Here is a 251,948-nt window from a genome sequence, read left to right on the forward strand (position 1 = left end):
CTCTCGCCATGTGTTTACTTGAACTTGGCATATGTCACATTTCAGTTCCATAGATGTAGCTATTATCTCTTGGGCAGACATGGTCTTCTTGCGTTCACCTTTCTTTTTACGTTCTTTTGGTTCTTTGACGGTGGTGGCATCATCCTTGGGTTTGGCTTTTGTACGCTTTCTTCTAGTTGTGGTTGCATTTTTCTTCTTCTTTCTAGCTTTTAGTTTACTCAAAGGCATGTCATCTGAAAACAATTCCATAAAAAACTCAACCATGGAGGTGTTGCGTACTTATATATATAATTATGTTGGCTATGTTTAGCTTATGCATTACTATGTATGAAATAAATGAAATGAAATGAAATATATATTTATCCATACCTTCAGATGTATTCATATCCACTGGATCATTATCACCGCTATCTGCTAAAGCATCTTCTTCTTCCTTATTTAGTTCTACATCATCCTCAAACACATCCGTTACAAATTCTTCTCGTTCTTCTCTCTCATTATCATCCACTTCACTTTTAAGCAAATCAATTGGACATTCAAACATAGCCTGTTCAATTTCCTTAGAATCGCAAATATCTCCATTATCCGCACCAACCTCTTCCACCACTTCCTTTTTATTGTCATCCTTTTTCAGATCCTGTCCATGATCCTGACTATCATCATAATGAGACTCCACTTTAAGATGTACATCAAGGAATTCGTTGCGTAGCGTACATTGTTTTTCAGCAACATCCTTACAAAATCTATTGAAATCATCTAAATGGTCATGACAATCCTGACATATAGTTGTCGAGACAATATCATCTTCTCTAACCTATTGATAACAAACCATAGCAATTATAAAGTAAGAGCAATATGCATCAAACGTAATGCAATTATTAACAACAACAACTATAACATTCTACCAACCTCAATATCTAGATACTTTTCAATAAGTTTCACCATTTCGATTGAATCCGTTGTGGGAATTATATCATTATATAATTTTATCACCGATTCATCAGGAACGTCCTTTAGACATAAACGACAAACCATTTTAATCAGTAATTTTTCTGCTTTTTAAGCAATATTGACACAATTTTTAATTCTTTTTCCAGCCAGAACGTAAGATATGTATATTTTCTTCTTACTGACGTTTTTAATCACAGCGAAATGATAGCAGCATATGATGTGTCAATTTATATTGGGTTGCCAGATAGATTTTTTTTTTACCTTTTTATTAACCCTTTATAATCGTACGGTCCTCTTTTGCTAGATGGAGATCATTGAAAAAAGTGCAAATGTTGGAGTCAACTGAATAAAATTCGGCTTATGATGAGTTTAAGCATTAAGCGGATCAGAACCTAATTTTTTCCACAGGTAGGTCTCGTTGCCCTAATCACAAATATATGTAAAGTCCCATACTTCCCGATATATGGGTCTCTGCAGTTCCGAAAATTCCCTTATTAAATGTTGGCTAATAAGCATGGTAGAACAATAAAAGGTAACAGCAATACCCAGCTGACTGAACTGGGCTGTAATGTTAGTGTCAAATTCCATACGACATTTTATAGTTGAACCTCGATTATCCGTGAATCGATTATCCGGGAACCTCCATTATCCGGGATAGTTAAGGAATATTGGTCTTTTTTCCATTTCCTATATTTCTCGATATAAACTTTATTATCCGGGAGTAAAAGCACACTTTCGAATAAACTTGATTAAGCAAACAAAAGGTAAACAAAAGAAAACTGGAAATTCTCCCATATTACACAATTTGTATATTAATGGTATTACAAAAACCATGGGACAAAGTCAATTCAGATGAATCGGAAGATGGTATTATGTATCATTTTAAAATTTTGTAGATTACCTTTAGAAATATTACAAAAATTACTTACTTTATTATTATACAATACTAGGCCAGTTTTACTTAAAAATATGTTCAAAAACTGCATAAAAACATTGCCTCCGTTATCCGTGAAAATCGATTATCCGTAATGCCTCCGGTCCCGACCATCACGGATAATCGAGGTCCGACTGTATTTATTTCTTTTTCAACGAACGTATGTATTTTTTGAGGAAAAAATATATCATTCCGAAAAAAAACTATTTCCCAGAATGACTTCTTTCAACATGGCGACGTCAAGTTTATAGGCGAGGGGTATGAAGTAGTGAAACCCATGTACATGGTTTTCTGTGTTTGTTGCGTTGCCTCTTCTTGTTATTCGTTGCTGGTTTTTATTCGGGTTTCATTCATTTTATTTTCTCAAGCAGACGATTAACAACAAAACAAGCATTAAAGGACGAAAAAGTAGAAAATAACTTTTAAATTTAATAAAAAAAAGTTGATTAATGAAAAAGAATTTCCTTTTTTGTTGATTTTGTGTTGTTTTTAGTTTATTTTGGTTTGTTTTGTACTTATTGGCGAATTTTTAAATGAGAAACAAAACAAACACGAAAGGTGAAATAAAAAGAACATGCAAAAATATGAAATTTCACGTTAACGTGTGTGGACACTAACGAAACTTGAAAAGAAACTTTAACGAAATTGGTTTCAAGAAACCTTGCCAGTCTGACATCGACATAATAAAACACCGCTTATAGAGGGCGGTACAACGTTCGTTAATATGTGAGGTATTTTGTTAAATTTGAAAAAATAAAGCCCTAATAAACATTTGCTTCTTTGATTTAAAAAACAAAATATTGAACCAGCTTTTCTTTTTTCGATGAATTACCAGCGAGCCCAAACATTAATGCAAGAATTCTACTTTCTGCGAGAAATTATGCATTTAGGGAAATGATGTGGAAACATTCAAATTGAAAATGTAACGAATTTTCATTGATGTTTTCAAAAAAATTCAGTCAAATGTGAAAAGTGATTAGTTTTTTAATTAAAATAATTTATAGACATTTCCTTATTTTGTTTACATATATGTTTGACACTAACATTACAAAAAAAGACAAATTTCTATGTGGTTGTTGTTGAGTTGTAGTATTTACTTTACCTTATATTTGTTCTACCATGGGCTACTTAGAGAAAAATTTTAAATTTTAAAGATATTTTTATTTGAGAATTTTTGCCTATTGAGGCAAATATCATTTTCCTTTTTCACTCGCATCATTAGGTCATTAAGATTGTTTCTAACGAAAAATTAATTAAAAATTAAATATATTTTGTTTCCTTGCCCTAGAGTTGCACCTGTCCATAGCAGAAAGTCTTAAATACCCGGCCGAAGGCCGGCTATATAAAAAAAATATAACTTTATCCGAGCTTAATGCTTAAAATTCTACAACATCCTGTCATTTGAACAGGTACTTCATGTCAAAAACGTTAGCCCAAAAACTGCAAACCTTCATCAACAAATGTCTCCGAATAATCTATGGCATATTTTGGCCAAACACTATTTCAAACATAGTCCCAATTTACATTAGGCGAGTTTACTTGCGGCAATTGTCAGTTTGTAGGTGAGAGAGGGTGCTGAGAGGCAAAGGGTTACCATATGCCTCACCTCTCTCTCCTACAAAATGACAATTTCCGCAAGTAAACTCGCCCAATGTAAATTGGGACATAGATTTACATACCAGGATGAGAGAAGAATCTATTACAAAGCAAATCGCTAGACGGAAGTGGAGATGGATTGGGCACACTTTAAGAAAGCCGGTCACCAGTATTTCTCTTGCGGCTCTTGAATGGAACCCTCAAGGATCTCGACGTCCAGGACATCCAAAAAATACATGGCGCAGAACAATCCAAAATGAATTATCGAGAATTAATATATCAATCAATGACTTAAAAACAATATGTATCGATAAAATAAGATATAATTTTCTTGTAGAAGCCCTATGCTCCCAAAAGGAACAATAAAGGAAAAAAACTTCTAAGCTGCATAAAAATATATTTAATAAGAAATCGGATGGTATATCCGAATATGAATCACTCGATCCGGTTTTATGTGGCCCATACATTTACTGACAAACTGCTGCTGCCGATGAACCCCTTGTGTACGTGTGTGATTGAATAGTGTGTGTCGTTCCTTCAATCCATATTAAAAAAAATGAGAAATTTTCATCCAAAACAGGGGCTGGATTCTTGTTCTTTGAAAAAATGAAATGAAAAATATTTTCTTTATATTTTTTTTCATTTGACAGTTTTTTCCTTTATAAATTATTTTCATAAAAACAGAATTGAGCCCCGGACTTTTAGTTTATGTTTTTAAATAAAATATTTGTTGTTTTCAAAAACTGTTTGTTGAATACTTCGAAAATAAACAAAATTCATCGGATTGAAAGGGTTTCATTTCCAAAATCAAAATTGTTTTGATTTCTATCCTGTATTAAATACCCTGCAAACCAAATGTCTGATGTCCGACACGTCTGAACAATTTCGGAAGCAAAGTCGATGCTCCTCCTTCTGTACGCGTCTTCCAGTGTGACCGATGCGAATGCGGTTTCGTGATTGTGTTTGAACATAACTGAGCTGATTCATTGGTAAACTTAAAATGCTTATAATTTCGTTAATTAACGATATTTTATCGGTAAGTTAGCGACAAAAAATGATAGTTGTAAAATTCTACCGATAGGAATAGTGATGTCAACTTTTATTTGAACTTTTCATTCATAATTTTGCATTTCAATTTTACCGATTTTTTTTCATGTTTTTTTTATAGTTAATTAGTCCATATTTACATTAGACAATTCCAGGGTACATTTATAGAAGGTAGAAGTGACAATCAGCTGTATTCTTACTTTTTTTGTAAATTTAGTTTTCAAAATGTAATAGGGTCTACTCATGAAATTTGAAACTTCGAAATTTGCCTCCATAAAATACTGTTTTTCTTCCTAAACTTGTAGTAAAAATGACCTACGACAGTTCTGAATGCTTTATATTTACATTTTCATTTAAATTGTTCTATTTTGGAGGATTTTCAAAATGTATTTATGTTTTTCCTAAGGAAATGTTTGGAACGACCCTATTATTCAATATTTTCTTTGACAATTAATTTTCAATACCAACAATGTTGTTTTTGTAAATTTGTTAGTTGTTGTAATTCATGCACATACCTTCTATAAATTTACCTTGGACAATTCCTTGCGGCAATTGTCAGTTTGTTGGTTAGTCCCAATTTACATTAGGCGAGTTTACTTGCGGCAATTGTCAGTTTGTAGGTGAGAGAGGGTGCTGAGAGGCAAAGGGTTACCATATGCCTCACCTCTTTCTCCTACAAAATGACAATTGCCGCAAGTAAACTCGCCCAATGTAAATTGGGACTTAGAGAGGGTGTTGACAGGCAAAGGGTTACCATATGCCTCACCCCTCTCTCCAATAAACTGACAATTGCCGCAAGGAAAATTGCCTAATGTAAATATGGACATAAGTCCGACGCATGGCACAATAACCCAGGTAGTGGTATCACACCAGCTGATCGAATATGAAAAGTCAACTCCCTTTATAAAAAATTATTTGTGTTGTAATTTCCCCAACAACAAAAAGAAAGTTTTGACATAACATTCAAAATTTTACGATGCCACCACCTGGGTAATTGTACCGTGGTCCGACGGGAACATCCGCCACAGGTGCAGACTCTTATATCATTTTCGTTAGAAAAAATAGTTCCCTAGGTGGCAGCAGGGGTAGGCCACTACGCACATATGTTGAAAGAGGAACCAAGATAAATCATTTGTAATTTTATAGTTGCTTAGAAACCTCCACTTTTTTCACTTCTTCTTCATTGACTGTGATGTCTTGAACTTACCCGCCCAAGTGAGTTAATGTATTCCCTTAAGATTTGTGACAAGACTTCTTGTCGTAAATATTGAATTTTCTTCGACCTTTATGTTAATATACTAAAGACTTGTCTCTCGTCGTCTTATTTATTTAAAAACTTAAAAAATAAATAATGTACCAAACTATGTACATACTTTTAGCGTTTTTATACATACATCAAAATTAATTGCATTTTATTGCAATTTATAAACATAAATTTTGATACTCTCTTTCTTTAATACGAATTTCCATATTTTTCAGTTTCAATTCACATTGATGCATTTCTTCTTCTCGTCGATTTCTGGCTTGCAACAATTTCAGTTTTGCCTCTTTCAAATATAATATTTTCTTTTGGTAATTATTTAATTCCATTAGGCTGCGTTTCACTGATGTCAATAATTCATACAGTTCTCTTAGTATGTCCGTTTGCTCGCTATTATATAACTTTTCATTAAAACTATCGACATTCTCATGGTCTTTGGATGAGGAAATAAATATTTTTTTGTTTTCTATTGGCGTTGCTGTTAAATCCCTCTGACATTTAATGGTAATTTTAGGTTTTATATGATCAAAACTTTCGTCATGTGTTTGTATATTAGTCGATGTTGTTAGTGTTTCATTTGGACATATTTCTTCCACATAACTATCTGATACTATATCGGTGCTTTCCATTTGTACTGGCGCTTCAATTTGTATAATTTCATAATCTTTATTTAAGACTGGCATTGCTTCTATAGTTGTGGTGGTGGTGGTGGTGGCTGTAGATGTTGTTGCTGTTTCTATTTCTTCTGGCTTCCTCTTGCTGACGAAATATCTGAGTTTATTAGATTTGGATTTTTGCACGTTTTGCTTTTGCTGCTGCAATTGTATTATCCTTTTTTCGTGTTTCGATGTCTTTGGTAGCCATTCAAACATTTCCGCCACATCTTGCTCCAGTGGAGAAATTTTATATACTGGTGGATTACCTTTACTAGCTGCTGCTTTATTGGCTGCTACTTTTTTCTTTGTTTTAAATTTAAAGTCACGCCAAACCTGAAAATTAAAAAAAGTTTATTTATTATAATTTCTATTACATTTGAAAACTTCATATCGCATACCTTAAGCCAACCATCACCAAGTCTTCTTGTTGTTCCTAGAGTATTTAGAATTCTAGCCAGATTATCCCATAGATCCTTAAAATTGGGTGTTACCTCAGTACCTTTGCGACAGCTATCAAGTTCAGGATGTTTTTGCATCTCTTCAATTAATCGTTTAAATTGTACTCGATTTGTGAACATTTTCAATTTATCGCTGCTCTTGGTAGCCACAATTTCTAGCGAGAAAAATGGAGAATAGATTATGTTGTTAATTAAGTAGATTAGGTTAGGTTGTATGCGCAGCTAAACTTGTTGAATTTGACCACTAATAACCTCCGGATTCACAAGTAAGAATAGGGATACCGTTCTTCGATCAAAGATTACCGCCCAAATTGACCTGGATGCTTTACGTTTAAGATCCTTACGCTTTTCTCAAAGTAGAACTTGTTGAGTTTGTCAATGAACAGACTGACCCGTCTTGCTAGATCATCAACTACATTGCATTGCTCCGGTACCCAAAAAATGTAACAACTCTACCGCAATTTTTTTTAAACAGATATGTGTAGAATGACCCATAGCCTAAGGAACAGTCTGGATGTCTACATATATCATGACCACTCCACCTGTAATCCCACTAACAGCTGTAAAGCTTTCAACACTACAAAAACTTCAATTTGAAAAAACCTGCACTTATCGCTACGTTTGTTCCTATATGTACACTCCAGCTCCCGTTCCTTCTTCCATCGTCGACCCATCGGTGAAAATGGCTAGGTTATCCGAGTTTTGCTTAAGCCTACTTAAAACGTTCATAGTTGGTGAAATGTACTTACCTCCTGAATTGTGATCACAAATAAACAAAGGGTCATTGTGCTTCGTTCTCGAATTTGTTTGTTTATTTTCGCTATAATCCCCATGCTGTTCCTGTGTTGATCTCTCATGTATTTCTTCTTTTGCTATAACCATGGGAACATCATTGTCTTCCTCCAACACCTCCTGCTGATTTTCCCAACCATCACCACCTGTTTTATCACTATCACCATGTTCCGGTACTATGAATTCTTCTAAGGCTAATAGCAAGTGATCCTTTACGTGACGCTCTGTCTTAATTCTCGATTGCTTTATAGTGCAGTATATCGTTTTCTGCTTTTCCTCGACAATTTGACGGTACGTATGGAAGTCTTCCAACTGGTTATGACAGTCTTTACATATTGCTGTTGACACGACATCGTCGGGAGCGACCTAGGGCAAGGTAAAATGGATTGGATTAAATATTTGCAAAAATTTCATATTTGTTTATACTATTCTTTTCGTTGTTTGTTTTCCGCAATCATTTGCATCAACAACATTTTTGACAACAATTTCTCGACACACTGTTTGGCTTGGTATACCCAACACGCAAATCAACAACCTACCTCTATTTCCAAATACTTTTCTATTATTTTAATATAATCAAGACCACACTCGTCACCATCGATATCTTGAAAGAGATCTATAAAAGATTCCTCTGATTGCTCACACAGGCACAAACGACAGTACATTATGTACCGAAATTTATCCTGTTTTGCCGCCTTTTTGGAAAATATTTACGAATTTTAATAAAATGCTTGCCCTTTTTCTGTTTGTTGTAGGGATACAAAAGTCGAATTTCGACTTATCGATGTATCGAATAGTCGATTCTTTGCTGCTATCGTTTTACGTTGCGACTTGTCAAAATCGTGTAATCGACTTTCGTTGCAAATCGATATTTGTTTGATTTGTTTGAAGTCGAAAATCGAAATAAATTTTAAACTATGTACCACTGTCTTTTGAGATATTTTACACAATAAAGAGAAAGAGCGGTTGGCTTAAATGTCGTTTAGGGTCATCTCTCGTATCGGGCTGAAATCCTTATCATAGGTAGTTCATGGTACCATGACAACAACGATTTATAGTTGGGGGGGCTTAAATGTCGTTTAGGGGCACCTCTCGGATCGGGCTGAAATTTTTACAGTAGATAGCCCTTGGCATCCTGAATACAACGATATATAATTTTCCGGGGGGAAGTCCGTCCTTCCCGAAACCAAAGTGATTAGGCCAGCGGCTGCCAACCCAGCATTATATGCTGCTACAACAACAAGTACGAAATTTCCGAAATGTCAAGACCCATATCTCGGGAAGTATGGACTTCCCGCCGGAAAATTATATATCGTTGTGTTCAGGGTCCCAAGGGCTACCTATGGTAAAAATTTCGGACCGATCCGAGAGGTGCCCCTAAACGACACTTGTTCCATAGTTGGTCTGTTCCAGAACTGCAAGAAACTACTAATTTTTACTATTTTCTTCGATAACATAAAGGAAAAATTGTTATCGTAGTAAACTTTTGTAGATTCTTGCAGGTTCTGTAACAGGCATAGATTTTCTGTGGGAAGTTCATACTTCCCGAGATATGGGCCTTGACATTTCGGAAATGTCTTGCTTCAAAACCATTATATTGTTTACCCCTTGGATAAATTTTTTCTCATAGATAGTCTTGGGACCCTTATCTGAACTATATATAGCATTCCCAGAGAAATCCATACTTCCCGAGTTATGGGTCTTGACATTTTACTTTTGTTCGCGTAGCCGACTTTTGCACCAGCCCATTGGAGAAAGTCTTAAATCCCCGTCCGAAATCCGTCCACTTAGGGAAACATACAACTTAAAAAAGTTTTAATCGCTTAGCCGAATTTTGTTGCAACTGTCCATAGGGAGAAGTCCTCAATCCCCCCAATTTATTAAGTTGGATCTGGAAGGAATACAATATTTTATGCAATTATTTTATGGTAGGGTAATTTGTTTTTATTTTCCCAACTGTGGACAGTTGGTTAAACTCAAATTCGAAAAAATAATTTGTACTAAATTGTATTTATTTATGTATATATTACTACATTAAATACGTTCTTTTATAACTAATTTTTAAAAGATATTATATACTAGCTTATGTATACACAGAAATCTATTTGGGATAAGAGCGCGTATTATAAATTATTTTTAAACATAATTATTAGCTAAAATATATCTAACGAATGTTATGTGACACCAAATGAAAACATTACAAACTGTCACACATCCAAAATGTGGAAATCAATTTCAGGATATATACTTTTCCATATCTACAGAAATTATGTTGCTTAGTAACTATTGATAAATACTTCTTCTTCATCCTTAAACTGGCATATCCTGCATGTCCAGTATATCGTTATGACATTTCTTCACCTTTTCTATTGCCTTAATACAGTCTTCTTTTGTTATTGTGGGTAGCAAATCATCAATACATTGTTCAGCAAAGATCAAACGCTGATTTTTCATATCATTAGGATTGTAGTGCAAAACATTCGATGGACTTTTAACACGTTCTTTTATACTATGCCAAATACTTTCCATTGGATTTAACATATAGGAATAGGGACTTAATAACAGCAGTGTTACTTCGGAATTATTAAAGTATTCATCCAGCTCGGAGAAACAACGATCACTATCACACACTATAACTAAGTTAGTAACATCAAATTTTGTCGTCTCCAACCAATTTCTAATGATTTCCTCTGGTCGTAAACGTTCACGACTACGTTTAAAACCAATAACACCCTCTTGTGTTATGGCACCCATCATATACAGTGTAGGATCACACGTGGCAAAAAATGAAGAATTTGTAGTGAAACGACCTTTAGCACGGCGACAAAACATTTTGAATACAGTTTCACCCAACCAAATAATGGTTTTATTATTTTCCATGGTGTAGTATTCCAGCGTTTTAACGTACTCGGAACGTTTCGTTTTATTTTCTAGAGTATTCATAAGATGCGGGAGATAGTCATGAGGTCGCTGATGTTGATATAGACGCCCTTCCAAAGTGCATTCAACAAAATAGACGCATACATCTTTTTTAAAGTGATTTTTGATTTTAGCAACAACTTCCTTTAATGTTAACTGGCGATTATCCTCAATCCATTGGATAATTGTTTTGATTTGGTCTTCGGTAAAGGAAATTTTTCCACTCTTAAGAAACATTTCTTTGCGACTAGTCGAAACCCAGGTATATGCAGTTTTATATTTAACACCAAGTTCCGAAGCTAATACTGACCAATCATCTCCACGATTTGCAGCTTCAACAATTCTGGAACGATCTTCGGGTGAGTGAGTTTTATACGGAGTTTTACGTACTGGAGGAAGTGTCACTCTTGAAGCAATCTTTGTCCTGAAACAAAAAAAAAAAAAAATGGAAATATTAGAAATTATTGTGAAATAGTGTATTGTGTTAGGAATCAAATAGATGTAATCCCCAATATATGTATAATTGGCATTTATTTGCTTTCTTTGTGTTGATGAATAAGACCTAGTAAGCCTATCAACAGAGATTTTATTTGACATCTGTCCATAAGAGAATCATTCAAATCACGAACGAAAACCGGCCATCAAGTGTAAATTTGAGTTTTGTGGAACAAAAAAAGATTTTGTATTTGACATCTATCCATAGGAGAATGTCTTAAAGAGATCTTACTAAAATAGAGCAAAGCCTTGTTAAATTTCGATGGAAGGTCGGTAATAAATGCAAATGTAAGTTTTAAAATAATCCCTTTTGAGTCCCTAAAATAAAAAACATAAACCACAAAAATACGCATTCCTTACCTAAAGTTTAAAGCATCTCCTGGCGCCAATGATATTTGCCCAAATGACGGGTAATTGTTGTAGTTGTTGGTATTACTTTGAAAGCCATTTATTGGCATCAATAGTTCATCATCCCCAAATTGTCTAAAAGTTCCACTTCCATTATGTTTCTCGGTGTCATCTGTATTGAATTCAACTACAACATCCGAGTCCCGTATATATCCATTGTCATCCTGTTCTATATCTTCTTCATCGGAAGAACTTTCCAATTTAATTATGGGTATATTGACATTTGTTAGCGATTCCTGTCGCTCCTTTATCAACAAGGCAAATTTGTGAAAATCATCCAAATGTGTATAACATGATTGGCATAATAATGTTGATTGGTATCCATTGGGTTTTACCTTAACAAAATTAAATTGTATTTAACATAATTATAATTCGTATCTCATTTCATTTCAAGTTGTGTCCCAATAAACTCTCACCTCCATTTGTAAATATTTTTCAATTACATCAACTAAACGTAAACGATGTTTATCATCAACGAGTTCCTCATAAATATGATAGGATTTTGTCGTCGTCCCTCGTAAAGGACATAGGCATAATTCACACTTCATTGTTTAAATAATACTTTTATTTCTCAATTTTCTTTTAAATAATAAATTAAACGAGAAGAGGCTTCGCATAAAATTTTCACTATAAACACTTTTTTGGTTTTTCTCCATTCACTTTGAATTGATAGCATTACAATATAAACAATCGTAATTTTGCAAATAGACAGCTGTAGTGGGATTCTGTAACTTTTTTTTCTACCGAACCGATATTGATAATTAACGAAAATTTTCGGTTGAATTACCGAAAGTGCTATTCTGTAACTCAATGTTATCGATACAAAAATTTTAGCGACGAATATCGGTAGAATGGCGGAATTTAAAAGAAGATGCACGTCATTTCAAAATGAAAAGCGTATACGAAGTATATAAATTATTCTAATTTTTAAACGTTTCTGTTTTTTTTTAGGAGAAATAGAAAAAATCACACCTTAAACGAAATAATGCTCATTCAAAGTGAACATAATTCAAACTTCTAATGAAATTATTTTATAGGCCGTTTATATATAACAAGGTTAACCCAGTGGGTCTGGGTTTCAAATGTCATTTCCATTGTATATACTTCAAACAAATCCTCATAAAGAAGGTTAACCCTGCAAAAAACTATAATATAAACGCCGTATAAATCACTATTGTATATAAAATAAGTAATACCCAAGTTACACTTAACCGGATTAACCCAGCGGGTTTGGATTTCAAATGTCAATTCCATAACGCAAATGTCAAATAAATCCTCTCGAAGTGGGTTAACCCGGCAAAAAACTCTAGTGTAGCCGTACTATAAGTTTCAAATTACATGTAGAAAAATTCAACTTTAGGACATGTTTATATTATAGCCTTTTGCAGGGTTAAGCTTCTCTATGAAGATTTATTTGAAATATAAGCAATGGAATTGACATTTGAAACCCAGTGGTTTTATTAAATATTAAAAATCGTAGTTAAAACTACGATGACATACATATAACTATATTTATTTTATTTTTTATTTATTGCGGTTGATTTTAATTGTCAAATCCATTGGATATACGTATAAATTCTCATAACCCGGCAGGTTCTAATGTAAACATGGTGTAATATTCGACAAATTGGTTGAATTGTTTGAAACGGAAGATTTAAAATCCAAACATTAACCCCCAGTTTTTGTAACTTATTTTTGTTCGTTCGTCTATATTCGTAATAATTTAGGCATTCATAGCTCAGGCCCCAGATGACATACACATCTAATTTTTCGTATACCCGTTCCATATATCATTAAGAATTCCACATTTAACAATCAGCGCTCTACATTTGCGCTAAAGCGAGTAAATCGATCTACAAAATTTGACAATTCGTGTGAGAAGAATAAAAATTTTTACAAAAACTGGGGGTTAATATGTATATTTTGAACAGGAATATTTAAATTGTGTATATTTATCTGTTATATCAGAATTACGTATTATCAGGGAATATGACAACCATGGTGATATTCTTCTTTCTTTTAACGTTGATGGTAATCGAAACCACCAATACGTTTTTATATGGGTAGCAACTGTTACGGAATATATCCTTCAAAATATTTTGTTCGCACTGAAAATAGTTATTATTTTCTCAGAGATTTTCCCGAAATTCTGGAGGTTTCCAAATGACCCCAAATTTCATCCATTATTTTATAAAATGTATCCATTTCCAATTTGTCATAAGCTTCCTATTATTTATATTGAAAGGATCCTCCATATGTCGCAGAATTTTCTTTTTTATGCGTAAAGAAATGTATCTCAGCTTATCTTTTTATTTGTCATGAAATATTTTCCAAAATCATTTCTTAAAAAATTAATTTTCATTGATTTTTTTGTTTAAAATATGAAAATTCTTTTATATCGGTAGACTTAACGACTCCTTTTTTTTCGTCGGTAACTGACCGATGATTTTCGATAATTACCGACAAAAAAATCGGTAAAATTTGCATACAGAATAGCACTTACCGACAATTATCGTTAACTATCGACATTTGTCGTTAATTCCATCGGTAGAGAGTTACAGAATCCCACTACTGGTATATACGTAATTAGTGGTATTTAAATAAATATATACGTTACGACTAAAATAGTGGTTTAGAGTAAAAACCACTATTTCTACACTTAAAAGCGTTTTTATTTATTTATTTCAATGTTCATACCATGGTACAATAATTCTTAGGTAGGCCACAGCTAACAGCTGATTACAATTTTTTTTTGTTATGGCTTAATCCATGGTACAATAATTCTTAGGTAGGCCACAGCTAACAGCTGATTACAATTTTTTTTTGTTATGGCTTAATCTGTCAAAACCGTGTTGACATGCAGAGTTGATATTTATTATTGATCAAAAAATTCAACTCTGTTTTGTTTTCATTTCAACATTTCGTTCTTCTTCTTCTTTGTATACTCATCCGTTATCATTCATCAAAACAATTTTGACGTTTTAAGCCATAGCGACAGGGTTGTATTTTTTTGGCGATTCTCATACCTGGCATGGTATAAATAAAAAGGTATAACAGAGCTCACATCTGATTTAAATTTTTTTTCTGAGTGTGACCGACTTTTGTCAATGTGAAGTTTTTATTTTGTGTGTGTATGTGTTTGTTTTGAAAAATATTAAAAATGTTTTCAAAATAGGTTCAAAATAAATTGCAATGAAATCGTTAATTACAGAGCCGTTGTAGAATATATTTATCAAACTTAATTTGAAAATAAGTTTTTGACCGTGTTTCGATGTATATGTGAAAACAAATATATATGTTTCATTCATTTTCGCTCTGTTTTAACGAATTGGATAAAATGACAAAAACTATCAAACAAACAAAGGCAACCTGTTGCATATGCCAGTATAACAATTTTGACAGGAAGCGGGCATACGTGTAGGGTTGAATTTCTATCGTTTTTTCGAACCTGTTCTACCTTTCTTATTGTACCATGATACCTGGCCTACCTATGAATTATTGTACCATGGCTTAATCTTTCAAAACCTTGTTGACATGCAGAGTTGATATTTATTATTGATCAAAAAATTCAACTCTGTTTTGTTTTCATTTCAACATTTCGTTCTTCTTCTTTGTTTACTCATCCGTTATCATTCATCAAAACAATTTTGACGTTTTAAGCCATAGCGACAGGGTTGTATTTTTTGGCGATTCTCATACCTGGCCTACCTATGAATTATTGTACCATGGTTCATACATAATACAAGCCTGTATGGCCATAATTGCGTATCTCATGTCAAAAAAAATAAATGAGCTATAATAATATAATAAGATAAAAACAAACAAAAAACCATGTTTAACGAGTGGTAACTCAATATAATCTGATTTAACAGAAAGTGGCATGTTATAAAAAATGCAGATCAATCAAATAGCTCTTGAAATAAAAAGAGGATATTTGATATATCTTTCCTTTACCGACAGTATTCGAAAAAATATGAAATTATAGTGCAAATAGTGTTTTTTATGCTGATTCCAAGGCTGCATAACTTTTGTTGGGGAAATGTATACTTCCCGAGATGTGGGACTCTGAAGTTCCGAAAATTCCATCGTTGAAAGGCCTGCTACTTAGAGAAAAATTTTAATTTAAAAGTAAATGTTGTTCCCGTTCCCGAGATTGGCTCCTGTCCATAGGAGAAAGTCTTAAATCCCCGGCCGAAGACCGGCTATTAAAAGAAACTTAAGATTTAAAAAAAAAAATTGCGTACTGTCGGTAAAGGAAATTAGTTCCGGATATTGGGCGTGTCATGTTTAGAGCCCGGTCCCGGATCATCAGGTTGATTTATATACATTAGGGACCTGTAGTGCGATTCTCTAACCCATTTTTGAGTTACCGACAAATGTCGGTAAAATTAAACAGCAAAATTATGAATGAAAAGTCCAAATAAGTGTAAAACACGACAGACTCTGTTGTAAAAACAGATTCAACTTTTCGTACTTTTTGAGCATAGTTGCATTTTTTGCACATGCATCGAATACAACACTGCATTTTTGGTGGATTTGTGCCGGATTTAATACTATGTTTACATTTACGAAATCCACTCGATTTTATCTGTCAATTCCTTTGTGTATACGTCAAATGAAAACTCATCTGAAATCGATTGGATTTCATTTGACGTTTGCGCAATGGAATTGACAGTTGGATATCGTAAATGTAAACATAGGCTAAAATAAACCCAGCCGTGAGAGGATTTAATTTTTGTATGGGGGTGCTACCATGGTGCAATGCCTTGCAGGCATAAGGTCGTGGGTTCGATTCCCCGGCCAGGCAACATCAAAACACTTTTTAACGGTGGCAAAATACCCCTCAGTAATGTTGGCGACATTTCCTGAGTATTTCAGCCATGTAAAACTTCTCTACAAAAAGTGGGGTCTTAGACACATGAATCGGGGTGCACTCATTGATATGAGAGAAGTCTCCCTTGTCCCTTAAGGGATGTTTGTGGAACAATTATATATATATTATTGGCAAATCTGGTCAGATTTGACCAGATTAAGCAAATAAATCCTCATGAGTTGGGTTAACCCGGCAAAAAGCTGTAGAGTAACCGTGCTATAACATACCGCAAAATATCGCATATAAATTGCGTGCTTTTTTAAAGTAAAGGAACGCTTTGCAGGTTAAAAATGGTAAGAAATGGTAACCTCAGGTAAGTAAAGGAACAGAGCATCTGTTGTAGAAACAGTTGCAACTTTTCGTACTTATAGTTGAATTTTTTGCACATACATCGAATACAACACTGCATTTTTGGTGGATTTATGCCGGATTTAAAATAAACCCAGCCGTGAGAGGATTTAATTTTTATATGGCAAATCTGGTCAGATTTGACCAGATTAAGCAAATAAATCCTCATGAAGTGGGTTAACCCGGCAAAAAGCTGTAGTTTAACCGTGCTATAACATACTGCAGAATATCGTTAATCATGGTAGAACAAGAAAAGGTAGCAGCAATACCCAGCTGACTGAACTGGGTTGTAGTGTTAGTGTCAAATTTCATATGACATTTTATACATTCATTTCTATTTCAAAGTACATTAGGGACATATATCTTTGGAGAAAAAAAAAATATATCATTCGGAAAAAAACATTTCCCAGAAAGACTTCTTCATATCAATGATATGTAACCTCCTCCAAGTTCGAACGATAAGCCGCGCAGTAAATCACCGGTTGTAGAGGCGATACAACGTTTGTTAATATGTGAGGTATTTTGTTAAAATTTAAAAAAAATAAAGCCCTAATAAACATGTGCTTCTTTGATTTCTAAAACAAAACATTGAAACAGCTTCTCCTTTTTCTATGAATTTCCAGAGACCCCAAACTTTCTGCAAGAATTCTACTTTCTGCGAGAATTTATGCATTTAGTGGAATGATGTGGAAGCATAAAAATTGAAAATGTAACGAATTTTCATTAATGTTTTCCAAAATATTCAACCAAATGTGAAAAATTATTAGTTTTTTAAATTCCAATAATTTATAGACATTTCCTTGTTTTGTTTACAAATACAGCTGGCAGTAACGTTACAAACAAAAACAAATTCCTTTGTGGTTGTTGTTCGAGTTGTATTTATTGTAGTATTAACTTTACCTTGTATTTGTTCTACCATGATCGTTAATAACCGAATTTATAAGCATTTTAATTTTACCTATTTTTGTCGGTAACATAAGAAGTGAGTTAGAGAATCGCACTACTGAGGACGATACAAATTTTGTCTTGCACAAGGCTATACTTCCCGGGATATGGGTCTTTAAAGTTCTGCAAACACCGATTATATTTCTCATATTTTTACAGCCGACCAACTCAATTTTAATTTATAAATAGTTTATACCCAGCAAAAAGTTTGCATCCGCGGATGCAGTTGAATCACTACAAGTGTACAGTACATTTGCCGTTGGAGTACATCTTTTCCTATGCATTCACTTATGAATTTTACAAGAGAGCGCGCAGCTAGGATGCACTCCATTTTGCTTCCACAGCACACAGCTAGGATGCACTCCGTTTTTGATCCAAATCACAACTTTTTATATAGTATTTTGGATTGAATTTAAAGGCACTCTTCGGATTGTGTTTTTAATCAATCCAAAGATGCAGTAAACATGCAAGCTATTGCGAAATATCCCAGAATAAATAAAATGCATTTATTATTTGTGTAAAACAAGAATACAAAGAACGTTATTAAACACAAATTAAAAAAATTCCAGCCTCTGGACATCACGATCAAATTTCAGGCGGCGAGAACGGCTTTCAGGCTTAGAGAGGCAAGTATGTGGCAGTGTTCACGATTTGGACATGCAAAGGTCCTTTTCCCCTTCACCGATTTAGTTGAGTCCAGTGAACCCGATCACATCAGTGATTATATACCCACTGTGCTCAACTTCAACCAAATTAACGTCACAATCCCAAGCAGAGATGCCTGGTCTAGTGGTAGCCCTCCTCTTAGCGGTCTGGCCATCTATACAGACGGCTCAAAAATGGAGGCTGGCACAGGTGCCGGGGTCTTCTGCGAAAACCCACATATTAAGCAATCCTTCAAACTCAATGATAACTGCAGCGTCTTTCAGGCAGAGATTTTTGCAATTAGGAAAGCAGCGGAGATGATCAAAGAACTTGGGAGTTTCCTTAAAGGACCGGTGACTATTTTTGTCGATAGTCAAGCGGCCCTTAAGGCTCTCAAGTCATGGACCATAAACTCAAAAGCTATCCTCGATTGCAAAAACGCTCTGCTTGAAGTACGCGACTTCGTTGATCTTTGCTGGGTTCCAGGACACAGTGACATAAAGGGAAACGAAGAGGCGGATGAACTAGCACGGGGTGGCTCTCAGTCGACTGACTTACCAGTTGAGTCATCTATCAGACCACCAAAGTGCTACTACATCCGGCAACTTCGCGGTTACTTCCTTGAGAAGGCGGGGCAAAGATGGCAAATGGAAACTGGTTGTAAAGTATCCAAGGCAATCTGGCCCAGCTATTCTCAAAAAAGAACCAACTCTCTTTTCTCGCTAAATAAGTTAGGGATAAAGACCACTGTAGGTCTCATTACCGGTCACAACATGGTCAGGTCCCTAAATTCTAGATGGGACAACAGTGGTGTAGACTACTGTAGGCTATGTCAAGATCCGGAAGAAACAGAGACGGTCGAACATCTACTATGTAGATGCCCCTCGTTACTCACGAGGAGACATCGATTCTTCGGTAGATATGAGATAAATACTCTGACTTTCTTCTCCGACATAGACCCCATCTACTTGTACCAATTTGCCAGAAATCTCACATGGCTGGCAAACAAAACTAATTAATCATTGTTTTCTTCTTCTCTCTCCTTCACACAGGGGATGGAAATCGGCTCAACATTGAACAACACCCTCAGCGGCAATACACCCACATCACATTCATTACATCAACAACTTTGCCACAATCACAACAGTCGCGCAACCATATCCATTACTCACCACATCCATCACACCAAGCCACTTTACATCAACAAAGCGACAATAGCCCAACCACCTCACTTTACTTCAGAATAAACCAGTCACCAGCTTCAACACCCACCTTATATACCAGCATCCATCATCATCACATCCAACCCATCTAAACTTACATCCACCATCACAACCTCAGCAACAACCTATAAACTCACATCCATCATCACAGCATCACCTACACACTCAACTTCACAACAAATCCGCAATAATCCAGCATCTATCATCATTACATATAGTCCAACTACAACACACAGTTTCTTTAAGGATGATCACAATGGACCTCAAGGTCTCCGAGTGAAGTAGCTGCCAACAACGGTAGCTGCGCGTCCTAAAACCAAACCAAACCAATACACTCTTGTTTGTCTTTTGAAGAAATGTGTAGGGATCAACCAACTGGTTTTTTTTTCTGTAGGGATCTCTACAGCAACTGCTTATAAAATGTATGTTACGGAGTGCATTTTTCATAACTCTGTTGGACTACATCGAAAGATGTTGTGAAATCATAACTCCAATTGCACAACTTCCAAAATTTTTTGCTGGGTATATTTATAACAATAGGTCTGTACGATAACCAAAGTTTGCACAAACTTTTAAAAAATGCTGTTCGATAACTAACTTGTTCAGTAAAAGAGAATTGAGAAGTCTTGCAAGTAGTTGCAAGAATTTGCAAAAACTTTTTACTTGCAAAGTTATCGAACAGGCATAATATCAGCTACAAATTTGTTGATTTTCCTGCGCACTTTAGACGCTTGACGCTTTTATTTAATCACTCACTGCCCTGTAGTGTGTCATCAATCTATTGTATATTTACTAGCACCCACAAAGTATCAGAAAAGAAGAAGCAAAAGTTAGGGGGATTGAGAACGCATTTTTTTGCGATAAGATTTTTGCCTTTATTTTATAACGAAGATAATAAGGATACAGGACTAGGATCATGACAGATTTAGATAGATGGATTGAAATCGTCAAAGATTGTCGGTATTTACCGGAAAATGATTTAAAGAAGCTGTGTGATATTGTTTGTGAAATACTTTTGGAAGAATCAAATATTCAACCTGTCCGTACACCCGTGACGGTATGTGGAGATATTCACGGCCAGGTAAGTGAGAAATATTAATAATAAAAATGAAAACGCCCATTAAAAAAATGCTTCCCATTTATCTTTATAGTTCTATGACCTGGAAGAATTATTCTCCATTGGCGGTGCTGTACCAAACACAAGTTATATATTTATGGGTGATTTTGTTGATAGAGGATATTATAGTCTTGAAACACTGACACGTTTGTTGACATTAAAGGTACGTACATATCAAAAATAATGCGGATCGTTTGTATATAATATTTTCCTTTGCTATTTGCAGGCCCGTTATCCTGATCGCATAACTCTGCTGAGAGGAAACCATGAGTCTCGTCAGATCACGAAAGTCTATGGTTTCTACGATGAATGTTTTAGTAAATATGGTAATGCAAATGCCTGGAAATATTGTTGTAAAGTGTTCGATTTATTGGCCATAGCTGCTGTAAGTATATTTATGTTTATTCTGTTTTAAACTCCACGGTAGGATGACAAACGTAGAAGCTGGACTAAAATGGCTGCTAAATTTGAGATAAAAAATAGCTAGTGGGAATTTGTTTTGAAGATATTTAATACGTATTCTATTTCGAATTTCTGTCAAAAGTAAGAAGAAGAATGGGTGGGATAAAAGTGAAGCATATCGTGCTACGCTTTGACTGGGAATTTTTTTTCAATTTAAATCACAAATATTCAATAAGGTAGAAGGTAGGTTTAAGTTCAGTTTAGGGCCTGGATCATGTTGACATGTAAATATATCAATGATACTCTTGTGGTCCTCAGTATAACGATATAAATTTGCACAAGCCCATACTTCCCGAGATATGGGATTTCAAAGATATTTCTTATATTTTTACTCCCGACCATAGAAATATGGGTATCATTGTAAACCTCTGGAAGTGTTGGCAAAAAAAACTTTTGATAAGCCGGTATTGGACCCTTGGAATATATACATTCTAATTCGTAATTTTTAAAGCAAATTAAATCTTGGCCATAACAATGATAAATACATGGCATTGGTCGGCTGTAAAAAAAAATGAAGTGTATTTACGGAACTTTGAGGTTCTGTGGAATATATATCGAAGTGACTTGACTTAACATGACTTGTTCAAAATTTCTAAGACAAGTTTATTGTCCTTTCTACCAAACCTATATATTAATATTCACGTGTATTGTCTTCTTGCGTTTGTTCCCTCTTTAGTGTAGGGTACAAAATGTTCAGGTTGGGGTTAGTGCAACATTGTCTTGCCTTTTTAGTTTTGATTTATTTTTCTACTTTTTAATATCTCCCTTATTCATATATCCAGATTATCGATGAAGAAGTCCTGTGTGTACATGGCGGCTTGAGTCCTGAGATTATTACATTGGATCAAATAAGAACCATTGATCGGAATGGTGAAATTCCTTATAAGGGTGCATTCTGTGATTTAGTATGGTCCGATCCAGAAGAAATGGATTATTGGTATGTGTAGCACACAACAATGCAAGTAAACAAATTAATACAAATTTTATCTTTTTCAGGGGTCAAAGTCCTCGAGGGGCCGGTTGGCTTTTTGGCCAATTAGTAACCAAAGATTTTATGCAAATAAATAATTTGGAATTAATATGTCGGGCACATCAATTGGTCAACGAGGGTATCAAATATATGTTTGATAGCAAATTGGTTACGGTATGGTCGGCGCCAAATTATTGTTATCGTTGCGGTAATGTTGCGGCAATGTTAAATTTCCAAACAGCCAAGGATCGCACAACGAAAATATTTGTAGCTGTACCCGAAACGGATCGTGTTATACCACCACACAATACTACACCATATTTCCTATAAAACCAAAAACTAATTAGAACAACAAAGAGGCATTTACATCGTTTGCATGTAATGCTGATTGAATATTGCCTTTAATAATGTATATCACAATTTATAACAAACAAAAAATAAGTATTCTATATTTTTCATCTTTTTTACAACACTTCCAACACACAACCTATCTACACACAATATACGAAATTAAGACTTGAGTTGTCTTAGCCGTAATTAGTTTTTTGTATGTTATCCAGCCTATTAGAATTTTCTGTGGTTCCTTTTTTCACAATAGTGATGATGATGATGATGTGGAATATTGTATGATGGTGGGGTGTATGTATCCAAACAATTGTGTTCTACTCTGATCGTTGTAGACAAGGAGTAAAAAAATTAATAAAATAAAACATTTTGTATATAAATTTTGTTTTTAGATTCATAAAGATGGGCATTTTACTGTTTATTTTAAATCGCCAGAAGAACATTTACCTTTAATCGTCTATGTTGTGGTTGTCTTCCTTCAAAGGAACTCCTAATTTAAACAACTTTGAGTACTTGTAAAAAGACATAATATTTTTATTTGCTTTATATTTTAAGGCTGCATATATATTTTACGCTATATATGCCCAAAATACATATATAAATATATATAAAAGTAAAAAAACTTTTTGCTATATTCTATAATAAATAAATGCTCTTGGAGTAAATATGAGTGGGTCAAGTTGTATAGAGATGTGTGGGTTGTTTTCTGTATAACCATGTGTACATACATATGTATATGAGGATGGAGGACAGTTTTCCATGAAGAATGTAGATTATTATAAATACTTTGGTGCTAGGTTTTTCTGATTAAACATTAAAGAAAACCCCTTCCTACATAGGGATGATAGATATTTAAATATTTTCCACCTTGTGTGTGTTGTTAAAAATATTTCAAATGATTGTCAACTTAGTTAAAAATAACAGAGCAATGTGTTATCAAAGATGACAACATAAATATTTCTTCAGTTAAATTCGTTAAATGTTGTGGGGTTGCAATCAATGTTGGTGCAAATACCGTTGCCAAATTATGTTCATTCATTTTGTTGACAGCGTAATGGGAAGCAACTCTGAAAAAAAAAATAAATAAAAAATTATTAATTAATCTAAAGAAGAATAATTTCTATAAATATTAAAGATTTATGATAATAATATATAATTGTTACACAAACATCCCAGAAGGAACAAGAGAGACTTCTCTTATATCACCGAGTGCATCCCGATTCATATTAACTCAATGATGTGGGACCTGAAGTTTGTCGCCTAAGACACATCTTGTAGATATATTTTACGTGGCTGAAGTTCTAAGAAAATGTCGCCAACATTACTGAGGGGTATTTTTCCACCGTCGAAAATTTGATGTTACCTTGCCGGGGAATCGAACCCACGACCTTCAACGTGCGAGGCGGGTGTACATACCGTTGCACCACGGTGGCAACACGTTTATTTGAGTGTTTATTATCTGTCTTTGGAATGTATTTTTTACAAAACAGGTGTCTTAGAAAACACTTTCAATGGAATGAGTGATTTCTAAGACCGCTTCCAATGGAAAGGGGGCCATCCAGATACACCTTCCAATAGTAAGGGTGCACTCTAAAACCCCTTCCAATGGTAAGGGTGTTTTCTAAGACCTTTTGCAATGGAAAGGGTACTTCGTAAGATGCTTTCCAATGGAAAGGGAGCTTCGTAAGACCATTTCCAATGGAAAGGGTGTTTCGTAAGGGTCTCATCAATGGAAAGGGTGCTTCGTAAGATCCTTTCCAATGGTGGTAAGACCCTTTCTAAGACCCTCTCTAAAATTACTTAAAATAATCGGGTATGTTCTGAGAAACACTTCACCTCTCACTTCACGCCTCAAGCATTTTGTTCACCCAATTTATGCTTATTTTTCAAGTATTTTATGGATGGACTAGGGTGTACTCTTCTTTTTAAATACCCTAATGGATCTTAATGGGGTGGACAAAATGCTTAAGGCGTGAAGTGAGAGCGGAAGTGTGTCTCAGAACATACCCAAAAATATACATAAAGTACCTCTTCAAGTGCTCCATCATAAATTTAAGGCAAGCATAATGGGCCATTGGAAGTTTTTTAACTGCTTCACACATTTTCTTAATTTGTTCATCCTGGATATTAATTCCTGAAAGAAAAAAAAAATCAAATGTTTAATCTAGAAACAAATCTGAGACAGAGGGAAACTTACTTGATGACTCCATAAAACTGGGATATGCCTGATACGTTATTAGTGGGACCGGCAATAAGCGCAAATACAATTTCAGTGTTCCTGCAATGACATTAATATTGCTATAAGCTGTCTCTGACATGTCAGTTTTTTCACCCTCCGTATCAAGGGCCAGCTTAAGAGCATCTATTTCATCAGCAAAACCGGATACACGATATATTCCCTCTTGCAACATTCCGCGGGCTTCCACTTCTTCAACACAACGACGTACCACAAATGGTATTGAACATTGATATAACTGGGCCACGGTTGTTAAATCTGTACCAAAAACGCCACGAATATTTTTCAAGTCTGGTAAACATTTAGCCGGTACCAATTCAGAACATTTATTGTGAGCAATTATGCCACAGTCTTCACAGCGAACACCTTGAGCTGTGAAACCCCATAGGAAATTGGCACATATATCACACCAATTTAGACCTTTGAATGTGTGGACCTTAAAGGCATGAGCTTTCTCGTAGACAAATGGCAACAATGTATCACCATAATCGGAAGTTTTGGCAGTACTACTTTCAATACAACCGTCCACCGTGGAAGTGGTTTTATTTGCATCTCCTACAGCTTTATTATCATCATTTACATCCAATTTGTTGTCATTGGTTTTGTTGACCAACGATTTCCGCAGATCATTTGACAAGGCTCTTAGTTTACGCCTATTTAAAGTCATATAAGGACTTTGCTGATAACAGTTGCCAGTTTGTTGATTGATCTCTTGTATTATGGGTCCAGCGTGTAGCTGCATATAAAAATTAACCAAACCATCAGCAACCAGATCATGAATATTATCAAAATGCTTCGATTGTTCTTGCAAGTAGTGGCCCTGACCACTTTTAAAGTAGATTTTGAAATGTTTTGTTTTCTTATTAAAGCGAACACTTAGTGTATAATAGTCCACGGCACCTGGACTTTTACGTACAAGAAATGAGCCATCCGTTTTATTGTTCAACAATTCTTCGGCTTCTTTATGACTCATACATCCATGATATTCACTTCCATAGAAGTTGGGTATTTTTTCTTCATTTTCAAAATTATTGGTTAGAAATTTTGTTGTATACAATGGTTTTGGTGTTGGTGCTTCCAACTGAATTTTGTACAATTCTGGTTTCCATACTTTCTGCACCGTTTCAGTCTTTTCCTCTTTCCCCGTCGACATTTCTTAAATGTTTATTATATATGTGTAAAGAAAGCAAATTAAATGTTGCTTCTAGCTAATATGCAATCTGAAAGGAAAAATATTGATTAGTAAAATACTTGTATTATTGCTAATGAATAAGATTAAGATCTGATTTTGTTGATTACAATTTTATCTATGGTATGTATATTCATCTGTGCAGAGGATGTTGTTGCTATCAGTTACATATGTATGTACGAATGTACATTATTAATACTCATTTACATTGTTTTATTAATACTCATTTACATTGTTATTTGTTTAAAAATCCAAGTGTTTAATTATTGTCTCGGAGCAAGTTGAATGTAGTGGCTGGATTTGGAACATTTTCCACAGAAAGTTTTCAAAAATTAAATTCTAGTGGAAAATAGCCGGCCTTCGGCCGGGATTTAAGACTTTCTCCTATGGACAGATACTAAACAGGGCTAACGCGATCATAATTTTTTTCAAAATAATTTTTTGTCAAAAATCATATGGGTTTTTCGGAATTTTCGAAGCCTATATCTCGGGAAATACGGACTTCCCGCGCATGATTTTTATATTGGCGTAGTCAGCATTCCAAGACCTACCTGTGGACAAGATTTCAGAATTTTCTGAGTCCAGCCACTACATTCATCTTATGCCATTGTCTCTGTGTTTCTTTGTTTACTTAAATGTGATTATTTCAGCTTATAATTGTAGAAATGAATGTAAATACTACTGTACAAATTAGAGGCAACATCATTACCCAACAAATGCCACATTCATCATTAGTCGTCTACGTATATAAATACATGCTATTTATTGATGATTAACTAGTGATACTAGAGCCAAGAAATTTCATGTAATATCATTCCAACTAGTTTTTCAGTTACCATAAACACTAATTATTTTCACTTCTCCCTGAACCAAATTAGAATTAGGCCGAAGACACATTCTCATTTACATTGTTTTAATTACAGTATTCGTTTTATGAACGACCACCACACCTTTAAAAATCAATTTTATTTAATACATTTATATTTATTTGATAATTCTTCACATTTCTTTAATTTGCAAACAAAAAAGATCTGTAAAATAGTTTTTCAGTTCTAATTGTTTACTTGTTTGTGTTAGTAAACGTCAAACTGAAATTGAGTTGTTTAGAAGAAGGAGAGGAGGAATGTTAAGTTTGCGAATGAGATGGGAGCAGGAAGTTAACAAAATTCCTGGTATTTGTGTAAAAACGACCCTACCCAGCAAACAAAATATGCTCAAAGTCGGAAGTGTTTCCATCTTTGGAAAAAACAAAGATGTCGATATTATAAAATAGGAAAAGTCAAGTGTGAAAAATTAACTGTAGAGGGAGTTAACCTCTGTTGCTACGATATCATAGCAACATTCTGTTAAACGAAAACTGTTACTCATTGGAATAGTGACAAGAAAAACATTAAAACTCAAGTTTTGCTTGGTTTACATTCGGCGTCGTTTCGTGATTTCGAAGGCGTTTCGTGATTTCGCGCGGAATCAAGCAAAATTTATCATGATTTCGCATACAAAAATGAAATCATCTCATTTCGTGATTTCAGCGAAATCAACATCGAAATCACAGTACACATGATATACAACCTTGCTTTTGCCTAAAAAAATACCAAAAGTTGCAACACTTTTCACGTATCACAATAAACAAGGTAGATGTGCGAATTGCTGGAACAAAAAATTTACTTTTTTAATGGTAATGTTAGAAAATAGACAGAATTGTTAAAAATTGCTTCCCCATACAAATTTCGTAAAAAATACGGGAACGGAAAAATGAAGGAAATTGTAAAAACTCCAGCAGAAATGTCAAAATCAACGTATCAGCAATCATATTTAGATGCTAATGAACATGCTGCTAGTTTCTACTAGACCAAAATTGTATGGCAGAAAACAGGAGAAGAGTGTGTTATTCGGCGCTATTTTTCTTTAAAGAGAAGTGCAAGTCTTGCTAGATTTCGGAGTACGGGAAAGCATTTTTAGCACTAAATGGAAAAACTACTGCAAGTACTAATATTTTGCAGGTTCTGAGCACAACTTTTATCTATCAAAATTTATTATTATGATGTCTCAACGATAAAATTATTTTTTATTTTTTCATTTGTTAGTACTATACACAATTAATACGATATATATATATATATATATATATATATATATATAATTTTACGATAATTTTCCAAATAAAGTTGTAAAGTTCTATATTGTCGTATATTTTTTACGATTAAATCAATTTACAATAAATTGTTTTGAAAATTCATATTCGATCAGCTGCGTATATGCATCTACCTTTATCATTGTGATATGTTTGAAATCAACAAGAAATAAGTGTAAACACCGGGGTGTATTTCAGGATTTCGTGAAATCCAGTGGATTTTGGAGCGCAAGTGTAAACTTGGCATTTGACGGCATTCGCTTTTGATTTTTTCATTGAATGAACAATAAAAAAGAAAATAAATAAATTTCAGCCACAAAACACGACTTTAATGTTTTCTGCCGCGAGAAATGGGAATCAAAAACGATTGGCATTGCTGCTATCAATTCCAGTAACCCAACCTTTACACATGCCAGTGACAGTTCGAAAAATTCAATACATACACAATCATGGTATAAGTAAAGAGGTAGATTTAAATGAAAAAAATCTATAGAACCCTTGTTTTTCTTGAATTCCTAAAACTTCAAAATAAAACCAACAATTGGGTTTGTTTACAAGGCATTTTTTGAGCATTTTATAAAAAACGCGAAAAATGTATGAAGAGTTAAGTTTTCTCCACATAATCGAGTTGTGAATATGATAAACTGATTGTTTCAATGCAAATCTCACCAATTTCTTCCATACAAATGGTCTAAAAAACAATTTTAAAAATCATTGAATTCGATTGTTTTTAAAATTGTTTGGCATATTTTTCAAACACCACACACACATACACAGATTGTTTATATTGTTTTGAAGTTTTAGGCATACTCGAATGAAAAAAATTTAAATTGACATAAAGCTTTGGCTAACCTTTCTTATTAAACCATGTACACAATATTTTACTACCACAATTACATTTTTTGAATTGTCGACTCCACTGGCACTATATTTTTCATGCCAGCAAAATTTTGAGCTGGCTGCCAATGATATGTCGAAAAAGAAAAAAGAGTTGCCGAGACTATTTTTTAATCCATGTACATTTTTGTTTCTTTTAAGAATGCAAAGATTTAATGCATATTTTCAAAAAGATTAGGAAACACAAATAATACGTCTTGGCAGCTGCAATATATTAGTGGTTAGTAAAGACATAATAGGTGTGTACCATAACTTTCCCAGCAATAATTACTCAGTCAGTTCCAGCAACCTCAGTGAATTTTATTCTTTCAAGCAAGAAAAATTGCAGAAAGTTATCGAACAGCATTTTGCAAAAACTTGCAAGAAAGTCAGCTGTTTCCGAAAATGTATAAAATTTGTTTTTGTTTCTTTTGATATTTTAAACCAAACGGAACAAAAACATAAATTTTAAAACTGCACTTTACTTATTTAATGCTTTAATACTATCCACAACGCTTTAGAGTCTAAAAAATGTGCAATTGTGAAATTTTCTTGGTCAAAAATGTTAACATTTCGATTTGTTTACATTGAACAGGTGATTAAAAGTCAGCTGATCAGACTTGCAAATTTTTGCGGGACAAATTTTCCCAGCAAAAATTTGCAAGTTCTCAGTCACAAAACTCTCCAAAAATCTCTCCAAACTCGCTCTTTTTGGCTGGATAATTTTGTTATCGAACAGCATTCAGTAAAAATTTGTACGAATTTGTACAAATTATTGGGTTATCGTACACACCTAATTTTGATGTTTTTCATGCAAATATAGGTTGATAAATAATTTCCCCTCTGGGATTATACAATATTGAAAAGGCGGCAATACCAGATTCATTATGTTTATGATTGAAAACAATCTTTTTAAAACGAAATAAAATAAAAATAGTAAAATATGTTGTGAATTGTGTTTTGAATCTGAAATATAATGCAATTTCGTGTGTTATATGTGGCTTAAAATAATTTTGGAATTGAACTTGCACTGGCATGTGTAAACACACAAGAAAACTGCATGCCAGTCGAACACTTTTTCGGCATTTTCGAGTATAATACATGTACTAAGTTGGCACCAATTTACTGGCATGTGTAACGGAAGTGTAAGTTGTGTAGCCATCTGAAACCAAAATGTGGAGCTATTAGCATATGTTTTTGGAAAATGCATTTCTTCTAGTCTTTACACCTATACGTTTTTGGAAAAAAACCACCGAATCATATGGTTTTTTGTTTTGATTTTTCATGGCGAATTCCTAGTTTTTTGACGTTTTAGATTCGATCAGCTGGGCCTAGGCATCTACCTTTCTAATTGTACCATGGTATGTATGTAAAAATTGTTTATATACGTCCGAAGAATTTCTGCAATTTGCAAAAAAACTGAACAAAAATCGTTTAAAGGTCATTAAATGGCAAAAAAAAATGAAAATGTTTAATATTGCATTTTGGATGATGGCCGAAACGACAAATGCTGAGGAATACAAAGAAAACCAAGCAAAATGTTGTGGAAGTTGTTCCATGCGATGCCAATATCTCACTGGATTTTTTGTATTAGTTCAAATGAAGTTGTGAAAGATCCCATCTTCAGCATTTGAAGGAATTTCAAGAATTGTAAATAAATACAATACGTGAAACATCCGATCATTTCTCCACCATTAGGACCAATTTTATGAATGCTAAGTAAAATTCAATTAAATTCCTTTCTTCATTTAAACCAATTTCATAATGTTATCTTTTTTGTTATGTTTTTATTTATATTATTTTTATATTTTACTTTATGAATTTAATCCTTCATATTTTGACTCCTTCTTGTTCGTGGCATATGACATGACAAAGCGTTAGTGATGTCATGCCAAGTTGGGTTAAGATACCATTCCACTGCGTTATTGAATATGCCAACCAAAATGATTTGGATCTTTTGGGGGTAACGGTCTTGTAAAAAGATGGGCGAAGGTAATATGTCACTTGCATTCATGCTTGAATAGCATCTTTAGCATCAATATTTTGCTGGGAACCTTAGCGAACAAAGAACAATTCAAAGGCACTTACGATATGTCACTTATTATCTTGAGTTGCCGCAAAGGAACAACAATTTCAGAAAGGGGTTGCTCCTGATTGGGTACTCCATTCCTGTTGCAACCCTATGATTCTGAACCGCTTCACATATCTGAAAAATATTGGCCAACTTTAACTCCGCCTCCAAATTACGCCAAACTCGATTGAGGTCTTCCTTGCTTCATTAAAACACGGATGAACATGTACAGTTGCCAAAAGAATTTCTAATTGATTTTTATTTGTTACTTTCAACGTAAAACACAAATAAATGCAGCTAATTATCATTACAAATGCAAAATAATTGTTCTCGTCAATTTTTTTTTTCTATAAAAAATGTCCATATTTAAATTTTTTGTTCAAATCACCTTGATTTCTGTAGTAAGAGAAAATGAGAATGTGAGGTAACATTCTCACTTTTTTGGCATTTATTGTAGCTACTTTTCTCACGAACGTGAGTTTTGTTCTCCCTTAAGGGTAGTTTACACTATATGTAAATGTCATATGACATAAAATTTTCCATTGTTATATATTCGCTAATATGTGCAATATTGGAGATTTTCCTTACACCATTTACTCTGTCGGCCCACACCAGCAAAAATGTAAAAAACTACGTCTCCACATTGCCTCCGTGGTCAGATATGGAATGGTTTTTTTTTCGTGTCATATGACATTGATAGATAGTGTAAACTACCTCTTATGGTGTTTTTAATAAGGGAGGGGCGAGAGTGAGAAAACTCACGGTGAGATGATGTTTATGATTGGCCTGAATATCTTTCATATAACACAGGGCAATCTCACATTTTACTTCTGTTACCATAAATTCCATGTATGGGTGGGTCACTAGACACTGTGCGCCTGAACCAACATTACATGAAAGGAGCTTACACCTGGGAAGTTTTTGCGGATTATGAAACTAAAATGTGCATAGATGTTAAAAATCAAAAAACAAAAAAAATCGCGGAAGGGTTTTTTAATAAATCGTGGTCAAAGTTCACATTTTTAGGTTTTCGCGATTTTGCTTGGAAACCACAAGACCTATAGAAATGGGACTAAAGAAATTGTTGTAGCAGTGGAAATCCTAAAAAAATGACTGCACTTTCCAACTTAAACTTATATATCTCAATAAGGTTACAACCTAGGAAAAAAATACAAAAGACAGTAGTGTAGAGAATTTTCACAGATTTTGTCTAGTCCCATTTTGATAAGACTTGCAGTTTTCAATCAAAACCGTGAAAAACTAACAAAAAAAAAAAAAAAAACAATTAAAATGTGACCTGAACTTCTATATAGTAAAACATAGGAAGAAATCATAAATAAAGGCAAGCAAATATTCTAGATAATTTTCACAGCTACAACATTTTCCAAGGAAAATCGTGAAAACCTAAAAAAATCCTAAAAAAGTGAACTTTGAACCCGACTTATTTAAAAAGCTCTAAGGCGATTTTTTTATTTTTCTCATCTGCGAACATTCTAGTTTCAGAATACGCACCTTCTATTTAAAGTAGAGTCAAGCGAGATAGTACTGTTATGGACAGACTGGTGTATAAGAAAGGCAAGTCCTCCTCCTTTGTTTCTTGTAAATCCTTTCGCAAAATGTCACCATCCCAACGATACAAGCAACAGGTGACCTTTGTTATATTGCCGCTCCAATAGTGAAACCAATACACGAACACAGACACATAATTGTTGAGAAGACTCCTCCGAGTCAATCTGGTGCATAGAAGTGGCTGTATACTTAACTTTAACGCAGAGAGGTATAATGCAGTTTTCAAAAACTAAACCCCACATTTTGAAGACTTAAGCATAGACTATTCAACACAGGCAACAGATTTCTTTATTAACTATCAATTTCTTTATTAACTATCAATTTGTACAAATAATACACATTTTTCTGTTAATAAAGTAGCCACGGAATTTGCTGTGGTCAAGCCCAAAACTTCTCCTGCATCTTCCAAAGTTATTAAATGCTGTTTGCCAATTGTTACCTGTGGTCCATTGCGATTCCTTAAACCGCTGGCAGTATCATATTTAGATTTATATAAAAATACATGGCGGTGTGATTCCGATATAATGGCGTAACCTAAATCTGGGGAACAGTCAATGAATTTCTTTTGTTGTTTCGATGCCTGGACATAAGCAAATGCATGCAGGTTTCCCTCATGTCTAAGAGACCATTCATCCGGTTTTGTGGGATTAAATTGTTGCAACCACAGTGAACAATCAACACATTGCCAATGGAAAACCTGGTCTCAGCGATGTAGCAAACAGTGGCGGACTTTAGTTCATTATAACGGAATGTGTTGTGGTTTTTGTGGGGAAATTATAGCGAGCTGAAAATGAAAATAAGTTTTAATTTTGATTTTATGATTTTCATAGTAAGTAGTAGGTACCAAGGTACACTAAGTCTTGTGCCAGACTATGAAAATTTTCATGAAAATGTGTTGAGCTTATGGGTAAGAAGGGAGCTCTTCACCTCCGCTCTCTCCTAAAAGCTATAATATTTTCATGTATTATTTTCAGTGTCTGGCACAAGAGTTATACAGGGTAGAAGTGACAATCAGCTGTGTTCTTACATTTTTTGTAAATTTAGTTTTCAAAATGTAATAGGGTCTACTCAATAAATTTGAAACTTCGAAATTTGCTACCATAAAATACTGTTTTTCTTCCTAAACGTGTAATAAAAATGACCAACGACAGTTCTGAATTCTTTATATTTACATTGTCATTCAAATTTGTTCTATTTTGGAGGATTTTCAAAATGTATTTATGTTTTTCCTGAGAAAAATTTTGGAACGACCCTATTATTCAATATTTTCTTTGACAATTACTTTTCAGTACCATCAATGTTGTTTTTGTAAATTTGTTAGTTGTAGTTATTCATGCACATACCTTCTTTAAATTTACCTTGGTAGGTACTTACATATCGTTATCTCTTCCTTGACCATGCCCATTGGAAAATCACAGTCCTCAATGGGTGTTTCTAGATTTGCAGTAGGTTGCTGTTCCATTGGCATGCAGTTTTGTTGTTTTCCATTTGTGTTTTCATTGGGTCCCAAGTCATTAGCTAACAAAAATGGCCAATGCAAGCCGGACTATTGTTTCACCAAAGTAATTTGCAAGAAATTGTTTTCCTAAAAAAGAGAAGCTTCTAGAATCTCTTAGGGCTACAGAATTTTATATGATTTTACTTACAATAGTCCATGTTGTTAAATCATGATCAATTTTCTCTCGCAATTCACAGTCCAAGAGAGTGGCATCCTTGTATTTCACGGTCAATTTATTTGCAACACATTTAATGTTGTAGTCAGATTTTTCTGCATTTGGTTTCTCGTCAAACTTTACAACGATATCCTCATCAGTTTGTGTCCATGAAAATCCGGAAATTTCATTTTCTGGTTTATCATGTAATTGTGGTTTATTTTCATCGGCAACATCGTTATAGGGCTCATTATATGATTTTTTAAAACGCCATTTAAATTCATGATTGGAACTTATAATCAAAGATTCACTACGCGGCTCAAAGGCGCAATAGTATAGAGAACCTTTGCCTTCCAGAGTATCTAAAATTTCAAAATGCCATTGCTGCTCTTGGCCCAGTGGAGAAAAATAAAATGTGTGGGACCACACATGCAGTCAAGGGCGATCGTTTGGCAAGCATTGATAAGTTCTATCAATTGGCCAAGGAGAATGGTTAACAATATGAAAATGTTGAAATTGCAGAATTCCCTGGTTACGATTTGGGTCTCAAGGCTGAAATCCTTTTTGGCATACATACATAAAGAAAACAGTTCATAAATCCGTGCTTGTGTGTATTCGTTGATGTCTCACCAACGACTGAGCACAAGAGAATAATAAAACACACGAAACGAAATGTACGCTAGAGTACTGATTTATGCATGGCTGATGTAAACTGTCAAACTTTTCGCCAAATGCTCTCTTGTTGTCTCTTTTTATCGCTTATGTGAATTACTTTCGAATTGGAATTATCTTCGAAAATTAGAATCACACCAAAATGTTTTTGGGTGTATTATTTTTTTGCATTTGATCACTGCATCTGATCTTGATTTTATATATATTAAATCATTTAAAGTTGGTTTACTTGGTAAACGTCCTCTAATCTTTGAAAAACATTTTTCTATGTTGTAATGGGTTGTACAATTTTTTAGAGGAACATCTCCGTAATATTCTAGTATGAATAGAATATTGTGTAAAGTTCTTCGAACGGCTTTTGTACGGGATCCTGGAATTTTTACGATATTCCAAAAATGGATAGCATCTGCTAAAATTTGTTTTTTTTTTTTCATTAAAAGTGAATTTTTCTTCTTTAATAAATAATTCTACTATTTTTGTAATACCGATTACAAATGCCTTTGTTTTATCTAAAATCCCCCTTTCACGCCTTTGACATGTTAGACGTCCTAATAAATTTATAACATTTTCATTAAAAGTTTTTGTAAGGACGTCTGTAACGTTATCTTCAAAGAAATAACCTTTATATAATAATTTGTTATCATTGGCAGTGAGTTGTACAACATTCTTTACAAATTTTATATTTGTATAAGTTTGACGAATTTTTGTTTTGTTTGCCATGAAGTGTTTCCATATAGTTAACAAGCAATGGATCATATCAAAAGCGTATAGTTCTTCATGACAAGGAACAATTTCAATATATCTTGAATAAGGTTTGCTAATATTGAATAAACATATGTAAATGTTTTGGATCACAATCGCCTACGTATTAATATTAACTAATATTAACCGCTTCGTTTCGAATATTTACTAACATATTGCGAACATCTTCATGTTTTAAATTTCTTGGTGATAAGAGAACACCCATCAATAAAGTGTTGTCATACTTATGAAGGTTGTTCAACAAAAAGACGTATGCATCGCGACTTTCATTGTCATGTTTTACTTTTATTTCATCGAATTGTAGCACATATTGTTTTTCTTCTAATGATTTAGTCGAAAAATATTCTCGCAAAATATTCGTCACTTCTGTATCGAAACCCATGGGAGATTGTGGAAACAAAAGCTCGATTTCATGTGATCGCGGTATGTTCCAATTGTTTGTATCAAGTACTAGATCGTAACGAGCCGCGGCACGAAGCACCTCTTCCGTTTGCGCCTCGAGTGATGTTGGTGAACCACGCGATCATTATAGTTGATCTCGTTGTTATTGTGCCCATTTGAGGGCATGGATTCATTTTCTCCATCCGATGATATTTCGCGATCGATATCATCATTTTCCCCATCCGATGATATTTCGCGATCGATATCATCACTGTTCGAGGAAATTTCATAATTGATATCATCATTTTCCCCATCCGATGATATTTCGCGATCGATATCATCATTTTCTCCATCCGATGATATTTCATGATCGATATCATAACTATTGGACGAAATTTGATGATCGATATCATAAACATTTTGCCAATTATTATTATTACCAATATTTGGCAGATTGGCATCAACATTACTATTACTACTACTACTAGTATTATTAATAACAGTACTTTTGGATCCCTGGAGCCAAAGTAAGGCTTCTACCAATTGGTGGTCAGTAGGATCTAAAGAGTTATTGGTCACTGTGCAAATATTAAGATTTTGCAGCCCGGGCATGCCGCCATCATTTATATTATAAATTTGCACAGCAGAGGGCATTGCGCGATCGATATTATCAATATCATTCTGCCAATCGGAGGACATTTCGCGACTGGTAACGACATTTTCATTTTGACCTTCCAAGGTCACTTCGATATCGACATTTTGCGCATGGGAGGGCATTTCGCAACCGCTGACATGTTCGTTTTGCCTTACTTACTTACTTAGCTGGCCCATTACAGAACATTTGTTCTATAGGCCGAACTAAGAAGAGATCTCCATTCCTCTCTATCTGTTGCTTTACACTCTGGAATACCGCGCCTTTTCATCTCATCATCCACTTGTTTGCGTCATCTATTCCTTGGCCTGCCAATTCTGCTTGCACCGCCATGTGGCATGTATTCATACGCCTTTTTAGCGGGTTCATCATCGCTCATTCTTATGATATGGCCTAGCCAACGCAATCGCTGCATCTCGATACGATTAACAATATTGATGTCGTTGTATAGCAGATACAGCTCGTGGTTCATGCGACGTCGATATTCACCGTCAACGTAGATTGGTCCGTAGATCTTTCAAAGAATTTTTCTCTCAAACACACCAAGCACAGTGTTTTGTAGAGCGTTATTTTTGTTTCGCGAGATGTGGCTTTGTTTTTAAACTGCTTACTTAATCCAAAGTAGCATCTGTTGGGCAATACAATTCTTCTTTTTATTTCACAACTGATGTCGTTTGTTGTGTTGACGGAGGTGCCGAGGTAGACGAAGTCTTTTACTACCTCAATATTATAGGAACCAACTTCCACAGTCGGTCCGAGCTCAATGGACGTATTGCGCGTCGACACCATCAACTTGGTCTTCTCACCGTTTACCGCCAGACCCACTTTAGCAGATTCTCCTTCGACCTTTATAAAGGTATCAGTTACTTCTTTTACTGATCGACCCATGATGTCTATATCATCAGCATAAGCAAGTAACATGTGACTATAGGTGTAGATTGTGCCACTTCTTTTGACGTTTGCCTCTCGTATAACCTTTTCTAGCAGGATGTTGAAGAGGTCATACGAAAGGCTGTCTCCTTGTCTGAAACCTCTTTTGGCACCAAACTCTTCGGAGAGGTTCTTTCCTATTTTAACTGAGGACCTCGTGTCAGTTAAAGTCATTTTACAAAGCCGGATGAGCTTTGCGGGAATACCAAATTCAGACATGGCTTGGAATACCTTTGAACGCAGCGGGCTGTCGAAGGCTGCTTTATAATCGACAAAAAGGTGGTAGGTGTCGATCTGCATCTCTTGGGTCTTCTCCAGGATTTGCCGCAGGGTAAATATCTGGTCAATGGTGGACTTGCCAGGTCTAAAGCCGCATTGGTATGGTCCAATTATCTCGTTGACCATTGGCTTTAGTTGTTCGCACAATATCCCTGACACGATCTTGTAGGCAATAGGGAGTAGACTTATGCCCCTATAGTTAGAGCATACAGTCTTATCTCCCTTCTTGTGGACGGGGCACAGGATACTCAGGTTCCAATCGTCGGGTACTCGTTCTTCCTGCCAGATGGTGCTAACTAGCTGATGAATACACCTTATCAGCGTGTCGCCTCCGGTTTCGAACAGCTCGGCTGGTAAGCCATTGGCCCATGCTGCCTTATTATTCTTCAGCCGATTTATTGCTGTCTTTACCTCATCTTGGCTGGGCGGTATACATTCAATACCATCTTCTGGGATTGGGACTGTGGTATCTTCGTCGTCTTCGCTGCTATTGGATACCAACAGATTTGAAAAATGTTCTTTCCATATCCTGAGTACACTATCTGTATCAGTTACCAAATTACCTTGCTGGTCTCTTCAGGAAGATGTGCCTGTACCAAAGCCATCAGTTTGATGCTTGACTCTTTGGTAGAATTTTCGGACTTCATTCTGGCTCCTGTACATCTCGATTTTTTCACACTCCCGCTTTTCCATCTCTCTTTTTCCTGCGGAAAAGACGTTTCTCCTCCCTCCTTTTCTCCCTGTATCTCTCTCGTGCGCTACGCGTTGCTACGGATTGTAAAGTAGCCTTATATGCCGCATTTTTCTCTTCGGTGGCAGCACGACACTCCTCATCATACCATGGATTCCTTGGTGGAGGTCTCTGGTATCCAAGTATGGATTTTGCGGCTGTTTGCATGGAGTGGGCAATGCTTTGTCATTGCGCTGATATGTTATCGGGATGAGGAGGGCTTTGATTAAGCAATTGGGCTAGTTGAGTGGAATATGCTGTGGCTATCTGTTGTGATTGCAGCTTACCGATGTCTAACTTTCGTGTTGTGTCTGTTCGTACTTTGTTTGCTACGTTTAAGCGGGTGCGTACCTTTGCTGCAACAAGGTAGTGGTCCGAATCAATGTTTGCGCCTCGGAACGATCGTACATCCAACACGCTCGATGAATGTCTTCCATCTATCACAACATGATCAATTTGGTTTCTTGTTTTCTGATCTGGAGACAGCCAGGTGCCCTTATGAATATCGAGATGATTAAATCTGGTACTGCTAACTACCATGTTTTTGCAGCTGCAAAGTCTATCAGCCTCATACCATTGTCAGATGTTTCAATGTGGAGACTGAATTTCCCGACTGTTGAGCCAAAGATATTCTCCTTTCCAATTTTGCCATTAAAATCGCCTAGAATGATTTTAATGTCATGGGCAGGGCAACGGTCATATGTTTCTTCTAAGCGCTCGTAAAATATATCTTTGGTCTGTTCGTCCTTTTCTTCAGTGGGAGCATGAGCGCAAATAAAGCTGATGTTGAAGAATTTAGCTTTTATTCGAATTGCAGCAAGTCTTTCATTCACTGGGGTGAAGCTGGATACCAGATGTTTTAGTCTCCGACTAACTACGAATCCACAACCAAACTCATGCTTTACGTCATGGCAGCTATAATACAGTGCGTCACCTTTAGATGTTTTCCAATCCATCGTATTTCCTGTATGGCAGTAATATCGGTCTTGTACTTTTCAAGTACGTCTGTCAATGCGAAGACTGCACCTTCTCTATAAAGAGTGCGAACATTCCAGGTGCTGATTCGCAGATCATGGTCCTTAAAACGTTTGCGGGGTTCGTCAACTTTAGAGGGGTTTGTTTTTCTTTTCTTTCGTTTTTTCATAGTAGGCTGTTTTTTCTAGGGGAGGGTTACTAACCCGACGCCCAAACCCAAGTTTTTAACGTTCTTATGGGTGAACGCGCGGCACATGTTAGCTCACTACCTTTAACGGGTGTTAAAGGCAGTTCCCCAGGTGACACCACGGGGATGTCAGTGTCCACTTGGGATGAAAGAGGGACCAAGATAAATCCTGGGCTTTGCCATGTTAAAACCGGTCAGGACCGTTGCTTGGTATCTTCCATCCCCTACGTCACCCGTTCGTTTTGCCTATCGGAGGGCAATTCGCGACCCGCATGAGTGTGGTCATGGAAGACCGATAAAATTGCCCTGGCGCTACCGATATTTTGCGAATCGGAGGACATTTCACGACCGGTAAAATTTTGTTGATTGGAGGGCAATTCGCGAACGACATCATTGCACTCATGGACGACCAATGCGGTGCCGCTACCGATATTTTGCGAATCGGAGGACATTTCACCACCGGTAAAATTTTGTTGATTGGAGGGCAATTCGCGAACGACATCATTCCACTCATGGACGACCAATGCGGTGCCGCTACCGATATTTTGCGAATCGGAGGACATTTCACGACCGGTAACATTTTGTTGATCGGAGGGCAATTCGCGAACGACATCATTGGCGTCATGGACGCTGCCACTACCATTATTATTTGCCCAATTATTATTGTCGCAAATGTTGGTATCATTACTACTACTAATAGTAGTCCCAATTTACATTAGGCGAGTTTACTTGCGGCAATTGTCAGTTTGATGGAGAGAGAGGTGAGGCATATGGTAACCCTTTGCCTCTCAGCCCCCTCTCTCACCTACAAACTGACAATTGCCGCAAGTAAACTCGCCTAATGTAAATTGGGACGTACTAATAGTGTTAAAATTAATACTATTACTACGGTAGTTGACCATTTGTTCTGCACAGTTGCCATTATGTGGTAGAATGGGCATTGCTATATCCATTATGAGCATACCACGAGGCGTTTCATAAATGAATTTTTGTTCAAAATGTGCAGAACAAATGAATATATTTGTAAAAATACACATACCGTATATTCTTTTCAGTACTTCCTGCTACGATTTTTTATGGTGTGGAAGGAAACGCCCTTCATTGGTTGTTTGTTGCCACATTGTGGTACACAGCAGATCTTCAATCGTGGCATCTGAAAAGGAAAAAAAAGAAATAATTTCTTATTAATCACATGTCTTCATTAGTCCCGGTCCACACTAGCGTGAGTTTCATTGAAAAATTTCATGAAATTAGATGTTCTTAATTATGATTTTACTCTACTATGGATGTCGATCTGGACACGCATAATTTCATATAAATTTCAGTGAAATTACTGTAGTGTGGCCCGGGACTTAAGGATATAAAGTACTAGCAGAGTGAATTAAATACAAATAAACAACATTCAATATAAATAAAATGCTAAATGGAACTACATTGGGTATAATTTGGATTTAGGTGAACGGATAGAGCAGATAGTTATTGGAAAGTCGTGTACGAAAAGTGCTAAATGGTACAAAATTTGTTACATTTTGGTATTTGCTATATGGTTCAGAATTTTGTTCAATTTGTGATTTTTTAAAGGGGTATAACTGGAATTTTTAAATTCGGTGTTAGATTAGCATTTCGTGTTTAGAAAGGGGGTTTTGAAAATTCTTACTTATTTATACAAAAAGTACTAAATAGTATTATAATTGGTTTCAGGGGAAAATAATGCTGGAAAAGTGAATTGCGGTTGGGATATATATAAATTGGAAATACGCTATTTTTGCAAGAAATACGAATTGGAAAAATATTTGTTATTATAATTTGTGATAAAGTTCTGAGTTTGAAAAATTGTACTGAATATTTGAATCGCTACAGACCTATGGTGCTTTTTACCTGTGCAATTCCATTGCTTACGCGTCAAATGAAATCCACTGGATTTTAGACGAGTTTTCAATTGATGTTTACGTAAAGTTGAAATCGAGTGGATTTCCTAAATGTACTATCAATTGGTCTTTTCCTATATGGCCTGTTCCGTACTTTATAAAGTGGTAAAAGTCGTAAAAGTTGTAAAAGTCGTAAAGGATTTTCATATAAATTTTGCGCACGGGAACGCAAAATGTGTAAAAGTAGTAAAAATTTAAAAAAACTTTTTAGTTCTGGAACAGAGCTTTAATTTTAAAAATGGTAAGAGTGGCAAAAAATGTTAAAAATTGTATGCTCATATAAATTGTATGCTTTGTAAAGTAAAGGAACGCCTTGCAGGTTTAAAAATGATATGAAATTGTAACAAATTTGCTCCAATGGTCAGAAGATTCTCATTCCTTTCAGAGATATAGAACCGATTTGTTGTAAAATGTCAATATTTAGCCATGTTTGAAACAACAACAACAATACGATAAAATCCTGCCTGGATCTGACACAACAAAACCCAACTAGGGTTTTTGTTGTTTGGGTCTGTACTTTCAAAAAATTAACAGGATAAATTGTTTGCACAAGAATATCTTGAAAATGTTGTAAAGTGTTATAAGTCTTTTTATTATCGTCAGTCATCATAACTGAACTCTTTTTTAATATTATAGCTTGGTTACACTACAGCTTTTTGCCGGGTTAAACCACTTCATGAGGATTTATTGCTTAATCTGGTCAAATCTGACCAGATTTGCCATACAAAAATTAAATCCTCCCACGACTGGGTTTATTTTAAATCCGGCACAAATCCACTAAAAATACAGTGTTGTATTCGGTATTTGTGCAAAAAAATCCAACTCTACTCAAAAAGTACCAAAAGTTGAACTGTTTTTGCAACAGAGTTTGTCGTGTTTTACACGTTTACGATTGGTCGCATGAGATTTTATGGAGTTAATAAATCTAAAGTTATTTGGAAATCATAAAATTATTTTTTTTTTTTTCATTAGACACTGTTTTAACAAAAAGTACGATTGATACGATTGAAAATGGCTTAAATGTCGTTTAGGGCCAAATCTCGGATCGGGTGGAAATTGTCCCCCCATCACAACGATATATAGTTTTCCTGGAAGGTTACTTTTCAATCTAATGATGTTTTTCTTTATCTTTTTTATCCAAGGCAAAAAATTTCACTGGCTAAAAAAGGAAGAAAACCATCAATGTCTCCGACTGACAGCGCGCAGTACCAGTCGTCACCATATTGTCTAGATGAAATCGATGATAAATGAGATATATCCAAAATAAACAACCGTTTTATAATTGTTATTGTATTTTTGTTTTATTTAATTATTTAATAGCAATAAAAAAAGGATTTAATGGCCAATTGGTAAAAATTCAATATTTAATAAAATAGACAAATAAGTATTTATGCTATTTAAGTAAATTCATTCAATAATTAGTTTTTATGCTTAGTTTACATTTGGCGTCGTTTCGTGATTTCGAAGGCGTTTCGTGATTTCGCGCGGAATCAAGCAAAATTTCTCATGATTTCGCATACAAAAATGAAATCATCTCATTTCGTGATTTCAGCGAAATCAACATCGAAATCACAGTACACATGATATACAACCCTGCTTTTGCCTAAAAAAGTACCAAAAGTTGCAACACTTTTCACGTATCACAATAAACAAGGTAGATGGTCAATTGCTGCAACAAAAAAATTTAGTATCAACATTATTAAACAATGTGATAAAAATATTAAATTACTTAAATTACAATGCTATTTTTCATTGTGTTCCCGTACTTTTTTAATGGTAATGTTAGAAAAAGAGCGAATTGTCAAAACTTGCTTCCCCATACAAATTTCTTAAAAAAATACGGGAACGGAAAAATGACGGAAATTGCAAAAACTCCAGCATAAATATCAAAATCAACGTATCAGTTATTATATTAGATGCCAATGAACATGGTTGCTGCTAGTTTCTACTAGGCCAAAATTGTATGGCAGAAAACAGGAGGTGTTATTCGGCGCTATTTTTGTTTAAAGAGAAGTGGAAGTCTTGCTAGATTTCGGAGTACGGGAACGCATTTTTAGCACTAAACGGGAAAACTACTGCAAGTACTAATATTGTGCAGGTTCTGAGTACAACTTTTATCTATCAAAATTTATTATAAAGATGTCTCAACGATAAAACCATTTTTTAGTTTTTCATTTCGTGGTACTATACACAATTAATACGATATAAAGATAATTTTACGATAATTTTCCAAATAAAGTTGTAAAGTTCTATATTGTCGTATATTTTTGATGATTAATTCAATTTACAACAACTTGTTTTGAAAATTCATGTTCGATCAGCTGCGCATATGCATCTACCTTGATCATTGTGATATGTTTGAAATCAACAAAAAAATAAGTGTAAACACCGGGCTGTATTTCAGGATTTCGTGAAATCCAGTGGATTTTGGAGCGCAAGTATAAACTTGGCATTAGGAGGGAACCGTCCAGTCACTCCTGGCACTCCGGGGTGATTCGATTTGATCCTAGACAACAACTCGTTGCGGAGCTGGTGCTGTACTGCTTTCCTCTGCAGTATTGTTTTTCTCTGCAGCATTGTTTTCCTCTGCAGCATTATTTTTCTCCGCAGCATTGTGTTCCTCTGCAGCATTGGTTTTCTCTGCAGCATTGTTTTCCTCTGCAGCAGTGCGACGTACCTCCGCAATGCATCTTCCGTCGGCGTAACGATGATCATTATCCCTACGATGTACATCGTAGTAGGCGTAATAATGATCACGATCACTACGATGTACATCGCAGTGATAATCATCATTGTTACGTCTTCCGACGTAAGTCGTAGTGATTACGATCATTTTGTTGCTTTTTGCCTTTGTTGTTATACCAATTTTTATTTTTGGGCTGCTTGCTTTGTTTTTGGGGTTGAGAATCAACTTGTTGTTGTTATGTCGCCTCTTGTGCCGGCTGGTGCCTGGATCAGGATCTGAGGCTGCTGCTGAGGTGGTGCCATCATGATGAACTGCGGCTGTTGCTGCAGTTGTTGTTGATATTGCTGAAATACAAAAGTATTATTTAATAAGTCGATGGTCAGACTAGCAAGGTTTCATGAAACCAATTTCGTTAAAGTTTCTTTTCAAAATTCGTTAATGTCCACACACGTTAACGTGAAATTTAAGATCTTTGCGTGTCCTCTTTATTTTACCATTCGCGTTTGTTGTGTTTCTCATACCAATAAAAACAAAAAAAAAGACATAAATAAACCAAAAAACAACACAAAATAATTAACATTAATAATTAAATTAATATTAATAGTTACATTTTCACTATTTCATTAATTAAATGTTTTTATTAAATATATTTATGTTTGTTTTGTTGTTAACGTTTGCTTGAGAAAATAAAAATGAAAGAAAATTGAAGAAAAAATCTTGCAACGAAGAACAAGAAGAGGCAACACAACAAACACAGAAAACCATGTACATGGGTTTCACTACTTCATACCCCTCGCCTATAAACTTGACGTCGCCATGTTGAAATCGTGCTAGTCTGACCATCGACTAATGGGGGTAAGACTAACCCTGCGTTTACAAATGACAGGACAATTGACTTCATGTATTGATTGTCAAAATCCCACAACTTGCCTGTGTGACGTAGGCGTCCAGACAACTGCGAAAACAGTTGTAAAATTATGAATGAAAATCACCGATTTCTTTTTGTTTTCCGTTCACATATTTTGTTTTGTACATATTATTTTGTTTTTAGCACATTTGAATTATCATCTCACTTCTTTTTCACAAAAAATGTCAAACATTTGTCAACCCGGCTGTCTGTGAAAAACTGATGGACAGCTGAGAGACAAACGACAAATGTATGCATGTGTTAGTAAATCAGAGTTGTATTTGAAGACAAACTGTCTGGTGTAAACGCCTAGTAATAAACGACTATTGACAATTTATGCAGAGAACGAATAATAACATAAGATAATATACAAATGTAAATATGTTACATTTGTATAATATGTTATGGTAATTGTTACAATCATATAGCGAAATGTCATTTCTTGCAAAAATAATCTAAGAAGCTAGATTCCGAGAAGAATTTAAAAATTTTATAACGATTAAACCTGAAAGAACCAGAACCTGCAAGAAGCTACTATTGTTTCGATAACATTAAGGAAAAAATTTTATGGTAGTAAAAAATAGTAGCTTCTTGCAGGTTCTGGTTCTTTCAGGTTCTTTTATTTGTATATATACTTACCAGTAATGTTGCTAATAATGAATAATTGTTGGTATAATTCATTTTCCTTGTTAAAATTTTAAAGTAAGTTTAAAGTAATAAGCACGTGTCAGTAGTTTGATAAGAATGATTCACAACTTTAGTTTGCAAGTTTGGTTGTGCGCTCTTCTTCTTATTCTTCTTTGTCGGTAATAGCCTTGCCAGATTTATGAAATTGCCAGATTGCTAGATTGCAGCTAATTCTAGATAAATAATAAATAAGGTAGATGGCATGGTACAATAATTTAGATATCGCCGAATTAAATTAAAATAATAATTCGAATATATATATTGTTGCGTCTTTTTACTTTTTCAGTAATAATTATTCAGTAACTTCTTTTCAGAGAGTAAGAGAGATTTTTCTCTTTGATACGAAAATAGAGAAAAAAGTAAAAAGACAGCATTTAGTAAACTTTAGCAAGATAACAGTTGATAACCAAAACAAAAACATTGGCGCCAATGCATGAAAGAAAAGCTAACTCCAAAGCATTGAAAAAGTTCTTCAATTTTAAGCAAAATAAATAAAAAATAATTAATATATTAATAAAACAATTAATAAATATAGCTGAATCGTAATATTTATAATATTTTCCACAAAAATAAGATAAACATTGAGCAGATGATTAAAAACCAGCTGATCGAACTTGCTAAATCATGGTAGAATAAAGTAAAGGTAGGCCACAGCTAACAGCTGATTACAATTTTTTCTTTTTATGGCCTAATCTGTCAAAAGCTGGGTTGACATTTTGTACTGTTTTTGACATTATGCAATCATAAAGGTAGATGTATCGCTGAATTGTTCAAACAAAAAACTTCTGCTGTAACACTATATCTTAAAATTGAAAACAATGACAAATAATGTGTATTCGCGTGGCAAAATAAAATTGTTGATTTTTTTAGCAAAACATACGAATGGACAATTTATCAAATATTGATATTAATTTAAATTTGTTCCAAAAGTACGGGAATGTAAAAATTAGAATTTTTGTAAAAATTCTGCTGACATTTATCTGCAAATCGGATGCCAGCAATCACGATGTCAGATTAGCCAAACTTGTCAAGTAGAAAATAAGTGAATGACATTATTTCATTGTCATAAGTTTGGGAAGAACTTTTGCTATTTTCGGAACACTTTTCCAACAAGAATATTCTGGGGCTTGGTTAAATAAATGTTTTAACATATCAAAAGTGAAGCTCTAAGTTCCATATGTTTTTGTAATACGGGATAGCTATGCAGGTACATCTACCATTATTATTGTACCATGCCATTTGACGTTTTAAGCCATGGCTGCAGGTTGGCATTTCTCAGTTATTTTCATACCTGGCCTACCTCTACTTTATTGTACCATGTGCTAAATGTTGCTGGGAAAAATTCTTTCAGCAACTTTTAGCAATTTGTCAGCAAACAACTGTCAAAATTGTTCTCTCACTTCGCTCTCTTTTACTGAACTTTTGTGTAAAAAGACAGCATTTTGTAACATTTCGTAATAATTATTACAAATTATCACGTAAAAAGACACACCTAATATATATAATAATAATAATAATTTGACATTTTGCGCAAATAATTCACAGAAATTTTCGCGTTTCTTTCAAATAAGTAGTGGTCTTTCTCGAATAGAAGCTAATCGTTTTTCGCGCCTTCTATCAAATCTATTTTTAAAATTTTTATTTTCAAAAGCATTTCATTACCCACCATACCAATTCTATCGAAAATAATACCTTCTTCAAATGTTCCTTTAGAGTTTTGCGACATTTTTTAACATTAAAAAGACTCAAAAATATCGCGAATAAATTAAATTTATTTTTGCATTAACGTGGTGAAAAAGTCAATGGTTGAAAGTATATTTGTTTCGCATATTTTGGCGAACTTTCGTAAAACTTTATGAAATGGTCTGCTGGGTACAAACAAAGAACACAAACAGCTGTTTCATAAATGCAGAAACTATCGTCTGTCATGGTAAAAAGTTAATTCAAATTAAGGATTTTTTAATGCAAATCATGGTACAATAATACAGGTAGCATTATCAAGCCAGCTGATGGTAACATAACGTGTCAATTGCATTGAATTGATGTCAAATTTTGACATCTTATGTTACCAACAATTGCCGATGCGGCTACCTGTGTATTTGTACCATGATGCAAATTAACTCTGCCGTCTGTCTAGGGTATCAAGCTGAAAACAGATACAACGTTTGATTAAAGTTTTGCGTTGGGCGTCGAGAAAAAAACAACAACAACAGGGCGACGACGATACCAAAGTCCAGCGTTTATCTGTTTGTCGGCATATATTTCAAATGAATTTGAATTTTTCGGCATCATGCCCAACAGTGTAAAATCGGCCAAAACGACACAAAACTTTACTCAAACGTTGTATGTGTTTCCAGCTTTAGAAACAAAATCATTTCAACCTGGCAACGCTTGATGACCACATACCGGACTGTCAAATATATTGCATCTGAGGCCCATACCTATATACGGACGTATACCCAGGGCGTGTGTGGTGAAAAAAGTAGAACACATGTATTCTTATGAGAACTACCGAAATACGTCGAGCGCATGATACAATAAAGCTGAAAACAGATACAACGTTTGATTAAAGTTTTGCGTTGGGCGTCGAAAAAAAAAACAACAACAACAGGGCGACGACGATACCAAAGTCCAGCGTTTACAGCTTAAGAAGGTAGCATTATCAGCCCAGCTGAAGCCCAGCTGATGGTAACATAATGTGTCAATCAGAGAACTGCGTAAGTAGCTATTTTTGACACTCATAAGCCACATGCTTAAAACAAGCATATGTGCGGCTTGCTACTCTAAAAAATAAGTGCAGGTGTTGCTTGCCATTCTCAAAATATGTACGAGTGTGGCTAGCCACTCAAAAAATAAGTTATTTATAAATGGATATTTTTTGACACTTGCGTATGCTTTGCCAAGTAGTTTTAAATACGCAATAACATTTTCAGTTTTACTTTTTTGCTCATCGCACATCAAGTAACAGTGCAAAATACGATGGACACTTGTTTTACTTATTACACACAAGCAACGGTCTTGATGCGCCGTAATTGTTTTGTGTGCGCTCAAGTGGCTTCCGAAGGCAAGTGACTTGTTGATGATCTCTGGTGTCAATTGCATTGAATTTATGTCAAATTTTGACATCTTATGTTACCAAAAACGGCAGTTGCTGCTACCTTCTTATTGTATCATGGTCGAGCGTATACATTTTGTAAGTCCCAATTTACATTAGGCGAGTTTACTTGCGGCAATTGTCAGTTTGAGGGAGAGAGAGGTGAGGTATATGGTAACCCTTTGCCTCTCAACACCCTCTCTCACCCACAAACTGACAATTGCCGCAAGTAAACTCGCCTAATGTAAATTGGGACTAAGTTGAAAAAGTTTAACTTTGACAGAACGTTATTGTTTGTATGTGTGTGTGTTTTGTATTTTAAAAACAAAACCCCAACAAAACATGAAATACAATTCATTGCAAAGGAAATTATTTGTTTTACGAATGAAAAACATTTAAGTAAGTTTCGGTCGCGGATTTTGTGTTTTAAATGTGATTTGGGACTCAACGTATTTGGGTAATACGGGCGCTCAGAGAGCGTTGTTGTGGTAGGTTGGTGAAATATTTGTGTACGTCCCGTAGTTATTTAGGTTTAGCAGTTACATTCTAAAATTTTATAAAAATCTATCAAACGAAGAACAAATTTGTTTCGCTCGACAATTAAAAACCGCTAACATAATAAACCGTTTTTAATGGATAACACGTGTAAAGGTATGTATGTAAATTAATACCTATTCTGATTAAGAATTAAAAAAAGTTAGATTTGGTAAGGAATATTTGATGTAGACTTGTGGTGTATTTTTTGTGTAGTTTATATGGTTTTTGGAATAGAACTCTCGGTATTGCGACGTATTGTCGAAACTATATATATATATATATATATGTGGTAGAAGGTAATATAGTGAGTACTATATGTGTAAAAAATTTCATGTCCGTATGGATACGAAAACTTATAGAAAAATACTTACAGATAGCGTGACACTTAAAAAATTGGATATTTTTAAGTATTGGGCTGGGCTGGGAGTTGGACTTGGCAATATGACACAAGTCGCGAAATTTGATAGTTATCTTAATCGAGTTATACCAAGCATTGAAATCTTTTATGTTCAAGATCTCTTAATTTAGTAATTGGGACTACAAAAACCTACTAAATTTAAAAATCTTGACCTGTAATTATAAAGTATTCAAAAATTGAACGCGATCGCGGTATTCTACTTCCAAATCATCAATTAATGATGGAGGTCACAATTACTATTGTATTGTATCCCAATACGTCAAATGATCTCTGAGATTTCGCGTTTGGCTAAAATCCGTTGTGGGGGAGGTCCCCGGCCCCTCCATTTTTCATTATAAAAACTACCTTACTAACCCCCAGTTTTTGTAACTTATTTTTGTTCGTTCGTCTATATTCGTAATAATTTAGGCATTCATAGCATACACATCTAATTTTTCGTATACCCGTTCCATATATTATTAAAGATTCCTCATTTAAAAATCTGGGGGTAAGACCAAAAGAATCTACAGACAAAATTTTATCAAATTCGGTCCAGCCATTTCGGAGGATTTATATTTCGACCATCATGGCAGACCTGAATAATTTTCTATATACATGTAGATATACATATATACCTGAACTGATCAGAACCAAATTTTCTGGATGCAAATTGTGACCTTAGTGCGGATAAAATCGGATAAATCGGTTGAAACATATATACGAAAGCTATATCCTCTATCTGAACCGATTCCTTCCAAATTTTGCAGATATATTTTGGTGCAGCAACTTCCAGTGACTTGGTTGCCTCAAAAACCTGTCATTGGGCCCATAGTGATATGGTAAAACCTAGGAACAAATCATAAACAAAGGTAAGTAAATATTCTAGAGAATTCTCACACCTACAACAATTTCCAAGGAAAATCGCGAAAACCTAAAAACGTGAACTTTGAACCCGACTTATTTAAAAAGCTCTAAGGCGATTTTTTATTTTTCTCATCTACGAACATTCTAGTTTCAGAATACGCGAAAAACTTCCCAGGTGTAAGCATCTTCTATTTAAAGTTGGTTCAGGTGCACCGGGTAGATTCGATCGAGATAGGACTGTGCTGGACAGATTGTTGTATAAGGAAGGCAAATCCTCCTCCTTTGTTTCTTGTAGATCCTTTCGCAAAACGTCACCATCCCAACGATAAAAGCAACAGGCGACCTTTGTTATATTGCCGCTCCAATAGTGAAACCAATACACGAACACAAACACATAATTGTTAAGAAGACTCCTCCGAGTCAATCCGGTGCATAGAAGAAATCGTTTTTCTAACGCACAGAGGTATAATGCGTATTATCGCATGTGCCTATTACCTTTTCAAAAACTAAACCCCACATTTTGAAGACTTAAGCATAGACTATTCAACACAGGCAACAGATTTCTTTATTAACTATCAATTTGTACAAATAATACACATTTTTCTGTTAATAAAGTAGCCACGGAATTTGCTGTGGTCAAGCCCAAAACTTCTCCTGCATCTTCCAAAGTTATTAAATGCTGTTTGCCAATTGTCACCTGGGGTCCATTGCGATTTCTTAAACCGCTGGCAGTATCATATTTAGATTTATATAAAAATACATGGCGGTGTGATTCCGATATAACGGCGTAACCTAAATCTGGGGAACAGTCAATGAATTTCTTTTGTTGTTTTGATGCCTGGACATAAGCAAATGCATGTAGATTTCCCTCATGTCTTAGGGACCATTCATCCGGTTTTGTGGGATTAAATTGTTGCAACCACAGTGAACAATCAACATCTTGTCGGGTGGCAACTGCCAATGGAAAACCGGGTCTCAGCGATGTAGCAAACAGTGGCGGACTTGAGCTCATTATAACGGAATGTGTTATGGTTTTTGTGGGTAAATTATAGCGAGCTGAAAATGAAAATAAGTTTTGATTTTATGATTTTCATATTAAGTAGTAGGTACTTACATATCGTTATCTCTTCCTCGGCCATGCCCATTGGAAAATCACAATCCTCAATGGGTGTTTCTAGATTTGCAATAGGTTGCTGTTCCATTGGCATGCAGTTTTGTTGTTTTCCATCTGTGTTTTCTCTGGGTCCCAAGTCATTAGCTAACAAAAATGGCCAATGCAAGCCGGACTCTTGTTTCACCAAAGTAATTTGCAAGAAATTGTTTTCCTAAAAAAGAGAAGCAACTAGAATCTCTTTTGGTTACAGAATTTCATATGATTTTACTTACAATGGTCCATGTTGTTAAATCATGATCAATTTTCTCTCGCAATTCACAGTCCAAGAGAGTGTTATCCTTGTATTTCACCGTCAATTTATTTGCAACACATTTTATGTTGTAATCAGATTTTTCTGCATCCGGTTTCTCGTCAAACTTTACAACGATATCCTCATCAGTTTGTGTCCATGAAAATCCGGAAATTTCATTTTCCGGTTTATCATGTAATTGCGGTTTATTTTCATCGGCAACATCCTCATAGGGCTCATTATTTGATTTTTTAGAACGCCATTTAAATTCATGATTGGTACTTATAATCAAAGATTCACTACGCGGCTCAAAAGCGCAATAGTATAAAGAACCTTTGCCTTCCAGAGTATCTAAAATTTCAAAATGCCATTGCTGTTCTTTTAAATACCACTTGGCCCAGTGAAGAAACATAAAATGTGTGGAACCACCATCTGCAGTTTGTGGTTCAACGCGTTGGACATGACCAAGGGCAAGGGAAATTTGTTTTTGTTCTTTTACAATATCCAAGCGAACATCATTTATAACATAATTCATTTCTTCAGCATCCAAATCTTTACCGGAAATTGTTGTTGTTGCCACCTTCTGCCACTCTTGGGACTTGAAGCGATCTCCAGTTTCCAAAAGATACAAAGTCTTCACTCCATCACAAAGAACACAATATTTCTCGGAAATGAAACGGAATGTATGATTATATTCTCCTTTTGGTTTCCACATAGGGCGTGCAAGTTGGTCGTCATCATGTGTTCTTTCAGCAATCCGATATACTACCTGCATTGGATTTGGCCTGCCTATGTTTTCATCATAAGAGCATCGCACAACTTCACCCAATTTATTGATAAAGTACGAATCATTTCTTGACCACGGATCCACAACCAATAAATTTTGCATAGAAAACAATTCCACGTGCAGTAGCGAGTATTGGTCATCATTTGGAGTAGCTTTTAATGGTCCGACATTGAGTTCTTGCCGTATAACTGGTACAACTTCCAAAGACAATTTATAGCCATCGAAGTTGGAGCGTATTAATCCACGATCTTGACGTAATTCCACGATTTTCGGCATTTTTCCGCACGGATGAAGGTGTAATAAGAAATGCTACGTCTACTTGATGTTTAGAATGATGACAACAAAGCAAAATGAAATAGCAGCTGTTTGATTGTCTCCCGGCCAAAATAAAGCCGAAAACAAAATAATCTTTTGGGCCGTGGAATTTAGAAATAAGAGCTCTGTTCCTTAACGTTCAAGAATCTTCAAGTTTTACCACTTTTTACTCGAAAAGCGTTCCTTTACTTCAGACACAATACAATTCATATGGGAGCAGTTTACAACTTTTGCTACTTTTGCTGGTTTTACCATTTTCAGAAGTAAAGGAACAGGCCAAAGAAGTAGAGTTGTGTAGTTCAGAAACGAACTAGTTCCAAGGAACTATTCCGGACAAGGAACTATTGGAACTATATCCGGCTCTTGCATTTATATAGTTCCTTTAGTTCATATATGTAGTTCCAGTCATGCATATAATTCCTTTCATACCAAGCAAAATAAATTGGAAGTAGTGCAATGTAGACTAGTTCTTTCACGGCATGTTTTTATGCAGTTCAAACGGAGTCGTTAAAAAGGCACTCCGTTCCTCACATTTTAACCGCATTTGGATGCAATCTAAATAATCACATCCATTTGTCACATTTTAACAACATTTGGAGGCAGTTCAACGGAGTCGTGAAAAAGGCACTCCAATTTCTCACAATTTAACAGCATCCGGATGCAGTGCAAACGGAGTCGTGAAAAAGGCACTCCATTCACTACATTTTATTAGCAGTTGTTAGAGATCCCTACATTTCCAAACATTTGTTAATACAAACTAAATAATATTTAATTTGTAAAAATTTTTCCGGTAACTCGCGAGAAGAAAATTTCCCAATGGAGTGCTGTTGGAAATCGAAATCTTTACTGGTGATGGGAAGACAATATCAAACCCATTTAGCAGATGAAGCAAAAGCACTGAAGGCCTGCGTACATAAGCTGCCTTGCCTGCTTACCTTGCTTACTTCTGATAAAAGAATAAAAAAGAAAAGGGCAACCCAGTTCGAAATTTGCTCGACCTTCTTTATTCTTTTATTTTTATTATGTCAGAAATGAAGCAGGAAAGCAAGGCAATGAGGCAGAGCAGCTTATGTACGCAGGCCTTGAAGCTTGAATTAAATGAAGAGCGGAGGAAACACACATGTTTGCGATTGAATTCAATAGAGAATTTTCATAATTTGTGTTAATTTAATAAAGTTATTAATATTTTTGTTTTACACAAATAATAAATGCATTTTATTTTGTTATTCAAAACACATGCTCTGGATTGCCTCCTATTCTACCCCAAAGGGTCAGTTAAAATGCAATGCCAAAGGGTCAGTTAAAATGCAGTGCCAAAGGTTCAGTTAAAATGCAATGCCAAAGGGTAAGTTAAAATGCGGTGCAATGGAGTGCCTCTTTCCGGGGTCACTCCCTTGTAAAAATCATGAGTGAAAATGCATAATTTGATGCACTTCCAAATCACTTCCCAGCAAAAAGTTTGCCTCCAAAGAGGCAGTTAAATGATATGTACAAGTGATTTGGAAGTGCATCAAATTATGCATTTTCACTCATGATTTTTACAAGGGAGTGACCCCGGAAAGAGGCACTCCATTGCACCGCATTTTAATTGACCATTTGGCATTGCATTTTAACACACGATCAGTTTTGATTGTCAGTTTTGCTCAAATAATCGGTTGCTTGCCAGTGTGGCCGTTCATTTTTGTCAGTCATCAGGCAACCACAAAATATTTTGTGGTAGCTGGACAGTTTAACATTTATCGATATTTCCGAAAAATCGACAGTCAAAACTGATGTGTGTACCCCCGCTTTAATCAAAGGTTGGATGTATTTTCAGCTTTAAGCGGTGTACACTGTACACACGATCAGTTTTGCACTGTCGATTTATCGGAAATATCGATAAGTGCCAAACTGTCCAACAACCACAAAATATTTTGTGATTGCCTGATGACTGACAAAAGTGAGCGGCCACACTGGCAAGCAACCAATTATTTGTGCAAAACTGACAGTCAGAACTGATCGTGTGTACCCCCACTTTAATTCATATTAACTGCTAAACCTAAATAACGACGGGACGTACACAAATATTTCACCAACCTACCAAAACAACGCTCTTTGAGCGTCCGTATTACCCAAATACGTTGAGTCCCAAATCACATTTAAAAAGCAAAATCCCCGACGAAACTTATGTACTTACTTTAAGAGCAGTACACATTGTCAGGTTTGAATGTCAATATTTCGCAGATATCGATAACTGTCTAACCGTCCAGCAACCACAAAACATTTGGTGGTTGGATGATGAACAGAGCTCCGAAATACTCGCTCGAATTCTACTCGCGAGTGAAATTCGAGCGAGTTCGAGCGGGAGCAGCGTTGCCAGTATTTTTTAGACTCATTTCCCTAACTTGTCCAAAACTTTTCCCCAAAATTCCCCAGATTTTATTGAATTTCCTCAAAAAAATCCCCAAATTTTTTTTTACAAATAATTACAAAAAAAAAAACAAAAGTAATTTTATTTTACTATTGAAATTCATATTATTAAACTTGAAAAGTATTCTATACACTTAAATATGAATTAAATTAACGATATTCAAAACTTCACTTTCAAGTGATTCAGAATCATTAGTCTCATTGGATTTATATAAATTTGTATAATGAAAGAGTTGTAACATTTCATTAGCTGGGTCAAAAATTCTACAACAAATGGAGTTGTTAGAAAATTTATTATTTATTCTAGTAACTCGTACTGCATTTTATTTCCGAATATGGTTCAGAATAGAAGACTCTTTCTACTTAAGAATTAAGGCCTGTGTACATAAGCTGCCTCGCCTAGTTGTCTGGCTTTATTACTTCATTTCTGACATAATAAAAATAAAAGAATAAAGAAGGCCGAGCAAATTTCGAACTGGGTTGCCCTTTTCTTTTTTATTCTTTTATCAGAAGCAAGCAAGGTAAGCAGGCGAGGCAGCTTATGTACCCAGGCCTTCACTTGTTGGAACGGAAAGCATATTTAATGTCATCTCCAATTTACGAATGATAACTATCTCCATTGCGATTCGTAAACAATCGTGGAGATTTTTGTGTTGACAACTGGTTCTATATAGAGCTAAATTGTGTTGACCCAGTGAATTGCTGCAAATATTTTTTCAATATCTTCTTCCTTTTTATAAATGGTTTCAATATTCGAGTGCACAGGGAAAAATGCATATTAGCAATGTGCATCGGTTTGAAAACTTAGATTAAGGCCCGTTCTTACATCTTTTCTTTAAAATCCCTTTTTGTTATACTTTACTTTAAGAAAAAAAAGGAATAAAGTTCGCATTATCAGGGATTTGTTATTACATCTTACATTCCATTTCAAGCAAAACCGTCTGTATACATCAAATTTACTCAAATTGGGTTGGTTAATTTGAATTTGCTCTCAAATTGTTCTTGTTTTTGGGCGCACTTTAAATTATAAAAGAAACACAAAGTTCCTTTTAATTTATCTGACACTTATTATTAAAGCAAACTTGTAGGAATAAAAAACGGGTTATCTGTCCGATATCGGCCAACATTTAACTACAAAAAGTATTATATCCTTTTTGGACTTAGCATATTTATCTCTTTTATAATTGGAGCCATGAATGTTAAATAAAGTTTAATTTAATCATTGCCCATCAATACAGTAATCATTTCTGCAGTTAAATCCCCTTCATCAGTAAAAATGATGGAAAATGTTATTTCAATTCAACCCACTGTTCTAGTACGCTGTCAGTCGTCGAGCCGCATGATAACACTTCAAATCTTCAAATCTGTCATAAATTATTACAGCTGCGACCAGTTAGTATATGATGCATGTTATTTGTGCGTCACGCGTGCGCTGCTACTATTAACGTACTGAAATTAAAAGATGATCTGAAGTAATTAGACAAAAAAGAAATTCCCCAAAAATCCCCAAATATTTTTCAGATTTCCTCAATATTTTCCCAATTCCCCAAGTCGAAAATTTTTTCCCCATTGCAAATAAAAATTCCCCAATTTGGGGAAAAATCCCCAATACTGACAACGCTGAGCGGGAGTACTCGCGCGAGTAGAAAAAATAAAAGGAGTATACTCTATTTTTACTCGTCACTCGCGAAGCATATTTCAGACTTCCTCGTTTTTACTCGCGAGTGAAAAGTGTTTGCGAGTACGAGTACATGAAGAGTACGAGTTTTGCAAGAAAAAACGAGTGGGAGTGAAAATGCTCGAAATAGAATACGAGTTTACTCGAAGAATAAAATCGAGTAAAAAGGAATTGATAAATTTTTGGAAATATTTTTGTTTAGTGTTGGTGGTAAGTTAATGGGGGGACAAGTTGAGGGTCCGCAAGTTGGGGGGGGGCAAGTTGAGGGCGGGGAAGTTGAGGGGGGTTAAGTTGAGGGGGGGCAAGTTGAGGGGGGTTAAGTTGAGGGCGGGGAAGTTGAGGGGGGTTAAGTTGAGGGGGAGCAAGTTGAGGGCGGGGAAGTTGAGGGGGGGCAAGTTGAGGGCGGAGAAGTTGAGGGGGGTTAAGTTGAGGGGGGTTAAGTTGAGGGGGGCAAGTTGAGGGCGGGGAAGTCGAGGGGGGTTAAGTTGAGGGGGGGCAAGTTGAGGGCGGGGAAGTTGAGGGGGGTTAAGTTGAGGGCGGGGAAGTTGTGGGGGGGCAAGTTGAGGGGGGCAAGTTGAGGGCGGAGAAGTTGAGGGCGGAGAAGTTGAGGGGGGTTAAGTTGAGGGCGGGGAAGTTGAGGGCGGGGAAGTTGAGGGGGGCAAGGTGAGTGCGGGGAAGTTGAGGGCGGGGAAGTTGAGGGGGGGCAAGTTGGGGGCGGGGAACTTGCGGGGGGGACAACTTGCCCCCCACCCTCAACTTAACCCCCCTCAACTTGCCCCCCCCTCAACTTCCCCGCCCTCAACTTGCCCCCCTCAACTTAACCCCCCTCAACTTCTCCGCCCTCAACTTGCCCCCCCTCAACTTCCCCGCCCTCAACTTGCCCCCCCTCAACTTAACCCCCCTCAACTTCCCCGCCCTCAACTTGCCCCCCCTCAACTTAACCCCCCTCGACTTGCCCCCCCTCAACTTAACACCCCTCAACTTGCCCCCCCCCAACTTGCGGACCCTCAACTTGCCCCCCCATTAACTTACCAGCAACACTAAACAAAAATTTTTCCAAAAATATATCAATTCATTTTTACTCGATTTTACTCTTCGAGTGAACTCGTACTCTATTCCGTGTATTTTCACTTCCACTCTTATTTTTAAACCCCGAGTACTCGCGAGTGCTCTCAAATAAAACAAAAGAGTGGAGAGTAAACTTCTTTTAAAACTCGCACTCTTCGAGTACTCCCACTCGCTGGTACTTTTCACTCGCGAGTAAAAACGAGCAAATCGGAGCTCTGATGATGAATGACATAAATGAACGGCCACACTAGCAAGCACCAACAAAGCTGTCATTCAAAACTGGCAATGTGTACTCAGCTTTACACTTGCGCTCCAAAATCCACTGGATTTCACGAAATCCTGAAATACACTTACACTTATTTTTTGTTGATTTCAAACATATCACAACGATCAAGGTAGACACATATGCGCAGCTGATCGAACATGAATTTTCAAATCCAGTTTTTGCAAATTGAATTATATACGACAATATAGAATTTTACAACTTTCTTTGGAAAATTATAGTAAAATTATCTATATATCGTATTATTTGTGTATAGTACTAACAAATGAAAAAATAAAAAATGATTTAATCGTTGAGACATCGTTATAATAAATTTTGATAGATAAAAGTTGTGCTCAGATCCTGCACAATATTAGTACTTGCAGTAGTTTTCCCGTTTAGTGCTAAAAATGCGTTCCCGTAATCCGAAATCTAGTAATACTTGCACTTCTCTTCAAACAAAAATCGCGCCGAATAACTCCCTCATCTCCTGCTTTCTGCCATACACTTTTGGCCTAGTAGAAACTAGCAGCAAGTATTTTTATTGGTATCTAAACATGATAGCTGATACGTTGATTTTGACATTTATGCTGGAGTTTTTGCAATTTCCGTCATTTTTCCGTTTCCGTATTTTTTAAGAAATTTGTATGGGGAAGCAATTTTTAACAATTCGCTCTTTTTTCTAACATTACCATTAAAAATGTACGGGAGCACAATGAAAAATAGCATTGTAACAAAATAATTTAATATTTTTTCACATTGTTTACAAATTTTGATACTAAAATTTTTTGTTGCAGCAATTGACCATCTACCTTGTTTATTGTGATACGTGAAAAGTGTTGCAACTTTTGGTACTTTTTTAGGCAAAAACAGGGTTGTATATCATAGCCCTGTTCATTTACGTGCAAGAATCTTCAAGTTTTACCACTTTTTACTCGAAAAGCGTTCCTTTAGCGGGTGCAGTTTGCAAGTTTTACTACTTTTGCTGGTTTTACCATTTTCAAAAGTAAAGGAACAGACCACATGTGTACTGTGATTTCGATGTTGATTTCGCTGAAATCACGAAATGAGATGATTTCATTTTTGTATGCGAAATCATGATAAATTTTGCTTGATTACGCGCGAAATCACGAAACGCCTTCGAAATCACGAAACGACGCCAAATGTAAACTAATGCTTGGTTTACATTTACGAAATCCACTCGATTTCAACTGTCAAATCCATAGGTTAAACGTCAAATGAAATCCAGATGAGATTTCATTTGACGTTTGAGCTATGGAATTGACAGTTGAAATCGAGTGGATTTCGTAAATGTAAACTTACCATAAGCATTAAATGTTTTCATTCGTAAAACAAATAATTTTCCTTTGCAATTGGTCTGTTCCTTTACTTTTGAAAATGGTAAAACTGGCAAAAGTAGCAAAAGTTGTAAACTGCTCCCATATGAAATGTATGGTGTCTGAAGTAAAGGAACGCTTTTCGAGTAAAAAGTGGTAAAACTTGAAGATTCTTGCACGTAAAGGAACAGAGCTAATGAATTATATGTCATGTTTTGTTGGGCAAAACACACACACATACAAACAATAACGTTCTGTCAAAGTTAAACTTTTTCAACTTACAAAACGTATACGCTCGACGTATTTCGGTAGTTCTCATAAAAATACATGTGTTCTACTTTTTTCATCACACACGCCCTGGGTATACGTCCGTATATAGGTATGGGCCTTAGCCCGAATTGATGGAACGTAAAAAAATACATTTTCAAGTTCGTCTTCGGACGGCTTCCAGAGCAGTAGTGGAATTCTGTAACCCATTTGTTGAGTTATCGACAAAACTCGGTAAAATTTAAACGCAAAATTATGAATGAAAAGTACCAATAAAAGTTTACAACACTGTTGCTACGGGTAGGAATAAGCGACTACCTTATTTTGGTTATTAAATTATCGACAAATTTCGTTAATTACCGAAATTATAAGCATTTTAATTTTACCGATTTTTGTCGGTAACTCGAAAAATGTGTTACAGAATTCCACTACAGACGTCCTCTGACAGTAATAAAAACCTACGGGATAAGGAAGTGAAAAAATTAAACATAAAATTGTCAAATGTCCGTGTGCTTAACAAGATTTTTGTGAATTTCCGTTGACAAAGGATATGTTCCTAAATTTTTTAACAAAAGGCTGTGTGCCAAATCGCTGTGTGCTTATCAATTGGCTGGGTGCCTAACAATATTTTGCTGAATTTTATCGTTTTAACCAACGCAAATAATAAATGAATAAAATCCGTTCGGATTAATTGAACCTAACCTTAAAAGTAGAAATTACAAATGGCGTATAAGCATTTGTCAAGCAAACCACATTTTCGTTAACAAGGATAGATTCCGCTATGTATTACGGTTTCTTGAACAAGAAGAAGAATTGCAAACACAGCATGATATATATTTTCATATTAAACAACGAAAAGTCGTAAATAAAATAAGTCCAATCGGATCAATCGAGTAATGTTGATGTCACATTACCATTTGCCCATAATTATAAACAGCATTGCTGCAGAATACAACGTATGAGATACAAAGAAACAGAAGCATTACAGACCAGCGTTGTCAGTATTGGGGATTTTTCCCCAAATTGGGGAATTTTTATTTGCAATGGGGAAAAAATTTTCGACTTGGGGAATTGGGAAAATATTGAGGAAATCTGAAAAATATTTGGGGATTTTTGGGGAATTTCTTTTTTGTCTAATTACTTCAGATCATCTTTTAATTTCAGTACGTTAATAGTAGCAGCGCACGCGTGACGCACAAATAACATGCATCATATACTAACTGGTCGCAGCTGTAATAATTTATGACAGATTTGAAGATTTGAAGTGTTATCATGCGGCTCGACGACTGACAGCGTACTAGAACAGTGGGTTGAATTGAAATAACATTTTCCATCATTTTTACTGATGAAGGGGATTTAACTGCAGAAATGATTACTGTATTGATGGGCAATGATTAAATTAAACTTTATTTAACATTCATGGCTCCAATTATAAAAGAGATAAATATGCTAAGTCCAAAAAGGATATAATACTTTTTGTAGTTAAATGTTGGCCGATATCGGACAGATAACCCGTTTTTTATTCCTACAAGTTTGCTTTAATAATAAGTGTCAGATAAATTAAAAGGAACTTTGTGTTTCTTTTATAATTTAAAGTGCGCCCAAAAACAAGAACAATTTGAGAGCAAATTCAAATTAACCAACCCAATTTGAGTAAATTTGATGTATACAGACGGTTTTGCTTGAAATGGAATGTAAGATGTAATAACAAATCCCTGATAATGCGAACTTTATTCCTTTTTTTTCTTAAAGTAAAGTATAACAAAAAGGGATTTTAAAGAAAAGATGTAAGAACGGGCCTTAATCTAAGTTTTCAAACCGATGCACATTGCTAATATGCATTTTTCCCTGTGCACTCGAATATTGAAACCATTTATAAAAAGGAAGAAGATATTGAAAAAATATTTGCAGCAATTCACTGGGTCAACACAATTTAGCTCTATATAGAACCAGTTGTCAACACAAAAATCTCCACGATTGTTTACGAATCGCAATGGAGATAGTTATCATTCGTAAATTGGAGATGACATTAAATATGCTTTCCGTTCCAACAAGTGAAGGCCTGGGTACATAAGCTGCCTCGCCTGCTTACCTTGCTTGCTTCTGATAAAAGAATAAAAAAGAAAAGGGCAACCCAGTTCGAAATTTGCTCGGCCTTCTTTATTCTTTTATTTTTATTATGTCAGAAATGAAGTAATAAAGCCAGACAACTAGGCGAGGCAGCTTATGTACACAGGCCTTAATTCTTAAGTAGAAAGAGTCTTCTATTCTGAACCATATTCGGAAATAAAATGCAGTACGAGTTACTAGAATAAATAATAAATTTTCTAACAACTCCATTTGTTGTAGAATTTTTGACCCAGCTAATGAAATGTTACAACTCTTTCATTATACAAATTTATATAAATCCAATGAGACTAATGATTCTGAATCACTTGAAAGTGAAGTTTTGAATATCGTTAATTTAATTCATATTTAAGTGTATAGAATACTTTTCAAGTTTAATAATATGAATTTCAATAGTAAAATAAAATTACTTTTGTTTTTTTTTTTGTAATTATTTGTAAAAAAAAAATTGGGGATTTTTTTGAGGAAATTCAATAAAATCTGGGGAATTTTGGGGAAAAGTTTTGGACAAGTTAGGGAAATGAGTCTAAAAAATACTGGCAACGCTGTTACAGACGAACGTAGTCAGCCTACACATTTGGATTTGGATCTTTACCAATTTTTTGCACCATTTATTTGGCTTTATGGTGGTAGCGGTGTGATCCAAGGGTAGAAGGAGGAGTTAAAAGCCAAAAAAAATAAAATAAATAGATTTTGAATCTTTCCGACCGGAACCGTGTATTTGCATCCGCCATCCCCAACGATATGTTTGTCATCGAAAGAAATCGATAACTGACAAAAAGATTTAAAATCGATAATCAAACTACAAATCTCTAATTGGTATTCCACATAAATAGCGGAGAGTACCATGAAGAACGTTTCAGAAATTGGAATGCGACAACGATAAATACACAAAATCTCGAACCGGTGTCGGCCGAAAGTGAATTTACACGATAGATAATATACTCAGTGAAACGCAAGTTCAATCGGAAAAGGAAAAAACACGCGGTTGCATTACAAAAAATGTTCTAAAGTGTTATACTTAAACACAATTCTACAATTCTTATGAGTTAATAATTTTTTCTAATCAGAACATTTGCAAGTGTTGGTCAATAGAGAAAAAAGAATTTTAGTTTTTTCAACCTACAAATTCACGTAATAAATTCATTTGCATTGAAGTGTAACTGTGGTGGTCATTGTTGGTCGGTCAACCAGTCGGTTATAGTTGCAAAACAACAAAACTATCTAAAGGAATCCCATTCCCCTGTGAAAGAGGCTATAAAGAACCGCGAAAAAACGGACAAAAAGAAAACATTTCCTTGCCTAACGTTTTGTTTTTGTTGGGGTCACAAGCAATCCGACGTCAACGTGTGGGGTGAGGTCATCATCGGCGTTTGGTTTTTAATTTTCTGGCTCTTATAACGTGATTTTATTTCTTGTATTTCTGGACGATTGTTTGGTAGCTAGAGCTCCTCACCATACATAAATTGGAATAATTAAAGTGATTTCAGAACAGAGTCGCCGAAGTAAAACAAAAACGTCAAGTCATTGAATAAAAATCCATATTCATGGTGACACAAAGTGCCAATGTGAAAAATACCATTTGAAAAAAAAAACAGTACCTAAAAAAATCATCAGTCATTTAACAACAGCAACAACAATAACATCAGCAAATAGCCGTCAATAGATATTCTTTTGGCATAAAAAATATCAAAAATCTTTAGTGCAAAATAATAATATTTTGAAATTCAAACGTTAAACTGTTTCCTGATACAACTAAAACCGAGCAGCATTTTTGGATATCAATCGTTGACAGTGTTGGTGAACAGCAAGGAAGTCCAACTTTAGTTTTGATTTGATACATCGGAATATTACGGTAAGTTATTTATTCAACATGGTAGCAAATTTTCTATTGTGGTTTTGAAAACTGATTTATTAATTACCTATAGATCAATGATGGAGCAAGTTGAGTTTAAAAATTAAGCTCGGATCGGGTCCAAATATTTTCACAGTTAGGTTCCCATGTTCATACTCAGCCAATTTTGCTCCGATCGGCATGCTCTATACCACCTGTACTTCAAAATAAGTCAGTGTTTTGTTTTCGATTTTTTGAAAGTGATAAGTAGAGGCATGGGCGTAGCCAGGATTGATTTATTGTCGTTCCTGGCTACGCCCATGAGTAGAGGTAACATCTTGAGCCATGTAGTGACACAGAAGGTGCTCTTGTCTTTGTCTCCGTCACTTCCTCATCCTCGTAGAGTCTGCATAAATCAATGCCGTCACCGTCCCATTTACTGGTAAAGGCTCTAATCTAATAGTTCTAATAGTGTCCGGTAATGACTCCCGTCCTCAGGTTGCTCAGGTTTGGTAGTGAATTTCTTCAATTGGTTGATAGAGTTGGCTAAATGGCTCTTGACACGTTGCACCTAGGTTCATTATCTCATAATTCGTTGGCTCTTTCATCAAAGAACGTTTCAACTTTTCGAAAAGGATGTTATATGGGTGGTTTGATAGATTCATTTGTTGCTAGACTTGTTTGTAATCCACGCTTAGCTCATTCATCTGACTGTCACAAAGTCGGAAACCATTTGTTAATCTTTCCAATAGTGCTTTACACTCATGGACGGCCTCAGATAATGGCTTTAAGAGCCGTTTGACTATCCACAAACATAGTCATCGGTTCAAAAATTTCAGAATCCAGACTTTTTATCAATTCTACAGCTTTCCTTATAGCGAAGATTTGTGCTTGGAACACACTACAGTCGTTGTCCAACTTGTATTAGTATGTATTCAAGACCTATGCTTTTACTGCAGACGCCGGCACCGGTGCCTTCTTCCATCTTGTAATGGTCTGTATAGAAGGCCAGACCGTCCAGAGGGGGATTAATTCGTTTCCAGTCATCTCCACTAGGGATATCGACATTTAAACCTTCAAATCTCAAGACTGGTAATATATTCGATAAGTTTCCCAAGATGGTCCACTCTTTGGTTTGCTCCTAATTATTTCAGGATACAACCATACCCATAGGTACTTCTGCGTGTTGCCTGACTATAATATTGATTCCCAAAGGTCGAAGGTTCAGCATTGCATTTAGAACTGCTTCTGGAGTACTTCTAAAGGCTCCCGTTGCTAGAATTGAGACGACCCTTTGCATCTTGTGTCTTTTGCAGGATGTCGATATTATGGGTGGAGAATGCCACCAGACCAAATATCTGTAGGACAGTATGTGCCTTACCACAGTGTTATACATGCAGTATATAATCGATCAGTTCAGGCCACAGCCTTTTCCGTTCGAATTCTTGCCGTTGGCAGCCCCCAATTGCACCTAGATATTCAGTTTCGGGTGATAGATGTACTTGAACTCCATCCAGTACTGGTAGCATAAAATCACCGAATTTGCGTTTTCTAGTGATCAGTCCAGTTCTGTCTTTGCTGGATTTACTCCAAGACTCTCTGCATAAGTTCAGAAACTTTGGACAGGAAACTTGCAGAAATCAGCAGTACTATGCCGTCCGCGTAAGTTACAACTTTGATGCTCTGATTATCCAATTGATCACGAGCTGGCCACAGTAACGGCGAGATCACCTCATCCTGATGAGTAACGCTAGTTACCGTTTTGTACTTTTTAGCATGTCAGGGTTTCCGTTGTATTGACATTCAAGTAGTCGATTCAAGTTTCAGCTTATTGAAATCTCCTTTGATATCAAGAAATGCGGCCAGCGTAAATTTTGAATTTTCCGCGTTCCTCTCAATATAACAGACTACCTCATGACCACGTATAAAGCGATAGGTCGGTCTGTGGTAAGCTATGCAGCGTCAGTTTGGTCCCCGAATTTACGTGACACGCAGTGGGATAAGATCCAAATTTGTTAGAACGCCGCCATGAGAACAGCAACAGGGTGCCTCCTCAAATCTACAGAGGACCATCTACATGAGGAGGCAAAGATTCTTCCAGTACGACAACATAATGAGATACTATCGTTGTAGTACTTGCTCGGGTGTTACAGTGAGAGCCATCGCAATCACCATCTGCTGGCCACCGATACACCCAGGCACATCAAGAAGGATATTCATGCTCTAGAGACGACGGTCCAACAATATATGAAAGAACCTCTAGATCAACAGGCATATCAGGCAGGTTTGAACAACATTCACACGGACACAGTTGCTAAGACCATAAGCAATTATTGTGTGAATGCAGTCATCGGAGCACATCCCCCATCTATCGCAGCTGAAGAGCGTCAGCTGCCACGACAAACAAGAGTAGTTTTGGCTCAATTACGCTCGGGATATTGCAGTCGCCTAAATTCCTATTGGGCGGGAATCGATCGCACCGTGCAAGACATCTGCCCAGTATGCGGCATGGGCCCACACGATACTAAGCACCTATTCAACTGCCCCGCCAAGCCTACTCATCTGACTCCAGAGGATATGTGGTTACGTCCTATCGAAATAGCCAACTTCCTGGAACTGGAGATAGACCCAGAGCCAGATTGAACAGGAGAACGAACATACAAACATAATAATAAAACACTGTTACAACAACAACAACCTCATGAATAGCTGTTTTCACAAATATGCCTTTGATATAGGCATGTTTTGAGTGTCTTGAGAAGAAAGGAGGACAGGCTAATGGGTCTGTAGTCCTTCAGTGTGGAGTAACTAGATTTCCCTGCTTTGGGAATGTATGCAAAAAAGACAGACAAGCTCTATAGATCTCCTCCTGGATTTGATATATTCGTGGTGATGCAAATTAGAGCATCATGGGCCAGATGATTCATAGTGTTTGAATGTAATCACCTCCCAGTTTATCTTGTTTCTGTTAACCACCGTTCCAATGAGATCCATATCCACAACTACTTGCATTTGGAGGTCGTCAAACTCAGTGTTGACGTTGCCAACGTCTTTGCAGCCCGGAAAATGGATTCCTGTTCGGAGGCTTAGAGTCTTAATACCAGAGTCTGTCCACGTAACATCTGGTTTCTTGATAATCCCAATGACCCTTGGAGTGTATTCTTCGAAACATATGTAGAGGCGTCGTTGACATCTTCTATCGACTTGCAAAAATTAATCCAATTTTTTTTGTTGTGTTTGATCTCACTTTCTCTAAGATGTTTGAGATCATTGTAATGTTAATATTATACTTGCAATTATCTGCAATCATTCCGTCTGTCCGCCTTATCATATGTTAACTCTTTTTATTGTAAGTTGTTGGTTAGGATATGCATGTATGACGCATTTGAAATTTGTTCTGGAAAATTGTGAATGACGACGCACTCAAGTGCTAATGAAGAAGTACTCAGAAACTTATCAATTTAAAAAATGTACGTATATCAATTAATTCATTATTTGTTTATAAAACAAAATAAGGAGAAACGCTTCGTTCCAGAACCAGCAAGAATCTATTATTTCTTAACTTATTTTGAATTTATTAAGAAAAAAATTGTCAAAATTTCAAAAATAGCACACTTGCAGAACAAAAACTAGATTTTTGATTAAATTTTAAGCGGATTTAAGTTAAATTAATTATCTTAAAAATTGTGAATATTGAAAATCAAATCAACATTATAGCGTGTGTCGAACTGTGTAATAAAAAAATTTAATATGCTACTAGGTACTCAAATAAAGGCGATTACAACACGTTAAAATAGTCTCCCAATTAAAAGCAATAAATTTCGTTGGGAATAAATAGCACAAATTGTGGAATAACAGCTATTCTCAATTTGATTTATTTACTTTTAATTATTTTTAAGTTAAAGAAAATAATAGCTTCGCTCCAGTTTCTACTATTTTTAAATTTAAAAGATGTTGTCTACGGGTACGAGTAGGTGTCTAACCCCCATTATTACAAGTCTTCTTTTGTTATATTTTGAATTTACCGAACAGATTTAGAGCGTTCCGCTTAACTTAAAGTTAAAAGTGATGATTGAATTTTAAAGAAGAGCTTCGTGGCATTAAGTTTCAATGTAGAAATTATATTTTTAATGCCTCCAAATTGGTTTATTTTGAGTTTTCAAATCCATCAGATAGTAAAAGAACACATATAATAATGGCCCTAAGTATTTCACTTGGTTGGAGAGAATATTCGATATATATGTAGGAATGTACATTAGGTGATATACATACCCAGCAAAATGTTCGATGCCAAAGATGACATTCAATCATGGGTGCAAGTGATCTAGCATGTCATCTTTTTAGCATCTTCATCGATGAATTTTATATGAGCGTGGACCCCAAAAGATGACGTTCTTTTCTGGATCCTAAGCATGTCATTTTAACCAATGCGTTGACATGTCATTTTGCACCAATGCTTTGGCATGTCATTTCCACCAATGATTTGACATGTCATTTTCACCAATGCTTTGACACGTCATTTCACCCATGCTTTGACATGTCATTTTAACCAATGCTTTGGCATGTCATTTTCACCAACCCCTTGGCATGAAATTTTCATGTCTTGTTTGGAAAATGAAATGCTGTATTGAAATATGGTTTTCATGGAAAACAAAACTCTTTATTAATTCAATCGAATTCATGAAATAGCTACAATTAATTTATCAGTTTTGTTTTTCAAAAGTTTACATCCAAAATTGCAATGTAATCACCACCGCTGCAACGCAAAAGATTACTTCCTCCGTTCTCCGCAACTGATATTCTTTCATCTTACAAAAGGTTTTTTCAATTATATTCCCATCACCAGTTCAGATTTCAACATGGACTCCAAATGCACTCCTTTAAGTATTTTTATTTCGTAAATTACTTTTATTTTATAATTTTGTTATTTTATAACAACATTTTGGTAATTTATACTCTTTTGTTTAGTGACGGAAATATGTAGGGATCTACAACCCGGCTTGCTTTAGGGATATCAAAGAACAAAATGTAACGAACGGGGAGGAGAGACTTTTTATGGAAAATACCATTTATGCTTAATTAATTTATTTTTAATTGTTTCTTTCCAAAAGTAGTTTTTTCTTTATTTTCAGATTCTTGTTCCTTTTCGTTTCGGAATTTTTTTCAAATTCCAAGAAGCGAGATTTGATTGATTGCATTCTATGTCAGATTTAGAATAGACAAAGGATCTTTTAAAATAGCAATGTGTGCAGTCCGATTCTATTTTTAGCTCGATGGTTGGGACTTCATATAATACCAATTGTTTAGAAGTTTTAGTTGTTTGATATGCAGGAAATGTAAGACAACATCACGACGACAGTTCTAACAACTTTGGTCTGTTCCAGAAACTGCAAGAATCTACTTATTTTTACTACGATAACAATTTTTCCTTTATGTTATCGGAAAAAATAGTAAAAATTAGTATATTTTTGCTGTACTGGAATACCAAAATGAAAATAAACAGGTGTGTAAATAAAAACACAAACATCATCTCTATTGGATCGATGGATTGGGTACAAATGCTGATGAAAAGATCGGATCTTTCACGACTTCCTTTGCATTGGTTCAAATCCTAATGAAAAGATCGGATTTTTCACGACATCCTTTGAACCAATGCAAAAGATGACATGAAATCACGTCATCGCAAAGAACCCCTTCCGTCAAATTTTGCTGGGTATGTATATAGGTATTAAATTCATTTCAGTTATTTCTCACATTTGTAGTTTTTTGTTTCTATACTCAAATATTTAAATGCTAATGCACTCTAAAACGAAAACATTTGCGCTTTATTTTTCACAAAGTCATTACGATGCGTCATCATGACGAAATAATTATCGAAATGAATGAAGTATATATAATATTCTTGTTCCTTTATTTGCAACTTTTTTTTTATAATGACTTTGCAGTTTTGTTTTTTAAAACAACAAATTAGATAACAGAACAATATAGATAACTTTAATTATATTTTTATAATAACACTTGAAATATTTCTTTGTAAATATAATTAATATTTTTTACAATACCAGAATTTAGATAATGATGTAAGTGGTTTTTTGATAACTGATACAAAATAGCTTTCCACTGCCGTTTTAATTTGAACGAAACAAAGGAAACGACAATGACGTAAAAGTGTTAAGAACAAAAATTGATAGATTCATCACTGTTATGCCACACATCACTCAAGTTCAATAGCCATGTTATACAAGAAGGAACATTTGAGAGGTTCCGTGTAATACAATGATTTTACTGGTTCATTTACCCGAGTTCAAAGGAAGTCGTGAAACATCCGATCTACCTATATATCAACATTTACTGCAATCATTCAAAGAAAAGAACTTTGATTCACTTTGACAGTTTTGTTGAGATGTGTATTATTTTATTGTTGTAAAATAATTACAGCTTAATCGCGGCTTTTGTTTCTTTTTTAATTTTTAAAACAACAAGTTTTATTTAAAGTGGGTGTAGTTAAAATTGATTTAATTTCGGGAATGGCAAAGAATACTAGTTTCATCCAACGCCACTTGGACTCATCAGTTCTCTTAGTTCTTTGTATTGAAACAAAGAACTCTTCCCCAATTTTATGACGACCACAGCTCAAGAAAAAACGTAAATTCGCTTAAATGCGAATTCATCAGAAACATTTAAAAAATCTCTTAGCCGCATATGTAAACCAAGTAACTACTTCCCACTGTTATGGACTTTGCATTGCAAAGAACGCATAACAAATTTTGATGGTTTGTTGTAAACAACAACAAACTATCGTCACCGTGCTGTGTGTCTATTTTTAGATTCACTTTGGCAGTTTTGTTGAGATGTGTAGTATTTTATTGTTGTAAAATAATTCCAGTTTAATCTCGGTTTAAAAATTTAAAAACAACAAAAGTTTATTTCTTGAGCTCTGATCGTCATAAACTTGGGGAAGAGTTCTTTGTTTCAATACAAAGAACTAGGAGAACTGATGACTCCAAGTGGCGTTGGACGAAACTAGTAGACTTTGCCTTTCCCGAAATTAAATCAATTTTAACTACATCCCACTTTAAATAGAACTTGTTTTTTTAAAAATTAAAAAAAAAATAAAAGCTGAGATTTAGCTGGAATTATTTTACAACAATAAAAAGAAAAGAACTTTGTATAAATACAACCATGTATTTTACAACAAGTAAACCATACCATAACCTATTTATAACGTCAGCCTTAATGCTAACGAGTAGAGTTGTGTAGTTCCGGAACGAACTAGTCGCAAGGAACTATTGGAACTATATCCGGCGCTTGCATTTATATAGTTCCTTTCGTTCATCTCGTTCCTTCAATTTAAAGCCTACGCCGATCATTCGTCTTTGTTGTTTTTTCGCTGCAATTTATTTATTTTTATACCCTCAGCATTTATGCTAACGAGGATATATACACTTTCATACGGGCAAAATGAGCCTCATCGAAATAATGGTTTTAGACCCCAAGTATGTTTGGACGAAATGTGTTTCAGACAATTTGGAGTCGATTGAGCAATGTCCGTCCGTCTGTCTGGCTGGAGCGCACGATAACTCTCGAACGGATGAACCGATTCGGTTCAAATTTTTCCATTCGTAATATTTTGTCCAAACTTAGTTTAAGTTCGAAGATGGGTTATATCGGTCCACTCCTTCCGGTACCTCCCCCACATAAGTTCGAAAATGTTCGGAACATTTGTGTGCCCGATAACTCTAGAAGGAAATAACCGATTTTACCCATACTCTGCACATCGTGAAATTTCTACTAAACTTAGATAAGGTTCCAAAATGGACTCAATCGGTCCACTCCTTCGGGTACCTCCAACACAAATTTTCGGATACGTTCAGATTAGGACCTGCTCTCTAATCGCTTTGATTTTTGTTGCAACAACTTGTATTCATTGCCCTCCATACGACGGTACAAGTTTCATCAGGGGCAAGTCCATACTTCCTGAGAAAATAGCCTTAAAGTTGCAAAAAGCCCCTATAACACCGTGTGTAGTGGGTGGAGCGCAAGACAACTCTCGAACGGATCTGCCGATTCGGTCCAAAATTTGGCCTTCGTAATATTTTGTCCAAACATAGTTTAAATTCGAAGATAAGCCATATCGGTCCACTCCTTCAGGTACCTCCCCCACAAAAGTTCAAAAATGTTTGGAAAAATTGTGCGCATGAAGGGAGTGACCGATGTAATCCATACTTTGTACATCCTAATATATCTACCAGATATATATCAGGTTCTAATATGGACTATATTTGTCTACACCTTCTGGTACCTCTCACACACAATTTCGGATAAGTTCACTTTAAGACCTGCTCTTAAATATATTTAATTTTTGTTGAAGCGATTTGCATTCGCTGCCTCCATTAGGACGGTAAAAGTTTTTTCAGGGGCAAGTCCATATTTCTTAGTAAAACAGCCCGAAAGGTTCAAAATTTGTGTCTTAGTGCAGTTAATTCCTAATCCATAATTGTCGACAAGTTCGAATGTCCAAAAAGGGTCTCAAAATTCTGAAGAGTCCTTAAATACATTCGATCTGTCCGTAGGTGAAATTTTCACTTCACATTGGCTGAGGGTATATATCTGTCGGCAAAGCCGACTGACACTTTTTTACTTGGTATGTCATTCATCCACCAAACCATGAAAACATTTCGGTCTCTGAACTATTTGAACCAAAGGAAACAAAAAGAACGACGAAAGAGGAAGATTCGTTGAACTATATCGGTCTCGGAACTATTTGGAACTATGGAACTATATTAAGGAACTGGTTCCTTTTGGGAAAAGGAACTAGAAGGATCGATCCGCTCCGGGAACTAGATTGCCCAACTCTACTAACGAGGTTATGTAGATCGTATATGCCTCATCGAAATATTGGTTTTGGACACCTAGTTTGTTTGAACGAAATCCGCTTCAGTCCTTAAATCGCAATTGCTATTTACTTAGATATATTTGCAGTGTACATTTGGGGAAGACGCATAACCAGACTGTCACAACTTAGTGCACCGGATAAGAAACATGTCGTGTAGTGGTTAGTGTGACAGTTTCTCTGGCATTGTTCTTTTTCATTTGCAAAATCCTCAGCTCTTCTCAAATGGGAAAAAACAACTGAATTTTGGATTCGATTTAGTCATGTCCTTCATTCTGTGTCTGGTGCGCATGATAACTATCAGATGGAAGATGGATCAGTTCACTCCTTTTTGTACGTCTCCCACAAAATAAGAGGATAAGAGAAGTTGGGCACACTCGCCAGGCACCATTATTTTGGCATCCTTTCTGATAAATGTCAGTTGGCTCAGACCATCTTCCTATCATCGTCTCCGTTAATAGATCACTCGAATTCATAGCCGCTGATCACCGTATGTGTTTAGACTTTGGAAAAGTTGATTGGCAAGGTTCAAAGAATTTACCAATCACCGCTTCACAGAGCTACCCATTCCCTCAGATCCTCGGGTAGCTTAGAGACTTTTCCGGGACATCATCACAGTTACAGCCGCCCGCAACATACCTGCTGGTAGAATACTTGAAGCTAATTCCCAGCAGAGATGACTGGACTAGCAAACGAGAGTGATGACCTTTGTCGTACGAACCCTGAAGACTCAAGAGTTACAGAACTAACTCTTGAAGTCAACAAGCTAGTAGGCCAACATAAGCGGAAAACGTGGCTAGACAACCTGAAGCAATGCAAAACTGGTACAGGATTCTCTAAATCCGGAATAGCAGTTGTTGTGCTTTCAACGGGGCGAACAGATCCGAGAAGTGTGCGTGTTATTTAAGCGACAATTTATGAAGCACTGCGAGAGTGGTAGGGCGAAGAGGAGTGTGTTACGTCGTATAGGAGCCCTCTCAGCCGAGGAGTTACCACCACAATTTACGATTAGCGATGTCGTCGCAGAAGTCTTCAGGAAATCCAAATCATCCAAAGCGTTGGGCCCCACGAAATCTCAGTGGTAACGCTTAAGCATTAAACAAGTGTCCTCAATCTATCGTGCGCCATCCATATTGTACCGGAAGCCTGGGAGGTTGGCAGGGTGTTCGCGCTACTGAAGCCAGGCAAGGATACCGGCAGAGGCGAATCGTACAGGCCGGTCTCCCTTTTGTCGCCAGTAGCAAATATTTTAGAAGAGGCAGTAGCAAAATTTTAAGAGTCAGTCTGGAATCCATGCTGATGTTGGGCAACTGGGACCTAACATCATCATGGACCCCGGAAAATGCACAGCACAACAACAGTATTACATGTCATATTCACATATATCAGTCATGGACTGAACCAGAACAGACCGAGCTTTCGAATAGTCATGGCCAAGCTTTCGAATAGTCATGGCCAAGCTAGTTCGGGTCCTGTCGTCGGTGACATATGTAAGTTGAACCTCGATTATCCGGGAACCTCCATTATCCGTGATAGAAAATAAATGTTGGCCTTTTTTCCATTTCTTCTATTTTTCGTTATAAACTTCATTGCCCGGAGTAAAAACACACTTTCCAATTAATCTGATTAAGCAAACAAAAGGTAAACAAACGAAAACTGGAAATTCACCCGTATTGCACAATTTGTGTATTTATGGTATCACAAAAACCATGGGGCAAAGTCAATTCAGATGAATCTGATGATGATGATATTATGTATCCATTTGAAATTTGGCGGATTACCGTAACAAATTTATTAAAAATAGCAAATTTTCATATTATTGTACAATATTATGTCATTTTTACTTAAAAATATGTTCAAAAACTGCATAAAGCATTGCCTCCATTATCCCGGAAAATCGATTATCCGTAATGCCTCCGGTCCCGACCATCACGGGTAATCAAGGTCCGACTGTAGGTTACATGTCTACATAGCTTACATAGTGCAGTTCTTTCATATGAAAATATCCGCCACTAAATCCAATGCCACACTGCAACGCCATATCGACACATATCAATAGAGGACTGAATCAGAACGGGCCGTGCGAACGAAATGTCATGGCGGCCCTTGTACTATGGAAGGCCTTCGGTACCGTCAACCATGGCAAGCTGTTCGAGAATATAAAGAACTCTACTCTCTAACCATGTTTGAAACGTTGGATAATCAGCTGTAATTGCGGACGCCAGTCGTTTGTGGAATTCAGAATCAAGGTGTCGAAGACCCGCAGTGAGTTCCTCATGACGGGGTGATATCACCGGAACTGTTTATCCGCTACCTTTCTTAAATTTCACACCATCCAAACGGCATATGTGATAGGTTAAAGGCCTAAATAGCTGACCTTGTGAAGACCTTCCATCTGAGGAATATGAAAATATCCGGCGCTAAATCTACTGCCACAATGTTCATCACATGGACGTTTGAAATGAGCCTACCCCAGAACATATTGATAGATGATGCCCTGATTCCGACCACTAACTACTTACCCCAAGATATTGGGTGTAACCTTCGACAGAATGTTTAAGTCGTCCGCGCAAGCCACCGTTATTTGCGACAAGATCAGAAGTAGGAACAAGGTTCTCAAGTCGATGAGACGGGTAGCACTGCGTACAAAGAAACCTTCTTGACATCTTATTAAGCAATAATCCGGTCTGTGGTAAGCTATGTAAATGTTGGCGCTACGCAGTGGAAGAATATTCAAACCTGCTAGAATACCGTCCTGAAGACTGCAACAGGGTACCTCCTAATAACACCAGTGGACAATCTTCATGAGGAGACGCAGATTTTAGCGGTGCATGACAAGCATCTTCATGATCTAGATAGAGAGGTCCAAAAGTACTAGCGAGAACATCTTAATTTCGGCGATAAGAATTTTGGTTGTGTGGCCGGCATTCGATCTGTCGTCCATAAATTAAAGTCTCAATTCACATAGGCTGAGGGTATATCTCTGTCCGCAAAGCCGACTGATATTATTTTAGTTGTTTTTGTTGACAAGACAATTCAATTTTCAATGTATTTGTCCGTATTGATGCATTTATATTTATTCGTTTTAATAATCTTTTCCCAAGCTGCCACAAATATTTTAAAAATATTTTACATTACAAAATCTACATTTGCATGTAAGGCCACATAAAACAGTGTATATTTTACTGGGTTGAAAATAAATAATTGTTTTTTTTTTATATTTGTAAATATTTGATCTAGAAACTACGTTGTTGTTGTTTCAATGATTTGTCGTTTTTACTGGTCGAGCTGAGATCCGTCGCGTGTTATTATCAAAATCATAAAAAAACAGACGCTTTTTTCACTGTCATTAAGCTAATGGACAGAGATGGAAAGTGCTAAGATGAAATATTAAAATAAATAAAAAATATATTAAAAAAATAGAAAAATTTTTGAGGGATCCCATCCATCATGAAGAAGAATATTCTTATTGAGGCTATGAGAAAAATTATTTTCTAATTTTAGTGCATTTATAAATAAAACACACGGTGAAACACTGTAAATTATTTTCTAATTACATATTTCTTTTTATACCCTCCACCATAGGATGGGGGTATATTAAGTTTGTCACTACGTTTGTAACTACTCGAAATAATCATTGTAGACCCCACAAACTATATATATTCTTGATCAGCGTGCAATTGTACATCGATATAGCCATGTCCGTCCGTCTGTCTGTCTGTCCGTCTGTCCGTCTGTGGAAATCACTCCAGCGTCCGAACGGATTGACGTAGGTGGATGAAATTTTGGGAAAATCTATTATTTGTACATAGGACTTTTGGTATTGAAAGCGGGCTATATAGGTCCACGCTTTCGTATAGCCCCCATACAAAATGACGCGTGACGCGTCGTCGTTTTAAGGAATTTTTAAGATATTTGTCCCATTTTTCCACCGAATTGGTTGTAATTTGGTATTTTGTGTCTCCAGAGGCCAAAAAACATTCCTACCAAAGTTGGTTTATATAGGTCCACGCTTTGGTACAGCCCCCATATAACACCCCATATAAAGTACGCGTCATTTTAATATATTTTGAATTTATTAGTCCCATTTGCCAACAGAATCGGTTGTAACTTTGTATTTTGTGTTTCCAGAGGCTAAGAAACATTTCTACCATAAAACGTTTATATAGGTCCACGTTTTGATATAGCCCCCATAGGACGATATCTCCCGATTTTCGGTATTTTGAAGGTTTTGCCCTCATTGTCACACCGAGATGGCTGAAATTTGGTATTTAGTCTTCGTTGGGGGTATGAAACTTTCCCCCAGAAATTTGTAGGTATAGGTCCACGCCATCATATAGCCCCCATAGAACGGTACCTTCCGATTTTCGGTATTTTGAAGATTGTGACCTCAATATCCCACCGAAATTATTGAAATTTTGTAGTTAGCCTTCATTAAAGGTATACAATTTTCCACCTGAAATTTGTCGGTATAGGTCAACCCCCTCATATAGCCCCCAGAGGACGATATCTCCCAATTTTCGGGATTTTTGGAATTCACTTCAATACAGTTCGTGGTGGAGGGTATAAAAAGTTCGGCCCGGTCGAACTTAACGCTTTTCTTACTTGTTTATTTTTAATTTTTTTTTTAATTTTTTCATATTCATATATTGTCATCCAAATTTGAAAAGTGTGCAATGTTTTAGATCGATTGGTGAATTGCAATTGTATTAAAAATGAGTTACTAGATTTGAAAGCATGTTAAATAACAAATAATAACTGTAATAATAATAATAAAATAATTATAATGTTTAGGAAATTTATTGTCTTCATTTTTAAACTTGTTTGTTTGATCATTGGACTCAATTGTCACAATTTTTTTAGTTTGACTTGAGGTCATTAAATGAAAAAGAATTTGAAGTTGTTTTTAATATTATTTCAATTTTATTATTCTACGTATTTGTGTCGTCTTATTACAACGTAAAAATCATTCCTTTTTTGCACTATTTGCGTTTTATTTTTATATAATTACATAGTTACAATTATTAAATATTTACTTAAGAAGTCTTATCATGTTTTTTACCTAATAAGTAGATACTTGTTGCTGTTATTGTTACAATATAGTTTTCCTACTATTAACAATAACACTTTTATATCAGTTGCAATTATTAGATAACTTTCCTTTCAAACTACTTCCTCCGTGAATTGACAAATTACAGCCATTCCGTGACATTCAAATGTTTCCATAACTTGTTTTTTGTTACTTTTCCCAGGCATGAATAAGGGCAATAAAAAATCAACGAATGAATCTATAAATCAGCAGGCACCTGTGGGATTCGAAACATGTGTTGCTTCTTTGTAGAGATGGCGATTCAGAAATTCTCCGGTAATTTTTGTCCGAAATTTGCACATTAGATTATCTTTGAAGATGAACTATATCAATTCACTCCTCCCATTTTGGTTTTTTCAGGAAAGTCTACATCTTTCGACTAAATGCAAATAAAAGAGTTTGTTTGAATCGTTTTTAAATTTTTACCGTTGGTAGTTCTTGGTAGGTCGTTTGTATATCTTTGAGTTATCTGGTTCCGGTCCTCTGAGTCTAGTTTCAAAATGTCTGCATCCTGGACTTTCTGCGTCCATAAAGAATCTGAAGACGGTTGAGAGAGGTTAGCTAGGCAATTAAATAAATGCAGCGTGTCATGCGGTCCTAATCCATATGCAGGGCGTGTGTTGGGTATCGTGCTTTAAATTCGGACCTAGTATGAATTGAATCGTCTTTATTGGCCCAGATATTCATTAGGCTAAATACACTTGTATGACCTAAGAAGTTTGTATTGAATTCTAGCGAAGTCACACTCGCCCAACCATCCTCACGGCGGTAATGCCCAAGTACGAACGGCATCGATCTCCTCTGACCTACCGGTGTCATAAGCTGGCACCCTGTCCCCGTCCTTAGGGCGACATTCTGGTAGGTTTAAACCAAAGCTCCGAATACTCGCTCGAATTCGCTCGAATTTCACTCGCGAGTGAAACTCTTCTCGAATTCGAGCCAGTTGAGGGGGTTAACTTGCCCACTCCCCACCACCAAACAAAAACTTATCCCACACACAAATAAACTTGCCACACCCACAAAAAAATTATCACTTCCCCCCAAATATTCACTCGGGAGTAAATCGGAGCTCTGGTTTAAACACTGCGAAGAATTAATATTGCATATCGCACTGGGACCACATACCATACCGACCTATTGCTTTATAAGACTTCAACAATGTCTCTTTGTTAGCACACCAACAGCAACTTGAGGACCTTGTTCTTACTTCTATACTGGTATTTTCTAACTTATTTTTGGTTTCCGACCATAATCGGAAAACTTAAATGTTTATTATTTCGGTAATTAACGAAATTTGTGGGTTAGTAAGCAAATAAATAATGGTGGTGGTGCTACAGTTTCCGGAATCCATGCAGAAGTTGGGCAACTGGGAAACTGCATCTTCTTAAGAGGTGGAGTAGTGTCTCTATCCTGTCATCCTCATCTCATCAAGCTGCGTCAACACTCTATCATCTCCTTCATCTTAAATCATCTCAACAACACACCTCCATCATCTTTAAATAGCCTACACAGGATGAACACAATGGACCAACGGTCTCCGAGTGAAGTTGTCACCTATTCTAATAGAGGGCTGCGCATCCTTAAACCTAACCTAACTGTCTCTAGAATCTTCGCTAATGTCGACAAGAGGGAAATCGGTCTGTACGAATCGCCTCTGGTGGCATCCTTGCCTGGCTTCAGTAGCGGTACCACCCCACCAAATTTACAGGCTACTGGTACAGTATGGGTGGCTAACGATATATTGAGGACACTTGTTCAATAACAGCCGCTACTCTTCAGATCTGTCACTAACACGCCGTTGAATGCAACAGCTGTTCTATCGTTCTTCTTTCCCGGATTCGAGAGGGTTTGAACCGTTACCCACAACTTACCTAATCATGTATCGAGGTTGAATTGCTTCATGTGGTCTAGCAACTCTCCCGCTTATGTTCAACTACTAACTTTTGGGTTTTCAGGATTCGTCACCTCTGCTACGAAATTTATTCTGAATTCGGGTATACGACCTTCGCGTATGTGACGAGCGGCTGCAACTGTGATGATGTCCCGGAAAATTCTTTCCGCTACCCAAGGATCTGAAGGAAAGGGCAGCTCTCTGAAGCGCGTATTGTTCAATTCTCTGAACTCTTGAACCCATCAGTTTTTGCACGGTTCAGAAAAGTACGGGGGTCAGAAGTTATGAAGTCAGTTGGTCTGTTAACGGAGACGATGATTGGAAGATGGCCTGAGCCAGGCAAAATAACGTCATTTATCAGACATGCCTGGGAGCTGTGGCAATCTGCTTGCTTAGGACGGAATACTAAATCTCATGATGGGCATTGAAGTCCCCTAGCACCAGTTGGCAACCCCATGGCGGCCGATTGTAGTCACCGGATTTATTCAGAAAAATCTTCGGCCTGGGGGCGTCACCTCAATAATTATGTGTTTTTGTACTCATCAGTCATTTCAGTAGTGCCGACAAGGTTCTTTTAGTGTTTTGTGCCATTATCTATAGAAAAATAAACTTACCACCGAAAAACTCTACCGTGGTAATACGAGTCGTGAGTATCACCTGCAGCAAAAAAATAAAAACTATCGCGGATATATGTATTTTAAATGCACAAACAATTTGATATTTTGTGTGGGTGATATCCAAAGATGTGGGCCGGGCCGAGCGTACATATAATTTTAGTGTCACGGCAAGTTAGCGTTCAGTGCCAAACTCATTACTTTCAAAGGCGGCCCTAAGAGTGTGTCATGAAAGCACAACTAAATGGGCAAATACTAAGAGCCATATCTCTGGATCCAGAGAAGGTATCACAACATATAGCGCCATTTTGGAAAGGTTGAAGTGGGAGCTATAATCTGACATTCTTTAAGCGGGCACCCATAAAGGGCCCATTTTCGACATTTTGAGGGTTTTATGGAAAAATCCGGGTCCAAAAATCAGTTTTTGGGTTATATCACCTGACCATCTGGAAATAACCCCATCATATGGCCACTTGTTGGATAGGTATTTCCATAAGCTTTACAACCGATTGTAGCAATCGGTTCAGTAGAGAGGAAATTTTAAAAATTTTACAGAATTTAAAAAACGGTTCAGATTTGGATATAGCTGCCAAATATATATTTTCAACCGATTTCATGTATTTTGATGCGCCAAACATTTTGATAAAATCTGAAAAATGTGCCGCAATCTGGTCTAGAAAAAATTTAGGCAAAATTTAGGAAATTGTGTTGGAGCGGGGTATCATATAGTGGGCCCGCTCGGCTTTGATCTTCTCCTTACTGGTTGATCGTATGTATCAAAGTGTATAGCCCCATAAAAGATGAGGGTATAAAAACGGTGAAATCATCACTTAACATGGAACCCCTTCCATTTAATTTTGCTGGGTATATTTCGCAGTTCACCGTCTTTAGTAAAAATGTTTATATTAAATATTCTTTTGTATGTCTGTACTTTGTTTAATTTCGATTAACAGAAGCCTATGCATATTTTCATTCCGTATGCAAATACTGCTTTCTCATTTCAATTGAAATATTGTAGAATGACATCATTTTGTAGAGTACATATTACGTCTTTAAAAGAAATTTTGAATTTTTGTTTAGTTTTTTTTTTTTTCTTTAACAAATAATGATAAATGTACCAAACATAAATTTCTAAATTGCGCTCAATATCCAATTAAAATATTAATTTATAATAATTCCCAATGACAATGTATATATTGTCCATATGGTGTAGAATAGAATAATGGAACGTTTTTGTAAGAGTACATTTTTCGTTTCAAATGAATTGTGAAATTTTATTAAACAAATCTATTCGACTCTGGGCGTTAATTTTTAGGAATCATATTTTTACCTTTCTTATCGAATCTAACATATTGATATCGGAAATTTCTGTATAAAAAAGTAGTCGATTAAAATATGGGCTGTTTCAATAAGACGTTTCACATTCAAATACCCAACAACAAAATACTACCATTTTTTTTTTTGAAAAAATTCATTCATATTTGTTTTCAATCAAAAAATATTTTCTATAATAACCCGTGTTTGATAGTAATTCAAACGAATTTGAATTCGATTCGTCTTGGAGAAACTGGCAAATGGTATGGATTTTTTAGATCAATATTTTCCAAATGATATGCCCTTTAAAGTTATTTTTATATGATTTCATTTGTTGTTAGTTGGTTGCCTCTTTCATTTGATTCAGACACAATTTAAATCCCACTATTTGTGCTATTTGTCTACAATGTTGGGCGGAGATAGGGACATGAAAGTGTTTTATTTTAATGTCAGCACGACATGGATGTGTAACACGCAATACTTTTATTGAGAAAAAAGTTAATTTCTCTTGGAAATAGTTTAACTCTTATTATAGTGGTGGGCTAAACTAACACCCCTACCCGTAGAGTAATTTTATAAACTTTTTTGTGACGTTTTAAATCAATATTAGTTTTTAGTATCTAAAATGTAAGTTGTTGTACCGATTAACCTAGTTGAATGTTCTAATTTAAAAAGACAGACTGTCTGCAGCAATTATATGAAGAAAAAAGGTGTTTTAAATAATCTATAAACGTTAAAATGTTGTACGCAACAACAAAATGTGGAGAGGGTATTATAAAATTTTTGCCGCCCGAAGCTCTATATTTTCGATCAAGTGCAGTAAAAGATCTGTTTGAGGATAGTTTTGTAATATAATGGTTTTTCGTGGTAAGTCCATGCTTCGTGGTCCAAAAGCTCAAAAAATCCTACAGTGGCCAAATAAAACAACAGATTGTGGTTACAATTCGCAGGTCCAATAGTAACCTTTCATAAGATAAGCACTTCCAATATTGGAAGTCACAAATAATAAAATTGATAACACTGTGAACACAAATTTTGGCGCAGAGATAATTCCTTTTGGTGACGAAAGCCCTTGGTGAGTATATTAAGAATCCCAAAGGACAGATCCGCCGTGAGTCGAACTTCCGCGTTGTTGTGTGATGAAGTTATTGCTAGAGACCCTGTAAGGCATCAGCAATTAGCGTTATATCTTTGTTCACTATTGCTTTAGCTTATTTTTGAGATGATATGTCAGCAGTCAAATCGAATGAGGATTATTTGCGTATGGCACTTCGACCTTCTAACTCGCTTCCTTCAATGTCCTTTTTTAAATGTCAAAAAAATTACTATAAAAACGCGACAAAATCGATTAGTTGTCAATGAGAGCAGTACCTAAAATTTTCTGAGCGACATTTTTGCAGAACATTTCGAAGCTGAAAAACGTCATCTTGTGGTACTTTTATAGCGGCTCTTAAAATAAAGGACGAAAAGGACATTGAAGGAAGCGAGTTAGAAGGTCGAAGTGCTCTACGAAAATAATCCTCATTCGATTCGACTGCTTACATGTCATCTCAAAAAAAGCTAAAACAATAGTGAACAAAGATATAACGCTAATTCCTGATGGCTTACAGGGTCTCTAGCAAAAACTTCATCACACCATAACGCGGAAGTTCGACTCACCACGTATCTGTCCTTCGGGGTTCTTAATATACTCACCAAAGCCTTTCTTCCCCAATAGGAATTTTCCGTGCCCCAGACATTCACCTCCATTTTATTGCACAGTGTAATAGGCAATTCCCACAAATGTTTAAAAAACCTAATCTCATTCCAAAGCCTTTTATAGAAATACATAATACACGAACTTAGCAAGGTTTGCCTAATAAGGAAATCACGATTTCTGTTTGTATTTGTAGTGATGAAGGCTATCTTTCTTTCACTGGTTCCTTAAACAATTGTAATTGGAATTGTAGGAAATAACAATCAGTCTATGTATGTTTTTTGTTTGTTTGTTTAAAAGATAATAACAAACAAGATATGGGGGATACAATAAAAAAACATGTTTCTGTTGTTGGTAAACAACATAAGCAGCGATCATGGTCAAGAACATGTTTATTGGTTTAAAAAAGAAAATAAAAACCAAAACAGCTGGGCAATTGTAAACCAAAATAAACTGTTCGAAATATCCATGAATTTTACAGTTCATATAACTGGGCATGGGGACATATAGATAAACGGCATGCGTTTATTTTTATTTCAAATAAATTTTGCGTTAAACTCTTAACTTTTCAATAGTAACTTTTAAATTATTGAAAACAGTTTCCAACGATAAATATAGGTTATGTTAATGAGGGCATGTATTTGAATTAATTTTTTGTAATTATTGATATATTGATTTAGATTTAAACCCTATTCCAACAAAAAATATAAAATTGAATTTGAATATTAACACAATCAAATTTAACACACGTACCTATATCCTAAGTACTTCGTCGACGTTTTTCACCACTTACATTGGTCCCTCTTTCATTTCATGTGGACAGTGTCCACCCTGCGTTCACCTATAAGATGGTTAAAAACATGGGTTGGACGATGGACTAGTAACCCATCCCTCTAAAAACATAAACAAAATAAAAACAAACCCCTCTAAAGTGGAAGGCCCCTGCAAACGTTTTGAGGACTATGATATGAGATGACATAAAGCATGACTTTGGTTGCGGATTTATAATTGTTTTAGTTCTACTTGTAGCTTCACCCCAGCGAATGAAAGATTTGCTACAGTTCGTATAAAACAGAATGCGGCACCTCTTTACTCGCGAGCAAGCAAAGAGAGCTTCTCTCTCCACTCACTAATTGAAAAACAATGCACTGTCAACAGTGTTTGCTCAAATTGTTGTTGTTGTGTGCCGCATTCTGGTATAAAAGCAAAATTCTTCAACATCAGCTTTATTTGCGCTCATTCTCCCACTGAAGACAAGGACGAACAGACCAAAGATATATTTTACGAGCGCTTTTACGAAAAGATCATACACAGAAAAAAATAATTACTGCATTTAAGAAATTTTTGCATTTTATGAACACCTTTCATAAAGCACAAAAATACTGTTTTTTCTGAGAGATTGAAAAAAGCAATTTTAGCGAGTTGTTTTTGTTATTATTGACTAACAAACCACCACACACCACTAACTAAACCAGAGACAAATTTTGCTGCTTTTTATTAATGTTTTTATTTTGTATTATTATAATATACGGTTTCTTCGAATGGATTTTCACTGTAGTTGTTATCGTCTTGTGAACATAGCAGAATAATACGAACCATATGTACATACATGTTGAGTCTATCAGCACTAGGTTCATATATTAGCTGTTGCTTTTATATTAAAAAAAATTAAAAATTTGTAGTTGCGAACCATACAGCCAAACACTTTGTTTTTTCGACACCAAACGCGCTGTACCCAGCTAACAATTTTTTCCGATTTTTTTTCCGAATTCGGAACGAAACTCTGCACAAGTATGCGATTCTGATGTCGAATTCGTTCAGAAATCGGAACAAAATTGTGTGAAGGTGCCCACGAATTCGGAAAGTTTTATCGGAAAAAAATCGGAAGGAATATTAGAGTTTCTTTCCGAATTCTGAACGAATTCGCAAAAAAACTCGAATGAAAAAAGGGAAATTTTAAGGGAATTTTCGATTATCTGCACAATTTCGGAAAAAACTCGGAAGGAACATTCGAAAATCGTAAAAAATTCGGTAAAAAATCGGAAGATTATCGGATGTTTGATCCGAAAATCGGAAGGAATATTAGAAACTCGAATGAAAAAAAGGGAAATTTTAAGGGAATTTTCGATTATCTGCACAATTTCGGAAAAAACTCGGAAGGAACATTCGAAAATCGGAAAAAATTCGGTAAAAAATCGGAAGATTATCGGATGTTTGATCCGATATTCGGAAAAAAATCGGAAGATTATCGGATGTTTGATCCGATATTCGGAAAAAAATCGGAAGATTATCGGATGTTTGATCCGATATTCGGAAAAAAATCGGAAGATTATCGGATGTTTGATCCGATATTCGGAAAAAATCGGAAGATTATAGGATATTTTATCCGATATATGGAAAAAAATCTGAATATTTTCTTAAGGTTTTATCCTAAAATCGCAAAAAATTCCGGTAATTTATATTTCGGAAAATGTTCGGATGTTTAATGCGAATTTTTTTATTCTTTATTTCATCATCTTCACAAGTTGGATTTAATAGTATTCATTGCTACTGCCCGCTGATATTGTGTGTTTGCAAAATTATAAAACACAACTTTTTCTAATAAAGTTTCCATGTGTCATCACGATGTTGTTCTTTATTTGGCGTATCTAAAATAGAATTAACAATATTTGTTATTATAAACAGCTTTTTACAAAATGTGTATGCAAACTTCCCATTTTAATTTGTTTTAAAACACACAATAATTTGTTCCGCTACGTCTTACTCACTTAACTGCTGCGAAATAACTAAAAAACAAGGTACAGCATGCAAACAAAGCAAAGAAATATCCCTTGCCGCTGGCGTTGTTTGTATACAATCAACTCTCAACCAGAGTTCGGGATTTTTGCTCGCGAGAAAAATACACAGATCAAAAATTCTTTCAGATAATGTGCAGAGTACTCGGAAACTAATCGGAAAGAAAACAAATCAAAATTTCCCTTCCGAGATTGTGCAGAGCACTCGGAAAATAATCGGAAAGAAAGGTTACGAAATCTCGGGAAAAAATCTGATATCAGAGCCATCGGCAAAAATTGTTGGCTGGGTAGTTATTTGGTTTGTCCGTTAACTAACCACAAAATTGTTGCGACCTACAGTGGTAGTTTAAGTATGTTGTTGTGGTGTGTATGCGTGTGGTGTGGTTTGTTGATATGGTCTCAATGTGATGGTGAGACGATGGTGGGGGTTATGTTGTGGTTTGTTGATACATTGTCAATACGATGGTGAGACGACGAGACCATTCAAAAGAAAACGGGAACAAAGTTGAGAGCATTTACCGAACAAGAGAGGAAATATGAGAGCAAATAGTGGAATATAGGGAAAAATAGGAAAGTGACTTTGCATCTGCATATGTATCTTATGTGAGGTACCTGTACAGTATGAAAAAACTACATCACGAACGAAAATATGTAAAAATTCGTGAAATATTTTTTTCTGTGTAGTAGTTAGCAGTAGCAGATTTAAACAGCTCGACATTCACAAGTGTTTCTTTTCTGGCTGTTTCCAGACCAAAAAATAAAAAAAATCAAATTGATCACGTTGTAATAGATGGAAGACATTCATCGAGCGTGGTGGATGTACATCGTTCCGAGGAGCAAACATAGACTCAGATCACCACCTTGATGCAGCAAAGATACGAACCGATCAAATTTAGCAAATACAGTACGAACAGACACGACACGGAGGTTGGACATCGGTAAGCTGCTATCACAACATATAGCCACTCAACTTATCCAATTGCATAATCAAAGCACTCCTCGTCCCGATAACATATCAGCACAATGACCCACTCCATTCAAACAGCCGCAAAATCCATATTGGGATACCAGAGACCTCGACCAAGGAACCCGTGGTATGACCAGGAGTGTAGTGCTGCTACCGAAGAGAAAAAATGCAGTATATAGGTCTACTTTACAGTCAGTAAAGACGTATAGCGCACGAGAGGGATATCGGGAGAAAAGTGTTTTCCGCAGGAAAAAGAGAAATGGAAAATAGCGAGTGTGAAAAAATCGAGATGTACAGGAGTCAGAATGAAGTCCGAACAAGTAAAGAAGTGTCAGTCGGCTTTGCCGACAGATATATACCCTCAGCCAATGTGAAGCGAAACTTTCACCTCCGGACAGATCGAATGTATTTAAGGTCTCTTCTGAATTTTATGGCCCTTTTGGGACATCTGAACTTGCCGACAAAAATGTGGATTAGAAATTAACTGCACTAAGACACAAATGTTGAACTCTTGTGGGGGAGGTACCCTTAGGGAGGACCGATATGGTCCATTTTAGAAGTTAAACTAAATTTTGACAAAATATTAGGAGGTCCAAAGTTTGAACCAAATTGGTTGCCCCATTCAAGTGATATCGTCCTAGCATTTTAGTGACATTTTTTAAATATTGGGGAGAAGTACCGGAAGTTGTGGACCGGTATTGACCCATGAAACTAAGTTTGGATATAATATGACGAAGACCAAATGTTGGACCAAACCGGTTCAACAGTTCAAGAGTTATCGTTCTCTCCGACAGGCACATATGGTTTTACCGTCTAATGGAGGTAGCGAATGCAAATCGCTTCAACACAAATCAAAGTGATCGAAAACAGGTCTTAAAGTGAACTTATCCGAAATTTTGTGTGAGAGGTGCAAGAAGGAGAAGACAAATATAGCCCATATTCGAACCTGATCTATAGACATCGGATTTTGCATATTTGCATATTTTTTAATATTAAAGATACGAAGATTCTGATTGGACCAAAATTCGTTTCAAAGAAATCTAAATTCAATGGCAGGGTCATATTTCGTATTTATTTTGCATATTTGCATATTTTGCATATGCACAAAATATGCAAAAAATATGCAAAATATGCAAAAAATATGCAAAATATGCAAAAAATATGCAAAATATGCAAAAAAATAAGCAAAATATGCAAAAAATATGCAGAATATGCAAAAAATATGCAAAATATGCAAACAGATTTTGGCCGAAAATCGTCATAAAAGTCGTAAAATTGTCATTTAAAGTTGGAAAAACCATCAAAAAATACATAACAGTGTTCTAAGCTAAGACTGTTGACCGTATAACATCGTTTTTTTCAGCAGATTATTATGTTATTGAGACCATTTACGACAGTGTGGTGTAGGGTATAAAAATATGGTATCGTAATACCATTTTTTTATTATTAAACTATGTAAAAATATAAAATTTGATAAAATATCAAACGTGTTATGTAAAATTCAATATTTTCTTTTTTGTAGCATCTTAATTTTATTTGTAGCATTGGGCTGGTTTTAACTCAAAGGACCAAATCGATCTCGGATTTTTTAGCCGGGGAGCCGCCTAAACCTTTTAGTATTATTTGATTTTAAGATTGCCAAAGTTTGAGGACAATTCGAATATGTTAACACGTGGTACTGGTGCATCGAAGTTATGAAAATCTATTTTTTTTACTATTTGGCGACTTCGACGGCCTATATATGTGGAACGGTTAAAGCTACTTGCCCGTATTACGCATTTAAATAAAAGCTATTCTGTTCTTAACATTTCTTGCTGAACAACAATGTACGTAAGTGTTACTGAATCCGAATTAATAAACCCAATGTCCCGAAAAAGGCCTTAGGGAAAAAATTGTGTCTATTTAAAAAAACAATCAAATTTTAGCGAATGAAAACGAATATATTTTACTTTATTTGAAAATGTTGCCTATTAGGGCGAAGATCTATTTTAATATTAATTTTAATTCATTTCTCGTTGGAGTCGAGCTTAATGACCGATTATATTTGCAAGTGAAAAAGGAAAGCCGAAGATTCGAACCCTCACAACCACCATTATGTGACATGGTTCGCCTTTTGTAGAGACTCATCAGACATATCGGCCGTGGAATGGCATCGCTATCCATCAAGCATTTCCTTTTTCAAATGCAATTTTGTTTTTACAAAGATGGAAAATTGTACATTCATTGTATGGCTTCAATGACAAACGCTTACATTTTGTTCATACATATTTTAACTTACTTATGCCCATAATTTCAACGTCTGGGTATACGGGTACGCAGTTACCTATCAGTTAACTTTGCCTACGCGTTTGAATTAAATTTTGAAATGATGTGGTAATATTGGTGATTTTCATTCATGATTTCGCAAAATCATTGCCACATAGAAGTGTTTTACAACTTTTAACACATTGGCAACGATTAACCGGGTAAAATCCTTGGTGTAAGTAACACGTCCGTTTTTGACTCAGTAATGTTACCTATGCGTTGAAATTATAAAATGTTGCTTACACGGGATATATCTGTGAACCCATAGATAACTACGCGTTGAAATTACGGGCATGAAGGGACTGACATAATGTGATTTTGGAGCCATCTGGGTACAGATGACAACTTGGTGATGAACTCGACTCCTTGCTATGTCGCTCACAATTTTCAAGTTATTTACCATCCTTTTCCCCTCCTGGTAATTGATGTTCTGTTCAAGTTGCAGAATCTTTTTCAAGAAATTCGGAGTTGAAGTTTAATCTCTTGAAAAACCATTAAGTCTCACTTGTAATTATGCCTGGTGAACCTTTTTCTAGGAATTTCGGCAGTTAATTTTTGTAAGTTTGGATCGATTATTTCTGGAGAAATTTCTATCTTTGCTTTGTTAAGATTTTTGTCGTCTTTTGGATCTTTACGGTGTTTTGCACTATCAGTTCAAACAATGCCAGACCAATAAGTTCAGGACTAAGGTACCACATATGATTTATCATTTTATTTCCTTTATTTGATATTTGTTTGTGAATGCCTTTCGTATTAAGTAAAACTTCAATGCGGTTTAGGTCTTGTTTTGGACCTAAAAAATATTTCTGAATATTTTTACTATTTTTTGTATTAAACTCAATGTATTGTCTCTATTTCTTTTCAACCTATTGATAATGTTTAACCAATATATCCTATATTATATCTATATAAACATTATCTTGTTCATTATACGTTTTGCAAAATCAATAACCCAAACTCTCACTTATAACACTCAGTTGTTGTCGTGTGGGATACCAAATAAATAAATAAATAAATAAAATAAATACTTCGAACTTGGATTTGTCAATCGCAGACTATTCTTATAGAAATCGCTTGAATATGTTTGGTTGATGTCCGGATGTGCTTCCAAACTTGCAGTCAAAAATCCCTCTCAAAAATTTTCTAACAAGTTTGTACGGTGGTACAGAAGCTCTCTAATATCTGCTCGAGCTCGTGGACCCCATATTTCTTGGCATTTGTACACTGCTAGTTCTTGTTTCTCCCATGAGCTACTGTCAGTTTCAGGAACGCATAGGAGTAGTTCTTTACCCCCATGTGATACCAGAACAGTAACCCGTTTTTTCGTCTTTGTTTTGAGAATATCTGGTAATAGTTTTCCATGCCAGTGCACACAAATAGCCTCGTTCCTTGAAGCTGTTGCGTTTATTTTTCACGGTTTATTCTCCGCTGTTCACGGATAAAGCTTCTAGAGATCTTATATTTGTAGGGATCCTCTCCGATAGCTTCTACTGTAGCCATAATAATACTAGTAACGTTCCTATACACCTTACAGGGGTTCAGCACCAATGACAATTGCATAGTTACGATTTTCTTGAAGCCACGCTTGATTGTTTTCGGGACAGATGGTTCTTCAGATTTTACGATACGTTTAGCATAAAAACAACAGATTTTACGATACGTTTAGCATAAAAACAACATAGACAAACAAGTATCAGAAAAAGGAAAAAACAAAATAATAAATCACCTGTGGATCTTAGTCCTGAACTTGTTGGCTTGGCCAAAAGGCAACAAAAATCTTAACAAAGCAAAGATTCAAATTTCTTCAGAAATTTTCGATCCAAACTTCCAAAAGAGCAACTGCCGAAAATCCTAGAAAAAGATCTGGCATAATTCTTGTTGTTCAAGATATTAAACATTAACTCCGAATTTCCAGGAGGCGCAAAGTATGGTGAACAACTTGAAAGTTGCAAACTACATAGCAGAGCGTTCTTCAAGTAGTCAGCTGTACCCAGATAGCTCCAAAACCACGTGATGTCCGACTCTCGAATAAATTTAATTTAGAACAAAATGTCAAAGACATTTGTTTTCATTCCAAAAATTGATAAAAATGAAGAAAATGTTTTTTTTAATAGTCTTCATTTTCGCACAAAGGCGTACCTAGCCACGTTTTTCGGGACATTGGCTTTATTATCTCGAATTCTGTAATACCTATTTAGTATTCGATTTATTATATACTTATATTTTGTTGTTCAGCAAGAAATGTTAAGAACAGAATGGCCTTTAATTTAATGCTTAATATGTAAAAAAGCTTTAACCATTCCAGAGAAATGGGTCGCCGAAATCGCTAAATAGCCAAAAAATCGACATTTTCATAACGTCAGGGCCCCAGTGGCACATGTTAACATATTCCAATTGTGCTCAAACTTTGAAGTCTTAAAATCTAACCCATCTAAAAACTTTATGCGGTTGCCGCCTTAAAAAATCCAACATCGATTTGTTCCCTTTGAACAATAACCAGGCCAACGCTACAAATTATTACAAAGAAAGTATTGAATTTTACATAGAGCGTTTGATATTCTATCAAATTTTATATTTTTGCATAGTTTAATAATAAAAAAAAATTGTATTACACTACCATACTTTTATACTCTACACCACTGTCGTAAATGGTCTCAATAACATAATAATCTGCTGAAAAAATCGACGTTATACGGTCAACAGTCTTAGTTTAGAACACTGTTATGTATTTTTTGATGGTTTTTCCAACTTTAAATGACAATTTTACGACTTTTTTCACGATTTTCGGCCAAAATCTGTTTGCATATTTTGCATATTTTTTGCATATTCTGCATATTTTTTGCATATTTTGCATATTTTTTGCATATTTTGCATATTTTTTGCATATTTTGCATATTTTTTTTGCATATTTTGCATATTTTTTTTGCATATTTTGCATATTTTTTGGCATATTTTTTGCATATTTTTTGCATATTTTTTGCATGTTTTCGATATGACCCCAAATATCGAAAAATTGACCCTTAAAACGCCTAGATCCAAAATTTGAGCCCAATCGGATGAGAAATAAAAAACATGCAAAAATCCGATGTCTACTGATCTATATGTGGTGGATATATTAGGATGTGCAAAGTATGGATTACATCGGCCACTCCCTTCAAAAGTTATCGTGCGCACAAATTTTCCAAACATTTTCGAGGGAGGTACCGGAAGGAGTGGACCGATATAACCCATCTTCGAACTTAAACTAAGTTTGGACAAAATATTGCGATAGCCAACTTTTGGACCAAATCGGTTCATCCGTTCGAGAGTTATCGTGCGCACCAGCCAGCCAGACAGACAGACGGACATTGCTAAATCGACTCCAAATTGTCTGAAACACATTTCGTCCAAACATACTTGGGGTCTAAAACCATTATTTCGATGAGGCACATTTTGTCCGTTTGAAAGTGTATATACCCTCGATAGCATAAATGCTGAGGGTATAAAAATGTGCTCAGAATACAGGAAGAACATTTTTTCAAACTGTTGATATCCAATACTAGCGAAGACGACGAAAAAATACAACAGATCCAATCCCAGAAGATGGTATTGAATGTATACCGCCCAGCCAAGATGAGGTAAAGACAGCAATAAATCGGCTGAAGAATAATAAGGCAGCAGGAGCCGATGGCTTACCAGCCGAGCTGTTCAAGACAGTAGGCGACACGCTGATAAGGTGTATACATCAGCTAGTTATCACCAACTGGAAGAAAGAACGTATTGCCATTGATTGGAACCCGAGCATCATGTGTCCCGTCCACAAGAAAAGAGATAAGACTGTGTGCTCCAACTACAGGGACATAAGTCTGCTCCCTATTGCTTAAAATATAGTGTCAGGGATATTGTGCAAACGACTAAAGCCTATGGCCATCGAAATTATTGGGTCATACCAATGCGGCGTTAGACCTGGCAAATATGGTCTGAATCTGGTATCCCCGGAAAGCTCATTCGGCTTTGTAAGATGTCATAAACTGATAGTCGTTCGTCACTTAAAATAGGAAAGAACCTCTCCGAACAGTTTAGTAACAAAAGAGGTTTTAGAACAACGAGACAGCCTTTCGCGTGTTCTCTTCAACATCCTGCTGGAAAAGGTTATACAAGATGTAAACGTCAAATGAAATGACACAATTTACACCAATGGACATGTTACTTAGCCGAAGATGTCTATAAATCTTGGTCCGACCAGCAAACGAAGTAACGGATACCTTTAAGAAGGTCGAAGGAGAATCTGTTAAAGTGGGTCTGGCAGTAAACGGCGAAAAATCAAAGTTAATGGTAACGACGCGCAATGCTTTCATAGATATCGATCCCAATTGTAGAAGTCGGTTCTTATAGAAGACTTCGTCTACCTCGGAACAGCCATAAACACAATTAACAACATAGTCCGGTAAAAATATACATTGAAATAGCAAAAATTCCCACAAAGCTGAATTTTGGTGGAGAGCTAGGCTTTGCCATTAGAAGCAACGTCCTAAAAGTCCCCATCGATCCCATGTGTGCAAAAAAAATTATTCGGGGTCAAAGGTAAAAATTTAAGGGTTTTTAGGTTTTCGGATTTATTTTTTGAAAACGGTTGATGTAATCAAAATGTGACTAAAATAAAAATTGTAGACAGAAAAATTATCTACAAGTTTGACCCTTATAATATTTTTCTTAGAAGGAACCATTCTTGAGATATAGCTGTTCTAAAAAACATATGATTTTTATGCACTTATAAGGGAAATATGCACATATTCAGACGAACCGGCTAAAGTAAGCGAAGTAATCGGGTCTGTCCCCCAAAAAATATATATTTTCTTGAAGAGCGAAATTATAGCTATCTTCTAAAAAAAATCCAACAAAATCGGAGTGTGTTTAGTACAGTTATTCAATGTTAGAGTCATTTTATGCAAAAATAGCCCATTTAACCCACATGTATAATCGAAAGCCCAACGGGAACGACCCCAACGAAAACTCTCCGATTTTTTTCAAGTTTTGTCCGAAGGTAGGGTTTGTTGCGCTGATTACGGAAATGTATAATTTTCAACGGTTGCGGATCCGGTTCGCCGGCTATTAGACCCGAAAGGCCAAATTTAAAAACCGGGTTAGACCCGGTTCTACTGAACCGATTACTGCAAAGTGGGTATCGTTTGAAAGCTTACGGAAGTATCTAACACATAGTGTCGTTACTTTAACCGGTTTGCCTCACAATGTACTTACGCGGCTAATTTTTTATTTGACCTTTAGATCGAGATATCTCGAAAATGGTAAGTCTTTTTTAAGAATCATAAAGACCAATCTTGTAGACAATTATTGAATCTACAACTTTTACTTTAGCGGGCTTTTGCTAAGTATTACCGTTTTTGAGAAAAATTAAAAAAACTGAATAATGCCTCCAAAAATGACCTTTGACCCCGAATAACTTGTTTTGCACTCATGGGATCGATGGGGACTTTTAGGACGTTGCTTCTAATGGGCAACCATAGCTCTCCACCAAAATTCAGCTTTGTGGGAATTTTTGCTATTTCCCCCTTATACGCATGTCTATTTTGACCGGACTAACACCCGTTGTAAAATATCACTAGTATGAACTAACAGATGCTACTTTGGCTTAAGTAAGCAGTTTAAAAACAAAGCCACATCTCGTCAGAAAAAAATAACACTTTAGCAAACATTGATACTACCGGTTCCCAGTAAAATTAAAAGGAAGTGATTCCATGTGAAATCATGATTTCACTGGTTCTTTTGCATGAGTGCGAAAGGAGTCGTGAAAGATCCGATCTTTTTCATCGAATTTTCATGAGTGCAATTGAAGTCGTGAAAGATCCGATCTTTTTCATCGAATTTTCATGAGTGCAATTGAAGTCGTGAAAGATCCGATCTTTTTCATCGGATTTTCATGAGTGAAATTGAAGTGGTGAAAGATCCGATCCTTGTCATAATATTGTCATGAGTTAAAAAAAAATTGATAAGTACCCGCACAATAAATTATCAAATACTCATGTACGCGAATAATTGTGTACTTGCAAAAGTAATTGTTAAAATGTAAATAAAAGTCAGATGAAAGTGATCGATAGTGGCAAAATTTATATATTTTAATTAAAAATACAATGTAAATTGATATAAAACAAAGGAAAAATATATTTTGTGTTTGGAAACCTGTTTCGTTTTGTGGATATTAAAAAGAAGTATGAAAAACACACGGTCTATAAACCACGAGCGACCCCAAGACCGATATAGGAAAACATATCGTGCTGCAATTATTGGGTTGGCTGTGCCATGTCAACAGTATGGATAAAGATGCCACCGGTATATTAGTACGAGCCATTTGACGTTACGCCAACCGAGGGAAGAACAAAAGTCCAATGGACAGATCAAGTTCAATATGATATCACAAAACATGGCATCCAAAGTTAGAGAAGCAAAGTAGAAATTCGGTAAAATAAGTATAAAAAAGACAATAACATGGTAACTATTACAGGATAAGCCTTTTCTTTTGAAATAAAATTACAGAATTCAAATTTATACTAGATTTCCCAAACGATGAGCTTGGTTCAGAAATTGACACATAATTTATAGAATATTGGAAAAACGGAACCCCCAAGTTGAAAGAAGTATCTTGCAGCCATCGGAAGAGATAAATATGATATTGCATCTTAATATAATAAATAATTTGGAAATTACATACAAAATAAAGAAAAATAACATCTGGCGATACAAATCACCTGCGCATTGTATTCTTATTAATTCAACAAATTACATAATTGTATTGCGAATTTTATTTCTGATTGGCGAAAATCCGGATCCAAAGCATTGGTGCAAGAAGCCATGACAATGAACTGGTGCAAGAAGCCATGACAATGAACTGGTGCAAAAAGCCAAGACAATCAACTGGTGCAAGATGCTATGACAATGAACTGGTGCAAAATGCTATGACAATGAAGTGGTGCAAGATTCTATGACGATGAACTGGTGCAAGATGCTATGACAATGAACTGGTGCAAAATGCTATGACAATGAATTCGTGAAATCATGTGTCACTCCCTTGTAAATGTCATTGGTGATTCACCTAAATTTTCACCTATGACATGTCACTTGCACCCATGATTTGTCATCGAACATTTTGCTCGGTTCTAATGTATGGATCCGAAACCAGGGTACTTGTACAAGCAGATAAGGCAGTGGTGTGTTTGAGAGAAAAAAATCGTCGAAAGATCTATGGGCTAATATGCGTTGACGGTGAATATCGAGTTGTATCGGCTATACAGCGACATCAGTATAGTTAAACGTACACAGAAAAAAAAAATTGTAGCCATTTGATAAAGAAATTCAAAGATTCAACCAACAATTTATCGATTTTCCGGCAATAAAAAAAATTGTCATATTGACAAAATTCGATAAAATTTTTTGATCACAAAGTAAAAATACATTTTGATAAAATAAAATTGTAATATTGATTAAAATATTTATCGATTTTTTTTATTTTGAACTGATAAAACATTTCACATATTGACAAAAATATTTATCAAAATATTCCACATTTTGCATGATAAAAACAAAATATTTTCTTGATTAAAAAAATTGTTGAATGCATTTTTTCCAATCAATAAAAAATATTCATATTTACAATTATATTGTTGTTTTTTTGTTAAATGCAAACCCAAAAGCCACAAAAAAAGATACATACACACATTAATAAATGGTCGTGGTTATTTATTTAATGGAAATGCCAAGTACAAAAGCAACACCAGACGCATAGGTACATAAAAAATAACAGATGAAAGAAAGAAAAACGGAATGGAATAATTAATAACAGAAGTACATAATTATTTAGTGTCACACATTTATTTTAGGGAACATCATTGAACGTTGTGAAATAAAACACATTCTTCTGCCACATTGAAAATCATCAGCGGAAAAAGGGTATCTGCATAGGTACATAAAAAATAACAGATGAAAGAAAGAAAAACGGAATGGAATAATTAATAACAGAAGTACATAATTATTAAGTGTCACACATTTATTTTAGGGAACATCATTGAACGTTGTGAAATAAAACACATTCTTCTGCCACATTGAAAATCATCAGCGGAAAATGGGTATCTGTAATGTGAGAAATAGTACATCCATATATAAAATGTTTTGATGTTATTACCAATATCACATGCGGTTGCTTCTTTGTCCAATAAAATATTTTTATTATCCTTTTTCATATTCGTATTCATTTTCATATACAGTCAGGGACAAAAGTTTACATACACCCCCTAAATCCCGGGTATTAGGGTTAGTAGTGATTTTTATGAAATTCCAAGTATGCAGTTTTATTTCGTCTCACTAATAAACAATATTTAATAGAACAAAAGTATATTCCATAATACAAATAACGGTAAATTTTACAAAAACCTAAAAATGATGGGGACAAAAGTTTACATACACCCCAAGGAAATATGCGTATTGCCGTGCAATTTATGGAATTAACAGCAAAATTTATACATTTTATTGTTTTGGCGAATGCCTCTGGGTGTCTGAGATATATTTTAGAGAAAAGAAAATAACTTTTGGGGGTAAAATGCCGTTATTTAAGGTCAAACTTTTTGTATAGCTTGTTAAAGCCGACCCTTGCTTAATTCTTTGCGTTTTTAGGTAATGCACTTTTAAAAAAACACAAAATTAGTGTCAGATTGCAAATTTTGAGACTCTATAAAGCTTTGGAGTTGTTCTTGTGCAAAATATTGCTTCTTGGACGTCGATAAATGCCCGCTTTTCATCAGATTTCTCAGGAAGTTAATAGATTCCGCGGAATTCTTGGTGCAAATTACATATAGAAGGCCTTGAATTGCCTTGTAATATGGTCTGATACAATCCTCTGGCATCAATTGAATCAAAAATGTGAAATATTATGTTACAAACCTGTTCCCGAAGCTTCCAAAGCATCAAAATGTAAGCACTACCAAAAAAGCATGAAATTTGTACTGTGAACAACGCCGTTTTCGTATTATGATCATTACCGTCACTATAGGGGCGAAAAGTTTCGTATAATTGTACATTTCTGAGTTAATTGATGCCAGAGGATTGTGTCAGACCATATTACAAGGCAATTCAAGGCCTTCTATATGTAATTTGCACCAAGAATTCCGCGGAATCTATTAACTTCCTGAGAAATCTGATGAAAAGCGGGCATTTATCGACGTCCAAGAAGCAATATTTTGCACAAGAACAACTCCAAAGCTTTATAGAGTCTCAAAATTTGCAATCTGACACTAATTTTGTGTTTTTTTAAAAGTGCATTACCTAAAAACGCAAAGAATTAAGCAAGGGTCGGCTTTAACAAGCTATACAAAAAGTTTGACCTTAAATAACGGCATTTTACCCCCAAAAGTTATTTTCTTTTCTCTAAAATATATCTCAGACACCCAGAGGCATTCGCCAAAACAATAAAATGTATAAATTTTGCTGTTAATTCCATAAATTGCACGGCAATACGCATATTTCCTTGGGGTGTATGTAAACTTTTGTCCCCATCATTTTTAGGTTTTTGTAAAATTTACCGTTATTTGTATTATGGAATATACTTTTGTTCTATTAAATATTGTTTATTAGTGAGACGAAATAAAACTGCATACTTGGAATTTCATAAAAATCAATACTAACCCTAATACCCGAGATTTAGGGGGTGTATGTAAACTTTTGTCCCTGACTGTAATTCAATTATAAAATGTATTGGGCATTTAATTTACTTGAAAGACACCTTTACTTTAAGAAAACACACAAACATTGATTTATTTCTGTACTACAGATCCACACAGAACGACGACTTTAAAGCAAACCCGTTCGTGGGTATTGATTTGGTTACGAAGTTTTTCGGCGTATCACACATACGCGACCCGAACGCAAAGTAAGAGAGCAAATGTTTTGATTTTTTTACTTCAGTCTTGTACTGAATTTCATGCAAGCAGGTTGATGCCGCTTTATTTGTTTATTTTTGGGTACACAGAAAAGATTTTGCAGTTGTACAGCAAATATGTGGAGGGAAGAATTTGAAAATGATTTTTGTTTTGTATTAATATTTTTAATGACGCAGAATGCCTCGTCTGCAATGCAACAATAAAAAATGTATGTATGCTTAGAAAGTCTTAAAAAATCATTTTTATATACAATTTGTTTTTTCTCTCAAAAAAATTAACATATGAAGAAAAATACTTTTCAAATTATGAAGTTATTTATATTATTTTTAATTTAAGTCATACAAAGCGAACGCGCCAACAATATATTTTTCATTTCACACTCAATATGAAAATCATCACCCTGTTCTGTCAGTGTAATTTTACCCACACATAAACAATTTAAGCGCTCGCTCTTCTTGGTCGGCTATGCTTTAAAGCAGGGACGAGCTTCTTTGCTTAGATCGTATAGTGAGGGCGCCCACTGAGTTGTTTTTGCATTTGCTTCTCTCTCTCACGTACAGTGTAAATTAATGAAAACAAACAAAAACATAATGTGGTTGTTGCTTTTTTCACTCATACGTTCATACATTTCTTCGCTTTGGTTGTATTTCTGTGGTCGTCGCTGCTTTAAAGAGACTGCCAAAAAATACTAAACTGACGGTTAAAAAATGTTATCTGCCTTTCTTAACCACAAACCATGGCACAATTACCAGGTATATGCATCAGCAAACAACTACAACAAAAACGAGTTCCGTACTGTGAAATGTCAAAAATGTTTTCCAAAAATAAAGCGATTCACACATTTTTTTCAACAAAATTTTGTTAGGCAGTTATTAATAAACATATTATAACAAAAATCCGTCAAAAATTCACAGTTTTTCTTTTAAATTTTTGTTTTTTAATTTTGTGTTTTCAATTACAACAACTTTTTTGACAGCTCACAGTACATCAGCTGGGCTGACGCGGGTACCTGTATGATTGTGCCATGCCACAAACAGAACAAAACATGAGAATTCGTACCGTTTTTTTTTCTTTCTCTCTTCGTTTGTTAGGTTCATAAAAATCAGCAACAAAAAACAGTAACAAACTTACATACAAGCCTTCACCCGAGCACAAATAAATAAACAAGCCAAATGCCACACAAACGCTCCATCCCTTCATGCCGAAAAAATTCCATGACCATGCTTTGAAATATACATACATAGCAACGACACTCACATCTCAAGAAAAAAGCGCTCTCTTTATGCCCTAATATTGTTGTTTCTCTCGCTTTTGAGAGCGAGAACATGCGACAAACGTTGAAAACCATTTTAACTACAGAAATTTGTTATTAACCATAAACAAATTTCAATAAATTATTTGTTTGAAATCGTTTATTGATTGCTTTCTAGTAACATTTTCATGTTTGATAAACATTTTCCCTATATATTCGTAATATTTTATCGCCATTCGACAAAAATATGGTGATAAAGCTTTTAATCAAAATTTTCAGGGTGGCTTTTTTTCTGTGTATCGAGATACAGCGATTGCGTTGGCCATGTCATAAGAATGAGCGATGATGAACCCGCTAAAAAGGCGTATAAATACCGGCCACATTGCGGAACACGCCGAACTGGTAGGGCCAGGGCTTCGATGGAGTAAACAAGTGGAAGATGAAATTGGAAAGGACGAAATTGAAAAGCGCCGTATTCTAAATTGGAGAAATAAAGCAACGAATAGAGAGGAAATCTTTACTTAGTTCACCTCATAGGACAAATGTTGTGTTGAGGGCCAACTAAGAGGTAGTTTGAACTAGCCATTAATGTCAATGTCGGCTTTCCTTTTTCACTTGCGTTATTGATCATTAAGCTCGATTCCAACGAGAAATTAATTAAAAAAGCACTGTCATATGTTCTTAAATGTTCCATCCATATACAATTGCTAATGTGTGCAATATTGGGAATTTTCATTACCTATTTACTTTTTGCGTCCACACCAGCAAAAATGCAGTGAAATTACGTCTCCACATTGTTTGTGTGGGTAGATATGGAATGCTTTTATTTCGGTGCATATGACATTGAAGGCTAATGTAAACTACCTCTAAGTAAGCAAAATAAAAAAGTTGGGGATGCGTTATTAACGTAAATATCATTTATTTTCAATTCAATACAACTCTGCTCCATTAAACCAATTTTTAAATATTTTTCTTGAGTGTAGCTTAACGTAGTTTAGAGAAACTTAAAACTGAGACGAATGTCAAGGTTACTTTTTATTCTTGTCTGTTTCACTTAAGTCACAGAGGTACACATGTGAATACAAAGCACAAAACAGAACAAGAAAAACAAGACAAAAAAACATAAACAGGCCGTAACCATAAATAACAATCGCCAATATTGCCCTGCTACTGATTTCCTCCCCTCTGGTAGATTGTTTATAATAAGACATGTATGGCCGCCACTTGTTTTACAGAGAATTTTGTGATTTGTGGTTCTTGGGAATCAATTGTGTGGTTAGTGTGTTTTTAATGGATATGGAAAATACAGGGAAGCTACGTGTTTTAACATTCACTTTATAATCTATACAAGAATAAATATTGAGATCACTTTTAAATTGGAGTCTTTAATATCAATTTGTGGGAAAAAGATCTGTAACTCCCCTTATTATTCCTTGCAGCCTTGTAAATCACCACTTGTAGTCAGCCACATACACATAAAACAAAATTAAAAGAAATTGCGGTAAAAGGGGACATAGCAAAAAAAAATGTAAATCCCCAACAAAGACAAAGTGGCAGATCTACTCGTTAATTCTAAAAAATACCTAAATCTAAATAAAAAAATTGTATAACATTAAAGAAAAAAACCAATTAAAATGTACTCACATTTTCTTACATTTCAGTATGAATCATTTCAGCAAATTCTATTTTAAGGTTTCAAAAAATTTTATTCTAAGAATCGTTTTGTCTGCATCGTTTTTTTTTTTCTTGTTTATTAGGCCATATTCATTAGACACAACACCCACACAATATTTTATAAGTATTAACAATTTGTTATCTTTGATGCAACTTTGACCAGAATTATAATTTTTGTCATTATTAGCAGCAGCGTGCAAAGTTGAATGAACGAATCGAGCGGCAATCAAACACAATTATATTATGAAGAAAACCAATTTAATAAAAAAAACACGTGTATACATATATAATAGCAGTTGTATGTATAATAAATAGGAAATATTCAAACAAATACCGGGTATGCCATAGTATGCATAACATATTTCGTAAATTTTGGAATATTATAAATATTAATAAATTATTATTTTAGATATTATATTGAATATTATTGTTACTAATATATGCATTTCTTCTTTCTTTAATTGCAGGTAAGAGTTGAAAATAAACAATCGTTTTTTAGTAAGTACAATGAATACTTAACCCATAATTTGTAATTAGGCCTAATAAGCATTTTTATAGCCCCATGATTTGGTCCTTAATTTTTTGTTGAAATGTATGATCTACGATTTAACGTAACATTAGAATCTATTCGAGTAGTTACTAGAAGTTTACCGAAAATTATGGAACATGTGCCTGATAGAGATAGATGTGTTGACCTTAGATCAAATGTGTTCTTCTTTGACACAGCGGTGCCGAAGTTTTTCGGCAATTTACACACATACGACCCGAATGCATAGAAAGAGCGTACGAAAAAGAGATAATGTTTTGATTTGTTTTTGTTTTGTAGCGTGCGTGCATAAAAACACACTTACACACAGTCATAAGTTGCCAATAGTTTGAATACAATCACATTTTGGGCTGTTCTCTTTTTGGTCACGTCTGCCTTAGATTAATCGATTTGTTATTATTTTTGTAGCAACACAAATAACTTCGTTCGAATAATTTATTGAACTATCTGTTTCTGGTTCATCTGTATATAAATTCAAAAATTCTGCTACCTGGACTGACTGAATTCGTACATAAAGAATCAGGAGACTTGTGAATATGGTCGGCTGGGCAGATAAACAAATGCAGCACGTCGCGTGGTCCCAATCCACATGCAGGGTATGTGTTGAATACCGTTCCATCAATTCGAGCCCAATATGAATTGAGGCGGCTGAATCGCCCGGATCTTACTTACTTAGTTGGCCTATTTTATACCCTACACCACCCCAGCAAAATGTTCGATGCCAAAGATGCTATTCAAGAATGGGTGCAAGTGAAATGGAATGTCATTTTTTCAGCATCTTCACTCATTCTTTTTACAAGAGCGTGACCCCCAAAAGATGCAATTCATTTTCAGATCCTAAGCATGTCATCTTTACTAACTCGATGGAATGGCATCTTCAACAATTCTTTGGCATGGCATCTATACCAATCCTTTGGCATGCCATCTTAACCAATTCCCAAGAATAGCATTTTCACTAATCTTTGGCATGTCATTTTCACCAACCCTTTGGCATGTAATTTTCACGTCTTGTTCGGAAAATGGAAAATGCTGTATTGAAAAATGATTTTCATTTTTTTATTTTATTAATTCAAAGGAATTAATGAAATAACTATAATTTATTTATCATAATTAAGTTTACATCTATAATTGCAGTTTGTTATCGTTGTTGTAACAGTAGTTAATATGTTTGTATTCTCATTTTTCTGCTTAATCTGACTCTGGGTCTATCAGTCGTAAGAATGTGGCTATTTCGCTATTTATATGGTTTGTAACCACAAAGCTGCAAACTTAATTTTCTTAGCAGGATTGGTAGGGCAATTGAAAAGTAGCAGTGTGTCGTGGGGGCCTGTGCTGTATGCTGGGCAGATGTTTTCCACGGTGTCATCAGTATTGACCCAAAACTAATCTGGTTTGTCCTGACAGCTGGCGCTTCTCAGCTGCGATAGATGGTGGATGTCCTCCAAGGACCGCATTCACACGATAACTGTTTACTGCATCTGCATTCGTGTGAATGCTACTTAAATCTGGTTGAAAGGCTTGTTGAGGTAGAGGTTCTCTCTTGTAACGTTAGACTTCTCTTTCTAGATTATGAGCACGGCTTGCTCTGAGTGAGTCCTCTGCTAATATGGAGATGGAGATGGCGTTCAGCGGATCCTATGCTATTGATCGGCAACTGGAAAGTTATTTCTGATGCTGGAAGAACTATAGTCACAAGGGTCCTTGCTACGGCCGACAAAAGCGAAATCGGTTTGTAAGATTCACCTTTGCTGGCATCCTTTTCGGGCTTCAGTAGCTGGCCTATTTTCCAGACTTCGGGAACGATGTGTTTGGCAAGCGACAGGTTGTAAATTTAAAGCTCTGTTCCTTTACGTGCAAGAATCTTCAATTTCTGTTTTGTTGTTGTTGTTACGAAAGAATTTTACTTCCCATCAGTGCAGTGCAGATTTCGACATTGACTCCAACTGCAGATTACTATTTCGTGAATTTTATTTTACAACGTTTTGGAAATGTTTGTTGTTTTGTAGGGGTCTACAAATCGACTTGTTGAGCAGGGTTCTGTAGAGCAGACAAGGAAACTTTTATAACTGTTATGTTCCTTTACTTTTAAAAATGGTAATTGTTGCAAAAATGGTAAAAGTGGTGAACTGCTCTCATATAAATTGTATGCTTTTAAAAGTAAGGAAACACGTTGCGGGTAAAAACTGGTAACCTCAGGCACGTAAAGGAACACGACTAATACCAAAGAGTGCAGTCCGACTCTACTTTTAGCTCAATGATTGGGACTTCCTAGCATAATAAATCTTACATTGCTTTAAACGTACATATTTAGACAAATAAAAGAATATATAAATGTGTAAAAATAAAAACACAACATTCATCTCTATTGGATCGATGGAATGGGTTCAAATGCTAAGGAAAAGATCGGATCTACCACGACTTCCTTTGAATTGGTTCAAATGCTGATGAAACGATCGGATCTTTCACGACTTCCTTCGAATGGTTTCAAATGCTGATGAAAAGATGGGATCTTTCACGACTTCATTTGAACCAATGCAAAAGATCCAGTGAAATCATGGCATCTCATGGAACCACTTCCATAAAATTTTGCTGGGACGCAGTGGTAAGGGGTAGTATGTCTTTGTGCATTTGTATGTAACATACAAAAGGAAACGAAATAGACCCACAGTTCCTTTTGGGGATATACATATAATCACTTTCCGAGTCGATTTATGCGTGTCCGTCCGTCTGTCTGTCTGTCTGTCCATGTGTTTTTGTTCGCAACATACAGGTCGCATTTTTTGTCCGATTCAGCTGAAAATTGGGGACTACAACTTTTTTAGCCATAGGAAGAACGCTATTGCTTTTGGTGAAAATCGGTTCAGATTTGGATATAGCTCCCATATATATTTTCGCCCGATTTCACGTATTTGCTGCACCAAACACGCTATATACGTCCGATTTTAATGAAATTTGGAATGTGTGACTGAATTCGGTCTGGAAATAAATGTGCCAAATTATATCAAAATCGGTTCAGATTTGGATATAGCACCCATATATATTTTCGGCCAATTTCGTGTATTTTCTGCTCCAAACACGCTATATATTTCCGATTTCGATGAAATTTGGAATGTGTGACCGAATTCAGTCTAGAAATAAATGTGCCAAATTATATCAAAATCGGTTAAGATCTGGATATAGCACCCATATATATTTTCGGCCGATTTCGTGTATTTTCTGCTCCAAACACGATATATAAGTCCGATTTCAATGATATTTGGAATGTATGACTGAAATCGGTCTGGAAATAAATGTGCCAAATTATATCAAAATCGGTTAAGATCTGTATATAGCTCCGATTTATATTTTACATATTCACAGTGGTGTAGGGTATCATATAGTCGGCCCCGCCCGACGTTGATCCTTTCCTTACTGGTTTAATACCGCGTCTTTCCATCTCTTCTTCCAATTTTTGCTCCATACAAAAAAGAAGGTAGTTGTCGATCTGCATCTCTTAGGTCTTCTCCAGAATTTGCCGCAAGGTAAATATCTGCTCAATGGTGGATTTGCCAAGTCTAAAGCCGCATTGGTATGATCGAACTATTTCGTTGACCATAGGCTTTAGTCGTTCGTACAATATCCCTGACAATAGGGAGGAGACTTTGCCCCTATAGTTAGAGCATACAGTCTTATATCCTTTCTTGTAGACAGGGCACAGGATACTCAGGTTCCAATCGTCGGGTACTCGTTCTTCCTGGCAAATGGTGATAACTAGCTGATGAATACACCTTATGCGCGTGGTTTTGAACACGCGGTTTTGAACAGCTCGATTGGTAAGCCATCGGCTCCTGTTGCCTTAGGAATGACAAAGAAGGTCGTAGGTGTCGATCTGCATCTCTTAGGTCTTCTCCATCTGGTCAATGGTGGATTTGCCAGGTCTAAAGCCGCATTGGTATGGGAGAATTATTTCGTTGACCATAGGCTTTATTCGTTCGCACAATATCCCTGACAATAGGGAGAAGACTTATGCCCCTTGTGGACAGGGACAGGATGCTCGTTGTGTACTCGTTCTTCCTGTCAAATCCTGCTAAATAGATGATGAATACACCTTATCAGCGTGTCGCCTCCAGCCGGTTTATTGCTGTCTTTACCTCATCCGATGTTTCACTGTGGATACTGTATTTCCCGACTGTTGGGCCAAAGATATTCTCCTTTTCAATTTTGGCGTTAAAATCGCCTAGAATAATTATATCTTTGGTCTGTTCGTCCTTATTTTCAGTGGGAGTATGGATGTAAAAAAAACTGATGTTTAAGAATTAAATTAAACTGCATCTTTCGATAAAGAGTGCGAACATTCCAGGTGCAGATTCGCAGATCATGGTCCTTACAACGTTTGTGGGGAGTTGTCAACTTTAGTCAACTTCTTTTTCACAATAGGGTGATTATTTCTATGGCAGGTTTACAAAGCCGACGCCCAAAACCCAATTTTTTTATCGTTCTTATGGGTGAACGCGCGGCACATGTTAGCTTAGAACCTTTAATGGGTGTTAAAGGTAGCTCCCCAAGTGACACCAAGGTGAACTCAGTGTCCATTTGAGGTGAAAGAGAGACTAAGATAAATCCTTGGCTTTGCATTGTTAAAGCCGCTCTGGACCGTTCCTTGGTATCTTCCGACGTTCTTATGGGTGAACGCGTGCCACATATTAGCTCACTCCATTTAACGGGTTTTAAATGCAGCTCCCCTGGTGACATCACGGAAAGGTCAGTGTCCACATGAGATGATAGGGGGACCAAGGTAAGTCCTGGGCTTTGCCACGTTAAAGCCGGTCAAGACCGTTGTTTGGTATCTCTCATCCCCTACGTCGTACGGATCTTAACTGGATTAAAACCATTCGTATTTGTCTTGGCAGCTGGTGTTCTCTTCTGCGATGGATAGGGGGTGGTCCCCATGTACGACATTCACACTGTATCTCTGTGTTGCCCGCGCGACTGCATGCCGCATCAATGCTATCCAAGCCTGCCTGATAGTTTCGTTGGTCTAGAGCAGAAATGATCACAGAGGTAGTATTATTGTATGTTCGTGTATGGTGGGACTTTATTTAAAGTAAAATCTTGGGCATGGCTGGTCTAGAGATTCTTATACAGTTGGACCTCTCTCCGTATATCATGAATTTTTATCCTGACGTGCCTGGATGGGGAAGCCTTTCCATTTAATTTAGAAAGGGATGTTCACTGCGACAGCACCCAAGCAGGTACTGCATCGACAACATCCTGTTGTGTTGAAACACCGGTAAAACCTTTGCCTCCTCATGAGGAGCCTTTTGCAGTCCACAGGTCGGCATTGTGACAGGTTTTAATATTCTTCCACTGCGTAGCGCTAACATTTGCATTCCACGCTGCTTTGTAAGAGGTCAAAAAGGTTTCTTTGTCGAAACCCCAAGTGCTGCCGGCCAGCGAGTTGTGGACCTTGTTGCTACTGCTGATCTTGTCGCAATAACTGTTCCTACCGCAAATAGCTGTTGCTTGCGCGGACGACTTAAATATGCTGTCGAACATTACACCCAATATGTTCAGTGGGAGCCTCATATCAAACGTCCACGTGATGAACAGTGTAGCAGTGGATTTAGCGGCGGATATTTTATATTTATTTATTTTATTTATTTCATTACCTTGCAATCGAAGCCATATGGTTAAAATATTTCTATATTCCTGAGATGGAAGAACTGCATTAAGATATCTATGTAGCCGTCTGGAGGTTGTGGACTTTTAGAAAGGTAGACGATAAACAGTTCTGGAGATATCACCTCGCCTTGGGGGTCTGCATAAAAAAGAACATATTGATGATCATGAAACGTTTTAAATATGGCAGGAGGAAAGTCTAATTATATCCTTGAACAGCTTGGCATGTGTGAAAGCTTTCGATAGGTCAATAGCCACCATAGCTGTTCGGTTGCATGGCCTGCTCCGGTTCAGTCTTCGATATAGCGTGTAATGCTGTTGGCAACTGGGAAAGCTTACAAAATTATATGTTTTTGGTACTACTCGGTAATCCGAACAATTCGATAATTCGGACACCGCCGAAACATGTGATGTCCGGATTGTCGAGATTATTATTATATTTATAATATGCGTGCCACCGTGGTGCAATTGTATGCACACCCGCCTTGCACGCTGAAGGTTCGATTCCCCGAACAGGCAACGTTAACCATTCTTCAACGGTGGCAAAATACCCCTCAGTAATGTTGGCAACATTTCCTGAGTATTTCAGCAATGTAAAACTTTTTTTCAAGCGGTGTCTAAGGACACGCCGTTCGGACTCGGCGATAAATTGCAGGTCCCATATCATTGAGCTAATATGAATCGGGGTGCCCTCATTGACATGAGCGAAGTCTACTGTACATAATTCTCATAAACATTTTCGAAATTCCTTCAAGTATTGTCAGCTCCACTATAAATCTTTCTCAGATAGTATCTAACTGCCTTTTTGCGGATGTTACGGGAAGCATTCATTCCTTGTGAAATACATATATGTATTTCAATTCTTTATAAAAATTTATGTCGCCGTTAAAATCAAAAATTAACACGAATATTATATTCGGAATATCTAATAATCAAATTTTTATTTCACTATAAAATATTGGCATATTCCAGAAACAGTAATAAATGGCATTCCCCTTTTGAATGTTTATAACAGTCATGATCGGGTGTGGAAAAATACAGTGCCCAAGGTTTACCTATATACTCTATTATTGTTCTTATGTATGACTTATTCACACCTATTTTTTTTTTATTCTTTGCAATTTGCCCTCAGCACGTAAGTAAGTTAACTGATTATTTGATATTTCAGGCGAAAAATGAAATACTGATAAGAATTTTACAATTTCTTGTCAGTTTACCCTCCTACCACGAGATAAGAATTTCTTTATCTGTGACCGTGCGATTGTTAACACCAAAATTAGGCAAAAAACGTGCCAGTAGGTTATATATTTTTATTTATTTTACAATATGGTGTTGTTTTATAGGACCCCGGACCACCGATCATAAAAGTATGACTATCCTAACAAAGTTTTATACTTTATGTGTTCGACATTCGAAATCATCTATTTATAAAAATAGCAAATGGATTATTTGCCAAATAACAAGACGATAAGATAAACTTTATGAATGTCAACTATCAATCACATTAACATATATACGAATGTCATTCAAATGAATTTCATCAATGAATGCAAGACGAGGGCAAAAAAAAACATAAATGGTTTCAAAGGACTTAAAAAGTTTCGTTGTTTTTTCATTCCAACGGAACATACTCGAAGACATCGCCTCAGTTATATTGAAAATAAAGTAAACCCATTCCCATGACCAGGAATATAAATTCCCCTCAGTGCTCAGTCATCGAAATCTTTCAAAAGACTCTGCTTTTAATTTGCATTTGTTTGCAATAATTATACTATTTTTAATGTACTTGCTTTATCAACTATTTCCGAGCTTAAGATAACGAACACAATAAATGTGATTGTATTTTTTATTTGCAAACTCATGTTTCATATACGACGAATATTATCATGTTGTGTAAAATACTTCTTGATAATATGAAAACTATAATTTCCCCCTAGTCTTTCATAACCCATACCCTTGTCTTTTGACTCATGCCGATTAGCTTAACAAGCCTTCCATTGCAGTACACTCGTAATAGAAGTAAAATGTAACAATTTATAGATAGTCGTACATATGCATATGAAATTTTCCATTGGCCAGTCATTATTCTTCAACAAATAGAAAATAAAATCAATAATAATTACGATTTGTAAGTAAGTCAACAGACTAATAAATGTAGGTACATTTAAATATCATAGAATTTAAAATCATATCCCAGGTATTAGAACAAAAGTATACAAATTTTAAAAATCTAATTTTGCTGTAGTTTGCCGTCAACGTCTTTAGAATCCCACGTTTAATTTCACTATAAATTGGTATGGATATCCTCTACAATTTGTCTTAAAAAATCCAAGCTAAATGTCCTCCTTCGTTACTCCTAAAAATCGTTACAAAATGTGGCTGCTAAAACTCGAAAAATGTATCACATTTATTGTGAACGATAGTTTCACCACATAATCCTATTTGGATCTTTGAAAAATCTATATAAATTTAGTATTCATTTTACGCCTTCTGTCATGTGCTTGCTTCATAGTCAATATTCTCTCCTTTTGTGCACCCATCCCTATTCTTCTCCCATCTATTGTTGTTAGAACACAGAGGCAAGGCAACACACCCGCTTTTTATAATACACATGATAAGCCGACAGAGAACGTACATATGTACATACATCAAACATATAATTTAGATAAGAACAAGTGTACTCTAGTTGTCAGTCAGTCCGACAGTCAAGTAGACGAATATTTTTTGTTTCTTGTTTTAACGCCAACTCAAAAATTTTGGAATTTATTTCGTCAAATTGTGTTTGTGTGTACTTTTGGTTAACAAAAATTATAATTAGGCTTAAAACCTTAATAAACAAAACACACGTGTTGTAAATAATACATTTCAAGTTAATTGAAATAAATTACCATGACACAGAGGAAATTTTTGAGAAATATAAGCTTTACTCACTGTTGCAGTTGGAGTATGAAATTAATTCATAAAAAACACGATACAGCAGTGAGCGTCAAAATTAACTTAACACCAATTTCGAATATTTAAATTGCATTATTACACTGATGAAGAATTATATATTTGTGAATTAAGATCCAGAAAAATAACGTCTTTCAAAAGTTTCAGCACAAGTTAAGTGGAAGACAAAAAAATATCTCAAAATTTTACTCGTCAAAAAAGTTTACGTTCTGGCAAAACATAAAAAATTTGCAATTGAAAAACGATAAGTTCTAGGACAGAGAAGCCATTACATAGTCGATACGTCCGAAGATTTGATTTACCACCAATGAAACCAGGTAACGTAATTTGGTGACTATGTGGGTTCGAGTCCTTGGCTTTCCTTTTTCACTTGCAAATAATTTCAGATCATCAAGCTTAACTCTAAACGAGAAAATTAACATAAAAAATGTTCACTTTAAAGTTATGCATGCATGCATAATAACGCATTTAATTCACAATATATAATAAAAATATAATACATATGTATATACAAATATTATTAAATATAATACAAACTTAACATTTAAAATATATAGTGCAAAATGTAAAATATAATATATAAAGTAAAAATATAAATTACAATATAAAATGTAAATATATACTATATAAAAAATAAAATACTAAATTATAAATATACATTTAAAATACAAAATTAGTTAGGTTAGGTTAGGTTTGGGGATGTGTAGTCAATATATATATATATATATATATATATATATATATATATATATATATTGACTACGCCACTCGGAGACCTTTCGGCCCATTGTGATCATCCATAAAGAAAAAAGAGGTTCAGAATTACCTGAAAAGAGAAGAGAAAAGAATAAAGAAAAAAGGTGTGTGGTTTGGAAAGTAGTAATAAATGAATTATTAATAAGAAAGAATGAAGATATAATAAAGAAAGAGAGGGTGGTTTATTTGGCGATGGTGGAAAAAACTGTCAGAGAAGTAGTTACGCTTATGGGTCGCGCCGTCCCAGCCAATTCAGATTTTTGATGATGTTGTTTATGATTGTTGGTTCCATGTTTGAGTAGAAGGTTAAGCTTGGAGGAAAGCGTATTCCTGTTAATCTATACCGCTTTCGAGTTAACATCGGGCAACGACATAAAATATGCTCAATCGTCTCCGTTTCCTCCTCATCTTCACAGAGCCTGCAATAGTCCACGCCATCATCCTGCCATTTGCCGATAAAAGCTCGGATGTTGCAATGGCCGGTAATGACTCCCGTCAATACCCTGATTTCTGATTCGGCCAAATGGCCCTTGACACGTAGCACCTTGGTTCATTATGCCATAGTTCCTTGGCTTGTTCTTCAAAGAACGTCTCCACCTTCCGAAAAACGTGACATATGGGTGGTTTGATAGAATCAGTGATAGCTTGATTTGTTGATTGAGATCCATGTCTTGCCAGTTCATCTGCCTTCTCGTTTCCCACAATGTCACAGTGTTCCGGTACCCAGCAGAGTCGGACAGCGTTAGTGAGGTTCGCCAAAGCAGTTCTACACTCAAGAACGGCCTCAGACTTGATATTGGTGGATTTGATGGCTTTAAGAGCCGGCTGACTATCAACGAAGATAGTCACCGGTTCAAAGATTTCAGCAACTCTGCGGCCATTTTGATCGCGAAGATTTCTGCTTGGAAAACACTACAGTCGCTGTTCAACCTATATGAGTATTCGAGGCAAAGCTTCTCGCAGTAGACGCCAGCTCCGGTACCTTCTTCCATCTTGGAACCGTCTGTATAGAAAGCCAGACCGTCCAGAGGAGGGTTACTACGGATCCAGTCATCTCTACTAGGGATAACGACCTCAAAATCATCAAATCTATGGATTGGTGATAAGTAGTCGCTGAATTTCCCCTGCTGATTTAAGCTAAGGTTTGGCCCTAGCTCCCGAAGAATGCATGCATGACCATAGGTGCTGTCACGCCAACGATTCAATTCATGTAGCCTTAGGGCACTACGTGCTGCTTGACCTTGGGGATAAAAGTTACCTTTACCTCTTTCCACAGATCTGGTACGCAGGAAAGAAACAAACAGGCCCTAAAGATCTCCTCCAGAATTTGGTATATCTGCGGTGCGGCAAAATGAAGCATCGCAGGAATTACTCCATCTGGACCAGGTGACTTATAGGGTTTGAATGTACTTACTGCCCACTTTATTTTGTTTCTGCTTACAACCTTATCAATGAGGCTCTCGTCCACTGACTCTTGGACTTGAAAGTTTTCACATTCAATGTGAAGGTTACTGGCGTCCGTGCAGTCAGGGAAGTGGGTCTCAGCTAGAAGGTTTAGAGTCTCAAGACCTGAGTCTGTCCACGTGCCGTCCGGTTTTTTGACACTACCAATGGATTTGGGGTCCTTCGAGAGTATCTTACGGAATCTGGCCGCGTCATTTACCCCTTCTACAGACTCACAGAAACAAACCCATGACTTCTTTTTGGCGCGCTTGATTTCACTCTTGTATTTGGTGAAACTCGCTTTATACGATTCCCAGTCACTGCCAAGTTTCGCCGAGTGCGCCCTGTTGTACAGCTTTTTGGTGTTTTTCCGCAGTTCGCCAAGGTCCTTGTTCCACCACACCGGTTGGGATTTCTTCCCGGGATAAGTTAATGGACAGGCATCCTTATGGCAGCGAAGAAGGATTTCTGTTAGGTTGGACACCTTACTGTTAAGCTCAGCAACTGTTTCTATCCTTCCGGAGAGTGACAGTTGATGGTTCGTCAGATCAGTGAACCTGCCCCAGTCCGTCCTTCTCGGGTTCCTATAAGAATTTTGGCGGACTCCGTCGAAAGAGATTTCGAAGTATATCCTCATATGATCCGAAAAGGAACATTTGTTGGATACCCTCCAGTTCTTGACGACAGAATCATCTAAATTTGACAGAGTTAGATCAATGACCTCCTCCCTGTCTCTAATTTTAAAGGTCGTTTTCTTTATTTTTTTCTTTATTACATATTCTTAGATTGTAAGATAATATAAAATTGAAAATCGACTCACCTCTAGTGTTTGTATCTTTGCTGCCCCAGTGGAAATGGTGGGCGTTGGCGCCACATCCAAGGATTACGTTACAAACGCCCAGGTTCTCCTTTAGCAGCCTGTGTACGCCCTGATTTGGTGGATCAGAGTCCTCATATGGCATGTAGATTGAGGACAGGAGAGTGGCCTTCTCTCTGCCGTTCTCCAGTCGCACCATGCACATGTCTCCATTACTATAATTAGATAGAAAGATTAGATTGAGGTTCTTCCTACCTACCACACAGGTCCTCACCTTGTCCCCTTCGGACGATGCGAAGACCTCGAAGTTGGCATTGTTCAGTCCAGAGACCTTATTTTTATATATATAAGGTTCCTGGACTAGAACAATGTCTACCTCTGAGTTCGTGAGGGACAGGAGTAGTTCGGCGGCAGCTGCTTTACAATGATGCAGATTAATCTGCAAAATGCATAGCACCTGCCGCCTACCTACTAATTTTCGCGAGGTGGAATCAGTCGGAACCGAACCCATCCTGAACCAAAGTTCAGTTTTCCCTCACGAACCTTAAGGTACTCCTCTCCTGAAGAGTCTATCGCCATCTTGACATCCATCCCTCCATTCTCCTTACAAGGGGTTAGACTCATTACAGTCCAGTCCTTAGTAAGGAGACCTGGGTTCTGGAGCTCCAGCATCCTCAGCAGAAGTTCCTTATCCACGGTAGGTGGGGGAACCCATGCTTCCTAGATGGAATCTCCGTTATAGACACCGCAGCAATTTTTGCCCCCTCCCAAAGTTCATCAAAGCCATTAACGGTCTTCTTAAGGTACTCTTGCGAGCTCCTGTTGAGACATTTAATGACTTTAACTCCCTTATGAAGGAAGGCGCCACCAAACTGGCGGTCACCCTGGTTCGCCTCAGTGGACACAATGGCTAAACGAAGCCGAGTCTCGAAGAGCAACCAGTGACTTTCGCTGATTTTCCCGAAGGGGTCAGCTCGGTCGATGATTGCAACTAGGAGCTCGTCATCGTTTGCCACTGTGGCCGTTTTGGCGTAAGGTTTCCTACGTCCTCGATCACGTGCCTTGGTAGCAGCTTTTCCTGAGGAGGTGGACGCCTTCTCAGTACTGGTGCTACTTCCCTTGGCTTTGTGAGCAAGGACACCAGCATAGGAGTCCGCCGTGTTGACCGTCTGGGAGATCATCGTCTTCTTTGGCGAAGGCTGTGGGCCTTCTGAAGAGCGAACCCGCTTCACAGTCTTTGACTGCGAGGACTTGTTCGTCTTCTCCAAAGTCGATGGTGTCCCAGTCGATCCACCCGTCGTTACTCCCGAGTGGCTTGCGCAGGTCTTAGACACCTTCTGTTCGTTACAAAATTAGTTAATACAAATTAAATTACAAAATACAAACATTTTTGTTTGTTTTGATTGACTAACCAACCACCATCACCACCAACCAAACCAGAGACAAGTTTTGCTGCTTTTTATAATGCTTTTATTTTGTATTGTAATTTGCCATTTCTTCTAAAGATTTTCACAGAACAATATGAACATACATTTTGAGTCTATCAGCACTAGGTTGAGATATTAGATGTTGCCTTCATATGATTATTAAATCTAGTGAACTAGTTCAGTACCATAGTTCGTTTGCGTATGAGTTATTACATAAAAACAAAGAGATAACATTACTCATTCGCAGCTCGTTCACGCAAACGACCGGTGTCCAATGAACTATATAGTGAACTAGATCATTCAAATGAACTAGATTTTAACAACTCTACTTTATATTAAAGAAATTAAAAAAATGTAGATGCGAACTATATGGTACAACCACATTGATTTTCGAAACAAACGCACTTTAGTGTTTGGTTTGTTAGTCGTTGCGACGGTGGTACTTTAGCGTAAAGCGTACAACTGTATTTCAGTCAGGTTGTTGTGTTGTGGTTTGTTGATACAGTGTCAATGTGATGCTGAGACGATGAGAACGTTCAAAAGAAAAAGAGAACAAAGTTGAGAGCATTTACCAAACAAGAGAGCAAATAATGGGAATATAGGGAAAAATAGGAAAGTTATTTTGCATCTCATGAAAATCATACATATTTTTGAAAAAATAGTGGCTTTCGGATGGGTATAAGAAACTGCACATGTATCTTATGTGAGGTACTGGTGCAGTATGAAAAAACTACACCATGAACGAAAATATGTAAAAATTCATGAAATATTTTATCTGTGTAATTTCATTAACACATAGTTCTCTGTGTTAACATGGAATTTTGAAAGCTTTACACTAGTAACAGATGTTAGTTCTAGACAATTGACAACTTTATTAAAACTTTTATTGTCAAATCCTATACAGAAACTTTATATTTATTTTATATACGATTATTATGATTTTCCAATAGAACATTTTGAAAATTTCTCTCGCAATATTGCCAAATATTTATTACCTGTGATTATTTGCATTTATTTTTGATCACAAAACCTCCACCCCCTTCTAGTACATTTCAGCCAAACACAAATCATACTCATTAATTTTTCGCATAAGTGTTGTATGCAACAAAATCTTCATGGTGTTATTTTTAGAAACTAATCGCTAATTACTGCCTATGCACTTGTATATTTTATTTTTGACGTCAAGGTAAATTTGTGAAAATGCAGTGTTCAGTTTAGTCTTGTTCTTAAGGTCTTGTGTCTGGTTTGTTGTATACTGTTAATTAGAAATTCAAATAAAATTACATATTTCTAAACAAGAAAAGCAAAAATTGTTTATTGTTTCTGTTCATGAAAATATGAATATTTTGTGTTGTATTTAAGTTTTACCGTTAGTTTTTGTTGGTCAAATTTATGTTCATTGTGATTTTCTTCAGAGCTACAGCCTTAGAAATAATTATGTATATGGTACACCCAGGATTATATTAAAACTTAAATTTAAGGACTATTACACAGGTGTTATTAATTGACGTTGGTAGTGGTTAGTGTGCTTGTTCATACCTATGACTGCCGACCTTATGTGTCTTATATAAATACATATCCGTAATATTATTCTAATTAATTTTTTCCTTCGAAATAATTATATGGTACAGGGATAATTTTTAAAATTATCATTTCACTACAAACGGCCTGAGCAGTAAAATCACATTTTTTTTTTCAAAAAAACAAATATATATATGGTAAATTTCAAATTTCTTTTGCAATTCCATTGGAAGAAATGTTAAAAAAAATTTTGCGAGCACATCCGCAATTTTTGGAACATACATTAAGAAAAAAGTCGTGGTTTCAAATCTGCTCGTGTTCACAAAATTGGATGCTGCGCTCCAAAGTTATGGGGGGTTTTATTCCCTTATAAAGAAAAAATATTTAAAAATTCCATTTTTGCTGTAATAAGAAAATGTATATATAAAGCGTTAACAGCATTTAATATCTATCCGTAGATGCCTAAATATTTACTAAATGTATTTCTATTTTCGCGGAAAATCAAGAAATACTGAAAAAATCTTGGAGTAAATTTAATTTATTCTAATTTAGAGTCCAAATAAAACTCGAAAAAATAAATTTAAAATACGTACAGATTCTAGACAACACGTAGAAAAATATGAGACCAAAATTTTAAAGATAGGATTTATAACTACCATATTACAGCAACAACAAAAGACGAAAACTTATTGTTGGAATATTTTTTCAAAAATATATTTTTTGTTCAATACGAAAAATAGAAAAAACATTTTTGGGAGTTATTCTACTACTTCGCTAAATTTCGATCCAAGGACTGACGGACTTTGCTGAAACTTCTTCAGGGAATATGCGATGACAAACCCTAAAGTGTATTTGCTTACTTTGATAAACAATAGGATTATGAAATAGAAAGTAATATTGAAATTACAACCAAAGAAAAAACATAAAAGTTAAAAAACGTATAATTCGCGAATTCGTTAAAATCAGTTAAGGCGCATCCGCTTTTCAGATACAGCGAGTGCATCTCTATCAATATGTAGCGATTTTTCCACTTTTCATTCACCGGCCAAAGTGTGCCGTCAGCTGCATCTTATTGTTCAAAAAACCTTTATGTGGGTAAAAATTGCGCGATGTACATAAGATTATAAGGCGCATCTGATTTCAGTGACCGCCTATAAAAAATACGTCATTATAACAAATTTTAAACAAATTCGTCAAGAACCGCGGATGTGCTACCAAATTCTATTTTATATGAAATACGAATATTACTCCAGAATCTCGGTAATTTATGCCACACGGTTTTGGAAAATAATATCATCGCGCATAAAGGATTCCATTTATGTAAAAATAAGCAAAGAAAATCGCGGTTCAATGCGCGGAATCATCAAAATATAATTTTGCAGAATTTCATACTTTCAAGGTATCTATAACCGCCGTTTTAGTGGATGGATTTGAAAGCGGAAGGGTTCATTAGATCCGGCGCGTAAAAAAACTAAAATCACGCGGGATTCAAGGGTACCTAAGTCACAGTTGTAAATTTTGAAGCCAAAAAAAAGGTTTTTAAAGAAAATTTACGCACCAAAATTTCGACTTTGCACTCCTATTACTTGGGAGCTGTATGAAGCACATTCATGAGATATACATCAAACGACGTGGAATTACGAGTTCTACAATCCAATTAATAGTTTGGGTAATTATCTGGTTGCGCCCTCCAATTATAAGAAAAATTCAAAAAACCCAGATTTCAAAACTTCAAAATGTCAGCATCGATTTTATATATCGATTGTATATATCGAAAAGTCATACATTAGAAACATGTTGCCCGAGGGGCATTCTTCAATTCTTTCTTTGAGCTCAGGTCAAAATTTTCCGTGGTTTGACCAGAAATCGAGAAAGAACACAAAATAACTTGTAAACTTCAACACATTTTTACCCATTTTTTAATATTACCACCAACACAGCTTCCACATAAATTATTTGTTATGTTTCATTTTATGCGACCCCGCCTAAAACACTTCAATTAATATAAATATATTCATATTGTATAAAATATATTGACAGTTCGCGGCTTATTAATTGGTGAACCTCAACTTCAACGATTGTAAAACATTTTTGAATATTACCATATATATTTATTTTAGGATATATATATTAATTCTCATCTCTTAGCAAATTAAAAAAATCTTCCCTTGAAAACTCCCCTTCGCACTTTTTAAATTAATTAAAAAAAGTTATAGAAAAATTATATTTAAAAAGTAATTATGGGGCGATTATTGCAAATATATGTAACCGTTTCACAAAATATATAAAGAAAATGATTTACTTGGACAAGCGCGACTTTAAAGTTAACTGTTCGAAATTTCGATAACGGGTTCTTATCCTATATGTCAGTGGTTATATCAAAAAGGGGAATAAGGCTAAATCATAAATTTCAGCCTTTTCTGTAGGATAGTACATCTATAATCTTGAAAAGTTCTAAAATTGGGAGGTACCGTTCTACTGAGGCTGAGGACAAATTTCAGGAGGAAAGTTTAGTAGCTCCAAAGAAGACTAAATATGTATTAAATCACAACCATTTCTGTAGGATAATGCAGCTAAATGCCAGTGTCGCCAGGCGTCATTTGACATTTTGGTTTTAAAGTTTGAACTTTTCATTCATAATTTTGCGTTTTTATTTTACTGATTTTTATCGGTAACTCCAAATATGAGTTTGGGAATCTAAAAACCAATCGTAAACAAACAAAACGATTCCCTCACAACGCCACAAAGTTTTGAACTTCTCTGAATCGTTTCATTCTCACAACCAAAACAAAACCACAAACTTTTCAATGTAGAAAGATGAAAACTGTACGATTGCTGAAATGTACTTCGGCTATGCTTTGCCGAGTTGTTTCATTCACCACCGAAACAAAAGGAATTTTTGGCAAACATTTTCTGTGCGAAATGATCAACGACACACTCAGACACACACACACTTGATTCCTTAACAACCCTCCTATCGCTAACATCAACATAGAGCTCATTTACACGAGCGAACAATGTTCGCTCTAAAACGTGTGTTCCGTTTTGATACTGAAAATACTACGGTTGATGTGGTTGATGTTTTCAACCACCAAACGAATCTTTCATTCATTGAATCGTTCATGTGTTTTGAACTTTTTCGTTTTCTATCTGTTGTTGTGGAATTGAGAACTTTTCGCTATTCGTTTTGTTCGCACTCACGAATGTAAACAAAACAAAACAAGACTAAACAGCGAGTTCGGTCAACGTGGGTTATGTTTCGTTTTGTATTGTTCCTATAGAAAATACGAAACGAAACGATTGGAAATGTTATTTAAAGTATTTTTACGTACGCTGCTAAAAACTAAGCTATTAATTCCAACGTTTTAAATGTTTTACACATTTCTATATAAAATATCATTGGAATACATTACACAGTTCCCAGCGACTTTCTTACTAATCGGAGGCCTAAAGAACTAGGAACACCCAACATCGATTTTTAAGGGAACTAGGCTACCCAACACTAGGTTGAAAATACTGTTGTTTATCAAAGTTAGACACCGTTGGTTGAAGGGTAGAAAAATTATTGGACTGATTCAAATAGTTAATACCATATTGACTATATAACTGTGTCAACAGTGGATAGCAAGAAAGACGATAGAGATGTGGTCCGAAAACTTTGAAAAACTTAATTTTTTTATTTCTACAAGGACGAAAAAGTCAATGAAATAAATAAGAATCTAATGCTTAACATATGAAAAATATTAACCCAGATAAAGCCACTGGTCGTTTAAACGCCACAAAAAATGGTTGCAAAAATTGACGTAAAACTCTGGTTTTTTCGAATATTTTTATGGTATTTTTTACATTTTGTTATAGTATTGTTTGTAATCTGTCATTTCGCGTTTTTAAAACTTCATTTGAGCTATCCATTTCCACGCAATTGGCCTAAAACCCAAGCTATTCAAAAAAAAATCGACTTTTTTGTGAAATTCGACTTTTGATGAAAAATTTAAATATGCGATACAAGTTTAATCCTAAATGTTAGAAACATAAAAAGTCAGGAATTTGATAGGAGTATAGTAAGAGTATTTTCTCTATCGAAAATCAAGGGATTGGCATATAAGGATACACCTATATTACCCTCCAAAGTTTTTGGCACTTTCAAAAGAAGGCCCGATTGCAGGAAAACTATAAGTTTTAGAGAAAAAAGTTATTTTTTAAAAAAATGCTTAAAAAGTCTCAAAAATATAATTTTCGTAAAAAAAATTTAAGTTTTCTTGCAAAAAAAAAAAAAATCTCGGCGCTAAGTGGGTTAATGTCCGGATTATCGAGGTAGGAACAAAATGAGTTGTCCGGATTACCGAGTCTACAATGTAAAAAATTCTAGTGACCGTATTACCGCGTTGTCCGTATTAACGAGCGTCCGGATTATCGAGGCTATACTGTAATTAAAATTGTACATAATCGTATGTAGAAACTCATAGCGCTTTGATACAGGGATATGAGGTTGTAAAAATGTCAAAACCCTATTATATGAGTTGTATAGATCATGAACGAACTAATTCAATTGAACGATTCATTGAAAAGAGCATATGAACTAGATCAGTCAATATAGTTCATTATAGTTCAATAGCTCACTGATCGCCGACCGAAAAATTCACGAAGAACGATCAACAATCGAACGATTTACAATCTAGTTCTGCATGTCATTCACATATGAACAAACCAACCCCGTCTTCTGTGCCAAGTGATGCCTTCGTAATGTAATGACTTTTATTTATGTTGTGGATCAATGTTAAGTGTCGGATCAAATCAAAATACACGAATTTCCGGGATACCGATTATTATATATTGTTCGAGATAACAGCCAGAGCATCAAAAAACTCTAATCACTAAAGTTCTGTCTACAAAATCGATTGAGTTACCCAATAAGTGCTCAATTTATGGGAAAAAATCGCTGCAAGGACAATCACCTGTTTTTAGGCTACCTCCAAAAGAACTTTTGTTTTCAAACAGCCATCAAATCTCATAAAATCTATTGGATTCACTACTGTCAACTAAAATGTAGACAATTTTGATCTTAAACTCAACTAAAAATATTTTTATTGTCCTTTTTCTTCCGCACTCCTATTTTTTTGAACAACAAATTTGAAGACGATTTATAATGTTGGTGTAAACAGTAAATAATTTAAAACGGATTACCACATTTCTGCCGATGAATTAACTGTAGGGATGTCAACAATGTTAAATAAATTCAAAATAAATCAAAATGGGTAAGTTTAACCATGTTTATTCGACCATTCCCTTGGTGTGAATGAGCACTCCTATTATTTTGAACACAGCTGTATGTAATATTGGTGTAGTTTAATTACACTATTCTGTTTGATCCTACTTGGTGCTTGGAAGTGTTTTTATCAAGCGAACGATTAAGAATAGGGATAGGTAAGTCGACTTTCGGTTAATCGATTAATCGACTTTTTGCAGTCAAAAATCTAAAAATCGTAGTGGACTTTTGTCTGGAGGGAAAATCGCATAATCGACCATCTTGTGATAGATTTTCGAGTTTGCACATAGATTGTGGACTTGGCGGTTTTACACTTGTGGCGGTTTTACAGTTTCAAAAGAAAACTTGAAAATCGACGAATAGTCGATTATAATCGATTTTCTGCGGTTATGAAAAAGTCGAAAGTCGAGTTTTAAGACAACTGAAATAATCGCAAGACCGAAAAATCGCATTTTTAGTTTTAGACCAAAATCGAAAAGTCGAAAATCGATTATTTCTTTCCATTACCTATCCCTAATTAAGAGCCCGTGAACAATTCTGATCCGAATGATTGAATTGAATAGTGAACTATGAACTAGATTACTGAAGTAGTTCAGTTAAAAGAGCTGGTCTATTGAACTAGATCTTTCAAATAAACTTGATAGCACAATTCTAATATGTATCTGCTGAAAAGGCAATTGTGTTGTATCCTGCTTCGGTATAATAAGGACAAATTTGGCGTTATATTTGGTCTATATAACAGTACACAAACATCTATCATATTGTTTCTTTACGTTGGTTGTAGGTCATTTATTTGGTCCTGACCCAAATTATAGCCGTCAGGCAGATTATAAACTAGTTATGTGGATATATGCCACAATTTATATTTAAAGTATTATTTCTGGTTTTAGCTTGAATTACAATTTTTGTAAAAATTTACAAAAACTTTGGTCAACATTGCTGTTTAACACAATTTTCTGCGGATATACCAATATGCAATTGTCATATTTTTCCAGGGCCTTATTAAGGAACGGAATGATATGTAAGTCATTCCGTCTGTATTTAAAGTTCATGCCTCTGTGTTGCACATAATCCAAAATTAAGTTTATGTCAATATCTGCACTTAATATTATAATAATAACATAACGATTTTACAGTGTACAAAATAAAAATTTCACAAGAAAAATGTACAAAATATGTTATTTAAAATAACGGCATATGTATAAACGCATAAGGTCAACAGTTATATCAACTCCCGGTTATAGATAGTAAAAACCTATGTTTGAACATTTTTATATTTGTACCATATAATTATTTCTAGGGCTGTACATATGGGCTTTTTCATTAGCGAAACTAATTGGGCTGTTATAATATAACTTTTTTATAATAATTCAATATTGTATGGAATGAAATCACAAATTGCACAGTCAAGAATCGTGATCTGTTAAAAGATAGTATAGTATAGATGAAGTGATACATGATCAACAGCTACCCAGCTGCATTATAATCTTTCTTTAATCTAAAAAAAAACATTTTTTCTCACTGCAAGGAAGTAAGGAAATAAGTAATGTAAAATAAGCTAAAATACACCAACAAAAGTGCATTTCTCCCTTGCAAATATTGTGTAAATTTGATTTTTCTCTTCAACAAAATATAAAACAACAACCACAACAGTTGATATTCCAAAGTACTTACATATTGAATTGAAATTCATTTAGATTTGCCCTCACCCGTCCGTCCTCACCCTTTCCCTCGGAACACTCGAAATCCAGTGTAATGTTCTTTGTTGTTTATAGTACAAAATGTATACGAGTATATAAGTACACTCGACACTGTCAATAGACAGACAAGCTGCTGGTAATGATTTAATCGCGGAATTGCGCATTTTTTTTCATTCCCAAATTCTTTGTACATACATAGTATTTGCTGTTTGTAAGCAAGCAATTAAATCGTGAATTTTATTTCAACTTAATGAAAAACTATACGACAAACATCTGTGTCGTTCGTCGTTGTCTAACATCAACAGCAGCAGCAAATGCAAAAAAAAAACAAATTTAATTGTTGTGGAATAAAATATCAACGATAATTTAATGTTTTTGTTGCTGAGATTTTGTTAAATATCAAAGATGTAAAATGCAGTGCTGTGTGCTATGCACATTCCTTCTTCCTCATCTGACACCATTGAGATATAATAACAACAAATGCTTGTGTGCTCGTCAAACATTCTCTGCTTAATACACATGCTTGTATTGATTTGCTTATTATACTCATGAATATTGATCAGATTATTGTTTATTCTTCGGGGGAAATGAAGAAGGAAGGAAGGAAGTAAGGAAATTATTCTCAATGTCGGTGAAATGCACTAATGTAAATAGAAAACGAGTAAAAAGAGGCGTTGAAGCAAGTTGTCGTAACACGTAGCATAATAATACTGTTTTAAGGAGACTCTATGGAAACGTAGATCATGAAACATCTGACAATGGTATGAGGCTGATGGAATTTGCAGCGGCAAAAAACGGTCATGGCTACCTTCAAATTTTACAAAATCGAACTTTTTTGTGCTGGTTGAAAAGAATATGTTGCAAAAAATGTCGAGTCGATCGGACAAAAATAAGCTAAGATATGAGCGTTAGCAAGGAAAAATTCATTGTGATTTGTATGTAAAATCGAAGTTTAGAAAACGGATGATCCGATCTTCATTTGTTTTAGTGTGATTATTATCATTTCAAGCGAGAGACTTTTGTAAAAAAAATTTAAGGATATATGGAGAAAAAACTATCCATTTACACAGCATTTATGCTAACGAGGGTATATGAGGAAAAGTCAAAATTTTTTAGTTTCCATGAAGCCAAGGTTTGCACTATTACAATACGCGAACTATTGTAGTTTACCAGTAACTATGACTATTGCTGGATTAATTTAGATGTTTTTGTACAAAGCTCAAAAATTTAGCAAAAAAAATTAATTTACGTGGTAGTTACGACCGCGTAAAGGAAAAAACATAGGTAAAAACACGTTGAAGCCAAACTGGTTTTTTACATTGCTATTCGATTTCTGATTAAACCATTCAAATGACGGACATCTGTCCAAAGTAAAAGTAGGAGAATACAAAATGAAGATTACACTTCTAATGTATCACTTTTCAAAATTTCCACTGCATCCACCTTTTATGGATGCTGACATTTTGAAGCCGGATTTCAGGTGTTTTTTGTATTTTTTTATGTAACTGGGACGCGCATTCGGATATTTCGAAAAACCAATAATAGGATTAAAGAACTCGCGATTTCGCATAATCTGATATGTATATTGAGTATGTAGCCCACACAGCAGCAGAGTAATCTACTGCCAAAGGCCAAAATTTAGTGCGATATTTTTTCTAAAAAACCTATTTTTTGGGTACAGTATTTACAATATTGTTTTGAGTGTGCTGGTACCCCGCGATATTTTAGTTTTTCGACGATCAGGATCATATGAATCACAGATCGTAAAAATCCATCTACTAGAACGGCGGAAATGGCTACTGCAAAAATTGAAAATTTTGCGAAAAATGTTTTTCAAAATATCGCTGACTAATTCGCGTTTTATGTGGATCGTTTCCATTTCAATGAAGAAACTGAATCATCACTAGCGTTTGTGAGAAAACAGCGGTTTAAAAAATTTAGTGGCATGGAAGCTGTATCCGATTTATCCAAAAAATACTGTGTGATGCTACATCCACGGTTCTTGATGGATTTTATTGAAATATGTTTAGATCGATGTATTTTTTCACGGCTGATAGTGAAATCGGATGCGCATAAAAAGTGTATGCACTTTGTGCAAATTATGAGCATTATACAGTTTTTGGCACACTAAACTGTAGACGATGCTACATCGCAGCCGCCAAAGTAAATCGTGTTAAAAGTATACAAACGAAAAGAAATCAATTCCTTGTATCGGGAAACCGCATGCGCATCAACTGATTTTGAGGATTTCGCTATTTTCACGCATTTCAAAATGTATATTACCTGATTCAGTTTTCTTTCAAAATTATTCCCTACTTAAGGGAACCCATCATTTATTTAAAGGTCTTCCATATCTTCCGCAAGGTGTTAGCGTGTGTACTGAAGTGATTACAATAATAAATGTGCCTTTTCGCGTGAATTTTACCTAAAATAGATAAAGAACTCCAACCTATTTTTCCTATATTTTCTTCAACTATTTCATTAAATAAATTTGAAAAATATTTTTTTCTTTTTTTAATTTGCTCAATATAATTTTTGTTTTTGCTATAATGTGCGAACCGCTAAATAGATTTGTAAAGTTTTGGTTTCATTTGAATACTCGTGATGTCTAAATTACGCACATATTTTTAAAATATTTTTAGGATGCATAAACAGCTTGAATTCTATTAAAACATATTGCAAACTAATTTTTTTTTTTTAATTCTTTCTTATTTTCCGCGAACATTTACAAAATTTTTACTAATGTTATAGCACCTCAGTAATCATATAGTACGTTGTAAGCCATTAGTTAACAGTTTTTCTCAATATAATGAGTAGTGATTTTTAAAGATTTTTTTTCTTATTATCAGAATTGAAACCGCCATAACTTTTGCGCGCAAAAACCGAAATTAGTATCTCGAACAGATTTGAGAATGGGAATTTTTTCTCAAGCCGTGTACCAAAAATCATTCCTGTAGCTTTAAAAAAAATTTTTAATTTTTTTTCGATGGAAAACTAAAAAATTTTGTCTTTTCTTCATATACACTTTCATCGATATAATGGTTTTAGACCCCAAGTATGTTTAGACGAAATCCGTTTCAGACAATTTGGAGATGATTTAGCAATGTCCGTCCGTCTGTCTGTCTGGCTGGCTGGAGCGCACGATAACTCTCGGATGAATCAACCGATTCGGTCCAAAATTTGGCTTTCGTAATATTTTGCCCAAAATTAGTTTAAGTTCGAAGATGGGCTATATCGGTCCACTCCTTCCGGTACATCCCCCACAAAAGTTCTAAAATGTTCGGAAAATTTGTGCGCACGATAACTCTTGAAAGGAGTAACCGATATGGTCTGTCCTTTGCCCATCGTAAAATGTGTAACATACTTAGATAATGTTTCAATATAGACTCAATCGGTCTACTCCTTCGGGTACCTGCCACACAAAATTTCGGAAAAGTTCAGTTTATGGCCATCTCTAGAATCGCTCTGATTTATGTTTTAGCAACTTGTATTCACTGCCCTCCATACGACGGTACAAGTTTCATTAGAGGCAAATCCATACTTCCTGAGAAAATAGCCTGAAAGTTGCAAGAAACCCCTATGACACCGTGTGAGGTGGTTGGAGCGCAAGATAACTCTCGAACGGATCTGCCGATTCGGTCCAAAATTTGGCCTTCGTAATATTTTGTCCAAGCATAGTATAAATTCGAGGATAAACCATATCGGTCCACTCCTTCCGGTACCTCGCCCACAAAAGATCGAAAATGTTCGGAAAATTTGTGCGCACGATAACTCTTGAAGGAAGGAACCGATTTGATCCAAACATTGCACATCGTGAAATTTCTACCAGACTTAGATGTGGTTCCCATTTTGGACTCAATCGGTCCACTACTTCGGGTAGATCCCACACAAAATTTCGGATAAGTTCAGATTAGGACCTGCACTCGAATCGCTTTGATTTTTGTTGCAACAACTTGTATTCACTGCCTTCTATACGACGGTACAAATTTCATCAGGGGCAAGTCCATACTTCCTGAGAAAATAGCCTGAACGATGCAAAAAGCCCCTATGATACCGTGTGTAGGGGTTGGAGCGCAAGATAACTCTCGAACGGATATGCCGATTCGGTCCAAAATTTGGCCTTCGTAATATTTTGTCCAAGCATAGTATAAATTAGAGGATAAGCCATATCGGTCCACTCCTTCAGGTATCTCCCCCACAAAAGTTCAAAAATGTTCAGAAAAATTGTGCGCACGATAACTCTTGAAGGGAGTGACCGATGTAATGCATACTTTGCACAACCTAATATATTTACCAGATATAGATCAGGTTCGAATATGGACTATATTTGTCTACTCCTTCTGGTACCTCTCACACAAAATTTCGAATAAGTTCACTTTAAGACATGCACTCGCAAGTCCATATTTCTTGGGAAATCAGCCCGAAAGCTGTAAAAAACCCCTATGTCACCATATGTATGTGGCAGTCGGGGAGCACGATAATTCTCGAACTGTTCAACCGATTTGGTCCAACATTTGGGCTTCGTCATATTATATCCAAACTTAGTTTCATTGGGCAATACCGGTCCACAACTTCCGGCAATTCTCCCCAATATTTAAAAAATATTACTAAAATGCTAGGACGATATCACTTTAATGGGGCAACCAAATTGGTCCAATCTTAGGATCTCCTAATATTTTGTCAAAATTTAGTTTAATATAATAATATAATAATTGTTCCACAAACATCCCAGAAGGGACAAGGGAGACTTCTCTCATATCAATGAGTGCACCCCGATTCATATTAGCTCAATGATATGGGACCTACTGTTTATCGCCGAGTCCGAACGGTGTGTCTAAGACACCACTTGTAGAGAAGTTTTACAAGGCTGAAATACTCAGGAAATGTCGCCAACATTACTGAGGGGTATTTTGCCACCGTTGAAAAGTGCTTGGTGTTGACTGGCCGAGGAATCGAACCCACGATCTTTAGCGTGCAAGGCGGGTGTGCATACCATTGCACCACGGTGGCACCCAAAATTTAGTTTAACTTAATTAAAAATGAGCCATATCGGCCCTCCCTAAGGGTACCTCCCCCACAAAAGTTCAACATTTGTGTCTTAGTGCAGTTAATTCTTAATCCACATTTTTGTCGTCAAGTTCAAGTGTCCAAAAAGGGCCACAAAATTCCGAAGAGACCTTAAATAAATTCGACCTGTCCGTATGTGAAAGTTTCACTTCACATTGGTTGAGGGTATATATCTGTCGACTGACACTTTTTATACCCTACACCACTGTGTGGGGAGGGTATTATAAAGGTAAGGTCACATTAGGCAAATATTTGCTCAAAAGTGACAAATATTTGTTTGCCACAATTTGACCAGCAAATATTTTTCAAAGGCAAACAAGAAAACAGCTGATTTTGGGAAAACAAAACTATTTGGAAGCAAACAAAAATTTAACCAAATTGCTTTTAATGTGAACACCGTTCAGCAAATATTTTCCTCCTTTTTTGACAAACATTTATTTGGTCTTACAATTTGTTTGTAAGAGCAAACAAGAGCAAACATCTGCTGAAACACATTGTTGTCACATATTAAAAAGGGGCATATGACCATAAAATGACGAAATTTCTTGTAAATATATAATACGAAGTCAATAATTAGTGAATAAAGAAATAAATAAATGGGAGATGAGGGATTTAAAAAACCAAAAATGTTTCACAATCGATGAATCCGAGTTTCACCCATTCAGAATTCGCGAACTGCTAACATATTCTATATAGTATGATTGAAAATCTATATCCATAAGGTCGACCATAAAAATTAATTTACGTGGAAGCTGTGTTGGCATCAATGTAGAAAAATAGCTAAAAATGGGTTGAAGCCAACAAGTTTTTTTATGCTCCCTTCTGATTTCTGGCTTAACCTTACATTTTATAGACATATGCTCAAAGAAAGACTTAAAGAATAATTCATGGGCAATGTGATACTAGTGTATCATTTTTCGATATATCCACTGCATCCACCTAAAATTGATGCTGTCATTTTGAAGTCGGAATTTCGGGGTTTTTCAAAAAAACCTATTTTTTGAGTTTAAAATTTACAAGTGTTATTCAATTTCCTTTGTAACCCGTGTGAATTTAGTTTTTTTACGCGACGGATCTAATGAGACCTTCGGCGATCGAATCCATCGACTAAAACCGCGGTTGGTGAAGAATCTGTTTGAAATAGGTGTATATAGACATATTTTTTATGGGTGCTACTGAAACCGGATGCGCATCAAAAATGGTGGGTTTTAGAAAAACGCAAAACCTCAGAAATTATTAGACGTATTGGCATACATTACAATAGTAATTGTGATGAATTATTGGTAGTGGTTATAATTGTACTGCTACGCGGATTTAGTTTTGTTATTTATACATCCAATACTGTCTTGAAAACAACAACCGACGTTTTAATCCCGATTATCTGTCAACTTTAATAAATCAGTACATAAAATCTTCTTTCTTTTAAAAATATTACCGTGGCAAGCTGTAAATAGCTGCGGTAAAATGTCAATTTTTTCGAAAAATTTTGAAGAAGCCAAACAAAGTGCCGCATATTGAATTTGACACTGTTTTTCATTTGGTTATTATTGTTATACATGGATTTTTATTTATACGCCCAATATTATCTTCACAAACTTCACCAACTAATTTTACAAAAAGCGCGATTTTTTTATAAAAAAAAAAATTAGTTTTCATAAGTCAATACAAAAAAACTTCGTTTTCTATGTTTAAAAACATTATCTTGATAACCTGTATATTATTTTCATTAATAGAAAACGTTTTCATGGTAAACTGTCTTCACCCTTTTGGTTGAAATACTACGTTGACAACATTTAAATACAAATATGAATTCATAATAAACAAAATTGAAAGCTGTCTATAAAAATAATTTTCCAAGGCACAATGTGCCATAATTCACATACATTCGCAACAATACACAAATGAACTCATTCCGACAAGGCACTCATTGCCAAACATGTGGTCTTTGATTTGCCTTCTCCAAAACAAACAATAAACTCAACGCCATTTTTATTATTTCTCTCTCTATTTTTCTCGGCCAAATAATTTTATATTTGCTGGCAGTTTGCTCAAACAATTTCTGGGTGAAAATATCTCTTCAAATGTGAACACACGGCAAACATGTTTGCCCATTTCGTTATTTGTCACTGTTTGAACAAACAAAATGTGTCAAATATTTGCCTGTAATGTGAACACAAATAAAATTTTGTATGAAATCCACATTTGTTTGGGCAAATATGGGAAAACGAATTTGTACCAAATATTTGCCTAATGTGACCTTACCTTAAGTTGGTTTTGGCCAAAAAGTTTGTAACGCATCGAAATAATTGTCGTAGACCCATACTTATATATACCAAAATGAATGTCTCGACGAGCTGAGTCGATCTGGCTTTGTGTGTCCGTCCGTCAGTCCGTCCGTCTGTCCATCTAAACCTTGTAATCACGCTACAGGTCGCAATTTTGATCGGATCGTCACGAAATTTTGCTTGTTGATGGGGGTCCCGGAGGGGAAGAAGCCTATTGATTTTGGTGATGGTCGGATAATATTTAGGGGTCGGAATGGGCAAAAAACTTATGTGGATAAAAAGACAACGTGTTTTTCCAAAGCGAATATCTCAGCTTCTATACAAGGTATACCAAAAGCAAAACCTGACAATAAAAGTAGAAAATATCACCTTTCTAATGATGTAAAGTAGGTTCTCGTAGGTGATCAAACAACGAAGATATCACAATAGTGGTAAATAAAACCCACATTTTCATTTTTGCAATTTTAATTATAATGACGAATATCACAGCTTTGGTTGGGGGCTTTCCAAAAGCAAAGCCTGGCTATGAAAGTAGAAGATCCCATCTTTACAATGATGTAAACTAGGTCGGCGTAGGTGACCAAATAACGGAGATTTCGCAATAGTCGGTAATACATCCCATTTTTCCACTTTTTTGGAAATCACGCTACAGGTCGCAATTTTGATCGGATCGTCACGAAATTTTGAGGGTTAATCGGGGTCACACAGGTGAAGAAGCCTATTGATTTTGGTGATGGTCGGATAATATTTAGGGGTCGTAATGGGCAAAAAACTTATTTGGAGAAAAAGACAACGTTTTTTTCCTAAGCGAATATCTCAGCTTCAATATAGGGTATACCAAAAGCAGAACCTGGCCATGAAAGTAGAAAATATCGCCTTTCTAATGATGTAAAGTAGGTTCTCGTAGGTGATTAAACAACGAACATATCGCAATAGCCGCTAATAGAACCCAACTTTTTATTTTTGCAATTTTAATAATAATGACGAATATAACAGCTTCGGTTTGGGGATCTTCCAAAAACAAAGTCCGACTATGAAAGTAGAAAATCCCATCTTTACAGTGATGCAAAGTAGGTTGGCGTAGGTGGCCACATAACGGAGATATCACAATAGTCGGCAATACATCCCATTTTTTCATTTTTTTTTTTTGTAATCACGCTACAGGTCGCAATTTTGAAATTTTGGGGGTTAATGGGGATCCTACAGAGAAAGAAGCCTATTGATTTTGGTGATGGTCGGATAATATTCAGGGGTCGGAATGGGAAAAAACTTATTTGGAGAAAAAGTCAACGTTTTATTTCAAAGCGAATATCTCCGCTTCTAAAAGGAGTATATCAAAAGCAAAACCTGGTAATGAAAGTAGAAAATATCACCTTTGCAACGATGTGATGTAGGTTGTCATAGGTGGTCAAACAACAGAGATATGGGGGTCTAACAGAGAAAGAAGCCTATTGATGGTTGGCATACATCCCACTTTTCCATTTTTTATTTGGGTTGTACTGTCGATGCACTTAAATGCGTTTCAAAAAAATTGACCTGTGTTAATGAAGACATTCAGAGCAAAGGCGCTAAACTATCCCAATTTTAATATTTTGAATTTTATTAGTCAAAAGCTTATGAACAGGGGTAGTGGTGTAGGGTATCAGATAGTCGGCCCGACCCGAGTATAGCCTTGGCTCACTTGTTTTACTTGTTTTTGTAGAAATCGAAAATTTCACTTGCTTGGTATTGAAAGAAAATATAATAAACATCTTTAAGAAATAATTCTCTGACACATCCTCTTTTCCATGGCACAATTACGCAGGTAGTGGCATCGTAAAATTTTGAATATGTTTTGTCAAAACTTTCTTTATGTTGTTGTCGAAATTACAACAAAAATAATGTTTTTATAAAGAGATATGACTTTTCATATTCGAACAGCTGGTGTGATACCACTACCTGGGTAATTGTGTCATTCTCTTTTCCAAATCCCAGGATAATGAAAAATCAAAAAGATCGCAGGCTCCACTGTGGTGCCGCTTCCTTGTAAACGTGGACAAAATGGAAGGAGTTGATATAGGTTGATGAATTTTTATTGAAATATTCCAACTTTGGTCCATATCGGTTCAGATTTGGATATAGCACCCTTTCCCCGATTTTGCTATAACTCTATCAATTTAACATGAAAAGCCTTCAAATTAAATATGTGATATTTCTTTAGGCCCTTGTCCAGTTTTACCGATTTCGACAAAAATGGGTTCAGATTTGGATATAGCCTACGTACACATTTTGCAACAAATCAGTGAATATTATTTGAATAGCCTTTATCAGCGATATTTTCTTAGGTCGATGATTAGTTTTACAGATTTTGACAAAAATCGGTTCAGATTTTGATATATTCCCTATATATCATTCTTCGATTCTGTTACATAACTCAGTCATATTCTCAGTCAGATTTGGATGCAGTCCCTATCAGGTACGTAGCCAGAAATGCATCTCGACAACATTATTTCATGCAATTCTGGCTTCTTCAAAATTATAAATCGTCAAATTCGGCTACACTGGCCAACGAACAAAATTCGATGTTTTGTGAGTAAAATATACAAAAAATGTCTAAAAAAACTACCATTTGGAGGGAGGGGACCGGGCTTCCCTGTCTACGTCGGTGAGCCCTATATATAACGGTACTTTTACTTTTAATATTCCATCTTTAATAACTTGCCTGGATTTGCCAAATAGTTGGTTTGAATTTGAAATAAATTTTATTGAAACTATAGTCATGTTTATACTAATGATTTTGTGTCTCGATTTATTTGAGGTGAAATGTGTGAAAACTTCTTCCAATCAAATCAATATTTAGCCATTATCATGATAATGTATGTTATTTCACAAAAAGAATGTTTATTGGGCAATCTTTAATTCCCAATTTAAAATTAGAACGCTTGTAGGTTGAATTGATCACTCATATAACAACCATACCACACTCCAATCAAAATAGTGGCATTATCTTCGCAAAATTATTTCAGATTCGAGCTTTTTGAAGTGTTATCGACAACGTATTAACAAACATAGCACGAGGCAGTAAAATAAAGTGTATTGGTAAACTGAGGCAAAATCAGGAAACTTACATTTTTCGTACAAAGTGTTTATGGTAATGTGTCTGTGTCTCAAAGAATCTGATGTTGTCGGTTGTAATTTTTGCATAATTTTATTCGAAAGGGATGTCTTTTTCATGTACAAAATGACCGATGCTGCAATTTTTTGATACACTCCTTGAACGAAGCGAAATACGTGAGCTCTGTATAACATGATATTGCTTCAATCAACATAACTGTACAATATAATAACATTCTATGTGAACTTATTTTCCACAGAAAGAAAGTCTATTGGCCACTCTTTAATTCTCAATTCAAAAGTTATAATATTTCCAATAATTGGTTTAAATACAGCTCCTTGAACAAGGGGTCCTTTTTTATATAAATTTCAATATAAATTATCTACGAAAAAATGTCTATGTTTGAGGAGCCATAACTTTATAGTAACACCATATATCGACAAAATTCTTTCATGATTATCCTATCTCAAGTGTTCTCAATAAAATAAAATCATAAATTTATAAAAAGTCAGCAAAACATTTTTCGATTTTTGTCCACTGAGGCACCATTGTGCGCCCCAGGTTATTGAAATATGTTGAATTGGTTATGTCTGAGGCAACCTTTGATTTGACACATCACAATAAAAACTGGCAAGGCGACGAAGAGGGTGCTACGCCTTACAAAGAGTCCTACCGGCCGTGTTGCAGATGTCATGCGAAACACGAAATCACCCAAAACGTTTAGAATTTCAATGGTAATATTGTGCTCTTATTTTTTTATATGTATGTATGTTGTATGCAAGTGTATATAGACACTGTGTATTATCTGGGATCAAACAATAATATATTCAATATCAGTAGCACGATTCCGGACCATCAAAAGCGATCAATCATTTGTGTTATATAAATTGATTGGTATGACCGCCGCCTCTGCTGATTATGCCCTCCGCACTCGACATACATGATTCGTTGGTGGTAGTGAACTATATCAGCAAATTAGTAAAATGTTTGCGCTGATTTCGGCAAACTAATATTGAGCCAATTGGTTTAATTTTAGAAAATTTTATCTGCGGCAAGGCAGCTGCTGCCTGCCGTTGTTGCCGGCAACATTTTATTGTTGTTTTATTTCGTTTCGCTTTTCATGCAATTTTTTCAGCGTTTTTGTTTGTAAATAAAGTTTCATTTCATTTGTGAATTATGTATTTGTTTGTTGAAAAAAGTTTCAATAGAATTATGTAAAATTGTTGTTGGCTTTTTTTTTACATTTTTCCGATTCTCATCTCTGAACATTTGCCAACTAATTGATGGATGAGCAATTTCTTTTTTCTTCTAAATTTTCTTTTAATATTATATTAAAACATTTGTTGTTGGTTTTTTGCTTTAAAAGACAATTTCGCATACAATTATTTGTCGTTGTCAATAAAAAATTGTCATAAGCTAAATTGCTTTTGACAATATGACTTTGCAATATTTTTACAAAAATATACCTCCTTGAGAAAGAAATATTTTCAACATCTCTTTTGCCGTTCTGAAATGTTTTCATACAGAGACTTCCTCAGTGTAAAAATGAGAACAAAACACCACCATTCCATTTGACAGTGTATTTTTACTTAAAATCTACTTAAACTAACCTATGGCAGGACAAAAATAGTTCTTATCTATTCCAAGAGTGAATAGAAACCATTGCAAGGATGCCTTGTCCCTACATTCAAGTGGTTTGGCTGGCTACCTATTAACATTCAATGTCAATATATTTTTTGAGGGATTTATCAAAACCTTTACATACATAACATTCTCTGCCCCGTGCACTTTTATCATGTATGGAAGTCTCAAACCGTGATGCCATGGTGAAGATTCTAGTCGGCTTAGTCTTTTAATAAATTTTGAAATTTTTTCTAAAAAAATTATCCGACTCTCATTTTAGAAATTCCCCCATAAAAACACTGTACCAACTGCCCCCGTCCCTTTTTTACTTCACAAAACCGTAGGATATCAAATTATTTCTTTTTGTTTCAAGTTTTAACAAATTCTACCACTTCTTCTCATTTCAGATATGGGTCTATTAAGTGAAGGCAGTCCCCTGTCATGGGAAGAAACCAAAGCTCTGGCCCAACATGTACGAGAACATGGCATACAACAATTCATAAATCTCTATCATCGGCTGAAAGATCGCCAAGGTGACGTTTTAAAGTGGGGTGATGAAGTCGAATATGTCATTGTTAAATTTGATGAACAAAATCGTGTGGCACGTGTCTCCCTCAAGGCTCAAAGTCTTTTGGCGAAACTGAATGAAAAAGAAATGGCCGATCCGCAAGGTGTTAAATCTCTATGGAGACCAGAATATGGTGCATATATGATTGAAGGCACTCCCGGCAAGCCATTTGGTGGTTTAATGGCACATTTCAATTTGGTGGAGGCAAATATGCGTTATCGTCGCCAAGAAGTTACGGAACTCCTCGATAAAGATGAATGTGTTATGTCCATAACAAATTTCCCCAGATTAGGTTGTCCAGAATTTACACATCCCATATACAATCCGAATCCAGATGATCCAAATGGTTCAGCAAAGTCTCTATATTTCCCTGATGAAGCTATTTTCCCCGGCCATCCCCGCTTTAAAACCCTAACACGTAACATACGCATGCGTAGAGGTGAAAAGGTGGCAATTAAACTAAAAGTATTCAAAGATGAAAACACAAAACTGCCCGTGGAGGGTAGTCCTGTTAATGAACCAGATGTAGTATTACTAGACGCTATGGGTTTTGGCATGGGTTGTTGTTGTCTACAACTGACATTCCAAGCTTGCAATATTACCGAGGCTCGTACACTGTACGATCAATTGGCTCCGTTATGTCCAATTATGTTGGCCCTAACAGCCGCATCTCCCATTTATCGAGGCTATTTAACCGAATCTGATTGTCGCTGGAACGTCATCAGTTCGTCGGTTGATTGTCGCACCCAAGAAGAAAGAGGCCTTAAACCATTAAAGGAAAACAAATTCCGCATAGCAAAATCGCGTTACGATTCTATCGACTCCTATCTATCCCCCGAGGGTGAACAATACAATGATGTTCCCCTGACCTATGACGAACAAGTATATGAAAATCTACTAGATGGTGGAATTGATCATTTACTGGCCCAACATGTGGCTCATCTTTTTATACGCGACACGGTGTCTCTGTTCAGCGAGAAAGTCCACCAAAACGATGAAGAAGACACGGATCACTTTGAAAATATACAATCCACCAATTGGCAGACTATGCGTTTCAAACCACCTCCACCAAATTCTTCAATTGGTTGGCGTGTAGAATTCCGGCCATGTGAAGCTCAAATCAGTGATTTTGAAAATGCCGCCCTGGTATGTTTTGTAGTGCTACTGACACGGGTCATACTTTCGTATCAGTTAAATTTCCTCATACCCATTAGCAAGGTGGATGAGAATATGCAACGGGCCCAAAAACGAGATGCTTGCCGCAAAGAGAAATTTTGGTTCCGTAAAAATGTACGCAAGACACAAAAACAGTCATCGGCAACAAATGGTTATACAAATGGAACTGCTGCAGCGGTACAAAATGGCAGCAATGGAACAACAAATGATACAGCAGAAACCAATGGTGATGCCAAAATGTCAAATGGTTATACAAATGGCTATAATCACAACGATCAGGACGATGAATATGAACTGATGTCGATTGGCGAAATATTCAATGGCAAGGTAAGTTGTCAATATGGAGGAAGACTTTTTGACTTAAATTTAGCAAGCATTTGGCTTTCTTACCCAAAAACAGAAATAGTGTGAAGTCGTTTTGAACGGTACCTCGGAATTAGTTCTCAAAAATAAAAATTGAATGGATGTGGGCGGCTAAGGCAATAGTTTTTTTTTATACCCTCAGCATTTAACCCAGATATGCCCATTGCTTGATCGTTATCATTTTAAAAGTATTTTTATATTATTTTAGAAGCAAATGTGAAATAATAACAGTATGTTTACATATATGTTTTTTAAAAATTTTTTGAAAAAAGTGGTTTTTAAGGCCACTTTTGGACACAGGGTTTTATCTTATAACTGGGAGTTATGGGACACAAAACATTTGACATATAGTCCAAAGACACCTTTTCGGCATCTAGTTAACGTTTTTTCGTAGTAGGCTCCACATCGTGTATGTTTTCGTTATAAAACTATCCAATAATTAATCGGTCATAACGCAAATCATTGTAAAAACTACCCAGCAAAATGTTCGATGACAGATCATGAGTTGAATCATAGGTGCAAGTGACTTGTCATAGGTGCAAATTTAGGTGAATCACCGATGAAATTTACAAGGGAGTGACACCTGATTTCACCTGTTCATTGTCATGGCATTTTGCACCAGTTCATTGTCATGACATTTTGCACCAGTTCATTGTCACGGCATTTTGCACCAGTTCATTGTCACGGCATTTTGCACCAGTTCATTGTCACGGCATTTTGCACCAGTTCATTGTCATGGCATTTTGCACAAGTTCATTGTCACGGCATCTTGCACCAGTTCATTGTCATAGCATCTTGCACCGGTTCATTGTCATGGCTTCTTGCACCAGTTCATTGTCATGGCTTCTTGCACCAGTTCATCGTCATGGCTTCTTGCACCAATGCTTTGGATCCGGATTTTTGCCAATCAGAAATAAAATACGCAATACAATTATGTAATTTGTTGAATTAATAAGAATACAATGCGCAGATGATTTGTATCGCCAGATGTTATTTTTCTTTATTTTGTATGTAATTTTCAAAATTATATATTATATTAATCTGCAATATCATATTTATCTCTTCCGATGGCTGCAAGATACTTCTTTCAACTTGGGGGTTCCGTTTTTCCAATATTCGATAAATTATGTGTCAATCTCTGAACCAAGCTCATCGTTTGGGAAATCTAGTATAATTTTGAATTCTGTTATTTTATTTCAAAAGAAAAAGCTTATCCTGTAATAGTTACCACGTTATGGTCTCTTTTATACTTATTTTACCGATCTCCTACTTTGCTTCTCTCACTTTGCATGCCATGCTTGTGATATCGTGATCTTTCCATTGGAGTTTTGTTCCCTCGGGTCGCATAACGTCAAATGGCTCGTATTCATATGCCGGTGGCATCTTTATCCATCCTGTTAACATGGCCCAACCAACCCAATAATTGCAGCTCGATATGTTTTACTATATCGGTGTTGGTCGGCTGGGGAAGCTCGTGGTTTATAGACCGGGTCTTTTTCATACTTCTTTTTAATATCCACAAAACGAAACAGGTTTCCAAACAAAAAAAAAATTTTCTTTTGTTTTATGTAAATTTACATTGTATTTTTAATTAAAATATATAAATTTTGCCACTATCGACCACTTTCATCTGACTTTTATTTTCATTTTAACAATTACTTTTGCAAGTACACAATTATTCGGGTATATGAGTATTTGATAATTTATTGTGCGGTTACTTATCAATTTATTTGAACTCATGATAATATTGTGACAAAGATCGGATCTTTCACGACTTCAATTGCACTCATGAAAATTCGATGAAAAAGATCGGATCTTTCATGACTTCGATTGCACTCATGAAAATTCGATGAAAAAGATCGGACCTTTCACGACTTCAATTGCATTCATGAAAATTCGATGAAAAAGATGGGATCTTTCACGACTCCTTTCGCACTCATGCAAAAGAACCAGTGAAGTCATGATTTCACATGGAATCACTTCCATTTAATTTTGCTGGGTAAGCAATAGGTGGCAACTTCGATGAACTAGACCTCAAAACTCAAAAATAGTAGCCCAGGAAAATGTTCGATGACAAATCATGAGTTGAATCATAGGTGCAAGTGACATGTCATAGGTGAAAATTTAGGTGAATCACCAATGACATTTACAAGGGAGTGACACATGATTTCACGAATTCATTGTCATAGCATTTTGCACCAGTTCATTGTCATTGCATCTTGCACCAGTTCATCGTCATAGAATCTTGCACCAGCTCATTGTCATATCATCTTGCACCAGTTCATCGTCATAGCATCTTGCACCAGTTCATTGTCATAGCATCTTGCACCAGTTCATTGTCATGGCATTTTGCACCAGTTCATTGTCATAGCATCTTGCATCAGTTCATTGTCATGGCTTCTTGCACCAGTTCATTGTCATGGCTTCTTGCACCAGTTCATTGTCATGGCTTCTTGCACCAGTTTATTGTCATGGCTTCTTGCACCAATGCTTTGGATCCGGATTTTCGCCAATCAGAAATAAAATTCGCAATACAATTATGTAATTTGTTGAATTAATAAGAATACAATGCGCAGATGATTTGTATCGCCAGATGTTATTTTTCTTTATTTTGTATGTAATTTTCAAAATTATGTATATATTATATTAAGATGCAATATCATATTTATCTTTTCCGATGGCTGCAAGATACTTCTTTCAACTTAAGGGTTCCGTTTTTCCAATATTTGATAAATTATGTGTCAATCTCTGAACCAAGCTCATCGTTTGGGAAATCTAGTATAAATTTGAATTCTGTTATTTTATTTCAAAGAAAAAAGTTTATCCTGTAATAGTTACCATGTTATGGTCTCTTTTATACTAATTTTACCGAACTTCTACTTCGCTTCTCTAACTTTGGATGCCATGTTTTGTGATATCTTATTGAACTTGATCTTTCCATTGGAGTTTTGTTCTTACCTCGGATGGCGTAACGTCAAATGGCTCATACTTATATACCGGTGGCATCTTTATCCATCCTGTTGACATGGCACAGCCTACCCAATAATTGCAGCACGATATGTTTTCCTATATCGGTCTTGGGGTCGGCTGGTGGAGCTCGTGGTTTATAGATCGTGTGTTTTTCATACTTCTTTTTAATATCCACAAAACGAAACAGGTTTCCAAACACAAAATATATTTTTCTTTTGTTTTATATCAATTTACATTGTATTTTTAATTAAAATATATAAATTTTGCCACTATCGATCACTTTCATCTGACTTTTATTTTCATTTTAACAATTACTTTTGCAAGTACACAATTATTCGCGTACATGAGTATTTGATAATTTATTGCGCGGGTACTTATCAATTTTTTTTAAACTCATGACAATATTATGACAAAGATCGGATCTTTCACCACTTCAATTTCACTCATGAAAATCCGATGAAAAATATCGGATCTTTCACGACTTCAATTGCACTCATGAAAATTCGATGAAAAAGATCGGATCTTTCACGACTCCTTTCGCACTCATGCAAAAGAACCAGTGAAATCATGATTTCACATGGAATCACTTCCATTTAATTTTACTGGGTATATATAGGACGCTGGGCATATCTGGGTTAAGCTAACGAGGGTATATACACTTTCATACGGGCAAAATGTGCCTCATCGAAATAATGGTTTTAGACCCCAAGTATGTTTGGACGAAATGTGTTTCAGACAATTTGGAGTCGATTGAGCAATGTCCGTCCGTCTGTCTGTCTGGCTGGAGCGCACGATAACTCTCGAAGGGATGAACCGATTCGATTCAAATTTTGGCTTTCGTAATATTTTCACAAAACTTAGTTTAAGTTCGAAGATGGGCTATATCGGTCCACTCCTTCCGGTACCTACCCCACAAAAGTTCGAAAATGTTTGGAAAATTTGTGCGCACGATAACTCTTGAAGGGAGTAACCGATTTGGTTCATCATTGCCCATCGTGAAACGTGTACCAGACTTACCCCCAGTTTGTGTAAAAATTTTTATTCTTCTCACACGAATTGTCAAATTTTGTAGATCGATTTACTCGCTTTAGCGCAAATGTAGAGCGTTGATTTTTTAAATGAGGAATCCTTAACGATATATGGAACGGGTATACTAAAAATTAGATGTGAATGTCATCTGGGGGCTGAGCTATGAATGCCTAAATTATTACGAATATAGACGAACGAACAAAAATAAGTTACAAAAACTGGGGGTTAGATAAGGTTTCAATATGGACTCAATCGGTCCACTCCTTCAGGTATCTCCCACAACAAATTTACGAAAAGTTCAGTTTAGGGCCATCTCTCGAATCGCTTTGATTTTTTCTTTAGCAACTTGTATTCACTGCCCCCCATACGACGGTATAAGTTTCATCAGGGGCAAGTCCATACTTCCTGAGAAAATAGCCTGAAAGTTGCAAAAACACCCCTATGACACCGTGTGTAGTGGTTGGAGGCGAAGGTAACTCCCGAACGGATGAACCGATTCGGTCCAAAATGTGGCCTTCGTAATATTTTGTGCAAACTTAGTTTAAGTTCGAAGGTAAGCCATATCGGTCCAGGTGCCTTCCCCACAAAAGTTCAAAAATGTTCGGTAAATTGTTCGTACGGTAACTCTTGAAGGGAGTGGTCGAATTGGTCCATACTTTACACATCCTAATATATCTACCAGGTATACAGTCTGTCGCAAAAGTTAGTATACACTGTTGAAACCAAAATGTATTAGGGATAAATATCACTATAACTTACTGAAAACAACAAACAATTAGTTTTATTTGATAGACAAGAAGGTTGTCTTCCGTAATAACAATTAAAAGTGCGCAATATTTGCATACATTAGCAAATAAACGGTTCGAATCCCAAAAGGACCAAAATTTATGTCGCAAAAGTTAGTATACAACGGAGAATCCTCATGGAACTGTGTAAAAAATTCTGGATATTTTTGAACAAAATGAAACTAAATCTGTACTTAAGATCATAAGGAGTGTATTAATCGGTTTTAATGGCAGCTATTGTACTTATAGTGACAAGCCCAACGTACATTGGATCGTAAAATCCAAAAAAAATGGTCATCTACAAATACAACAACTGTAGCGACAAAATTCCGGGTGTTATGTCCTGTATATGGATTCTACAGCCATGAAATGCTCAGAAAAGCTCTAAATTTCAATATAGGGTGATCTTGATCGAGTTTCGGCTAGTCCTGTTTGAAAAACGGGAATTTCTTGAAGGAAACCCATACTTTTGAGGCCATTTTCCTTTTGAAACATGTAATAATCCTTAATCCTTACACATAAGGACTTTACTTTTGAGTTAATTTTCTCACAAATGTTGCCCCTTTTCATATTCCCACAAAAAGTAAATAGTAGAAGAACCTCAAGGTCCGTTGTAAGCCCCACAGTTACACTGTCCTACTGGCCTTTTAGCAGTATCGAACATGCTTCTCGTGTCCCCAGTCTAATGTGCGACTAATGTCTAATGAACTACTTCTAACTGATCCATTTAGTTGTATTTTGGTCCTAAGTGAAGCGAACAAAGCTTTTCAGAACGTTTTTACACAATCCATGCGTTATAACAGTAGAGAAAGCTCTGTATTAAAATGTTAAATGAGCTATCATATCCTTCTGTGGTGGTGGAGTATCACTGTAGGGCTTACACCCGAACTTGAGGTTCTCCTACTATTTATTTTTGGTGGGAATGTGAAAAGGGACATAATTTGTGAGAAAAATTAACTGAAAAGGAAAGTCCTTATGTGTAAGGATTAAGGATTATTACATGTTTCAAAAGGACAACGGCCCCAAAGTATGGGTTTTCTTCAAGAAATTCCCGTTTTTTCAAACAGGACAAGCCGAAACTCGATCAAGATCACCCCATATTGAAACTTTAGAGCTTTTCTGAGCATTTCATGGCTTTAGAATCCATAAACAGGACATAAGATCCCGGAATTTTGTCGCTACAGTTGTTGTATTTGTAGATGACCATTTTTTGTGGATTTTACGATCCAGTGTACGTTGGACTTGTCACTATAAGTACTATAACTGCCATTAAAACCAATTAATATACTCTTTATGATCTTAAGTACAGATTTAGTTTAATTTTGTTAAAAAATATCAAGAATTTTTTACACAGTTCCACGAGGATTCTCCGTTGTATACTAACTTTTGCGACATAAATTTTGGTATTTTTGGGATTCGAACCGTACATTTGGTAATGTATGCAAATATTGCGCACTTTTAATTGTTATTACGGAAGACAATCTTCTTGTCTATCAAATAAAACTAATTGTTTGTGGTTTTCAATACGTTATAGTGATATTTATCCCTAATACATTTTGGTTTCCACGGTGTATACTAACTTTTGCGACAGACTGTAGATCAGGTTCAAATATGGTCTAATATTTGTCCACTACATCCGGTACCTCCCACACAAAATTTCGGATAAATACACTTTAAGACCTGATATGGAATCACTTTGACTTTTGTTTAAGCAACTTGCATTCGCTGCCTCAATTGCGATGGTAAAAGTTTTTTCAGGGGCAAGTCCTATGGTACCGTATGAGGTGGCTGGAGATCCATTCTTTTTTTAAAACCCCCTAAATACATGCGTTTTTTGAGAAAAAATTGTTTTAATATACACAGGCTGAGGGTATATCTCTGTCGGCAAAGCCGACTGAAACTTTTTTACTTGTTTTTTTTTTTTTTTGGATTTTGGTATTAAACTCGTCTTCATTAAATATTTAATTTATCCTACATGCATGCATATTGTTATAAATTGCAACAATTTTTATAGCATACTTTGAGGCTGTTTTGCACATTGTTGACTTATAACATTAGGTTTGCCTGGACCCTCGAAATTTTGTAAAAATTTGTGCAAAATGTTTTTCACTAAGAACTTTCAATTGCGAGTACACCTTTCAAACAATACCTTTGAACTGCCTGTGCAACTGCAACAGTGTGAATGGTGCCTACCCAGCAAACTAATCGTACCGACATCGTAACGAAATCTGAAAAAAATTCGGACGTTTCGTCCGATATCTGATCCGAAATCGTAACTATATCTTAACGAAAGTTGTATGAAGTGGTTGACATAATATCGGAACGAAATGTCGAGCGAAATCGGATCGATTTCGGTCAGAATTCGGAACGAAATCGGAAGAAAATCCTTGGGAAATTCGGATTGCGAATTTTTTCCTCCGAATTTTCGTACAGATTTCTGAATGATTTTGTACTAATGTTGTATGAAAATCTGAGTTATCTTCCGAATCTTCGTAAAGATTTCTGAACGATTTTGGAATAATGTCGTAGGAATGTTGAAGGAAAATTTTTTTCTCTGACGGCTCTTTTTTTATTGATAAATTTTTTGTTATGTTTTTTTATTGGAATTTCAAATGTAACTAATGATTTTCACTGTTATCATTTTGTAGTTATAGTGGAACAATGTAAACTTTGTGTACGAATATGTTGAGTCTATCATCACTAGCTTGAATTATTATATGTTGCATTTATATTTAAAATATTTAAAAATTATATATGCGAATTTTATAACCAACCAGTTTGTTTTTCTTCATGTTTACCTGTTAAGGCGACAACAAACAACAAACTAAAATGTTGCTTGTTAGATATATACAAAAGGTTGTTGTGTGAAGGGAAATTTGTTTTCGACATATCGATCCGAATTCGTACCGAAATCTGAACGAAATCTGTACGAATTCACCTACGAAAAATCGTACAGAAAACGGAACGAAATCTGTACGATTGTGCTTCCGAAATTGTTCTGATGTGCCGGACATCCGACATTTGGTTTGCTGGGTAGGCATGCCTGATAGGCTCGTTGATTTAGAGATTGTGGCAGGGATGCTCATGACTGTAAAACCCAAGCAATTACTGCATCGACTACATTTTGATGTGCTGATGCAACGGTGAAATCATCGCCTTTTCATGCAGTCGTACCATGTTATCTTGAGGAATCACTATATTGCAATCCTCAGGTCGGCATTTTGGCAGGTTTAAACATTATTCCACGGCGTAGCGCCGCATAGCTTGCTTCTCTGCATTCCAAGTAATGCCGGCCAGTGACTTGAGCACCTTTTTCCTACTTCTGATCTTTTTGCAAATAGCTTGTGCGGACGACTTAAACATGCTGTCGAACGTTACAACCAGAGGCCTGCTTTGAAGCACCGCAACAAGGTAGTGTATAAAATCATTTCATAAACAAATCATTAATTTTACAGAGGGAATGTTAAAAACAACCACCGAATGAATAGAGAATAGTACTGTTAAATTGGATAGGGTATGCGAGAACAGGAAACAAGAACAACGCAACCGCAAATCAAAAAATGGCACCGGTTGCAGTTCACTGGTTACAACCAATAGCTTGGGGTAGTTAGTGGTCGGAATCAGGACTGTATTGAACAATATGTCCATGGGGAACCTTTTTTTCAACCGTCCATGTGGTGAACAGTGTGACAGTGGATTTAGGGGCGGATATTTTCATATTTCTCAGATGGAAAAACTGTTCTTGGTCAGCAATGTAGATACTTGCCTGACTATAGAAGCGGCACCACCCTGCTAACTTTTCAGGCTTTTGGTACAATATGGGTGGCTAACGATAAATTGAAAAACCAAATAGTCAACGCCAGGTTCATCTCGTTGCTTAGGCATTACGGTTGACATTCCGTGTGGGCCCAACGCAGGGTGCATGCGGTTACTTCTATAGACCCTTTCTGAAAGAAAGGATGCTTCTATAGACTATTTGTGAATGAGAGGATGCTTCTATAGATCCTTTTAAGAGAAAGGGTGCTTCCATAGACCCTTTCTGAAAGAAAGTGTGCTTCCATAGACCTTTCCTGAAAGAGTGCTCCTATAGACCCTTTCTGAAAGAAAGGGTGCTTCTATAGAGTCTTTCTGAAAGAAAGGGTGCTCTTATAGACCCTTCCTGAAAGAAAGGGTGCTCCTATAGACCTTCCTGAAAGAAAGGGTGCTCCTATAGACCCTTCCTGAAAGAAAGGGTGCTCCTATAGACCCTTTCTGAAAGAAAGGGTGCTCCTATAGACCCTTCCTGAAAGAAAGGGTGCTCCTATAGACCCTTCCTGAAAGAAAGTGTGCTCCTATAGACCCTTCCTGAAAGAAAGGGTGCTCCTATAGATCCTTCCTGAAAGAAAGGGTGCTCCTATAGACCCTTCCTGAAAGAAAGGGTGCTCCTATAGACCCTTCCTGAAAGAAAGGGTGCTCCTATAGACCCTTCCTGAAAGAAAGTGTGCTCCTATAGACCCTTCCTGAAAGAAAGGGTGCTTCTATAGACCCTTTCTGAAAGAAAGGGTGCTTCTATAGACCCTTCCTGAAAGAAAGGGTGCTCCTATAGACCCTTACTGAAAGAAAGGGTGCTTCTATAGACCCCTTGCGAATGAAAGGGTGCTTCTATGGACGCCTTGTGAATTAAAGAGTGCTCATATAGACCCTTCCTGCAAGAAAGGGTGTTTCTATAGATCCTTTCTGAAAGAAAGGGTGTTTCTATAGATCCTTTCTGAAAGAAAGGGTGTTTCTATAGATCCTTTCTGAAAGAAAGGGTGTTTCTATAGATCCTTTCTGAAAGAAAGGGTGTTTCTATAGATCCTTTCTGAAAGAAAGGGTGTTTCTATAGATCCTTTCTGAAAGAAAGGGTGTTTCTATAGATCCTTTCTGAAAGAAAGGGTGTTTTTTTATCCTTTCTGAAGAAAGGGTGCTTCTATAAACCCTTCCTGTAGAAAGGGTGCTTCTATCGACCCCTCCTGAAAGAAAGGGTGTTTCTGTAAACCCTTCCTGAAGAAAGGGTGTTTCTATAGACCCTGATTGAAAGAAAGGGTGCTTCTATAGACCCTGTCTGAAAGAAAGGGTGCTTCTATAGACCCTGTCTGAAAGAAAGGGTGCTTCTATAGACCCTGCCTGAAAGAAAGGGTGCTTCTATAGAGTCTTTCTGAACGAAAGGGTACTTCTATAGAGCCTTTCTGAAAGAAAGGGTACTTCTATAGACCCTTCCAGAAAGAAAGGGTGCTTTTATAGACAATTCCTGAAAGAAATAGTGCTTCTATAGACCCTTCCTGAAAGAAAGGTTGATTCTATAGACCCTTTCTGAAAGAAAGATTGCTTCTATAGAGCCTTTTTGAAAGAAAGGGTGCTACTATAGACTCTTTCTGAAAGAAAGGGTGCTTCTATAGAGCCTTGCTGAAAAAAGGGTGCTTCTATAGACCATTCCTGAATGATAGGGTGCTTCTATAGACCCTTCCTGAAAGAAAGGTTGATTCTATAGACCCTTTCTGAATGAAAGATTGCTTCTATATAGCCTTTTTGAAAGAAAGGGTGCTTCTATAAGCCTTTCTGAAAGAAAGGGTGCTTCTATAAGCCTTTCTGAAAGAAAGGGTGCTTCTATAGAGGTTTTCTGAAAGTAAGGGAGCTTCTATAGAGCTTTTCTGAAAGTAAGGGAGCTTCTATAGAGCTTTTCTGAAAGTAAGGGTGCTTCTATAGAGCCTTTCTGAAAGAAAAGTGTTTTTGTAGACCCTTCCTGAAAGAAATGGTGCTTCTATAGACCCTTCCTGAAAGAAAGGTTGCTTCTATAGACCCTTTCTGAAAGAAAGGGTGCTTCTATAGCCCCTTTCTGAAAGAAAAGGTGCTTCTATAGATCCTTTCTAAAAGAAAGGGTACTTCTATATAGCATTTCTGAAAGAAAGTGTGCTTCTATGAAGCCTTTCTGAAAGAAAGGGTGCTTCTATAGAGCCTTTCTAAGAGAAAGGGTGCTTCTATAGAGCCTTTCTAAAAGAAAGGGTGCTTCTATAGAGCCTTTCTGGAAGAAAGGGTGCTTCTATAGAGCCTTTCTGGAAGAAAGAGTGCCTCTATAGAGCCTTTCTAAAAGAAAGGGTGCTTCCAGACACCCTGATAAATGATTCCCTTGAAAAATATCGCTGAAAACTTTCAAAATACGCAAAACTGAACGATATATCAAAACATGGCCCTATATGGTCCTCCTGCAAACTTAAACTTAATTTGGAAACAATGATGGCCACCTAGACTGACGGACAAACGTTGGCAGATCGACCCCAAATTTCCTCAAACAGGATCTAAAACAATTTTTTCAATGAGGCACACTTTTGGTCGTATTCAATCCCCTTTGTTTAGCCTAAGACAGCACAAATTCCTTATATGTTTCAAATCACTAATAATTGATATAATCCATTTTCAGGCCGATGGTTTTCCTGGTTTGGTGCCTTTGATACGCAGTTACTTACAGTCGATGGAAGTCGATACAGACACCCATTGCACAATTGAACAATATTTACGTTTTATTGAAAGAAGAGCCTCTGGTGAGCTGGTGACAACTGCCACCTGGATGAGAGAGCAGGTCTTGAAACATCCCGACTATAAGTAAGTTAAAATATATTGGCCTCTTTGAAAATCGGTATTAATAATTTTTATATTTTTTGTTTGGTTTTCCAGGAAAGATTCCATTGTTAGTGATAGCATTAATTATGATATTCTTAAGAAAATCGAAGCCATTCAAAAAGGCAATCTAATTGAACCAACATTGCTGGGCCAAGGCAATCATACAAAGACAAAAGATTTCATACCATTGGCCATACAGAAGCATTTGAATGGTTGTTGTGAAAGCATATGACCAAATTCAGGCGATACTTTTAAATATGGTAACGACAAGAAATACTATGATAATGAAGAAGAAGTGGATGATGGTGTTGATGCTGACAACGAGGAACAAGAAGAAAATGATGCAAAAGTCGATAACTGTGATGATGGAAAAATAAAACAAGCAACAAGTGGCGGCCAATAATAGTAATTTAGCAGAGGCAATATTGCCATTTTATCAAACAACAAAAGGCAACAACAAATTTGAAACCCCCTCCAAAAATGGACTGGTCAACAACAGAAAACCGACTGAATATTAAGAGAACCAGCTTGGAAAGCAAATGACAAAATGTTAAATGTTGTTTTGGCGTGATAATGATGGACGCACTTAAATAGGCAAAAGGCACACTAAATTTATGTTGGCTTCAGCAGAAGAAGAAACAAAACTGTAATTGTAAACGGCATTTAAGTTTAGGTCATGAAGTGTAAAGGGAAGAAGGAAATGAATCCCAAACTGATACTGGACGGCATTTTTTCCTTCTTCCAATCCCTTGAGCATTGGATATACAAACTATGCTAAATGGCTGTAGAGTCTTTTAAGGCTAAATAACTAGCTATCAAAGCTTTGCAAAACGTTTCTTCACAATCGCATCGATCATTTGATTGAAATCTTGAAGTAATCAGCAGCAACAACAACAACAAGGAAGGGATTTATGTTATAGTTATACATACATATATATTATTATATACACGATACATAATTGCTGCATACATACGTATATAGTATAGTAGTTATTAATTTTTTATTATTATTTGTTAAATTATTTCATAGTAAACAAACACAAAAAAAACAATACAACACAGGATATGTAAAACAAAACAATTGAAACGTTTTTTAAACATTAAGTGTTTATTTATTTACTGAAAAAACAACAACAACAAACCAATATAATTCCTATATAAATTGTATATTTTTAAAAAACAATATTTCACACCATTACTACAAGTATAACCTACAAACTACTTTAACTTTACACAAGAAACTTGAACAAAATTGATAAATCAAAAACAACTGTATCAAATAATTTAAAATTATAAAAATTAGTAAAAAAAAAATCATTGTAAACAAAATCTAAATAAAATTGGTACAAATTAATGAAAGAAAAACTAAAATATTTTCCCACATTTTTCGTTTTGTTTAATGTACTCAACATAAGGAAACATGGGATGTTAACACGGGGAAATAATACAATACTGAGGGTGAAGCGCAAAGCATACTTTTAGGCACAAACAAATGTGTGTTTCATTTAAGCTCTCTAAAGCATACTCCAGTTTTTAAAACATTTAAAATGGGGATTTATTTGTTTATTTTGTGCAGTAGCAGATTTTAACGTGTAGAAACAAACGTACATAAATTACGAATTTTTTAGGAATTTGAACACAGATTGGCATGTTTATACCCTACACCACCTTGTACTAAGGGGTATTATGTCTTTGTGCATTAGTTTGTAACATGCCAACGGAAACGAGATAGACCCATAGTTCCTTTTAGGGATATACATATATGCTCTGTTCCAGAACCTGCAAGAAGCTACTACTTTTTACTACGATAACAATTTTCCCTTTATGATATCGGAAAAAGTAGTAAAAATTAGTAGATTCTTGCAGTACTGGAACAGACCAATAATAACTTTCTAAATCGATTTACGCATGTCGCATTTATTGTCCGATTCGCATGAAAATTGGGGAAGATAGCTTTTTTGGCCAAAGGTAAAAATCGGTTCAGATTTGGATATAGGCCCCCATATATCTTTGAGGCATTTGGTGCACGCAAATTCTGTCCGATTTTTATACAATTTGGAAAATGTCACCAAATTCGGATTAGAAATAAGAGATATAGCTCCCATATATATTTTCGGCCGATTTTATAAATTAATTTTACATGGATTTACATTGGATTTAATAAATCCATTGGATTTCAAATGTCAATTCCATTGCATATACTAAGTGTGTATGCGTACTCGATAATTTGTAATAATTGCTCTGTTCCAGAACCTGCAAGAAGCTACCATGTTTTACTACGATAACATTTTTTCCTTTATGTTATCGGAAAAAATAGTAGAAATTAGTAGATTCTTGCAGTACTGGAACAGACCAAATTATTACAAATGTTTCAAATTTTGAAAGTTGTATAAAGGAAAAGTTGCTGAAAAAAATTTTCAGCAACATTTAGTAAGTAATTAGCATAAATGCTGAGGGTATTAAAAGACACACCAACTATTTACATATGTACATCAAATAAATTCTCATCAAGAATGTTAATCCGGCAAAAGGCTCTAATGTAAGTGTCCTTTTTGTCAAAATTGAAAATAATGTGACAATCCTATGGTGCGGAGATGGTACATGGTGGACTAGGCTTCGGCTAAGCTCGCCGGATGGGGGGGTTGTTTCTCCGACTGATTGTACATTTAATTTCATTGTTATTTTGTACCATGGTTATTATTTTTAATAATATACTGAAACTCTAAATTTACATGAAATAAGAGAAAATCAACTAGTTGACGGATGCATTACAACTTACTGTTTTCTTGCTTTCATACTTTGAAGTGAATGATGTTAGATTCCCCTTTTTGTGAGACTAAGATGACATGCCTCAAATGGAACCCACCCCTTATGACTCTATGGTCAACCATGGTATCTTCTCTCCATTTATTATTATTCAAAGATACCCCAAACATACACTAACCAACCGACAATTACCTTCAGTCCATGATTAAATTATTTTAGCACATTTTGGTATTGTTCATAATATCTCATATAATGGTATTTATTCTTGAAAGTTTGTTCATTTCTTTTAGCATCTAAAATATAATGTTTCTTAACTATTAGCGTGATAATAAAGGTAAAGTGGATAGAGAATATTCCATATAAAATATTTATGAATATGCATAGAAAAAGAAACAAAAATATTTAGAATTAGGTATTTAAATAAAAAAAAACTATTTGGTTAACTCATATGAATATTCAACTATTTTACATGAAATACTGTACAGGCAATATATTTGATTTATCACTAGGAGTATAATTATTTATATGTTTTAATATAACTTATTTATTTTAGATATATATATATATATTAATTTTGTAGGAGCTTTGATTCCGTATATTGATATTTTGAAATGTATTTTTTTTACGTTTGTGGATCAAATAGTGTTCTGTTACTTTTCTTTGTTCGTCTAGATAATAATGAAGTTTTTGATATTATTAACAAGATTTACATTAAGAGTAAGCGCCTAAAATTATGCTTCAATTGTATATCCTGTGTTTAAACTTCCAACCATTTTTCTTTTGAATCAACAAGATAGTTAATCGTTTTGACACTAGTTTACATCTGCACCATGTGCATTGATTGAATTTGAACAATATAGGTTATTTTTAGAATTTGTTTTTTTGGAATAAAATATTTTATATGTACATTTAGGATATTATTTGTTGGTTTCTTTAATTCTTGTCATTTTGCCCTTGTCGAAAAGTTATAACTTTATGAAAGCTGGTTATGTGGTTTGTGTACTCACTCTTTCACGTGGTCATCTGGTGGTATTTAACATAACCAAAAAATTCCCTTTTGGTTTTGATAGGCTGAGTTACCACGTGTCGGATTTGGATGATGAGATTTTTGGGAATATGTATTGCCAGAACTTTGGGAGTATTGTGGCCAATCTGTTTCTAGGGAAATTGACAGAATTTTGACCACAATACCCTAGATTAAAAGAAATAATAGTATACATTATTCTCATGTCTGAACATATTACACTTTACGACCCCTATATAGTTCACATGTTCTAAGTAAATTTTGATGTTGCAACATACGGCTTCAAATTATATTAACACTTCACTTCAACTTTGTATTATCAAATATCACTCAAAATTTACTTAACTTCTAAAATCGGGGTCGAAAAGATGAATATATGTATGTACGGTAATTGGATGTGTTAGAAAAAAGAGAAATGAATGTTCTTACCCGAGTAATTAGATAAATATAATTTAATTAAATTGTAAATGAAGTTCCAGCGACCAATGGCTTAATGAGGAGTAACAGAGAAATTAAATGAACGATTTCTTTCTTATATATATTTTTCAAAAAAAAAGAAACTTTAACTCTTTACATATAATACCACAAAATTTGAACTGTACTTTTCGCTTTCAACTTTTATAATGATCGCTCAATGAGCAAGGTGACATTCAAGAATATCTCAAGCCACATGCGCCTGACAGTTTGTGACAACAAATCGTATTTTATGCATCTCAGTTTGATAATTTGTAATGTAACTAGTTAATGTAGGTGGCGTTGTTGAATATTTGTTAAAAATTATAATCTTAAATGTTGACGTAAGTCAAAGAATATTTGTATTTTATAAAATGTAATTAATATTATTTAGGGTGAAATAATTTCCAAAAACACATCATACGTTGTACTTCGATCGCCTTTTATGAATGTGGCAAGTTTAAATTTTGTACCAAACGTTGTGGCAACATAATTTTTTCTAGGGTGTCGTTTTGCAACACTTAGTGCATTTGACAGACGTTTATTTACCTTTTGTGGAATAATGTTGATTTTCACAACAAAGGATTACAAACCATAACAATAGAGTCATAAATATGAATAATTTCAACTATTCCTCTAGAAATTATGTAAAAAATATGGAAATAATAGTGTTGCAAATGGTAAAAGTCCTAGTCTGTTCACACAACGCAAATATCTGAAAGTGGTGGTGGCTGAACGAATAATGCAAGTGGTTCTATTGTTCACAACGAGAATCTAAATAATTCATTTGGGGATTCCATGATCATGAATAAACCCAAGTTTTTAAGTGTTTTTACAGTTGTCTTTAAAGTTGAGGGATAATGTATCAAATGGATGGATATAAAAAATCGCAAAGCAAATACTAAGGTGGCTTATTGTATTGTACTAGATTCACATATTCGTGTCGTTAACATTGTGGTTGTGGATACAGATAACGTTAAGGAAAATCATTACCATTGATCCGGTTACGCACAACAACAAAAAAATCTTGTAACCACCCAGATAAAAGTGAGATATTTTCACGATAATAAACGACCGTAATATCCACCTTTAGCCCACAGAAAGATGCATTAAACCGATCAATGGTGATAGACAATCAAGCATTACCACATATTTTTAATATAAATATTCAGAGACGATGTGTTCGTTTATTCAGTACTTTGTACAAATACATCCTAAACGACAACGGTCCTTTGCTTTGTAATGTAGGACAAACCAGTGACATCAGCAACAATTTGCACATATTTTTGCATACAAACAAAAATAACAATGATGTCCACAGTAGAACTACTGCCGCACAGGCACAGGTGGCTGTTACAAACCCAACTGTTTTTGTGTAGCCTGTGAAACATAAAAAAGTTGGGACTTTGATACTACGTTTTGCTTTGCACTGACGTCCAAGGTAAATACTTATAATTTGATATGCATTTTACTCTTTAATTGACCATTTCGTATAATCATTCCGTTTTGTTTTAAAAGGTCCCAGTATACTTGTGAATCTCTGTAGGAGTAATTGACATAATAGCATTTCCAACATACATACTTACATATGTACATATATAAACAACAATGAAGGCATACTGGTTTGATATCATCACTTGAAAATCTATAGCTATGTAACTTCAATATGCAAAATAGAAAGTCGTTGTGAATATTATTTGTTTTGAATGAAGGACCTTGCGAAACTATTTTCATTCGACAGAAAGGAAAGGGGAAACATTCTATGGGTGTGATATGTTGCCCATGTATGTTAACTTATTGCCAATGTGTGCTGTTTGTACAAAGAAGAAAATGTAAGTTCTATTCCGAATTGTGTGTGAATTTTCTTGTGTCATTTTGTGCATTCGCTTCTTTCTTTCCAGATAAAGTATTGGAAAAGAGAAAATTGGAGCAATACGTTAACTGTCATTATCATTGCTGGTTAATTTCATCAATAAATGTGGATGACAATTTGAAATGGAATGTTTGTCCTGAATTTTAAAATCATTTGGTCCTCTCCTTTCTTCTACATGTACTTCAACAAAAATAAACAAACGAATGGAAGTAGCGAATAAAATGTTAACAATAGTTTTGTGTTTGAATTTGGTGGTTTGTTTTGCGGGTTTATCGGGCTATTGTTTCAAATGCTGAGCATGGAAAGTGCCTATAAGGTTACCTTTTAGGTTTTCTATTTCATAATAACAGTTACCTAATACGGCGTTTATATTATAGTTTTTTGCAGGGTTAACCTTCTTTATGAGGATTTGTTTGAAGTATATACAATGGAAATGACATTTGAAACCCAGACCCACTGGGTTAACCTTGTTATATATAAACGGCCTATAAGGCCTTTCTTACACGACATTTTAGCCAGGGCTTACAAAACTTGGCATTTATGCCCTTTACAAAATTACTTTGGACGAAATTCTTTCTGTATATTTCTTGACCAGGTCTATAAACGACGTTACGACTTCTTCTATTGTACGATTTGACATTCCTCTCATATGCTTGATGGAGTTTATCATTAATTTTTTTATGCAATAACTGCATTTTATCGGACTGTGGTAAAACACGAATTTCTCCATCCTCTAAGGCATTTAACTTTTTTAAGATGGCATATGCATCGGCATGAGTGATCATATTATAGCCTGTCAAGGCAAAATATGGCGATGTGCCTATAGAGGAGTGAATAGTGGATCGTAACGCAGCTTCTATCTTAGACAAGTTCTCGTCCCATTTCGATTGATCAGATTGCAGATAGCTTCTGATACTGCTTAGGATGGTTTGATTAACACGTTCACTGGCATTTGCCTGTGGTGCGTGTATTGCAGTGCGGATGTGTTTTATGCCGAAGGTTTTTAGCAAGCCTTTAAATGCTTCGGAGGTAAATTGCTTACCATTGTCCGAATGAATATATTCTGGGACTCCAAATTTAAAGAAAAGTTCATCTATAAGAAACTTATTTACATGGTCCACTGTAGCTTTTCCCATAGCTCTTAATAACACGAATTTTGTTTTATGATCAAGAACAATGAATATATAGGCTTTGCCAGATTTTGTCCTTGGATATGGGCCTAAAAAGTCTACATAAACTTTTTGAAATGGACGTTGTGTTAACACTTCACTTCCCATGGGTGGCCTTAGCACTTGTTTTGAGTGTTTAGTTTCTTTGCATGTAACGCATGTATTGATGAAATTTTTTATTTGTAATACCATTGATGGCCAAAAGAAAAACTGTCGTATGTTGTGCAGGGTTTTTCCAATGCCACCATGACATGTACTAGCTTCATGGGATCTTTTTATAATGGTATTTGTAAGACTATCTGGTACCCATATTTTCCAGCACTCGTCTTCGCTTTCAATGTCCTGGCTATTAAACTTTACTCTTTTGTAAACAATGCCCTCACTAACCTTAAGATCAGGAAGGCGATCCTTGTTTTCCTCAATGGTGTTAATGAGTGTTAAGTAGGATGCATTTTTAAAGTCATCCGAGTCAAGGTTAAGAATAGCTGTTACATCAGAGGAAATTTCCTCCATGTCCAACCGTGACAACATATCCGGGACCACATTTTGTGTTCCCTTTCTATGCTCAATTGAAAATCGGTAGCCTTGGAGTTTAAGGCTCCATCTAGCCAGTCGTCCATTTAGATCCTTTTGCCTCATAAGCCATTGTAGGCTCGAGTGATCCGTAATGACGGTAAACTCCATTAGTTCAATGTACTGTCTGAATCGTTCTATGGCTAATAATACGGCTAAACATTCCTTTTCGGTCGTGGAGTAATTTCTCTGGGCACTGTTTAGTTTTTTTGAGAAGTATTCTATTGGATGTTCTCCATCCTCATCATCCTTCTGGAACAAAACAGCACCCACTCCAACGTTCGAGGCGTCACACTGAACGAAAAACGGCCTCGAAAAATCCGGACTGGACAATACTGGACTGGACACTAAGCATTCTTTAAGCTTCTCAAAGGACTCCATTGCCTGTGATGTCATAACAAACTTGGGGGACTTTTTTAACGTATCTGTCAATGAAGCGGTCAATGTGGAAAAGTCGTGGATGAACCTACGGTACCATCCGACTGTGCCAAGGAATTTGCGTACATCTTTTTGGTTCTTAGGGGGTTTGATGTTGACTATAGCTTCAATTTTGCTGGGGTCGGGTTTCAGTTTCCCGGCTCCAACAATATACCCCAGATACTTCAATTCCTTGTAGCAGAACTTTGACTTTTCCATATTGATGGTAAGTCCCGCGTTTGTTAACTGACTTCCTACTATCCTTAACATATTAATGTGTTCCTCGAAGTTTTGCGACACAATCAGCAGATCATCAAGGTACACAAACACCCGGTCTTTCAACTCTGGAGGAATCACTTTGTCCATAAGTCGACACATCCTTTGAGCAGCATTACACAGTCCAAAGGGCATTACCTTGAATTGGTAATGAGGCCTTCCCTGGACTGTGAAAGCCGTCAAGGGGCGACTGGACTCCTCCAGAGGAATTTGCCAGAATGCGTCCTTGAGATCTATAGCTGAAATATAATAGGTGTCACCGAGTCTCGCCAAAAGACCGTCAATATTCGGTAGCGGATAAGCGTCCTTTCGGGTAACTTTATTAAGTTCCCTTGCATCCAGGCATAACCGATTTTTGTTTGGCTTGATTACGAGGGTGACCCTATTATTCCATTCGGCGTTTTTGGCTATTTCAATCACGTCTAGATCGAGCATTCGATCTAGCTCTTCACACATTAATTTTTGAACGGCAGGGCTTATAGGGTAATACCTCATCTTTTTTGGCGGAGCATTCCCAATATCTATGATATGTTGTTCCAGATGGGTTTTGCCCAAACCGTGTTTGGTGTAACACCGAAATGAAAATTTTGCATTTTCTAGAACTATATTTTGTTCATATGTTAAGGTATGCATCTTCCTATCACCTTCCTCCTCAGCTACAATTTCACCAATTTCTGGTTCTAACGAAATTTTAATGTTTAAATGCTTCCAAAAATCATAACCTAGTATTAAATTTTGTTTGAGGTTTGGAACCAAATAAAAAGTCATATTCTGCACTTTGTTTCCACATCTTACTATGGCCTTGATCTTTCCTATAATTTGCTGATGTTTGCCATCCGCAGTTTTTATAGATGATTTGAAATTTAAGATTTCAGCTTTCATCTTTTTAGCATTTTCAATGCAATTTTGGCCCAGGCAGCTAACGGAAGCACCGCTGTCCATTAACCCCGTGATTTCTACATCATTTAATTTAACGGTCATATATGGCCTAATGTCGTTTTCTATTTGTATACATGTGGATGCAATTTCCTTTCTTTCCTGTTTCCTACGTGTATATCCGATCCTAGCTTTACTGACTTTTTTACTTAAAGTAGGTTTAAAGTCCTTAAATATTTCTTCCCTTCTTTTGTTATATAATTGTAATCGTTGTTTATAAGGAATAATTTCTTTTACATTTTTTGTTAGTGTATGTGGCGTATTGTATATTGTAATATTATCATTATGATTTAATAACGTTTTGGTATGAAATGTTACTGGGCTGGTTTTTTGGGTGAACATGGGGCCCCAGATTTCCCCATGCTCCTGTTCTGGTTTCCCACGCAATTTGGGCAATTGGGTGACGTTACCCCGTCGAACCCACACTTATAGCAGAAAACGTTTCTCTGCTCTAATGTGCAATCTATGAAGTTATGGCCGTTCTTTTTGCAGTTCCAACAAATTGTTTGTTTTGTTTGACCTGCAGTATTAATCAATGCCTCGACTTCATAATTTTGGTCAATACACTCATTTTGTTGGAAATCGAGCTCATGTAAACGTCTGAAATTAGATTGCTGTTGCCGATATGCAACACGTTTGGCTATATTAACTTCGGCTCGTTTGCATTCTTCTATGAGTTCATCAATCGTCTCGATATTCTTTGGGTAGATTAATTGAACTAATCCTTCTTTCAGGTTATCTTTAATTATTTTTACAATCTCATACTCGTGGATCGGAAATCTCATCTGATTCTTGAGTCGAATTATGTCAGAGATGAACACATCTGCATTTTCTGAAGGCATCTGCCTACGTTCAATAATCTTCCTCTGAATTTCGAAGTCGCTTTCGAAACTTCGAAACTTCTTTATGAGATTATATTTCAGATGATCCCAATCGCAGTAAATATTTTGTTGGCGAAATTGCCAAAGCCAATCGTGTGCTCTTCCAGATAACAGGTGGTGAAATCCCTTAACAAACACATCCCAAGGGCAATTGTAATCTACTCTAAGAGCTTCAGCTCTAAAGACAAATTCTTCTATACTTATTGATTTAGAAGATCCATCAAATTTCAGCCCCCACTTTTGAAGCTGTAGAGGAGTTATGGGTTTACTATAACCCATCGCAATGTTTTGGTTATAATTGTGAGAAATGTGTTCTCTAGAAGCATTTGGTATATTTTGCTGACTTTGCTGTTGTTGGTACTGACTAGTGGGGTATTGAGGATATGGTCTATTATGTGATTGATCACCTCTGATCTGTTGTTGAGTGCTATTAAATGTTTCATTTCTCATCGATTCTAACGAATTTCTTACCACTTGAGGGACCATTAACGCTAATTTATCTTCTAATGTCTTTAAAGTATTTGACTGGGATACTCTGACAGCAGCATCAATAAAGTCTCGAAGACTTGGACCATGCCTACTACTTATAGAGGCCTCTAAATTAACATTCTCTGTTATAGGTGGTAGTCTAGATTCCTCATACTCTCTTCGGACTTCTTGAGCAGCTAAACTGCTGAACTGAGGTCCAGGAGAAGAAGTAGTTTGATGTCCTATTGGTGGTGGAACTGTAATCGACATAAGCGGTGGTATCCCTGTATCGACAATAGTTCTGTTTACATCTGGTGCAGATGTCGAAGAATTGTTCATATTATTATTATTACTTTCAGCGTTATGAGGTAATGAGGCAAAATCTGCAGTGGTATTATTGGAAGTACCAGGTAATGAAAGAAAATCTGTAGGGGTATTATTAGTATTCATGGAAACACCAGGAAATGAAAGAAAATTACCAGGTATATTATTGGTAGCATTGGAAGTACCAGCAGCGTTTTTACTAGCTATTCGATCTGAAGATCTTTTGGTTGCATTCGCAGAATTCTTGCTAGCCATTTTGACAAGTAGGACCAAATTATAATGTCAATGTACAATTTTATGACAAATTGCACAGAGTATTTAACTAATGTTTTCTTATTAAACGATTTGTTTTAGGTTAAAATGTTGGAAATTTTAATTAAATATATTTGCAATATGAATGTAATATTGCTTAGCGTTGTGAAAGTATATTTGTATATCTTAAAAACATATTTGTTTACTAAATAATAAACTAAAAAAAATACATTTCTTAATGATGTACAATTTAAATAATATTTTGTTTTGTTTTTTTAGTAACGAAATTTTGGAACTATTTATGTTTTTGATGACGTATATATATTTTTTAATGTATTATATTTTCTTTAGCAATTGATTTTCATAAGAGATTATGGACTGAATGTTTGAATTGTCGGATAAGTTAGTCAATTTATGCAAATTTATAACAAATCAACATTTTGTTTTATTGGGAAATCTAAATACAATTATTTATTTTTCTAAATTATTATTTTTTTCTAACTTAATTTAGAAAAACAATTACCTAGAAATATGAATTGTATGTAGTATCTTAATTGTTTTTTTGTATTTTTTTTACAAAAACGTAAAAACAAACCATTCACTTTTAAAGTTGTGTTTATTTTTTTATATTTTTCTGAAGACAAATTGTAATGCAATTTGCTAAAAAATAATTGTATTATACCACTCAAGGGATATAAATACTATTTTGAGAAAGCAACAAGTATATGGTTTGCTGTATAGCCTCCTTATACGATTCCTTCCGTAAAGGTATTTCTTTCCTCGATTGGTAACCCTCAATTTGACAATATCTACCTTTCGTTACTACTCAGCATGGTTGTAGGTATAACCTTCTGGGATACCGAAGTGGAGATAAGGTCTCATGAAAGGGCTTGGGCTATGTAGAATCAGAAAAGTTGCTCGAGAGTTGGGCGCCATAAATGTGACAATCCTATGGTGCGGAGATGGTACATGGTGGACTAGGCTTCGGCTAAGCTCGCCGGATGGGGGGGTTGTTTCTCCGACTGATTGTACATTTAATTTCATTGTTATTTTGTACCATGGTTATTATTTTTAATAATATACTGAAACTCTAAATTTACATGAAATAAGAGAAAATCAACTAGTTGACGGATGCATTACAACTTACTGTTTTCTTGCTTTCATACTTTGAAGTGAATGATGTTAGATTCCCCTTTTTGTGAGACTAAGATGACATGCCTCAAATGGAACCCACCCCTTATGATTCTATGGTCAACCATGGTATCTTCTCTCCATTTATTATTATTCAAAGATACCCCAAACATACACTAACCAACCGACAATTACCTTCAGTCCATGATTAAAATATTTTAGCACATTTTGGTATTGTTCATAATATCTCATATAATGGTATTTATTCTTGAAAGTTTGTTCATTTCTTTTAACATCTAAAATATAATGTTTCTTAACTATTAGCGTGATAATAAAGGTAAAGTGGATAGAGAATATTCCATATAAAATATTTATGAATATGCATAGAAAAAGAAACAAAAATATTTAGAATTAGGTATTTAAATAAAAAAAAAACTATTTGGTTAACTCATATGAATATTCAACTATTTTACATGAAATACTGTACAGGCAATATATTTGATTTATCACTAGGAGTATAATTATTTATATGTTTTAATATAACTTATTTATTTTAGATATATATATATATTAATTTTGTAGGAGCTTTGATTCCGTATATTGATATTTTGAAATGTATTTTTTTTACGTTTGTGGATCAAATAGTGTTCTGTTACTTTTCTTTGTTCGTCTAGATAATAATGAAGTTTTTGATATTATTAACAAGATTTACATTAAGAGTAAGCGCCTAAAATTATGCTTCAATTGTATATCCTGTGTTTAAACTTCCAACCATTTTTCTTTTGAATCAACAAGATAGTTAATCGTTTTGACACTAGTTTACATCTGCACCATGTGCATTGATTGAATTTGAACAATATAGGTTATTTTTAGAATTTGTTTTTTTGGAATAAAATATTTTATATGTACATTTAGGATATTATTTGTTGGTTTCTTTAATTCTTGTCATTTTGCCCTTGTCGAAAAGTTATAACTTTATGAAAGCTGGTTATGTGGTTTGTGTACTCACTCTTTCACGTGGTCATCTGGTGGTATTTAACATAACCAAAAAATTCCCTTTTGGTTTTGATAGGCTGAGTTACCACGTGTCGGATTTGGATGATGAGATTTTTGGGAATATGTATTGCCAGAACTTTGGGAGTATTGTGGCCAATCTGTTTCTAGGGAAATTGACAGAATTTTGACCACAATACCCTAGATTAAAAGAAATAATAGTATACATTATTCTCATGTCTGAACATATTACACTTTACGACCCCTATATAGTTCACATGTTCTAAGTAAATTTTGATGTTGCAACATACGGCTTCAAATTATATTAACACTTCACTTCAACTTTGTATTATCAAATATCACTCAAAATTTACTTAACTTCTAAAATCGGGGTCGAAAAGATGAATATATGTATGTACGGTAATTGGATGTGTTAGAAAAAAGAGAAATGAATGTTCTTACCCGAGTAATTAGATAAATATAATTTAATTAAATTGTAAATGAAGTTCCAGCGACCAATGGCTTAATGAGGAGTAACAGAGAAATTAAATGAACGATTTCTTTCTTATATATATTTTTCAAAAAAAAAGAAACTTTAACTCTTTACATATAATACCACAAAATTTGAACTGTACTTTTCGCTTTCAACTTTTATAATGATCGCTCAATGAGCAAGGTGACATTCAAGAATATCTCAAGCCACATGCGCCTGACAGTTTGTGACAACAAATCGTATTTTATGCATCTCAGTTTGATAATTTGTAATGTAACTAGTTAATGTAGGTGGCGTTGTTGAATATTTGTTAAAAATTATAATCTTAAATGTTGACGTAAGTCAAAGAATATTTGTATTTTATAAAATGTAATTAATATTATTTAGGGTGAAATAATTTCCAAAAACACATCATACGTTGTACTTCGATCGCCTTTTATGAATGTGGCAAGTTTAAATTTTGTACCAAACGTTGTGGCAACATAATTTTTTCTAGGGTGTCGTTTTGCAACACTTAGTGCATTTGACAGACGTTTATTTACCTTTTGTGGAATAATGTTGATTTTCACAACAAAGGATTACAAACCATAACAATAGAGTCATAAATATGAATAATTTCAACTATTCCTCTAGAAATTATGTAAAAAATATGGAAATAATAGTGTTGCAAATGGTAAAAGTCCTAGTCTGTTCACACAACGCAAATATCTGAAAGTGGTGGTGGCTGAACGAATAATGCAAGTGGTTCTATTGTTCACAACGAGAATCTAAATAATTCATTTGGGGATTCCATGATCATGAATAAACCCAAGTTTTTAAGTGTTTTTACAGTTGTCTTTAAAGTTGAGGGATAATGTATCAAATGGATGGATATAAAAAATCGCAAAGCAAATACTAAGGTGGCTTATTGTATTGTACTAGATTCACATATTCGTGTCGTTAACATTGTGGTTGTGGATACAGATAACGTTAAGGAAAATCATTACCATTGATCCGGTTACGCACAACAACAAAAAAATCTTGTAACCACCCAGATAAAAGTGAGATATTTTCACGATAATAAACGACCGTAATATCCACCTTTAGCCCACAGAAAGATGCATTAAACCGATCAATGGTGATAGACAATCAAGCATTACCACATATTTTTAATATAAATATTCAGAGACGATGTGTTCGTTTATTCAGTACTTTGTACAAATACATCCTAAACGACAACGGTCCTTTGCTTTGTAATGTAGGACAAACCAGTGACATCAGCAACAATTTGCACATATTTTTGCATACAAACAAAAATAACAATGATGTCCACAGTAGAACTACTGCCGCACAGGCACAGGTGGCTGTTACAAACCCAACTGTTTTTGTGTAGCCTGTGAAACATAAAAAAGTTGGGACTTTGATACTACGTTTTGCTTTGCACTGACGTCCAAGGTAAATACTTATAATTTGATATGCATTTTACTCTTTAATTGACCATTTCGTATAATCATTCCGTTTTGTTTTAAAAGGTCCCAGTATACTTGTGAATCTCTGTAGGAGTAATTGACATAATAGCATTTCCAACATACATATGTACATATATAAACAACAATGAAGGCATACTGGTTTGATATCATCACTTGAAAATCTATAGCTATGTAACTTCAATATGCAAAATAGAAAGTCGTTGTGAATATTATTTGTTTTGAATGAAGGACCTTGCGAAACTATTTTCATTCGACAGAAAGGAAAGGGGAAACATTCTATGGGTGTGATATGTTGCCCATGTATGTTAACTTATTGCCAATGTGTGCTGTTTGTACAAAGAAGAAAATGTAAGTTCTATTCCGAATTGTGTGTGAATTTTCTTGTGTCATTTTGTGCATTCGCTTCTTTCTTTCCAGATAAAGTATTGGAAAAGAGAAAATTGGAGCAATACGTTAACTGTCATTATCATTGCTGGTTAATTTCATCAATAAATGTGGATGACAATTTGAAATGGAATGTTTGTCCTGAATTTTAAAATCATTTGGTCCTCTCCTTTCTTCTACATGTACTTCAACAAAAATAAACAAACGAATGGAAGTAGCGAATAAAATGTTAACAATAGTTTTGTGTTTGAATTTGGTGGTTTGTTTTGCGGGTTTATCGGGCTATTGTTTCAAATGCTGAGCATGGAAAGTGCCTATAAGGTTACCTTTTAGGTTTTCTATTTCATAATAACAGTTACCTAAGGCCTTTCTTACACGACATTTTAGCCAGGGCTTACAAAACTTGGCATTTATGCCCTTTACAAAATTACTTTGGACGAAATTCTTTCTGTATATTTCTTGACCAGGTCTATAAACGACGTTACGACTTCTTCTATTGTACGATTTGACATTCCTCTCATATGCTTGATGGAGTTTATCATTAATTTTTTTATGCAATAACTGCATTTTATCGGACTGTGGTAAAACACGAATTTCTCCATCCTCTAAGGCATTTAACTTTTTTAAGATGGCATATGCATCGGCATGAGTGATCATATTATAGCCTGTCAAGGCAAAATATGGCGATGTGCCTATAGAGGAGTGAATAGTGGATCGTAACGCAGCTTCTATCTTAGACAAGTTCTCGTCCCATTTCGATTGATCAGATTGCAGATAGCTTCTGATACTGCTTAGGATGGTTTGATTAACACGTTCACTGGCATTTGCCTGTGGTGCGTGTATTGCAGTGCGGATGTGTTTTATGCCGAAGGTTTTTAGCAAGCCTTTAAATGCTTCGGAGGTAAATTGCTTACCATTGTCCGAATGAATATATTCTGGGACTCCAAATTTAAAGAAAAGTTCATCTATAAGAAACTTATTTACATGGTCCACTGTAGCTTTTCCCATAGCTCTTAATAACACGAATTTTGTTTTATGATCAAGAACAATGAATATATAGGCTTTGCCAGATTTTGTCCTTGGATATGGGCCTAAAAAGTCTACATAAACTTTTTGAAATGGACGTTGTGTTAACACTTCACTTCCCATGGGTGGCCTTAGCACTTGTTTTGAGTGTTTAGTTTCTTTGCATGTAACGCATGTATTGATGAAATTTTTTATTTGTAATACCATTGATGGCCAAAAGAAAAACTGTCGTATGTTGTGCAGGGTTTTTCCAATGCCACCATGACATGTACTAGCTTCATGGGATCTTTTTATAATGGTATTTGTAAGACTATCTGGTACCCATATTTTCCAGCACTCGTCTTCGCTTTCAATGTCCTGGCTATTAAACTTTACTCTTTTGTAAACAATGCCCTCACTAACCTTAAGATCAGGAAGGCGATCCTTGTTTTCCTCAATGGTGTTAATGAGTGTTAAGTAGGATGCATTTTTAAAGTCATCCGAGTCAAGGTTAAGAATAGCTGTTACATCAGAGGAAATTTCCTCCATGTCCAACCGTGACAACATATCCGGGACCACATTTTGTGTTCCCTTTCTATGCTCAATTGAAAATCGGTAGCCTTGGAGTTTAAGGCTCCATCTAGCCAGTCGTCCATTTAGATCCTTTTGCCTCATAAGCCATTGTAGGCTCGAGTGATCCGTAATGACGGTAAACTCCATTAGTTCAATGTACTGTCTGAATCGTTCTATGGCTAATAATACGGCTAAACATTCCTTTTCGGTCGTGGAGTAATTTCTCTGGGCACTGTTTAGTTTTTTTGAGAAGTATTCTATTGGATGTTCTCCATCCTCATCATCCTTCTGGAACAAAACAGCACCCACTCCAACGTTCGAGGCGTCACACTGAACGAAAAACGGCCTCGAAAAATCCGGACTGGACAATACTGGACTGGACACTAAGCATTCTTTAAGCTTCTCAAAGGACTCCATTGCCTGTGATGTCATAACAAACTTGGGGGACTTTTTTAACGTATCTGTCAATGAAGCGGTCAATGTGGAAAAGTCGTGGATGAACCTACGGTACCATCCGACTGTGCCAAGGAATTTGCGTACATCTTTTTGGTTCTTAGGGGGTTTGATGTTGACTATAGCTTCAATTTTGCTGGGGTCGGGTTTCAGTTTCCCGGCTCCAACAATATACCCCAGATACTTCAATTCCTTGTAGCAGAACTTTGACTTTTCCATATTGATGGTAAGTCCCGCGTTTGTTAACTGACTTCCTACTATCCTTAACATATTAATGTGTTCCTCGAAGTTTTGCGACACAATCAGCAGATCATCAAGGTACACAAACACCCGGTCTTTCAACTCTGGAGGAATCACTTTGTCCATAAGTCGACACATCCTTTGAGCAGCATTACACAGTCCAAAGGGCATTACCTTGAATTGGTAATGAGGCCTTCCCTGGACTGTGAAAGCCGTCAAGGGGCGACTGGACTCCTCCAGAGGAATTTGCCAGAATGCGTCCTTGAGATCTATAGCTGAAATATAATAGGTGTCACCGAGTCTCGCCAAAAGACCGTCAATATTCGGTAGCGGATAAGCGTCCTTTCGGGTAACTTTATTAAGTTCCCTTGCATCCAGGCATAACCGATTTTTGTTTGGCTTGATTACGAGGGTGACCCTATTATTCCATTCGGCGTTTTTGGCTATTTCAATCACGTCTAGATCGAGCATTCGATCTAGCTCTTCACACATTAATTTTTGAACGGCAGGGCTTATAGGGTAATACCTCATCTTTTTTGGCGGAGCATTCCCAATATCTATGATATGTTGTTCCAGATGGGTTTTGCCCAAACCGTGTTTGGTGTAACACCGAAATGAAAATTTTGCATTTTCTAGAACTATATTTTGTTCATATGTTAAGGTATGCATCTTCCTATCACCTTCCTCCTCAGCTACAATTTCACCAATTTCTGGTTCTAACGAAATTTTAATGTTTAAATGCTTCCAAAAATCATAACCTAGTATTAAATTTTGTTTGAGGTTTGGAACCAAATAAAAAGTCATATTCTGCACTTTGTTTCCACATCTTACTATGGCCTTGATCTTTCCTATAATTTGCTGATGTTTGCCATCCGCAGTTTTTATAGATGATTTGAAATTTAAGATTTCAGCTTTCATCTTTTTAGCATTTTCAATGCAATTTTGGCCCAGGCAGCTAACGGAAGCACCGCTGTCCATTAACCCCGTGATTTCTACATCATTTAATTTAACGGTCATATATGGCCTAATGTCGTTTTCTATTTGTATACATGTGGATGCAATTTCCTTTCTTTCCTGTTTCCTACGTGTATATCCGATCCTAGCTTTACTGACTTTTTTACTTAAAGTAGGTTTAAAGTCCTTAAATATTTCTTCCCTTCTTTTGTTATATAATTGTAATCGTTGTTTATAAGGAATAATTTCTTTTACATTTTTTGTTAGTGTATGTGGCGTATTGTATATTGTAATATTATCATTATGATTTAATAACGTTTTGGTATGAAATGTTACTGGGCTGGTTTTTTGGGTGAACATGGGGCCCCAGATTTCCCCATGCTCCTGTTCTGGTTTCCCACGCAATTTGGGCAATTGGGTGACGTTACCCCGTCGAACCCACACTTATAGCAGAAAACGTTTCTCTGCTCTAATGTGCAATCTATGAAGTTATGGCCGTTCTTTTTGCAGTTCCAACAAATTGTTTGTTTTGTTTGACCTGCAGTATTAATCAATGCCTCGACTTCATAATTTTGGTCAATACACTCATTTTGTTGGAAATCGAGCTCATGTAAACGTCTGAAATTAGATTGCTGTTGCCGATATGCAACACGTTTGGCTATATTAACTTCGGCTCGTTTGCATTCTTCTATGAGTTCATCAATCGTCTCGATATTCTTTGGGTAGATTAATTGAACTAATCCTTCTTTCAGGTTATCTTTAATTATTTTTACAATCTCATACTCGTGGATCGGAAATCTCATCTGATTCTTGAGTCGAATTATGTCAGAGATGAACACATCTGCATTTTCTGAAGGCATCTGCCTACGTTCAATAATCTTCCTCTGAATTTCGAAGTCGCTTTCGAAACTTCGAAACTTCTTTATGAGATTATATTTCAGATGATCCCAATCGCAGTAAATATTTTGTTGGCGAAATTGCCAAAGCCAATCGTGTGCTCTTCCAGATAACAGGTGGTGAAATCCCTTAACAAACACATCCCAAGGGCAATTGTAATCTACTCTAAGAGCTTCAGCTCTAAAGACAAATTCTTCTATACTTATTGATTTAGAAGATCCATCAAATTTCAGCCCCCACTTTTGAAGCTGTAGAGGAGTTATGGGTTTACTATAACCCATCGCAATGTTTTGGTTATAATTGTGAGAAATGTGTTCTCTAGAAGCATTTGGTATATTTTGCTGACTTTGCTGTTGTTGGTACTGACTAGTGGGGTATTGAGGATATGGTCTATTATGTGATTGATCACCTCTGATCTGTTGTTGAGTGCTATTAAATGTTTCATTTCTCATCGATTCTAACGAATTTCTTACCACTTGAGGGACCATTAACGCTAATTTATCTTCTAATGTCTTTAAAGTATTTGACTGGGATACTCTGACAGCAGCATCAATAAAGTCTCGAAGACTTGGACCATGCCTACTACTTATAGAGGCCTCTAAATTAACATTCTCTGTTATAGGTGGTAGTCTAGATTCCTCATACTCTCTTCGGACTTCTTGAGCAGCTAAACTGCTGAACTGAGGTCCAGGAGAAGAAGTAGTTTGATGTCCTATTGGTGGTGGAACTGTAATCGACATAAGCGGTGGTATCCCTGTATCGACAATAGTTCTGTTTACATCTGGTGCAGATGTCGAAGAATTGTTCATATTATTATTATTACTTTCAGCGTTATGAGGTAATGAGGCAAAATCTGCAGTGGTATTATTGGAAGTACCAGGTAATGAAAGAAAATCTGTAGGGGTATTATTAGTATTCATGGAAACACCAGGAAATGAAAGAAAATTACCAGGTATATTATTGGTAGCATTGGAAGTACCAGCAGCGTTTTTACTAGCTATTCGATCTGAAGATCTTTTGGTTGCATTCGCAGAATTCTTGCTAGCCATTTTGACAAGTAGGACCAAATTATAATGTCAATGTACAATTTTATGACAAATTGCACAGAGTATTTAACTAATGTTTTCTTATTAAACGATTTGTTTTAGGTTAAAATGTTGGAAATTTTAATTAAATATATTTGCAATATGAATGTAATATTGCTTAGCGTTGTGAAAGTATATTTGTATATCTTAAAAACATATTTGTTTACTAAATAATAAACTAAAAAAAATACATTTCTTAATGATGTACAATTTAAATAATATTTTGTTTTGTTTTTTTAGTAACGAAATTTTGGAACTATTTATGTTTTTGATGACGTATATATATTTTTTAATGTATTATATTTTCTTTAGCAATTGATTTTCATAAGAGATTATGGACTGAATGTTTGAATTGTCGGATAAGTTAGTCAATTTATGCAAATTTATAACAAATCAACATTTTGTTTTATTGGGAAATCTAAATACAATTATTTATTTTTCTAAATTATTATTTTTTTCTAACTTAATTTAGAAAAACAATTACCTAGAAATATGAATTGTATGTAGTATCTTAATTGTTTTTTTGTATTTTTTTTACAAAAACGTAAAAACAAACCATTCACTTTTAAAGTTGTGTTTATTTTTTTATATTTTTCTGAAGACAAATTGTAATGCAATTTGCTAAAAAATAATTGTATTATACCACTCAAGGGATATAAATACTATTTTGAGAAAGCAACAAGTATATGGTTTGCTGTATAGCCTCCTTATACGATTCCTTCCGTAAAGGTATTTCTTTCCTCGATTGGTAACCCTCAATTTGACAATATCTACCTTTCGTTACTACTCAGCATGGTTGTAGGTATAACCTTCTGGGATACCGAAGTGGAGATAAGGTCTCATGAAAGGGCTTGGGCTATGTAGAATCAGAAAAGTTGCTCGAGAGTTGGGCGCCATAAATGTGACAATCCTATGGTGCGGAGATGGTACATGGTGGACTAGGCTTCGGCTAAGCTCGCCGGATGGGGGGGTTGTTTCTCCGACTGATTGTACATTTAATTTCATTGTTATTTTGTACCATGGTTATTATTTTTAATAATATACTGAAACTCTAAATTTACATGAAATAAGAGAAAATCAACTAGTTGACGGATGCATTACAACTTACTGTTTTCTTGCTTTCATACTTTGAAGTGAATGATGTTAGATTCCCCTTTTTGTGAGACTAAGATGACATGCCTCAAATGGAACCCACCCCTTATGACTCTATGGTCAACCATGGTATCTTCTCTCCATTTATTATTATTCAAAGATACCCCAAACATACACTAACCAACCGACAATTACCTTCAGTCCATGATTAAAATATTTTAGCACATTTTGGTATTGTTCATAATATCTCATATAATGGTATTTATTCTTGAAAGTTTGTTCATTTCTTTTAACATCTAAAATATAATGTTTCTTAACTATTAGCGTGATAATAAAGGTAAAGTGGATAGAGAATATTCCATATAAAATATTTATGAATATGCATAGAAAAAGAAACAAAAATATTTAGAATTAGGTATTTAAATAAAAAAAAACTATTTGGTTAACTCATATGAATATTCAACTATTTTACATGAAATACTGTACAGGCAATATATTTGATTTATCACTAGGAGTATAATTATTTATATGTTTTAATATAACTTATTTATTTTAGATATATATATATATTAATTTTGTAGGAGCTTTGATTCCGTATATTGATATTTTGAAATGTATTTTTTTTACGTTTGTGGATCAAATAGTGTTCTGTTACTTTTCTTTGTTCGTCTAGATAATAATGAAGTTTTTGATATTATTAACAAGATTTACATTAAGAGTAAGCGCCTAAAATTATGCTTCAATTGTATATCCTGTGTTTAAACTTCCAACCATTTTTCTTTTGAATCAACAAGATAGTTAATCGTTTTGACACTAGTTTACATCTGCACCATGTGCATTGATTGAATTTGAACAATATAGGTTATTTTTAGAATTTGTTTTTTTGGAATAAAATATTTTATATGTACATTTAGGATATTATTTGTTGGTTTCTTTAATTCTTGTCATTTTGCCCTTGTCGAAAAGTTATAACTTTATGAAAGCTGGTTATGTGGTTTGTGTACTCACTCTTTCACGTGGTCATCTGGTGGTATTTAACATAACCAAAAAATTCCCTTTTGGTTTTGATAGGCTGAGTTACCACGTGTCGGATTTGGATGATGAGATTTTTGGGAATATGTATTGCCAGAACTTTGGGAGTATTGTGGCCAATCTGTTTCTAGGGAAATTGACAGAATTTTGACCACAATACCCTAGATTAAAAGAAATAATAGTATACATTATTCTCATGTCTGAACATATTACACTTTACGACCCCTATATAGTTCACATGTTCTAAGTAAATTTTGATGTTGCAACATACGGCTTCAAATTATATTAACACTTCACTTCAACTTTGTATTATCAAATATCACTCAAAATTTACTTAACTTCTAAAATCGGGGTCGAAAAGATGAATATATGTATGTACGGTAATTGGATGTGTTAGAAAAAAGAGAAATGAATGTTCTTACCCGAGTAATTAGATAAATATAATTTAATTAAATTGTAAATGAAGTTCCAGCGACCAATGGCTTAATGAGGAGTAACAGAGAAATTAAATGAACGATTTCTTTCTTATATATATTTTTCAAAAAAAAAGAAACTTTAACTCTTTACATATAATACCACAAAATTTGAACTGTACTTTTCGCTTTCAACTTTTATAATGATCGCTCAATGAGCAAGGTGACATTCAAGAATATCTCAAGCCACATGCGCCTGACAGTTTGTGACAACAAATCGAATTTTATGCATCTCAGTTTGATAATTTGTAATGTAACTAGTTAATGTAGGTGGCGTTGTTGAATATTTGTTAAAAATTATAATCTTAAATGTTGACGTAAGTCAAAGAATATTTGTATTTTATAAAATGTAATTAATATTATTTAGGGTGAAATAATTTCCAAAAACACATCATACGTTGTACTTCGATCGCCTTTTATGAATGTGGCAAGTTTAAATTTTGTACCAAACGTTGTGGCAACATAATTTTTTCTAGGGTGTCGTTTTGCAACACTTAGTGCATTTGACAGACGTTTATTTACCTTTTGTGGAATAATGTTGATTTTCACAACAAAGGATTACAAACCATAACAATAGAGTCATAAATATGAATAATTTCAACTATTCCTCTAGAAATTATGTAAAAAATATGGAAATAATAGTGTTGCAAATGGTAAAAGTCCTAGTCTGTTCACACAACGCAAATATCTGAAAGTGGTGGTGGCTGAACGAATAATGCAAGTGGTTCTATTGTTCACAACGAGAATCTAAATAATTCATTTGGGGATTCCATGATCATGAATAAACCCAAGTTTTTAAGTGTTTTTACAGTTGTCTTTAAAGTTGAGGGATAATGTATCAAATGGATGGATATAAAAAATCGCAAAGCAAATACTAAGGTGGCTTATTGTATTGTACTAGATTCACATATTCGTGTCGTTAACATTGTGGTTGTGGATACAGATAACGTTAAGGAAAATCATTACCATTGATCCGGTTACGCACAACAACAAAAAAATCTTGTAACCACCCAGATAAAAGTGAGATATTTTCAGATAATAAACGACCGTAATATCCACCTTTAGCCCACAGAAAGATGCATTAAACCGATCAATGGTGATAGACAATCAAGCATTACCACATATTTTTAATATAAATATTCAGAGACGATGTGTTCGTTTATTCAGTACTTTGTACAAATACATCCTAAACGACAACGGTCCTTTGCTTTGTAATGTAGGACAAACCAGTGACATCAGCAACAATTTGCACATATTTTTGCATACAAACAAAAATAACAATGATGTCCACAGTAGAACTACTGCCGCACAGGCACAGGTGGCTGTTACAATAATCAAGGCAATCATGGAACAAATTCCGCACGGAATTTTCATTCATGAATAACTGTGTTCGCGTACTCGATAATTTGTAATAATTATTACAATTTTTTAGGGTCTAAGGTGTAGTGAAGCGTACATATCTTATATGTGTAAATTAAAGCCTCTCCTGCATTACTGTCAACCTCGCCGACTAGTGGCGGACTCTGTCTTTAGAGTAGGCTTCGACGACCGACCACAACACGAGTTTCTAAGTGGAAATGTTTAGGAACCACAGCAGAAGTATGACATGTTCGGATGCCAAAACTTGCAAGCAAATGTGTAAAGTCCCAATTTACATTGGGCGAGTTTACTTGCGGCAATTGTCATTTTGTAGGAGAGAGAGGTGAGGCATATGGTAACCCTTTGCCTCTCAGCACCCTCTCTCACCTACAAACTGACAATTGCCGGAAGTAAAGCAGCACTGTCACCGAACTAGGTATCGTTGGTCTAATCTACCATCGACTACTGAAATTTACAAAGAGAAGCAACGATCGGAATTATTTGATGACGAATAAACGCTACGTTAGAAGGATACGATTTGGACAATGGAATGTGAGGACGCTTTACCAATCTGGAAAATTCGCCGAATTATGTACAGACTGTGAATTATGAATTATGTACAGAATGTGACAGATTAAAAATTAGTGTTTGCGATCTGAGCGAAGAAAGATGGAATACTAGCGGAGAAGTGCGGAACAATAAAGGTGATGTACTGTTATATTCTGGCATGCCGAATCAGAATGATCCACATATTAGAGGTGTAGGTATGTATATTCTTACAAAGAGCAGCGTACAAGGCACTTATAAACTGGAAAGATATCTCGGAAAGAATTATTACGGCCACCTTAAGAACAAAATGAAATAATATCACAATAATTCAGTGCTATGGCCCTACGGAGGAGAGTGATCTAACTGAAAAAGAGAGTTTTTATAGTCAGCTGAGTAGCGTACTGGAAAATATACCCAAGAAAAATATAACCCTACTACTTGGAGATTTAAACGCCCAAATAGGCTCTAACATTGACGGATATGAACATATAATTGGGACTCATGCACTAGGAAAACGCAACACAAAACAACACAAATTATTCTTAGAGTTGTGCATGAACTTTGACCTAAAGGTTTGGGGGGTTCCCTATTTCCTCATAAACAGAAACATAAAAGTACATGGAAAGCTGGTGGTAATTACGAACATCAAATAGACCACATATGTAAAGAAGTGGTGCAACATATTATGCGATGTTCGTAACAAAAGAAGTGCAGAAATTGGTAGCGACCATTATTTTGTTTTAGCGGAGATAAAGCTAAAATTATTTTATAAACACAATAAGCAACCACCTCAAGTCAGAAAATTTGGCATTGAAAAATTAAAAATGAGCCAAATTAAGAATACATTTTCAAATAAAGTGAGAGAGTTTAAAGACAGGATGACGTATATATGCAAAGAAATCTTAGGATTTAAAATACGACAACAAGATGAGGTGTTGAAGACCAATCTCTCCTGCGATCTTATCAAAGAGCGGAAGAACATAAAGCTTAAAATGCTCAATGAACAGGAAGAGAATCGTATAGAAGAATACAAAACAAAGCATAAACAACTGAGTAAAGAAATAAAGAAACAGATAAAGTGAGACAAACGACGTTACTAAAGCTGGGGGGGGGGCTGGAACCCAAAATGCAGCAGACAGAGGAAACACCAAAGACCTCTGCAAAACTATAAGAAAACTGAGTGGAAAAATTTCTCAGTGTACAAACACTCCGGTAAAAAATGAAACGGGATGTCTAGCTACATCAAAGGACGACCAAATTAAAATTTGGAAAAGGCATTTCGAAAAAACCTTGAATTTTACTCAAAATCATGAGGGACAATTTCATATACAGTGACACAGAAAAGTATACATACACCCTACAAAAATGCAGTTTTGGCTAAATCGTTGGGGTTTTTACAGCAACAACTGCACAGTGGGACCCCTTGGTGACAAAATAACCATAATTACACAAATTTATTTTAATCTAACGCGTATATTTAATACAATTGAAGAAATTCAATTTTCACAACACAGAAAAGTATACATACACTCCAAGGAAATACGAGTATTATCGTAAAATTTTTGGAATTAGTAGCAAAATGTGTACATTTTTTAGTTTTGGCGAATGTCTATGGGTGTCTGAGATATATTTTAGAGAAAAGAAAATAATTTTTGGGGGTCAAATGCCGTTATTTTGGGTCAAATTTCTTATATACCTCCTTAAAGCTGACCCTTGCTTAATTTTTTGCGTTTTTAGGTATTGTACTTTATAAAAAGCCCAAAATTCGTATCGGATGGCAAATCTTGAGACCCTAAAAAGCTTTGAAGTTGTTTTTGTGCGTAATATACCTTCCTGATCGTCGATTAATGCACGTTTTCCCTCAGATTTCTCTGGAAGTGAATAGATTCCGCGGAATTCTTGGTGCAAATTACATATAGATGGCCTTGAATTGCCTTGTAATATTGTCGGATACAATCCTTGGGCATCAATTGACTCAGAAATTTACAATTATACGAAACGTTTCGCGCCTATAGTAACGGTAATGATCATAATACGAAAATGACGTTGTTCACAGTACAAATTTCATGCTTTTTTGGTAGTGTTGCTTTAGAAGCTTTGGGAACAGGTTTGTAACAAAATATGTCACATTTCTGATTCAAGGATTGTATCAGACCCTATTGCAAAGCAATTCAATGCATTTTGTATGTAATTTGCGCCAGGAATTCCGTGGAATATATTAACTTCCTGAGAAATTTGACGATAAAACGTGCATTAATCGACGTCCAGGAAGGAATATTTTGCTCAGTAACAACTCCAAAGCTTTCTTGGGTCTCAAGATTTGCAATCTGAAACTAATTTTGTGCTTTTTATAAAGTACAATACCTAAAAACGCAAAAAATTAAGCAAGGGTCAGCTTTAACGAGGCATATATGAAATTTGACCCTAAGTAACGGCATTTGACCCCCAAAAATTATTGTCTTTTCTCTAAAATATATCTCACACACCTAGAGACATTCGCCAAAACTAAAAAATGTATAAATTTTGCTACTAATTCAATAAATTTTACGATAATTCTCGTATTTCCTTGGGGTGTATGTATACTTTTCTGTGTTGTGAAAATTGAATTTCTTTAATTGTATTAAATATACGTATTAGATTAAAATAAATTTGTGTAATTATGGTTATTTTGTCACCAAGGAGCCACACAGTGCAGTTGTTGCTGTAAAAAACCCAACGATTTAGCCTAAACTGCATTTTTGTAGGGTGTATGTATACTTTCCTGTGCCACTGTACATATCTACATTCCATCCAACAAACCAGCATGTTAATATTGAAAATCCCACCAGAAATGAAATCAAAGAAGCTATTGATAGCCTAAAAAACGGAATAGCCGCCGGAAATGACAGCATACCATCAGAATGTTACAAGGTATGCAGCACAGTAATGACAGATATATTATACAAATATGGGAGCAGGGAAGTATCCCCAAGGACTGGAAAGAATCAATAATTGGTAAACTCCATAAAAAGTGCTCTAAAACCAAATGTGTTAACTGGAGAGGTATATCACTGCTACCATCAATACTACAGATTTTTAACAAGATAATACTGAAGGGGATAGCAGATCCCTTGGAAAAAACCCTTCGCAAGAACCAAGCAGGATTCAGAGCTGGCAACTCATGCATAGATCATATATACATACAACTAGAATTATCATTGAATAATCTATTGAATACAATGTAAGTTTGTATCCGGCCTTCGTTGATTACGAGAAGGCATTCGATGCAATTAATAGAAATTATATCTGGGACGCTTTCACATCCAAAGGTATACCCAAAAAAATTGTGAAAATCATAGAAAAGAGCTACGAAGGAACAATATCTAGAGTGTTACACGAGGGCAACCTGAGTGAAGGATTTGTTACCACTAGTGGAGTTCGTCAAGGCTGCACACTATCACCACCTTTACTCTTTATAACTGTTCTTGATACAGTATTCGAAAACCTAGACTCCGTCCCAACTGGTGTTAATTGGAATATGCAGACGACGCTGTTTTATTGACAACAACATATTCGGATATGCAAAACAAGTTGAATATACTATCTTAAGATTCTCTCAAAATCGGGCTTAAAATAAACTGCGCAAAAACAAAGACAATGAGAACTAATGCAAGCAATAATACCCCGTTTAAAATCTATGACAAAGACATTGAAAATGTAGACCTCTTTGAATACCTCGGTAGTATTTTATCAATATCGGGAGGAACAGTTGAAGACGTTGAAAGCCGCATACGAAAAGCGCAGAGTACTTTTGCATCTCTTGCAAATATCTGGTCTTCGGAAACGATAAATCTGAAAACAAAAGTCGACATATTTAATCCGTGTGTAAAATCAACACTATTTTATGGCATGGCTCGTTACCAGCATAATCACTAGACATCGGATTTTAGCATGTTTTTTATTTCTTATCCGATTGGACTCAAATTTTGGATCTAGGCGTTTTGAGGGTCAATTTTTCGATATTTGGGGTCATATCAAAAATATGCAAAATATATGCAAAAAATATGCAAAATATATGCAAAAAATATGCAAAATATGCTAAATATGCAAGTGTTTTTTTGATGAAAATCGTCAATTAAATTTGGAAAATCATCAAAAAAGCGTTATAAATTAAGTTTTTTGCCGTTTAACATAGTTTTTTGCAGATTACTATGTTATTGAGACTCTCCAGATATTCCGCCACAGCAATAAATCTAGACTAACAAGACTTAAATCAGTTTTCACAAGGTGAGGAAATGTCAAATAACCCAGCATTCCTATTACAACATAAGTTGCTTCCTATACAAATGTAGATAATGGAAAAATTTCAAAAACTGAATCAGAAATGTCAAAATCAACTTGTCCAAATATGGTAATAGTTTCTAATCGTCCAAAATTGTCTAGCAGAAAAACAAAGGAGCTAGAGTTGGTCATCGCTATTTTTTGTTCAGATAAAAGCGCAATTTTTTCTAGTTTTTGGAAAAAGGGTTCGTTTTTAGCGCAAAATGGGAAAAAGGTACTAAAGTACCATTTACGATTCCAGGTTCTGGAATATAACTATAATTAGAAGTATACGTTTTGAATATCCACATACTAGATTTGAATATATTTTATAGTGTTTAATCCTTTATTCAGTATATACAGGCATAAATTGGCAATTTTTGTTCTTTGTGGTCAAAAAGCTTCTTTGGAAAAATGCTCTAACTGCCGCTTTAATATTGATAACATGGTTTTAGTTGAATGCACTAAAACATACATAATTTTATAATATCGATCTATATTGTAAGCATACAACCGCCTAATGCAGAATTGGGAAATGTTCACTCCTCGGCGAAAAGTAATGCATTATTGTTATACCCATCCACGATGAATAATAAGCAAAATGAAGAACACCCAATGACTAGTGCAAAATGACATCACTTAGAAAAACCACACAATAGCGTGGTAGTGGTAAAATAAGTCAAAAACCTTGAATTGTCTTTAACATGGCAAAACCACTCACATATTTCTGCTAGAAAAGCATTTGGAATGCTTAAAAAATATAGTTCATTCATTCCTGCTACAGGAAAACAATTTTGATAACACAGTCGAAAAGTCATAACCCTTTTGTATACACAATTGTTTAATTTATACCTGTCCGTGTACTCGACAAATTGTACTAATTATTACCAATGCTTCGAATTTTGACAGTTGTTTAATGGAGAAGTTGATGAATAAATTGTTTCAGCAACATTTAGTAAAAATTATCGAGTACAAGGACAAACCTTTCATGACACATTAGTCTTGTTGTATAGGATATAAATAAATATACACTCATACCTCGATTTGCGTTAATAATTGGTTCCGACGCAAAGCGAAACAACGCAAGTCGAACCCCATGTTTCCACATGTTTTGAGAAACTTTTTCAAAATATTCAAAGTCAGAAATATTAGTTTTTAATAACGCAAATCGAATCAGTAGCACAAATCGAAGAAATCTATTATATTTTTTGTTAACGCAAATCGAAACGACGCAAATCGAGGCAACGCAAATCGAGGTATTAGTGTATTAAAAAAATATTCGCCGCAATATTGTCATTAATGTTGCCAAATGCACTATACACCTAAAAGGCAAAGATTTCAAGGAATATTAATTTACAAAACGATGAAATTCCAAATCTGTTTTTTGCTTTGCTTACATCCTGATGTAAACTTTAAAAACGTCATATTTCTAGCACTGCTTTCACAATCTGATTGGCTTTTTCTGGAACAAATACGGGCAATATCAATAAAAATGTCCGGATTGTCTAGTAAATCTCACTATTTTTTACACGTAGAGCACTTTCATTTAAGTGTTCGGTATTAGCAATTACAATTTAAAAAAGTATTATTATATAACTTCCACGAGTGATTTAATCATATAAAATAATTTATTTTCCATACAATTCGTTAATCCGAACAATTTGATAATTCGGACACCGCCGAAACCTGTGGTGTAGGGATTATCGCGAATGTACTGTATATATGGGAGCAATATCCAAATCTGAATCGATTCTTACCAAATATAGTTATCAGTGCAATCATGAATAAAAATTCCGTTCAGAATTTGTTTCCTTTCCCCAATTTCAACAATTATTTATTACCATATTTAAGGGAATATTTTTGTCGATTCGACTAGAATACGCCATAATCTACCCAGCAAAATGTTCGATGCCAAAGATGACATTCAATCATGGGTGCAAGTGATCTAGCATGTCATCTTTTTAGCATCTTCATCGATGAATTTTATATGAGCGTGGACCCCAAAAGATGACGTTCTTTTCTGGATCCTAAGCATGTCATTTTAACCAATGCGTTGACATGTCATTTCCACCAATGCTTTGGCATGTCATTTCCACCAATGATTTGACATGTCATTTTCACCAATGCTTTGACACGTCATTTTCACCCATGCTTTGACATGTCATTTTAACCAATGCTTTGGCATGTCATTTTCACCAACCCCTTGGCATGAAATTTTCATGTCTTGTTTGGAAAATGGAAATGCTGTATTGAAATATGGTTTTCATGAAAAACAAAACTCTTTATTAATTCAAACAAATTCATGAAATAGCTACAATTAATTTATCAGTTTACTTTTTCAAAAGTTTACATCCAAAATTGCAATGTAATCACCACCGCTGCAACGCAAAAGATTACTTCCTCCGTTCTTCGCAACTGATATTCTTTCATCTTACAAAAGGTTTTTTCAATTATCTTCCCATCACCAGTTCAGATTTCAACATGGACTCCAAATGCACTCCTTTAAGTATTTTTATTTCGTAAATTACTTTTATTTTATAATTTTGTTATTTTATAACAACATTTTGGTAATTTATACTCTTTTGTTTAGTGACGGAAATATGTAGGGATCTACAACCCGGCTTGCTTTAGGGATCTCTAAGAACAAAATGTAACGAACGGGGAGGAGAGACTTTTTATGGAAAATACCATTTATGCTTAATTAATTTATTTTTAATTGTTTCTTTCCAAAAGTAGTTTCTTCTTTATTTTCAGATTCTTGTTCCTTTTCGTTTCGTTTCAAATTCCAAGAAGCGAGATTTGATTGATTTCATTCTATGTCAGATTTAGAACAGACAAGGGAACTTTTAAAATAGCAATGTGTGCAGTCCGATTCTATTTTTAGCTCGATGGTTGGGACTTCATATAATACCAATTGTTTAGAAGTTTTAGTTGTTTGATATGCAGGAAATGTAAGACAACATCACGACGACAGTTCTAACAACTTTGGTCTGTTCCAGAAACTGCAAGAATCTACTTATTTTTTCTACGATAACAATTTTTCCTTTATGTTATCGGAAAAAATAGTAAAAATTAGTAGATTTTTGCAGTACTGGAACATACCAAAATGAAAATAAACAGGTGTGTAATAAAACACAAACATCATCTCTATTGGAGCGATGGAATGGGTACAAATGCTGATGAAAAGATCGGATCTTTCACGACTTCCTTTGCATTGGTTCAAATCCTAATGAAAAGATCGGATCTTTCACGACTTCCTTTGAACCAATGCAAAAGATGACATGAAATCACGTCATCGCATAGAACCCATTCCGTCAAATTTTGCTGGGTAGTAGTTTTCAACTTTTAACAAATATTGATTTTAAAAGAATTTCACTTTTTTAAATTATTTTGCGTGTTGAAAATTCAGAGGGAAATATTCATGATGGGCCTGTATATGTTTTTTGTATGTTATATGTTTTTAGTAAAATATTAAAGATTTTATGTAATATTCAATATTTTCTTAGTCTTAATTTCTAGCTCATTTGTTATTCTGTCAGACAATTTTGGTGATGCAGAAACTATCAACATATTTGGATACGTACATTTTGACATTTCTGATTGAGTTTTTGGAACAAATTTGTATTAGAAAGCAACTTATGTTGTAATAAGAAGGCTGGGTTATAAGAAATTTTCTAAGTCTTTTAGTCCAGATTTATTGCTGTGGCGAAATAATAATTAATAACATGATAATCTGCTAAGAACACTTTTTGATGACTTTCCAAATTTAATTTCATGATTTTTGTCAAAAAAAATACTTGCATTTTTTGCATATTTTGTGCATATGCAAAATATGCAAATATGGAAAAAAATAAAAAATATGAGCCTGTCATTTCATTCAGTTTTCTTCAAAACGAATTTTGGTCCAATCAGAATTTTCGTATCTTTATTAATAAAAAATATGCAAAATCCGATGTCTAATAATCACCAACAAATTACAGGTTTTCATAAACAGATGCCTCCGGAGAATTTTGAAAATATGGTGAACGCAAACCATATCTAATGAGCGATTGTGGATCGTTACACGGCAGCATGGAATATGATCCGATATAATCAGGAAAAAATACGGTTGGCTGGGCCATACATTGAGGAAAAGCGAGGACGAAATTTCCCACTCGACTCTTAGATGGAATCCACAAGGACGTCGCAATAGAGGCAGACCAAGAACTACATGGAGAAGAACAATCATGTCAGAAACTAACCAAAATCTAGATCAATTACAATTTATAGCGAATAATAGAAACACATGGCGAAACTTTGTAAATAGACAATATTAAAATCATTTATTTTTACCGAATATTGCCTTTTTACTCTAATTTTGACAAATGTATAATGAAAAAGTTGCTAAACGTTACTGGGGAACATTTATTTTTGATTTTTGCTTAATTAGAGCGAGGGCCATCCATCATTTGTACGATTTCTAATTAATTAAAATTATTGAGGTATATGACCTAAGGAGTTTTTATTGAAAAATTTATGTCTACCGAAGTCCCATACATCAACCTCTATGCGATGATCTACAATCGATTGTAATATGAATGTAATATTGAAAAATTGATTTCCAAAAAAGTGAGATAAATGACTCGACTTTGGGAAGAAAAGGAAGGTTTCAATTTAAATTCGGGCATGTATAATTGCAAGCCTTTTTTTAAACGTTGAAAATAATGCCAATTACGAAAAATATGAGTAATTTTTCCACTTCCATTCCCCTAACGTGTCTCTGCTACAAACAGAGATTTGCCGCAGGTAAACTTGACTTATACCCCGGTTACACTTAACCGGATTAACCCAGTGGGTTTGGTTTTCAAATGTCAATTCCATAGCGCAAATGTCAAATAAATCCTCATAAAGTGGATTAATCCGGCAAAAAGCTCTAGTGTAACCGTGCTATTATGTAGATTGGGACTTTATAAATAAAAAAAGTTTTAATTGTTTAATTTTTGGTTTTATTCGACCTTTTGAATTTACTTTAAGAAAAAGAGTTTTTTGACCTCAAGCTCAAAAAACTCTTTTTCATAAAAAAAAAGTTTTACAATTTTCTGTGCATGGGCCAAATATAAATAATGGCCTGTTTATATTTTTCCTTTTTGCCGGGTTAACCTTCTTTATGAAGATTTATTTGAAGTACATATGTATATGCAATGGAATTGACATTTGAAACCCAGAGGGTTTGTTAAATCCGGTTATATGTCAACGACGTTTAAGAGAGGATAGAAAAAATGGATTTTATTTATAATTTGTATTAGATTTTAATTCAAAATATGTATATAGTCTCTCAAAATGTGATGCCTGCCTAATGACAATGCACGTTAGTTACCAAGGCGCACAGGTACTATTTTACATTCTAATGCACTGCATGTTGACGACGTTGAATTAAAATTTCAAACGTGTTTATAAACGAATTTTATATGTATTTATTTTCAAATTTCTTCTTGTTGTTCTAAAGCAAGTTGTGATTACAACACTTCAACGGTTGGCGTAGAACAATGCCGAAAATCGAGATAAATACCTGGCATTTATTCGATACAAATCATTTATTTCGGTTAGGGATGCAGTGATGCAGCAAGTTCCGATTGACGACGGACTTAAAGAATAAATAATTGGGGCATTGGATTGCAGTTAAAGTGATAACAAATAATATATTATATAATCAGTTTGTGACTTATTTTTCTAAAAGCCAAAAAGGTAAATATTTTGTTTTGTAAAAAACAAGTGATTAAATGTTATATAATGTGTGTTTAAATAAAAGTCGTTTACATGTTGAAAAATTAATACGATAACTGAAAAAAAATGAAGTGTAACAACTGCCACGAACATTTCTTTTCATGGTGTAAATTTATTATAGAAATAAAAATTGACTAATGTGTTAAATTTAAAGAAAATTATAAAATAGAAATACAGTCGAACTTTTCTATAACGAACATCCATTTAACGAAAATTTCTCTATAACGCAAAAATGTATCTAAAGGCCATTAGAAATCGCTTTCGATGCGGGAACTTTTTTAAGGAATCGATTCAAAAATCGAGCTTCCTTATAAGGACAACATTGTCCACATGATACTGAGGTGGTACTTTTTGAATATAGCCCCTAAAACACATACATATCTTTGTATAATTTTATTTAATTGAGCTATCATGACCTACGGAGTTTGTATTGAAAAAGTGATATGATATAAGTGAAATTCATGAAGGAAATTCATGAAGGAAATTGTTTGACGATTATTTCACAATGAAGAAAAAATGAACGAAAAACATAAGAAAAAGGCGAACGCTGACAAAACAAAATTAAAAACTGTGAAGTAAAAGAAGAAAATTTATTTTTTATGTTTCTCTTTGACATTGCTACCAGATTTGCCATTTTTTCGTTTCTTTACTTTTCTGGTAAAAATGTTCATGAGAGAGCAATTTTGTCAGTTTTCTCTTTTACCACTTTTACCATTAAAAAAGTAAAGGAACAAAGCTAAGTTTAGTATATATACAAGCTTTCGAACTCAGCCTTTGTCTATCACCACATCTAATATGTCTGATGAGCTGAATTAAACCACCAGCGAAACGATCGTAGCATATTGGTTTGATGTGCGTGGACTTCGCTAAATATCACTTTTTCAATACAAACTCCTTAGGTCATGATAGCTCAATTAATTCAATTAAATAAAAATAAATGACCTTGGTCCTAATAAGACAACAATTAAATAAAAATCTTTGTATATTATGGAAATTTGTCTTTATCCTTTTCAGCTATGGGTCTCTTAACCGAAGGCAGACCACTCTCTTGGCCCGAAACTAAAGCATTGGCCGAACATGTACGACGTCATGGTATTGAACAATTTATTAATCACTATCATCGCTTAAAAGATCGTAGTGGTGATAGCCTAAAGTGGGGAGATGAAATTGAATATATTTTAGTGAAATTTGATGAACTTGAGAAGAAAGCTCGTGTAGCTCTGAAAGCCGAATCATTACTGGAGGTGCTTAATGAAAAAGAAGAAAATAATCCACATGCTTGTAAAGCACTTTGGCGTCCTGAATTCGGTGCCTATATGATTGAAGGTACACCAGGAAAACCATTTGAAGGTTTTCTAACACATTTCAATATGGTGGAAGCAAATATGCGTCATCGTCGTGAAGAAATCACAGATCTCCTGAAAAGAGATGAATGTATTTTGTCATTGTCAAATTTTCCTCGTCTAGGCTGTGAAGATTTTACGTATCCCTCATACAAACCACAACCGAATAATCCAAATTCTGTAACAATGTCGAAATATTATCCTGATGAGGCATCATTTGATGGCCATCCACGTTTTAAGACAGCTGCCAAAAATGTAAGGATGAGACGTGGTGAAAAGGTGGCCATCAAAGTAAAAGTGTTCAAGGATAAATTTACCAAACTCCCAATAGAAGGATCACCTATCAATGAACCAGACGTTGTGCTGTTGGATGCAACCGGGTTGGGAATGGGTTGTGGTTGTTTACAGGTTACTTTTCAGGCCGCGAATATGCATGAAGGTCGTTTATTATATGACCAGCTGGCCACAATGTGCCCCATAATGTTGGCCTTAACAGCAGCATCACCTATTTTCAGAGGATATTTAACAGAGACGGATTGTCGTTGGCACATTATTAGCTCCTCGGTTGATTGTCGTACGCCAGAGGAGAAATCCTATATACCCAAATCACGTTGTGATTCCATAAGTTCCTATCTCTCTGCGAGAGGAGAAAAATACAATGACATACCCCTGCCATATCATCAAAGAGATTATAATCGCCTAAGGCAAGGTGGTGTGGATCATTTAATGGCCCAACACATTGCCCATTTGTTTGTGCGCGATACCATTTGCCTGTTGAGTGAAAAAGTCCATCAAAACGATGAGCAGGACACCGATCATTTTGAAAATATACAATCCACAAATTGGCAAACTATGCGTTTCAAGCCGCCACCACCAAATTCTTCCATCGGATGGAGAGTAGAATTCCGCCCATGCGATGTACAACTAAGTGATTTTGAAAATGCTGCTGTGGTTTGTTTTATTATATTACTGACACGCATTATCCTGGCATATGATTTGAATTTGATAATTCCCATTAGCCGGGTAGATGAAAATATGAAGACGGCCCAGAAGAGAGATGCATGCAGAGAGGGTAAATTCTATTTCCGTCGTAATATTTTCTATACTGCAGATGAAAAGAAACAAACCAGTGGTGGTTATGTGAACGGTAAGGGATCATCGTCCCACACGAATGGTTATCACAAGGAAACTGATGATGGACAAGAAGAAGTAGAATATGAATTAATGACAATTGGGGAGATATTAAATGGCAAGGTGAGTAATAACAAAAATGCGGCTATAAGTCAATGTCGTGCTTTGATATTGTTAAAGTTACGAAGTTTTTCGGCAATTCACACACACACGACCCGAACGCAACGAAAGACATACGTGCATACAACGTTACTAACACACTGTCAAAAGTTGCAAATATTGAGAATTTTGTGTGCCCTCTTCTTGGTCGACTGTGCTATAAGTGCGTAATAAGAATAGCTCTAATAAAAAATTGGAAATCCTATGGTTCTCTATTCCGAATATTTGTTAAAAAAAACTAATAACACAAAAATTCTAGTTGTTTTTATACCCTACACCACTATGTGGGGAGGGTATTATAAGTTGGTTTTGGCCAAAAAGTTTGTAACGCATCGAAATAATGGTCGTAGACCCATACTTATATATACCAAAATGAATGTCTCGACGAGCTGAGTCGATCTGGCTATGTGTGTCCGTCTGTCCGTCTGTCCATCTAAACCTTGTAATCACTCTACAGGTCGCAATTTTGATCGGATCGTCACGAAATTTCGGATGTTGATGGGGGTCCCGGAGGGGAAGAAGCCTATTGATTTTGGTGATGGTCGGATAATATTTAGGGGTCGGAATGGGCAAAAAACTTATGTGGGTAAAAAGACAACGTTTTTTTCCAAAGCGAATATCTCAGCTTCTGTATGGGGTATACCAAAAGTACAACCTGACAATGAAAGTAAAAAAGATCATCTTTCTAATGATGTAAAGTAGGTTTTCGTAGGTGATCAAACAACGAAGATATGACACTAGTCGCAAATAAAACCCAAATTTTCAGTTTTTCGATTTTAATTATAATGACGAATATCACAGCTTTGGTTGGGGACTTTCCAAAAGCAAATCCTGCCCATGAAAGTAGAAGATTCCGTCTTTACAATGATGATGAAATAGGTCGGCGTAGGTGACCAAATAACGGAGATTTTGCAATAGTCGGTAATACATCCCATTTATCCATTTTTTGGAAATCACGCTACAGGTCGCAATTTTGATCGGATAGTCACGAAATTATGAGGGTTAATGAGGGTCTCACAGAGGAAGAAGCCTATTGATTTTGGTGACGGTCGGATAATATTTAGGGGTCGGAATGGGCAAACACTTATTTGGATAAAAGTCAACATTTTATTTCAAAGCCAATATCTCTGTTTCTTTAAGAGGTATAGCAAAAGCAAAACCTGGCAAGGAAAGTAGAAAATATCACCTTTACAACGATGTAAATTAGGTTGTCGTAGCTGCTCAAACAACAGAGATATCGCAATAGACGGTAATGCATCCCATTTTCCGATTTGTTTGTAATCACGCTACAGGTCGCAATTTTGATCGGATCGTCACTAATTTTTTGGGAGTTGATGCTGGTCCTAAAGAGGAAGAAGTCTATTTAGTTTGGTGATGGTCGGATAATATTCAGGAGTCGGAATAAGCCAGAAACTTATGTGGAGAAAAGTCAACGTTTTTCGCATAAGGAATATCTCCGCCTCTGGCTGGAGTATTCCAAAAGGAATACCCGTCAATGGAAGAAGAAAAGATCTCGTTTATATTGATGCAAAGTATGCTGGCGTAAGTGAGCAAATCGAGATATTGCAAAATTCAGTAATATGCCCAATTTTTAAATTTTTTGTAATCTAGCTACAAGTTGGAATTTTGATCGGATAGTGACGAAATTTTGGGGGTAGATGGGGGCCCCACAGAGGAAGAAGCCTATTGACTTTGGTGATAGTCGGATAATATTTAGGGGTCGGAATGGGGAAAACTCATTTGGAGACAAATTCAAAGTTTTATACTATATTCACATAGTATATACATCGGCTTTAGTAGGTGTACTCCAACGGCAAAGCCTGTCAATGGAAGAAGAAAATATTACCTTTACATTGGTGTAAAGCAGGTTGGCGAAGGTGGTCAAACAAGGGAGATACCACAATAGTCGGTAATGCATCCAATTCTTCAATTTTTTCCAATCAAGCTACAGGTCGTAATTTTGATCGGATGGTCACGAAATTTTGGTTGCTTATGGGGGTCCCAGAGAGAAAGAGGCATATTATTTTTGGTGGTAGTCGGATTATATTACCAGTGAAAAGCTTATGCACAGGGGTAGTGGTGTAGGGTATCACATGGTCGGCCCCGTCCCGACTATAGCCTTTTCACTTGTTCTCTTATGAGATATTATAAGGGCTAAATAATGGTCTGTTCCAGTACTGCAAGATTCTACTAATTTTTACTATTTTTTCGATAACATAAAGGAAAAAAATGTTATCGTAGTAAAAAATAGTAGCTTCTTGCAAGTTCTGGAGCGGAGCATAAGTTCTGCCAAAAATTTGTTTTTAGATAATGCTCTGTTCCAGAACCTGCAAGAAGCTACTACTTTTTACTTCGATAACATTTTTTTCCTTTATGTTATCGAAAAAATTAGTAAAAATTTAGTAGATTCTTGCAGTACTGGAACAGACCATTATTTAGCCCTTATAATATCTCATAAGAGAAAAACAAGTAGAATTTTTGTGTTATTAGTTTTTTTTTTAACAAATATTGGAACAAGCCATAAGAATGCTTCAAATTCAAGTTCCTTTTCTTTAATTTTAGTCTGACACCTGTCCCGGTTTGATACCACTAATATTTAGTTATTTGGAAACCATGGATATTGATAGCAATACTTATGGAACCATAGAAAAATATCTAAGATATCTACAAAAGCGTGCTGCGGGTGAAATACTTACTGGCGCCCAATGGATAAGAGAACAAGTTTTGAAACATTCCGAATATAAGTACGTCTTGTTATTTTACCTTATTTACAATATTCTGAAATTCTTACCATAATTTAAAAATTTTCTTCTCTTCATAGGCATGATTCCATTGTCAGTGAGCGTATAAATTATGATCTCTTAAAGCGAATTCAGGAAATTCAAAATGGAAAATTTGTTGAACAAATTCTAAGATCTGGTTAAAAAAGTATGATTGACTGCAGCACAGATGTTTTGATGTTTGCTGCTTATAATGCCTCCTTTACCTCAGATGTGTGCTGGGATCCCCTTCACACATCAAAATCCACAAATAATTCGTCACTAAGAACTGGATTTGGAGATTTCAAGGTCTCGTGTTTTGTAAATACTAAGTACTTGTATGTAAATACTTTCTATAATGAAATTTTATATTAGTATATAATACTTGTTTGAATTGATTTTAAATTGTGTTAAAAAAATATACATATGTAACAATTATGTTATTCCAATGATCAAACGCTGTGACAGTTAGTAATAATTTTAATCAATCGTATGGGGGAAATTTTTTTAGGTTAAGTTTAGGATTTTTAGAGCTTTCGAGCCATTATCTTAGGAAGTATGGACTTATCCACGAAAACAAAAACATTATATGGTTGTAAGCGGGACCATGAACACTAACTTCGGTTGAAATTCCAAAACGATCCTAGAACATATTTTAATATTAACTTTAAAGAAAATTTTGATCTTTTGTGAAGTACATTTGGAAGAAATTTTACGATTTGCAAAATTTTCGTAATCTCGGGACCTCTCTCACCATATAATGTAGATCTCTACGGACTTGTCTGGGTGGGGGTAGTATTTCCACAATATTGTGGCAGGAATACCCACGGCGGTAACAGCCAAACAACTACTACATAGACAACACCTTGTTTGGAGGCACGTTGTTGCAGTCTTCAGGTTGGCCTTCTGGCAGGTTTGAATATTTTTTTACTGCGTAGCGCTAAAATTGTTATAGCGTTCCGGAGATATCACCCCGCCTTGAGGAACTTCCTTCTTCAATGTGCGGGTGTTGGACTACTTAGTTCTGAATTCCACAAAAAAAAAAAAAAAAAAAAAAAAAAAAAAAAAAAACTGGCGCCCACACATCTAGTTGATTATTCAATGTTTTAAAGACAGCGGAAGGGAAGTCTTGTCGATGTCCAAAAATAGACCAAGAGTCGAACATTCATGGGGGTGGTCTCACGTCCTGTTCTGACTCTGTCCTCGAATGATATGTGTGGATATAGTGTGTAATGTTGTTGTGGTACTATGTATTTTCTGGAATCCATGCTGATGGTGGGCAACTGATAAACTGCATGCTCAACATGGGGAAAAGCAGTGCCGCTAGAATCTTCGCTACTGGCAATAATATGAAGGTCGGCCTGTACGATTCGCTTCTTCTGACATCCTTGTCTGGCTTCAGTAGCGGCACCAACCTGCCAACTATCCAGAATTCTGGTACAATATGGACACTTGTCAAATACTCAGCACCGGGTTCATCCAGTTGTTTATGTACTACCATTCAGATTCCACGTGAGCCCAGCGCTTTGGATAATTTCGAGTTTCAGATGATATCTGCAACATCGCTCATCGTAAATTGTGGAGTTATCTCCTTGCCTGAGAGGTGCTCTATAAACTGCCGGCTCTATCCTCCTTTCCCGGATTAGAGAGTGATTTAATCGTTGCCAACAATTGTCTTAATCCTTTTCCAATGTTGTATTGCTACAGGTGGTCTAGCGAATTTTTCAACTTATGATCGCCTACAAGTCTGGAGGCAGCTACGATTAAATCACCGATGTTGACATGTAGTGGATGCGGATCTGGCAAACGGAACAGATCCCACGGTTCATGGACCGGTTCCCGAAATGGACCAAATGACCTCGGAGCAGGCATTCCGGTTTATTTTGCCGCTCACATGGTGAAAAAATGTATGGACACAAACACGATCCGGTGCATAGAACCGGGGCCGAATTGAGTATACGATTTGGAGGAAACAATGAACATCGCTAAATTTCTTCCAAACGTACACTGTGCAACATTTTTGAGCCAATCGCGTGCAAACAACTTCTTTCCAGCATTTTATGACAGTGGATGACCAATAGGCAAAAACCATATTTGGTTTTTATTTTCTTAGATCGGGTTCGGGCTTTATGGCCTCATCTAAACATGGTAAAAGATCGAACTTTTAAAACAAATCGGGGCTGTATCTCTAAAACCAATACGAATCTTGTTTTGGTTTCTGCAGCAAACTTGTGGATAAGAGCAAGAAGAAAATATTTGGAGGAATAGTGAACTCGAAAAACTGCATTTATTGCCTCAAAATTTATAATATATCTAAAAATTCTATAATATGTGTATATTTCGCAGCGTATCTCCCAAAATGTTAAATTCTTCTTAATGTTGCCTTTTAGGAAAATATTCTCTGGTATGTAATACACAACTCTTCAGACCATTTTATTGTTGTAAAATGCCTCTATTGCCTTGTTTATAGCACATTTTTCAACAACAATTTGGTAAATATTTCAATAATTCATTGAAATCCCCAACATGAGAATAAACAGCCTGTGTGAACATTGTTTGAAATTAGTTTTGTAAAAGGTATGTTATGAAATATCCCTTAAACAACGTGAAATAACAATTTTAGAGTTTCAGAATATTCTGAAGAATTGATGGTCACATTATTTGGAAAATTTTTAGAATGGTTGCTTGTTTCAACTTCCAACAGTTTAGATGTTACTGACCATAATTTCAGAAATTATGTAAACTTTTCTATATTTAACGAGTTTGATGCGCTAGATGCAGCTTCTCCTAGTTCATATGTTTGACACATAAGTTCTACTACTTTAGGGCTACAATATTGCTGAAAACTGCAAATCAAATTTCTTATTAGTTTCGGAGATAAAGGTCCGATCACTGGAAAATAGGCTCATTTTAGGTCGGTTTAGATGAGGCCATAAAATCTAAACCCGATCTAAGAACACAAAACCCAATTAAGGTTTTTGTAGTCTCAATATGAACTTTCAGAAAATGCCCATTAGAAGTTGTTTGCATTTCCAGTGTTGCACAGTGGTATTCTTCCAAGAAAGTATGGCACAATTACCAAGGTAGTGGTATCACACCAGCTGTTCGAATATTAAATGTCAAATCCCTTTATAAAATATTATTTTTGTTGTAATTTCCCCAACAGCATAAAGAAAATTTTGACATAACATATTCAAAATTTTACGATGCCACTACCTGGGTAATTGTGCCATGCAAGAAAGTCTAAATCGGAAAACATCTTCGTAACAAAAGTTCAAAATGTTCGCTTCATTACAATTTATTGCCTTTTCGAAGATCGATTTGAAATTTTTGCCGAAGGTACTCCTGGTGATTTTGTCACAGCGATATAACGTTTATCCAAAAACTTTAAAAAATACCCCGGTGCTCTTGAATCAAATTTAAATGGAAGGTGCTTACACCTGGGAAGTTCATAGATGAGAAAAATCAAAAAACAAAAAAATCGCCGGAGCGCTTTTTGAATAAATCGCGATTCAAGTTGACATTTTTAGGTGTGTTTTATACCCTAGACAGACGGCAGCGTTAATTTGCATTAACTGCCTTAATTCAAATTAATTCGTGCATTATCCACATTCTTAATGCACAAAATCGAGCTGCATTTAAAAGGCATTTAGGTATTTCAATATGGCAATGCCGTAGAAGAGAGCCCATATTCATATGGAGGAGAGAGCATATTCATGCTCTGAGACACAAGGAAAACAAAAAATACATTGCAAACAACAACAAAACAGCAATCAGCTGTTTCGTAAATGCAGAAACTGTCGTCTGTCAGGCCAAAATTAAATACAGTTATTAATGCAAATAAACGCTGCCGTCTGTCTAGGGTATTAGGTTTTCACGATTTTGCAAGTCCAATCAAAATGAGCCTGAAGAAAATTTTGTAGCTATGAAAATTCTCTACAAAATTGACCTTTACGGTATTTTCGTAGATTTTACCATTTTTGAGATATTGAAGTTCAAATTGGGACAATGCACTGACTGTATCGCCCCATTATAATACAATGTCATGAAGGATGCGCCTTAACTAACTTTTAATGAAAACCGCTTACACATGGGAAGTTTTTGTGAATTCTGAAACAGCAATGTTCATAGATAAGAAAAATCCAAAAACAAGAAAAAATCGCTGTAGGGATTATTAAATAAATCGCGGTCAAAATTCACATTTTTAGGTGTTTTTTAGGTTTTCACGATTTTGCATGGAAACCGCAAGTCCAATCGAAATGAAGCTAAAGAAAATGTTGTAGCTGTGAAAATTATCTACAAGATTGACGTTTATGATTTGTTCTCAGGCTGTACCATTTTTGAGATAAGGAAGCTCAGTTTAAATTTTTAGGTTTTTTTGTTAGGGTTTCGCGATTTTGCTTGAATACGGCAAGTCTTATCGGCATTGGACCTGAGAACATCTTATAGCTGTGAAAATTCTCTACAAGACTGACTTATAGAATTTTTCCTAACTTGTACAATTTTTTAGATATATAAGTTTAAGTTGGGAAATTGCAGTCATGACATTGTTTTATAAGGAGACTATACATAATTGAATTGAATTTGAATTGTCCCAATTTCAACTTCTATATCTCAAAAGTTTTAAAACCTACGAAAATATATTTAAGGTCAATCTTGTAGAGAATTTTGATAGCTACAATATTTTCTTTATTCACATTTTGATAGGACTTGCGGTTTCCAAGCAAAATCGCAAAAACCTAAACAACCCCTAAAAATGTCAACTTGAATCGCGATTTATTTAAAAAGCGCTCCGGCGATTTTTTTGTTTTTTGATTTTTCTCATCTATGAACATTGGAGTTTCAGAATCCGCATAAACTTTCCAGGTGTAAGCACCTTCCATTTAAATTTGATTCAAGAGCACCGTGATACGTCGGTGGCCAACTTAAATGGCCGGTGGCAATGATAGTCGAAAGTAGTGACTAACATTGGTATAACATTTTTAGTTTAAGGGCTGTTCGAGGATTGTTTTGAAATATTACGACGAAGACGTTAATACATTCAAAGATGAAAATATACTTTTGGTAGAAAAACAGAGTTAGAAAGATCATTCGTTAACATGTTTAAAAATGCCAAGGAGTGATAGAATTATGACGGAATTAAAAGTTAAGGTGTTAAAGAGGATTTATCGATGACCCTAATTCAAGAGTCAGTGATCTGTTTTTCTACAAAATATAAATTAAACTGATCATAAACAAAGGGACCTGTTCTATTAAGACAAATGAATTTTTATATATATAAATATTTAATTCGCAGAATAAATTAATTTAAAATGGCAGTAATAACTGGTTTAATCCAAAATAATTATTAGCATTGATTTTTTACTTATGTATAATATAATAATATTTTTATTAGTATTTTAATATATTTTATATTATTTTAAAATAGGGCTAATATCTTCCAATGGATACAATGAAAGCTCTGTTCCAGAACTAAAATGTTTTTACAATTTTTACCACTTTTACACATTTTTATGAAAATCGTTTACGACTTTTACCACTTTATAAAGTACGGGAACAGGCCAGAAATCACTAAAAAGTTTAACATTTCAATAAACCTTTTCAGTAGTCAGATGATCAATAAAATATATATATTTAATCATTTTACATTAAAAACAATTTAACATCTGGTTTTACATTACCGAAGTCCAGTTTGTCAGATCCTGTCTGTATGTAAAACAAAAAAGGCATATCTAATAATGTTCTCACGAATTTACAATAATTTATGTGTTAATATGCAAAATACAAGGGGCGCGTTTTAATGTAAGTAATGTAATTTCAAATAATTTTGAATTTCTATATAATTTTGAATATATAGTGCTGCTCAAAACATTTGCCACTCAGATGCCTATATCACATTCAATCTATTTTTAGGGACATTTTGAGTTTTTAAATAAATTTGTTTATGTTATTTATCGCACGTTTATATATAATCCGATTTAACAAACCCACTGGGTATCAAATGTCAATTCCTTTGCGTATACGTCAAATAAATCCTCATTAAGAAGGTTAACCTTGCAAAAGGTTATAATATAAAAAACTAAAATTCTTTGATAATATTACACTGTGCAACTAAATTCAATTTTTTTTTTTCAAAATTATGGGAAAAACCCAGTAGATTATGAAAATGGCCTATCCTAACTACGTAATTAAAGTTGAAAGTACTAAAAATTCGCAATTTTGTCAGGTTCGATCTGGGTTTTCTATATTTTTTAAATATAGTTTCACGAAAAAATAACAATATCGACTGTCGCTAAAAAGTTACAGAATAGGCCCATTGAGGTAGTTTGTGGATTTGAAATGCAAATATGTTTGTAGATTGATTGTTTATTGGGTCCTTTTTAAAGATTTAAAAATTAATTTGCTACAAATTGCACTTATTTTACAAAAATATACAAAACAAATCTCGAACTTACTTTCGGTTCTGCTCAACACATTTGCAACTGAGAAAATTTGATTCAAAATTTGTTTAGTTTTGATAGTTTAGTTTAGTTTAGTTTATTTTTATTGAGACTTTTTAACAAAATCAATGTATTTGAAACGTTATAAAGGAGGTACTTAAAACTGGAATGTATTATTTTAATGACCGATAAAAAGAATATAACCCATGTTATTAAAATCAGCAGTTAAACAATCATTATATATGTTTACAATAAAAGAGAAAACGCTTGCTCCCGGCGTTAACAGAACAAGGGGAGTTCTTCCCCAAAAATTAGACTTAAAAACTATGACTTACAAACTAAATCTTAAAACTAATCCTTAAATCTAAGAGAATACAAAGAGTGTATTAACATAAAACTAGCTATTAACCCCTATGGGTGCCTGCTAATGCCTTTAAATAAAAATTTGGTAAGCCAGAAGGAGAATTTGCTTCCAAATCCGCCTCAGTAAGTCCAAGAGGTGAAATATAGTACGTGTTAGACCAATTGAAAGCTGTCTGATTAGCCAAGATATCTGCGATGAGCGGATTTGGTGAAAGCGATAAACGTGAAATAAAAGTTGCTATCCTATTCATTGCATACATAGGAAGGGGTACAACATTTGCTTTTTCATAGATAAAACAATTGCTGTATCGTCTATTAAGTGACTCGAAATTTCGGTTTACACACATACGTAAAATTTTTCTTTCAAAGATAGAAAATTCATTCATAACCGTTGGGGATATACCGAACCAAATTGAAAACGCATATAATAAAATTGGACGAATACTAACTTTATATATCAAAAGTTTTGTTTCTTCCGGGAGAAACTTATTATTAAACAATGAAGAAAAGGCTGCTTTCACTCCATTGGCTCTCTTGAGAACAAGGCGAGCATGCACATTAAATTTCATTAATTTAGAAAAGTTTACACCCAGATACTTAAAATTTTCGCCGAAAGGAATTTCTTGGCCATTAAGACACAATTTTAAATTTTTACTTTGGGGCACAACATAGTATTTACATTTACCCGATGCATTTCTTAGGCATATTGCTTGACATTTTGAAACATTAATTTTAATTCCCCAATCAGACAAAAACGTACAAACCCTATCAAGGTACTGGGAAAGAGCTAATAAAAAAAAAAAAACCCAGTAGATTATGAAAATGGCCTATCCTAACTACGTAATTAAAGTTGAAAGTACTAAAAATTCGCAATTTTGTCAGGTTCGATCTGGGTTTTCTATATTTTTTAAATATAGTTTCACGAAAAAATAACAATATCGACTGTCGCTAAAAAGTTACAGAATAGGCCCATTGAGGTAGTTTGTGGATTTGAAATGCAAATATGTTTGTAGATTGATTGTTTATTGGGTCCTTTTTAAAGATTTAAAAATTAATTTGCTACAAATTGCACTTATTTTACAAAAATATACAAAACAAATCTCGAACTTACTTTCGGTTCTGCTCAACACATTTGCAACTGAGAAAATTTGATTCAAAATTTGTTTAGTTTTGATAATATATTTTGAGTTTAACATTTTATTTATTAACTGGAGACATTGTTCAGGAAACCAGTTAACTAAATAAATTAATATATTTTTTATTCGATATTTAATATCCCCGGAACCTCTTATATGAATTTAGATTACTTAGGCTGATCAGTAGGCCTATTCTGTATCTTTTATCGATCAAAAAGTCGTTCAAATTTCTTTTGTTTTTGTAACAACTACAAAACAAACAAATGAAATTGTTGTAAAATAAGCAATGAGTAAAGTTGTTAAAAAGTTACTGAATAGGGGGGCAGGGTGCCTATTCTGTAAAAAACTTAAACAAATTACTAGTTTAACGTGGTTATATATACAGTGTTGTGCATATCAAAAGCAGCAAATTAAGGATTACGCATTAATTCAATTCTTGGATCCGTTAACATTTTTTTAAAATGTAATATTTTGTGTCCGGTTGTTCATTGTTATGCACAGAGAGCACAAGAACAAGTTGTTTCTGTACTTTTCAGTTGAATGGGGTAACAACAACAACAATATTGGCTGATCCTTGAGAATGGGGAATGCAAAACAAAAGCAGCGACTGAATATTATTAAAAATTTTAGTGTTATCGGTTTTAATTAGATGTACTTTTGACTTAAATTTGTTTTTTGGGGCATGGTAGTGTAATTTTAGAAGGAATTTGCATTTGTTATCCTAACAGGGTGCCATCTCCTACCACTTTTCCCGTGGTCTGGGGAAATATCATTATACCCTCAAATCAAAAAAAATCCCTCATATAAAAATTTAAATTGTAAAATATTCACTCGGAAAGTGGTTTAGTATCAACCGTTCTTATGTTTGCAGTATAATAAAAGTGTTAAACAACCGAATATTGGTAAACACAATACATACTGATGTAAACCTCTTGAGGCCATCGGACATTGTGGCTAAAATCGCTGGGGAAACATTTCAAGATTTAAAAATGATTATTCAGTTATGAACACTTCTGTTACAAACATGTGTGAATTATCGCAGGAACACATGTTTTAGCCTGCTCAAAACATTTGCAACTCCGTGGTACGAATATCTATCTATTAGTTCATTTTTGACAAGATTTTTGTATTGATTGGCATCAGATTTTTTAACCAGAAGATGGGGGCAAATTATTTAATGAAGAGTATATTTTATTATCCCACCTATGTTTTCTTTTGACAGACAAGTATGCCGAAAACAAGACATGCCTAATTTTTAAGAAAAACTTAAATTATGGCCAGAAATTTATATCAAAGCTTTGCTGAAGTCCAAAAATAAACATAGGAACAGCACAATATCTAAAACAGATCTCTGGATACCACGTAAAAAGAACTGAAATTGCCATAAGATTGGAAGAAGGTGTAAGGACAACAACATCTCCTGCAGGGGATGATCAAATAATTATACGATTATTAAGCTGATCTCTCAGAGGTCATCAACTGATGTTAAAATAAGACTTGACACCAATAAATCTATACAAACCCCTCAAATACATACCAAGGATACCGGTATACCAAATTTTGGGAAAACAGTAATTTCCAGGAAAATTGGAATTTTTCATAGAAATTTTGCAAAACAATGTATGGTATTGTTTTTGAAGTATTGAAACCGAATACTTCTCGTCGATTTAAATCGATATTTAAGTTATATGACTTGAAAAATCTACTTGATCACCAGGACAAAAGATAATAGAATTTGTCTCCTTATACAAAAAATTTGGCCCAACATGTAGAAGGTGTTTTATAGTATTTTTGTGGACAGAAATGGTACTGGATGCATAAGGTAGAGCTATTTATCAGAGCTAAGAACTAACCGGACAGATATCATGTCGAAATCCCACCACGTACACACCAGAACTGTCGTATAACGGGGTGCTTTGGCATAATACCGCTTTTAAACGTATATATAGCCTCGTAAAACTAGTCATTATTGCAAACATGTTAAGTAATCTAAATTTATATAGGAGGTTCCGGGACTCTAGACTATTAAATATCGAATAAAACCTTGGTATTTAACAATAATCCTTAGAAGGATATATTAATTTATTTAGTTAACTGATTTCCTTAACAATATCTCCAGATAATAAATAAAATGTTAAACTCACAGTATATTATCAAAACAAAAATAATTTCTTCAGATTTTGAATCAAATTTTCTCAGTTGCAAATGTTTTGAGCAGAACCAGAAGTGAGTTCGAGGTTTGTTTTGTATATTTTTGTAAAATAAGTGCAATTTTGGCAAATAATTTTTAAATCTTTAAAAAGGACCCAATAAACAATCAATCTACAAAAATATTTGCATTTCATATCCACAAACTACCTCAGAACTATATAAAATATGTCCATATTTACATTAGGCAATTTTCCTTGCGGCAATTGCCAGTTTGTCGGTGAGAGAGGGTTTTGAGAGGCAAAGGGTTACCACATGTCTCACCTCTCTCTGCTTCAAACTGACAATTGCCGCAAGGAAAATTGCCTAATGTAAATATGGACTTTGAACTAGTCATTTCAGTTGAAAATGTTTTGAGCAGCACTGTATGTATTCATACACATGATCCGAATTGTAGGTTATCTAAAAAGACAAGCTGGTGCATTCACTTCCTGTCAAAATATATTGATGTGGTTTAACATGTAACATCCCAGCAAACCAAATGTCGGATGTCCGACACGTCTGAACAATTTCGGAAGCAACGTCGTTCAGATTTCGTTCCGGTTTCTAAACGATTTTTCGGTGCGGAAATAGTTCAGATTTTGTACCGATTTCGTTCCGATTTCGGAACGAATGTCGGAAAGAAATTTCCTTTCCGAATTTCCCAAGAATTTTCTTCAGATTTCGTTACGAAATCGATACGATGTCGCTCCGACATTTCGTTCCGAAATTAGGTCAACCACTTCATACAACTTTCGTTAAGATATCGTTACGATTTCGGATAAGACATCGGACGTATCGTCCGAATTTTGTTCCGATTTCGTTAAGATGTCGGTACGATTGGTTTGCTGGGTTATTTTAAAAAGCGGTCCTGGTCGGAGGCACAACCACAATTGTCGCGCAATTAATTTCCAAGCCGAAACATTCGTACTTATTGTAAATATAGCATTTTTATAGCCAAAAGTGGGCGTAAAAGTGGGTGTGGTCAAATTTTCTTTGCATAAAAACCTAAGTTGGGTTATGACGAATATTTCAAAAAAAGAATTATCGAAATTGGTCCAGTCGTTCTCAACTGATGCAATTACAAACGAAGGACATTTGATTTTTATCCATAAAGATCTCCCTAAAATCAATAACAAAATTTAGAAATTTCTTTTCTTCAACTGTATAAGACTAAATATTCAACAAAGAAATCAAAATAATTCATTCTTGATTATTCTTAGAATAAATGCAACTGTTTCTTGGCACATTTATAAATTCATATTCAAAACAGTCTGCCAAATATTATTGTTTATACCTAGCATTAAAACTAAGTCAATGCACTCTGCATTGTCTGTTGTTGTTGTGCATTTAAAACGTGTATATTTCATTAGCATTAACCACCATACGAATCATTAAATTGTCAACGTACTTTGAACAAATCTAGTTTAAAGAAATTAAATTGTTATTCTAAGTCTAGTCTCTAGGCGAGTCTAATAAAATGCACGATATAATAATAGAATATTCGGCATTTTTTTGTGTATGTCTAGACCAATATTTTTAATAACTAGAATTTAAAAGATATTTAAGAACAATTTGAATACATTTAAGTCCACAGAATGAACTACATACATATCAACATTTTCAAAGATTTATGGACAACTATGATTGGTTTACATTTACGAAATCCACTCGTTTTCAACTGTCAAATCCATAGGTTAAATGTCAAATGAAATCCAGATGAGATTTCATTTGACGTTTGAGCTATAGAATTGACAGTTCAAATCGAGTGGATTTCGTAAATGTAAACTTAGCATTAGACTAGTAGTTGTCTTTTTATAACATTTTAATTATGGGCTATATAAACTATATACCATAAGTACATGTATAGTAAATATTTGTAAGACATACCAAATTGCAAATTTATTTTCAAAGCACACTAGCAAATAGGAATTTGTGTGTTAATATATTTTCCTAATATTTCTCCATGTACATTCGAGGTCTTGGAGATCCCATTCCTACATACCTCTACTGTGAAGGGAAGTGAATATAGCTTACAATTCCACGGCTAGAAAACCTAGTAACTCAGAACTCAAAGACGACAGATCCATACGCCTATCTTCATTTCTACTTAAAACGTTTGAGAGCAATATTAACAGTCCCTTGCTGCTACACCTGTCACTATTGTTTCAAAGCAAACCATCAGCAATGAAATCCCAATTGACATCTTCCCTCGTTACGGCCATGAACAAGTAACACCAGAACATTAGAGAAATCACCGTTGAAATTTATATTCCAAAAGCCTAATTGGATTTGACATTAAATACTTTGATTGAAATCTGTTGATGCTACTTGTTATTCAATCTTGGATAAATGAATAAAGTCCTAGAAATACATACAGTAAGCAAAGTTCATATTCGTACACGCTTCAAAAATTAATAAAATCGTTATTAATATCATATTTCATATGCAAATAAAAACAAATGATGGGAATTACTATAATGAAGAAAGATTTAATAATCAAAAAAAAACTATTTTTTTTTTAATTTACTCCGTCATTTAGGTATAGATGGCGCCTGTGTGGGTGGCAAAGTTCGCATTCGTACACCTAGAGGGGTGTACGAATATGAGCTTTGCATACTGTATAATAGAAAATTTGTATAGGTAACCAGAAAAAAAAACGAATAAGGTAAATAAGATATACGAAATGCAATAGGTTTAAAAAATTAAATAACACAGCTACAAGATATGAAAACAAAGAAACTTGCAGCAAAAATAACCGATATATTGAACTGAGGCATTGCAATTAATGAAACTGGTCTGAATTGTTGTAATTCTTTTTGAAAACAAACCAATAAATATCTCAATTGACGTAATGCGCAAGTAATAATGATAATAATCTGTAGGTATGTTAAGAAGAACTACAATGACACCGACTCGAATTCAAATTCGAATTACTACTAACCGTAATTTAGCAGAAGGCGAATATAGGACTTCTCCCGGAATGCCTGCTGCGAGCTCTTTTATTAGTGCCGTGATAGAGTAGAAACCCGGGCCATGGATCTGTCCAGTTTCCCAGATCCACATCCACCATCTGTCAACATCGGTTAGATGTAACGTATGTTGAGAATGGGTGCAATTCCGAGGCTGTTCTGGTCTTAACTGCCCACGGTGCTCTTGAATCAAATTTAAATGGAAGGTGCTTACACCTGGGATGTTTTTGCGGATTCTGAAACTACAATGTTCATAGATGAGAAAAACCAAAAAACTAAAAAAGATCGCCGGAGCGCTTTTTAAATAAATCGCGATTCAAGTTGACATTTTTAGGCGTTGTTTAGGTTTTTGCGATTTTGCTTGGAAACCGCAAGTCCTATCAAAATGGGAACAAACAAAATGTAGCTATCAAAATTCTCTACAAGATTGACCTTAATGATATTTTCGTAGGTTTTACAACTTTTGAGATATAGAAGTTGAATATGGGACAATTCAATTTCAATTATGTATCGTCTCTTTATAAAACAATGTCATGACTGTAATTTCCCAACATAAACTTATATATCTAACAAAATGGTTCAACCTAGGAAAAATTACATAAGCCAGTCTTGTAGAGAATTTTCACAGATATACGATTTTCTCAGGTCCCATGCCGATAAGACTTGCCGTATTCAAGCAAAATCGCGAAACCCTAACAAAAAAAAACTAAAAATGTAAACTGAGCTTCTTTATCTCAAAAATGGTACAGCCTAAGAACAAATCATAAACCTCAGTCCTGTAGAGAATTTTCACAGCTACAACATTTTCTTTAGCTCCATTTCGATTGGACTTGCGGTTTCCAAGCAAAATTGTGAAAACCTAAAAAACACCTAAAAATGTGAATTTTGCATGCGATTTTTTCTTGTTTTCGGATTTTTCTCATCTATGAACATTGCTGTTTCAGAATTCATGAAAACTTCCCCTGCGTAAGCGGATTTCATTAGCTTTGTTCCTTTACTTTTTTAATGGTTAGGGTGGTAAAAGAGAAAAGTGTCAAAATTGCTCTCTCATGAACATTTTTACCAGAAAAGTAAAGGAACGGAAAAATGGTAGATCTGGCAGCAATGTCAAAAAGAAACATAAAAAGTCAATTTTCGTCTTTTATTTCACAGTTTTTAATTTAGTTTTGTCAGCGTTCGACTTTTTCTTCTGTTTTTCGTACTTTTTTTTCATTGTGAAATAATCGTCAAACAAAAGTCGAAAAATCAGTTCTGCCATTTTTACCTGTAGAAATTTTGCTGGTAGCCTGTGGTAGAAGAGAAAGCCATTTTCGCTCTCTCTCCACTCTCACTTTCTTAAAAATTGCTTCCAGTTTTGCCACTTTTCGGGGTTAAGGAACGCTTTGCAGGTTAAAAATGGTAAAAATGGTAACCTCAGGTAAGTAAAGGAACACAGCTATTAAAATTTAGTTAAGGCGCACCCTTCAGGACATTGTTTTATAAGGGGGCGATACAGTGAGTGCATTGTCCAATTTGAACTTCAATATCTCAAAAATGATAAAACCTACGAAAGTACCATAAAGTTTTATCTTATAGAGAACTTTCATAGCTACAACATTTTCTTCAGTCTCATTTTGATAGGACTTGCGGTTTCTAAGGAAAATCGTGAAAACCTAAACAACCCGTAAAAATGTCAACTTGAATCGCGATTTATTTAAAAAGCGCTCCGGCGATTTGTTAGTTTTTTTATTTTTCTCATCTATGAACATTGTAGTTTCAGAATCCGCAAAAACTTCCCAGGTGTAAGCACCTTCCATTTAAATTTGATTCAAGAGCACCGTGTGCCTCCAGCACTACCGCCATAGGAGTTATGTTATTGGTTGCTGCACCAGATCATCTCCCAGAGTGTGTCCAACTTCGTCGTCGGAATACGAGGCATTTCCACTAACTCCCTAAAAATGACATCTAACACTAAATGTTGTTGTTCAGCGGCAAATGCAACATTCCTGCAATTCATTTGCAACAAAGTCAGCAAAATCGTAGACTTTATAAGTCGAATGAACATAATCACACAAAGCTGGCAACTCGTTATTTCCCTTATCTCAGGCCATCTTCCGATCATCATCTCCGTTAGCAGACCACCCGACTTCATAACCACTTACCGCAAGGGTTCAGAGAATATACCAATCATCGCTTCAGAGTGCTGCCCATTCCCTCAGATCCTCGGGTAGCTAAAAGAATTTTACGGAAAATCATCAGAGCTGCAGACGCTCGCTTCATACCAGCTGGTTGAATACGCGAAATCAGATAAAATTTTTCAGCATAGGCGATTGGACTAGCAAATGAGCGTCATGAGCTTTGTCGTACGAAATTTAAAGACCCAATTACAGAACATATTCTCGTTTTGACATGACACCAGTTGACCATCTTCATGAGGAGGTGAAGACTTTCCCGTTATCATCATCAACGCAACAAGATGTTTTCGATGCAGTACTTGCTTGGGTTTTACCGCCAAGAGCATCCCCGTCACGATCTACTGGTAGCGTCCCCTATCCAGGCACGTTAGGATAGATCTTCAAGATCTGAAGAGAGAAGTCCCAAAAAGTACAAGCGAGAACTTCTAGACTAACGAGGCAACATCATTCACACTAATGCACTTCCGCAGGTAGTAGAACGGTACAACGTGAATAATGTACTCGGAGACCACCCCCCCATCCATCGAAGAACGCTTAGTTAAGATTCGAATTGCTGCTACAATACACAACACATGCCCTACATGTTGTTTGGGAATTCTCCCAGCTTGAACAAAATAAAAAACAATACAACAACAAAGACGAAACAAAGCACAAGGATAAGAGTTAATTCGACCTCACATCAACTCGGGAGGAAGAAATTCAGACTACAATTAAAAATTAAATTTTTTTCACTGCCATTTTTGAACACTTTTCTAGCAACAATATTCTGGAGTCTACCTAAAGTAATTTTTATATTTTACCCCAATTTGGTACTTTTAACATATAAACAGTGAAGTTCTAAATTCTAAACGTTTTTGTAAAACTGGCTAACTATGCAGATACATCTACCTTTATTATTGTACCATGCCATTTGACGTTTGAAGCCATGGCTGCAGGGTTGTATTTTTCAGCGATTTTCATACCTGGTCTACCTCTGCTTTATTGTACAATGGACCAGGCCAACACCCTACTCGTCACAATAGATCTACATATAGCACGCCACTGTAAATACTGTTCCTCGTTTTTAAGCATGGTAGAACAAGAAAAGGTAGCAGCAATACCCAGCTGACTGAACTGGGCTGTAATGTTAATGTCAAATTCCATACGACATTTTATATATGTATTTATTTCTATGTTCGATGTATATTAGGGATATATATTTTTTGAAGAACAAATTTATTCATCAGAAAAAAAACTATATTAAGACTCCATCATATCATTGACATGTAACCTCCTCCAGGTCCAAACGACATGCCGCACACTAAAACATCGCTTATAGAGGCGGTACAATATTTGTTAATATGTGTGGTATTTTCTTAAACTTGAAAAGAATAAAGCCCTAATAAACATGTGCTTTTTTGTTTTCAAAAGCAAACGATTGAAACAGCTTCTCTTTTTTCAATGAATTACCAGCGACCCCAAACATTTTTGCAAGAATTCTACTTTCTGCGAGAAATTATGCATTTAGTGGAATGATATGGAAACATTCAAACTGAAAATATAACGAGTTTTTATTCATGTTTTTCAAAATATTTAATGAAATGTGAAAAATTATTAGTTTTTCAAATTCCAATAATTTATAGACATTTCTTTATTTTGTTTACATGTACGTTGACACTAACGTTTACAAACAAAAACAAATTTCTATGTGGTTGTTGTTGAGTTGTATTTGTTGTAGTATTTACTTTACCTGGTTTGTTCTACCATGGTTTTTAAGGAAGCCTTTGACACTATCAGAAGAAATGCCATATGTCTGTGTTTAGACACACAAATTTCTCGGGAAAGTAAATTGAGTTTTTTGGGAGAGAGCGGAGAGGAAAGAGTTCCTCAATACTCTTTCATACCCCCTATTGTCTAAAAACTGAATTTACTTTTCCGAGAAATTTGTGTGTCTAAACACGGACTATGGGAAGCATTGAACAAAAAGGGAGTGCTTCAGAAAATAATCCGAGTAAGAAGAGCTATGTACGAGATTATAGAACTCTCAGTTCAGAAATGTCCCCTTGTCATCCCTACTGTTCACAATTGCAATCCCACGACAGCGGTTTCTTTCGATATCGAGTTGTTTCGAACCAAGTACTCAAAGTTGGGATGACAACATTCGTTATCGGGTTTCAGAACATACACAGGAAAAAGTTTGCATCAGTACAAGTGTACAGTACAATTACAGTATACTCTCGATAATCTGGACAACGCTGTAATCCGGACACTAGAATTTTTTACATTGTAGACTCAGTAATCCGGACATCACAAATTTTTCTTACCTCGATAATCCGGACACCATTATTTTTTCCTATCTTGAACATTAGATTCTTATTTATTTCATTGACGTTTTCGTTCTTAGCAATAACAATTGGTGTATAAATAAGATTTAAATGTTTCTTTCTAGATAGCCATTGTTAACTCAGTTATACATACAGTCAATATGTGATTAACTATCTGAATCTGACAAATGATTTTCCCATCGTTCAACCATTGATAATGTAGTATATTATAAGCAAAAGTATTTAAAAACTAATGTTGGGTAGTCCTGTTCTCTGAATATTTGATGCTGCGTGTTCCTTTCCTGTAAAGGGATTGGTTCATTAGCAATCAGATCAGTGAGAAAGTCCCTTGAGGGCATGTAATGTATCCCAATGGTATTTCACCTAGAAATATTTAAATCATTTAAAGCGTAGGAATTAACAGCTTAGTTTTTATTGCGATTTACAGCTAAATGAGGAAACCAGTAGAGACATAATATTGGAATTTCAATAAATTAAAAATTTACCCTTTTGTTTTCTTTCTTAGACATTCAAAATCACCGGTAACTAAGTATTATTATATTGCTTTATCGTAATTATGCAATCGACATATTTAAATTCCATTTTGTCTTATTCGTATGCTATAACATTTGAGATGAAGTCATTAGTCGATGTTAATAGAGATGTCTAAATATTCACCATAATGAGATGAGTGCAAATGAATTATATCGCGAGTCATAAGAGGATCATGCCCCATGTATAAGGGAAACCAATATATGTACGTGCATGGGCTACGAAGTTTATTTTATTTTTATTTTATTTATGTCCTTTAAAAAACTATGAATAAATATATACCAGTAGTAGAGAAGTTTTAGATGACAAAAATACTCAGCAAATGTCACCTAAATTACGCTGGAGGAATATAGGAAATAAAATTGGTAGCCAGAGCAGCTACACCGGTCTTAAAGTGGTCGCAACTCGTGATATTTGCTTATTATAAATTCGTTTTCTTTATATGTCAGGTTATTACCTAGTAAAAGTCCGTTATTAATGATTTAAACGTACAAAATTATATGCTTTTATTATTACTCGGTAATCCGGACAATTCGATAATCCGGACACCGCCGAAACATGTGGTGTCCGGATTATCGAGATTATACTGTACATCTTTTTCTATGAATTCCTGGAGGAATTTTACAAGAAAGAAAAGCACTCCATTTTCCTTTCCATCACGCAGCTAGGACGCACTCCATTTTGAATGTGCAATAAAAATACAAGCCATTGCACATAGGTTTCAATCAGGAACTTTTTGGCCAAAACCCTATTTTTGAAGTTTCGAAATTTTAATTTTTGTTTGGACAGAATAATAAAAAACACATCAAAATGAAAATAATTAGTTTTTGTAAATAACGTTATGCGGCCCATACACTATGGGCATGCACGACAGCATTTGTAATAGTATTAGTAAATTTTGAAACATTTGTCAATGTATGTGTGAATATTTTATGCAGGATAGAAATCAAAATGATTTTGATTTTGAACATGAACCCCTTTCAATCGGATGAATTTTGTTTATTTTCCAAGTGACAAACAAATAATTTTTGAAAACAACAACTTCTATTTGTGATAAAATTAAACAATTGGAAATTTTCAACTCAAAATCGAATTTTTGGAGGAAAACATATATTTTAGAAAATGGATTGAAGGGATGCCACACACTAGTCAATTACACACGTACACAAAGGGTTCATTTGGCAGTGCAGTTTGGCAGTATAGGAAAATATGTTTGGAAATAGAAATATGTTTGGATCCAAACAAATATTTGTTGGCAACATTTTGTAATATATCTCAATTTTATTTGTTTGTGTACCAACATATTTTTTTATGTTAAAACATATTTTTATGGGTGGAGAGAGGATTTTTGACAAAGAGAGTAACTGCAGAGCTCTCGCTTATTTTAAAATAAAGAGCTGTGTGTATGGTGCAATAGGCGAAGTAGTAGCGATGACGGGAGGGTGAAAAAGTTTGTTTTTGCTTTGGTGGTGTGTATGCTGACAAACACTTGTATTTCGTTCTTTGTTGATGCGATTTATTCTACAACAAGCAGTCATTTTTTCTGCAACTCACAGTTAATCAACCTAGCAAGCGTAGAGGATAAGAAAAAATGGCATGCATTATTTTTTGTTCTTTTTGCGGGAAAGACAGCAGAGAAAATTGTTTCTTCAGTTTACTCAAGACAATCGTTGAGTAAAGAAGGTAACGTGAGTGAATAAATCAGTGTTTTGTGTTTTCTTAAAAAATTATGGTTGTTAGTAAATTAAATGCCAAATACATTGTTTTGTTGGATAAAGAAGAAATCGCATTTAATTTATAATGCATATATTTGAAATATGGATGTACCTATTCATTACATTATATAATCATTTGATTCCAGATACCGGTTTCCCGTTGATGATTTCAATTTTGAAGAGAATGTGTTTTATTTCATAAATAAAGGAAAAGCGTTCAACGATGTTTCTATATTTTATATGTATTTAGTAGTTATTATTTATTTTTCTTTCTAAAAGTATGGGACTGCGTTATTATTTACGTCTTTTCTGTATATTTTTTTCTTTCATTAAAGACTGTTATCTGTTTCTTGTATTTGGAATTTTGTATGTACCTATGCATATGTTGTTGTATTTGTTTCTATTCCTATGCATTTCAATAAAATTAGCAACCACCTCCATTTATAAATGTGTGTATGTTTTTTGTGGCTTTTGGGTTTGTATTTATATTTTATCAATACATATATTTATTTGCACCGAAACATATATTTGTTTGCACCCAAACATATATTTATTTGCACACAAACAAATATTTGTTTGCACCCACACAAATATTTGTTTGCAGAACCTTAATATATGTTACGTTAGGGACTGTTGCAAACATATATTTGTTTGCTGCAAAATATGTTTGGGACATATGTTAGAGAGGCCTTTTTCTCCCGGGTAGAAACCACATGTTGTTGTTCAGCAACCCGAAAGTACATCGATTCCGGAATTCAATTGCAACGTCTCCGCAACAAAGTCAGCTAAATTGTAGACTTTATGACTTGGAAAAACATCATAGTTGTGACAGTTTCTTTTAAGCGGAGGTGGTACAGTGGTGTTGGGCTACGGCTTAGCTCGCCGGAATGGGTGTGGTTCTTTCCGCTTCTACTGCACATATAAATTTGTGTACCATCTGGATTATTTTTGTAACAGTAATTTTCAAATTAAACAAAAAAAAAATAATAAACAAAGAAAAGGAAACGGATGTATTTGATTTTATACCCCTATTGACTGTTCAATTTAAAATAAATGCTGAGTAGATTTCCATCTTTTTGAGGTTTTTGGTGTTTAACCTCGATGGCTTTTTGCCCTCCCCATATGACATCTTTCAGTCATCCTTGGTATTTTCACGCCATCATCTTTGTTTGAAAATACCCCAAAATCGACTTACCACATACCAAGCAAATATTCAACCCATTATGAAGTTAGATTTCAAAACATTTTATAATATTAACAAAAAAATTAATTTATTTTGATTATTAACATAATTTTGTTATGCTTTTGCTTTCTTTTATAAAATTTTTACGAGAAAACAAAACTATTATTTTTACTTTTCAGGTATTTCATATAAATATAATTTTTGTAATTTATGTGGCAATAATCAATTGGGACTTATATAATCATAGGGTACATATATTTATTAGTTACAACAATTTCTAAATTCTGTAAAAAATATATGTATGTAATTTTTCTATTTTTATATAGGTTATAATGGCATGCACATTTTTTATGGTTTTGAATATTTCTATATTTTTTTTTTTTTTGTATTTTTAAAAATTGTTGTAAGTACAAGGTTTGTATAATATTTTTTTTTTAATATTTCATTACTTATTTCTTATTTAAATTTTCTTTTTATATATTTCTATTTTTTTATGTTCTTAATTTTAGGTTTTAAAAATCTTCAGAAATTTCACACGTGGGTTCTTTTAGGTTAATTTTACGAAATGTTGTTGTAATTATACTGATTTTTTTCTGAAATTTTCAGGTTTTTTTCTTTTCAGCTATTTTTATGGTTTTTATGACACATCCTAATGTTTCCATAGCGAACGGAATTACTTATGCCTTAATTTATGCTATACATTCTAATCAAATTAGATTTTTTTCAAATTAGAGGTGAAATAAACCACGTGTAGTGATGTGGCTCAAATGAAGATGGGGTTTATTATTTTTTTCTTTTGTTGATAATTTGATGTATAGATGGAGGTAATGGCAATTAAATTTTGTGGCACTTTTAACAATTCCAGATCTCAATAGAGGACACTTGTTGCTTATCTTACTTGACAGTACTCACTCATTAAGTTGTTCAATTTTGGACTTTTCTTCCATAACCAAAAATTGTCCATATGGTCCAATTTCTATGAATGTCTATGTCTCTGCTCTAAGGTGGGGCTCTGAATATGTGATATCATCATCAACATGTCTTTGCCGACATTTGGCGATTACCGCGGTAATCAAATCGTCAAATGGCCAATATTTTATTTTTCCACAATACTCAGAGCAATAATATGGACGACATTAAAAAATACAAATCTTCTTAATTCAAATTATTTACTAATTAAGGGATTCTTATAAATTATGGTTTCTAATTTTATGACTATTCAATGAAACTTAATCTTCACTAGTACCAACTTTGAAATGAATCGAGAAATTTCAAGGTGACTTTTATTGAGGTTGAAACTCACATGTTGGTTTCTAGTGATGAGAGATCTTTTCGGTGTAATTATAGTGATATTGTGATATCGGTTTTATCGGTGTCAGCTGTCGCTAACAATTGATTCTTGATTAGTGAACTTGGTAGCACTTTTTAGGTTATATTCTATATCGATTCAAAAAAAATGTTAGAAGATAATAATTATGTGCTTTATATATTTATAAGATTAGCCAACGTTATTTACATTCAAAAATATATATTTGTCCTTAATATTACTGGATTCTATTGTTATTCTTTGGATTTATCGACTTGAATTTAAATTCACTTGTTGGTCATCTTAACGCCAAAAGTAAACATAAAATTGCACTAAGAACATCTGTAGTCAATTAATAATGTGACAATTATGACTTAAAACTCCAAATTTGCTTATTTTGGTTTTTTTTTTAAAGGCAAAAAAAGAATATCATATAATTATGGTCCTTAAACTGTGTTTACATTCTAGCTCGTTATCGAGTTAAACCTTTTCTTAGGAGGACTTAACTTTAAGCAATGAAATTGACATTTGAAACTCCAAAGATTTACTAAATCCAATTACGTGTATGTAAACGCATTATTGACCATTTTATATCAATCATTTCTGTCAACAAGGTTACAAGATTTAAACGGCACTTGCGTTAGAGATCTTTGCCGCGTTAGCCTTTCTCATGAGGATTTATTTGACGTTTGGATGTATAAAATCCGGCTATATGTAAACCGTTTATAATAGTCATTTTATTGCGTCGATGTTGAAGGTGCTTTTCTAATAATTAACGCCATCTGTATAATATGCATCATATCATATACTGTGGTGTAGCTACGCCCAGATAAATAACAAAGGTCAAAAATCCACTGCGGAATCCCTTTGTTTACATTTCTCAATTTGACTGGCAGCACAAAAAAATTAAAACAGAAGAAATGAAAAGAAATTATTTAACGAAAAATATATATGAAGGTGCTACCGTAATATTGATTAAACCACAGCCAGTTTGTGGCTGTCACAAAGCCAGCTCTTTTCGCGTAGCATGTGGAGCGTAAAAGAGTTGGGAATAAAATTCATGCATGTAAAGGTAAATATCGAGAATAAATTTGTATTGAGAATGTTGTGTATAACATTATACTTTCAGGTATATTTGGTCGCAGTAAAAAGATGTATTGTATATCTGTGGACATGGTGCAACAAGTACTGGAGTCTGTATTCAACAACATTGATGCAATAAACAAAAGATCAAGTAATCACAAGTTCAACATACAGGAAAGCAAACTTGTCAATATACAAGGAAAGTATTTTTCCAAAAGGAACACGAGTTATTTTATGTCTCTGATAGTCTATTTTTTTATTTCCAGGCATTATGAGTTATTATTGTGTTTGTGAAAAATGAAATGTAGATGCTGCTACAGATGAATGTAGATATGTAGTCAATGGATGTATTACATATCAATAGAGATGATTCTTCATTCACCAAAAGGAAGATGTTGTGTATGCAGTGGATTGTGTAAAATTTGAGGTCAGTTTAGATGGCTATAGAAAAATCGTCTATGGTTGTAAAATTGAAGAAAGGTAAAAGATTATTTGCGTGTTTTCTAGTTAATTCATTTTAACAAATTTTGTTTTATCTTGCTGGCAGGTTAACCACAATGGTGAATGGCAACATTTTAAATATGATGTTGGTAAAAATTGCTGTGAATATTAAAGATAACATTTCTGTTGACCCTATTATGTAACTGACCTCTGACCCTATTATGTAACTGCTGGATAAAGAAAAGAAATTTTCGATATGTTTGGTTCCAGAAAATTGTTAATGAATATCAAATGTAGGAAAGTAAGTATATATCCAATTAGTATCTTTGTTTTTATGTGATTTTAATAGTAACTTTTTTTTTTTTTTTTTTTAGGTACCTCAGTGCCAGAACAGTATGTACTAATTGAAACATTACTCTACAGCATTTGTGACCAATGAAATAAAAAGAAGGTACAAAATGTGTGATTTTATACATATTTTTGTATCAATAAAGTTGCTTGTGTTCACTATAACAAATTGTCTTATATCATGATTGACATGTAAACTTTTAGGCGACCTATTTGTTGCCGATAAGTATGCTTTTATGGTCACAAAACAACTAAGGAGGTAAACATCATTTTGGACCAACATACATACGTTTATGAGGCAACGAATTTATTTAATGTTTGATGTTCTTACAGGTATATTAATGACGGTGGTGATGGGTGTATTTACAACCGTTGCAAATATTCACAAAGTGAACAATATCATCGAATTATTCTGTTAGTTATATTACGATGTTAGTGAGAACAAATTTTACAGGGAATTCGTATACAAAAAAGAGCGAAGAAGTTTTACAATAGGGAAGTATATTTCCAACTGGTATACATTTGTAACACATATTTTAATTTGTTTTTATTTTCTCTTACAGGTGCATTCTTGTTTCATAGAAGTGTCAAATTCATTTGGGAAGTAATTATGACGTTTGAAGGACTATATTTACTTAGTATTTAAAGGACTAGTGTGTAACTTATTATTGTTACCTGAATCGATATCTATGTATTGTATAGTATATACTGCATGTGTATCCCCAAGAACAATATGACAAGATACGTTTTTTTTAGAATTGATTACTAATTTCCCTTTCCATTGTCATATCCGAATATAACTTTTTATGTTTATAATCGTTAATGTGTTTTATTCCCTTTCAGGCAAATTTCAGCAATGCTGAATGGAGGAGAATATTGAATCGTGTACTTTTATGGATATTTAATGGTCCCAATATTCAACTTATCATTTCAACAATTAAATGCATTAAATTTAGTGCCGAAATTAGTTATTAAGACTAATACTATTTATAAGAACCTGTTCTAATATTATTGCTTAAGGTGCTGTGCATGAATCGTTCCTATTAGTTCACCTTTAAGGTTTTCGATTTGATATAAACTGTTACCTAGTGCTTTTCTTATTCTACACTTAATCCATTGTTTGCATAACTTAGAGTTTATCCCCTTTGCGAAATTGCTTTGCACAAAATTCTTGCGGAACACTTCTTGGCCTGGTTTGTAGGTAATAACTCTACTTCTTTTATTATATGACCTAGAATTTCGTTCGTATGCTTCATGTAACTTTTTATTGATCTTATGATGCAATATTTGCATTTGATCCGATTTAGGCAGTAATACTGTTTCACCATCTTCTAAGGAATTTAATTTCTTCAAAATTTTGTATGCATCTGCATGAGTAATCATTTGGTATCCTGTTAAAGCGAAGTATGGTGTTGTACCTGTAGAAGCATGGATCGTAGAACGCAATGCACATTCAATCTTTGGGAGTTTTTCATCCCACCTAGCCTGATCAGTTTGTAAATAGCTACGAATGCTGCTAAGGATAGTTTGATTTACTCTCTCACTTGCATTCGATTGGGGTGCATGTATTGCGGAACGAATGTGTTGTACGCCAAACATTTTCAGTAGCTCTTTAAAGGCCTCAGAGGTAAATTGTTTACCATTATCTGAGTGGATATATTCGGGGACTCCGAATTTGTAAAACACTTCTTCAACTAGGAATTTATTAACTTGAGAGACTGTTGCTTTCGTCATCGATTTAAGCAAAACAAATTTGGTTTTATGGTCTAAAACTATAAATATAAAACTTTTGCCTGACTTTGACCGAGGATACGGCCCTAAAAAGTCAATGTAAACTTTTTGGAATGGCCGAATTGTGATTACTTCATTTCCCATAGGTGGTCTGAGAATTTGCTTAGGATGTTTTATTTCCTTGCATGTATCACAATTGCTTATAAAGTCTCTTATTTCTGTGACCATAGAAGGCCAGTAGAAATATTGCCGTATATTGCATATTGTCTTGGCTATACCACCATGACATGTGTTGATCTCGTGTGACCTTTTGATTATATCATTGGTCAGATTACTTGGAAGCCATATCTTCCAACAAGCCTCCTCGTTTTCAATGTCGATGGTATTGAACCTAACCCGTTTATAGACAACACCTTCTTGTACCTTTAAATCAGGTAGTCGATCTTTATTTTGTTCAATGGTGTCTATAAGGCTGAGGTAATTTGGATTTTTGAACTCTTCTGAATCAAAGTCAATGAGGGGTGTTGTGTCAATATCAATTTCGTCCATGTCTAAACGTGATAGCATGTCCGGTACTACATTTTTTGTACCCTTACGATGTTCGATAACAAATCTGTACCCTTGTAGTTTCAAACTCCATCGTGCTAGTCGTCCATTCAAATCTTTTTGTCTCATCAGCCATTGTAGGCTTGAGTGGTCAGTGATGACTGTAAAGTCCATCAACTCTATATATTGCCTGAATCTCTCAATGGCCAGAATGACTGCCAGACACTCTTTCTCTGTGGTGGAGTAGTTGCGTTGGGCACTGTTCAATTTCTTGGAGAAGTATTCGATGGGGTGTTCACCATCGTCATCATCCTTTTGAAAGAGAACAGCGCCAACTCCGACGTTCGAAGCGTCACACTGTACAAAGAAGGGTCTTGAGAAATCAGGGCTCGATAACACGGGACTTGAAACTAGACATATCTTTAACTTTTCAAAAGATTCAATTGCCTCTGGAGTCATTACGAACTTCGGTGATTTCTTCAAGGTATCTGTAAGGGCGGAAGTTAAAGTGGAAAAATCGTGAATAAATCTACGATACCACCCTACAGTACCTAGAAATTTGCGAACGTCCTTTTGAGTTTTGGGTATTTTTATATTTACAATGGCCTCAATTTTTCCAGGATCAGGTTTTAGCTTGCCTGCTCCCACGATATATCCAAGATATCGTAATTCTCTATAACAAAATTTGGATTTGTCCATATTTATTGTTAAACCAGCATTTGTTAGCTTATCTCCTACAACTTTGAGCATTTCAATGTGTACATCGAAGCTCTGGGATACCACCAATAGATCGTCGAGATACACAAAAACACGGTCCTTCAACTCTGGAGGAATCACTTTATCCATCAGGCGGCACATCCTTTGAGCAGCATTACATAGTCCAAAAGGCATAACCTTAAACTGGTAGTGGGGTCTACCTTGGACCGTGAATGCTGTCAAAGGACGGCTCGATTCCTCCAGAGGAATCTGCCAAAATGCATCTTTTAGATCTATTGCTGATATATAATGGGTATCTCCGAGTCTAGCTAACAACCCTTCAATATTGGGCAAAGGATATGCGTCTTTACGCGTCACCTTATTGAGTTCCCTTGCATCCAAACATAACCTGTTTTTATTTGGTTTCATGACTAGGGTAACTCTGTTATTCCACTCTGCATTTCGTGCTACCTCGATTACATCGAGCTCGAGCATACGGTCTAGTTCATCGTACATAAGTTTTTGTACCGCTGGACTAACTGGGTAGTACCTCATCTTTTTCGAAGCTGCACTTCCGATATCTATCAGGTGCTCTTCCAGATGGGTTTTCCCTAGACCGTACTTCGTGTAGCAACGAAATGAGAGCTTAGCGTTCTCTAACATTACAGATTGCTCGTGAGATAAATTATGCATTTTTCTGTCTTCTTCAATTTCTAGTATTTCTTTGCCTGTATTGTCTGGTTCAAATGAGATTTTAATATTGAATTTCTGCCAAAAATCATACCCTAAAATAAGATTTTGTTTCAGATTAGGTACTAAATATAATGTCATTTTATTGACTTTACTTCCACATTGGACATTGACTACGATTTTGCCTACAATTTGTTGTTGTTTTCCGTCTGCTGTTCTCAAACAAGATTTGAAATTCAATATTGGAGCATTAATTTTCTCGGCATTTTCTATGCAATTGCTACCTAAACAACTTATAGATGCTCCACTGTCCATTAGGCCAGTGAATTCTACATTGTTAAGTTTTACCTTCATATAAGGCCTTATATCATCGTCAATTTCTAGGTATGCTGATGCTATGGTCTTTCTTTCTGCCTTTCTCTTCATATACCCTTTTCTTGCCTTTGCAACCTTTTTGCTGATTTCCGGTACAAAGTCTTTAAATATTTCCGCTCTTTTTTCATTATAGGATTTCAATCTTTGTTCATATGGAATAATAGTTTTGATTTTTGTTGTGGTTGTAGGACATATTGTCTTGGCTATGTTTATATTAGTTGGTTGTTTGTTGAAAGTTTGGTCGTTATGTGTAGTTCGTGTGTCTGGGATGGAAATGTTTACTGGGATGTCTCCTTCAGAGAACATGGGTTCCCAGCATTTCCCATGCTCTTGAAGCGGTTTCCCACGCATTTAGGACATTTAGGTGATGTTACTCCATCGAACCCACATTTATAACAAAAAATATTGCGTTGTTCGACTTCGCATTCAATGTATGAGTGGCCTGCTTTCTTGCAATTCCAGCATGTCATTTGCCTTGCTGGTGTTGATGCATGAATAGCTTCCACGTCTGGATTAGGTTCGCAGGACTCATAATCAAATTCTACCTCATGCACTCTCCTAAAATTGCTTTGCTGTTGCCTATAGAACATGCGTTTAGCAATATTCGCTTCGGCTCTTCTGCATTCCTCTATAAGAGTATCAACAGAGTCTATATTCCTTGGATAAATCAATTGTACAAGGCCTTCTTTCAGATTATCCTTTATAATGCGAACTATTTCAATCTCAGGGATGGGAACTCTCATTTGATTTTTTAGTTTGATTATTTCAGATATATAGATGTCGGCAGTTTCAGAAGGAAGCTGTCGACGATCTATAATCTTTCTCTGGATTTCAAAATCAGATTCGTAATTCCTAAATTTCTTAATGAAACTGTATTTTAAGTATTCCCATTCGCACCAAGGATTTTGTTGACGAAATTGCCATATCCAATCATAGGCTCTTCCTGTCAGCAAATGATGGAATCCTTTGATGAAAACATCCAATGGGCAATTGTAATCCATCCTTAAGGATTCAGCCCTGAAGACAAATTCCTCAACACTTATGTTCTTTGAAGTACCGTCAAACTTCAATCCCCATTTTTGCATCTGAAGTGGGGTTATTGGTTTATATCCAATTGCAAAGTTCTGACTAACATTTTGAGAGTAACGGTTTTGATTATTATTGTTAGTTTGTTGTTGCTGTTGTTGGAAATTGTTTCTTGGGATATATTGAAAATTCGATATTGGTTCTGGTTCAGTTCTGTTTGGGTCCTGAGAATGAAAAGACAAGTGTCTAAGAGAGTCTATAGAACTTCTGACCGCTTGAGGTATCATAGCTGTTAACCTGTCTTCCATTGTTTGTATGGCTTGGGTTTGAGCTATTCTAACAGAGGCAGTTATATATTCCCGTAGACTTGGACCGTCATTGCTATGAATAGGGGCTTCCAGATTTATGGCTTGTAATGCTGGTTGTTGTCTAGAATCTCTCTCAAACTGACTTCTTACCTCTTGAGCAGCTAAGCTACTAAATTCTGGGCTAGCCATATTTGTAGCTGTCTCTGGTGAAGATGCCGTTTGAGGACCTGTTGGTGGTTGGACATTTAATGACATCAATGGTGGAATTCCTGCTTGAACAACAGTTTGGTTTGTACCTTGTGCAGAAATATTTGAATTATTCATGTTGGGCAAAGATTGATTACCAATAGAGTTATTGTATTGAAGTGCTGCATTAGAAGTGCTAGCGATAGGTTGGTTTTGGGAAGTTGCACTAGGATTAATTCTATTGGCAATCCTACTAGAAGATCTATTCGGTAATTGGTTTTGATTTCTACTAGCCATTTTGGAAAATTGGAGGTGAAAAATAGGTGAAAAGAGTTTGTATGACCAATATAAGATTGCAAAAACTATGTATGTATGTGTAGAATTTTCTTATAATTAGAAATGGGATATACCCAGATAGCATTTAGAAGACTGTTTTTTCAAAAATCACATTGAGGAGTCTTTTTAGAGTCCTTTTGGTGATCAAAAATTGATTAAGTCGCTTGTGTGATCAGAAAGGGACTCGAAAGTGACTCCCTGTAATGATTAAAAAGAGTTCAATTTAAAATACAACAACAAATGTGTAGCAATCACAAATAAATCATTGAGGTGTTTAAAATGTGACAATTTTTTGTTATTTATTGTCACATTTTGATCATCTGGAAGATTGAAAAATGCTTAATCAAAAAAGGGTCATACAGGTGTTTGAAAAGTGATTATAATTATGTATACTCTGATCATATTTTGAACAGTTAGGTGATGATTGCTTTGTTTTATTTTTATTTGGTTGTAAATAAAAAAATAAAATTCTCATATACACTTTCTACAAAATTTTGATATAAATGTAACGTATAATATTAAAGGTACAGACAAACACAACACAACAGGTTTTGCCAAGTGAAATGAAGAAGCAGTATACTAACCACCAAGCAACATAAAGGATAATTAAAAGACATAACAAAGCAGAAAAGACTATAAAACAAAGGAAAGAAACAAAGAAGAATAAAAAGAAATTTTTTTTAATTTATTTCGTCTAACAAAAAGACTCATAAATGACTCCCTAAAGACTCATAAATGATTATAAACATGACTCTAAAAAGACTCGAAAAAGGGTCCGAAATTAATCAACAAAACACCAATAAATGATTGAAATACGACTCGAAAAAGACTCATTTGTGATTTGTTTAGAAGAGTCGCCTGAGGTTATGTTTTCCTACCGACAAAGGAGTCATTTATGATCAGAAAATGAGCTCATATTCTAGCTTTTTAATCGTGCAGTCGGATCAAAAAAGACTCGAATTTGATTAAAATTTTCAAAAAATGCTGACTGGGTATATTAAATTAAATTTTTATATATGTATGTTTTTATAAAATTTGTTGATGTAAAGATTATTGATAATATTGAGTTTTTTGAAACTTAATTATAAATAATTTTATATAATTAAGTAATTGCTAACTAATAGAGTAATTTTTTGAAACTTAATTATAAATAATTTTATATAATTAAGTAATTGCTAACTAATAGAGTAATTTCTGTATATATGTTTTTACTTTTGTTTCTAATTATTTTATATAAACTTCTACTAATTAATATAATTTTTTTATCTTTATATTTTCAGATTTTGCCACTTTTTGGGATTATTTTCTTGATTTTCTTCTTATTGTTTCTATTATTTTTAAGATTTTTTTATGTTTTCTTTAATTTGGTATTTTAAATATTTATATATTTTTAATTGGTATAAATAAATGTATTTTTTAAAAAAATATTGCATAACAAAAAGTTTGTAATATTTTAATTATTATTGTTCTTTATAATGAAATGGATTTCTGGGTTGAATTTAATTTGCTGGATTGCGGTTTATATATATTTTTTTTTAAAAAGTTTGATGGAAATCTGCAGTACAATTATTAATGTTCTCTAAAATATTAACATTTTCTAATATTTCTTAGAAAAGTAACCATTTAGGATGCAAATTGTAACGTATACTTAATCATGATTATATTTTTAATAAACATTTAAATAATGCATCTACTTTAATTTGAGTGTTATTTTTGTTTTCTTTACCAATTTTTTTGGGGTTTTATGTAATAAATCAAAATACAATTTGGAAACAAAATTTAATGAATTTGTACCTTTTTAGGTCTATGAGTAACACGTTCATTGAAGTACGAATAAACATCAAGCTCTATAGCCACAGATTATGATATTTCAATGATCGTGATAAACATTTTCCTAAATTGGTAACTCGCCATTTCACTATTTCAGGGTATCTGTACAACGCGTCGTGGCATTATATGTGCCATCCGGGATACCTATACACTGATAATAGTTTAATGTAGAGTTTAGGCTATTAAAAGATCAAAGATTTAAATGAAGCTCGAAAGTTGGGCGCCATATATGTGACAGTTTCTTTTAAGCGGAGGTGGTACAGTGGTGTTGGGCTACGGCTTAGCTCGCCGGAATGGGTGTGGTTCTTTCCGCTTCTACTGCACATATAAATTTGTGTACCATCTGGATTATTTTTGTAACAGTAATTTTCAAATTAAACAAAAAAAAAATAATAAACAAAGAAAAGGAAACGGATGTATTTGATTTTATACCCCTATTGACTGTTCAATTTAAAATAAATGCTGAGTAGATTTCCATCTTTTTGAGGTTTTTGGTGTTTAACCTCGATGGCTTTTTGCCCTCCCCATATGACATCTTTCAGTCATCCTTGGTATTTTCACGCCATCATCTTTGTTTGAAAATACCCCAAAATCGACTTACCACATACCAAGCAAATATTCAACCCATTATGAAGTTAGATTTCAAAACATTTTATAATATTAACAAAAAATTAATTTATTTTGATTATTAACATAATTTTGTTATGCTTTTGCTTTCTTTTATAAAATTTTTACGAGAAAACAAAACTATTATTTTTACTTTTCAGGTATTTCATATAAATATAATTTTTGTAATTTATGTGGCAATAATCAATTGGGACTTATATAATCATAGGGTACATATATTTATTAGTTACAACAATTTCTAAATTCTGTAAAAAATATATGTATGTAATTTTTCTATTTTTATATAGGTTATAATGGCATGCACATTTTTTATGGTTTTGAATATTTCTATATTTTTTTTTTTTTGTATTTTTAAAAATTGTTGTAAGTACAAGGTTTGTATAATATTTTTTTTTTAATATTTCATTACTTATTTCTTATTTAAATTTTCTTTTTATATATTTCTATTTTTTTATGTTCTTAATTTTAGGTTTTAAAAATCTTCAGAAATTTCACACGTGGGTTCTTTTAGGTTAATTTTACGAAATGTTGTTGTAATTATACTGATTTTTTTCTGAAATTTTCAGGTTTTTTTCTTTTCAGCTATTTTTATGGTTTTTATGACACATCCTAATGTTTCCATAGCGAACGGAATTACTTATGCCTTAATTTATGCTATACATTCTAATCAAATTAGATTTTTTTCAAATTAGAGGTGAAATAAACCACGTGTAGTGATGTGGCTCAAATGAAGATGGGGTTTATTATTTTTTTCTTTTGTTGATAATTTGATGTATAGATGGAGGTAATGGCAATTAAATTTTGTGGCACTTTTAACAATTCCAGATCTCAATAGAGGACACTTGTTGCTTATCTTACTTGACAGTACTCACTCATTAAGTTGTTCAATTTTGGACTTTTCTTCCATAACCAAAAATTGTCCATATGGTCCAATTTCTATGAATGTCTATGTCTCTGCTCTAAGGTGGGGCTCTGAATATGTGATATCATCATCAACATGTCTTTGCCGACATTTGGCGATTACCGCGGTAATCAAATCGTCAAATGGCCAATATTTTATTTTTCCACAATACTCAGAGCAATAATATGGACGACATTAAAAAATACAAATCTTCTTAATTCAAATTATTTACTAATTAAGGGATTCTTATAAATTATGGTTTCTAATTTTATGACTATTCAATGAAACTTAATCTTCACTAGTACCAACTTTGAAATGAATCGAGAAATTTCAAGGTGACTTTTATTGAGGTTGAAACTCACATGTTGGTTTCTAGTGATGAGAGATCTTTTCGGTGTAATTATAGTGATATTGTGATATCGGTTTTATCGGTGTCAGCTGTCGCTAACAATTGATTCTTGATTAGTGAACTTGGTAGCACTTTTTAGGTTATATTCTATATCGATTCAAAAAAAATGTTAGAAGATAATAATTATGTGCTTTATATATTTATAAGATTAGCCAACGTTATTTACATTCAAAAATATATATTTGTCCTTAATATTACTGGATTCTATTGTTATTCTTTGGATTTATCGACTTGAATTTAAATTCACTTGTTGGTCATCTTAACGCCAAAAGTAAACATAAAATTGCACTAAGAACATCTGTAGTCAATTAATAATGTGACAATTATGACTTAAAACTCCAAATTTGCTTATTTTGGTTTTTTTTTTAAAGGCAAAAAAAGAATATCATATAATTATGGTCCTTAAACTGTGTTTACATTCTAGCTCGTTATCGAGTTAAACCTTTTCTTAGGAGGACTTAACTTTAAGCAATGAAATTGACATTTGAAACTCCAAAGATTTACTAAATCCAATTACGTGTATGTAAACGCATTATTGACCATTTTATATCAATCATTTCTGTCAACAAGGTTACAAGATTTAAACGGCACTTGCGTTAGAGATCTTTGCCGCGTTAGCCTTTCTCATGAGGATTTATTTGACGTTTGGATGTATAAAATCCGGCTATATGTAAACCGTTTATAATAGTCATTTTATTGCGTCGATGTTGAAGGTGCTTTTCTAATAATTAACGCCATCTGTATAATATGCATCATATCATATACTGTGGTGTAGCTACGCCCAGATAAATAACAAAGGTCAAAAATCCACTGCGGAATCCCTTTGTTTACATTTCTCAATTTGACTGGCAGCACAAAAAAATTAAAACAGAAGAAATGAAAAGAAATTATTTAACGAAAAATATATATGAAGGTGCTACCGTAATATTGATTAAACCACAGCCAGTTTGTGGCTGTCACATAGTCGCGATCCTGGAAACAAAGCTCACCATCATCTGTAGCTTACAAGATTGCCTTCGTTACACACTAGTCTGTCCAGTACAGACCTCTTTCGTCTGAATGAGGAACTGCCGATGTAGAGTTGCTTGATCTCTGTATACTGCCGATGAATATTTGTTGTCTGCCTTATATGCGTTGAAGTGTTGGGTGGTGAAAATTGATAGCTCCATATTTTACACAGTGAACGAAGACGCTCCTATGAGGATATAAGGGGATTGTCGCAGCTCGACAGACATTATCATTGTGACACCCCGTCTGATAAATGAGATGTCCTGATAACCCGTCATTTCCCTTGGCTCAGAACATTTTCCGATGGTCTTCTCAGTTAACATACCACCCGACTTCATCACATCTGACCGCCGTTCTTTCCTGAAACATGGATAAGCTGATTGGCAAGGGTTCAGAGAATCACCGCTTCAGAGAGTTGTCCATTATGGGGCCCAAGGGGAATTTGTATGGGACCAAAGCACATAGGTTTCAATCAGGAAATTTTTGGCCAAAACCAAATTTTTGAAGTTTCGTTTTTGCACAGAATAATAAAAAAACACATCAAGTTATCTGTAAATAACGTTAGTATTCGTTGATTGGCGCAGTACCAAAGTTGACACTTTTTTATGTAAAAACCAGTAAGGAAAGGATCAAAGTCGGGCGGGGCCGACTATATGATACCCTACACCACTGTGAATATGTAAAATATAAATCGGAGCTATATCCAGATCTTAACCGATTTTGATATAATTTGGCATTTATTTCCAGACCGAATTCAGTCACACATTCCAAATACCATTGAAACCGGACTTATATATCGTGTTTGGAGCAGAAAATACACGAAATCGGCCGAAAATATATATGGGTGCTATATCCAAATCTCAACCGATTTCGATATAATTTGGCACATTTATTTCTAGACTGAATTCAGTCACACATTCCAAATTTCATCTAAATCGGAAATATATAGCGTGTTTGGTGCAGAAAATACGTGAAATCGGCCGAAAATATATATGGGAGCTATATCCAAATCTGAACCGGTTCTCACCAAAATAAATAGCGTTCTTCCGACGGCTAAAAAAACGATATTCCCAAATTTTCAGCAAAATCGGACAACAAATGCGACCTGTTCGTTGCGAACGGACGGACGGACATGCATAAATCGACTCAGAAAGTGATTTTATGTATATCCCTAGAAGGAACTATGGTCTATCTCGCTTCCTTTTGTATGTTACATACAAATGCACTAACACATAATACCCCTTATCACATAGTGGTGTAGGGTATAAAAAGTATATAAAAACTGCAGAGTGCCTAAAATCTAGCGGTACTTTAATATGGAAGCTATACCAAAATTCGGGGCTATATCAAAACGTGGACATATGGACAAACATTAAAGTAAATTTTTTGAACTCATTAAACTCCAAATGGCAAATTGCAGCCCTATTTGGGGAAAATCGTTAAAATACCTAAAATCGGGAGGTACCGTTATATGGGGGCTACAAAAAAACATGGACCTATCTTAACAATTTTAAGTGGCGAAATTTCGTGGCCACTGGGAACCACATATGTAAAATTTCAGCTAGTTCAAGCAAAAAATGTGGCTAAGATCCCTAAAATACCTTAAATCGGGGGGACTATACCGAACCGTGGACCTATCTTGACAATTTTCAGTGGAGCAATTTCGCGGCCATTGAGAACCTCAAATGTAAAATTTCAGCTAGTTTGGGCAAAAAATGTGGCTAAGATCCATAAAATACCTTAAATCGGGAGGTATCGTTATATGGGGACTATACCGAACCGTGGACCTATCTTGACAATTTTTAGTGGAGCAATTTCGCGGCCATTGGGAACCTCAAATGTAAAATTTCAGCTGGTTTGGGCAACAAATGCGGCTAAGATCCTTAAAATACCTTAAGTCGGGAGGTACCGTTATATGGGGGCTATACCAAAACTTGGACCGATATAGCCCATCTTCGAACTTGATCTTCCGACGGCTAAAAAAATGGTATTCCCCAATTTTCAGCGAAATCGGTCAACAAATGCGACCTGTATGTTGCGAACGGACGGACGGACGGACGGACGGACATGCATAAATCGACTCAGAAAGTGATTCTATGTATATCCCTAGAAGGAACTATGGGTCTATCTCGCTTCCTTTTGTATGTTACATACAAATGCACTAACGCATAATACCCCTTACCACATAGTGGTGTAGGGTATAATAAAACAGACTGTAAAATATAAAATTTTTGTTGTATTGCGTCGCTGCATAAATAAACAGAAGTGAAACCAAAGTTATTATGAATCGGGAAGCTGTTAATGAGTACTTTCATAATATTTACAAAAAGAAAGATGAAATTTGTAAAATTAGCGTAATAAAATCAATATTTTATATATATATATATATTAAAAATTATTTTTTACAAGTATTTTTTAAATATACTTAAACTTTTAAAAAAAGTCCAAATATGTCCACCTCCAAATCGAATTTGAAAGATAGCAGGGGGTCTGTATTAATAAATTCAGAAGTCAAATCGTGCTCAAATTTGCCACTGTTAAAATAAAGTGGATTTTTCTATTTTAAGATGGAAGAATTTTTTGTAAATACCTGTTGGGCTGTACGTAGTATCCAATTGAAATAGAACGGTAACACTCACATCTATCAACCGATTTTCCTTAAAATTCATATTTAACCCCTTAGAGTGTAGAAAACAAGTATGTATAAATTTGTTGAAAATAGGTCAATTTTTTTCATAGCCCCCACATAAAAGTACCGTTCGATTTTAGATATTTTGTGGATTTTAGCAACAACACATGAATCCTTCGTACCAAAAATTATTAACATAGGTCAATGTTTGGTTTAGACCCCACACAACGGGACCACCCTGTTCAACAAATTTTGGCAGTTTTTGGTCATTTTGGTCGATAAAACGTAAGAATTGCTGTTTGTACACATTTATTCAGCCCTATTCTGAACATTCCCATGGGAACTGTTTCCCATGGGAGCGAAATTTCCCATTCCCATGTTTTCCATATTCTCAACGACGTGGGAACAGCAAATGATGGGAGCTGGAATTTCGAAATTCGAAATCAGTTACACCAAATTATTATAGCATACTTTTGGGGGGATGTAATTTTGTTTTGTAATACAAAATGCCTATTTGCATTGAATTCGCGGTTTTTGAATTAGATTAGCAAAGCACAACTCACTTAATTCAACAACCGTGCATTGATTTATGGATTTTTTAAGTGAATGGAGTCAACGATGTGTGGTGTTGTTCTAATAAGCACATTTTCTTCAGAATTTGCGAATTGGTGTAAGCATTTCTTTAATTAGTAGGCAAACATAAGTTTTGTGTATAAAGTAATAGGAACTTTTTAAGTTTGCAACTAATTTAAAAATTGTATGTTGATTCGGAATAATTTTAGTTAGGGGTTTAACGCGTATATCGCTAGTTTTACTTACTCCTAATGATCGCTAGAACACGTATTTTGCATATTTAAAAAAAATTCAAAAAGAAAAATTCGGATATTTTTCTCGATTATTACATATTTCAGAAAACGTATCTCAAAAAAATAAATAAATAAAATACGTTGCAAAATTTCAAGCTTCTACGTTCAAAAATAACGATCCTATTCAAGAAAAGGCATTTCGGAAAATGGAATAGCATTGCAATAATTTAGCATATATGTATGTACGTTTGTGTGATAGTTGTCGTGTCGTTGAGGAGACTAATACGTTTTCAATAGAACGTTAGTCGTCTGATTTTAAAAAACCGGAAGATTATATTACGAAAATGAATACAAGTTGTAAAGATTGTATGTATTAGGGTTATTTTCCAATATATTTTAATAATTATTGCCAAAAATTCTTTTGAAATTGATTTGTTTTTACTTGCTCTGCTGCGTTAACAGAATCAACCATGACTCTTTTTCTCGTATTTCAATACATATGGTCTGTTCCAGAACTGCAAAAATCTACTAATTTTTACTACATTTTTTTTGTTTTGTTCGATAACATAAAGGAAAATTTTTTGTCGGTGTAAAACATGTTAGATTCTTGCAGGTTTTTGTATCATATAAAAATATGCAAAATCCGAAGTCTACTAATGGCATATTTTACAGTACATTTTGTATGCTTTTATTAAGCAAACACATGGCGATTATAAATATTTGCAATAATTTTGTCGTGTAGATGTCTTAAAATATGAAATTTCATAAAAATATGAAATTTCTTGAAAAATTTTTTCAAACTCCCACACTATTTGCTGGGGAGATTTTTCCCACAAAATTCTCCCACAATTCAAGATAGAGAATGTATACTTTTTTCCCATGGGAACAAATTCCCAATTCGAACTTCATTCAGAATGAGGGGAGATGGGAAATGGGAAAAAAAACTCCCACAAAATTTTATTCAGAATACGAAAATGTGGGAATGGGAAAAAATTCCCAACTCCCATGCGTTCAGAATAGGGCTGATTATAAATTAATTTCAATACTAAATGGACGTTGAAATCGTTTTGGCCAGAAAATTTGGATTTGGGACCATTGTGCATTGCGAAATATCCCAGAAAAAAAATATATGTGAAAAACAAGAATATTAACCCCCTGTTTTTGTAACTATTTTTTGTTCGTTCGTCTATATTCGTAATAATTTGGGCATCCATAGCTCAGCCCCTAGATGACATACAGATCTAATTCTTCGTAGACACGTTCTATATATAGTTAAGAATTCCTCATTCAAAAATCAGCGTTCCACAATTGCGCTAAGGCGAGTAAATCGATCTAAAAAAATTAACAATTCGTGTGAGAACATAATTTTTTTTACAAAAACTGGGGGTAAGAACTTTATTATATTTTATTCTTTTTGGTAACATTTTTGATAGATAAGTAATATTGAGTATATGGATATATTTTTAATACTATTTTTTGGCCTTGAATGCTTTATGCCTTGTTCAGACTGACGGTAATTCGTTCTCTATTCGTTGTTCGACCCCAAAATACGATATAATTACTTCATTTCCCATACAAAATTTTGAGAACGAACAACGATTTGTGTACTTTGTTCAATTTAAATTACTCTCAGAACGACGATAAAATATGTCCCATCTCTAACAAATGAGAGAATTTATCGAAATAAATTAATTACGACAGGAAAAATATAAAATTTAAAATTTATTAAAAACCCACAATTTTTTAGTAAAATTGCAAAACCTGAATGAAAAGTAAACGGTTTAAGGACTAATAAACATTCAAATCATAGCAAATTTTCTATTTTCGTTTATTGCAGTTACATTTCTTGTCCATCGTTTCAAATTCGCGTACAAATTTAAAAACAAAAATCAAATGCCTGCCAGAAAGTCTGTATACCAAAAAGTTATTTTGGCAGGTCTCTCTCTCTTTAATTTTGAAAATAGAAAAATATTTTTATTTGCTGAAAACACCAAAATTCTGAGAAAAAATAGAAAAGATGAATGAAAATAATGTAATTAAATTTTAAATAGATATCTGAAAGAAGGACAAATAGTTTTTCAGCACATATCAATTAATTTGACTCGTCTTTTGGACGAAACTTTCTTTAAAATCAGAAAATAAAAAGCATGAAAATATGAATCATGTTGCTATGAATTGTGTACCATGTCGTATGAACGGGTTAATTCCTGTACGTAATTATGAGAACGAACTACGTGATTCAAATTCTAGTATGAACATGGCATTAGTATTATTGAATGGAATAAATAAACAAACAAATTATAAAAATGCTTCCATTAATTTGTATTGAAACTGAATCTACTTCCTTCCTTCTCCTCTGAATTTTATACAACCGCCACTGATTTTGCTTCACCATCGAAAATGTTTTTATGTTGCCTTTCCATCACTAGTTCAGCATTCGACATGGACACTCCAACTCCACTCCATTAAGAATTTAAGTCTCGTAAGTGAATTTCCTACGTAAGCGAACATACCCCCCGTTAATAAAACAATTTTGTCTGTCTGGCGTTGATTATAAATATTTTTTTATAATTCAAAATTATTCGTTTTTAGATTTTTGAACAAAAATGTTAACAAAATAAAATAAATAAGGAACAATATCTTATTCGACCTACATATAAAACTACCGATCACAAAAGCCAAGTATAGTTTGTGTTTAACAACAATTGTTTTAAATATCTTTGGCGGCTCATTGTTTCTTTACCACTTCTTGGCAGGCCAATTTGGCAGTGGGATATTTAAATTCAAAACCCGAATCAAGGGCATGTTTCGGTTCTATTTTGGCGCCACTTAACAGTAAAGCTGAACGATCTTTACCAAACATTAAGTCGACAACAAATTCGGGTACAGCAAATAGGCAGGGACGACGTAAGGCTGAAGCAAAGGCCTAGAAGGAATATTTGTTGTTTTAAAAATTTGTTGCGTTCGTTGAAATTATGATTTACCTTTGAAAACTCTCCATTGGTAACAATTTCGGGTGCAACTGCATTGAACACACCCTTACACTCTTTCGATTCCAAACAATGTTGTATAAGGCGGCATAAATCTTCCAAGTGAATCCAAGGCAATATTTGTTTACCCGTACCCATTGGACCGCCCAGGCCAAAATTAAATGGCATCCATATTGACTGGATCATACCACCTTCTCGGCCCACAACAACTCCAGTTCTTAATTTAACCTGTGCGGTAAATAAAATGCGATCTCCTAAGTTGTTGCCTTTAAATGAGTTGCAATACTTACACCTCTTGTTGAATTTTGCACAGTGTCGGGCAAAGTTGCAGCCTTTTCCCATTCCAAACAAAGGCGAGACATAAAATCAAATCCTTTGACTTCATCATTTTCAGTATAAACTTTATTCTCGTTGGGTGGGTAATGGGAGACACCAGAGATATTAACAAAAGCCTCCACACCTCCGGCTTTTTCAATAGCTTTTACCAAAGAGGCAGCTGAATTTATGCGTGAATTCCATACATTTTGCTTAAAGCCAGCTGTCCATCTGCGTGAGGGGTCTAAAACATTTTGTCCAGCCAAATTAACCACGGAAGTTACACCTTGTGGTAGGCCATCCTTTTCCAATTGATGCCAGGTGATGCGTTTTAGGCCAGGCATACGAGAAACTATGGTAACTTCATATCCTTGACCTGCCAAATGTTTAGCAAGACGAGTACCAACAAAACCCGTACCACCCCCTAAAATTAAAGAAAATGTATGCGAACAACGTTGAACTTGAGGTTATTTATTGTGTTTGGCTTAAGTTGAATGTTTTCATTAAGCTCGGATCGGGACCACATTCTTTCATAGGTAGGTCTCGTCACCCTGTTCACACATATATGTAACATTTATTGCGGAAGACTATACTTCCCGAGATACGTCTTCATCATTTATAACAAAATGTATAAATATGATAGTATGATAGGCCTATATCTCGGGAAGTATGGACTTCCCAGAGATGGTATATACATACATATATGTTTTTGTGTTCAGGACGAGACCCACCTGTGGTAAAAATTTCAAAAAATCGGGTGTGCTCGTGTATTCCCGTCTTATGCCAAAAATAGCGATGTTACATACAAAGCGGCAAGCAATTTTCGGAACAAAGGCGGCCCATATTTCCGTAAGTAGGTCTTCCGTAATAAATGTTATATATATGTATTTGTGATCAGGGTGACATTCAACTTGCTCCTTGTATTTACCAATTAAAGCGTGTCTTGCCATGATTTAGAAAAAAAGTTTTTTTTTATTCTTGGTGTGATGTAAACTTAGTTTTTTTCGCAAAATTTGTAAACAAAAACATTTCGTAGGGTATGTTCAGTGATACGGTGTCATATGATTTGTTGCACTCCGTGTTATCGTTTATCGATAATTAAATGAGTTTGCCAAATTCATGATACAATAAGGAGGTAGCAGCAACTGCCGTTTTTGGTAATATAAGATGTCAAAATTTGACATAAATTCAATGCAATTGACACATTATGTTACCACCAGCTGGGCTTCAGCTGTGCTGATAATGCTACCTTTTCTTATTGTATCATGGCCAAATTGTATTTGTAAATATTTCACGTTCTTCCCATTTGCAACTAAATGTTGACAATGTTATTAATGAAAGAAATATATAGACAAATTATTATTGCACATACTTTTTACGTTATGCTACATACGGTTACCGTACATTTTAAAGCGCATATCGATTATTTATCGCAAAGGAGTGGCAACCCTTGGTTTTTCATCATTGAAATCGTAGAAAGAGAGGCCATGAGGGAATTTTTGCAAAAATGAGAAGACAATGGAGAAGAAAAAAATGAAAATTCAATTTGTATATCCCTAATTCATAAAGAGTTTAGTATTTATTGGGAGTCGAGTTGGTGAAATAAGGAAGAAAATTGTCCGGAAATTAGGAACTTCAAGTAGCAAAACTACGTAAACCGTTGCCTTAAAACTACTTTAAATATGTCGGCACCTTTGGAAAATCTTGAAACCCAATTGGAAATGTTTATTGAAAATGTTCGACAAATACGCATTATTGTCTCCGATTTTCAGCCCCAAGGCCAAAATGTTCTTAATCAAAAGATGTAAGTTTTTTTATGTCACGTACAATTGTTGTCCTTTAACGGTTTTCATATTGTCTATTTGAATTTCTCCAGTCAGGGTCTAGTTAGCGGCCTGCAGGAAATAAATAAATTGAAAAATCAAGTTCAAGACATCTATGTACCATTTGAGGTGTTCGATTACATTGATCAGGACAAGAATCCACAATTGTATACCAAGGATTGTGTCGAAAAAGCATTGGCCAAAAATGAAGAGGTCAAAGGTAAAATTGATGCTTATCGCAAATTCAAGTCGAATATGCTGGCGGAACTCTTTAAGACGTTTCCCAATGAGATGAATATGTATCGCGCTTATCGCCCGGATTCAGTGTAATTGCATGCAGTTAGTGTGTTGTGTGGGCAAAAGCTTGGACTGAACCTGAACTCTTCTATATACTATATATTATTAAAACAAAAGCAACAAGAAAAAATTCAATTAATATTAAGTTAAGGAATAAAACAACAATAATCATTGTAATAAATTAATATACAACATACAAGTTTATATATATTATGGAACTGGGTTTTACTTGGTAAGATTTTGGAAGTGACCCTTGTAGATAATTTGCATTAAAGTCTCTTTTTGAGTTCATATGTTTCTCATCCCACCTGAATTCGTTTCGTTGCAGTATCTTCTTGAGCCACAAACCAATGAATATCATCATCCTAGTTCATTCACCATTCTAGATGAAAAATGAGATGTCTACGTTCTGTATGGGCAGAGGTAAAAAGGACGCAAGACTTTTTATCTGCCAAACCTACTGGACGAACTCCAGAATCATTGTGGCAGGTTTAAGTTCACCTATTGCTGTCTCAATTCCGGGCACATTTTCTTGGGAAGTCAAAAAAAATCAAAAAATACGCCGTTGGAATTAAGATTTTGCGCTTTTGGAGCAGGTGACCAGGGTGGTCCCTAAACGTCAAAGTTATGGACTATAGGGGTTTTTAGAGATTTTGGGCCATTATCTAAGCCATCTTCCTAACGCAAATAGTAAATCGTTTTAACGATTTATAACTGATCCTTTAAAAGCCCTCAAACCAAACTTAAACGGAAATTTTGGACCCTAAAAGGAAGGTACCGGAGGAATTTTCCCGGTATATTCCATCTTCAAACTTGATTAAAATTTGACAGAAATGTTATGCAAAGGTTGATCCAATTTCACTTCTTTCTAAACCATTTTTAGTGGATTTTTGAACCATGTAAGGAGAACCCAATATCTACTCCCACACCCCAAAACAATGCCGTCGTACTATGGGACATGATGCAGGATTACCTCCTTAACTTAACTATTTTCGTGGAGGAGGCATCTGATCTATGTTTGGAAGTAACTCCTTTCGATAATTATCGTGCCCACCACCCACTATAGTTGGCCACCATAGGATTTTTAAGAGCTTTCGAGGAAGCATAGTGTTGTTCACAATAAAATTTTATCGTTGTGAACAGAATCACAAGGACCACATTCAACATAATCGTAGATTTTTGTAATTTTGTGGGAGAAGTTGCCAGAAGTGAAGCACCGACATAGTTTCTCTTCAAACATAAAAAATAGTTTCTCTTCAAAAAAAAAAAATTAAATCCTTTTTTGTTTTTGTTCCAAAGTTCCACAACGCCCTAGTCTTAAATGTTGGCAAACCACCGCAGAAAATTATTAAAAAAGTTACCACAGATAGTACTTTTTACACCGAATCCAACGATGTACTGCTTTTGTTGCAGAAATGTATACTTCCCAAGATATGGACCTCAAAAGTTCCACAAAGGCCCTAGTCTAAAATGTTGGCAAACCACCGCAGAAAATTATTAAAAAATTACCACAAATAGTGATGTTTATACTGATTTCAACGATGTATTATTTTGTTGAAGGGTATGTATACTTCCCGAGACATATACCTCCAAAAATATCTAATTTAAAAGAAAAATTGTTCCCATTCCCTGTACATAGGAGAAGTCTTAAATCCCGGCCGAAGGCCGGCTATTTAGAGAAAAATAGGTTAGGGCCTTTGTGGATCTTTCGGGAAGTATACATGTTGCGCCCTTTCGAACCATCCACCCACCATCAAACTCCTCATCCACACTTCACAAGAAATACGAATAACACAACAAAATTAGTTCGAATTGTTTCTTTCATTCTTTCTTTAATAAAGACACAAAATATATTTAATTACAACTAAAAATATTACACATTAACTGAGAGGAATTGATGAGGCTTCATTTTGGTGTTGAGTGTGTACACAACTGGTAAGAGAACAACTTTTCTTCGTGTGGGGATAATAATAACCATCATAAATGTCGAGAAGGAATAGAAAGGATGAGGAAGCAAAAGTGATTCGTTCGTTCGCAGGAAACACCATTTCATGTACCTTTTTCTCTTTTTTGTACACAAACTTCTTCTTTTTTGATTAACTAATAAAAATAAGAATAATTGGCATGTCGTTCTAAAATTTAATCCTACAAACGACTATAACGTTGCTGATTAGGTTTGCGGTCTGTGAAGAAATTACGTAGCACCAAGATCTGTACAATACCAATGGTCAAGACGGCAGCAGTTTCGGCACATGACCACCACATAACACGTTCATTTAGTTCTTCGGCACGTTTCCGGCCTTGCGCCTCACGCAGACGATGATGTGTCTGGGCATCCAAAATGTCATTTAAGCTTTTGTGTATCGATTGTGATGATGTTTCCATTTGTGTTAAAACGGTGGCATGATCATCCACGCCGGGAAGGGCAGGTTCTTCGCCCACTTGGAAATCGACATAGACGAACTTGTGTGAGAAAGTTGAAAATTTATTGCTAAAGCAGGCCTGGTAAACACCAGCCAGATCTGCCACAAATTGATGACTGTCAAAGGTTGCCTTTTGCTGTTCATAGATGATATCACCTTTGGGATTCTTTAATGTTACATCAACATCCAACTGGCCACCAGCTGATACTTGGAACTCCAAATAGGCGGTGGTATTACGTTTGATCTCTTCAAAAAAGCAATCTTCAGCACCATCAGCCAAATCGAATGTAAATTCAACAGCTGTTGACACAGTCAGCAATGCCAGAAAGCTGAGTAAACAAAACTCCGCATTTTTTATTTTCAACATAATTGTCTTTTTCCACTGATGCTGGCTTGCAGGTGTTATTTATAACAATACAACTAGTTGAGTACTTTTCTCAATACTGCCACGCAACTTATCAGAATCTAAAAAAAAACACAAACATGAAATTAAACGTTGATGAGTTTGGGTCAAATTCTAGAAACCACAATACATTTTTTTATAATTCCATACACGTCTCAAGAAAATTGTGAGAGCGGATCGACTGGACTTACTTGTTTAGGGTTTCTTTAGCCTAAAACTTATTTGCTATTGTCTGATTACCAACTAATTATCTACAAAAATATTTAAAAATACAAAAATTAACTCTGCTTCTTTCGATTTGATATCGTTTTTATCTTTCGGCCCCTGATTAAAATAAAATTCTTTTTGCAATTTTGACAGTTCACAGAAAAATAAAACACTCTCGCTCTTTTTCTCTTCACAAATAACCACACTGACGTGTCAAAGTGTCTCCGTAGCAGAGTTGTATATTTGTGGAGTTGTTTTAGTGGTGGTGTTTTTCAGTATGATTTTCGTTTTTACTTGCGGTGTATTAATTCAAAATATCTAATTATTTTTTTTTTAATTTATATATTTGCGACATCCACTGATTCTTAATTGTCTATTCCATAGTGTATACATAATTGACGTTGGAAATCCACTGAATTTCGTTACTGTAAACGTACTATTTGGTCAGTTCCAGAACTGCAAAATTCTACTAATTTTAAAAAATTGTTCCGATAACATAAAGGAAATATTGTTATCGTAGTAAAAATTAGTAGATTCTTGCAGGTTCTGGAACAGAGCAATGAAGGGCTGAGTACATAAGCTGCCTTGCCTTCTGCTTGCTTCTGATAAAAGAATAAAAAAGAAAAGGGCAACCCAGTTCGAAATTTGCTCGGCTATCTTTATTCTTTTATTTTTATTATGTCAGAAATGAAGCAGGAAAGCAAGGCAATCAGGCAAGCCAGTGTATGTACCCAGGCCTTTACTAGGCGTTTACACCAGACAGTTTGTCTTCAAATACAACTCTGATTTACTAACACATACATACATTTGTCGTCTGTCTCCCAGCTGTCCATCATTTTTTCACAGACACTAGAGAAGACAAATTTTTGACATTTTTGTAAAAATAAGTGAGATAATAATTGAAATGTGTTGAAAACAAATGAACATGAACAAAAACAAAATATGTGAACGGAAAACAAAAAGAAATCGACGATTTCATTCAACATTTTATAACTGTTTTTGCAGTTGTCGGGACGCCTACGTGACACAGGCAAGTTGTGGGATTTTGACAATCAATACATGAAGTCAACTGTCCTGTCATTTGTAAACGCAGGGTTATGTACTGCCATGGCACAATTACCAAGGTAGGGGCAATCGCACTACTGGTGTGCTTCGTTCTGCACTTGATGGAATATTGGTTTACTTCGAGCACTTGTTTATGTCACTGGTTCACTTCACCGACCGGGAAAATAACTTGGCGCTTATCACCTCCAAAAACAATTTTATGTACCTTAATTTGATTTCTTGTTTTTAAGGATAACCTATCACCTTTTTATGATAGGTATCACCTATAAGGCCATGTTTTTGGCTGTTCCAGAACTGCAAGAATCTACTTATTCTTACTATTTTTTCGATAACATAAAGGGAAAACTGTTATCGTAGTAAAAAATAGTAGCTTTTGCAGGTTCTGGATCAGGCAAATGTATACATATACTCAATATTACTTTATGCCTGTTCCACAACCTGCAAGAAGCTACTATTTTTTACTACGATAGCATTTTTTTCCTTTATGTTATCGGAAAAATAGTAAAAATTTATAGATTCTTGCAGTTCTGGAACAGACAAAAACATGGCCTTACTACGATAACATTTTTTTCCTTTATGTTATCGAAAAAGCAGTAAAAATTAGTAGATTCAAGGCAAATTTATATAAGGTATATGCATGAATTACAACAACTAACAGTAAAAATTAATAGATTCAAGGCAAATTTATATAAGGTATATGCATGAATTACAACAACTAACAAATTTACAAAAACAACAATTGGTCTGTTCCCGAACTGCAAGAATCTACAAATTTTTACTATTTTTTTCGATAACATAAAGGAAAAATTGTTATCGGAGTAAAAATGTGTAGATTCTTGCAGGTTCTGGAACAGAGCAATTGTTGTTATTGAAAATTAATTGTCAAAGAAAATATTGAATAATAGGGCCGTTCCATATTCAGAACTTTCTTAGGTATTTTTTATTACACGTTTTGTCCCAATTTACATTAGGCGAGTTTACTTGCGGCAATTGTCAGTTTGTGGGTGAGAGAGGGTGTTGAGAGGCAAAGGGTTACCATATGCCTCACCTCTCTCTCCAACAAACTGACAATTGCCGCAAGTAAACTCGCCTAATGTAAATTGGGACTTAGGGTCAAAAGCAGTACTTTATTGGTTTGTTCCAGAACTCCAAAAATCTACTAATTTTTACTATATTTTCCGATAACATAAAGGAAAAAATGTTATCGTAGTAAAAAATAGTAGATTCTCGCAGGTTCTGGAACAGGGCATATGGCATGGTAGAATAAGAAAAGGTAGCAGCAATACACAGCTGACTAAACTGGGTTGTAACTTTAGTGTCAAATTTCATATGACATTTTATACATTTATTTCTATTTCGATGTACATTAGGGACATATATTTTTTGAGAAAAAAAAATATATCATTCGGAAAAAACCATTTCCCAGAAAGACTTCTTCATATCAATGATATGTAACCTCCTCGAAGTTCGAACGATAAGCCGCGCAGTAAATCCCCGCTTGTAGAGGCGATACAACGTTTGTTAATATGTGAGGTATTTTGTTAAAATTTAAAAAAATAAAGCCCTAATAAACATGTGCTTCTTTGATTTCTAAAACAAAACATTGAAACAGCTTCTCCTTTTTCTATGAATTTCCAGCGACCCCAAACTTTTCTGCAAGAATTCTACTTTCTGCGAGAATTTATGCATTTAGTGGAATGATGTGGAAGCATAAAAATTGAAAATGTAACGAATTTTCATTCATGTTTTCCAAAATATTCAATCAAATGTGAAAAATATTAGTTTTATAAATTCCAATAATTTATAGACATTTCCTTGTTTTGTTTACAAATACAACTGGCAGTAACGTTATGCCAAGTTTATACTTGCGCTCCAAAATCCACTGGATTTCACGAAATCCTGAAATACACCCCGGTGTTTACACTTATTTTTTTGTTGATTTCAAACATATCACAATGATCAAGGTGGATGCATATGCGCAGCTGATCGAACATGAATTTTCAAAACAAGTTGTTGTAAATTGAATTAAGCATCAAAAATATACGACAATATAGAACATTAAAACTTTATATTGAAAATTATCGTAAAATGACCTATATATCGTATTAATTGCGTATAGTACTAACAAATGAAAATATCAAAAAATGATTTTATCGTTGAGACTTCGTTATAATAAATTTTAGCTCTGTTCCAGAACTAAAAAGTTTTTACAATTTTTACCACTTTTACACATTTTCGTTCCCTTACACAAAATGTATATGAAAATCGTTTACGACTTTTACAACTTTTACCACTTTATAAAGTATGGGAACAGGCCATTCGATAGATAAAAATTGTGCTCAGAACCTGCACAAAATTAGTACTTGCAGTAGTTTTCCCGTTTAGTGCTAAAAATGCGTTCCCATACTCCGAAATCTAGCAAGACTTGCACTTCTCTTTAAACAAAAATAGCGCCGAATAACACCCTCTTCTTCTGTTTTCTGCCATACAATTTTGGCCTAGTAGAAAACTAGCAGCAAGCATGTTCATTGGCATCTAATATTATAGCCGATACGTTGATTTTGATATTTATGCTGGAGTTTTTGCAATTTCCGTCATTTTTCCGTTCCCTTATTTTTTATGAAATTTGTATGGGGAAGCAAGTTTTGACAATTCGCTCTTTTTTCTAACATTACCATTAAAAAGTACGGGAACACAATAAAAAATATCATTGTAACAAAGTAATTTAATATTTTTTCACATTGTTTACAAATTTTGATACTAAAATTTTTTGTTGCAGCAATTGACCATCTACCTTGTTTATTGTGATACGTGAAAAGTGTTGCAACTTTTGGTACTTTTTTAGGCAAAAGCAGGGTTGTATATCATGTGTACTGTGATTTCGATGTTGATTTCGCTGAAATCACGAAATGAGAGGATTTCATTTTTGTATGCGAAATCATGATAAATTTTGCTTGATTTCGCGCGAAATCACGAAACGCCCTCGAAATCACGAAACGACGCCAAATGTAAACTAAGCATTACAAACAAAAACAAATTCCTTTGTGGTTGTTGTTCGAGTTGTATTTGTTGTAGTATTAACTTTACCTTGTATTTGTTCTACCATGACTTTATGGCAACAAATTTCGAAGTTTCAAATTTCATGAAAATTTGGAAACTAATAGTTGATTTAGATATGACTTCATTAGCCGGATTTAGTGCATTATCAGGTTTTATTTGCTAAATCCGGTCAAAATCTACCAGATTTCCCATACAAAAATAAATCCTCGTATTGGGTGGATTTGTTTTATACCCCGGTTACACTATTGAAGGTTGACCCACTGGGTTTAATAGATCCAGTGGGTTAATCTTTGCTGGTTACACTTAGCTTTTCGAGGGTATAAACTGTCAGCTGATGTTTGTTTACGTATACATACAAAATAACTAATAAAGTCGTGTCTTACACTTTAACAATTTCTCGTATGAGATATCGTCCCACACATGGTACAACAAGAAAGGTAGTTCCATGCTAACAGCTGATTACAATTTTTTTTCAAATTTTTAATTTGAAGTACGGCCATTGTCAAATTGATTTTGGCAGAATGCTTATGTATGTGAACACATACCTACACACATGTCAGTTTAAATTAAAATTTCATTGGAATGAAATGAAAAAATTGTAATTGTATAGTTTTGTTCTATCGGTGTCGTGTTACCGCTGTTGGTGGCTCTAAAGACTTTGGTAATGTTAATGGTAAATATCATACCAAACCTGCAAAGATTCGGGCAAACGTTAAACTGTTTTGCACATTTTAGAAGTGCTATTAGATAAAGAGAACTACAAGAAGTTTTATGATGACGAAGCATGAACAAGAAATCGTTGATACGTTTGATTTCCACAAGAACTTCACAAAACGGACAAAGAGGACAAGGTGCTGCAAGTTTTGGAGCTGTTCCGTTGGAGTTATCAAGGACTTCGATGAATGCACCAGAGAAACTAATTCCATAATGGAAATAGAAACAGTGAAATAACATATTTTATGGATAGAGATGTTTTTTATTAATATAATTAATAAAAACAGAAAAAATAAGATCTTTTTTATTCGGGAGCATTTGTTTTAAAGACGGTCCATGTTGTTGCTCGTGTTATTGCGGTTAATCCCTTCTGTACAGCATGAATAGCCGGAGGATTAGACGGAATATTTGTTGTTTTGAGTTTTCGTAAACACAAATTAATAACAAACTTTGTTTGTTTTTGTTATGAAATGTCATGACGTATTATTGTTGTTCTGTACATGACACGCTCCAGTACATACATACAGAGTTGTATTTAACTAAATTTGACAGATGCGACTACCTTTTATAATTCTACCATGCGTCCCACAGTGGATGCATTTCTTTAGGACAATGAGACAAAAATAGTAAACATTGGTCTATCATCTTTAAACTTTAGGAACTGTGCATATATCACTACAGATGAATCATCACAAATTTTGAGCAAGATCGTGCATGCTTATGGTATCCCTTCGGTGCTAAAACCATCCATATACATACCAATTGAAATTGAAATAAGAAAACAAGCAAAATTATACAAAAAAGAAATGTTCATTTATTAACAAAAAATTAATTCAATATTATAAGCAGAATCAAGGTTTACAGGTACTTTTTGTTGAGATTTTTAACTATCTTCTAACAGGGAATAAACTTCTGGTAAAAGAGATTTCTTTTTATTTGGTAATTGTCTTTGTCCCGTCACAAAAGGATCGGAACTAAGCAGTAATCTATTTAATAAGTCCGTGTTTGTTGCTAAACATTTTAATATCTTTATTTGTTGCTTCTGCAGCCTCTTCCGACAATTCTCCAATTGGCACCAAAGCGTTCTCTATTATATCTGGCGCATGCAATAATATTTTGTGAACCGTGGGTGGAAGATGATACCAACTATATATACGCGTTAAAAGTGTAGCCGTTTCCAGAGTATAGTTCTTAAATTTGTTTGTATTTATTTTACAACCTGATGATATAGTTTGGAGTATTACGGAGCATCGATACAATATATTTTTCGTCTAAACCTGTTATTTTTGCAGTTAAAGCAACATTTTTGAAGAATCTTCGTGCTGTGTTTCCATCATTTGATGAACCACAGCCACCGACTTTTGGTTTATCGACCACCAATCCCAATTTCAGTCTGAATTGGTTTTGAATTTGTTTTTTCCTTTTCAAAAGATTAACTTTATCGTCAGCAGATGTAGTTTTCCATTTTTTAATTTCTATGCGGTATGAAACATGTAAAAAGTATTCAAAAAACCTTATATAGGCATGCAAAGGCGAAAGTCAAAATTCATAATTTTCATTTCTGCAAGGTTTTTGTAAACATGCCTGTATATTGTTCATTTCGGTGGGCCTAGCACCGCATATGTAACAATTTGAAGCTGGCGTCTGGCTTAAGGAATTACAAATTTTTCCGTCAACCATTGTCAGCTGCAGTTTATGCTCAACACTTATTTTTACCTCGGAGAAATGATATTCAGTGGGTTTTAGCATTTTTATTTTTTTAAATAATAGTTTTTTTCAGAATTCGCAAGTTCAGAAGTCTCTTTTTTAAATTGGAATCTAATGGGCCTGCAGTAACGTGTGGATGACGGTCTTGGATTTTTCCATATCATTACGGATTCTTCCATTACATTGGACTTTTGGATATGTTTAAGTGGGACGTAAGATGTTACGAAAAGGCTATTGTCATTAAAATTAAGATTTTTCACTTTTTGTTTGTATTCACTTTGCCCTGTGGTTCCATCAAATCCCCATTTTCCTATTAAGACTAAATTATTTTTGTCATCTATGTCTTTCAAAACATCAGCTTGTAGTTCTAAAATACGTGACGCAGTATGGTCAAGCAGACTTTGTAGATCTACTTCAGCTTTTGTGTCAGTAATTTTTATTGTAGACGTCTCCGGATAACTTTTTTTCTTTTCCTTTACAACCTTTTCATAACTTGGCAATATATCAGTAGCCACTTTAGTGTTTATAAAATTGCGGATTGTAAGGTACTGATGTTTTGTAAGATTTGTTTCCATAATTAAAGAAACCACTTCTTCAATTTTTATATTCAAATTTAACTGACATGTCTGCTGCTTGTTCTTTTGGTAGACCTTCCTCAGGGCCATAGCAGCTGATTGGTCTTTCTCCTTCAGAGCTGCTAACCTACGTGTTTTAGTACGTTTAGAGGAAAGATGAAAGTCGGTAGTTGGTCTTCCTCTTTTCTTTTTTGTGCCTTCTAATGTCGAACTCAGGCTCAATGGTTCCAACTCAACTGATTCTTTTACCGATAGCCAATCATTATTTTTTAGTAAAAATCCTGATTTGTTACGGTGACTCTTTAACCACCTTTGATTAATTTTGTGGCAGAGATCAGTTATTGTACCTTTTAGATTTTTAAATATTTGGTCGTCTTCTTTTATTTCAATAATAACAGCAATTTCTTTTGTAATCTGCAAAGCTTTTTGATTTATATTTCCTTTTTGCTTTGCCCAAATCTCGAAAATATATGCCCGAGTAAATATAGCATGTTTTGAACCACCTACCATAAAATACGATATATTTAAATAATTTTCGTATAAAGAGATACAAAAATATAAAAAAAAACAACAATAACAACGCATTATTACATTCAACACGGGACAGAACATAGTACCAACACCAAAAGAACGATTTCTTCATTTAGAGGTTAGGTCACAAAATTGGTTTCAGTATGTTCATCCGCAAACTTCCGCAGCTAACTTATACATATTATAAATGTTGACACCAAAAGCTACAAAAAACTGCTAATGCGGCGGCGGAGACTGGCAGCGATACTAATTAAAAGTTTATGAAAAGTTAGTCAAAAATTAAAAAAATTTCAAACTTTAACAAATTTTGTTGGCTGTTATTATTAATACACAAGTATCACTATACACAGATGTAATTACATAGAAAATAGGCTCATACCTTGAATAATAACTTCCATTTTACAAATCCTTATATATATTTGATTTCACTTCTTTCTTTATTTTATTTGTAAAACACTTTATTTTTCCCTTTTTTCGAACACTATTTTTAAGAAAGATCACATGTTTTTATGATGTTCCCATCAGGAAATACCGTTATGAATTGTCAAAACATTATTAGTACAGTAAATTTTGACATGTTTATAACACTTTTACGTTCATAAAACTGTTATACGCAGACATGACATTTCTCATTTTTGTCCTATGGGCGCATCCACTGTGCGTCCCCTCTTTGGTCATATTGGTATATTTTACACATGGTATAATAAGAAAGGTATGACAGAGCTCACAGCTGATTACAATTTTTTTTCGTTGGTGACCGACTTGTGTCAAACCCATTTTGATAGGTTTTGTTTTGAATGTTCAAATTATGACAAATTTCAATTTCATAAATACATACATACAGAATTTTCATTTTCATTAAACGAAAAGAATTGTTATCGTAATAAAAAATTAAAAAAAAAAACAAAGGCCATTATAATTAAAAAATTAGAAATTGTCGCGTGACACCACAAAGACGGCACTGATGCTGTAATGTATGCGGATGATTGTACGATCTTAGCGTCGGGTCCTACCTTCGATACATATGTATGTGATAGATTAAATGTGTACATAGATGACCTAGCGCAGTACTTTCATCTGAAAATATCCTCCACTAAATACACCGCCACTCTGTTCAGCACATAGACGGCTGAAATGGGCGTCCCCGGAACATATTGGTCAATGATTCCGACCATTAACTCCCCCAAGATATTGGGTTTACATTTCCATAGCAAGTTTATGTCGTTCGTGCGTGCCACAGATCAGAAGCAGGAACTAGGTCCTCAGACCGCTGGCCGGCAGAACAAAGAAAACTGGTAACCTCTTATAAAGCAATAGGCCGATCTGTGGTAAGCTATGCGGTGGCAGCGTGGTATGCAAATGTTAGCGCTACGCAGTAGAATAATATTCAAACGTGCCAGAATGCAGTCTTAAGAACTGCAACAGGGTGACTCCTCAAATCATATTCGCGAGGAGACGAAGATTTTACCCTTGTGTTATCGATATAGTGGACAGACTGCTCTCGTAAGTCAGGAGAGATTTTCATGATCTGAGGAGAGAGGTATAAATGATGACCTCTTTAGCAACGAACCTGTCAGGCAGACTTGAATACCATTCCACCCATTGCAGCAGTAGAACGCCTACTGTCAAGATAAAACGAGTGGTTTTAACGGACGATGTAGCCGCTCAACTCGTTTGGGCCGAATTGATGCTACGACACCCAACACATGCCGGCATGTGTATTGGGACCACACGACACGCTGCATTTGTTTAGCACACTCACCACTGTCTCCTGATTCTTTATGGACGCAACCAGTCCATGTTGCAGAATTTTTAAGTCTGAATACAGAGGAAGCAGCACCAGATAGCTTAAATATATACATATTTGCTTTGCTACATCTGCTACATCAGTTTTGAGCTGATCCGCATAAAAAATATTTAATTTTCTTTACAAGGCTCCATTTATTTTTTAATATTTTATTAATTTTGAAAACAAAAACCAAAACATAAACAAAACTTGATGTTTGTCACAATTGGCAATTTTGAAAGAAAGCGGGCATAGGTGTAGAGTTGATTTTCTATGTTTTTTTCGAACCTGTTCTACCTTCCTTATTCTACCATGATTTTACACACAGGGATACATTTTTGTATCATGATATCAATCGTACTTTTTGTTAAAAAAGTGTCTAATGAAAAAAAAAATAATTTTATGATTTCCAAATAACTTTAGTTTTATTAATACTATGTTTACATTTACGAAATCCACTCGATTTCATCTGTCAATTCCATTGTGTATACGTCAAATGAAAACTCATATGAAATCGATTGGATTTCATTTGACGTTTGAGCAATGGAATTTACAGTTGAAATCGAGTGGATTTCGTAAATGTAAACATAGTATAACTCTTATAATCTCATGCGACCAATCGTAAACGTGTAATGTTTGGTTTACATTCGGCGTCGTTTCGTGATTTCGAGCGGAATCAAGCAAAATTTATCATGATTTCGCATACAAAAATGAAATCATCTCATTTCGTGATTTCAGCGAAATCAACATCGAAATCACAATACTCATGATATACAACCCTGTCTTTGTTTAAAAAAGTACCAAAAGTTGAAACACTTTTCACGTATCACAATAAACAAGGTAGATGGTCAATTACTGTAACAAAAAATGTTATTATAAAAATGTGTAAACAATGTAAAAATGTGTAAACAATGTAAAAAAAATATTAAGTTACTTTGTTACAATGATATTTTCTATTGTGTTCCAGTACTTTTTTAACGGCAATGTTAGAAAAAAGAGCGAATTGTCAAAAATTGCTTTCCCATACAAATTTCTTAAAAAATACGGGAAAGGAAAACTGACGGAAATTGCAATAACTCCAGAAATGTCAAAATCAACGTATCAGCTATCATATTCAGGTGCTAATAAACATGTCAAATTTGTGTAGCAGAAAACAGCAGCAGATGGTGATTGTTATTCAGCGCCATTTTCGTTTAAAGAGAAGTGCAAGTCTTGCTAATTTTCGGAGTACGGGAACGTATTTGTAGCACTAAACGGGAAAACTATAGCAAGTAGTAATATTTTGCAGGTTCTGAACACAACTTTATCTACAAAAATTTATTATTATGATGTCTCAACGATAAAATCATTTTTTATTTTTTCATTTGTTAGTATAATACACAATTAATTCGATATATTGATAATTTTACTATAATTTTCGAAATAAAGCTTTCAAGTTCTATATTGTCGTATTTTTTTGATGACTAATTCAATTTACAACAGCTTGTTTTGAAAATTCATGTTCGTTCAGCTGCACATACATATGCATCTACCTTGATAATTGTGATATGTTTGAAATCAACAAAAAAATAAGTATAAACACCGTGGTGTATTTCAGGATTTCGTGAAATCCAGTGGATTTTGGAGCGTAATACGGCGTTTATATTATAGTTTTTTGCAGGGTTAACCTTCTTTATGAGGATTTGTTTGAAGTATATACAATGGAAATGACATTTGAAACCCAGACCCACTGGGTTAACCTTGTTATATATAAACGGCCTATAAGTGTAAACTTGACATAAAACACGACAAACTCTGTTGCAAAAACAGTTGCAACTTTTGGTACTTTTGGTTTGGGTACTTTTTGAGTAGAGTTGGATTTTTTTGCACAAATACCGAATACAACACTGTATTTTTGGTAGATTTGTGCCGGATTTAAAATAAACCCAACCATGAGAGGATTTAATTTTTGTATGGCAAAGATTTGAGCAGATTAAGCAAATAATATGCCATTTAGATATGACTTCATTAGCCGGATTTAGCACATTATCAGGTTTTATTTGCTAAATCCAGCTAAAATCTACCAGATTTCCCATACAAAAATAAATCCTCGTATTGAGTGGATTTGTTTTAAATCCGGCATAAATCCTCGTATACAACTCTGTATTTTGCAACATGTTGCTAGAAAATACAAAAGGTTGCAAGGTGACACAAGAAACAAGGTAGATGCATCGGTGAATTGCTACACTAAAAATAATTTAAAATGTAAAAATTTGTAAACAAGGCGGAAAAATTAAATTTGTTTTGATGTACAAAGCTGATTTTAATCAACCAAGACTAATATTTACGATGTCTAAACGATAAAATAATTCGTTTATTTATTTTAGATGGGCAAACTGCGATAAAATAATTCTTTATTTGCTCTTTAGTTAGCATTAGTAGCATAATGCGCTAACATTTGCAGTATTAAACAGTAAATTTGTAATTTGACGTATGTTTCTTGAGACAAATTCAATTTACAAAAAATTCTTTTCACGTTTCAAATTCGATGAGATGGGCTGATGCATCTACCTTGGTAATTGTGCTATGAACAAAAATCAGCTGACTGCCATTTAAATCCTCCAAAATGTATATCTAAATGCACTGAGATTTGTACTGGATTTAATAAATCCAGTCGAGGATTTATGGCTAGTCTAAATGAGCTATAAATCCTCATTAAGCAAATAAATCCGGCAAAAAGCTGTAGTGTAACCGTGCTATTAAATCCGGCATAAACCCTCGTATACAACTCTGTTTTTTGCAACATGTTGCTAGAAAATACAAAAAGTTGCAAGCTGGCACAAGAAACAAGGTAGATGCATCGGTGAATTGCTATTACAAAAAAAAATTTAAATGTCAAAATTTGTAAACGACGGGAAAAAAATAAATTTGATTTGATATATAAAGATGATTTTAATCAACCAAGACAAATATTTGCGATGTTTAAACGATAAAATAATTCTTTATTTGCTCATTAGTTAGCATTAGTAGCAGAATGTGCTAACATTTTTAATATTAAACAATAAATTTGTAATTTGCCGTATGTTTTTTGAGACGAGTTTAATTTACAACAACTTCTTCTTCTTCGATCGGATGGGCTGATGCATCTACTTTGGTAATTGTGCTATGAACAAAAATCAGCTGATTGAAACTAAAATTCTCCAAAAAGTATATCCAAATGCAATAAGATTTGTATTGGATTTATTAAATCCAGTTGAGGATTTATGACTGGTCTAAATGAGCTATAAATTTACAAAAATAGTAAGAATGCAGCTGATTGTCACTTCTACTTTATATAAGTCCATATTTACATTAGGCAATTTTCCTTGCGGCAATTGTCAGTTTGCAGGTGAAAGAGGGTGTTGAGAGGCAAAGGGTTACCATATGCCTCACCCCTCTCTCTATCAAACTGACAATTGCCGCAAGGAAAATGGCCTAATGTAAATATGGACTAAATATGCCTTGGTTGATTTCAAACATATCACAATGATCAAGGTAGATGCAAATGTGCAGCTGATCGAACATGAATTTTCAAAACAAGTTGTTGTAAATTGAATTTATCATCAAAAATATACGACAATATAGAACTTTACAACTTTATTTGGAAAATTATCGTAAAAGTATCTTTATATCGTATTAATTGTGTATTGTACTAACAAATGAAAAAATAAAAAACGATTTTATCGTTGAGACATCTTGATAATAAATTTTGATAGATAAAAGTTGTGCTCAGAACCTGCACAATATTGGTACTTGCAGTAGTTTTCCCGTTTAGTGCTAAAAATGCGTTCCCGTACTCCGAAATCTAGCAAGACTTGCACTTCTCTTTAAAAAAAATAGCGCCGAATAACACCCTCTTCTCCTGTTTTCTGCAATACACTTTTGGCCTAGTAGAAATTAGCAGCAAGCATGTTCATATGCTAATAGGTATCTAATATTATAGCTGATACGTTGATTTTGACATTTCTGCTGGAGTTTTTGCAATTTCCGTCATTTTTCCGTTCCCGCATTTTTTACGAAATTTGTATCATCATAAATTGCTTATGACAATTCGGTCTATTTTCTAACATAACCATTAAAAAAGTACGGGAACACAATGAAAAATAGCATTGTAATAATGTAATTTAACATTTTTTCACATTGTTTACAAATTTTGATATTAACATTTGTTGTTGCAGCAATTCGCACATCTACCTTGTTTATTGTGATACGTGAAAAGTGTTGCAACTTTTGGTACTTTTTAAGGCGAAAGCAAGGTTG

The 251,948-nt window shown here is 34.9% G+C and overlaps 11 protein-coding genes, 3 long non-coding RNA genes and 1 pseudogene across 19 annotated transcripts in view; 7 read left to right on the top strand and 8 right to left on the bottom strand.

The window, feature by feature from the left end:
• The window catches only part of LOC141398008 (uncharacterized), a 9,341-nt gene extending 6,955 nt beyond the window's left edge, over window positions 1-2,386 (bottom strand). Inside the window, exons 1-4 of one of the 2 annotated variants that reach the window (XM_073975110.1) lie at window positions 1,881-2,386; window positions 910-1,251; window positions 370-814; window positions 1-233 (exon numbers count right to left, since the gene is read on the bottom strand). The exon at window positions 1-233 is cut by the window's left edge and continues 125 nt beyond it. In XM_073975110.1, coding sequence (XP_073831211.1) covers window positions 1-233; window positions 370-814; window positions 910-1,035 — 804 coding nt within the window. In that variant the 5' untranslated portion in view covers window positions 1,036-1,251; window positions 1,881-2,386. The remainder of the gene's footprint in view (window positions 234-369; window positions 815-909; window positions 1,252-1,880) is intronic. The other variant, XM_073975111.1, reaches the window with a different exon arrangement.
• Window positions 2,387-5,812: 3,426 nt separating this feature from the next.
• LOC141396526 (uncharacterized) lies at window positions 5,813-8,475 on the bottom strand. The gene is made up of 4 exons (XM_073972072.1): window positions 8,235-8,475; window positions 7,653-8,061; window positions 6,844-7,058; window positions 5,813-6,778 (listed from the first exon to the last, which is right to left on the bottom strand). Exons 1-4 carry the CDS (start codon window positions 8,358-8,360, stop codon window positions 5,951-5,953), a joined length of 1,578 nt encoding a protein of 525 aa, XP_073828173.1. The 5' UTR covers window positions 8,361-8,475; the 3' UTR covers window positions 5,813-5,950.
• Window positions 8,476-9,686: 1,211 nt separating this feature from the next.
• On the bottom strand, window positions 9,687-12,218 carry LOC141396527 (uncharacterized). The gene is made up of 3 exons (XM_073972073.1): window positions 11,934-12,218; window positions 11,470-11,852; window positions 9,687-11,038 (listed from the first exon to the last, which is right to left on the bottom strand). Exons 1-3 carry the CDS (start codon window positions 12,063-12,065, stop codon window positions 10,006-10,008), a joined length of 1,548 nt encoding a protein of 515 aa, XP_073828174.1. The 5' UTR covers window positions 12,066-12,218; the 3' UTR covers window positions 9,687-10,005.
• An 8,040-nt stretch (window positions 12,219-20,258) lies between these two features.
• PpV (Protein phosphatase V) lies at window positions 20,259-23,110 on the top strand. Its single transcript, XM_073975094.1, has 5 exons — window positions 20,259-20,632; window positions 20,703-20,831; window positions 20,895-21,053; window positions 21,913-22,067; window positions 22,127-23,110. Exons 1-5 carry the CDS (start codon window positions 20,468-20,470, stop codon window positions 22,428-22,430), a joined length of 912 nt encoding a protein of 303 aa, XP_073831195.1. The 5' UTR covers window positions 20,259-20,467; the 3' UTR covers window positions 22,431-23,110.
• Window positions 22,956-26,966, bottom strand: RhoGAP5A (Rho GTPase activating protein at 5A). Of its 4 annotated transcripts, none has more exons than XM_073975090.1 (4): window positions 26,821-26,966; window positions 24,643-25,901; window positions 24,474-24,579; window positions 22,956-23,512 (listed from the first exon to the last, which is right to left on the bottom strand). In XM_073975090.1, the coding sequence occupies exons 2-4, from the start codon at window positions 25,832-25,834 to the stop codon at window positions 23,353-23,355; spliced, it is 1,458 nt and encodes a 485-aa protein (XP_073831191.1). In that variant the 5' UTR covers window positions 25,835-25,901; window positions 26,821-26,966; the 3' UTR covers window positions 22,956-23,352. The 4 variants fall into 4 exon arrangements, with proteins under 4 accessions (XP_073831191.1, XP_073831190.1, XP_073831193.1 ...); XM_073975089.1 differs by having other exon boundaries at window positions 26,707-26,966; XM_073975092.1 differs by having other exon boundaries at window positions 26,580-26,966.
• Window positions 26,967-32,780: 5,814 nt separating this feature from the next.
• Window positions 32,781-36,761, bottom strand: LOC141398350 (nudC domain-containing protein 1-like; annotated as a pseudogene).
• A 14,594-nt stretch (window positions 36,762-51,355) lies between these two features.
• LOC141396528 (nudC domain-containing protein 1-like) lies at window positions 51,356-53,654 on the bottom strand. The gene is made up of 3 exons (XM_073972074.1): window positions 52,224-53,654; window positions 51,952-52,162; window positions 51,356-51,893 (listed from the first exon to the last, which is right to left on the bottom strand). Exons 1-3 carry the CDS (start codon window positions 53,301-53,303, stop codon window positions 51,406-51,408), a joined length of 1,779 nt encoding a protein of 592 aa, XP_073828175.1. The 5' UTR covers window positions 53,304-53,654; the 3' UTR covers window positions 51,356-51,405.
• Window positions 53,655-63,313: 9,659 nt separating this feature from the next.
• On the top strand, window positions 63,314-151,790 carry LOC141398021 (glutamate--cysteine ligase-like). Its single transcript, XM_073975121.1, has 4 exons — window positions 63,314-64,345; window positions 137,300-138,963; window positions 150,220-150,401; window positions 150,474-151,790. Exons 2-4 carry the CDS (start codon window positions 137,302-137,304, stop codon window positions 150,649-150,651), a joined length of 2,022 nt encoding a protein of 673 aa, XP_073831222.1. The 5' UTR covers window positions 63,314-64,345; window positions 137,300-137,301; the 3' UTR covers window positions 150,652-151,790.
• Window positions 151,791-155,172: 3,382 nt separating this feature from the next.
• Window positions 155,173-156,782, top strand: LOC141396529 (uncharacterized). The gene is made up of 3 exons (XR_012411184.1): window positions 155,173-156,103; window positions 156,181-156,494; window positions 156,564-156,782. It is a non-coding gene; the product is annotated as an uncharacterized lncRNA (long non-coding RNA).
• Window positions 156,783-164,975: 8,193 nt separating this feature from the next.
• On the top strand, window positions 164,976-166,539 carry LOC141396531 (uncharacterized). The gene is made up of 3 exons (XR_012411185.1): window positions 164,976-165,882; window positions 165,960-166,265; window positions 166,335-166,539. It is a non-coding gene; the product is annotated as an uncharacterized lncRNA (long non-coding RNA).
• An 8,073-nt stretch (window positions 166,540-174,612) lies between these two features.
• LOC141398022 (glutamate--cysteine ligase-like) lies at window positions 174,613-191,894 on the top strand. Of its 2 annotated transcripts, none has more exons than XM_073975122.1 (4): window positions 174,613-174,758; window positions 187,090-188,672; window positions 191,271-191,452; window positions 191,530-191,894. In XM_073975122.1, exons 2-4 carry the CDS (start codon window positions 187,092-187,094, stop codon window positions 191,630-191,632), a joined length of 1,866 nt encoding a protein of 621 aa, XP_073831223.1. In that variant the 5' UTR covers window positions 174,613-174,758; window positions 187,090-187,091; the 3' UTR covers window positions 191,633-191,894. The 2 variants fall into 2 exon arrangements, with proteins under 2 accessions (XP_073831223.1, XP_073831224.1); XM_073975123.1 differs by lacking the exon at window positions 174,613-174,758 and adding an exon at window positions 185,912-186,036.
• A 22,735-nt stretch (window positions 191,895-214,629) lies between these two features.
• LOC141398023 (uncharacterized) lies at window positions 214,630-216,486 on the top strand. The gene is made up of 6 exons (XR_012411592.1): window positions 214,630-214,870; window positions 214,928-215,361; window positions 215,429-215,623; window positions 215,697-215,773; window positions 215,875-215,929; window positions 216,004-216,486. It is a non-coding gene; the product is annotated as an uncharacterized lncRNA (long non-coding RNA).
• Window positions 216,487-232,303: 15,817 nt separating this feature from the next.
• LOC141398024 (epimerase family protein SDR39U1) lies at window positions 232,304-234,189 on the bottom strand. The gene is made up of 4 exons (XM_073975124.1): window positions 234,008-234,189; window positions 233,055-233,503; window positions 232,759-232,992; window positions 232,304-232,700 (listed from the first exon to the last, which is right to left on the bottom strand). The coding sequence occupies exons 1-4, from the start codon at window positions 234,027-234,029 to the stop codon at window positions 232,503-232,505; spliced, it is 903 nt and encodes a 300-aa protein (XP_073831225.1). The 5' UTR covers window positions 234,030-234,189; the 3' UTR covers window positions 232,304-232,502.
• Window positions 234,190-234,627: 438 nt separating this feature from the next.
• Window positions 234,628-235,412, top strand: MED10 (mediator complex subunit 10). The gene is made up of 2 exons (XM_073975125.1): window positions 234,628-234,883; window positions 234,956-235,412. The coding sequence occupies exons 1-2, from the start codon at window positions 234,762-234,764 to the stop codon at window positions 235,230-235,232; spliced, it is 399 nt and encodes a 132-aa protein (XP_073831226.1). The 5' UTR covers window positions 234,628-234,761; the 3' UTR covers window positions 235,233-235,412.
• Window positions 235,413-236,997: 1,585 nt separating this feature from the next.
• Window positions 236,998-238,455, bottom strand: p24-1 (transmembrane emp24 domain-containing protein). The gene is made up of 2 exons (XM_073975126.1): window positions 238,217-238,455; window positions 236,998-238,087 (listed from the first exon to the last, which is right to left on the bottom strand). Exon 2 carries the CDS (start codon window positions 237,987-237,989, stop codon window positions 237,345-237,347), a length of 645 nt encoding a protein of 214 aa, XP_073831227.1. The 5' UTR covers window positions 237,990-238,087; window positions 238,217-238,455; the 3' UTR covers window positions 236,998-237,344.
• Between the last annotated feature and the right edge of the window lie 13,493 nt (window positions 238,456-251,948).

The sequence above is a fragment of the Musca autumnalis genome, unplaced genomic scaffold (genome assembly GCF_047663935.1).
Source record: "Musca autumnalis isolate F117 unplaced genomic scaffold, ASM4766393v1 scaffold_3, whole genome shotgun sequence".
Lineage (NCBI taxonomy): Eukaryota > Metazoa > Arthropoda > Insecta > Diptera > Muscidae > Musca > Musca autumnalis.

Excerpts from the sequence above, each read along its gene's own strand:
- LOC141396526 (XM_073972072.1), bottom strand. The coding sequence starts at position 8,360 with ATGTACTGTCGTTTGTGCCTGTGTGAGCAATCAGAGGAATCTTTTATA. Across the intron at positions 8,062-8,234 it reads AAAAGTATTTGGAAATAGAG|GTCGCTCCCGACGATGTCGT; the intron begins GTAGGTTGTTGA and ends ACCTTGCCCTAG. Across the intron at positions 6,779-6,843 it reads TTGGTGATGGTTGGCTTAAG|GTTTGGCGTGACTTTAAATT; the intron begins GTATGCGATATG and ends TTTAATTTTCAG.
- LOC141396527 (XM_073972073.1), bottom strand. The coding sequence starts at position 12,065 with ATGAAGTGTGAATTATGCCTATGTCCTTTACGAGGGACGACGACAAAA. Across the intron at positions 11,853-11,933 it reads AAAAATATTTACAAATGGAG|GTAAAACCCAATGGATACCA; the intron begins GTGAGAGTTTAT and ends AATTTTGTTAAG. Across the intron at positions 11,039-11,469 it reads GGAGATGCTTTAAACTTTAG|GACAAAGATTGCTTCAAGAG; the intron begins GTAAGGAATGCG and ends TTTTTGTTTCAG.
- PpV (XM_073975094.1), top strand. The coding sequence starts at position 20,468 with ATGACAGATTTAGATAGATGGATTGAAATCGTCAAAGATTGTCGGTAT. Across the intron at positions 20,633-20,702 it reads GTGGAGATATTCACGGCCAG|TTCTATGACCTGGAAGAATT; the intron begins GTAAGTGAGAAA and ends TTATCTTTATAG. Across the intron at positions 20,832-20,894 it reads CACGTTTGTTGACATTAAAG|GCCCGTTATCCTGATCGCAT; the intron begins GTACGTACATAT and ends TGCTATTTGCAG.
- RhoGAP5A (XM_073975090.1), bottom strand. The coding sequence starts at position 25,834 with ATGTCGACGGGGAAAGAGGAAAAGACTGAAACGGTGCAGAAAGTATGG. Across the intron at positions 24,580-24,642 it reads CAGTTTTATGGAGTCATCAA|GAATTAATATCCAGGATGAA; the intron begins GTAAGTTTCCCT and ends TTTTTCTTTCAG. Across the intron at positions 23,513-24,473 it reads ATGATGGAGCACTTGAAGAG|AGTTGCTTCCCATTACGCTG; the intron begins GTACTTTATGTA and ends TTTTTTTTTCAG.
- LOC141396528 (XM_073972074.1), bottom strand. The coding sequence starts at position 53,303 with ATGCCGAAAATCGTGGAATTACGTCAAGATCGTGGATTAATACGCTCC. Across the intron at positions 52,163-52,223 it reads ATTTAACAACATGGACCATT|GAAAACAATTTCTTGCAAAT; the intron begins GTAAGTAAAATC and ends TCTCTTTTTTAG. Across the intron at positions 51,894-51,951 it reads CGAGGAAGAGATAACGATAT|CTCGCTATAATTTACCCACA; the intron begins GTAAGTACCTAC and ends TTTCATTTTCAG.
- LOC141398021 (XM_073975121.1), top strand. The coding sequence starts at position 137,302 with ATGGGTCTATTAAGTGAAGGCAGTCCCCTGTCATGGGAAGAAACCAAA. Across the intron at positions 138,964-150,219 it reads GCGAAATATTCAATGGCAAG|GCCGATGGTTTTCCTGGTTT; the intron begins GTAAGTTGTCAA and ends ATCCATTTTCAG. Across the intron at positions 150,402-150,473 it reads TTGAAACATCCCGACTATAA|GAAAGATTCCATTGTTAGTG; the intron begins GTAAGTTAAAAT and ends TTGGTTTTCCAG.
- LOC141398022 (XM_073975122.1), top strand. The coding sequence starts at position 187,092 with ATGGGTCTCTTAACCGAAGGCAGACCACTCTCTTGGCCCGAAACTAAA. Across the intron at positions 188,673-191,270 it reads GGGAGATATTAAATGGCAAG|TCTGACACCTGTCCCGGTTT; the intron begins GTGAGTAATAAC and ends CTTTAATTTTAG. Across the intron at positions 191,453-191,529 it reads TTGAAACATTCCGAATATAA|GCATGATTCCATTGTCAGTG; the intron begins GTACGTCTTGTT and ends TTCTCTTCATAG.
- LOC141398024 (XM_073975124.1), bottom strand. The coding sequence starts at position 234,029 with ATGGCAAGACACGCTTTAATTG. Across the intron at positions 232,993-233,054 it reads TGCAAAATTCAACAAGAGGT|GTTAAATTAAGAACTGGAGT; the intron begins GTAAGTATTGCA and ends TTTACCGCACAG. Across the intron at positions 232,701-232,758 it reads CCAATGGAGAGTTTTCAAAG|GCCTTTGCTTCAGCCTTACG; the intron begins GTAAATCATAAT and ends TATTCCTTCTAG.
- MED10 (XM_073975125.1), top strand. The coding sequence starts at position 234,762 with ATGTCGGCACCTTTGGAAAATCTTGAAACCCAATTGGAAATGTTTATT. Across the intron at positions 234,884-234,955 it reads AATGTTCTTAATCAAAAGAT|TCAGGGTCTAGTTAGCGGCC; the intron begins GTAAGTTTTTTT and ends GAATTTCTCCAG.
- p24-1 (XM_073975126.1), bottom strand. The coding sequence starts at position 237,989 with ATGTTGAAAATAAAAAATGCGGAGTTTTGTTTACTCAGCTTTCTGGCA.